The following is a 288,358-nucleotide window of genomic DNA, read 5'->3' as shown; positions in this document are numbered from 1 at the left end:
TAATTACAGCTACTACCCTAATGCGCTGTAATTACTGTGCATTAATGAACATGCAGACATGCCCAGGGAATTTCAAACCTGTGATCTTCAGCAGTAGACTCATGTGGTGCTACCACCTCAGTTAAAGGACCAGCTCCACTAAATTGCAACAGTAGTAGATTTTTTTCCTTTTATCCTCCTACATCAAGGGTCAGCAATGTTTTTGGGGAGAGTACTGACAACACCTGTGACCTCGACTTGTGAGATGTTGGCATGCCCAGGGCGGATGGTGGGGAAGCCACAAGGTGCCCAATCCTTGTCAAGGCAGCCCTGCCTGGAGGCACACGTGCCGAGCAAAATGTCTTCGAGTGCCACACTCCGGCACCCATGTTGGAAGTTGCCTACTTCTGTCCTACATAGACCACCTGCCAGACCAGGACAAAGACAACCCTCCCAATGTAGCTTATAGGAGCAAGAAAAGTTGATCCAGAGCTAGCATTTTCTATACGTGTATACTCTGCTTCAGTAAATAATTTTGGTCTAAGCAGTTTGACGACCTTTGGCTAAGCATTTCCCAAATGCTGGTGGGAACATCTCAGAGGATAAAGTCCTATACCGGTGAAGAAGAAAGGAGAGGAGGACAGTTAAACAGCACAACAGGGAAACCAACTGGAACTTCACACATCATTTTGTTACATATATTTTTTATTCTCTTAGTTTATTCTCATTTTCCTTAATTTGTTCTAATCCCGTAATACCTTTGATATAGAGCCAGTAATAATAATACCTCCATATCACTTTCTGTTAGTGACTCTGGCATGCTGCCACAGGGTAGGATGGGGGTTGTGTTTGGCATGAAGTTGGCTAAACCAATCCTATACTTCAGTGGGGATGGGGTCGGCTCTGGCAGCCTTGAAGTGCTGTATGCTTGCACATATTTAAAGAGTTAACTAATAGCTGAAAGAGAGAGACTGCTCAAGAATATAAAGCATTATTCTCAAGTTTTGTAGGAGCCATAGAAATAGTCGTTCTTGTATAGTGCGCTGCAAGGTTTCCGGCAAGTGGGCCTTTAAGGGAAAGGGATCTAGCTAAATGTGCTTTGCTGCAAGTATTACATGGGAGGCAGCCTGGAGAACAGACAGCCCTGGTTGCAGAGGCTTTCTGCGACTCCAAAAATCTGCTGGCAAATGGATGCTAATGTGCAGCCACAATGCAACCCAGTTAACATCTGTTATGGAGCCACTACTCTAGGAGTAGGAAGCTGCAAGCAAGACATAGGGAGAGTTTCCTGGAGCTCTGGAAAGGTCAGCAGTCCATCTGTCCGGGCAGCTAACAGGAATAGGGCTACAAAGCAAACCAGCAAGGTTGTTGGGTGATGACACCCCCAGTGAATTATGACCCACAGCAGTTATGTGTCAACAGGAGGAAATAAAACGCGGTAACATGAGGCGGAGGTCGGACATTGTGCTCTTTACGACGGAGAGAGATTATTTACACATAATACAAACATGAGTAGTATGAAAAGGAGAGGGCTATTAATGGCTTGATGATTCTGTGCGTCTCTGCGGCAGCAGACCCTGTACCAAGATTCCCACCGTGACTTGGATCCTCAGCCCAGAGACATGTGTCCAGCCTAGTGATAATCAGGGTTTATTTTGGATGAGTATGGCAAAGACCTAGCAAGAAAAGTGTTAACTTTGGCCAAATTTCTTCAATCCCATCTCACACAAATACTCGAGGGCCAACCCATACAAGCCCCTGCTCTGTAGCTGAGAAGCTTTTTAATTAACACACTGGCCTGAGACTGGCTTTGTGTTGACTCTGCCACCACCTTGCTGTGCGACCTCGGGCAAATCACTTCATCTCAGAGTCTCAGGTCACTGTCTGTTTAAAAAGAACAGCAACAAATGCAGGGGTAACGATACTTATTTTGGCTCATCTGTTTAGATTTTAAGTCCTTCCAAACTGGGAATGAAACCCTAATCTCAGGTGGGGGCCTCTGGGATAACATGACTCATTATTATTATCATCATAGCCTACCCCTCTGAGAGGGAGCCAGAGGATAACCTTACCCACAAATTAAATACAGTACAGACACTTATAAAGCAAAAATACACTGTGCCTGCACTCTGTCTGCTTTCTCTGAGAGGGGAATGGGTGTATCCCCACTGGCACTGCCAATGGAAAAAATCCACTGATACCAACAAGGAAAGGCGGGTTTTCTTGTGTCTCTGACAGACAGAACAAATGAGGCTCTTCCTAAAAGTGAAAACATACAGAGATAATGTCTATAATACAGTACAGTAGAAGAGTGATCAGCAAAGCACTAGCATGGAAAGGAACTATAGAAAACCTAGGGTTAGAAAGGTAGCAATTGATTCAGGACCATTTTTCACGAGACATTGCTCGTGTTGCACAATACGGTCTACAAAGTTGTTCAGACGGTACTTCCTGGCTTGGGGCTGGAGAAAGGATTGGGTTATCAGCCAATTCTGGGAGGGTTTCATAATGCTTTCTTTTATGTAGTGATAGGCTCAAACCATCACCCCAAGCCAGATACCTCAGGGAGACTGGAGAAATTGTAATTTAAATATTACAGGTTGGGCTGATTCTGTCTTTGGGTGTGTTTGAATGTTTCTTCTGTTCTCTTTGTTACTAATTGTGTATAAGATCTGTGAAGGCAGCTCTGTCTTGACCCCATCATCCTATCCCCTCACAACCCATGTATTAATAATCCATGCTATTTTTCACCCTGCATCCATCACCATGGCATCATAGCACTTCAGACAGCTACCATCAGACCACTGCTATTTTCTTTGCATGGTAAATATCTCTCAAGATCCATTTCCCATACACGATGCTGCCTTTTGGCTCTGGGGAACCATTTAAAATATCTTCTAAGACATGCCACATTATCTCATAATTATTCTTTGTTTGGGCTTACTTCTGTCTGTCTCTGTCTTACTTTAATCATCAGACCATTAATATGCGGCACATGATAGCTGTTAAACAAGGCGCAGCAACATTATTAAACTCTTTAAGAAGTTAAATATACCATCCCCAATAGAAGCTGTGAAGGGAACTCAGGCAAGCCTGATTTAATTAGCCGCATTGGCATTCGGCCAAGGTAGAGAGGGCAACCTCCTCACTTTCACTGAATGTGCCAGAAACCTTGAACAGCCATAAGTGGTCAACACCTGGCTTTTACTCCTCTGCCAAAACCTCGGCACCTCCAGCAAGCCAGCGACCCATAACACTGGACTTATGCTGATGCAAGCAACTCGACATCTCCTAATCCTGCAAAGTGCTCACCCAACCTAGTCATGAGCAGCAGCCGATGTTCAGATTTCTCCGCCAAACCACCCGTAAGTCATGACAGTATATAAGTCTATATCAGTATATGAATCTATTTCATTCTGTTAAATCTTAATGGTGTCTCAAGCATATCCAATTATTAGTTTATATCTTTTCTGATACACAAGTTTTCCTTTACAATTCTGCTCTCCCCCAAACCTCCCTGGAAGCTATTCTGAGCTAGCATTTCTATGTCAGCTGCAATGTACTCAACCAGATGTTGGCTCTGACATCACTGAAGTCTGACATCATTGGAGTTCAGTAGATTTCGGACCGCTATAGGCATACTGATAAGACATTTCATGCTCTCAAATGTCAAATGATCAGGCACTCCCAGAGAGAACCAAACTCATTCATCACATCAAAATGAATTGGGTGCGCAGTGCAACGTGGCCCAGCATTAGAGTTAATGGAGCCAGTGACATTTTGGGTGACTGCTTGGCTTCCCTATCACTCCTATTAAAGGTCAAGCTGAAAAAAAGGACAGGCAGGCAGGGGAACCAGAGACACATATTTCCTAGACTTGAGCTTAGAAACCTGGTAAGAGGCCAAGAATTTCAATCCCAGGCTTGAGCTGCAGGAAGGAACACACAAGATTTGGGACTCTCTGCAAACGCTCTGGCACAATGTTTTTAAATCACTGTAATTCAACTGATCAAGGCAGCTAGCATGTAAGTTGTCTACTGTTGCTCCCTATCCCTTAGACATCTGTCTCCTTGTCTGTAGGGACATTGTGAGTTTCTTGGAGCAGGGATGAAATATTCTGTAAATAACTCACACAGCAGTAAGAATATTGTGCAAGGACTGAGCTTTAGATTACCATATATAGACCATACCTACACTGTATGATGCCTACAACAAATATACGTGCCTAGTCTAAAGCCCAAGGAAATCAATAAAGTTGTCTCCTTTGCTTTTGCCCTGAGACACCACAGTTCACATGGACTTGACTGTGTTAAAGGCTCCAGATAAGTCATTATTGTCCTCTTCAGATTTCCTTGAACGAAAACCCTGAGTCCAAACGCCCCCTGATTTTTCACAGAGGCAAGGAGAGAGGGACTCCAATCTGTAAGAATTCAAACAGTTCCTCCTTCCAAGGTGAACCAACCCCATATCTGTGCTACTCCCAACTTCAGGGGCCTGCGATCTGAGTGTGCTGGCTTGAGCCCCATCTCTCATTTGAATGCAGATTGCTTATTTGATATAAAAATCAATTTGCAGAAGTTTTTATAGAAAGCACGGCAGTTGCTCTGGGTTAGAATAACACTGCCTGCCTGCAGCAGTGAAGGGGGATTCAACGCCGCACAATGTGCTGAGTCAGGATAAGGATGGAGTTACAAAAAATGCCCCAAGCTCTAAGAGGCCAGTTGGGGAAAACTGTACAAATGCACGGGCAAAGGAAAGAATCAGTTTTTCCAGTTTAGCAACATGGGGAGTACGAGATGTTTTGCAGATCAACTGCAGTGAGGATTTAGGTCTTTGTTGTCCGCTGGATAGAACACACCAGTGGATTTGAGTCCATGTTCTATATTTGATGCCCCTAAACTTTCAAACCCAAATATAGATCCAGCTCCATACTTTGAAGGTAGCCCCGATCTAATGGACCAAGCCACCACTCCCCTAGCCCGGTGTTTGAAAGCTGGAAATCTTAAGCTTTCAATAAAATCTCGAGCTCTCAGAGGGGCTACATAGTACCTGGATTCACAGGATCTGGTATGTTGCATTTTTAAAGGCTGGTGAATCATTTGATTGAAGTAACTTGTGGAAACTAGACATGCTTGGAACTGAACTCGGTTTGGTCTAAGAATGGCGAATGACCTCCCCAGGAATGAAACAGCATCCCAAGCTTTGCTGCCTTCCCCTCCAAAGCCAAGGCCCTTTTCCCTGACCTCGTCTTCTTCAACAGAAATACGTGCTTATTAAAAACAATGATAAGTGTCATGAAGAAGACAAAGGCACCCTACCAAAACAAGAATCTCCGCTGTACACACTTCGCCCTAGGCAGGGACTGAGATAACAAGCACTGGGGGGCACCGGTGTTGGCCACATCACCTGTTGTGCTGCTGTCTGGCTCTCAGGTACACTGACAACACGTGATGTGTAAGAACCCATGTAGAACAGAACAGAATTCAATTGCACAAGAGACGGTAGCTGATTTTGAGAGTAAAAACTGAATGAGCAGAATCCTCTGACACTCCTGGTAAGGCCGACGGAAGTAACTCACTCAACAGTGAACTGCTTCTAACTCTCTGATGCATGAATCAAAGCCAGATCACCAGGTAAAAAAACAGTATCTCAGGGCGAGGCAAGTGCAAGGTAACAATCCCTATAGGAACATGCAGAAGGTAGGTAGATAGAGCTGCACCTCATAGCCTTTGGTGAGGGTGTTTTCATCTCCATTATGTAAAGTGACTCTCGATCCTCCTCAAGACAGGAGGGAGAGATTGTTAAGAGAGATGCAGGCCCTGTAGGTCTTGTGTGCTGCTTAGGCATATTAATTATGAGGATTACAGCAACAATGACAGGGACCATTTAATTGAGTCATAAATTTTAAGGCCAGATGAGACCATTATATCTTCTTGTCTGACCTCTTGCATATCACAGCCCATGAAACGTAATCCACTTACTTCGGCCTCCAGCTCAATAAAGGAGCAGGCCTCCTTTGTGTTAGGTGTCGTATAGATAGAATAAAATAATAGGGCCTTCCCCAATAAGAGAGGGCATGTGGGGAGGAGGAAAAAGGAACAGAGAGTGAATGTAAGGTGACAGTGCTGTCAGTGCTGGCAATATGATGGGAACCATAGGCCGTCTGTCTGGTCTGAGATCTGCAGCTCATCGAAAGAGCAGTAAGAGGTTAAGTGGGCTAAGATAAAGGGGTCAGTGAAACTGAGATGCATTATCAAGAAAATGCTGGGAAGCTCATAGACCACGAGACAGAGCGTGTTACCTAGCATGACCATGAGATATGTCATGTCAGGCTGCAAGTTAACAGGGGACATGAATGACAGCCGACCTGCTAGCAACAGCGCCCCCAGTTCCATTATCAGCCAGCTGCAATGATGTAAGTGAATGCACTTAAAGAAATTACATGAGGCACTGACACACACACACATACACACACACACACACACACACACACAGTCTCTCAGCAAGGCAGTGACAGCTTAGGGCATTTTTCATTTGTATTGCAGTAGAGACAACAAAAATCTGTGCTAGGCTACGCATATGGATATAGTAAGATAGTTTCATAGTTTCATAGTTGGTCGGGTTGGAAGGAACCTGATCAGATCATCAACTCCAACCCCCTGCCATGGCGGGAAAGAGTAGTGGGGTCAAACAACCCCAGCAAGGTGTACATCTAACCTTGTCTTAAAGACCCCCAGGGTAAGAGCCAGCACCACCTCGCTTGGAAGTTGGTTCCAGCTCCTAGCCGCCCTGACAGTGAAGTCGCGCCTCCTGATGACTAATCTGAATTTACCCTCTGCCAGCTTGTGATCATTATTCCTGGTCACTCCTGGCAGTGCTCAGGGGAACAGGGACTCCCGCAGTGCCTGCTGATCCCCCGACTAGTTTGTAACAGGCCACTAGATCCCCCCTCAGCCTTCTCTTGTGGAGGCTGAACAGGTTCAGGTCCCGTAGCCTCTCCCCGTAGGGTCTGCCCTGCTGCCCCCGGATCATGCGAGTGGCCTCCTCTGGACCCTCTCCATGTTGTCCACGTCCCTCCTGAAGTGGGGCGCCCAGAACGGGACGCAGTACTCCAGCTGCGGCCTGACCAGCGCCGCATGGAGGGGCAGGATCACCTCCCCGGACCTGCTCGAGATGCATCTGTGGATGCATGACGGGGTGCGGTTGGCCTTCCTGACCGCGTCCCCACACTGCCGGCCCGTGTTCATCCAGGCATCAACGATGACTCCAAGATCCTTTTCCGCCTCTTTAATGACAGGAAGGGAGTTCCCCAGCCTGTAGGTATGGTGCTGGTTGTTCCTCCCCAGGTGCAGCACCTTGCACTTGTCCGTGTTGAATCCCATCCTGTTCTCATCCGACCCACCCCTGTAACCTGTCTAGGACCCATTGCAGCCTATTGCTCCCTTCTAGCGTGCCCACATCCCCCCACCTCTTAGTGACATCAGCAAATTTGAACAGGTGCTTTTTACCCCCTCGTCCAAGTCGCCGATGAAGACGTTGAACAGCGCGGGCCCGGGGACCGAGCCCTGGGGGACCCCACTGCCCACGTCCCTCCAACACTGTTGGTGTGCGGCGCTCCAGCCAGCTGGCGACACATCTGACTGTTTGGGCGTCGACACCACAGCCCCCAGTTTCTCGATGGGAACGGGGTGAGAGACAGTGTCGAAGGCCTTCCGGAAGTCCAGGAAGACGATGTCCACTGCTGCCCCTGCGTCTAAGGATTTGGTGACCTGGTCGTAGAAGGCCGCCAGGTTGGTCCGACAGGACCTGCCGCTAATGAACCCGTGTGGGTTGCCCCTAGGCATAGCCCCCCGCGCTGGCCCCTCGTGGACATGCGCCAGGATAATTCTCTCAAAAAGCTTGCCCAGGACTGAGGTAACTGGCCTCTAGTTTCCCGGGTCCTCCTTCATCCCCTTTTTGAAGGTGGGAACCACATTGGCCCTCTTCCAGTGCTCTGGCACCACAGCAGAGCACCACGAGCGCTCGTAAAGCCGTGCCAGGGGCCCTGCAAAGACCTCGGCCAATTCCCTCAGCACTCGGGGGTGGAGATCGTCCGGACCGGCTGACTCGAATACGTCCAGTCCCTCCAGACGCTCCCTGACTAGTTCCTGCCTGCCCCTTGGCCTGGGCGCGCCTCCCCTGGGGCCTGAGGGGGCGCAGCGGGGGGTGACTCTTCCGGCCCCCGCTGAGGAAAATGGAGGCAAAGAAATCGTTAAATATGTTGGCTTTGTCGTCTGGTGTGACGACCAAATTTCCTAGCGTGTCCTGCAGGGGCCACACGTTACCCGGTACCTTCTTTTTGCCCCCTCTGCATTAAAAAAAGGACTTGTTGTTGTCCTTAATCCGGGAAGCTAGTCCCAGTCCCATGTCCGCCTGGGCCTTCCTGACCCCCCCGCAGCCCCGAGCAACCGCAGGCTGGTCCTCCCTGGGGATGGCCCCTCCCTGCCGTTGGGTGCGCGCCTCCCTTTTAGGAGACATTCCCGGATGCTTTTGGTGAGCCATGGGGGCTTGTGCGCTCTCCTGCCCCCTTTGATCCATAATAGTAAGAGAGTGAACCTCTCCTAAAGATTTAAAAACCCCAACAGACAGGCATGACAACCAAGAAAGGGAATATTATCCCTTTCTGACACATAGAGCCCTGAGACAGTGAAGGCAAATGGTTTGCCCAGTGGAGCAATGAAAGTACAGGGTCTGAACTCCCATCCTAGTCTACTGCTTTAACATAAAACCATCTTCTTTATCACCTACGACTAGTCACATTTTGCACATACTTGACCACAACGTAACTGGCCTAGTGAGAGATCTCTATGAAGCAACAAAATTCAGTGCTTCTGAACTTGAGAAATATTAGTGGAGTTCCTAAGAGGGTCAATTTGCTCTCTCCTAGCTGGCATGGGAAGAGACATATGGGAAATTAATCCTGTGAGCCAAACACACTGTGACTATCATCTGTAGCCATCTCTGAGCTGAACGTTATAGTTTAAGCAGGGGTGAAAAGTGATCTCCAGAATTACGCTAATCCCTCAAGTCACAAAAATGCTGGGCAACATCCCGGCTCCTCCATCTTAGCCAAATAGTGTCATTAATGGGATTTGGATATATGAGGGGCAGATGAGTGAATTCACCCTTTATCTAATCCACAGAGCAACCACACTGATTTAAGATGGAAAAGGACCCAAGAAGGGAGTAAAAACCTTGGCAGCTGGGAGGGGAGCGTAAGCCTGCCTTGAACTGGATGAAATTGTCTCAAGCACAAGCAGCCGTTGCAGAATAATGTCCTGTGACCATATGCTCCAAAAGGAGCACCTTGCAAGCTGCACCAAAGCAGGTTCAAAGCAGGGGGGACTGTCATTGTGCCTAGATGTGGCTTTCTGAAAAACCACCAAAAAGGCAACAACTGGCTTCTAACGGGATATAGGTCAAGGGATATGTAGAGGCAACTTTTCCTGTGTTCTCCAGGGCTTCTATTCCCTCACCTCACCATTGCCCTCTTCACTGTCCTTAACTCCAACGCAGCTTGCAGAGAATCGTGCACGCATTTACTGTGGATGAAAAAGTCAGAGGGACCCTGAGGGAGAAAGACACGGCAATTAAGACCTGAAAACTGTACTTGTCAGAGCTCTGTTTGCTGGACGCATCAGATATGGAGGCCCTGAGAGGGCAGGCTGCACCATGGAAAGAGGCTGAGGAGTGTAGATATAACATAACTCTACCCTTAAGCGCATACAGTTGTTATGACTTCATTGTGTTTTACGAACCCCCCAAAAACTCTTTGAATACCTGATGTTTGCTCCATTGATCTGATACAACTCCCTCTAGGCCTGTAAGTCTGGCAAACTCTCTGGCTTAGTTCTCATATTATCTTCCTTTTAATTTGGATTTGAGAGCAGAGCAGAGTATTTTTTGTCATATTTTGGAAATACTCATAAACTCGTCCAGAGCTGTGGTTTTCTGTACAGAGGACAAGGGAAGGACAGCTGCCAGAGGTCTCATCTTGGCTTTGACACTGACTTACTGTGTGAACGGGTGAGTCACCTAACCCCGTTCTACCTTCCTTGCCTCATATGGGCTATAGGGATAATGATGCTTCCCTAAGTCACATTGGTGTTGTGAGGCTCCACTCAGTACTTTCACTTGCTCAGCTCCTGAGGCCCCAAAATTTACGTGGATTGCTGGCCCATTACACAGGTATTTAATAGCACTGAGCAAAGTTGCCCATGTTGGCCATAGGTTTTCAGGCCAGAAGGGACAGCATCTAGGTTGACTTCCTGCACAGCATAGCACATCACCAGATAACTCCTGCACTGAGCCTACAGTACATTTTTCAGGAGAACTACTCTTGACTTAAACACTTCAAGGGCTGAAGTCAAAGGCTGGCAGTTGAGAGGCTGAGCGAGTTAGCTGTGCTAGTCTGAAGTCATGAAGAAGCCACCGGCAGGGTGGCACCTTTAAGGCTAACTGGTTCAAAGAGGCATGAGCTTCCTTAGGTGACAACTTAAGATGCTCTCAATGGACTTGCAGAAAGGCAGGACTGTAAACAGAAGGGAATTTAAATGCAAAGGATAGTGGGAGGGGGCACTGCAGAGAAAGGCAAGGTAGGTTGAACAAGTCAGTAGGGAAAAACCAAGTAGTTAACTCATGAGAAAATAGGGGTTCTTGTTCTGGCAGGATGTTCAGGGGTTAACTGCACACACTGTTAAACCAACCGGCTTGGCTTCCAGCTCTCAGATCTCCCTACGCTTTTGTCAGCTCCACTGGAGAGCTGTTAATGATCAGAAACCACTTCCCCACATAAGGGCTTTTAGATTGTGATCAGCAGCCATCATTCACAATGGCTTCAGGGTGCCATCAAAGCTGCTCGGAGCAGCAAAGGGGCTGAGGTTGCTGCCAGTGCAAGAGCAGGAGCCAAACACTGGTCCTATCCAGCAGTCAGTGGGAAAACTCAGCGCTGGACTGATCAGCTCCAGAACACAAGGCGATTGGAACTTATCACTCGGACACAGATTTTGGCAATCGCTCCTCATCCTCTAGGGAGAGGCTCTGGGATCAAACGTCCTGCTAGTGACTATCAGCAGTGATGCTGGAACCAGGCAGCGCTACTAGGAACTACACTGACTTGTACCTAAGCTACCGACTGTGATATAAGAAGCCCAAGGATGGCAAGCTGAGTTCACCAGTGTCCTTCTTGTATCACTCTGTGCATCAAAGGGGTATTTATTTGCCTTTCACTCGGAGGTGGTGATATAGGAAGCAGCTCCATTCCCCCCCTCCTTTTCACAGTGCTGGACTGGATCCAAAGTTCAGGTCTCCACAGAACAAAGGCTCAGCTCCATCACATCAAGGCTCTGCCATGCTGCTTTGAGCCCCCAGAAAACATCCCCCAGACATGGAGCTTCCCCAGCAAGCACAGCCCTGGTATGATGGCTCGTCACACCAGCCCTTATAGTGACGTGGTGTACTGGGCATATCAGCGGTGAGAGAGAGACAGCGGAAAGGACAGACACGGTGGCAGGCCAGAAGGCAGCCAGCTATGTTCTGCTCTCCACTGAATCAAAGCAGTCCCGAGTCTTACTTGCACATGATCTCCCCAGCCGCTTGCACTAACCTTGTTCGCCAGGGCTTGAAAGATCAAAACCTTTCTGGATTTGCTTTTCCTGAGGCTTTCTTTTTCCTGATCCTGTGCAGTTTCATTCCTGGAAAACAGCGCTGCAAAGATCTGAGCCCTGAATCTGAAGTGGCTTTTTGAGCAAAGGATCTAAAGTGGGATCTAAAGCAGCTCACCAAAGTGTGTCAATGGCACCCTGAGCATGCTATACAGCACCCACACACATGTTGACCCCTGCCCTGACAAAGAGGTACCCATTAATCCCCCTCAGAGGAAAACACAGCCCAATAATAAATAGTAAAAAAAAAAAAAAAGAGTAAAGAAATAGATCCGAGTTGTGACTGAAAATCTGGGAAGTCCTATGTTTCTGCCAACACAATCTGCCTAGTCAGCCACAACTGATAAGTAATTGAAACCATACATGTTTAAGAAGAGCTTTTCCCTTTCCATACTCTTAAGTATTTCTGGCTATACTAAGTTTTATCCTGTGCTAAATTTTACCCTGTGCACAGCCACAGCAAAGAGAGCTAAAACAGTAACAAAAAAGTCTTGCTGCTTCCATGACCCCAAAATACAGGTATCTCTGGAGGAAAATCAGGCCTATTTTCAGATCGGTACACTTCCTTGTTCTTATACCCCATCAAAATAGATAAATATTGTTTTGGTTTCCCATGGGTTTAAATGAATTAGCCCAGCCTACCCAATAAGACGGTGACACCAACAGGGAATTAAACATAAGATTTAAGGATTCCAGTCCCTAGCTCTGACCATAGACCACACAATGTTAATGCATCAGCTCCTCAAATTCCCCTCGTGGGCAACCCGGCTTCAAGGCCAAAGTCAGAGTCCTTGCAACTCTTGCTGGGGTCAAGCCAAATGACATCCTTCATTCTAAAAAGCAATCAGGACTCATGGTAGAGGTGATACCTTTTATTAGACCAACTAGATTTTTGCAAAAATTTTTTTTTGCAAAAATCTAGTTGCAATATATCACCTCTACCATGAGTCCTGATTGCTTTTGCCTCTAGACCAATACGGCTACAACCTGGATACCGTTCTCATTCGGAGGAACCCTAAGCTCTAGTAAAGTTGGGACCTAAATGTGAACTCTCCAGCTGGTCCTGTTTCTAGCTCCCGCCCCAGGGAGTCCCTGCAGCCGCTCCTCCCAGCAGTCGCAGAGAGGAGGAGCAGGGGAGGCAGCAGGAAGTCACAAACAGACTCTGGATTTTTTTTCTTTATCTCGGCGACTTTGTGAACTTACTACTGTGAGAAGTTCCCAGATAGCAGAGTGGTGAGCTGTGGCAGGCTGGAAACAAGACAGGGAGACTTCAAAGATACCGTGGGAACACAAGGGTGTGAGGAAGCCATGGCACTCACCCAGGCACACAGAACAGTAAGGCTGGCTCAGCGCTGTTATAGCATCTGCACCCACAACACTGTGAATGCCCAAGAAACAACCACCCCCGTTGCAATAAAAAATAAAAAGAAATAAAATCATAAAAAAAGCAAAACAACCACCCCCGTTTCATGTTCCCTTGCACTTTCAGAGTCCACCAGGCTGCTGAGAGTGCTGATAGGGGCTGCCCCCTTTCGGAGGGGCAGGGTGTCATGCTCGACCCAGTTCCAGGACAGTAGGATCTTCCCCCACCCTTGGGAAAAAAGGGACAACAAGCAAGCGCTCCCTTGGGTCTGGTGTGCGGAGAAGATGAGAAGCTTGAAATTTCCACACATTCAACTTAAAATTAAGAAACTCCATGTAAAGTTTGCCCCAGCAGAAAGCAGCACTAGGCCGGGGGGGGGGGCACTGAAGTCCACTTAAGCCCTGTTTTGAGGGCTATCAGCTACTTCAGTCTTTATGATTGAGACATTTCTCAAATCAAATCAAGCTGTTTGCTTCAGCCCGGTGTTTGCAAAAAGCCCTGGACATTATAAATCTCCCTACTGTTTGGAGCAGGTATGCAGCACTGAGGATTTGGAAACAATACAGGATATGGCTTGAGACAGAAACTTCAAGTCTGCCTAACAAAAGCTTGATGAGATTATCCCTGAAGAACATAGGCAAATATTTCTGCCTTGATGTAACTTTTCAATGACCTCAGAGAGCACTTTGTCTCTCTGCTCTGTGTTACCCAGTTAAAATAATTTCACTTGTTATTTTTTCTTTATTAATTTAACAAAAAGAAAAAAAATACCAAAGCATAATGGCAATGGAGCAAGCAGGACATCAGACCAGGCCCTTGGCCAGCACCGTGCCTAGACTCCTGGTGCCCCGGGCCAACTTTTAGTATCAGGGCTCCCTTTGCCAGAGATAATGATAATAATAATCTAAAAATTACCATTTTGGGGCCCCCTTTCTGTCCGGGCCCCAGGCGGCTGCCCAGTTCGCCCATGCCCATGCCTGGCCCTGCCCTCAGCTGATGTGCTAGCTGCTCGACTTCAGGGGAATTGTGTCGATTCACATCAGGTAAGGATTTGGCCCATTGAAATTAATGTAAAAAGCCTTACTACCAATATCAGAACAAAGAATGTGAACAAGTGCTTCATGCCTTGGCTTTTCTTTCTTAATTGTAGAAGGAAGAGTCAGCTGCATCATGAGCTAATTTGAAAAATTTGTGTTTCTAGCCACGTCATAACTGTCAGACACACTAGATTTACAACTGCCTCTATGCATCCAGGTGACCCCAAATTTCAGCTTTCCCTTGTATTTACCCCTAGTATAAAGTTATTTTTCTCCTTTGGAGGGTCTGACAGCTGTCCCAGTCATTTGGAGTACCCGTGCCTCTTCAAGGGGCTTTGACTACTGCTGGTGGTTTTGATAGGATATCTGAGCCTTACATGTTTTGCATGCTGCAGCACTAAGGGGGGGCTCATGGGTGAAAAGCTGCAGCAGTACAGGACCAACACAGAGGGGCATTATGTCTGTGGGTCCTGCTGCTGCCCTTGGGCCAGCTCTCACACCTCTCTTGCACCCTCAGTTCCCAGGCTGGGCACTAGGCTCTGAACTTGGGCTGGGTGGGAAAGGACTTTGGTCCTTAACACTAAACAGTGTTTGAAAAGGAAGATTTGGCAAGCCAGGATGCCACAGGGGCAGCAGCCCCATATGTCACGCTCGGCACTTTCCATATCATTCACAAACCTTTTAACCAACCATAATTCCCTGATCTCTCCATCCACCTTCTTTCTGGGATACAATATCAGCACATGATTAATTACCTCCCTTGTCTCCGAATGCCTTGGCTTCGTGCTGCGGTATGTACTGTCCATTCAGGCATATGATACTTCTCATCTCAGACTTCCTCTGAGCTTGGAGGAGACACAGGATCCCCAGAGCCTTTTGTTTCAATACTCAGAACAGCCGTGCTCACACGCAGCACTCCCTGCTGCCTCCACATCACGTCCAAGCCGCACTCGACCAGCAGACGCAGCCTGATGCTCTACACAAGCTCTTCTCAGCTTGTCTCCATGCCAGACAGGGTGTTTTCTGTGTTTGGATGCCTGCAGATTTACTAGTTCCCTGTCTGTGCAGGAGCTGGTTCGGTTCAGCCAGCTCCATCCGCAGTGGTTCTCCTCAAGACGTCTCGTCTCTGAGTGTATCAACAGAGGTGACAACCACACTGATATCTCACGAGAAAATTGGAAGACTGTGGGCTTAACTGTGAGACAATTAAGAGGGTAGGAAGCTGGCTGCGGGGTAGGACCCAGAGAGTCCTGTGTTGCCCTGGCAAGAAGTGGGCAGCAGTGTCCTACAGGGGTCCATGGTTGGTCCAATACTTTTCAGCATCTTTATAAATGATTTGGACATGGGGGTGAAGAGCTCACTGGGCAAGTTCACAGACGACACCAAGTTATGGGGAAGCGTGGTCATCCTTGAAGATAGGCTGCAGATACAGGCGGACCTAGACAGGCTGGAGAGTTGGGCAGACCGGAACCAGATGAAATACAGCGCTGAGAAATGTAAAGCACTCCACTTCGGGATGAACAAACCCCTACACACCTACAGGCTTGGTGGCACCAAACTGACCAGCACCATGAATGAAAGGGACTTGGGGTAATAATAGACCACAGCATGAAAACAAGCCAGCAGTGCAACGCTGTAGGCAGGAGGGCAAATAATGCTCTGGCGTGCATGAATCAATGCATCTCCAGCAAAACTAGGGAAGTGATTCTTCTGCTCTACTCAGCACTGGTGGGACCGCAGCTGGAGTACTGTGTCCAGTACTGGGCGCCGCACTTCAACAAGGACATGGTAAAGATCAAGACAGTCCAGAGAAGGGCCGCCCGTATGATCAGAGACTTGCATGGCAAGCCATACAAGAAAAGGCTGAAAGACCTGGGACTCTTCAGCCTGGAAAAAAGAAGACTGAGAGGGGACTTGGTAGGAGCTTACCACTACACTAGGGGAGTACATCAAGGGCTCGGTGAACAACTGTTCACCAAGGCACCCCTGGAGAAAACCCAGGAGTAATGGCCACAAATTCCCGAAAGACAGTTTCAGGCTCAACATTAGGAAAAACTTCTTCACGATTAGGATGTCCAGATTGTGGAATAAGATCCCTCCAGAGGTGGTGCAATCACCTACCCTAGAAATGTCTGAGGGGAGACTGGACAGTCACCATGCTGGGGTCACCCGACCCCACCTATCTTTCCTGCTTGGTGCAGGGGGCTGGACCCCATGATCTTCTGAGGTCCCTTCCAGCCTTACCGTGGATCTATGACATCAAATGATACCAGTTTAAGCTCTTGCAATGTAAAGACTAGGTCTGCATGGGTCATTAGGCATGCAAGTAGCAAAACCACAGCAACTTTAACCTAGTTTCATTCGTTCATGCTCCTGTAGCACTACAGGAGCACATAACAGCTACCTTGTATAAGCTGATGCCCACAGCTGCTCCCCTCACCTTTTAAAGAAGTTAAAAGGCACATTTCTTCACAGCCTAAAACAACCTGAAGTCTCCAAGGGTGGAAGAACAACCATTCAGAGGGATGACAGGCTGGCTGCTGACTCAAGCCCAAATTAAGTGTGCTCGCCCCAGGTTGATCCAATCAGGAGGAACCTCAGTCTCTTCTGCTGCCAGCTTTTATCTTCTTATGTCCAATCCGCCATTCTCTCAAGAAAGCAGAAAAGATGGACCCCTTCCCATATATCTTGAAGTCCTCAAACTAACCTCTTTAGGGCAGGGACCATCGGCTATAGCCACAACTACAGTGTAATATGCTTCTATTCCACATAGACTCGCCCAGATCTTTCTGCCCCTAAAGTCTATGGGCCAAATTCAAATCAGAATTCAGAGGCATCTGGCTCAGCTCTGGCTTTTCGTATAGATCTATTCAGCTTTCAGGACAGTCAGTATGGGGATTAAAATTCACAGTCAGAGAGAAGGCTGCTCCAAGGCCCATTCACCATTTTGGTCCAGCTCAGGATTTACTGCTGCCTGGGGCTTGTGTTGTCTCTTTGAGTAGGGGCGAATTCCATCCTTTGTGAACAAAGGAGGAGGTCACAATGGGTTGGTGTCCCTCCCACCGTTACCAGAAGGTAGTTTGCAAAGAGATTAGGTTAAGGGCTTGTTGTTCGGTAGGGTCCTTTAGCTGAGCAGGAGGTCACTCTGTTGCTGCTTTTCAATCAGTTATTTGGTAAGAAAGCAAGTCCTTGAAGAGCCACATTGTCCCAGGAAGATGCCCATCATTCTCGCTATCCCTCAATGTCCAACAAATGGCTTTGTTTGGCCCTGGCATTTCTCTGCAAGTGATAAATGTGCAAATGCTACAGAAAGGAGAGGCCTGAACATGTCTCAAAGGCCTGGGGGACTGGTGACCTGCCCAGTGAGATGAACAGAGGGCAATAAAGAGGCCTACCTGAACAATTCTGTTGGGCCAGGCAGCTGCTGAACCAAATGACCTCAGAGACTGTCTCCTTGGCTAATCCACAAGTCCTATCACCTGAAATGATCCTTAGCTGGGAAAGAACAATTATTTCACTACACAAAGCAAAGCTTATTGGTGTTTGCCAGGGAGAATAACTGTGTGGAACATCGCTGTCAATGTAAGGCCCAGTTTTACTCTTTTGTAAGGGTATAGACACAGAACCAATTTATCACAAGGTGAAGGGTAGGGGGAGGTGAAACTTTATCACACATCAGCTCTTCTGTGGTGACTGTCTGTGTGTAATTGCTCTTGCCCCATGGTGGATGGAAGCTAAACTGCAGTAGCTTAGCCCAGTGGAAGGGGGTCACAATCAGTCCCCTTTGGGCAGGGGGCTGGACTCGATGATCTCCCGAGGTCCCTTCCAGCCCTAATGTCTATGAAATAATGAACTTAAATCCAGGAAAGTTAATTGCTCCAATCAGGGGCATCCAGTGGGAGAGGGACTGTATGCATTTTACAGAATGACTTCTTGTGGGTTCGTGCCCGCTCAAAGATAGCAATTTCTGTCTAGTAGATGGGTTTAAATAAAAGCTGTACATGAATGGCATGTGCCCCTGGCAGCTGAGGGTGGGGGGCACAGCTCCACCAGCAGTGGCAACTCGGCGCCTTTTTGCAGAGGTGCACCTGCACCCACGTGCACCCCCTATGCCTCGCCCCTGAAGCTATACATGCAAAACCCCAGATGAAACCACTCTGAACATCAGCTCCTGAACTGCTCTGAAAGGGCTGTACAATGCAATCACTGAGACCCACCCTTTTGTTGAAGCAAAGGGGCAAAGCTCCCTTGACTTCAATGGAAGCAGGATTCAGTGATTGTTTTTCTTCTGATATAACATTATTGGTTTAAGTGGATTTGGACTAGGGTTGAATTTGCAAAACAAAGGGGGCTGCTTAAACTGTAATTTCTAGAGCCATCAGCTAGAAACAGAGCTAATCCCTTGGCAGGCTCCAGGCTCTAATCCAAGTGACTTGCAGCAAGACAGACATTTAGATTAATTTAAACATGATTTCCTAATCATACCCCTTCAGAAATCCAGTTATCCTGCCAGGGTAAGATTTTCCACCTGTAAAAACCGATTCCACTGGAAGAGACCAGAAACCACAGCAGGGTTGTTTTAAATTGAACTTTAAAGGGGCTAGAGATTCCTTATGGAGGAGAAAGCAAGAGCTTATTCTCCATGTGCTTAGCTCTCTTTAGGGATAGAATCTCTGATTCTCAACTAATAAGCACGCAAATGCATGTAGATACTTTAATAATCAGTTTAGACAGAACCAATACAGCAAGAAATTCAAAGGTAACTGCAGCACACATCAATGCATGAAGTCTCACAATGGCTCTGCAAGGTAGGAAAGTGTTAGCACAGTTGTTACACATGGGAAACCGAGGCACACAACTTCAAGAACTTGTCCATAGTCCCAGGAGGGCTGGCTCTCCCGCTGCTCTGGTTCCATACACCAGGGAGGCAGAGGAGGTATGTGACCCTCACAGATTTCTCTACTGACTCCATTCCTCCCCAGGCTTTGTGCTGTATAAATTTTGTGTTGCGAGCACCACCCCCTGACATCACAGCTTCACTGATAGCTGGCAGAATACATAAGACAGCCCTAGGCTGAGTTATCTTTCTTGGAGACTTGTCAGGGCCAGAGGTAGAACAAAGAGTGTCTGCAGACCCCACCACCACCCTCTGGTGGTCTGCTCCCCCCTTACCAGTCTGCCAAGCTGGCTCTTTCCATCCTATAAGTGGACCCGCATACCATAGGATAACTCCCTGTTTGCTCCTAGGAAGGGAGGGAAGTGCCTCGAAAGCTGGCAACCCTGCCTATTCTATGCAGGAGAGGGAAGGCACAACAGAGGGGCTTCCCTGTATGGAGATCCAGTATTGCCAACCCCACCGTGTCAAAAATCAAGAGAGAAACTCTTAAAAATCAAGAGATTTGGTATGTAAATCATGAGATGCTATTTTTGAAGTATAAACCAAAACAGATATATTGACTGTGGGTTTATAAATCCCGTTAGTTATTTATTGAACCTTTACTAGGTCAGAGATTTATACAGAAACTATGTTACTCCAACTGATAATGCTTTAGAAAAAAACATTACAAATTCCTACCTGTTGTTACGATTGGGATGACATCTGCTGGACTGTTGTGCATTTAGCACTTTCCGGACACACACACACACACACACACACACACACACACACAGAGTGCCCAGCAAGTAAATCTGTGGAGGGGAAGGGGCAGGGGGAGCAAATCGAAGCCCCCACAGTGAGGGAGGGTGTGGGGTAGGGGCAGGGGCTGGGGTGAAAGGTGCCCTAGGGCTAGGGCGGGTCATACAACAGAGCCATGGGTGGCTTGTCCAAAGGTGTGGGGGGAGTGGGCCCCCACTGCTGTGTCCACCCCCAGGAGAGGCATGTGCCCCCTGGATTTGTGTGTGGGGCAGAAGCAAGCTGCCCATTGTAGGCTGGGGCTCTGTGCCTTGCTCCCTTTGCCTCAGGAGCCGCGTGACACCATGTTGTGCCTCCTGCTGCCGGCCATGCAGGGGACGCACAGCACAGCCAGTGCACAGCTCCCAGGGCAAAGGCAGCAGGACACCAAGCCCCAGCCAACAGCGGGCAGCTCACCTTTGCCCTGCACACAAATCCAGGGGGCACATGCCTCTCATGCCTCCCCAGGGGTTGTGCGCAGCAGTGGGGAGCCATGTCCCCCCACACCTCTAGCCAAGCCGCCCATGACTCTATCGCACAACCTGCCCCATCCCTGTGGCCCCTTTCATCCCAGCCCCTGCCACTGCCCCACTCTCTCCCTCACCACGGGGGCCTCAGTCTGCCCCACCACCCCTTCCCCCCTGCAGACTTACTTGCTGGGTGCTGTTCTACACATGCCAAAAGAAAAAAGTCCCAAGATTTGAGAACTTTATCATGAGATCATGAGTCAGACTTAATTTTACTTAGAAATCGCAACTCTCACGATAATTTCACGAGCGTTGGCATTACTGGAGATCAGGGACACAAACCATAAACAGAACCCAGGTATTATGTCGTGAGTTCCCTGCGCCCCAGCCAGCGGTCCTCGGGTAGGTGCACTCAGCACCAGTCAGTCGGTCCTCATTTACTGGAGTGCTTGGGCCATATTTTGCAGGGAGAACATGAGTGTAGCTTTGACATAAAGCAGAAGGCTGAACCGTGTGCTTCACAACAAGCAAAGAAAGTGCCTTGTTCCTGCATACAGCATGCAACAGCTGCTCACTCATACAACCTTCCTTCCGAACCCAGCCAGTGTCAGGCAGTCAGACCCGCACTGGTGCTTGCTGGCACTGTGTGCACACATGGGACCTATAGCTCCAAACCTGGAGCCACTCACTTGCTCTCAAGCCCTCTCCAAGCCTGGAAAAGCGCAGGCTCAGGGGTGATCTGATGGCCACCTATAAGTTTATCGGGGTGACCACCAGGATCTGGGGGAACAATTGTTCACCAGAGCACCCCATGAGCAGTTATGCCAGCAGAGATTTCATAGATTTCGTAGACATTAGAGCTGGAAGGGACCTCGGAAGATCATCACGTCCAGCCCCCTGCCCCAGGGCCAGGAAGTCAGCTGGGGTCACAGGATCCCAGCAAGATAAACATCCGATTTTTTCTTGAATGCGTTCAGAGTAGCTGCTTGAACCACCTCCTATGGCAGGCTATTTCAGACCTTGGGGGCTCGGATAGTAAAGAAACTCTTCCTTATGTCCAGCCTGAAACGGTCTTGCAGGAGTTTATAACTGTTCAACCTCATCATCCCTTGGGGGGCTCTGGTGGACAGTCGTTCCCCCAGATCTTGGTGAACACCCCTGATAAACTTACAGGTGGTCATCAGATCGCCCCTGAGCCTGCACTTTTCCAGGCTGAAGAGTCCTATAACTCTCAACCTGTTGGCGTAAGGTCTCTTTTCCTGACCTCTGATCATGCACATGGCTTCTCTCTGGACTCTCTCAAGCTTCTCCAAATCCTTTTTGAATTGTGGAGCTCAAAACTGGACGCAGTACTCCAGCTGCGGCCTCACCAAGGCTGAGTACAACGGGAGAATGACGTCCCAGGATTTGCTTGAGAAGCATCTATGGATGCAAGCCAGCGTTTTGCTCACTTTACTAGCCACAGCATCACACTGAAGGCTCATATTCATCTTGCGGTCAATCATGACCCCCAATTCCCTTTCACCTGTAGTGCTAGTCAGTGTAGCACTGCCAAGCTTACAAGGATGCTGCAGGGTTTTTCTTCCCAAGGTGGAGAGCCTTGCATTTTTCGGTGTTAAACACCATCAGGTTCTCATCCGCCCATTTCCTGAGCCTGTTAAAGTCAGCCTGGATCACCATCCTGTCCTCAGGTGTGGATGCTTTACCCCAAACTTTGGTATCATCAGCAAACTTGGCCAGTCCGCTTCTGACTCCAATGTCCACATCATTAATGAAGATGTTGAACAACCAGTTTTAGTTCCAAGCACCCCCTGCCACCATTTTTCAGTATGAGGACGCTGATATATGTGACGCTTCAGGCACTTGTAATTAGTGCAGCTCTCAGGAGCTGCACTAATTGAAGTGCCTCCCTGGTGCACGTGTATAAATGCCCCAGCAAGGGCTATCAACCTCAGCTTCTGCCATAGGTTTTGCAGCCTGGGCTGAGCCCTGGGCTGCCACAGTTATGCTGCTCCCAATCCCTGACCTAGTTAATCTGAAGTTAGCTTGAGTGTCATTACATTACATAAACTGCAATGTTGCCAGTGGCTCCAGTGTGGACATACATACTGGTGGGTAACTAAGTGTGGGACCCTGCATAAATTGGGGCTGTGCCTTTCAATAAGCATGTGTCTGTGAGTGTCTGTGTGTGAGGACGGCAGCTGTAAGCACGACTGGTTACTGTAAGCACCACCCTTTTCAACCTAAAAATCACACACTCCTCCAAGTAGAAGGCGTTTCATTTTCCTTGCAGTGATTGCTGTGGAGATTGAGGCTTCAAACTCCCCTGCCGCCAGCTCCCAGAGACCAGAGGCAAGTTCCATCCTCACTGCAGAGGAGCTCATCTGCTTTGACGCCTGGAGGAATTCAGCTGGTGGCTTCAAGGGAAGCAGATCAGAGGTCAAGAACTTTGCAGGGAATCACTCCCAGCAGCAGATTTCACAAGGTGCTGTGCACCTAGCCCATGCAGCACCAGGTCCAGTCCCGGAGTAAAGCCTATCCCCAACCTGGGAAGAGTCAAGCCTAGGGGCCATCATTTAAAATTATTTACATGGCCTTGATCCCAGGCAAGGTCCAGAAGCACAGTGTGGAAGCCAAGCTGCTGTATGGGGCCTCCTCTCCTGGTTGTATGAAGTGTGGGGTGCTTGCTTCTGCTTTTGCTTTTCACTGATTCTCAGCATTGCCTCTCTCACGTCCAAGACTACAGAAAAGGCAGCGGTGAACAGGCCTCTCCCTTTCCTATTCATTGCACTAACTGACATCTCTTCAGGGACCAGGGCATAATATTAAAGCATTTATAGCTAACGTGGACAGGACAGCCCCATAAGCCCTCGGGAAGTGTCCCATAGAGCTGAATAGGCAGTTCTCAGCTTTCTCGAATTTAAGGTAGACTCCTAGCCCTTCCATAAAATTCTGTGGCATGGGTCAAAAACCTGTTGAGCCCTATGCTTTTTCCTGAGGTTTCCAGAAGCATTTCTAGATACCTATGTTACATTTCTAACGGATCCTGTTCTAGCTCTGATAAATTCTATGAGGAGTTTCCATAAGGGAGGGGATATATAAAAAATGTGCTGCCTTTGCATACCAGCAATCAACAGATCTTCCTAGACACAGACGCCCCTAAATGTGACAGACAGCTGCAGTAGTGAGTAGCCAATCTAATCTAATTTCTCCCTCAGCTCTCTCTTTCTGTCTCCATCTCTCAAACTTGGGAGGTTAAGTTTGCATGGACAGGCTGACATGCAAATTCTTGCCATGTCACAGGTAAATCTAACTTTTTTTTCCCAGCTGCTCAATTGGTATAATAAAAGATATCACGTCTACCCAAAGGACCTTGCCTGCCTATGTCCTTAAACCAACATGGCTACAAGAGGTACCATCTACCTCTTGTAGGCACTTCTGCTGCCCTATTGCTGAATCTTTAACATACTCACCATCACAATGTCCATGGAAGATAGGGGAGTGCTCTTATCCTCATTTCACAGTGGAAAACGAGACCTGGAGAAGCCAAGGCCATTTGAACATTACTCCAATGTCATACCCAGGTGCACTGCTGTGACTCACACCATATGTCCTCACTCCCATGCCGCAGCACCGACTCCCAAGAGGAAACAGAGCTACCCATAAGCTTGCACTGCTATGAGGCTCACTGTCTCAGGTGTACCGAGTAGCGTGGGTATGAGTAGTCTGTCACAGAGCAGGGCCTTCTCTTGTAGCCTAAGTCCCTACCCACTAGACCATCCTTCCTCCTGAAAGCCAGCCATTCTTTCAGTTTTAAGAAAGGTTGCCTTACTTTGGGTGGAAGGAGTACAGCCCAGGTAGCAGCTGATCAATATCTGCTCCCAAACCCTTCAGTCCACTTCATTTTGGTTTTGCCTCCCAGTGCAGAAACATCCGTCTGAGCGGCAGCTGCACTCAACCTTGGTGTGATTCACTGCATTTGAAGGGGTGTCATGCCAGGGTCCTGCACCGAGTCATCAGGACCAGGCAGGATGACAAAGCAGCCTTGCAGTGACTAAAACGTCCCTGTTCTGGTCACTGAGTCACAGGAGCTTTATGTTCTGTGCCACAAGAGCCACATTTTTCACCTCTGAAACTCGATTCAGATCATTATGAAAAGACTCCTTCCATCAAGTGCATTCAAACTCCTTTTGTTTCCCCATGGCTCCCTTTGCCCCCTGCTTTTAGCTTAATCCAGACACTGTTCCTGAGGCTATGGGCATTTGGATTATACCTTACTTTTCATTCAGAGACACTTTATTGCAAGAGCTCCCTCTGGTGAAAAACTATAGCACCAGCATTTCCCCACATGAGCACACAGAAAAGCAGGGATTCAAGTCAAAGCCTCTTGGGACTAGTTTTGGTTTTTCAGCAGTTTTTTTTTTATTAGTTTCCCCTTTAACAAAACACTTAAAGGTAACAAACATAGAGATGGGAGAATTTTTTTTTAATTTAGTCCTCATTAAAATGTTCAGAGTCTGGGAATGCAAAACTCTTGGTTCAGAAATGATACGTTTTATTAGACCAACTTGGTTGTCTCACACCCATACGGCTACCAAATACATCCCAGAGTCTGGGAAGCCACTCAGTGACAGTGAGCAAGGTTTCATTTGCTAACAGTTCACTTAAACACGCCCCATCAGATGAACACACACGTGACATACTAGTAAATATCTGGCAGTTGTTAGAGAGAGGTGTGACTTCTGCTTACTCCTGGTAAAGGTGCCCTAAATCCAAACCCCGCCTGCCAAAACCCCAGTGAATTTGGAACAGTTTAGACCCGGGTTGGTAGGAGGTTTGCAAAAGATTCCAAGGCTTTGGCACGGTTCAGAAGGGTGGGAAGGGACCTGAGCAGATAGATCATCAAGTCCGACCCCCTGCCATGGCAGGAAAGAGTAGTGGGGTCAAACAACCCCAGCAAGGTGTTCATCTAGCCTTGTCTTAAAGACCCCCAGGGTAAGAGCCAGCACCACTTCTCTTGGAAGTTGGTTCCAGATCCTAGCCACCCTGACAGTGAAGTAGCGCTTCCTGATATCTAATCAGGATTTGAATTTACCCTCTGCCAGCTTGTGACTGTTATTTCTAGTCACTCCTGGCGGTGCTCAGGGAAACAGGGACTCCCCCAGTGCCTGCTGGTCCCCTCTGACTAGTTTGTAACAGGCCACTAGATCCCCCCTCAGCCTTCTCTTGTGGAGGCTGAACAGGTTCAGGTCCCGTAGCCTCTCCCCATAGGGTCTGCCCTGCTGCCCCCGATCATGCGAGTGGCCTCCTCTGGACCCTCTCCATGTTGTCCACGTCCCTCCTGAAGTGTGGTGCCCAGAACGGGACGCAGTACTCCAGCTGCGGCCTGACCAGTGCCGCATAGAGGGGGAGGATCACCTCCCTGGACCTGCTCGAGATGCATCTGGATGCATGACAGGGTGCGGTTGGCCTTCCTGACCGCGTCCCCACACTGCCGGCCCATGTTCATCTTGGCATCAATGACGACTCCAAGATCCTCTTCTGTCTCTGCACTGACGAGAAGGGAGTTCCCCAGCCTGTAGGTATGGTACAAGGTGCTGCACCTGGGGAGGAACAACCGGCACTTGTCAGTGTTGAATCCCATCCTGTTCTCATCTGCCCACCCCTGTAACTTGTCTAGGTCCAATTGCAGGCTATTCCTCCCTTCTAGTATGCCCACATCCCCCCACATCTTAGCGTCAACAGCAAATTTGAACAGGGTGCTATTTACCCCCTCGTCCAAGTCACTGATGAAGATGTTAAACAGCACAGGCCCGAGGACCGAGCCCAGGGGGACCCCACTGCCCACATCCCTCCAGGTCGAACATGACCTGTCCACCACCACTCTTGGGGTGCAGCCCTCCAGCCAGTTGGCGACACATCTGACTGTGTGGGTGTCGACACCACAGTCCCCAGTTTCTCACTGGGAACGGGGTGAGAGACAGTGTCGAAGGCCTTCCGGAAGTCCAGGAAGACGATGTCCACTGCTGCCCCTGCGTCTAAGGATTTGGTGGCCTGGTCGTAGAAGGCCACCAGGTTGGTCTGACAGGACCTGCCTCTAATGAACCCATGTTGGTTGCCCCTAAGCATAACCTCCCGCTCTGGCCCCTCATGGACATGTGCCAGGATAATTCTCTCAAAAAGCCTCCCCAGGATCAAGGTAAGACTAACTGGCCTATAGTTTCCCGGATCCTCCTTCCTCCCTTTTTTGAAGATGGGAACCACACTGGCCCTCTTCCAGTCCTCTGGCACCACACCAGAGCACCACAAGTGCTCGTAAAGCTGTGCCAGGGGCCCTGCTATGACCGCAGCTAATTCCCTCAGTATTCGAGGGTGGAGATTGTCCGGACCAGCTGATTTAAATACATCCAGTCCTTCCAGAAGTTCCCTAACTAGTTCCTCCCTGACCCATGGCCTAGGTGCGCCTTCCCTGGGGCCTGAGGGGGGCCCGGTGAGGGGCTGATCTGGTCCCTGCTCAGGAAAATGGAGGCAAAGAAGTCATTAAATAGGTTAGCTTTGTCATCTGGTGTGACGACCAAATTTCCTAGTGCGTCCTGCAGGGGCTTGTTTCTATTCATTCTGCAGGCTGGAGCAGCATACCGTAACGCCGCTGCCTTGTAACCAGCTCAGAGAATGCAGCAGCTTTCCATTAGGTAAATAGGGCTCCTTTCATTTGAAGCAAAAGCCAAAGAATAACTGAAACAAAACTCAAAACAGCAGTGATTCAGAGTTCAGCAGCGACTCTCATCCAACAAGTACACAACAGAAGTGAGTGTAACAATTCCCCAGAGGGAGATACCAGACTGTGTACAGAGCAGGAGTACAGTCAGAAAAGGAAGAGACAGGCCCCTGGTATAAAGAACCCCTGCCACTTTTCAGGCCAGAACATCATGGAGCTGGTGAGCTGCATGAGAGACTTCTTCCTGCTCTCCTGTGGTCAAATAAACCATCTTGCTACCAGTGGCTCTGGACTTTGTATTTTTAACTCTTCTTTCTCAGGAGTCATTACACAAAAACAAAATGCAGCCTCCCTTTCCAAAGGGCTATACTTATTCAGTACTGACACCATGCACGCAGAATCTGCCTGGAGTTCACACGCAAGGCCAAACGCCACGTTTGCAAACCCGATGCACACAGGATAAATTGTAAAGACTCCACACACGCCAATCTGCTGACACGGTGGGTCTCTCTCATGGAAAGCATGAAACGCACAACACGAGCAGGAGCAAGGGCTTCAGAAACAAATCTCCAGGGCGTCGGAAGAAACAGAAATGTTACACATGTGAAAGTTCACAGAGGAGGAGGGGAAATAAGATCTCAGCTTTCCTACCCTTCCTGTCTTGAGGCCATGAGCAAAACACAATTCGATCTCGGCGGCAGCTGCACAACCGAACCACTGAATCGGCAGCACGTAGCGCCGAGCTCCCCGGCACGGCCGCGAGTGCGAGGTTGAGCTCCCCGGCACGGCCGCGAGTGCGAGGCACAAACCAGGGGGGCCTCAATCACGTTCAAGCACGTGTAGCTCCTGTGCGGGAGCTCAGCGGGTTTGGATCTGGACGGGGGCCCAACTGAACGCCCATCAAAGTCAAGGAGAGTCATTTTATCGATTTCCCGTGGCTTCAGTTCAGTTCCCGAAGTTTTAGCACAGGCTGGGAAAGTCCAGCTATGCAGCAAGACGCATTGCATGCAACTGCATGGAGGGAGAGGGGATGAGCACATTCCGGTATTTACTCGTTCGAGAATCGGGCCTTGGCTTCGAAACAGCGGGTGCTTTGGATCAATCGCTCCGGCTTTCGCCGCCAGTGAGGAAACAGAAGCACAAAGAAACGCGTCAGAGCGCAGCCTGGACTCGCTGCCCTTTGAATTGTGTCACTCCGAGGGCGCAGACACGAGGCCCGAGCCCTGCGGGAGGAGTGGCGGAAACAAGGGCACTGACTAGACTCCACGGCAGGGAGCTCCACAGGCGGGAGGACCTAGAGAGACGCTCTATCCCCTGACCACTTTGACGGTGGAGGCGCTCTGTCCCGACAGCGCGCGCCTCTATGCTCGTGGCGGGGTGGGGGGACGCTCTGTCCGCCAATCCCGTCTCTGCGTGCCTGGAGGCCGGCGGCGACGCTCTAGCTGGCGCGCCTCGCTGGCCGTGAGCGGAGGGCGGGCCTGGCGGGGCGATGGCGGCCGTGCGGGGCCTGCGGATTTCGGTGAAGACGGAGGCGGCGGAGGCGCGCGGCGCGGAGCCTGAGCCCATGGAGGTGGAGGAGGGGGAGCTGGAGGCCGTCCCCGTGCGGCGATCGCTGCGGGAGCTGCTCCCGGTACGGGCCGCGGGGGGCGGGGGGATCTGGCCTGCGCTGCCCCCCTTCCCCCTCCCCCTCCCGGGGCACCATGGACTCGTCCGCGCCTCGAGACCGGGGGGCGGGGTCGCCGGTGCCCGGGGGGCACCGCGTCACTGACCCCGTTCCCCTGCCCGATCGGCTGCTCTGTGCTCTGCTCCCTGCCCTGGACTTCAGCTACTCTGTTCCCTGTCCTGGGCTCCCTGCCCAATCAGCTGCTCTGCTTTCTGCTGGCTGTCCTGGGCTCCCTGCCCAATCAGCTGCTCTGCTCCCTGCCTGATCTGCTGCTCTGCTTTCTGCTGGCTGTCCTGGGCTTCCTGCCCAATTGGCTGCTCAGCTGAATTGGCTGGTCTGCTCCCTGCTTTACCTGTTGATCTGCACTCTGCTCCCTGTCCTGGGCTTGCTGCCCAATCAGCTGCTCTGCTCCCTGCCTGATCTGCTGCTCAGCTTTCTGCTTGCTGTTCTGGGCTTCCTGCCCAATTGGTGGCTCAGCTGGTTGCACCCTGCCCAATCTGCTGCTCTGCTCCCTGCCCTACCTGTTGATCTGCACTCTTGCTTCCTGCCCTAGGCTTGCTGCCCAATCAGCTGCTCTGCTCCCTGCCCTAGGCTTCCTGCCTGATCTGTGGCTCTGTGCTCTGCTCCCTGCCCTGCCTGTCACTGGCTTCCATGCTCCTTCCCTGGTCTGCCCTTGGGCCACACACCAAAATGGCCCATGTCCCTTGTGGCCCATATGCCATGGGGTTTGCTGCCCCTGGGTTAGTGCGTTGTTTTATGAATGCTGCTGAGCTAACTGATAGGAATAAAAGTCCTTTTTATTTTTCCCCTCCACTTCACTGTGACATTTGTGGGTTGCTCTGGTAATAATAGGCTTGTTCAGAAGAAAAGAGGGGTAGTGACTGATACTGAGGTTTTGGGAAACATTGTTCAATCAGCGGTGGCAAGAGAATTAATACTGATTTTAATGCAAAAGTTGACTTTGTGATGACTTTTTTTCTTTGATAACTAAGTACTGAAAACTGTCATTTTTAATTTAATCTGATTACATGAAGCACATTTGAGCTGTTGGAATTGGGTGGAAATCGTACTTGAGATGCCGTGGAAAAAATCATGGAAATTAGAGACGGAAAAGATGTTTCATAATCACTTCCACTTCCTTGCTGTAGCAGAGTGAATTCCACCCTTGTGAATGCAGATATTTTAAAAGTAAATATCTAAGATGCTAAAATAGAGTGAGTGTATCAATGCAACAACAAAAAAAAAGTTTAATGATTTTTGATCCATTCTGTTTGCTTGTAACTCCATTGACCCTGGTGAGAATTGTGCCTGTGTGGATTGATGCCGCGCTAGCTTGGAGTAAGGAGAATAAAAAGAAATGTGTTTTCTTTCAGAGCTGACTACTAGGTCGGGTCTTATTAGTTTAGCAAGCTTGCTGCATTTAGCCTTCATCCAGCATTTGTTGTAATTTTGCTTTATTATAGGACACTAGCAGAAGATATGAAAATAAAGCTGGAAGTTTCATTACAGGAATAGACGTCACCTCCAAGGTAATATCGTCAAGTGTGTCCCTTTAAAATGTTGTATTACTTAGTTGAATAGGAAGCATAGTTGTGTGGTGGTGGCTTTCAGGGTCCCATAGTCCCTTTTTAACAGCCAGAGATAAGGCAATAAGATTCTAGAGCTTTTTCACGTGCTGTAATGACTCTTTTGTAATCCAGCATTTGTAATTTACAGAATCTAGAAAGTAGACAAGCTTTTTGTGGAAACCTGGAGTCAGGCATCTTTTTATGATTGTATAGTGAAAGATTTAGCTGTGGGCAAAGCTTTTGTACTCCACCAAGGATGTATAATACTGTTTCTAAAAACTCTCTGCATTTGCCAAAAAACAAGGAGACTGTTATCGGAATTGCGGTGGTGCCACTCCACATCGCAAAGTCCTTTGAATCAAGTCAGCTGAATTTTTCTTATTGTGCAAGTGACAAGGGAAAGCAAATGTTTGGCAGGAATACTGGGCTCCATTGGCTGGCGTTGTCTAAGGGCATTATTTTGTGGAACATTTTCAGCTTAAACTTGCAGCTGGTCTCCTGGCTATGTGACATAATTTTAAAGCACTGGCACTTCCGTATGATGCATCATTTTACCTTTTATCTGTGTAGTGCTCCAGTACCATTTAAGCCTTTATATCTTCAGAGCACTGCAAAATTTGAACCCTTGCAGCAACAGTGCTGATGCCTGACTTATAGTGTCGTGTTTCAGTGGGAAACCCAGAAGTTCGTGTTTAGGATTGAAAAACTTTTCTAGTTCCTAGCCACTGCATCCTTTGCGTTGGACACTTGCGGTTCATTTAGACATTTCATGTTAAATTATCAAGGAGAAAATCTTCCTACTCTGTTATATTCCTTAATGATACGCAACATTAATAATCATGGGGAAGGAGAGGTGATTCTGTTTAACGAGAAAAGTTTGACTTTTTAATCAGTTTTCAGAGATTTCCAAGGCAAATCCATCTTGAAATTATATCAATCAGGGCAATTTTTGCTTAAGCATTTGCTAACGTACTGAGTTATATTTTAGTTCATATGACTGAAAGCCGTTTAAAATGTCCTGTTAATACCCTATTAATTTTAATCGGTCCCAAGAAAGAAAACTAACGTTTCTCTTAAGAGACTGCATAAGATCTTTTGTATCCCTGCTGCTTAGATACTATGCTAATGAGCTCCCCAGAAATAGCTTGGATTACCAGCCAGAACAAGATTTCTATTGTTGGCTCTCCAGTTAGTATTGGAGAAGTGCTAACATAAAAAATATTCCCAAAAGCCATATGTTGCCAATTTTTTTTCAATTGCCTGATAGCTCTGTGTGATCTGTATCATCTCACTTGTTTCTGGTTTTCCGTGTAAGCAAACCAGTAATCTTAAAATAAAAGTTTAGCATAGCCAGATGGAAGAAATCTTTCCTTTAAGACAGGGCTTCATGAACTTTGGCTTTGTGTACGCATTTTGCTGACAAATAAACATGCTCATCATAGAGCTTAAGAACTTGCACAGAGTTGCAAAGAGTAAGTGGCAGACAAAGCATCACAATGCCTATTATATTGCTCAACCCACAAGAAAATAATCACTTTGTACACCCATAATTGAACCACAGTTGTTCTTTAAATTCTTCTGTTTCTGCGTCTGTTTTGCATTGTATTTGTCGGGCAGGCCTGTTGATAACTAACAAAATCTTCAAGTATCGCTTTCTTGTCATGTGTGTTATAAGTGTCTCATCTTGCTGTTGAACTTGTTTAGAACAATGCAGCCATTTCCTTTCTGACTGCGTATTTCTCTTGTATTTTTCAGGAAGCAATTGAGAAAAAAGAGCAAAGAGCAAAACGTTTTCATTTTCGAGCTGAGGTGAATCTTGCCCAAAGGAATGTGGCATTGGACCGAGACATGATGAAGAAAGGTACAGAAAGTGCCATGACTTTAGCAAAGAGTTGAAAGCTGGAATCTCTAGTTTTGATAGCTGTACTACCTCACTCCACAAGAGATGCTGCATAAAGGAGGGCAGAGTTGCTAGGAACAGTAACTTGTATTTTCACTTCTTTAGTTTTCACATCATTTTAAAAATTATTTCAAATTAAAATGATCATAAGGTGATGGAATAGATGATATTTGGAAGAAATGAAATTACTTTGAGCAGATGCTTTATTTTGCTGCTCTGGCAGTTATGCCTAGTATTGCATGTAGATTAGCAAGTAAGTCATCAACACACATTTATATGACAGGCTTCATAAAGGTCTGGCTCTTGGATAACTGATGAAAAAAATGTCAGACCTTAAACAAATCAGTCATTTTCAAAACAAATGGATGAAGAGTTCTTTGAACTCTGTTGAACACCATCTGTCATGGTGTTACAACTATGTTTTCCTGTTTTTATTTGAAATGTTTCTTTTCTTTGTTGCTGCGGTGAAGCAAATGTAAACTAAGTCCCCAGTTATGCGAGTGCATTAGTGCAAGTGGATCCAAATATCTGTGTATAGTTGCATAAAATCCCTGGGGCTCCATGTTGTCAGGATTTAGGCCACCTTCCTTGCATATCTCTTTGCAGGATCAGGGCCTAACTCACTGACCCTCCAGAGGTAACAGGGAAAGGGTCTAGAGAAAGTACTGTCAAATACACAAAGAAGGCAAATTGAAAATAGGGGTGTAAATACCAATTTTAAAAAATCCATTTAACCCATTGTAATTACAACAGTTACATGATTAATTAGTAGGGAGAAGGGGGAAGAAGGAGGGGAGACTAGTAACTAATAACTAGTAGGGTTGTGCAAAGCTTCGGTAGCCGATTCAATTCAGAGGAGATTTGGCTTGCTTCAGCGCCCAAATCGAATTGGGAGACCCATTAATCTCTCCGAATTGAATCAGAAGTCTCTGAATCGATTTGGAGAGATTTGGCCATAGACTACAGGCAGGCACTAGGCAGTGCTGGTGGGAACAGTGCTGGCTGCCCTTACGGCTGTCCCCACTGGGGTGAGGCAGGCAGTGCTGGCAGCCTTGGGAGAAGCTACAGGAGCTGTGGGGAATGATTGGGGAGCTGGGGAATCAAACCAGGGGCTAGGGGAATGGACAGGGGCTTCCTCCCCGCTTTCCGGTTCGTTTTCCCCAGCCCCCATGGCTTTTCCTAGGGCTGCTGGCTCAAGCCATGACTCCCCCAGCTGCCTCCCCACCAGGGTGAGGCAGGGAGTGCTGGCAGCTCCCAATCATTCCCCACAGCCCCCACAGCTTCTCCCGGGTCTGCCAGCACTGCCTGCCTTGCCCCCGTGGGGGAAATGCTAGGGGGGCAGCTGGACAAGCCGCAGCTTCTCCCAGGGCTGCCAGCTCAAGTCTTGGCTTTTCTGCTTGCTCCCCCAGCTGCTCCTGCCAGCACTACCTGCCTGTATCGTCTGTGGCTGAATAAGATTCAGTGCTGAATATCTTTGAATCTGGATTCGGCTGAATTGAATCGGGACAGCAGTTCAGATCACTAAATCGAATCACTGTCTCTCTGAATCACCAGTCGAAATCCGAAGCAAATACATTTTGCTTCACACAGGCCTAATAGCTGGGCTTTGTGGACCCTGGTGCGACTACTTGCTGTGAGTAGCCGGGGCTCTGCAGTGGGCAGCAGGAGCCTGCTTGGAGCCCAGGCTGCTAGTAGCAGGTGGCAGGGAGACTGCAAGCAGCTGCACCAGGGTCTGCGGAGCCTAGCTATAGGTACTGGTTGCCGCTCCTCCCTCCCTCCCCTGGTTTTAGCTGGGGCACCATACTGCTTCAGTTCCCCCCCTTCCCTGCCAAATGGTTCCCTGCCCTGTGCTAACCAGTAAGCTATAACTGGTTATCACTGGGGTTATCAGTTAAATGATTAATCGGTTAACTGTTCATATTCCTAATTGACAACATGAGGAAAATATTTTATTTAATTTTCAGTTATGGTAAAATTAACACCAGTACATTACTCTTGCTTTTAACACCAGGTGGAGAAAAAAATCATAGAGGTTGTCATTCAAGTTTAAGATCTTAAACAATTTTTAGCAGTAGAACTTCTGTAACAATACATTCTTGTATTCTTAATGGCATTGTATTTTCCATATCCAAATTTTATTTTCAGCTAGAAAAGTTAAAAATATTGTGAAGTTGTAACCAAGTTGGAAGCCAAGAGAATGGAAGTTCATAAGTTTAGAATAGCATGGCTTGAACATGATTTTAATAAAATCACCTTTGCTAGTTTAAAATGTTTTAATCACACCTGTTCAACAGAAGTGAGTAAAGATTTTCTTTCTCAGCGATCCCTAAAGTGAGATTGGATACAATCTACATTTGTGGGGTAGATGAGATGAGTACCCAGGACATCTTCGCTTATTTCAAAGAGTATCCTCCTGCTCATATTGAATGGCTAGATGACACGTCATGTAAGTAAAGTAAACCTTATTCTTTGTGGTACTGCAGAGCTCAAGAGATTTCTTATCCTTCCTCTGCCACTGACTTTCCCTGGCTTTCCGCCTTAGTTTCAAGGAGTATTCAAATGAAATAGTTAATAAAATGCTGTGAATATCAACACATTGTATAGTTTAGTAATTAGCTTGAAAGGAAACTTACCTCTATCAAACACTAGTGGAGCATGGCGTTCTTTAAATAATAGGTTTGAAGTCTTAATTAAAAGTTACGAGGTTGGAATACGTCTGTTTGCTCCATAGAGCTTCATGCGGTGTGTATTTACAGTCATACTTGCTTAGATTAAAGCTGTTAGAGATCTGGATTTTGTTCTGGTTTGCACATCATCAGATAAGTAATGAAGGCTAAAGCTGCAGAGTGTTTGTGCCAAGATGAGGGTTTGGTGTTAATTGCATTTTTAGTATGTAGACTCAGTTAAGTGTTTGTTGGTTCTGATACTGCATTTAAGAGACTCATACAGTTAGCCAGCATACAATATTTTGGGGTCTATTTATGACATAGAAATGCTGACCTTGGCAAAAATGACAAAGTGCAGCACTGTCTTCAAAATACATTAGTACAACAAATCATTAGTAGAACAAAACCTGGAAAGACTGGAAATGTACTGAGCTAAGGTGCTGTGTTTCCAAGTGAGAAACATAGAAATGTAGATTTTAACTAACTGAAGATGAGAAGACATTTGGGTATTTGATTCACACATGGCTTTTCTTGTTGATTAGTCTTCAAATTTAGAAGACAGCATGCTTTCTGTTTGAGTCTCATCTATTCAAACGTCTTAATATTAAACAAATATGAACCTGTTCTATAGTGTCACACTCTATGGCAAACAGAACAAAATACATTTGTGGCTGTATCTGGACTGAAGCCATCTCAAGAGATTGGTCTTTGTTCTGCATATTTTTTAAAGAAGCATCTCTGACGTTGCCTTTCTCCTGCCCACTTTTTTCCTTTATCTTTTGAATCTATCATCAGCTTAATGCTTAATCAGTTTTACTGCTTGAGATTTTAATTCTCTCTCCCCAAGATATTTTCTTGATAGGTACTGATCTTGCATTGCATTTTCTTTAACAGACCTTTGCTCGTACTCAAAGCATTAATCCAGCAACATATCTTCTCTTTTCCAAAAAAAAAAAAGAAAAACCCCCATCGGCATTCTGTAATGAAACCTTGAATTACTCGGACTTACTTTACAAACTATGCCTCAAGATCACTTCCTACAATAATGTAAAGCATTATAAATACAGATGCAAAGTAACACTCTTCAAAACAAATTAACAAACAGTTTTATGAGCCAGTATTCTTGATTCAATCCTATTTGTTTCTTGACAGGTTTACAAAATGCACAACACACCTGGATGAGTCCTCCATTTATCAGGGCATCTACACGTTCTGCATGTGGATATTCATTTTAGCGTGCTTTTAGTTCAGTCAAAAAATGTGATCTTTGTAACACTAAATGTCTGTGCTCTACTAACTAGTTGTTCTAAGCCATTAGTTTTACCTTTATAGAAGAAAAAAATTGGTAGCACTGAGTGGTGTTGTAGCCATAATTGTCTAAGAGGTGTGTGAGAGGCAAGTGTGCTCTGGGTGATACCTTTATTGGAGCAGCTGCACAGTTAGGATACATTTAGACCAGCTTTCAAATGCAGTGCATTCTTCAGGTCCAGGATCTTTCTTTTTCACTACTACCTATAATGTGATGGAAGTTTTATAATAGTAATTTTCTTTCTGTATGTGGGGAAGATGCAATCATTTAAGATAAATGTTGTCATCATAAGAGTCTGAGGGAAACATTTCGGCTAACTTGATTTTTGTTTTGTTTTGTTTAGGTAATGTGGTGTGGCTTGATGAAGTAACAGCAACACGTGCTCTTATAAATATGAGCTCTATGCCTGATCAGGAAAAAATCAAAAACCGAGAAAACAGTGAGGAGAAGACAACTGAAAAACCCAAGAAAGGTAGATGCACAGAATATATGGGTCATGCCATTAAATACCCACACTAAAATTTGTGTTGTGTGGGGGTGTTGCATGATCTGAGTTACTGAAGAAGGTTCTGTCATATGGTTTCAGGTAAATGTATTCTTCCAGTTTAAAAAAGGCTTTCATCTTGGAAACCTTTTGAAGGAGCTGCTTCCCAAAAGGTGGGTTGGAGATGTACCAAAAACAGTGATTTGATCAATTAGAACGTTCTAAAGATGGGTCCAGACTCAGAGGTGAGGTAAATAGTGGTGCAAGTTACACAAGAAGAATTCTTGTGATTTACAAGAAAGGGAGTAGAAGTTGAGCATTATAGCAGTGAAAAGTAAATGGGTGTAAGAAGATGCTTTATGACCTAAATTCTTCCTTGAAACACCACCATCCTCTACGATCTCTGGGCCGCGGTGCTGCTTTATCATTGTGTAACTTCCACTGCTGTTTATACCAGCTCTGAATTTAGCCAATATTCTCTTTTCTGAAACAGCATGCTGCAAGGTTAGTTGTAATAAAACAAAGCAGAACTACACTTTGACTTTGAACCTGGAAACTCTGGGTGCATCTGCACAAGATGCTGACTGCAGTAATGCTGCTTGGCAGAAACAGTGACATGATGCTACTGCATGGCAGTGTCACAAAAAGGGTGTTCGCCAGCACTATTGCACAGTAACTCGCATTACTGAACATTTATTATTTACTAAATAAATGCACAGTAGCATCTTGTGTAGATACGGCCATCTAATCATAACTCCATTATAGTCTCGCGGACATAGTTCAGAAATCTCTGGCTTCAGTTACCTGATGACTGCACCCAACTGTTTTACTGTTAGGTCCATGTGATAACTTACAATGATGTGGCATTACACAGTACTAATGAAAGTGAGAAACGCTTCTGTTGTTAAGGTTATTATCAGTGTCACTTAAGTGAGTTGTACAAACAAATTCCCTTTTCTCTGTTTTAAGCCTGAGCAGGCCCCATCAGTTAAAGTCTGTTTTCAGAACTTTGTTAAACTTCCAGTAGCCTTCCCAAATACATTACTACCTGCAGGTTTTCTCTGCAACCTCACAGCATCCCTAGCATCTTCCTTTCTTTAAGAAAGCTAATTTGTACAAGGTATTGAAGACTCTCGGCTACACTTCGGATCATCTAACCGGACTATGTCTCATTTAATTGAACTGAAAGCTTTTTGGTGTAGTTGTAGCATATACAATAACTAGGGGTCTACCTAAATCATGGGGGGACTTACCAATTTTCACAGATTGATCATGGCATAAAGTTCTTTTCCACGGTCATTTTGCAGTGGCCCGGCCACTCGGGGGTTATTGGTGGAGAGGCCTCGGGCAGGGGGGATGGACAAGGGAGCAACTACCTCCATCTTGTCTGCTGCCCTTTATGCCATCCTGCCAGCTAGTACTTTTCCCCTCTCACCAGGGAGGACTGTGAGCTCCCACTGGGGACCCAGAATTGTGTTTATTTATTGCTTTATTTATTTATTTTTGTTGATTTTTGTGGACAAACATGGATTTCAGTTTCCCAAAAACCATGAAACTGCAATTTAAGTAGTTAACCATCATAACCTAAACGTAACCATGAGATAATTTAAAATAAATACCTAGATGCTATAAAACATAATCTTAAAGTACCTGCTTTAGGAGGATTTTAGAGATTAAGGGATCGTATTAATTGAAATTGAAGAGCCATACTTGCACATTCATCATACTGGCTACGAAGTAGGTATTACATCAGGTCTCCACATATCATTATGTAGGAGGACTTTGTTACTATTACACTTTTGTACATACCTGTTCATCTGGAAAAGCAAGAATACTAGGTGAGGTTCAAACTGTTTAGCCCAAAAAGGACTTATGATGCAAGTTAAGGAATGAAGATAAATAAAAATAAATAAATAAATAAAAATGCAAAAAGGCTTTGGCTTAGAGATCCCTTTTTCAAATTGATAATATGAGAATCAGTTATATATTTTGTTATAAAACCTCTTGCAGTGAATAATGATCCCACAACCCTTTTTTTTTGTAGGAGATCAGATGCCATCCCTGATAACCTGGCCATGTTCCAACCTGAATAATTGGGTTTTGTTGCCTATCTGAATTCTCTCTGATTCAGCATTCTCCACTTTCTGCCATGAACTTTTGTGTAGTTGCTGCGAGCTGTTGAAAAGCTGCTGTATTCCACCCTGCAAGTTGTTAGTGTTCATTGTTTGGCAAAGTGGCCCCTATAGGCCCGTACCGAAACAACATAGCTATTGAAAGGCTTAACCTACATTTTTAAAGTGCTTTGGGGTATTTGTGAGAAGCATTGCTAAACGATCTATCACTCACTAGTAAATCCTATCTGAGGAATAATTAGAAAAGTTTGTAACAGTATAAACAACCTTTTTCTCATTGCAAATTATTAAACTGGAAAATTGATGCTATTGTCTAGCGACTGTGATCACGTATATAAAATTCCCAAAACAATGGCCAATTCTTGAAATTAAATGCGTTCAATTTCTTGGCGTCAATGATTTTCTTGATATTTTTAAAGTAATGAATTCTAGATTATGGGGTTTTGTTTTGATTTTAAATAGTAGCTAAATAAATGCATTCAGGATTTTCTTTTAAAAATGTTTGTGGTTTAAGCACCCAACAAGCTCTTAAATCCTGACCTCAGTGACCTCTGTCCATAAGTGAAGTGCAGTACGACTTCTTTCATTTTCTGACTATTAGACTTGTAATCCTACAGTTTCAACCACTTGCCTGGATTTAACGTGCAAGTGTAAAGAAAATTATCTGATTATTTAGTGTTGTTTTGCATTCATATAATCTGTTTAAAATGTATGCAGATGTTTCTCACCAGCTTTCACAGAATGACTAGTAAGCTCTTGTTTTCTGAAATCAAACTGGAAGCCAAAATCTGACGTTTTAAAATGAAGAATATTTTTTTTTTGATTTGTTCTTCTTAGACAAACAAGAGGAAAGCTCAGATGATGAGACTGAGGAGGGAGAGGTTGAAGATGACAGTCCAAGTGATGTTGAGGTCAGTACAGAAAGAAGAACAAACATTAGCATAAGAGATGCGTTTTTGGCCAGTGTAACGTACTTTAAATATGAAGTACTTCTAGTGTCAGTTGTGAGTAAAGCATATCATATGTAAATATAAATTAGTAATTAAATTATCTTTGTAATTAAATAAAATTTGTGGGGAAAACAACAAAGGCAAGTGACAATCCGAAGAGCTTGTCAGTGGGGATATCAACACTGGAGGGATTTGCGAAGGTGGATTTTGAGGAGAAGGAATGTCTCTGGCATACAGGAGGTCAGAAAATCCAACCTTGTGAGGTACAGTATGAAAGAAATTGTGAAATGGAGACTTCAAAACAGCAAAAGAATTGTGAAACAACAAAGCTCACACGCATGCTGGGAGGTTCTTAAGATGACGATATATTTTCATAGTAATTGCTTGTTAGTTTTGACTATTGAATGAAATAAATGTGTATGTAAAGACTTCATTTTTTGTATCCAAAACTGTCTTCATTTTTCCACCCCCACCCCAAAGCTGGATGCGCTCTCTCAGGTAGAAGAAGATTCTCTGTTACGTAATGATCTTCGTCCAGCCAACAAACTAGCTAAAGGAAATAAACTGTTCATGAGATTTGCTACTAGAGGTAAGTGGCCCACTTCAGAGACCCTCTACAATTTATTTCATGCCTAAATGATGAGCTGCACAAAGATTTATTATTATTTTTGATGTTACGCGTTAGCATGTCATATCTAAAAAGCAATCTAACGCTTTGTAATATTTGCGTATATTTTGTGTGTAAATTAAATCCAGTCCAAGTGAGATATAAAACTTACCCTGGGCAAAACTCAGTCCACTGCAGAAGTTCAACAGAAGACATACTTCTTAATCCAGTGATTCTCAACCAGGGATCCGTGGCACCATGGGGTGCCTTGAGATCTTTTCAAGGGTGTCACAAGGTGCTGTAGCATTGTTACATGTTCAGGCAAGCCAGAGATTTGAAATAGTAATCCATAGTGTTAAAACGCTATGACCTGTTGTGGCCTGAGCTTTTTGCAACAGAAGAATTACCCTGTTACTTTTCGCTTGGTTTTTGACTACAGAAAAGTAAGAGTTGGCATTTTCCGAGAGGCACCTTTGAGTCTAACGTGAGCTGCCCTGAATCTAATGAGGGATACTTTGAGTCCAAAAAGGCTTAGAATCTTAATCTTTCAAAACAGGTCTTCTGCTTTCCTGTCTCACAGGGGTAGTCTCACCATTTAAAAGCATCCAGATCATTTGACATGCTTATGATATGGTACTTCTTGTGAGGTAGTGGGTGGAAATTGTTACCAAGTACAATAATGTCACTGGATAATTTATTACGAGTAAAGTAGACTCAGTTGCTTGCTTTTTTCTGATATGGATATATCTTTTTTCACAAAGCCCTGTAAGTGTCCTCTCTAAGATAGTGTCCATATTCCTACTCTTACTGATGCGTAATCAAACAGATGGCTAATAGATAGTCAAAGGCTGTGTGGAATGAAATCAGCTGAATAGTGTGTCTTTTACTGCTCTGGTTTCATTTCAAAGGAGTTGTCAGCAAGACTGTATTCCTTTTTTGTGTTGACTAAGTGTTATTTGAAGGAAGGAAACTGGCCATTTTAGAAGGTCGTTAATATTTTAGACATTAGTTTTCTGTGCATCCTTCTTGCCTTGACTTAGACTTCCTTAATTTTCATACCAATGTGTTTGCAAAAAGAAAAATATTCCTTTGACTTTAGCACATTTTTTTCAGATGACAAAAAAGAACTTGGAGCTGCAAGGAGAAGCCAATATTATATGAAATACGGCAATCCCAATTATGGGGGCATGAAAGGAATTCTTAGCAACTCTTGGTGAGTACAGGGCAAAGGGACTAGGACCATACACACATTTAATCATGCCAGTAAGATTTTTTCAGCTATGGATTTGTCCCTTAAAGGTCTGAAGACTGGAGAGAAAAAAGTATTGTGTGGTATTTAAGCAAAGGTGACTTTACATTTTTAAGTCTTAAAGGAAAAACATTTAAAATTAGTCTGTACTTGCATTCATAATGTTCATGCTGCCGACAGAATGGAGCCCCTGAATACATGCTTCTGACTGCCATTGAAGACAGTGAAAATGCAGTTGCTTTATGGCTTGGCTGAGTTTGGCCCACCCTCATTTTGGCCTTTTACATGACAGCAGTATCTTCCTTTTGATGAATTTTAGGAAACGAAGGTATCATTCGCGTCGAATCCACCGTGATGTAATAAAGAAAAGGACACTTATTGGGGATGATGTTGGCTTGACACCTCCTTACAAGCACCGGCATTCAGGTAATCTGTTAATTACTAAATGAAACACATTGCACATTGTATCTTCAAATAGAGTTTGAGGATGTCTGCTGTTGTGAAACTCCAAAATCAGAGAAGGGAAGAAAATGATAAGGTTTATATTAAAGTAGGGCTAAAAGAGAGCACAAGATCATCTTGTCTACCCATTTGAGCTAATTAAGTCTACCTATACTTATTTCAAAACCAACAGAAGTTTTTCTACTCAAATGTCGTCTGTGGACCTCTGGTAGTCCACAAGTCCATAGCAAGTGGTCAGCTAATCACTCTGGAGCCTCTTTTCAGTTAAAAGTTTGATGATAAGGTTGTATGATAAATTTTGATGGTTGACTTGGGTCCAAAAATGTGGAGAATCTCTGCATCTGGCTTGTTCCTAATAAGCTTCCAATGAATGCACGGTGTCTCAAGGTAGCCTGTAGGGGAATGGAGGTACCCTATCAGCTAAGAAGTATATAATCAACCTTCTTTGTTGTAAATCGAGGTGGTTTGCATATATGACGTAGGCCTTACTTTTGTGATTTGCTTCACCTTAACCAGACTGAAGGTTAGTCCAAGACAGAGCTGTAGTTACCGTGTGCTATGTGGATGGAGGTGGCTAGAAAAGAAAGATGAGTCAGAATATTGAATCCTGTGCTTTGCTACGATTTGTTTGATATGTGACCTCCTCATGTTTCTGTTTTCCTGTTTGTAAAATTGGGGTTATCTAGCTCTTGTGCTGCTTTGTTGTAGTATCTCCTTATAACACCGGGAGACAGTCAGTATTACTTCCATTTTACTTATGAGGAACTGAGGTACAGAAATTAAGCAGTCCACAAAAGGTTACCATTGAGGTGTGGGATTAACCTAGGACTCAAACCCGTATCTTAATTCAGTGCCTTAAATGTTTTTTTGTTCCGTCTTCACCTGATGATTGTTTTGCAAGAGTATTGTAAGAACTAGAAGTAACAGAGGCATTTTAAGGTGAAAAGCTGTATGTAAATGCAAAACCATGTTAAGACAGCATTAGCATACATCATTTAACCATTAAAATAATTTTCTTTCAATGAAAGTATAGCTTTCAAGTAAAATAATAATCATTATACTTATCTTCTGGCAGCTGTTCCATTAACAGTCTTTTTTTTGTCTTCTGTTTTGGCAAATTGACATTTTGAATTAGTAGTTAATTTGTATAGATTAATTCTATAAATGAGAGAGTGTCAGACAAACAGATTATTTAAAAAACAGATGTCTTTCACTAAGCTTAAGAGGAAAAACGGATCTATAACATAAAATTAGAGTACTGATAATAGCAGCACCTATTATATTGAGAGACCTGAAAGGAATTTCATTTGTTCTGGCACCAGCAGTGACCGCTATAACCCCTCGAAGAAACTGAAATTTGATTATCATTTCTCCAGCAAGTATCACAATATATTATATTGATGATTGTGCAATTTAGATTTTTAAAAAAAAATCCAGATGCATTACTTAATTGACCTTCTGGGGTGTTGATTGTTATAGGCTGACTCATGTCATGACTCTCATTTCTTTCATTTTTCTATATTGACTTGCCGGTACATAAGCACTCACTCATTCTGCCTGTGAGGAACCTTTATTTATCTTTCCTGATTTTTTTTTTTTTTTTTTTTGGATCATAGTTCTTAATAACTTGATGGAAAAAGAAACTTCAACATGTCAAAATTAATATATTGTACTTCAGGCCTAGTGAATGTTCCTGAGGAACCTATTGAGGAGGAAGAGGAGGAGGAGGAGGAAGATCAAGATATGGATGAAGATGACAGAGTTGTGGTAGAGTACCGGGATGAGCTACAAGCATTCAAACAAGCCCGAGATCGCAGTGCAGCCAGGCGATCAAGTGCTAGTGCTTCTGATTCTGATGAAATGGACTATGATCTTGAACTGAAAATGATATCAACTCCCTCTCCCAAAAAGAGCATGAAAATGACGATGTACGCAGATGAGGTGGAATCTCAATTGAAAAATATTAGGTAAAAATATAATTTCTTATGCTTTATTACTTAGAAGTGTGCCTTACATTCTAATTCTTATTTTGAAGATTCTTGACATAACACATTTTATAAGCATGCACTTTCCCTTCCCAAAAAGCATTACTTTACTGGGATTTTTTTTGAAGTTTTAGAGAAGGAGATGGAGCAGATTATGAGCCTGGCCAAAGATCTCTAGGGTCTATACAGCTAGGATTAGTAGGTTACAGCGACTTAATCACAGCTTCAGCAAGTTCACAGAGATCAACTGAAATTCTTGTAACTAATTAGTGTACAATAACTGAGATCAAGTCATTATTTCAAAGTATGAAAGTCACACTTTAACTTTTAAAGCATATATTATGTACAAGGATTTCATCCTGATCCTGTGCACATATATGTATATGATTTAATTCACTAAGTAGGTCGTACCAGTGCATTCAGCGGGACTGCATAAAAATAAATTTGGGCATGCAAGTGTGCAGGACTGGGCTGATGGTATTAACATCCTGTGTATTTGTCATTCCAGTTGTACCTTACATTTCCAGAGAGGGCATCCATAGTGTAGCATGTGATCATTGCCAGAACAAAATTTAGTGTTCTGTTTTGACTTAACATAGGATGTGATCCTTTTACAGTATTCCTTGTGACTTGACATTTCAGTGTGCAGTATACCTCATGTTGGAAATCCTGAGCCCTGGGTAACGACTACTGGAAATCTTGCAACTGACGCTTTCCTTAAGACTAGGATGACCACATGTCCTGGGCAAACGAGAGTCTTAGGAGAGTCCCTGGCTTCCAGTCTAGTCCAGGCTGGTTGGTCAAAAGTCCTGGGCTGGAGTCTGGTGGGGAGGCATGGTGCAACAGGCAGGACCAAGGCAGGTAGACTGGAGCAGGCTTCACTCCTCCCTCATGTGGCACATCCTTGTTCCCACATGGAGCAGTGCCTGCCAGTCACCTGCCTAGTATACCACACTGCTTTACCTCCGTGTTGGACTCTGACCCAGGATTTTTGACCAACTGGCTGTGACCAGACTACAGAAGCCAGGACTGTCCCCATTTGCAGGACTTACGGTCACCCTACTTAAGACTGATCATTTATGATCTCGGCGACAGAACTGGCACGACTTAAGCGAAAAAGGAACATCAACAGAGCATCTTTAGCTCTGTGATTTAATAAAAACTTAAAAAAAGAAAGACGGAAAGCTATTCAAACTTGCAATTTTGTAGTGCCACATTGCAGGATTTTGTTAATGCAAAGGAACTTGAAAATGAAAGCTTCAAGTAGCAAATGGAGTTGACTAGTAAAAACTAAACTAGATATCCATTTTTTTTCTATTTATAATGCAAGGTCTTTATCATGTAAGTAAGAAAAACATTTTTAAAAATTGAAGTATACTTTTGATCCTCATGGAACCATTATATTATGAATTAAATCAGTTTTGAGACTATTCATTTATTCTGCATTTTACCCCCCCCAAGACACTGCTATAACTAGTTAACTTTGCTGTATCTCTGTTCAAAATGCGTACTAACTGAGCTCATTCACCTCATTTTTAGCTTTCAGTATACTTTGTAGCGATTAAAAAACTGCCAAAATGGTGCTTTTTACCACCTTTTACCACAGATGGTAGCAGGTCTCTTTTTGACAATGTCTTACCCGTAGGAGATGTTACAGACAGCCCCTTGCACACATTGCTTATAATCTCTGTTAACAATCTGCGGTAATGTAAACCTGAGGGAAAGCACTGGCCCAATGTCTATTATGGTTCTGAAAAAGGATGTTTATATTGTGTAATAAAATCAGAAACATTTTACAAACTGTTTGTTACAAGTTTCAACCATGAAATGAAGGGCGTGCAACAAACATCTAGTGCTCTGAACTGACTGATTTGCTTGAAAAAGAATTGAGACTGACTCTGGATGCTAGGAGTTTTAAATAACCTGCTTTTTTTTCCCCATGCTTTGGAGTAAAAGAAATCTGGATATTAACTTTCAAAGTGTGATTTATACACCGGAGGAATCTCTCACAATTGTATTGGGCTTCAGTCAAAAGACTTTGCTCTATTTAGAAATACATTGTCTTTTTTTATTTAGGAACTCTATGAGAGCAGATAGTATAGCATCCAGTAACGTCAAAAACCGGATTGGTAGCAAAGGATCTTCAGAGAAAGTTGCAGATGTAAGACTATTATTAGAGGAAAAACGTCAGAATAACACAGGGCAGCGTCAGCCAGCCAGCACTATAAAATCAGGTAATTTGGGACTTGTATTGCATACACTGGATGACTTAGTATTTCACGTGTGGTTGTATATTTTGAGTCACTTTAGACTAAAACTTCTGGACATTCAGTCCAGCTGCAGGTTGATTTGCTATTCTCTGGTATTTTTCACCCTTTATTATAAAGAAAGTTAAGTCCCCCAGACTTTGACAATTTGCAGTAATGAAATTGCAGTTCATTTGGTTTCAGTTATTCAGAACTTGTTCAGGTAAGCGTATTATGCTAATTTCTTCTCTCATTTGAACAAATTGCTCATTTATACAGAACGGGAGACGGGAAGGATAGCAGCGTATGATGATGAAAAGATGATCCGGTATTGCGGGAACTAGGGAAGGGGCATAGAGTCTAGAACTGAAGTTGAGGAATGCTGTAGGCAAGGAAACAGTCAGGTGGAGGAGGAAAATTGATTATTGCTTGGTTGGTTTATTTGTATCCAGTTCCCTCAGATTCTTTTTGTTCTGTTTTTTGGACTGGTCATTGCTTGATTCAGGGATTCTTTCTAAATGAAAATGTCTTGTACTTCCTGGAGGTCAGTATGATACAAAACTAAAATGGATTGCTTTTGGGCTACTTAATGCCAAATAAAATGCAGAATATTATGATACCTCCTCACTAAAACTCAAAAATTACTAATCTTAAAGGCACTCAGAAGCTTATCTTAATCAGACAGAGTAGCGTATATAAAGAGTCCAGTTGTTTTTTCTGTTCTATTTTTTCACATTCTTCAGAACACCAGATTTGCTTGCATGTGTTCCTGTTTCATTTGTGTTCACATATTTTTTTTTCAGTTTTCTCACAAAAATTGCAGAACCCAGGAGCTATACCACACAGACCTCTAAATTTTCCTTATGATGAATGTATCACGTTACGGGTTAAATTTCTGTTTTTACTGGGATTCTGATTTTCCATTTTGGTTTCCAAAGTGAAGACAAAGTAGTATTTTAATTCAGAAGCATGCTGGTTACTTTTTAGGTACAAAACAATGAAGAAGGCAAACTATTCCTAGTGTTATGCCCTATGCTGGATGGAAAGCTTTTTTTTTTTAATTTCCTTTGCTATTTATGCTCTTAAAACAGAAGTGTAACAAAACCAAAGATAACTCTCAGGAACCGTTATAGACTTACTGTTACTACTTTTGGTTCTGGGACAACTCCAGCCATGTAGCAGTAAATATCCCAAAGGGAAATACTTTGCAAAGATGCCAAGCCGCAGACCTGTTGTAGGAGAAAATGAAGCCTAGAGAAAATCTAATACAAGAATTCAGAAAATTGAATAGGTAATGAATTGTGTAGGATTGAATGAAGAGATTAAAAAAAGAGAGAAACAAAAGGGGCTTTTATAATTCCAAGTTTTGCAAGTAGATGAAGCTGAGGATTAGCTTGGCAGGGGAAAATGAATGCAAAACATTGTAAAATAATCATTGTAAAATAAACCATTGCAAAATAAATTTCCAGATGTCCGGCAGAGGCTGGGAAAGAGACCACACTCTCCAGAAGTCAAACCCCCAAGCACCACCAGCACTCCTCGTCGAGAACCAATATCAGACGTGCATAGCCGACTAGGGATCCCCAAGCAAGATGTGAAAGGCCTCTACTCAGATACTCGGGAGAAGAAATCAGGTTAGTTGCACGCAGAGAAAGTATCCCTTTTTTTTGCCTTTGGGGTTTGTATGTGGAGGTGATGTGCCGCTATTGTTTAATGACCAAACGATAGCAAAAATAATTTTCTGGGGGTTTTATTTTTATTTCGTGGATAAAATTCTAGACTTCATAATCTTATGTCCATAAAAGCTTCACTTTAAAAAGCCTTAATTCACACCATTTGTAAGTTAAGACTGTTCTATATCAAAGGCTAAAAATGTCAACTTTTTCGGTCTTGCTAGAGAGCTGTTTAAGATGCTGTACGACACGAAAGAACTTCAAATGACAATCCTAAAGAATGTTCTGTTGACTGGAGTTAGAAATTCATTAGTGATTGTCTGGACAACTTAGCAAAGAATGAGGGAAAAAATTGTAACTTCTTGTGCAGTGGTAGTTAAGGGTATGTGGCTTTCTGATTTTTACTTGATATAGTTTATTCTCTTTTGTGTATAAGAAGTACTTTTACACAGATACCTCAGTGCTTACAATAAGAGGAGGTCTACACTAGGAGTGGCTCTGCCATTATACTGATTTTTGGCGATATTACACCAGCAAAGCATTCTGATGTGCACACAGCCTATACAGGTAAAGTGCATCAACACTAGGGGCTTCTTCAAGCACAGCTCAGTAACAGATGATACCCCATAACAGCTATAATTAACTCAGCTATGTCAGCAACTGCTCGCAGCTTTGTATCTGACTTTGGCCTGTCACTAGAATAAGCACAGATTTCTCAAAACACATACAGGTGGGAGTAGGAAGCGGTCCCTCCCCACCCACACCCGGTGCCCCACGCTGTAGCTGCTTGCAGCCTGCATGGTGCTGCCTGTGCCCGCTCCAGACAGCCCTGTACAGGCTGCGAGAGCCTGCAGCGTGGGCCACTGGACGTGGGGTGGGGAAGGGGCCACTTTTTCCCACGCTCAGCACCAGCTTCTTCCCTGCTGGCGAGCCGGGGGTCAGGGCTGTGCTCCCCTCTCCCTGCTGATGCAGCCCAGCCTGGCTCCACGGACCCCTGCCAGCCTGTGCCCTGCTTTGGGCCCCACTGGTGCTGACCCTGGGACATTGGTCCCAAGATGGTGACCAGAGGGCGGGGCACCTGTCAAGGGGTGGAGCACCTGTTGAGGGGTGGGGCTACCCATGCAGCCTTTGACAGCCGGCCAAAACTGGGTAAGCAGCCCTCCGCTCAAAATAATTGCCCGTCCCTGCTTTAAAACGTATTAAGTAACATACCAAAACTGTGTTTAATGAACTTTTAAGGTGGTATTCCCTACATTTTGAGTATTTCAACTATACGATAGTTAATGTTTAAGGCGTTTGACTGTGCTCCTCATGTTTCTCTCATGTTTATACTATTTTCCCCCCCCCCCATTTAGGTAACTTATGGACCCGCTTAGGATCTGCACCTAAGACGCAGGAAAAGACTCCAGATAAATCAGAAAACTCAGCAGCATCTCCAGAGGAGGATGATTCAGAGCTCCAGCGGGTATGGGGTGCTCTGATCAAAGAAAAAGAACAGTCACGCCAGAAGAAAAGTCGATTGGATAATTTACCATCCCTACAGATTGAAATTAGCCGGGAGAGTAGTTCTGGGTCAGACACTGAATCATGATGCTCTTTTAGATCCTGATACTCAGGATTTTGACTCTGCAACGTGGCAAGATTTCCATTGCCCAAAAGCTGAACATTGTGGCAGGGACACGGTAATTGAGGTTCCAGGAGCCTCTCTCTTTTTATACAGAAGTAAAAACCTGTATAACACTTGACACTTAAAGCAATCACATTTGTCTTCGGTGTGTCGTGGCCCTGTGTTGTGTAGGGCATTGTTCAGTACATTTATTTTAGCAGGCCCTTAGACATTCTTTTAAAACATTTTTCCCCCTTGCTTCAAACTTTAAAGAAGAGGCAAAACAATTCTGGATTTTGTAGACAACCTTTTTGTTCTTAATTTTTTTAACACAGGATCTTTTAAGAAAATGTTTTACACAGTTTGTCCAAAGAACAGGGAACTTCATAATAATCACCACTGCCTGGCCCTTAAAGCTGGTGCCAGCACCTGCCTTTTTCTTATAAACTAATAACAATGATGCTTCCTGGGCAGATGGCCACTAAAGGTAAAGCTTAGAGGGATTGCTGACTTCTACCCCTCCAAAATACTAAATGCAAATCTAAACCAGACATCCTAGAAAACTAACTTTTGAAAATACTGTCAAAGCAGCACCACCAGACTAATGTCAAAAAGGATTCTGCTTCATTCATTTGGTGATAATTAATTTTTACTTTAAGTGAAGATCGACAAGTTCAAGACCGCAGAATTGGATCTTTGACCGACGTGTGCAAATTCCTGAGGGTTATTTCGGAGTTTAAATGTTGAAACAATTTTAAAGATTTTCTTTCAGTATAGCTGTATTATGTTTGAAGAAATTTAACAATTTAAAAACTTAAAAATTTAATTTTTATATTTGTGAAAATTCTCCTGTTGGCTACAGTGAAAGCTATAGTGGTGTTTTCATATGTGCTGTTTAAATATATAAATATATATAGAGATATATATATGACTGAAAGAGAAAAGGAAAAAAAAAAGAGGATCAGTGTCTCATGTCAATATTTTTGAATGTTCTTACTGTAAAGTACATGTGGATGTGCACATGGTTGACTTGTTACTTTCACCTTGTTTAACTCTTGTCCCCTTTCTAAATAGGTAAATTTTGATCAGTGTGTAGCTGATTTTTGTTTGTGGCATTTATTTTGACTGCCCACAATTTTGGGAAAAGAGTATTTTGAGTACGTCAGCTTCTGGTAAACAGAACACATTAGTAAAAATACTGCCTGCCAAAATTTGGCGATGCATTGTTTGCATTGTTCCTCATTCCTTGGTTGGTCCTGTTAAGCTAAAATGTCAGTGCATTCCTTCCCCACCTTTCTTTTTTAACAACTGTTTTATTCTGTTTTCTATTTTTATACTACGTTGAAATAGGTTTGGGGTTTTCCAAAAGCAAGGAGCCTGCAGTTAGCTTCCTCTGTCACACTGTTGCGCATACAAACAGCAATATATGAAATGGGCGACGAGTTACGAGACCTGAATACGAAAGGGTTAGCTGGTGTGGCGACTTACTGGGCGTTAAGCCTTAACCGTTCCCTTGCTTTTGTGACACTTACCCTTGGTTTTGTATTTAATATTGAGTACAGTCTGGTAAACATGGCTCATAAAAATCCTGCTCAAAACAAGAGTAAACGATTGCAATATCTGATCACTGTAATGGGTCGCTTTGATGTGTGCTTCCATTAATGTTTCCCTGCACAAAGCTTTTCAGATAGAACAATATATAATAATACAGCTGAGATCTCATCCCCAAGAGCCTGATAAGTGTCTAAATGGTGTCTTCTTGCTAGGTTGTTTGGGTTGTACTGAGACAGATCCTTGAACTACAAATGAGCCGATGCAGAGCAATGTGGGCTTTAGCATATTGTTTATGAGGTCCCTGGCCAGTGTGCTTCTCTGGAACAACATTCATATAGAGGGCTGGTGAAGAGGGAATTGAGACCAGCTGGAAAAGGAAAATACCAATAGAGCAACTGTTTAGAAGCAGAAGAATTCAGTCAGCATTAGTAGTTAAACTTAGGCATCTTCTGGCATAAGCAAAGCCTCTCTCATCTATAAAAGCTTATTATTCTCTAAGCCAGTTAGTCTCTAAGGTGCCACCCTGCCCTGCCTTCTGCCTGACTTGAGGCCAACACAGACAACCACCTGGAGCCATTATCACCATGCTGCTGTGTCCTTGCTGGTCCAGGTACGTGATACTTTTACGGGCGTGTGAAAAAGGACGGCCCACAATGCACAGCTCTGCACCAGTGCAGCTTGCTCAAGTCCTGCGTAGAATTACCCTAGAAAACCCACCCAAGTAAAATAGCTTTGATATAGGGGGCTAGCGATGCATACTGCAGTTTTCCTTGAGATAGTAGTTTGCTCAAGGCAAAAATGCTATTTGCTTTTCACACCACCTACCGGTAAAGCACTTGTAACAGCTCATCCTCTGTGCATCTGCCCTGGTATTGCTAGTTACTTTGGCTCCCAAGTGATTTACACTGGTCTACAAAACTGATGTATATTATACCAGTGCAAAGATGGCTCATGTCTAGGCCCTCTATTGAGGCATCTCTGGTTTCTATTTATTGCTTAAATCTCTTGTCAGAGACCTTTATGGCCCTAATTGCAAGTGAAAGCAAAATGTACTGTTAAAAATGTGTGCCCATCTTTGCTTCTTTATGGTAAGTAAAGAGGGTTGGAAGGGTGTTTGGTGGGGAGGGTAGTGAGGTGTGTTGTCTCTGGTTTTCCCTGATTTTGCTGGGACTCCTTTTGCTTGTGATGCAGCGTATATTTTTAATTCTTGCAGTTTAACTAAAAGTATTGGGTCTAACAGATATCCTTTCCTCAATGTTAATTCATCAGTGATATTAAATAGTTAACCAAAGGTCATGTTTTAAGCAGCATTGCTAAAATTCCCTTCCTCAGTTTGTTCAGCTTTTTCACTCTCCTGGTTCCTGCAGTGTTGGCCATTCACTAGCCTTTTAAAGTTATATTTAGTCTTTCAGGCTAGACAGTGCTAGTTCTGATGCAAAAGGCAAAAAGGAAAAAAAAAATGAAGCTTCCTCATAATAAAGAGCCGAAAAGACCTAAAAGGACATCTTATAGTGATTTGATGTGAGAGAAACGGTTGGTTAGTAAGTGTAGTGTGATTTACGTATTCTATTAAAATGAATGCAGGTGGTTGAAAGTCTGTCAGATTTGGAAACCACTTTGCTGCTTTTGTTTACAGACGTTGCACCAAGGAAAGGGAACGAGTGTTTGAGTTCTTGTAGGACCACCCTGCCCCTACAAATGCTGTTTTTCAAAGAATAAATCTTTTAGTGAGTAGTATAGGTGACTGCATTCGACTGAACAAAAGCAATAGATATGTAATGTTTGAGTTTATGGCACAATGGCCTGTGCCTTACACAGCAGTCTCCCTGCCCAAAGCCACTTGCAAAAACTGAGGCCTTTGGGGCCTTAAAACCAAGACCAAAAATAAAAGGAAAGCAAAGGTATGTTTTGTTCTAATGCAAGGACAAGACACACAAAAGTGTAAGTATTTTCCTATTATATAAGCAGGAAATGTTCCAAACAAAAGCTACTTAAAATTATGCTGCTCGCCTAGTTTAGTGATGTTCACAGGTGGGGGTATTTAGAAAGGGCTGGCTCCTATATATTCAGGACCCTAGCAAGCAGGTACGTTTAAAAAAGAAAAAGGGATGCAATTGTAATTACTATGGAGGGCATGGATACAGCTGCTATCCTTTCAATACCCATGCTTTGGGATTGCAGTGGGGATGAAAAGCGAGCGGGGCCCAGCCTTTCGGGCAGGCATGCCACAAATTGCCTCTGCACCTTTCCGAGCACCAGTCCAATCTTCCCTTTGCCTGATCTGGTGCTGTTCTTTCTCCTCCCCGTCTTCCCTCTCGTAACTGTGGCACTCTTCATGGCCTCCCTTGCTTTACAGTGTGGTCTTCTGATCTAAACTTAAGCTGGCCACAAGGTATTGCACGACACTTTTACTTCCCCTTAAGCAGAGGGCTGGGCTATATGACTTCATAAGGCCCCTTCCAGAGCTGGTTGTGATTCAAGAATAGATTGGCATTCCCTAACTGGTCCCCTGGATAGGAAAAGGGAAACTCTTTCACCTCCAGTGGAAGCTTTGATCACCCGACTTATTATCCTTTCAGGTGTTTGTTTTTCAGAGAGGCAGATGGAGCATACCCCACTTCTGTTCATAATAAATACAAGTATAATTTGCTCTATTGCCCAACATGGCACAGGTCCCACTCTTTTCCCTGCTGCTTATGACTTAAACAGGGGTTACCTGCATGCCAGTGAAGGGCATAAAATGCTCCACAGCTCCTAGGCCCACTACCTGTTTTGTTTAGCTGCAGGTGCATCTACACATGCGATTAATGCACCTGAATAAACTCTGGCACAGTTTGTGCTGGAGCTAATTGCTCCTGGGTGCAGCATTTACACGTGTGCTCAAGATGGTAGGACATTGAGCTAGGGTGGCGCAGCCTTGGCTGGCAGGAGTCCAGGGGGTCAGTCTGGTAGCATGGGGTTGCTCTAACCTGGCTCAACATGCTGCGGAGGGGCTGGCTAGCCGATTGCATGGGTGCTCCAGGGCTCAAGCACCCACCAAAAGTAAAAAGCCATGGCAGTTTTGGCAGATGTTTAAAAAAACACAAACACCCAGAAATGCACTTCACCTGCAGTGCCTTACTTCAACTGGGCTCTGCACTGTCTGTAAAGATTGGGCACTTCAGCAGGGCTTTTTAATGCTTTTAGCCAAAGTTGATTCAGTCTGTTTTTAGCTAAAAGGGCCAAAAATGCCCTATTAAAGGAAGCATCCAATCTTTACAGATGCTGCAGAGCCAGGCTGAAGTCACGCACTGCCTTTTCTAGCCATGCACGGAGCTCGGTGTGGAGCTTAAAACCAAGCACTGGGGGTTTTTTTAATGCCTGCAAGCACCCACTGGCAAAAACCAAAGTGAGTGCCGGTGGCCAGGGCACAAGGGTGCTACAGCAGGCACCCTCAAGGCCCAGCCCCCATCTAGGCATGTGCAAGTGCACACAAGGACTCTACCATGAGATGGTCCTTGTGTCCCCCTACTGCAGAATTAATTCATTTACTCTGGCCTAATGGTACTGCCAGGCTTTACTGAGGATCAGAGTCCGCTCGGCAGACCAGGGCAGGGCAGCCCACGTGTAGACGCTCCGCCTCAATGCAGCCCCCGAGCAGGCTCCTAAAGCAGCCAGGCTCCCACGTGCCGAGTGGAACAGTCCACTTCTTCCCCCCCCCCCCCCCCATCGGTTAGACGTCGCGTCCTATCGCGCCAGCGCAGTAAGTCCCTCCCCCCCCCCAGGGTGGTACTTTCCAAGCCTTTAAAAGCCACCGACTAAGACCTAGTCTTTCTTTTCCGTTGGCAGCGCGTGAAGCGCGTGATTCTCAGCGAGGCTTGCGTCGGCGGCCGGGTAGCTCCCACAGAGCTAAGGCGGGTAGTGGGGATCTGGCTGCTGCGCCGCTGCCTTGCAGGTGGATGGCCGCCGCCGTACGGACCGGAGCCCAACGGCTGCCGGGGCATCGCCGTGCAGCGCCTGGCGTGCAGGCCGCGACGGATGTGCGCGTGCGCGTGCGCGGCCCGGCTGAGTCACAGGTGAGCAGCGCGGGAATCCGTAGCAAACATGTTCCCTGAAAAGGGGAGCTGGTTCGTCTGGTTCTGGACTGGGTAATGATGAAATAAAACTTAAATTAGCTGGAATTACCGGCAGATTAGTGGTGGTGAAAGAGTTTTTTTTTCTGAATCTGCCTTAATAAATGTTTCTTGTGTGTCTTACTGCCCCACAAGAGCACGAGCAAACTAATGATTCTTTTTTCCTCTTTTTTTAGGGCAGAACAGTGACTTGAGCTGCAAGGTAGGCTTTTTATGTCTTTAGTTTATTAAGCAATACAAGGAGAACATTTTTGGGTTGGTTAAATAGGACCAGTCCCATTTATGGGTGTTTTTGTCTGTTTCCCACACTTGAAAAAGTACTGGGTATTTTTGCAGTCGACCTGTGCTTTTCAAATGATTGAAATGTAGGAAGCTATCTGCTGTTGAAATGATGATACCTGTAAATAGGAAGTGCCGTCAGATGCGATAACTGACGATAAACTTCTCACTTGTCTGAACTACAGCTATTTGTACACTGAACGCACATGGTCTGGAGGCTTGCATGTTGTATGCAAACCTTGGTTGCCTTTGTTACACTAAAGTGACAATGGCGCTGGGAGCCATTTTAATTTGGCTAAAGCATCCTAGAGAGGACTGGTAGCTTTGTCTGGAAATTCAGTCTTCTCCCTGCATGTTCATGTTACTTCTGCCTTGAAGAATTCACTTCTTGTAACACACGTGCTCTGTCACTTCTGTTTATTTTAGCCTGGGCACTGAGTATATCAGAAGAGTAAGACTTCTACGCAGCATGGAGAACCAGCTCATATGAGAGAGCTCCCGGCGGTAAGGTCCACCTACCTCATTGGGCCATGTACTTTAGACTGGAAATGCTATGCTGAACTGAGAACATATCTGTGGATTATGGACCACCAAGACTGTGTAAGGAAGGTGCAGGCTTGCTTCTGTATATTAAATGGCATTTAGGAAGCTTCAAAGTTAAAATGATTCTGTTACTGCACTTAGTTATTGGCGTATTGTCAGTTTTTCTTATGTAGTTAATTGCAGGCATTCTAATGATTGTGAATTCCTAGAAGCGGTAGTGAACCTACTCAGCAGCTTTCTGTAGTCAGTCTTTGATTCTGAATCTTTTTTTACAGCTTTTTCCAATGCATTTGAAGTGATCTCCAAGAGAGAGCAGCGCTCTGGCAGTGAAAATCCTCAGAGGTGAGTTCTAAAATTGTGGAAATCCTGTGTGTGATGTTTGTTTATCTTCAAGTACAACTTCAAAGACTAAACTAGATCAGAATGTTTTGTTTTTGTTTTGGGGGTTTTGTTTGTGTGGGGGTTTGGCAACAAAACTTGTAAGTATATGTTCTAAAGATGATGTCGCCTCTTTCTAAACCATAAGTGGCAGAGTTGTTTTTATTGACTTAAAGATGCAAACTTTAGAAGTACTTGATGCACATGGGACCTGTGTTGGCTGAACCTTAGAGCTCATACAGAGAAATGAGTGAATACTACTATAGTATATTTATGTTAAATTATATGCTATATTATTATGCCATATCTTCTATGGGGCGGGGGTGATAAGAGGGAGAGATGCAACTTATGAACAAGATATCAAATGATGAAACTTACCAAAAATTGCTGGAATTACCGGCAGATTGAGTAGTGGTGAGCAAAGGTTTTCTGACGATATCTTGTGCAGTACTAAATAATGAAAACTTTGCATTGCACTGTAACTCATTTTATCCTATTGTGTTATAGGTGTTTAGGCTCTTCATCTGAGATGGAAGAATTCCCTGAGTATCAATCCAAGTGAGCCTATGGATTGGTTTTTTGTTTGTTTGTTTGTTTGTTTTTGGGGGGGGGGGTCTTACAATAAGTGCTTCTGAATGTTTATGATTTACTCTAAAATTTACTTTTTTGTAAAAAGCATTAAAATGCATTGTATCAACATGAAGCATACTTTTTTGGCTTCTCAGATATTTACCTATTAAAATTCTCATTGCTGTACTCTTGGTCTTGTTTGCATACTTTAAACTTGTTATAATAAACATGTTCCTTTTTTATATTAAAAATACTGATATGTGTATAAAGCAGTCTAACTAAAACATTGGTTTCTGCAGGATTTGGTTCTTGCTACTAGACTGAGTGATGGATAGCTATATCAGGCCACTGGTCTTGGCTCTGAGAGAAATGCCAACCTATTGAAACATAAAATTCATTTTTAATTGGAAGGGAACATAGTTGAAGCCCTACTCCATCTTACCAGTATTCTTTATTTTTAGTAAAAGTTTAGGTTGGTGGAAGTATTCTGCAAACAAGAGAGCCATCCCTTTCCCTGGATGACCCAGGCTAAGAGGGGGAAACAAAGGGAAACTAGTAGATGCCCATTGCAATTGAAACTGATAAGTATAAGAAAAGGCTTAAAATTCAAGAAGAGTTGTTATAAGGAAAGTGGTAAAGTATTCCCAGTGCCGAATGGGGCAGCAGAAGGAGCAATGGCCTTAAACTGCTGCGAGGAAACGCTTGCAAAGTGTGGGTAAATACTGGAAGAGTCTAGGGACAGGAATCATTCTTGGAAGTCTTAAGAGCAGGCTAGATGGTTACTTGGTTGGGATTTGTTTTATTTGGGAATGATCCTGTATTGAGTTGAACTAGATGACTTCCCAAGGTCCTTTCTACCCCTAACGTTCTATGAAAAGGCACGCCTAACTTCCAAGCTAAGAGACTTAAGCATGTTCCCTGAGACTTGAGACGGACCTAATACCACTGAGGAATTACTGAAGTTTGCCCACATGGTGTCGCTCTGAGAGAGATTTTGGTTGTATTTACCTCCCAAGTACTTCTGACTTCATTCCACCCTACCCTGCCCACCAACAAAAAAGTGAGGATGCGTTGCAGGAAAATATTTCCTTTTGCATATGTAAGCTTCAACTAGGAACACAAAAAATAAAGATCTATTATAATCTAGGCACTGTTTAAAGTAACATTTATAAGGAGCATTTCTGAAAAGTGCAATGTATATGTTGGCCCTTGCTTTCTCTCGGGAAGGGTATGTTGGGGGCGATATTTTGGATGAACTACACGGTTGGAATAAAGTTACTAGACATCAGAAGTAGTGGTGCTCCTGGGCAATGGCGGTGCTTGAAAGTGAACTGGTGTTATATTATCAATAGACTGCAGACAAAGGTGGGAAGGGAGAAGAAATGCAAACATCAAGAAAAACGCCTCTTTCCCTTGAAGCTATATGTAGTCTAGTAAAGTGCTTTGCAATAGAGGAATGTGTGTGATCACTTCCATGTTTTGTTTTGTGGGTTTAGCAAGGAAAGTGGATCTGCAGGCTTTATTTCAATGACTGTCAGTCAGAAGGAAATAGCCTGCATGTTCTAACTGAAACTACAGTGCTAGCTTAGAGGTAGGTTCTAATTTACATGAACTAACCAGTATTTGTATACTGATGGAAAAACCTTCTATATCTGTGCATATAATACTAATCTCTATTTAAACAGGAGTTTTACTTGAATCAAGTATTTTCTTGTGTGTATTACATACTGACTTTATGATTTAATATTTACCTGTTTTAACAATACATTTTTGGTGTCCCTAAAATAGCACACATCAATTTATTTTAAACAGTCATTCAAAAGTGCAAGTAAAACTATTCTTCACTGTACTTCAGCAAAGTAAATGCCTGCTGGTTTAGGGAAAAAAAAGTCCAGTGGAACCTAGTCACCTGCATACACCAAAATCTGCATTGGAATATCTAGTGTTCTAAATACAGTAATAAGCCAACAAGACTGTAGGATGAACTGTGATTTATAGAATGTGGACTACTTTCATATGCATAGAAATCCATGTGTACAAATATTTTTTGAAAGGTATGGGGTTATTTTTGAAAAACACAATTTTGTATCCTACAATAAAAAATGAATTTAGATTCTTGCAATTACAAAACTGTAGGCAATACTCAAGTTATTTAAAATGTTTTTAAAGTGCATCATAAAATGTACCATATAACACACTAAGCTGTCAACTTGTTCAATGAGCATGCAGTAAGTTTGGTACTAATCAGATTCTTTGAATGCAGACTTGAGCAGTATGAAGCACTGACTAAAATGCTGTTTTTTGTTTGTTTGGGTTTTTTTAATTACCTTCTTCAATAGAAGCACATTTTACTCAGCTGTCTCATGAAATTGAATTCAAGTACCCTAAATACATTTTTTTGCCTATTTTTAGTAGCTTGTAAATCTTAAGTTTCTTTATTGGGATAAAATACATTTTTTCTCAGATGATGCATGGAGGGAAAGTTACTGAGAGTGCTTTTTAAAAAGATGAATCGGGCTATAGGATTGGACTTCAAAACAATGAAACAAATAAATGCCATTAGTGGTAACACTACTTTCTGTCTATATGCACCTGTTTACAATTGAGAAAACATTGCCTGACTTTCAAGCATGCTTACACTTGTATTTCTTGTTTAATTTAAACTGGATAGATTTGCTGCAGAGTATCCTGCCAGTACAGGTCACCCTTGCCATTCATGGGGGATATGTTCTTGTATCCCCCATGAATGGTGAAATCCATGAATAAGGCTGTCTGCGTTAATGAACTCAGTGCCCCAATGGCTGGGGGGCGCACAGCTGCTCTGGCAGCAGCAAGCACAGAGTTCCCAAGGAACTGCTTTAAGTGTATTTAAGAGGTGGGTTTGGCACTCACAAAAATTTGAAACTGTGAGGGCCAAACCTGTACATACTGAGGGTTTCCTGTTTTTTCAGTTGGGTTTTATTACTGTAAGCTTTTCTAGTATATTGAGATTTGAGAGGTTTGGAAGTGCTTCCACCAAGTCAAATGGAAGATGTTGATTTGGACGTACATCTTGTTTATACATAGGAGCCTTTTTGCTAGTTAGGATTTGGTTTAAGTTGCACCCCAGTGGTACCATTTATAGATGGCTCTTAATGGGTTTCAATTCATTCAGTATCACTTTGTTTGCACCACTGCATATAAAATAAAAGTTCTCAGCCAGGGTTCTCAAAGTACCACTTTGCTTAAGTGGATTTGTAGTAGAGGTTCATCCATATTAAAAGAGTGCCTCATTGAACAAAAGCTGCTTTGTAAACATGAAATACATAACTTACAGTGCTTCCTTGGGGAAAATAAAAATCTTTTCATATGCACTCTAAATGCAATGGTTAGGAGCATTGACAGGAAATGAGTACTAGAAAGGTATTGAATTAAAGCTATAATTACTTTGGAGTTGCAAGAGCTTGAGGGCAGTTGGCAATACCCCCACAAAAATCTATGGATAAATTATAAAACATATGAGAGGATTAAGGTAGCAAGGAAATAATGATCAAACACGAAATGCTGAAACCTAAGAATGGCTGCATGCCAGGTCTTAGCAATATGAGAGTGGGGAATTTCATAAAATTCATTTATAAGAATAAAGTGGTGTATTCATGGAACTATACAGAATGACAGGAAGTTTCAGACCTTATGTGGAGTTAATCACTTTGGCAATGAGAGAGTAAAATCTTCAACCCTTCAGCTCCTCTTACTTTTTGATCCAGTTGTGAGATTGGATTTGGTGGTGCACATTTTTGTTTGATAGGAACTGGATTGTGATTGACAAAATCACTTCACGTAAGCCAAAGAGCAGCTTTCACATAGTCCTAACCTTTGAACTCTATAACTGCAGTTTAATATGCCTGTAGTAGGAAATGGAATCCATTTTTTAGACTTTTTAAAAGCAGTTTGGAGTAAATTTGAAAAAGGGAGGGGAAAAAAAAAAAGACCCCATAAATGTAGCTGCTTGTACTGGTCAAAAAAACAAACAAACAAAAAGGAACCCAAAACCGCTATATGCAAAAATACAAGCATCTAGTTGCACAAATGTTGGTCCACTTGATGTACTCTTGTTTGAAAATATGGCCTTTGATGTTATTTTGGAGTGGTATTAAATGCTGTCATGGTAATACAGAAGTTGGAAAGGGAGGTGCTGTCCATAAGAGAATGATTATGGATAGAGGACTGCTGCTCCCCCACCTCCCCCGGTACATGCACACACATACCTCCAACAAAACACCTGACTATCATCTGACTGTAGTCTGTCTACTTGTTACTTATAACATCTCTTTAAATATGATATATTTTAGCATTAATTTATGCTGCATAACCATTTAAAATTTTAGCATGTAAATCTAAGTTATATCTCCTGCCATTAGCAAGAGACAGCTGGAACCTGAATATGGAATCTTCTATTTTGTATTCAATCTGATTCCTTATTTTCAATGTTTGTATCTGACCTATTTATATTGGTACAGCTCTGTGAAGTACAAAGATGACTAGACTTAACTTCTTTTTTTTTTTTGACATAAAGTCAAACTTTCAAAAGCACCAATGTAGACTTCTGTATTGGCAAAACATTCATGAAATAGCAAAGTTTTGCCGATTGAGTGCTTCCTTGAAAGGTAGGTCTGACAGCTGAGCATCAGGAGGTTGTGATTCAGTTCTAAGTTTACCACTAGAGGTGCACTGACATATCCATGGCATATCAGATCAGCACTGACAATAGGAAAATGAACATTATCAGCAATAGGCTTTTTGGGCCTGGTGTAGCTGATAATGTCACTGATAAATGCTGTGTGCATGCATGCAGCCTGGCAGCTTGGAGAGCAGACTATGGGGGAGAAGGGGTATGAGGGAGGGAGGGAGGGAAGGGGCATGGGGGGGGACAGATGGAGGTCCCTATCATGAGGGAAGGAGTGGGGCAGGGCAGGTGCTTCTTAGGGTGATGAATGTGACCCCAGGAGTGGGATGGAGCCATGGGTAGCTTTTCCAGGGGGTTGGCACACACCCCCAGGGGAAGCATGGGGGGTATGGATTAGAGTGTGGGGTGAGGGCAGACAGTGGGCTCAGAGCTAGGGGCTGTGCCAGCCTCTTCCCTGTGGGGCGGGGGCTAGGCTGGGGCAGGCAGCAGCAGCATTAGGGGGGGTGGCTACAGGGTGGGCTGTAGCCACCCTACTCCCCTGCAGGGAAAAGGTTGGCACAGCCCCAGGCCCTAAGCCCTCAGTGGGCAGTCTGCCCTCACCCCATGCACAAATTTTTGAGAATGTGTCCACCATGCCTCCCCTGGGTGTGTGGGGAGCTGCTTCCTGCTCTTAACACCAATGTGCGTGCACCCCCCCCCCCGATGAAATGCCTGCGGCTTCATCCCACTCCCAGGGTTGGATTCACTGCCCTGGCTAGGTAATGCTTGCCCCTGCCCCACTCCCTCCTTTGCTGTGGGGGCCTCGATCTGCCCCTCACACTCCTCTCGCTCCCCACAGCCTTATCAGCAGGAGGCTGCTCTCAATGCTGCCAGGCTGCATTCCTGTAAATCAGCTATCAGATCGGTATCGGCCTATGTGGCTGGTTAGTAATCTGCCATCAGTATTGGCCAAGAAATTCTTTGTGTGTCCACCCCTATTTACCACAGATTTGTTGCAGAAGAGGTTGAATAACTTGTTCATACCTTAGTTCCCCCCTCACCTTTGAAATATAAATAGTAATACAACACTTGCCTGTTAAGAATGCTAATACTTAAAATACCACCAAAGTTCTCTGAAATCTTCAGATGGTGATACTGAAGCATAAATCGTGGTTTTATCTTTGAAGGGAACCACTCAGAATTGCCACAGTTGGTACTTCAACAAGCTATTTCAGAAGGACTCCTACATGGAAATTAGCTAGTAATTGTACTGGTCAAGTATAAAATCTGGGTTTCATATCCTTTGTGATTATGTCATTAAAAGCAGACTCAAAATTATGATGTGATGTTGCATTTGTCACAGAATCAGTAGCCTATATTTCTAAATGCAATGCATTTCAGCATTAACTCATGCTCTGTAACCATTTGAAATTTTAATATGAAAATCTCAAGGGTATCTCTTGCCAATAGCACTAGACATAGCTGGAACCTAAATATGGAAAGTATCATAAGTAACTATTGGTGGTTACTCATGCCCAATATTAAAATGTGCTTCACTTTGTTGTTTTTTTTAAGTCAGTCTGTTTGCAGGATTGGATATAAAGTAAGTTGCTTACAATGGGATTTTCATGAGCACACTAGGCTGTTCAGATGGGTCATGTTTCAGGATCAGGGTCTTTGAATTTAAGACAGAGAAATGGAATTCCATGATTTTTATAGAACTATTAGCCAGAAGATGTACTTAACAAGTGTCATCTTCTATAACATAAGAACAAGTTACCTCCTCTTGTAGCCACAGAGTTGTCTGCATTTTCTGCCTGATTTCTTCTTCAAATACAAATATGTTTCCTAAGAGTATTTGGGCATTTCTGGATTTAAGCTCATGTGATAAGAGGACTTTAATCCAACATTTCAGTTTGTAGACGTTGGAATTGCAAAGAAGTTTTCTCTAGAAGCTATAGCTCAACGGTTTGTTATTTTGTGATTGTGGTAGTGTTGGAGTGATGTTGGTAGCTGTGATGGTCCAGGAAAAAGACAAGGCAAGGATTTTTGTGGATGTTAGCTTTTATTGGACCAACTGTTTAGTTGGGAGGGATATAGACAAGTGTATGTTCATTTTGATTATCTTCCATAAAACTTATATTAATGTCATTCTGAAAATACTTTTCTACAAGCAGCTCATTCATTGCATGTATACATAGCAAGCACTGTGCTTGGTAGCATTTGCAATCTTGACTGTTGTGACTACATAAAGGAGTAAGCAGCATGTCCACTAAGTGTACAGGGATGCTGATCCCCTGGCCCGTGGGCTAGATCTGCCCCTCAGAGCCACATCATCCACCCTGTGGGATTCATCAAAGGACTGGAAATTTGGAAGTGGGGGAGTGGTGTTGGCATTAACTTACTCCCCTGCTGCCAAACGTCTGGATTTGGGGAGCTCTAAAGGCCAAGTAATGTGGCCCTGCATGCCAGAGAACCCGGTGCATGGTTTCCAGCCCGTGTGCAGACCAGTCCTGTATCACTTACCTGGCCTGTGCTGCTGGAAGGCTGGGCACCACAGCACTAGTATCTGGCTAGCTGGGTGACTCCCCCGCCATGCCTTAATGGAATATAATTAGGTTGTTAAATGAAGTGGGAGGGTGCCCATTTTACACCCCGATTTTGGGGGTGGCTATCTGCAGCTCCATTCCACCCCTGCCTCGCAGATAGGCTCACCGTCCCCTTTGCCCATTAGCTGTGGCCCCCACTCATGGGGACCTTTGGCTTCTGTAAGCCCTAGCCCCACCTCAGGCCAGTCAGGACCACAAGCTTCTGTGTTCTTCATGGCCATCTCTCGCGGTGGACCCCTGGGCCTTTTGACCCTTCTGGTCCTGGCCCCAGCCTGGACCAGTCAAGTGCCTTGGTTGGGTTTTCACCTCCTGCCTGCGCTTAGGGATCAAGGTCCCCCATTCCCAGCCCAGGTGCTCCTGGAAGCGTGCCTGGCCCTGCGAGGTCACTCCCCCAGCAGGCTCAGGCGTCTCCAGAAGCTTACCTGGCCTACCCTGCTCTTATGGAATATGGCCTACCCAAAGGTGAAGACTGGGGTTAAGGCGCCCCTTTCACTGGGGTGGTAACTGGTCTGGCATTTCCTGGGGGCTCCCGTGCTACTGAGAGCCCCACCAGGCTACCCACTCCTGGCAAGGTGCAGTTTTAGGGCATGCGCAGAACCGGGAGCCTCCAAACCATCCCCTACAGCTCCTGCTCTTACCTCCAGGATGTTCCAAGCAGCCTTGCAGCCAGGCAATGTCACTGCCTGCCCTGCCAGCACCAAACTGCCCTGTTTATATAGGCAGCCATGGATCTAAAAACTGGGTGCTGCAGTTAAGCACCTGCTGGCTGCTTGGCTCAACCCTTAAAGTGGCAGGCACCCACAGTGTCCTGCCATGCCCCCTTCCTTACAGTCAAGGCAGATTGTTAAACAAGAGTCTGTTTTTTAAGCATGGATTTAAATAGACGCAGCGTAACACTACAGAGGTCCTGGTACACTGGCCTGCAGAGGTCCTTCCTTCCAGGCATGGAGAGTAACAAGGAAGAAGGTGAGGATGGGAACCAGAAGCAAGGGGACCAGTTATGAGTAGATAAGCAAAGCTGGTAAGATGGAAAAGTGACTGCATTTTAAATAATCTACTTGTTTTGCCTGTGTGAGCCACAGTAAATGATGAGGCTTTTGTGTAAAAGGTATTTAGATACTCAGTGTCTCTTGATTAATGTTACTGTAAAGCAATCAGATGTATCTACATATTAATGTACTCTGTTGCAAAAGCATAAATTACAGTAATTAATAAATTCCAGCTATTAATTCAAAACAAATCCCACTTCAAATACCAAATGTGCAACCCTGGTTCAGTTTGTTGCCTAGTTTCACTGCTATTGCAATTAAATCAATTTTAGTCACTCCACTTGTTCAGCAAAAAAGAAAAAATTACTCTGCGTACATTCATGTTTGAGGCTTAGTTTCAGCCTATGTTAATAAAAGAAAAATGAATCATCTTAGTTTGAGAGGAGCACATTTCAGAATGAAACAGGAGTTCATCTGTACAATTTCATTCATTCTTTTTGTTAGGGGGTGGAAAGACAGTCTTCCCTTCAGCACCATGTCTAAATGGATGTAAGGAGAAAATGAGGAGCTCTTGGAGGGATTTCTACTACTAGCAAAATTTGGTTACGTTGAAGGAAGTGCAACAAAACCATTTCTTTTTTTTCCTTTCTAAGTATTAGCCAATGCTTCCACAATCTATAGCCTCATGTTTTAATCAGAGATGTAAAACATCTGAATCTTCCTCAGCAAAGTTAATTGTTTGTGCTTAGACCTTGGTCACAGGATAGAGGTACTGAACAGGAGTAATAACCATCTCTCCTTCCCTTTCTATGCCCAGTGGCTGAGATCTAGTTCTGTACTGTTTCCAGGATCTGAGGACCAAATTTATTTTCATAACTGCAAAAAACTAATGTAAATCGCCTCTTGAAATCTAACAGGAATATGTTTGGGGGATCAGACTAGAACTCCATGTGGTCCTTCTTGTTCCAAAAAGGCCAAGTTCACTTAATGATCTGGTGAAATTTGTAACATTTCCATACCTCACTTGCCAACTCAAATTTCAATCTCTTTCATTTTCATTTTACATTTAAGTTAATTTTAGGACAACTATAATTGGGCCAAATGCGCTCTGGGTTATATTCATGTAATCCCTCAGTCAGATTGCATGAGTGTAACTGAGAGCAGAATTTTAAAAGAAGCAGCATTAGGACATAATGTTCTAATAGTGGTACGGTAGGAGAGAATAATATCCAGTCAATTTCCACATCAGACACTTTTTAGGCCACTAGATGGTGCACTAATCAAATTAAGCACATTTATTTTTAACCCCCAAGTTAAAGAGTTATAACCTTGTAAAGATAATTTCCCAAAGTAGCAAGTCACATTCACTAAAATTCTTTCTCCCTTATTTGATCCGATGCACTGCCTAGAGTAGCATTCAGGCAAAGCCACACACAATGGCAATATATAATTCTTTATTATGGCTGGAATGTGCTATGTAATAACTCTCTTATTAGGGTAATGCCCACAGACCAACCAAGAAAGGAGCATTGTTTTAGGCACTGTTCCAACAGAGTAGTAAATTCTTCAGGCAGTTACAGCTTATCATGTAGACCAGGGGTGTCAAACATGTGGGCTCTGGGCTAGATCTGGCCTCAGTGGTGCATGCCGTTGGTTTGAATTGATCTGGACTAGTCTCAAGTGTGGGCCTAGGACTCGCACTGCACCTGTTCCAGCTGGGAAATGCATCACGTGGTGTCCACCCTGGGTGCTATGGGACACAGGGGCCGTGTCCAGACAAGCATGGCCATGAAGTATGTGGTGCAACAGACACATCTGCAGTGCCACACACTGCATGTTCTGTTGTTCTCCGCACTACAGGGAAGCAGCACAGAGGGGTTTTATTGACCCCTAGATAGCCAGGAGCCAAAAAAACCAAGGCAAAAAAAAGAGGAGCTGCAAAGTCCAAAGGAGAGCCATGCGAATGATTAGAGGACAAGAGAGCAGGCCTTATGAGGAGAGGTTGAGCAATATGGGACTCTTCATTCTAGAAAAGCGTAGATTCAGGGGGGACTTGGTGGCAGCCTATAAGCATATAAGGGGTGTGCACCAGGAACTGGGAGAACATCTGCTCACCAGGGCACCCCATGGGAAGACAGGGTCCAACAATCTCAAATTCTTGGAAGACTGTTTTAGGCTGGATGTAAGGAAAAACTTCTTTACTGTCCAAGTCCCCAGGGCCTGGAATAGACTCCCCCAGAGATGGTGCAAGCATTTACTCCAGATTCCTTTAAGAAACACTTGGATGCTTATCTTGCTGGGATGATTCGACCCCTGCTGACTGCCTGCCCTTTGGGAAGGGGGCTGGACCCAGTGATCTTGCGAGGTCCCTTCCAGCCCTTATGTCTATGAAATCTGAATAAGACAATGGGTACTACTATACAACTGCAGTCCTCCTCAGTACCAACTCTTTTTTTCAAGTCATAGAATCATAGAAGTCGGGTCAAAGGGACCTTGTAGGTCTTCAAGTCTGACCCCCTGCCTGGGCGGGAGAAAAAAACTGGACTCAAATGAGTCCAGCCAGGTAGGCATCAAGCCTCTTCTTAAAGATCCCCAGGGTAGGAGCCAGCACCACTTCCCTTGGAAGTTGGTTCCAGATCCTAGCCGCCCTGACTGTGAAGTAATTCTTATGGATGTCTAATCTAAACCTACTCTCCAATAATTTGTGTCCATTGTTCCTTGTCATGCCAGGGGGCACTAGGGGAAACAGCGTCTCCCCCAAACCCTTCTGGTCCCCCCTAGTGAGTTTACAGACAGTCACCAGGTCCCCCCTCAGCCTTCTCTTGTGAAGGCTGAACAGGTTTAGGTCCCGCAGTCTTTCAATGTAGGGTCTGCCCTGTTGTCCCCGGATCATGCGGATGGCCCTCCTCCGGATCCTCTCAACGTTGTCCCCATCCCTCCTGAAATGAGGCGTGCAGAACTGGATGCAGCACTCCAGCTGTGGCCTGACCAGCATCGCATAGTGGGGGAGGATCACCTCCCTGGCTCTACCTGAGATGCACCTGTGGATGCACAACAAGGTGCGGTTAGCCCTGCCAACCGTGACCTCGCATTGTCGGCCCATGTTCATCTTGGAGTCAGTAATGACTCCAAGATTCCTTTCTGCCTCCGTGCTCTCAAGAAGGGAGTTTCCCATCTTATAAGTGTGCTGCTGGTTACTACTGCCCATGTGCAGCACCCTGCACTTGTCAGTATTGAAACGCATCCTGTTTATGTTAGCCCACTCCTGTAACCTATCCAGATCTTGCTGCAATCTTTCCCTCCCTACTAGCGTGCTCGTCTCACCCCAAATTTTGGTATCATCAGCGAATTTAAACAGGTTGCATTTCACCCCATTGTCCAAATCGCTGATGAAGAAATTGAACAGTGCAGGCCCAAGGACTGAGCCCTGGGGGACTCTGCTGCCCACTTCCCCAAGTCATAGTGAGCCACTACGTTGCATACTTTTCCTCTTTACCCCTACAGCTGAGCTCCACTTTTCTTTCCCTTTTCCAGTGATTCCTGTTTCTTTAGCAGCCTTGAATGCCTGGTAAACATCATCAAACAGGACCTCAAACAGTTAACCCAGAACCCCTCTGTCACCCCCTCTCTCCAGCCTGGTGCATATGATTAGTGTGGCCCTGCCCTCTGTGAGGTGAAGCTGGGCCAGGTTGGCCCCTGCCTCATCTTCATATACATTTCTGGAAAATCCCAGGACTTGTGAGAACACCTGGTTCCAGTCCTGAGCAGGGGTTAATTAGCACATGGATCCTTTGTTGGGGATATCTGGAGTGCACACACATACTGAGCAGTGCTGAGCTGTGGGGTCACCATGGCTTGAAACACTGTTGACTCTGGTGGGGCTCAGCCCAATGAACTATATAGCAAATTATGAGCCTCTTGGCCTTGGACTAATGTAGGTACAAAGTGAGGTGCAGATTTTATAATGAAAATAAGAATGGTGTAACTAGAGGTGCATTTTGGGCTCTCAAGTGAACCACAGTGGTCATAAGACAGGTTGGTAGAAGTATAGTTATATACACACACACACACACACACACACAGAAATCCATTGCAAACATCCTGTGTGCAAGCCTTTGAGGCCTTGGAGTTCATATATCCCCTAACCTCACTTGCCCCTAGCCAAAAGGCCATCAGATCAAGCTAGAGGGAGAGTGTGAAAGCAATGAGTGAGCTCTGCTCAGTTGACAGAATTTGGAACTGATTTGGCTAATTTGGCCTGAAACCACCAAAAAATAAAAATAAATAAAATACTGAACTCCACGGTCTCCAGGTTGGGGCTTGCATGCAAGGTGTCTGCTATGAATTTAGGAGTATCTGAAGCCCCCGGCTGAAGAGTCTGGGAGGAAGGATACTTGCTTATGTGGTGCTATCACTGACTTGAGCTATTGAGCCCTGCTCAGTTGAGAGAATATGGAACTGATTTGGCTGATTTGGCTCAGAACACAAAATTTCAAGTGGTGCTTAAAAGTGCATTTCTGGAGTACCTGTGCTAAAACTTGCAGCAGTTAAAAACCAAAAAACAACATGCATCAAAATTCAGAATGAACTAAGTGTATGGGAACTATATGCAAATTGCTATAGCCATGTTTAATTTCAAGGTTACTGTTTTCAAATTTGCTCCTCATTTCTACATGTTCAGGGAAAAAGGGGTCTGATAGTAAGGAGAAGAAGGAGGAAAAAGTTGGGGAGAAGCAGAGAGCAAAAGGGCTACCTCACCCCCCCCCCCCCCCCCCCCCCCGGAGTTTATTTTTAGTGTTGTAGCAGTGGGAAGAGTACAAATTCAAGACACACCTCCAATAATTAGCTCCTATACCTGAACATTTTATAACAAATTTATATATTTTCCATATATATATAATCTAATTATTGGGGGGTCATCTTATAATCAGGGTTGTCTTCTATTCAAGTAAAACACAGTAAGTAAATGTAGTCAGGGCACTCGCACCAAATGAGGTGCACTTGGTATTTAAATAATTCCACTTCCATCATTCCCTTAAATCACTCTTTTGGGAGCATTTGTAGTAGGGGAATGTGCACTACCTGCTTAGGAAAGAGATGCAAAGCTTTTCTGATCATGGCAGACTGTGTAGTATCCAGGAATGTGAGGCTGCTTCAAGAAAAATACATTTCAAAGCTATTACTTTTGAGCTTCAGAGAGATCTTTGGTGATGACAGCAACACAGTGTCATTCAGCAGTATATCAGCAACTGCAAAGCTGTGGCTAGAGAAAAACTAGCATTTTAGAAAGAAAGCGAGGCTGAGATAACAGCAGTGACACCTCAACGTGGTAAGAAACCGATACGTTTTTGGTTGCTGTTAGGCCAATGGCAGCATAGTGGAAATGAGAGTCCCGGTCCCACTTTGTTACATACTTTGTTGGGTCATGGGCAAGTTGCCTCCTTTTTCAGTGGGTTTACCAAATGCAGTATCATGTGAGTTAGCCTGTCTAAAGGAAGGCTTTGTGACCGATGAAAGAAGAGAGAAACACTGCCATGTCAAAGGGGCCACTCAGATTCAGGGAGCAGGGGTGGTTCAGATCACAGTATTCAGGCTGGTGTGAAAGGAGATCAGATGTGTCTAGGTGGGAGAAAGAGATACACGAGAAATTATTAGAAGGGAGGCACGCATGGATAGCATGGGGGTAGAAGGAAGTGACAGCAAAGCTGTGCGTAGCAAGAGTAGTGTTGTGCTCTCCTGGAGAAATCATAAGCATACGTCTGAGCACCCACAAACGAGATTGCCCCCGGCAGATCTATCCCAGGTTTACACTGAGCCCAGTCCATACTGGGTTAGAGCTTTGATCTGTGGGGTGAGGAGGACATTCCTGATGACATGCCAGTATGTGAGCCTAAACTGGTGAGACAGTTGCAGCTCAGACATGATCATCAAGGCTTGCAGGCACTCCCTTTGCTGTCAGGTCTCATTTCAGTAACTTGGGACATAGCAGTTGTGATTCAGCTGTCTGCCGATTTCTCTAGTGCCTCGTACAGCCCGCAAAAGTCAAGTCTCTGAAGTATGTGCAGACAGATGACAAATACTAGGTCCTTTCAGACTGTAGTTGAACCTCTGGGGGCAGATTTAGGCCAGTAATGTCTTACACTACTACTTGAAAAGTCCCATTAAAGTCACTGAACTATCTGAAGAACAAGGTACTAGTCAATGAGAACAAGGGCCTTCCCCTGGCTTTTTACTGTCTTGCAGCTTCAAGACTGAAACGACAAACTTGGACATTATTTTGTAGCTATAAAGGGAGGAAACCTTGTCTGAGTCCTGGCACCTTTGCTTGGATCAAGAACTTTAACAGGAGGGACGGGATCAGCAGAAAAAAGGTCATATTTTCAAGGGATTGTGAAACTAGGAGTAGAAAGGTGATGCTTCCTACTGAAGCGATAGGACAAAGTGGGAGGAGACTGTGGTGCCCTTGCACCACACAGTTGCATGATTGTAGTAGCAGCCAGTTTTTTCATACACTGCCCCCCCCAGTCAACTGCCCCAGTCACCCCACCCTAGTTATGCCACTGAAAGCATGCAAGAAAAATGCCTAATGTTCCATGTAAAATGGGGTTTCATCATAACCTTCAGATTCACCTGCATGTTGCGGAAAGAAAAAAACTGCAAATGGTCAAAGAAAATGATGCAGTGAACTATGTGTGTGCTGTACAGTGGCGTTTCATGGGGGCGGGTATTTTTTTTTATTTTTTGGACAATTGTTGATCATATAGTGGTGTATTTGAAATCTTTCCCATTAGCTATGCTACTAAGCAGCTCAAGGCCTGGCAAAGGCACACCATTTTTGTATATACTTTCTCCTCTACTTTCATCACAGAGCCCCTGTATTGGTTGCTGGGAGCCCCTTCCACAGGACATATGTACTCTTTCCCCAATGGAAAAATGGGATCAGTGAGCACAAACATGAGGGTTAAATATGGAGAGGTGATGGTAAACCTTGAACTCTGAGAGGAGGAGAGGAATATTTACAGAACAGTACAATATTTGCAAAATGTTATTGTACTTCTAAAAACATACATTGCATTGCACTGTTGATAGTGCATGTACATTTTCAGAAAATACTGGCTCGGAAACTGCTCCTTTGGGGACTTTATATAATCACACCTGTAGGCAGACAACCCTCAAATAGTACTTATCTTTTGAGAACCATCTTTTAAACCATTTAACATGGGCTCTACTGATTTTTGTATATAGTCTTTTTTTTAACTAGAATGTTGTGCCATGCAAAATCAAATACCTTGCAGAGATCTGAGCAGAGAAGGCCAACACAGTTAACTTGTATCAATCAGACTTGTAATCTTGCCAAATACCACAAGGCTGATAAGACCTCTTCAAGATCGAGGTTGTAAGGGAAATGTTATATATGTTAAAGCAGTATTCAATTTGTTTGGTAGGTTTTCAGTAGCAGAAAACAATAGTTCTTGCTTTCTGTAGCTAAACCATTCCCCAATAATAAATACCGTCACTTAAGCAAGCCAATAATTTCCACTCACCTAAACAGTCTGAATTAGTAGCTGGAATTGGCTCAGTTTAAAAAAAATTGAGAGACAAAGCATGATTTCTTTCATCTTTGCTATGAACACCAGACCCCCCCCCATTTGTTCACAGTCCACTAACAGAAGTTATTACAAGTTAAATATGTCACTGTTCTTCCCATATAATGGAAAAAGCAGCAAATAAAGCCAGCGGCTATGCTGGCTATATGCAGCAGGCAGCTACTTCTGCAGTCTGAGGCTTTCCGTCATGGTGGCTCACAGAATTAGTGCACTTAGAGGACTGAAGCAATGCCACTATCTCTAGAGCGCTGTTGCATCGTGTTCACAAATAATAGTCAAAGTGGTAGCGGCAGCAGTATGAAAAGGGTGCTTATTAATGAATCCCTGCCATTTCTGCTTAATTCCTACATCTTTTTCATGAACCAGTTAGCTTGTGAGGGCTGACTTGGGTAGATTACAATGACACTGCTTCTACTAGCTTTGGGCTCATGAAAGTTAATGCTATCCATCTGTGATTTAGTGAGTCTAAAAGGTACAAATGTACCCTGTGTTCTGACTGCTTCTATTAAACGTCACTAAGGGCTTTGGCCCTAAATGTGCCCTTTTCCCCAAAATCTGTGTTTCATATTTAAATTTCATTATACACTCAGATCTCTGGGTATGTTCTTGAAGTTCCTGTGATTATAAAATGATTACATTAATCCTATTGATCTCCCCTCTTCTTCCGTTATAGGGCAGAGGCCTTAGCTACTCTTAAGAAAGTTCTCATGGAATTACATTCAGCACAGAAAACTCCTTCAGACTCTCAAAGCAGTTTTCTAGGTGCTGGCTGTGTTGGTTATTTGTGTGTGTGACATGAGTACCTGTCCACTAAGAGCAGACTCGTGGCATGCAGTTTACCAAACAGCCATCAGCTGTGGACAAACTTGAATTACGACTGAGGTTCAAATGTACAACTTAGAAATTAATGGAAATAGAATACAGCTCCTATCTCTCAAGTCGTCTTGTTCCCTTTTGGTGATTTTTAAAAAATATTATGATTGAGTAATGGATCCATTTTACAGTCATTTCAGGACCAAGTGTTAAGGAGTACCCAGGCAGCAAGCTATTTTCTTAGAGCAGTCAAAGCTGTTCTCTCAATCCATTTAAGTGTCTAAAAGGGAAAGCTGGGTGCTTTGACTGTTTTTTTCTTCCCTTCATCTTCTCTGAAAGATCCTGAGCGTAATCCTTCCCTACTGGACAGTTTTTGCCCCTCTGCATATGTCCTCTTCCCAAGAAAATCTGCCAACTATATTTTGCATTTTAGCCTGCAGCACTGTGAAAAGCTGCTTCCATAACATCTGGCAAGGTGCAGCTCCCAGTGTACCTGAACCTGTACCTTTCCCTAGAGCAGCCTAAATTGTGTTTTGGTCTTGAATTCATAATTTAACAGCTAGGTGCATACAGAAAAGGGGCTCAAACAAAGACCAGGCAAAATTGCTTTGCTGTATGTGAAATGGATACAAGCCTAACTAAGGTTGTCTTCCTGTTAGTGATACGTATAGACAACTAGGAAAGAGATTGTTTGTATTTTCCTAGTGGGGGCTGTAGGGACACTACCATACTACAAATGATAATAAGATATCTGCACACCACATCTAGGTTGGCATGCACTATGATTCTCATTTTACAGGTGAAGATTCACGGGTGCAGAGAAAGGAAAAGTGACTTAGGGTCAGGAAGAGAACACAGGTCTCCCACCTCCGAGCTTGACTGTGTACACCCAGAGTGATGATAAAAAGCACAAACAAACCTAGTGCAACCTGACAGAGTTTTATTGACTTCCTTTACCCATTTACACAACATAATACACTCTCTCTAAGTTTTAGTCTTTTAAACTTTAAACACTGCGTGTTTCTACTAACAATGCACCATGCGATACAGCGTGTACAGTTACTAAAAGGAGATGCTGTCAACTGAGTTTTTTAGCTGAGTCCCACTAGTACTTTAGACTTACTTAAAACATTATTGGATGCTGCTGCATAGACTCCACAGGTTTATTTTCTCCTCAGACTGAATTAATAAAATGGGAAAGAAGAGTGAATTACAGTGCACAAGCTATAGAATCAATAAGCTATTAGCAGTAAGTAAACCCAGGGAATTACTTTAAGAGTACTCTGCAAATAATTAAAGGGTGGTGCCAATGAATAGATTTAATCTACTCTGTTTTATTAGGCATTCAACTCTATGTAAAACAATAAACAGCCAAAATTAACAGCCCTCTTTTCTGCACAGAAAATTACCAGATGGATACTGAGAATGGAAAAGATGAATATTAAAATGATAATTCTTTTCTGTAAAAGGAAAATGCTGGGCTTCTCTATGCCTTAGTTATTTCCTAACAGCTTTGCGCAGTTTTTACGTGAAAAGGTGGTCTTTAGTTCCCTGCTGCCTTTCTTGTACTCTTGCCCTGGCAGTTGCGAGTCCAGCAGGGTTGTTGCTGGCTTGGACGTGACCACCCCAAATAAAATTTCTGCAGCTGGAACTTGTTTAATAGATTTGTTAAAAAAAAAGTTGATAAGGCCGTCAGGAAAGTGTCTGGCTTACTCTTCCATAACTGAGTTAGCTCCGCAGTGCTCAGAAGATTTAATATCTTTCATTAGATTAAATGCAGTCACCACACCAACATCAGTGTGGTTTATTGATCCTGGTTGCAGGGTAGAGATATCTGCCCAGTACTAACTAATCTCCTACAGTACTTCCAAAAGCCATTCAACTCCATACACAATATGGCCTGGATTTTTCTGGAGCAGGTCTCTGGTACTTCTAAGAGCCTGGTCAAGGACATTATAGGACATCATGTCCAACAGGAAGGTTGGCAAGTTTCTTTGGGTAGATGTGATATCTTTGATTAGACCAACTAAATAGTTGGAAAAAAGTTCTTTGCAAGCTTTCGGGCACAAACACCCTTAAAGCTTGCAAAAAACTTTGTTCCAACTATTTAGTTGGTCTAATCAAAGATATCACACCTACCCAAAGAACCTTGCCTGCCTATGTCCTTAGACCATGGGTGGGCAAAATAGGGCCAGAGCTTTGTCCAGCTCACGGTGGGTCCCTTGGTCCCACCTGGCTCAGACGTTGTCCAGCTGTGGCATGTCCTACCCCCGCCCCGGGCATGCAGCGGGACTGGGGTGGTTCCGCAGCTGGACTGCCTTTCTAGGCAGACTAGGTAGCAGCAGCTTCTTCCAGCTGCTGCCACTGCTGGCCCCAACCCCGCGATACTGGTGGGGACCCATACCACAGCCCTGACCCAGCACTCTGCACCAGCTCCGGACTCACCTGCTCATGTTAAACAGTGGCAGCAGTAGTGCCAGCTGGGCAGAAACTGTTGCTCAGCATGGGGGAAAAGCAGCCCCTCACTTTCACTGATAGCCGGTGATTCCTGCTGCAGCCACCCGGAGCCCACACTCTCTCTAAGGCTAGTGAAAGAGTAGTAGTTCATATTTCTGCTTCTTGCTGTTCTTACTTGCTTTGTCAATAATATAGCTCTTCAGAAACGATTTACAACAAGTTAATTGGTCATTTATTATCTATTATCATCTTTCCCTTGTACAGGCAGTTAACAGAACTCAGTTAATTCCCTCAATTTTGCTGGGACTTCTGAGCACAGAGATTCTCTTTCCTAAAGGTTGTGAAAGCAAAAAGAACGATATATAAATTGTATAGACCATCTCTCCTATTGCATTCAGCATTAAAGGCACAGGACAAACTCATGGATTTCAGAGCAAATTCCCAAAGTTGATTCCATAGACATTATCAACCGTGACAGCTTAGGAGAACTTCTGCAAACGCATGTTATGTAAGGATGCCTCGGGTGTCATCTTTTGATGATCATTAGCTTTGACTGAGTGGTGAAAGGATGCTGATCTTACTGTATATTCTGTCCTCCAGGTATTAGTAAGGAATGTAGGTTTTGAGGATTAGGTTTACTTGTTTACTTTGATTACTTTGCCTTTCTATAGCTTCTTGCATTCCAGCATCTCAGAATCCTTCACAAATATTAACCGTCTCTTGCCTGGGAGCAGTATTCCAACTTCACCAATCAGAAAATCAAAGCAGAAAGGGATTTTTCCAAATGATACTGGGAATCAGTGCCAGGATCTAGAGCCATTGTGTGAATGAGGAGGTGTATTTCAGGCATGGCATGGGGGAAGGTATTCAAAAGCTCTCATTTACTGTCACAACACTGTAGTTCAGTTTCACATTTATTATGTTATCAGTTGCTTCCTTTTACTGTATCAGTGGCCATAAACACCAGTTATCAGTTGCAAAGGAAAAGATGAAATAGTTACAGGATTTGAAACTTTAGATATCAAATCTTCCATTTGCACAAATTCCTTATTCTTTTGCTCTTTCATTGGATAATGTGTTATTTTAGAAGATCCCCATTTAATAGCCTTGGAGAAAGTATAGACATATATTTTAAGAACTGAAATAATACAGTTACAAAAGCAGGAAGGGAATTAGATGAATTTCAAAAAATAATGTGCATTCAACACTGCCTGGACCACCACAGCCAGTACACTGCTGATTTCATCTACTGGGAAAGCTCTGAGCACTAAGCGCTGTATCTACCAAGGCAGTGGTCTCCAGCCTTTCTAAGAACACGATCACTTTGCAACCCAAGATCTACCTCAAAGAAAATGTAGAAATAACAGTGGACTGAGGCTGAAATAGACTGTCAGAGGCTCCACAATCAACCAGTTGATCACAATCTACCAGTTGATGCTACTGCACTACAGTATTTAATGTGTAGCTCCTTTTTACAAGCCTCCTCACTTCCAGTGGTTTTTATTTCAGTAAGAGGTTGTTTAAATAGGACTTAGTTTCTTAAATACCTTTTCTGGGCCTGAGCCTGGGCTGGATGCTTTAATGAAGGCAGATGATCTCCAGAAAAAAACCTCAAGGAGTAAATATGAGTGAAGGGTGTAGCAACACAGAATTGAGAGGGATCTTGGTGGAGATTTACTTTGATTATTGAAGGGCTGCCACAAAGGCTGAAAACACCCATTTGCAGAGCAGGGGAGACTTTCACCCCAAAAGTTATACCAATCTCTCCTGATCTCATGTTCCATTTCAGAGTGGAAACCCAGCCTGATTTGGCAAATTTCTGTGTCAATCAAGAAATCAGGAGAAATGGCAATTTTAGCTGTTGCACTTTAGCCTGCTTCTCAATGTTCTCTTCTGAACTATAGGAAGTCAGTAATCAGCTGGCTTTGCAGCTGACTAGAAACAGTGGGTCTGGTTTTTATCTAATAAATTCATGGTCATGCCAGTGCAATCAGCATAGTTATCCAAATACAATTCCTGTATAAAGAGAATCATAATAAAGTCCTTTATGCTTTTCAAACTGAGCTGTACAGAGTGACGTGGAAAAGGGAGCAAGACAACTTCCTTGAGAACTGGAATCCCTACAGAAAAGTATTTGCGGGGTGATGGCCGGTATGGGAGAAGATAGTACTGAATAGCTAACCAGGTACTGAATACAATTCCAGATAATGGAGGAAGCAAAAGTGAGTCACAACGGGCAGTTGGAGTTACAGAATTTATTTAATGGTCACAACCACCTTTATAGACCAGAAGTAGTGTTTTATTGGGCTGTATTCCTTACAAAAAGGACCATGCAGCAGCAATGGAAATGCAGCTTTGGACAACATTTGATTATGTTATTATGATGCAGATGGAACAAATTTAGCCATCTGAATGCTATGCCTAGGAGGAAAAGTTTTCTTGATGTAAGGGCTACCAGTTGCCAGACAAGGAAAAATAAATGCTTCTTTGTACTACCTGCCAGTATTCCTGCCACACCCTAGTTGCCTTTCACTGAGGAAAATTCTCCAAAGCAGTTAATCTCCTCTGTGAACTGAGGTAGCTGGAACATAATAGCCACTATCCAAAACACAGGTTTTGCCATACGTACCGGGTTTCCCAGACGCGACCCATCTGGGTGCTTTTTTGAAATAGAAACAAATGTCCAGGATTTCCTCCACTACTCCTTTTTCAACATGGATGCTGGTTGGTAGAACTTAATTTCCTGGCTTGCTTAGCAGCGAGCGTGTTGGGGATCCAAGTTTTCTGTTTCCCACAGAAAAATGCACAAAAATGTGGTGCCACTTGCGGCAAATGAAGCGGGGGGCACCATGCGCGTCTGTGCCCGCACACATGGACACGGATGCACATGGCCAGCATACAACTAGGCAGGGTAGTGGGAGTCTGTACTGTCCGGGGTCCCAGGACCAGGGTGTGTGTGTGTGTGTGTGTGTTGCTGGGTGCTGGGGCAGGCAAGGGGGCTGTGAGGGAGGCGCCTGCCCCTTCCAATGGGAAGAGGGGGCAGGGGGCCATTCGGGGGCACGGTCAGGGTGGCTGGGAGACACTGCCTAGGATGGCAGCTGTAGCCAGGCCTCCTGGTGCAGCATGGGAGCCCCAGCCCAGGTTGCGGGGTACTGCAGGCCTCCCCTCCTCCCTTCAGCCCACTCTGGGGTCAGACCCGCTCCACTGCTGCCCGCAGCTGCCACACTTCAGCCTGGGCAGGATGGGGGCACCTGGGGGCCCCCCTTCAGCAGGACTGGGAGGAGCAGGGGGCTGCGGGTCGGGAGTGAGGGGTACCAGCAGGGACAGGGGGCTACAGGTCATGAATGAGGGTCAGCGACAGGGAGAAGGGGCTGTGGCTCAGGACTGAAGGGCATCAGCATAGCCCGAGGGGGCAAGAGACTGGGTTGAGAGTGAGGGGCAGCAGCAGGGACGGGGGGCTGCAGGTTGGAAGTGAGGGGCACTGGCACGGCCAAGGGGCTGTGGGTTGGGAGTGCAGTGTCCCCCCAGCAGGTGTCCTCTGTTTTGGAACGGGAGATACGGTAACCCTACACAGGTGCATACACGAGCATTAGCAGGAAGGTTTGACTGGGGGCTGACCTGAAATGCAGGAGTGCAGATATTTTTTTTGCTGGATCTTTGGCTGTGTGGAGACAGTCTAGAGAAATACAGCAAGGTGCACAGGGAAAGCAGCCAGGAAGTGCAGAGACAGCCATGGAGGCACTGGTAGTGCGCCTCTGAGAAAACACTGAGCGCAAGCCAGCTTTGGGGTCGAGTGCTGGCTGCAAAGAGGACTGGAAATGTGAGATACTGTCTGATTGCTACAGAGTCCAGGAAAGCTAGGGCTTACATACATTATTTATCAACAGACAGGAGTGCATCACAGAAATGCCCAATTCCCTCATCTATGTCTTCTCCTAAGAGAAACAACCGACAAAACCCCAAATACTTTCCAAAGGGAGAATAACATTCATCCACCTTAAAAAGGTATTTGAGGTCTTACAAAAAGCTGTTACATAAGAGCAGAGCATTACTGTATTTACGAGAGTAACTGAGCTGTGAGCTGCAACAAGCCATTCCCCAAGCAATCCTTTTTCATGGACTGATGTAACCATAGCCATCGGCTGAATTCCCCAATTATTTAACACTTGTCATCTGTGAGGTTGTCTTTCCCTGCCCCTGGGCTACTCTGGCACAGGCTCATCACTCCCCTAAGAAAAAATGCCTTCCATGACACCTGCATGCATTTATGTTAGGGTGAAATTTGGACTACCATCTGTTGAACAACAAGCCTTGGAAACCCTCTGATCTCTAATCCGGCTCTCCCCATGTGTTATATGTAAAACAGGCTGGCCTCAAAGGGTAATACTTAGTCACCCTTTCCAGACCCAGCTCTTTTTTTGTCAGCTTAACTCTAGCTGACTATTTACCACTTCAGGATCACAGTCAAACATGCCAGCACAAGCTGCCACTAAATAATGCAGAATATTCTCCCTGACTGGGAAACTGTAATTTCCTAGCCAGGATTTTTTTCCTTCCTTTTTTTTTTTAAATAAAGAAAAAAAATCTGGCTTCAAGTATCAGGGAAGCAGCTGACAATTTGAGCTTAGCTTCCCTCTGGGTAGCCATGCAAATAGCCATTTCATTCTGTGCATAGCATGTGAAGTTCACCCCAGTGCAGAGGGGCTTTCTGTCTTCACTGCAGCTTCTGAAGAGAAATTCACCCATGCGACAGCTGAGACACTGAGCGTCAGTCTGGTTGTGATCCTGTGGACAGGGATTTGAAATCTCCCCTTCCTTCCTGGAGTCAAGGCTGGAAGAGCAGGTGCAGCCCTCCCATGCTGCTTGGAAGGGCCACTGCAACTGTTGATCTTATTGCTTTTCCCCTTGCTTGCCCCCTTCATCTCAGTGCACACATATGGCCTGGGCCTGGCAGGGATACTCATCCTGGCTGTAGGATGCAACAGTCCCTCCCCCACACTTTACTGTTTGCTGAATGCGAAATCACTGTGATGCTTTGGAAAATATGGATTATCCCCTTGGCCACCACTCTGCTTCTGCCTTCTCTTGGTCTGATCACCATAAGTCAGTCCCCTAGCACAGTCACTATGTAACTCCCCAAGGCACAGACAGTTCTTTTCAGTGGTGGAAGTGGCATGAAATGGAGCTTGTGATTAGCATTAGTGCATAGTCTTCCTTGCTTGCTTCGAGGGCCTTATGGCTAAGGGCAAGCAAAACTCAGGTGTATCTTATCCCCAACCTGCAAGTAGGATGCTTGCCAAAGGTTTTGGAAACATCTGAAGCCCCAGGTGCAGGTGGAGGGTGTTTGCCAGTAGTAGGGCCACTTATAGTTCTGGACTCTTGGACTTGGAATTAGGTTTGGCCAATTTGGCCTCAGATGCAAATGATATATAAGTATATAAACTAGTGAGATGCGGCATATTCCACACATAAAACAGTGAATGTGGAATCAGGGCAGTTTTTAAAAACCTGCCCCCAGATGTCTAGCTTTAAAGAATAAAACCTTTCTCTGACTTGCAGTGTGTTTAGCTTCTCAAACCATCTTACAATAAAGCACCCAAATGATTTGCTTCCAATGAGTCCTAGCCTTTTAAGAGTAGGCACCAGGGTGCTTTTGAACATTTTACTAAATGGCCGATTAATACCTACGTCCCTTGAGTGAGTTGTCAGTGTATCATTTTAAGCTGTTTGGTGACTGGTAAAACTTAGAATTACAATTATACTCAGGCTGACTCTAGCTTTCTCTGAGCACTTTTAATACACGTTTCCTATTCATTGTTATGTCATTGTTGTATTGATGTATTTTATACCCTTTCGTAAACCTCACCTGGTGCTCAGGGAAACCTACATACAACCATAATAACTGTAAACCTTATTTGCTTCCATGCAGCGCATGTAGTTGATTCATGAACTTTGCAAAGTGCTTAAACCTCATTGACATAATTATATATACTTAGCATACCGGTGTATTTTGCAACCTACAAAGTTCAGCACTGTTTACTACAAAGCAGGGAGCGCGGTGAACTGCAATGCTTTAAGCAGCAGCACATTTTTTAAAACTAAGTTTAACATTTTGCTAACTTCCTATTGAACTCTGGGAAATATTGGACTTATCTTCATAGCTTCTAGAAGAGCAGCATTGTTGCCAGTTTGCATAATATTTGCATTTGATTCCCTTGAAGTTTCTGTCCCTGGAGTCAAAATAAATACTGCATCCTACAAGGCCAAAAAAAAAACAGAAAAGAAAAATAGTCTAAACCCTATTTAAAAAAATAATAATTTCATGATTTTGAGAGGCCATACTATGTGTACAAACAGAAGCTGCAACTCTTTAAACCAGCTTGTGAGTGACAGTTTAGTGGCTTTAGCATAGTAGCTTATCACAGGAGAAATGTTGATCTCAGGAAATGTGAATTAATAAGGGTGGAAAAGGGTCAGATCATTCATGGCCATTCTAACAGCCAACAGGCACTGGAGGAAATGTTTGTTCTTCCAAAACATTTCCCCAATTCCCTTACAGAAACTTGCATACCTGAAAATCCATCCTGCAGTCATCTTATTCATAAAAGGTCCAGTCACCTAATCAGAGACCAAAAGCAGCAGCATGAGATTTAGCTGAGCAGACACATGGCATAAACATTATAAACAGAATAAAAACCCAGATGGATTTCTGCAGACTTTCCTTCTACCACTTCCCTCCCTGAACAAGACTGACAGATTGAAAAAATGTATTTTTAATGATGGCCAAAGGAGTCAGCTGTATTGCACTTATTATTTCTGTTGTTACACTGCAGTTGTTTTCATTAGACTTGTCAGCACTCTGAAACATATCTAGTAGTTCTTCTATGCAAGGCTACTGAGAAGAAATATTGTAGGCTTGTTACTTAATAGATTCCTAGGAAGAATCGGTCTCTTTACAACCACAAGGCGTGAAAGGGAGGACTAGAAAAAAAAGACAGCAGGTGTGCCTCCCCACCCATAACCCAGCTTAATTCCAATTTCAAACTACCCCTGAAGTGCTGTTTGCAAGAGTGCGGTACACAGCATCATGATCTGACACCAAGCAAAAAAACTTGGCAAAAGATTATTCTGTCTATAAAGGCTTAGAAGGAAAATAAAATATATGCAGAACAAGTCTGCTATTTTTGAAGGGTATAGCAACAGCCTGGATTTGTATAGAGTCAATCCAAAAATGAGTTCATCGCAAACAAACAAAAGACATCTGCTGACTCGGGGGATAAAGCTAAAATGCCTTTTCTCAACCCACACTAACTCTTATACCAGGTGGCTACTGATGGCTAATTACAGCTGCAATGCTGCCCTACCCTGCGTAGTTAGCCCAACACAGCTTGTGCTAATTTACTTTTGATCAGTTCCTGGCTCCCCCCTTGCAGTCATTGTGGCTGGACTACATTGGATTTACTTTTCTGAAATTATTGTTAATGTTTTCTCAGCTAGTGAACTTCAGAAAGAGGCAGAGAAAGCTGAGCAAAAGCATTTGGACATGAGGTAAGTTGCTTTTTAATTAGCTTTGTAGCTTGCTTGCTTTTTCTAAAAATCTTTTCAGACATTGGTGTGTATGTTTCTGGTTCCTGTAAACATTTGCATGTCTATATGCTCACCTGCAGTCCTGCAAACGGAGCTGCTAACCAGCCTTGCAGTTAGAGCTCCCCTTGTGGACCACTGATGCAGGCATAAAGCATTCACAGTGCTCACCCCAAACTGGCTCTCAAATCTCTGAAATCAAGGGTCTGTACAGCGCCCAATAGTTGTTCTGCTGGGCCTGGTGTTCAGCTAACTGAATTGTTTCCTGGATCCTAGTCATAACCATCCATCTCAGAAAACCCACAGGCTCAGCAGAGAGGCTGCTAAGGGCAAAGACACTGTTCATGAAGCTGTTCTTGTCCGGTTCCAACTCAGTAATTGGGCATCTTGGTGGAGCAGGGCATTGCTGAGGCTTGTGTTGGACCTGGTGTTACACATCCAGCTTTATATTCAGTACTGAATTCAGCCCTGGATGTAGAAACAGGCTTGAGGCAAGGCAGAAATAATGGCATATTTTTCCACCAAAGGGATTGAGGGATACAAGTTAAACTAGGCAGGAAATCAAGAGTTGGTGACCTGAAACAGTGCAATAGATGGGTGAGAGGGAGGCCAAGATCTTTGGGTCCAGATTCTGCTTTCTCTTGAAGTGGTGTGAATTGGGAATAGCTCCACTGGACTCGATGGACTGAGACCAGAACTAGATTCAATGCATGTTCAGTCTGCCATGCTGCCTTCCTCAGCTCAGTCTTTCCACTACATCATTTACAACATACACACAGCCCCAGCTGTCTACATACAAAGTCCGAATAAAATCCATGATTTGACTGAAACGTCCTTGGTGTTTATATGTCCTGATGCATCTGTTTATAAACAGACTGTAGGAGTGGGTGACAGAGAAAAACTTACTAGATCAGCCAGTCTGTCTTCCTAGTCCCATACCTGGATTGTTCTCTTAGCATGTTCCCCAGTGCCTCATCCAGCTAGCCAGACTGACTTTGAGGCCTTCCAAAAAATGTCTGTAATAATACTATTAATAACATTAAAACAACTTTGCTTCCGCTTTGGGCACCAAACGAAGAGGCTGAATTTATATAAAACCACTTGGCTGGGTTGGTGTGTGTGGGTGCTGTGCTCTTTTGATACTCTATTGCAGCTGGTGAGCATTTGAAAACGTTCCTCTGATTTTTTTTTTATTTTAATCTGGCGCTTTCTGTGTAACGTGGCAGGTTTTGCATTGCTTGAGGCTCTATGGATTTCAGTGGTGAATCTGTTTTACTTTTTGTCCTTTAAGGATTTCATGCCAAATTCCTTCAGATTCCTTTCAACAGGCTGAAAGGAACATCTCCCCCACTCTGTATAGTCTGCTTATAAGTGTGTGCAATCCCAGAAGGGCAGAGACTCAAGTGGTATACCTGGATTTAAGTAAGAGCTGCATCATTGCATGAACATTAACAATACGTGTAGAGAAGAATAGACAAATGTCATGCTCCAGGGTGACAGGTAATCATGAAGAAGGTCAGGAAGACATTAATCCATTGTCTTGAAGGTGAATTATGCTCTAGCGGTTTGCTTGGGTTTTGCTTTTCTCTCCAGCACTGGTAAATGAATCTAGTTTGAAGCTAGATAGGCAGCTCCCTGGGAAAAAGCCTGATTTGGCAAGAGCAGCTTGAGATGATGGATTTTCAGTTGATGAAACTTTTGCATGCAGGAGATGTGTTCCAGGTAACGGCTTGTACGTCTGCCTATTGAAATGGAAGGACCTAGAACCCTGAACCTCAAACGTGCTTGATTTCTTTATTGATTTGCGTTTGGCTTTTGTAGTAGCAGGGTTCAACCTGGATCTATTTCAATACATGGCCTCTGTATTAAAGACCCAGATTAGTGTGTGTTGGGAATGACTATATTACTTTTTTCCTTAATAAGGTGGGTTTAAACTGAAGAATGATGGCCTATGGTTATAACCCTGAGCTGAGTCTATGATTAGGGTTCACACTGGCACCCCAAGTCACTTAGATTATGTAGCACCTGATGGTTCAGACTGTAACTTTTTGCTGAGTAATATCACTGTTTTAGTTTGTTTTCATGCCTCACTTGACTTTCCCAAACTTTCCATCACTGTTTCCTGTGCCCATTTGGGATCAGGGGCTTGTGGACCATTTTCCTTCATTGACTTTTAGGGATGTCTGTCACATTTTCATAACTGTTGTTGCCAGCCCATACTTCCTTGCTACTCCTAAACTCCCCCCGAAAAGGGAACCCTTGTTCCAAACAAACACTCCTTGCAAACCATTTAATAAGTAATCCAATTGCAATGAGCCCTTGGAGCTTACAGCATCAGGCCTTTAATGCCTTCATAATTCCTTGCCTACATTTTTAATTCCCTTAGTTTGATTCTGCAGAGGAAACGCACCAAATGAATTCCAATTATGTCCTCACTGCTGAAGAAATAAATCTATCCCTGTAGAATTACTTCTCTTGCACATATGTTGCCTCATGGATGATTTGATTGAGATAACTACCTTACACTCTGATTCTTTACAGTGCTTTCTCTGTTCTGAGTGGACATTTTTATCCCCTTCTAGACAACAAATAGTCTCAATCAACTTTCACTAATTTACTATTTTCAGAGTAGCAATTTTCCTTACTGGAATCATACTCTAAGGGTGATTTAAAATATGCAGCCTGCTGTAGGATGGGAATTACAGAAGGGCTGAGCAGCCTGTGCCTAGCACTCTTGGATTCTGTTAATTTGTGTCTGACAAAGGAAACCGTTCTGGACTAGCCTCAGAAAAATGTTCCTTCTATTATACAGGTGCTACAGAATAGAAACAATTATTATGCATATTCTGCTGTAGAGGAGAACAGCTTATTAATCTTATTCATATGTTGAGGCAAAGGAAACCGATAACTGCTGCGAGGCATCAGCCTTTCTTACTAGAATAACTAGGGCTGGGATTCTTTAATGAGCATGGTCAAAGCCTTGGTGTGAGTGAAGTTTTATCAGCATAAAAGTGTTCATAATAACCTAGGTGTTTCTCTTCTGCATGTAGTAACAGTACTGGTATGAATCACCTTTAGAGTGCAATTCCCTAGCAGAGTGGATGTATCTTATTGCTATGTTGAATGGCATTCATTAGGATGGTAACATTTTTATGCATAGATAAGACCCATGTCATATGTGAGGTGGTCTTCCTTAGGGGCTTTACCTTTGGATGTTGTGGTCCTGCTTGATTTTTGCAAACAGGTCAGGGCAGTGTGTGGATGGCCGACTTCCAGCAAATGTGTTGGCGATTCAGTATCTCCTTGGATGAGTGTGAAGCGTAGTACTTGGGACCTGGCACCAACTGAGATGTGCCACTTTTACAGTAGTGTGTGAGGCAGCCGATCAGACCACTGGACTCTGTTCAACCCATGGCACAGGTGGGAGATATTGCCTACTTTAATCAAGTGTAGAGAGAGTAAGTGTTGCTACACATAGTGAATTGATGAGATAAAATGTCGCTTCTTGGCCTCTTGAAGGCTCAGATCAGGTGTCCTCATATAAGACTCAGATTCAAGGAGAAGGATTGATTCAGTTGATTGGATGCTTGCCTTGGATTAACAAGGCCTGGGTTGAATTTCCTGCTCCACCACAGACTTCATATAAAAGCGGGTAAGTCACATAGGCCCAAGTCTTCAAATGCATTCAGGCATCAACACCTTTGAGGATCTGGGTCTTAGTCTTTCTGTGCCTCAATTTAAAATAGTAGAAAGTGAGGGCTGGGAGGGACCTCGGGAGGTCACATCTAGTCCAACCCCTGCTTAAAGCAGGAGCAGCCCCAACTACATTATCCCAGCCAAGGAGAGAGTTTTTCTCATCTTTAAAATGGGGATAATAGTGTTGTCCTACCTCCTGAGGATGAATAGATTAATGATAGCGAGGTGCTCAGTTATGGAAATGGGAACTGCAGAAGTACCTAGGATAGACAGGAAGTGAAGTGAATAGCTCCCTTTTTTTTTTTTTTTAAAAAGAGTGAATCACAAACTATATTAGCAAGGTCACGTGAGACTGGGAAATACAAAATAATTCAACAGATCCAATACAAGAGGAGCAGTGTTGTGTCAGACAGTGAAAGAAGCCTAATGAACTCCAGTATGAGGAAGGACAAGTTCAATCTGACACTATTATATTGCTAACATTATTGCTCAGTGCTGCTCCTAGACCTTGGCCACATTCATCAAAAGGATTGTGTTTATTTGCAGTCTTGGCTGTCAAATAATCAGACAGTCTGGCTGATGTCTGGACTAGAACTTTATTCTTTTAGTCAACTATGTTAGGGTAGACAGTGCGGGAATCCTTTTGGGAGGGCTCTCTCTCACTCCCCCGCCCCTTTTTTCAGCCCAGTTTAACAGTACCCATCAAGCTTGCATACCTGGAGACGCAAGGTTTTGAGTGTAGCCAGTGCTGATGTCAGGTTCCTATTTAATTTTCACAGTCTTTCCCCCGCTCTCTGCCTTAAAGCTACAGCCAGTCAAGCCATCACTGCCTGCTGAAGAATGCTTGTCCATTTGTTTCGGGATAAGAGCCATCAGAGACAGCTAGGAAGTCAGAAGATTTAAACCACTCTGGAATAGCAAGCTAGGCCAGAGGGGCATGCAAAAGCGAGTCATATGCGGAACAGGCCAACTAGTAAGTCTGTGGAAACAGAGATGGCTCTGATACAATATGCCTCAGATGGTGCACATAGGATCTCATAATCTGAGAGCCCATCGCTCCAGCACCAGAGTGTGCTGGACTGGGTTGAGGTGGCTGTCTGGTGTTGAGACATGGCTCAAGCCCTGGCCCAAAGCCCACAGAAACCAGTGGGCAAACATGTGCCTTGGTTCAAAACCCATGAAGCCCTCCACATCCAGTGAAGAGCTGCCACTGCGCATGTCAGCTTTTTCCTTATTCCGCCTTTGCCCATTTGGAAACCTTCAGTTCTGAATTACCAGGCAAAAGTAGGGCAGGTGCAAGGGAAGGATGTACCAGGGGAAAGCCAGCTGGTGTTCTGGGATGGTAGGAGAGGATCCTCCGGGGTGGGGAAGTAAAGACCAGACCCTGGTAGGTAAAAAAGCAGTAGTGGGGTTTAGAGTTTCCTCAAGTGTCTCAGAGACTTGGTTACTCAAATCCCCATGCAGATACAGAACAGGTAGGAAAGGGCAGAATCCTACATCACATTACCTGCCCAAATGGCAGGTACCCAGGCATGTGCCATTTTGGCAGGCTCACTAATGGTACCCAGGTGTCTACTGAGCACATGCAGTAGGCTGCACTCTGACTGAGCAGGTAAGGGGACACAAAGCCCCGAAATTGTGAATGGTGGGTGACAGACGCTGGCAGCGAAGGCCGTGCCTATATTTTAGTCCAGTAGCTGAGGGATTAGGGCACTTACCCAGCACGTGGAAGAGCCTGGCTCTGAACCCCTCTCATCCAGGGCCCACATTGTTCTCATTTCTCAGTACAGTTCTCTCTCCACCTCGCCTCTCTAAGCCTGCCTTTTGAATTCAAACTGCTGTACCTAGCATTTACTGTTCTCCATGCATTTCATCCAGTGGGCACTGCAGTTGGAAGGTTATTGCCTTAGTAGACCAAGGGTTCAGGCCTGAACCCACATCTCCCTCCTTTCTATGGTAGCAGCCATCTCACCAGGCCATGCACCCTCTAGCATGCTTTCTCTCTTGGCCCCACATAGCTCTCTCTTGGTTCAGGGAAAGATGTTGGGTCTTCTGAGATCTATCCCCCTATTTGGTCTGTACCATGTATTTATATTAAAAATTGTTGGAAAAAATACCTGAGATTGTAATAGCAAGGAGTGAATAGAGGGACTGGAGAATCACCAGGTGCATAGACAGGCTGTAGTTCTCAGTCCAGGGACTGTGATGACTCTCTCAGCAGCTGTAAGTAAGGAGAGAGTAAGGGAGCATTGAAGGGTAAGCTGGATGCAGGGTTGAATCCAGGGTGGAGGTGCAGTAGTGGAGTGCCCCTTGATTGCTGGTTCACCCACAGTTTAAAACCAGCTTGGCAGTGGCAGCAGCATGTCTGTTAAGGAAGCAGTGTCAATTGACTTCATATTCTACCAGAGTCCTTCTAAACTCTTCATTCCACAGGGGTTAACAACCCTCTTTTTTAATGGTCTTAATATTCCACTAATTAAACTATTCTCTCTTCTGCAGTCTGTTAGCTCTTTAGATAATGTAGCTTCTATTTTGTAGACATACTACTACAGTCTGTTTTTAATTCTAGCTAAAAACAAATTTGGGTGTGGAAAGACCTTTCAGTGAGGCACTGGCAAGATGCTCAAGGTGGCTAGTTTGTTTTCCAAACCCAGAAGAGATGTCTGTGTAGTCCCAATGACTGTCAAACTAATGAAACAACATATTTTACCTAGTCTGTTGTATTTAATACACAATATCTGATACAGCAAACTTATATTTGCTTTTGCTCAGATCTTAATTTGATTAATAGGACCCTAGGCCACAAGCTTATTAGTAAAGCTTCTAGTTTTATTTTAACTTGATCAAAATATGCATTGTGTTATAGGTGACGATGCATGACAATGTACACCCCCTTTCTAAATTCTAGATCTGCCATGACTGGATAGATGGGTATTATCCTCACTCAGTGCTAGTGTGTTTGCTGACGGGGACCCAGGAAGTTCTAGCTTTATAGACCTGTAAAGCAACTCTTTTGCTATGTCAGCCCCTGTTCCCAGCCTGGAATAAAAGCAACTTTAAAACAGAAAGCAACTGATAGTGAAACAAAGGAGACCAAATGCCTGGGAAGAAATGTGTGTGGCCTGGAGTAGTCCCTTGTCGTATAAACCTAAGCCAGTGCGAGGCTTTGAATGATGGGTTTATCTTTCCTCCTTGCTGAGATGGAGGGAATTTATAGGGTAAAGGAAGTGTGTGCTATTATCTCGGTGGAAGTAGAAGACAATCATTTACGAGAAAAGCCCCATCATAAAAAGTTACAATTAGAAGGGATCTCCGGCGATCTAATCCAACCCCCGGCACAACACAACACAGCACCATCCCCAACTAGATCTGACCTGGACAAGCTCAGCAAATGGGCAGACGAGAACCTCATGGTGTTTAACACCGAAAAATGCAAGGTTCTCCACCTTGGGAAGAAAAACCTGCAGCACCCTTATAGGCTCGGCAGTGCTACGTTGGTTAGCACTACAGAAGAAAAAGACTTGGGAGTCATCATTGACCACAAGATGAACATGAGCCTGCAATGCGATGCTGCGGCTAGTAAAGCGACCAAAATGCTGGCGTGCATCCATAGATGCTTCTCGAGCAAATCCCGGGACGTCATTCTCCCCTTGTACTCGGCCTTGGTGAGGCCGCAGCTGGAGTACTGCGTCCAGTTTTGGGCTCCACAATTCAAAAAGGATGTGGAGAAGCTTGAGAGAGCCCAGAGGAGAGCCACGCGCATGATCAGAGGTCAGGAAAACAGATCTTACGATGACAGGCTGAGAGCCACGGGACTCTTTAGCCTGGAAAAGCGCAGGCTCAGGGGTGATCTGATGGCCACCTGTAAGTTTATCAGGGGTGACCACCAGGATCTGGGGGAACGTTTGTTCACCAGAGCGCCCCAAGGGATGACGAGGTCGAACGGTCACAAACTCCTGCAAGACCGTTTCAGGCTGGACATAAGGAAGAATTTCTTTACTGTCCGAGCCCCCAAGGTCTGGAACAGTCTGCCAGCAGAGGTGGTTCAAGCACCTACATTGAACACCTTCAAGAGCAAATTGGATGCTTATCTTGCTGGGATCCTATGACCCCAGCTGACTTCCTGCCCTTTGGGCAGGGGGCTGGACTCGATGATCTCCTGAGGTCCCTTCCAGCCCTAATGTCTATGAAATCTATGAACCTAAACTTCCCTTGCTGTAACTTGAGCCCGTGGCTCCTTGTGCTCTCATCTGCCTCCACTGAGAACAGTCCAGGACCCTTTTGCAACCCCCCTGCAGGTAGTTGAAGGCTGCTATTAACACCCCCCAGTCTTCTCTTCTCTAAACTAAATAATCCTAGTTCCCCCCAGCATCTCCTCACAAGTCATGTTCCCCAGTGTGTCCTAGGATTTGAGTTTGCCTTTGAAGAGTTTGAGGCTCTTCTTTCCTCATTCACCTATATCCATGTGGTTGACATTATGTTAATTAATCAGATTGCCTTTGGACACTTTGTAATGAATTTTTAAATAAATGCCCAGTGTCTTGGTCCTGCATCAAAATCCATCTGATTAGCCCCGCTCTTTGCTTCATCTTCCACTTGGTGATTACAGAGAACGCTGCCAGTGCAACGTGCCCAAATTCTTTTTCCCAGCTGATCAAGCACAAATTGTCTGCCCTTGTCCATTAGTCATGTAGATTTTTCACTATTAAGTGTGTGCATTTCTCTTTTTCTTGCTTCTTCTCCAGCCCACATGGCTGGGCCAGAATTATGGATAAGCCCCCAATAAGAGACATCTCAAGCCACTCTGCTTGATTCCAGCAGTGATAGCTCCCCGTCCCGAACACCCCTGCCCCCGTGACGTGGGGGCAGATAACTGGTCTGCTCAGAACTTCTGCTGTGGTAGGCATAAGGCAGGGCTTTAATCAGAAATGACTCTCAGTCTACATCAAGTGGTCCACATGGGTAAAAATAATCTAAACTATACCTGTGCTGTGATGGGCTTTACATTATCTGTAGCCACACGGGAATGAGAGTTAGGCATCACTGATGTTTGCTAAAAATATCAGCTCAGTGCTCAGCAGGTGTCAAAGAGGCAGACAAAATGTTAGAGATTACTAAGAAGGGAGTTGTACACAAAATAGAAAGTATCGTGATGCCCCTTTAAGTCCATGGTGCATCCCTACCTTGAATACTGTGCCCAGTTCTAGTCCCCACACCTAGAAGAGATATAGAAGAAGTACAGAGATGGGCAGCAAGGATGATTAGTGGTATGGAGGGGCTTCCATATCAGGAGAGACTAAGAGCTAAGCCTGGTCATTTAAGAAGAGGTATGCTTGGGGGGAGGGGGAATGACAGGGGTGCATCCCCACACCTTGTCTAACAGAGGTGTGACGCTCCAACTCTGGCCTACCCACTCAACTCTCCCGTGCCACACCTTGATGGAATAATAGTTACGATGTTACTTGGACAGGAGGCTGCCCATTTAATACCCCGGCACTAGGGGACGCTATCCACCACTCCAAACCTCACCTACACAGTGGCCAACGCTTCACAGATGGTGCAAGTGTTGACTTACACCCCCTGGCACTGGGGGTCTGATCACCCCATCACCATACCCCCTGGCACTAGGGCTTTGCACAGCAGCATGCCCTACTGAGGCCGCCTTCTCCCCACGTAGCCTCATCCCAGTCCACCAGACAAACAACAACATAAATGAGCCCCTGGGCTATAACATAATAGCCCTATAAGCCACATTCTGGCTCCTTAAAGCCCCAAACTGCTCTTTGCACACTGAACACCCCCAGCTCTGGGTACCTTATGGACTCCTAGTACCCCATTAACCACAGCACGCTTGGGTAGTTCTGCCATGCAGCCTCCGTCCTGGGCTTTATATGTGCCCAGAGGCCTGTCCCCTTCCTGTCAGCTGGCCGGCTTGGGTGGTTGGGCTATTAACCCCTACCCTCCTGGTGCTTGTTGTTTCTGTAACCCCGGGTCTTAAAGGGGCTAGGGTTCCCTGTTACACAAGGGTTTACAAAGTACTAAATGGCAAGGAGACAGGAAATGGGGATTTATGATTTACTGTCTCTCACAACATGAAACTAGTAGGTAGTAAGTTTAAAACTAACAAAAGAACATTTTTCTTCATATCGCATGTCATTCAACTGTGGAACTCATTGTCACCTGATGCAATTCAAAAAGGGATGGATCAGTTCTTGGAGGAAAGGGGCGACAGGAGCTAGGTATTGAGCATGGGTGTTAGGGCTGCAGCCTCTAAACCCGAGCTTCCCAGACCTTAAATGCTGGAGACTGCAAGTGGGAGAGGAACAGGGGAAAAATCCTTGGTCATAGCCAGTTCACTCTCCCTTTCAGCATCCACTCTCTGCCACTGTGTGACACAGGATACCGGGAAAATGGACCTACAGTCTGACCCATTAAATGGCAGGTGTTATGTTCATCTCGTATGTTGAGTTATTGCTCTTTCAGCTGACATCGAGCTGAATTCTGTACTCCGTTTCAGTGGAGTTTGTGGCTTGATGTCAAGATAACGAAGATGAGGCTCAGGTCCTTCATGTTTGATGTTGTACTGACCCCAGACTTTGTCTTAAAAGCCTTTACAAGTGACATGAGATCCATCCAGTTGGATACAGTTGCTACCAAGCTGGGTTAATGTGCTTCTGAACTCCTGCATTGAGCTCTTTTCTGTCTTTCTCCACCAGATACCTTCTCGTACTTTCCAGGTTGCTTCTCTTCAGCATCCTGTCTGATAACTGAGTCTGCTGGAAGTGATCCATGAGCTGAGGGCACTTGGGCACTCAGAGTTTTAAACAAAAGCCACATGCTGGGAATCGATGCTTTTCGTTCTGGACACGGCACTGCGTAGTGCCCTTTATTAAAGACCTCTGTGCCGAGTTTTAGCAGAGAAGTCTAGAACCAACTTCTCGAGCGCTCACCGAAGATCTTTTCAAAAGTCAACAGCACTGCTGACCTCTGTGCTAGTGGGCTAATTTTAGTTTGCATGCGTGATAATTTACCTGGATATCTGTCTTGATCCACATCTCTTCCTGTCCTTTATCAGCTGCTGTCTGCTGATATACTAGCTGTTGCATTCCTCACCAGAGGTGGTTGCATTTCAGCAACAAAGTGCCTTAATCCTAAAGGCTGCAGGTAGTTTTTCACATCTTCCACTGTTCAGAATTTTTGCAGAGGTTTTTAAAGACACTGGGTTTCCTTTTGTGCCAAGCTCAGTGCGCGTCTTAAAGGCCCCTGCAAAGTTTGGCATTGCTATATGGCACTAGAAGTGTGCCAGAAAATTGTGTGTATCTATCTTATGGTATGCTGTTGTCTGGAGGAATAGTCAATACTTAGATTAGAGGAGTAGGAGTGAAGGCTCCTCGGTTCTAATGTCAGACCTGAAGTGTACTGTGTCATTGCCACATGCCCCAGTTTATCCATCTGTAAACAGGGCTAATATGATTTGCCTGAGCCTTTTGTGTGCTTGGGGTTTTTTACACTTGATTTAATGTTTGTATTTTGACATCATCTGCTCAAAGAAGCCAAGAATGCATAAGTGATCCTGAGTCAGACAGTGTCACTTGTTCAAGCATCAGCCCTACTTGGGATTGATCTTTTGTTATGGGTGGTCTGAAGCCCTAGCCAGGACCTGTCCAGGAAGGCAGTGAGGCACGGTTGTGTTTGCTGGAAGCTGCTCTCCATGTTGAGAATCCTTCCTTTTGCATTTCCTACAACCAAAGGCCCGTGGAGGAACGTAAGAACGCAGAAGGGGGTTACTGGGATCCTCGGGGGTTAAAGGAGAGCCTCTTGCACAAGGGGAGCCTGGAAGAGCTTGGCTTGTTTATCTTATCAAAATAAAGCGGGGGCTGCGGGGTGCAGTTGCTGTCCATAAATGCAATGGGGGGCAAACATCTAGGAAGGAGAAAGGATAATGTTGGCACAAGAGCAACTGTGCGGAGAGTAGAGTTGCTAGTATGTTTAACCTGGAAACTCAAGGCAGCCTTCTGCCCATCATGGCAACGAGGTCCTGGAGCAGCTTTCCGGGAGGAGCAGCTGGGTCAAAAAAGTTTAACTAGGCTCAAGAAGAAGCTTGATCATTTTATAGAGGGGCAGCTGTTTGTTGGAGAACTGAATTCTGCCCAGGAGAACATAACATAAAAAACATAAGCGCCATTTACTGGGTCAAACCATAGGTCCATTTTGCCCAGTATCTCATGTCGCACAGAGACAGAGAATAGATGTTGAAAGGGAGAGTGAACTGGGTGTGACCAGGGCTTTTTCCACTGTGCCTCTCACTTGCAGCGTCCAGCTTCTAAGGGAAGCTGCCTTCCCAGTTTGGTTTCACGTGCATTAGTGTTGCGTGTGCTCAACTTGCCATCGGCCCAAGTGTGTGCATATTTTTTAGGTACAGGCTAGTCACCACCTGTGTGATACTGTGACTCTGAAGATGCAGTAAAGCTGGAAATCTCTCAGTGACTGAGTGATGTAGCAAATAGCTTGCATATCTCTGGCCCTCTCCTTTGGAGAACTTTAATTTGTGGTTACAGAGGACAAACTTGCCAGCAGTGCCCAAGTGCTTCTTCAGTGACTTTTGAAGAAGAGCCTTCAGATAACGTTCACAAATCCTGCCACTCTCAAAGAGCTGCATATAAATGGATATGGAAACTGAGGCACAGAGTGGGGAAATAACTTGCTCAAGGTCACACCAGGGGTTAGCTGAGAACCTGTCTCCAGGTTTTCCAGTGCTGTAGTTTCCCACAGGCTCATGCTTGCTCCATTTGTGCTGATTTTCTTGTATGGAAGGTTTACTTGGTGCTTTATTGCAAGGTTTATTATTGCTTGCTAATATGTTTTGTTGCATTTGAGGAGAGAGAACTGGAGACAGAAGCAGGGCGCGTGCTGGGGACTGGAGTGGGCGTTGTATGCTGTGCAAGTCTGATACCATCTCTTCATAGGTGGAAGTATAATGCCACACAAGCAAGCTGCGATCTGAAAAGATGTGATATAGAGACAAGCACGTTTACCTGGGTGGCAGGCTTGCTCTGTGTGTTTCTTCCCCTGCGTTACTATAGCATGGTCGATTTTTCTCAGCTCTGTTCTTATGGATCATAACAGTTACAGGAAGATTTAATGTGTCATGATGCACCGTTTCTTTCAATAGCTGCAACTACAGCACAGTGAAATGTAATGAGCTTATTTAGTGGATAAGGAAAAAAAACTAGGATTTTGTTTCTTTTAATTTCAGAAGGGAAACACTGCTAGCTATTGAAGTACACTCAGACGGCTTCCTGGTAGAAATCAAGAGGACCCTGACCACAGCGCAGAACAGCAGTGAGCGCAGAGCAGGGGACCTGCAGGTCAAAATGTTGCTGGTGTGACTATTTAAGTCATGGAAGTAGCAAACTTGGCTGCAGCGGTGTTACTTTACATGTACAGCAGGGTAACTGAGGACAAAATTTGGTGTAAGCACCTGCGCTGGTATAAGTGAGTAGAACAGGGCTTCTGTTTTGTTAGCACCTACCGTGAATCCAGTACTGTGTTGTCCAGAGAGCTACGTGTGTTCAAACAGTGGCCGCTATCTGGTGGAGATCTTGTTTTCAGCAGAGACTAGTGAATTAATTCCACAGGGCAGACTGTAGCTCTTCTGTGGAAACCAGGTTTCTAGTAAGCAACATCTCTCCTGCTTTCAGTAAATCTTGGTTGGTGGGGAAAGAGAATGCCAAGTACCTCAAGGAGCAGTGTCATTTCTTGCTGATTAAGTCTCTGTGCCCAGTCACCATGAGCTGTAGTAGTGGTGCAAGCTGAGTGCCCTGAAAAGCTGATACTTGTGCTAGGAGAGCTCAGGTCTAAATGTATTTTTCAGCATTATTGCCTCATAGCACCTGCAGGTTCTGCATTGGTTCTGCTCCAGTTCACGTGCGGTTGATGCTGAGAAGCATCGAGACTGGACGCTTCCCTTTGTTCCCGTCCATTCTGTGCAGTCCCCACAGGCTGGATGACTGCTTTTCACCACGCGAGCCAGAACTGGGCAGAGAGGAACCCCGCTGGTGAGATAGGGCATGGGATCTTAAGTTTCTCGACAACCCTCCAAAAATCAGAACAGTGCAATCTAGCCCAGGCTTCTGAATAAAGACCTTGCCGGTTGTGGAAGCTGCATCCTTAGGACTCTGGCCATTTAATTTCTCACTTAGAGGCTCCACACTGTGTGAAATACTGTACTCATTCATTCAAAACTCGTGGTTCTCCTCTCAGACTGACAATGAGAAGACAGTCTCCAACTGCTCTGAGCAGCAGGTTTGCTGAGTCCCAGTTAATTATCAAGTGAATGGTGCTCAGCGTAGGCTTCCCTGTTGGAAGCAACCCGACGCTAATCTTAGTACAGAGGTCTAGGAGGATGCCGAGCTCTGAGAGCTGGAAATCCTGCCTCTAACAACCTCTTCCTCTTCAACTGTGTGGGCTAAACTTCCTTTAACTTATCTGGACCAAATTCAATCCAGATGTAAGTAGTGCAGCTCCGCTGATGGTTGACCTTTCTTTTTGTAGACAAGTATTCTCATGTACAGATGTGATTTTGACAATATATATACACAGTGCTAAGGGTTTAACACTTGCGCTGTTTTATACAGGTGTCAGGATTTTACAACGGTCCAAGAGCCAAATTACCCTGAAGCTTGTTTAGGGAGGGAGGTGCCAAATGCAAAAGATTTGGAAAGCTGCAGTATTTACAGTGTTAATCTGATATGCCTTTAGACTATCTCAGCAGATTTCCATCAGGCTGATATTACTAGCCTTCCTCATGTGGACTGTGGTACCAGTGTGAAACAAATACAACCTCCAGTCAAGGCATTTATTAAACATTATCATTTATTTTGATTATGGATAGTGCCTTTATTTCAAACAGAATAGTTTACTCACTGCAAAGTTGTATGCCTGTTGAAAAGAATTAGCATTTTAAAAAAGTCTTGGGTACATGCAAATTATATTGAATTTTGCCAGATTTAGTAAAACAAGCAGCAGAGCCTCTTCTAAGTTAGCTACTTGCATATGAAGGAGAAGCAGCAACTGGCAGTGTTAAGCCCCTCTGGAAAAGGAATGCAGATTTATAGTGCAGGGATATGATGTAGACAGAGCTGAGGGGAAGACTGAAAATTTTGAATGCAATTGAACCCAGAGAAAACCAAGCCAAAATTTTTGCCATTCATGCCTGAGCCAGAGAGTTGGCGCAGTAAAGCTATTCAAAGAAAGGGACTCTAGCGGAAAGCCAATTGGCTACAGTTTATGCCAGGAAATTGTTTGATCCTTATAATTGTATTAAAATTCTAGAAAGTGGGGATGGGTCTTGCTGCACATTTCAGATCCCTCCCCAAATTTAGTGGAAATTAAGATCTGGGTTCAAACCCTGCAGCAGGAGTCCCATCTCTGCTGTAATGTGGTGGTCCATTCGCTGTCAGAAATTCAAAGCTGTTCCTCTTCTAAAAAACGTTAGAAACAAAGCACTTCTGGTCACTGGGAAGAAGGAGGGAGTCAAATGACCTAAAAGCCTTGCAGAGGCCTTCAGCTGACTGACGCCTGACTACCCCAGCATGGCAGTGTATAAAAACCTCCTTTGGAAAGGGTTCGTTTTTCATTTACAAGCATTCAATACTGTGATAAGTATCTGGCAGCTTTTTCCCTTTTCTGCATCTCGGAGACAGATGTGAACTACAAGTCGCGATCCCAACTTTGCAGATGGCCCCCTGAGTCTCTAAAAACAGACCCAGTGCCACTCTCAGATCTGCTGATGGAAACCCCAAGGAATGACATGGAGGTCACTGGAGTTATCTGGGGTTCACAGTGGCATGACTAAGAGCAGAACTGGGCTTAGGGTTTGGCAAAGTCAAGGTCAGTTTGCTGGTCCAACTCCTGTTAAGGCTAAAGAGAGAAACAGTGGTTCTGGATTGTGAATAGAGCTAAGGAAGCAGGAACTTGAGTGGAAGTGCACCTTTCTGCAGGTGCCCAGCATGAAGAATATGCACCGGTTACATGGCGTGTACTCGTTGCACGGACCCTCTACAAAGGGCTGAATTTCCTTCTCACTGCTCAGCAGCTGGTGCAGGGAAAGATCCCTACTTGTTTTTTTACTAATCAAGCACGCTACCTTGCAATGCCAGTTGAGAAAGGAAAAAGGTTTAATTTTTGTCTCTGCAAGAGTCCTCTTTGGGACAACAGCAGCCTGCCGCTCACATACAAGAGAGAGGCTATTTGAAAACCAAGATTTTGGTATTAATGATCTCTCTTCCAAAAAGGAGATCCTTCCTGCAAAGTCTGTTCTGTTGTCTTCGATTTCTGTGCTATTTAAGGGGCTGGTATTACGACACCACAGAGACCAATATTTTTTGAGAGAGAGAAAGCATAGTGCATCACTAATGTTTAAAAATATGTGGTCAGCTTTAAAAAATATAGGTATACAATGATCACATTTAAGTTCTGTATGAAAAGAAATAAGACGACATTCGCAAGGATGAGACAAAATTGCCAGTCTCAAGTTCTCAAAGCATTGTATAGAAATCAACCCTTAATAACCTTCATAGATGAGGTATCAGTTTTAAAGTGTCTCTGTGTAAAGTACCCAGCCCAGTGATACACAGCTGCACATCATGTTTGAGATGTCACTGCAGCTGTCACACAGGCAGCCTCCTTCTCGGAGTCGTGTTTATTTGGCAGTGTCCCAGCCTCCGTCGTTCTGTCTCTCAGGGGCTGTCTGGAGCCTGTGCTGTTGACCTGGTCAGGTTCATTTCTGCCTCCGTCGCCTAAGCACACGTCCTCCTGACTCTCTGCCAGGCCATCCAGGCTTTCCAAGTCACTCATCTGGCCCTCTCCAAACTCTAGGATGGTCGGCAAGTTGCCTTGTTTAGGGCATCGTTTCCGTAGGCTGACCAGGAAGGGCTGTGGCAAGGAAAAGATGTCCACGTTGTTGCCCAGATCGATCCAAGTCACCCTGGGAAACTTCTTCAGGTCCTTCAGCATTTCTGTCAGATCCCGAAGGATGGCTTTTGTGAGCCGGTTCCCATTCAGGGCGAGTGTGGTGAGATGAGGCAGAGCACTGAGGACAGGCAAGAGTTGGAGGAGCATCTCATCGGTCATTTCGGTGAAGCACAGCTCCACGCTGTCAATGTGTTCTGAGCTGTGCTGGAGGTATGAGTTGACACGGTCCAGATCTTTTGGGGTCAGTGGGATGCCGGACAGATCTACTGTGTTGTCTGCAGGCTTCCCCACCAGGATGGCTTTCAAGCTGCGGAGAAACGACAGAAACGTTAACAACGGGCACATCAAGTTGCTGATAAGCATGGCTTCCCAGAGAGGCGGGTGTTGGGATTCTTTCAAATAAGACCCTATTTTGTGTTGGGGGCGGGAAAAGTCACTCATTGCAAAGCCATGGAGCTGAATACTGGAAGCCTTTGAAACTCACAAAAATAGGAAGCGATAGGAAGCAGTTGCACAGAAAAACAGGAAAGGGAATGGCATGACAGTGCTAATGTAGGGCATTTATGCCTTGGTAAAGTGTGTTGCATTGGGTGAAAAGCATGATAATTTTTGCTTCTCCCTGGATTATAAAGGAGGAACCTGAAATGACGAGATGAAGCATATTTAGCCTAAAGACCACATCCATGGCAGACCTAGCAGCTGGGTGGCCTGACTCAGTTTAAATTGAGAGCCTCCTATGATTTAGTCATAATAACCATTGTACCCTTCAGCCTTGGAGATGAGCACTATGTTAGTGCTTTTGATAAAACAGTCCTCTTGAGGGCCATGTGGCGGCTGATTTGTGTCTGTGCCAGATTGGAGTTACACAGATGAACTTCTTTAAAGCAAATCATGGACATGCCTACAACAGGGACCAACCACCTGTCACCAGCTTAACTGTCATAGCTGAGGACTTTCCACTAATGAATTATTCTGAATGAATTGGGGAACTAAGGGAGTTCCCTGCATGTTAACGACTCCTACCAGCTTAGTTAGCTAACGTTTCTTATCTGTTGCAAAGGCAGGCATGACGGCTTTGTGCCAAAACAGCAAGCTGCAGTAAGCCCCCGAATTTCATTATGCTGTGAGCTGAAAAACAGTTTTGTCAAGCTACTGTTTTGTCAGACCTTAGCAATTCTCTTTATCTAAGGTTTGGTTGTTAATTTGCTGTGTTAATCAAGATGGAAACAAACCCTTTCTCTGGTGTTTTTTAGATTATGAAGAATAACTAGAGCTGAAGAGCAGCCTAGAAATCTTAGAGAGAAGACAATGCAACTGCCTCCATGCTGCTGCTATTGATTTACTCACTCCACAATGCTGTGTGAGGTCTAGCTCATCTCTGGAAGTGTTTTTGTTGCCTAGGCCTAGGATTTAAGGCTGCACATGTTACTTATTGAAGACAGAGGAACACCCTAAGGGCTCCAGCAGTGTAGATCTTTTTGCTCAAAGCCTGGTAGGGACTGATCTTCTACGCAGTCCAGGTAAGCAGATATACAACCTCATGGTGTGATGCTCTGCCTGAAAACACTGAAGTAAATTGTCTCAGGGCAGTAGCTAAACAGGATGGGAGGAAACAAACATTTCCTCCTCATAAAGCAAAGGTTTGGGGTTATTTTTAAACCACCCTAATGCCATATGCATTACCCCAGTGTCCCAACACGGACTGTGGAGTTCAGAGAGCTGCTTTCTGGGTATTTTCCCGTTTTGTGACCCAGAACTTAGCAGGACTGAGTCCAGGACCCAGGACTTAGCAACAAGCTTGCTGAGAGCAAAGCTGCCATGGCTCTCTGTTATCTCCCATTTCAGATATGACCTTTGAATACATTGGTGCTGGCTGCTTTCCACTGGCATTTTCCAGAGAGCAGGAACCCAAAGGACTCGGCCCCTTGAAGCCTGTACTAAACACGACTGATACATTGATTATGATTTTGGTAAATGGGTCTCCGAGTGCGAATATCCTAAGTGACACAGGAAAAATGTGAAATTTCAGGGCCAGTTGTGCTCTAAGTTTTAGCCAAGTGTCATCTAGATGTCACTGTAGTCGCCTCAATCCATGCTGGTAATAATGGACAGCCGTGCCTCTACCCCTGTAAAGTCAAGAACAGGTGGGTTTGGATTGCAGATACTTTAGTCCTTTGACATCTTAGAAGTTCAATTCTTAATATGGTGTGGGCTGTATCTGTTCCACATCGAGAAGTGAAAGGGATGTTTTGTACACTGTGATGCCTGTCGCCATGGGGAGAACAACAAGGGGTCATGCATAAGGCTGCACAGAATTTCAGACCCGGGCAGGAGCATTCGCTGTCCTGAACTCCCTTTACCTGCAGGCAGAACTAGACATGACACAATAAAAGGTCTGGAAAGGAAATCTGAAATGACTCCCTGCTAAGGAAGCATGAGAATGGAGATTCAGGCCCATCGCTGTGCCTACAAGGCTTTATCTAAATGCTAGCTGTAGAAAATTGACCAGCAAATGCAGGCCCAAGATCTGCCCCAAGTCCTATATTCTCACCAAGAGGCTCTGGGATTCTTGGAGTTCACCGACTCTGAATAGTCCGGCAGTACCATTACGCTTACCAGTAATTAAGTCTCTTTGCAACTTGTGTAAGGTTTTCTCTTGAACTTGAGCTAAAGTAGTCCTGCTAACAGTATTACATGCAGTTCACATTTCCACCCCCTCCAGAACGAGCAGTTTGAAGCAGTGGAGCCAGACGCATGAAGTGCAGGCATGTGCTTCGGGTGTAGATAAGGCCATTAACATAATATAATGGCCCTAATGTAGGTGCAGCTTTATCGTTATAAAGGTGCCATGAACCGCTAGTTTGTCTTCCTGTTCACACACAAGCTCTGTGATCAGTTATTTGACACTGAAATGACTGTGTTGATGTCAATGAATGTACTGGAATAAAGAGTGATTTGGAAGGAGGTAGCACCAACCCCTAAGCAGCACAGCAAAGTGGGTACAAACCACTGAGCACAGATCTGACCTGTGTGTGCTGCTCTGAGGCTGCAAGCAAGGGTGTGTGCCAGAGTTTTGCTGGGGGCATTGCTGAGCCATCATTCTTGCTCTGCCTTTGGAAGCAGATTAGGCTCTGGTTTTGCAAAAGACAAAACTGAAGCACAACAGCAAAGGGATTTTACCTGAGGTCACTGAGAAAGCCAGGAAAAGCATGCTGGCCAAGAAACTCTTAATTCTCCCTGCACATGTCACTTGCTGGGATGCACCTTTTATGCATCCTGTATGGAAGCAGAAGCTCTTGTACACTGCTGCCCTTTAGGGGGTGACATGGAATCCTTTTCCACCCTCCTTCTGCATATGTACACTCCCAAAACACATCCCATGTCCCCTGTTTTTAGCTAGGCTGGATGGGCATCTGGCTGGAGTCATCTGACCCCAGCATTGTTTCCTGCCTGGGCAGGGGGTCAGACTTGTTCTGTTGAGCTCCCTTCTGACCCCTAGCATCTATGAATAAGTTCAGAGCTGCCCCCTCCCTATGGTGCGAGACCACAAGGGGAAATTGCATTTGTGTGTGTGTTTAAGCAGTTCAGTCTTTTGTCCACTCCCTCCCCACTTTGGCCCAATTCCTTCTTTTAATGGAGAACCAGGGTGGGCAGGGTGTGGTTCTGCCCGAGTGTGCTATCCTTACAGTGCTGCTGAGTAGCTTGAGAGCTGCAGGCTGCTTCCCATGTGGTTTTGATTAGCAATTCGACCTCGCTTCTCCTGGCTCTTGCCAGTGCTCCATTAAGCCTCTGTGAACCCCTGACTGGACACGTGGCATAAAAAAAAAGGCTCCTAAATGTGATTTGAATGGGGAAAACCGGTCTGTTTCTCACTCGGGATGGATTCCTGACAGCTCTAGGACATCAAGGAGAATGAGTGTGAAAGCCAGAACAGCCACGGATCACTTGCAGGGAATTAAGATTACTGGCTGTGTTTGCAGCCTATGATGTGCCAGAGGAAGAGTTATCAGGTGTTATAGCACAACCCCAGAATGGCAGAGAACATGTTGGGGAGAGGGAGGAATGAGAAGCCCTGTGACACCTGGCTGTGGAAGCCGGGTGCTGGGTAGGTTAAGACTCACTGCCCTCCTTCCCCCCACCTCCCTGCTTTCTGGTGCAGAGTAAGTTTTGCCCAGGGTACAAGTTACACCTCTACAGTTCCAGCACCAAGCAGCCACCTAGATAGACTGCTTAAGACTTGCACAAAGTTGGAACAGAGCAGCCTAGTGAATAACTGCTTAGCAAAGAGGATAACAACCTGGTTGCAATCTGGTCTCTAGTGTAGTCAGCTCAGTTTAAAAATTAGCAACTACATTTCAATGCCTTGTTCCACAACTGCTGTGTAAAAGGGTGTTGGCAGTAGGGTGGGAAATCGAAGATGCCAGACCATTCGGGCTGCAGAAAGGGAAGTGCAAAGCTTTTATTGCCATCATTTTGGTCTGCTTGATAAAAGCAGCTTATTCCTGAACTAGTGGCAGCCAGAAATGTATGACCTGCTTCACCAGATCTCATTTATGACGCGGGTTGCCTTTTATTCCCCACTCCCAATAATTATACAAGCCAGAGGAGATAAGGGAGAGTAGAGCTGAGAGGTCTCTGCTCGTTCCCTCTAAAGAGGCCTTTGTAGCCCGAGTTGAAAGAGAACGTGCATTTGTTTCAGCTGTGGCAGAGTCTACAAGTAGTATGTGTAGGAAGAGACGCTGCCACGCAAAAAGATAATCGTACACACATGCACAGACTACTCAGGCACACAATTTCCCAGATACAGGTAGAGAATACCAAATGCCATTTGAAATCCATGCACAGCACTGTTTGCAATTTGTACCGAGTTTCAGGCACTTTAACATTGGCTTCCATAGCCGTGTTTGTGTGTGCGTGTGTGGATGCATGTGTGTGCTCCTGGCTGTACTTTTTGGGGTGGGGCTGTCCCCCTCTTCCCTCTGCCCAGCCAAATGGAGCCCTGCTGGATCTGGCCCACGGTGGGACTGGCTGCTTCCCATTCGGCCCACTGGCCAAAAAGGTTGAGCACCATTGATCTAAAGAGTCAGGAGAGGGTCAATACTGACCCAGCCATGATTCAAACCGTGCCTAGAGGGGAAGGGCTGGATTTCCTCAGCTACACTAGGGCTTGGCATGTCAAAAACTGTGTGGATGGATTGTCTCATTACCTATCCCCTGACCGCACCCCCCGGGTTTATTGCTTCCCTCGCTGCTATAGTCGGACCTGTTGGGAAAACACTGAGATCTGCTGGGCAAAGCTGCTACATACTTACCTACAATATATGCTCTGGATTGTCTGTGCAACACTGAATTGCAGTAACTTAAAATGAAGGCAGTAGGTCTTTCAGCCTAGTTATACTGGAGACCTTGTCAGCCATTTGTCCCTGGCCTCCCTCGGAGTGACCAGCTATAAACAGAAAGGGACTCTTGTACAGATGACCTGTGGTGTTCAGCAGTAGTCTGAAGTGGAAGTCCAAAATGTGATTTATCTGGTTCTGCTCTCAGAGTGCTTACTTGGCTTTATCAGGTCAGGCTGTTAACTTATCAAGCTGTGGTTGACTAGGAGATGAGCTTATTTGATGGCATGGGTACTGCCTGGTGTTAATTCAGTAAGCTATAATTTTGACTCAAGGTATAAGGCTGCCTGCTTTGATGAGGAAACAAAATTGTGATCCAGATGACGGAAGAAATATCAATAGAGGATACAGGCCTAGTTTAATAGTATATGTATGTTTTGGAGTGTACTGCAGGCAAGGTTATTCTACAAGTCATTCATTACCTGTGGTGCGAGACTTATGGGTTGTCTTAGTCACACAACGTCTGTCGGCCCAAAAAAATACTGTATTTTCTCACATGCAACATGCCCTAAAATATAAATATGCACCTTGTTTTTGAAAGGCCGAATGAAGTGGGGAAAAGAACTGGTAGTAACTGAGTAGTAGCAAGTGGGAAGTGGAGCCTGCTCATCGTCTGTTCCTAGTGGATCGCGGCAGATTTTACTTTTGGCTTCAGCCAGTAAATGGCAGAACCTGCTCTGACTTATTTCTCGCACATAAAGCACACTCCAGTTTCAGCAGCTGGTTTGGGGGGGGGGGGGGCAGGGGGGTGAGTGATGTTGGAGAGAAAATATGGTACTCCTATGTGGGTGCCACAGGCAGTAATGAAATCGTACTTCTCAGGCAGTCTGATATTATGGTGCTGAGTGCAGTGTAGCTATCTAAGTAACAGCCTCCTTTGCGGCTGCTATTCTCATTAGCACCTATCTAGACAGATATAAAAGGCAAGCACTTGAACTTAGCCTGCAAATTGCATGTGGGTGAACAAAGGGAAATGAAATCTCAGACCTTCTGAAAATGTAAAGCTCGTAAGGCAGTCACGGTGGTTCTCTGCTACAGGAGCTTTCCTTAAAAGGCTAAAGTAGTCATTTCAGTGTGGCAGCCTAGACACATGGTAGGTCCGTTATCACTAATGTTTAATTACCAAATCCCAGAATGGATAGGGCCAGGAGGCCACAAAAGGTTCAGGCTCCTTCCACTCCAGGCTCAGCTGAACACTACATCTGCTTGCTGTTTTCAGTTTCAACTTGTGCTGTAGCAGTGTCTTTCAGATATTTTATCCTGGTGGGAAGGTACCTTGCATCAGAGTCTCATCGGGTCCAGGAGGGACTGCCATCCTAGCTGAATATAACACTTGTGCAAAGGAAATGATGTAATAGGAGCAAGCCCCTGGCCTTTTATCCTCCTCCTTTTAGACTAGTGATTGCATGTAATGCTGTCTGTGCTAGGGGAGCACCTGACAAGCCAGGAGAATTAAAACATTTTTCATTTGTGGCTCAGTAACCCCTTTATGCACCCATGTGGGGCAATCCCCTCTGCTCCAGAGGCCTGTCACAGTGTCACTGGAACATGGTCTCTGGCTGTGGAATATAAGGCTTATGTCCACAATTGCTTCATTGCTGATCTGCAGAATACAAAGTCTGTTCCCTTCCTTGTCACCTGCAAACAGCCTAATGCAAGGAATTAGCTGCATACACACCATCATTATCTAATGGCACTGCCTTTGTGACTAACACACACAACTTAAATATCTAGGCTCCCTGGGATCAAAACTTTGAATCCCAATAGGTTGAGCTTACTGCTCTGTCCAGCTCTGCTCTCACAGAAATCAATGGTAGTCTTAGCACTGACTTCAGTAACAGCAGTTAGATCAGTGTGGAGGCTTTTGAAAATGCAATGCTAAGTGAATTACCCACAGTCAGAGGGAACCTATGGAGTGACCGAGAACCGAGCCCTAGGTTTCCAGGCCAGTATTTCAGTCATAAGATCATCCATTTATAATAAGTGGTCTGTCTAAACCCAAAATAAAAATGCTTATAAATGTCTGACTTGTAACAGTTATTATCAACAAGATTTTTTTTTTTATTAAGCATTTTGAATACCGTTTTTCCAGCCCTTGCTCAATTTTACACTGAGTAATACTGTTTGACTTATACAAAGTCGCAACCTTTCCTAACTGTGTAACCGTAAGTTGGAGGGGTATTGTGATTTATGCTCATGACTACAGGTTTGGCAGAGCAACAAAGACCCAAGGCAGCTCATGCAAATTTTGATCAGTACAATATGCAGAACCGTTTCCTTGGCTTGTGCTAGGGCAGCTTTGTGAAATGTGACAGCAAGCCAGGAAATTAACAAAAGTACTTCCAGCCTCTTTCAGCTCGCGCCAATTCATATAATCCTTCTTACTAAAAATAATAAGAGAAACCTAGGCTTAATGCTGATGCACTACAGGTTGTACTGGGGAGAATTGTTCCTGGATCTCAGACCGGTCACATGAACCCAGAGTTAAGTTCAGTTTAATTATGCAGACCTATTCCAGTCTGCAGCACTACAAAAAGTCTTTACATTTAGGACAATGAATTTCTGTTCTACAAACATAAAAAGGCTGGTTGGATGCCAAACATATTCAGAGCTGTTCAAGGGAACATTTAATAGTTTCTTTTACTTTGTCTCTTTAGAACAATGTCCCCTTTCCTCCAGATAGTTCTTTCTGTTCAAACTATTTTTACACAAATCAAAGTCTCTTCTGAAGAGGCTTTTGACAAATGCATCATCGATTTAAATAACCTTAACCATCCTGTTGTGCACCTCAGTGGTGGCCGTGGCCCAGGACTGGGGAACAAAGAATCTCATTGCTCCAATATAATCCTCTCGAAATTATAAGAGCACTGATTGGTGTCCACTCGGGGCTGAAAGTCAGGATGACGACAGAAACAAAAAGGAGAAAGATGCATCATTCCTTGAGATATGCATGCATGCACAATGATGTCATAAAGAGGTTGCAAATGATGGAGTAGTCATGTCTGCCTTTTAATAAGGAGTAAGCAATACTGGCTGGGAGTCTTGTCCACTGACAGGCAGCACGGGTATCTCTGGCGTATCAGACGATACTGCCAGGGGCTCTGAACCCGCCGGGCGCAGCGCAAGAGCAGGGCAGCTTTGTCAGGGCAGCACGCAATAAGCTTTCCTTGCAGTTTGCCCCAGAGCACCTGAGAGCTGTCCATGCGAGAGGGGAGCTGCTGGACTAGGTGGGCCACAGGTTACCCTGCTCCTGTGCGCTTGGCAGCAGGGGAAATACCCAACAGACAGGGCTGCAGGGAGCCGTCTGCTTGGGGCACAGGACATGGGCTGTAGCAGATCTGTCCTCTCTCTAGGCGCTGGAGCATGGGTCTGTGGTATGGGCATACTACCTCCTGGAGCTGCTCTGTCCCCAGAGGCTCGGCCCGTGATCTGCCATGCATTTGGTTGCTTCAGGCTCAGTGGTGCAGCGTGGAAACCTGGCCTGGTGAGCGAAGGCTAGACATGCTGCCCTGCATCCAGGCCTCACCATCCAGAAGGAATCAGGCACTGCCCTAAAAGCTTTTGTTGCCTCTGCCTTGCATTGCTGCAGCCGGGTCTGCAGAGAACCGAAGGCCCCAGGTACTTTGGTAAAGCACATGCAGGCAAAGCCCATGGCCCAGGTCACCCGCTTGGTTGCCAGATCCCCAGATTGAGGGAGACAGCTATGCAACTGTGCTCCTTCCGCCCCCAAGGCTGACATTTACACCACACTCGCACTCTCCTTCTGCTCCCAAGGCTGACTGTTTCACCACTGCTGCTTTTTCACTGCTCTTCTGCACTTTTTTCCAATGCTATCTTAAATGCAATGTCTGCCATAAGGTGCTGCTGCTTTCCAGTAGCTCCTGCGGAGAACACTTTGCTGCCAGAGAGCCATGAAATGGGTAACTCGTGGTAATGATCAGCACTGCAAGACATGTCAATTCACTTAGTTGCTTTGCAATTAGAGAAATCTTGCACTTCTCCTGCAATGCATGAATTTAAATGTTAAATGAAGACTTCAGCGCCTCTTAACCTTAACACGTTTGCATAACTCGTTCTAAAACCAGGTTGCGAATCCACTGCGAGGGGAACTTGGCTGCGACAACTCTGGGATGAGACCAGCTCTGAGGATTCATTGGGGATGTGTGCGCCTGTGAGGGGGGAGTTTGAGCTCGTTTGAAACACACTCAAACGTCAAGTTGAAATAAGCTTCCTGGAAATACAGGTGTGTGGCAGATTTTTCAGGGGTGCAGCGGGAGTTGCTGTAACAGCGCATTGGCCCTATGGTCCACTGGATCCATTCATCCAACAGCCAGTGCCAGATGCATCATCAGGTGCAGAAGCCAGAGGGAACTGGAGGCCAGAAGAGCAGGCACGCGCTTCTAGGCCGTGGCAGCACGGAGGAGCCGGCTCGCAGCGCCCAGGGTGGAAGGTTGGCGGAAGGGGCTCTGGGACGGGCAGAGCAGAGCTGGCTCCTTCTGCCCCAGGCCGCCTGCTCCCCTCGCCTTCCCCTCCATGTGGCAGACACTGGAGACTGGCACACGACAGCGCTGCTGTACTGCGCCAAGCGCTGGGTGCCAGCGTGTCCTGGGGAAGGAGGCTGGGCAATGGGGGCAAAGGGTTTCCTGCCTGGGCCAGTCAGCATCCATGCACACTCCCTTTAGTAACACGTCCACGCAGCCATGGGCCTGAGCTGCGGGCACTGTGGTGGGATGCCTGGAGAGGACCAGGTGCATGCCCGTGACCGGACCATGGAGTGGGCCCCGGGGAGCCGCGGCCGGGGCCCAGCTGGGCTGGTGCGGGGAGGCGCTCGCGGCGGAGCAACCCTGGAGCCCACCAGCCGCCAGTCCGTGCTCCCGGCCCCGTGACGGACGACGGGATCCCCCCCACCCCGGCCGGGGCAGGTGCAGCCGGGGGGCCGGGTGCTGCCCCGGCTCAGCCTGACGAGCCCTGCCTGTGCCCGGGGCAAGCACCCCGGAGGCGGCGGCTCTGCAGGGGCCCGGGGTCGCCCCCCGAGAGGGCGGTCTGAGCTCGGGGGCAGGCCCAGGCTGCCTCGGCCCGGGCTGGCTGAGGGGGGCTGCCCCAGCCTGCACCCGGGGGTCATGATCCAGCCCCGGTGGGGTGGGGGGAGCACCGTCCCCGGGCTCAGAGGCCCCCCCAGCCGGAGCAAGGCCCTACCCCAGCTTGGGGCAGAGGGGGCGTCCCACAGCGGGGCCCCCGGCCTGCCCTCGCGCCCCTCCAGCACCTTCACCCAGGACAAGCTCGCGGGAGGGTGAGCAGCCTCCGGGGCGCAGCGTGGGGACCCCCCCAGGACAGCAGAGGTGCCCCCCCAGGGGTGCATCACCTGGGGGCTGCTCTGAGTTTTGCCCAGTTGCTGCCCAGCTCATGGCCATTTATTTGCCTTTTGGGGCCCCGGGGGCAGGTTGACCGTGGTCTGAGCCAGGCCCCGGGGTGGGGACTTGACACAGCCGCACTCTGCAGGGCCACTGCTGCCCGCAAGCCAAGTCTCCCCCAGAGCGGGGGGCCAGGGCACGGTGCTGTGACGCAGGGGCAGGGGGTCTGGACTCACTTGTGGCTGGAGGCCTCCGAGCCCCCTTCTCTGCACCCCTCGGCTGGGCTCATGCAGGAGCTGGGACCCCGTGGTAGCCCCTGCCGAGCAGCCGGAGAAGACCGGTCCCCACAGGTCAGGGGGACGTGCCGCACGGCCTTGCTTTCTCCTCCCAGCCACGGCCATTACAATGGCCCTTGGCCCGCAGAGGCTGGGCAAAACAAGAGTGAAAACCGGGCCTGGAGGACACAGTGCCAAACCCAGAGGCCCTGTCTGACCGCACGGGGCCTTGGCCACCAGGCCGCAAGCCAGGCCGGGCCACCACCTTCCCGGGGCTCCCCTTGTCGTGGGGCTGGCACGTGCGCGCAGGGACAGAGTCAAGGGGCCCAGAAGTGAGGGGCAGACCTAGCCGGGTCCTGTGGTGCACGGTGCTGGGCCCCTCAGTGTGGGTGCTGGGGGCCTGGGTTCAGGTCCCAGCTTCTCCCTGTTTTGCGGGGAGGCACGGTCCTCTTTCCGTGGCGGGGCCTGGCCACTGCGCCTCAAGGGGCCCACGGCCGCAGCAGCTCTCAGCCTTCCCTGGTACTCCGGTGGTAAGGGTGCTACTCTAGGTGGCAGAGGTGGTGGGTTCAAGCCCTGCCCTGGCTCTCAGTGAGTCCCTGGGGCTGTGCGGAGGTCAGCTGGGGAAGGTCTCAGCCTGTGACCCCAGGTTGAACAGTAGGGGGGTTTTTTTTGCACTTTGAAGCCCCCAGTTTTCCTGGTAAAACCAAGGCCCAAAAAACCCCGGCTCGCCGCCGGGTGGTTCAGGACAGATCCAAGTGGGCTACAACCTCAAGTCCCCTCCGACTCGCAACTGCGATCACCCCTGAGCTCCAGCTAGAAGGCAAGCGCCGGAGGGGGAAACGGTTGCGTAGTAGATGGCGGCCAGGGGACTCAAGCCGATCAGGGACGTGAACCCGCAGCCCCTGCCACCGGCGGCAGTGCCCCGAACCACCCAGCCGTAAAGGGCCAGCACGTCAGCGCCCTTCCCGCGCCCCTCTTGACTCGCCCGCCGCCCCGCAGGCAAGCACTCACCGGCGGCCTGCCCCGCCCCTAACGGCACCGGCACCGGCACCCCCAGCCCCGGGCAGCGCGCCTCCACCGGGCCCACAGGGAGCCCCAGGGCCCCCCCCCGGCAGGGGCACAGGCTGGGGAGCTGCACCCGCTCGCGTGGCCCCGCCAGGCCCGGCCTTGACGCATCCCGGGGCCGCTCCCGGGGGGGGGGCTTCCCTACACGGGGGCTCCACTCGCGGCAAGGGGGCAGGGGCCGCCCCCAGCCCCTCTGCACGCCCCCCGCCCCGAAACAGCGGCCGGCCCGGGCGGCCCCGCGCTCCGCGCACCCGCGCCGGGGTTTGCCTCCTCCGCGGCCCGCGCCCCGCGCCTCTCTCCCCCCCACCCCGCATCAGCCGGTCCGAGCGCGCGTGCGCAGAGCCAGGCTTCGGGCACACGACCCCCCCGCGGCCCGAGGCGGCTCCGTCACCGACAGCTCCTGGCACCGGCGGGGGGGCCCGCCCTGAGCTCGGCACGAGCCGCCCCTGCCCGCCCGGACCAAGCGCGGAGCGCAGGCCTGGGGGGGGGGGGGGGGGGGGGCGCGCCGGGACGAGCCCCCGGCCCCGCGGGGAGGCGGCTCCTCGCCAGGCGCTAAGTGCAGCCCCGGGGCAGCCGCGCCTCGCCGGGGGGCGGGGGAGCCACTCCCGCCAATCAAGGCTGCCCGGGCGGGGCCTCGTTAGCACTGATTGGAGCCCGGGTTCAAGCCCTGGGCGGGGCGAGGCTCTGACTTGTGTCTTGATTGACGGAACTATCCTCCCCACCCCCCAGGCCAGGGCAGGTGCCGGAGGAGCGCGGGGGGTCGGGAGGAGCCTCCTTCCCGCGGGGCTGCGCTCCGCGGGGGGCTCGTGTCCGTGTCGCGCTTGGTCCGGGCGGGCAGGGGCGGCTCGTGCCGAGCTCAGGGCGGCCGCCCCCGCCGGTGCCAGGAGCGGGGAGCGGTCGGTGTCGGACCGGCTGATGCGGGGGAGAGAGGAGCCGGGCGCGGGGCGCGGGGGTCCGGGCCGCGGAGGAGGCAAACCCCGGCGCGGGTGTGCGGAGCGCGGGGCCGCCCGGGCCGGCCGCTGTTTCGGGGCGGGGGGTGTGCAGAGGGGCTGGGGGCGGCCCCTGCCCCCTTGCCGCGAGTGGAGCCCCCGTGTAGGGAAGCCCCCCCCCCCGGGAGCGGCCCCGGGATGCGTCAAGGCCGGGCCTGGCGGGGCCACGCGAGCGGGTGCAGCTCCCCAGCCTGTGCCCCTGCCGGGGGGGGGCCCTGGGGCTCCCTGTGGGCCCGGTGGAGGCGCGCTGCCCGGGGCTGGGGGTGCCGGTGCCGGTGCCGTTAGGGGCGGGGCAGGCCGCCGGTGAGTGCTTGCCTGCGGGGCGGCGGGCGAGTCAAGAGGGGCGCGGGAAGGGCGCTGACGTGCTGGCCCTTTACGGCTGGGTGGTTCGGGGCACTGCCGCCGGTGGCAGGGGCTGCGGGTTCACGTCCCTGATCGGCTTGAGTCCCCTGGCCGCCATCTACTACGCAACCGTTTCCCCCTCCGGCGCTTGCCTTCTAGCTGGAGCTCAGGGGTGATCGCAGTTGCGAGTCGGAGGGGACTTGAGGTTGTAGCCCACTTGGATCTGTCCTGAACCACCCGGCGGCCGGCCGGGGTTTTTTGGGCCTTGGTTTTACCAGGAAAACTGGGGGCTTCAAAGTGCAAAAAAACCCCCCTACTGTTCAACCTGGGGTCACAGGCTGAGACCTTCCCCAACTGACCTCTGCACAGCCCCAGGGACTCACTGAGAGCCAGGGCAGGGCTTGAACCCACCACCTCTGCCAGCACCCTTACCACCGGAGTACCAGGGAAGGCTGAGAGCTGCTGCGGCCGTGGGCCCCTTGAGGCGCAGTGGCCAGGCCCCGCCACGGAAAGAGGACCGTGCCTCCCCGCAAAACAGGGAGAAGCTGGGACCTGAACCCAGGCCCCCAGCACCCACACTGAGGGGCCCAGCACCGTGCACCACAGGACCCGGCTAGGTCTGCCCCTCACTTCTGGGCCCCTTGACTCTGTCCCTGCGCGCACGTGCCAGCCCCACGACAAGGGGAGCCCTGGGAAGGCCCCAGCCCCTGTCTGCCTCATGTGTTTCACGCTTGCTTTCCCTCATGGCGCTTGCCCAGGCGCTGCAGGCCAAGGGCCATCGTATTTGCAATGTGGCAGAGGACTTGTTCCAGCCACCCATGCTTTTGTCCAGGCAGCTCCCATGGCCCTAAACAAAGCGAAGCCGTGCAGTACTTGCCCCTGGGCTGCGCGGACTGGTCTTTGCCGGCTGCTCAGCAGGGACCACTGCAGGGTCCCAGCTCCTGCACGAGCCCAGCCAAGGGGGTGCAGAGAAGGGGGCTCAGAGGCCTCCAGCCGCAAGGGAACCTGGATCCCCAGCTCATGCTTTGCAGCACCATGCCCAGCCCCCCAGCTCTCAGGGAGCAGAGCACAGATATGTGGGGACCTAGGGAAGGCCTCCTGCCCAAATACAACCCCCGGGGCCTGGTTAGACCAAGGTCGAGCTGTGGAGCTGCCTCTGGGGCCCGAAAAGGCAACTTATGGGACAGGGAAATCTGGGCGAGGGGGATCCCCTACCCTCCATCAATGCTGACCTCGTGAAGGAACACCTTGAGAAGCTGGATACCTTCAAGTCAGCTGGCCCTGACAACCTGCACCCCAGGGCACTCAAGGAGCTGGCGAGCGTCATAGCCCAGCCCCTGGCATGAGTCTTTGAAAACTCCTGGCGCTCTGGCGTAGTGCCCGAAGACTGGAAGAAGGCCAGTGTGGTGCCGATCTTCAAGAAAGGGAGGAGAGTGGATCTGGCTAACTACAGGCCCATTAGCCTGACTTCTATCCTGGGGAAGATCTTAGAAAAGTTTATTAAGGAGGCCATCCTTGATGGACTGGCCCAGGCTAACATCCTAAGGGACAGCCAGCACGGGTTTGTTGCGGGTAGGTCTTGTTTGACCAATCTCATTTCCTTCTATGACCAGGTGACCTATCACCTGGACAAGGGAGAAGAGATTGATGTCATATATCTTGACTTCAAAAAAGCTTTTGATCTGGTATCCCATGATCACCTCTTGGCCAAACTGCCCAGTTGTGGCCTTGGCTCCACCACGATCCGCTGGCTGGGAAATTGGCTCCGTGGTCGGACCCAGAGGGTTGTGACTGATGGCAGTCACTCATCGTGGTGCCCTGTGACCAGTGGGGTCCCTCAAGGCTCTGTCCTGGGACCCATACTGTTCAACATCTTCATTAATGATGTGGACATTGGAGTCAGGAGTGGACTGGCCAAGTTCGCCGATGAAACCAAACTTTGGGGCAAAGCATCCACGCCAGAGGACAGGCGGGTGATCCAGGCTGACCTGGACAAGCTCAGCAAATGGGCAGACGAGAACCTGATGGTGTTTAACACCGAAAAATGCAAGGTTCTCCACCTTGGGAGGAAAAACCTGCAGCACCCTTATAGGCTCGGCAGTGCTACGTTGGTTAGCACTACAGAAGAAAAAGACTTGGGGGTCATCATTGACCACAAGATGAACATGAGCCTGCAATGCGATGCTGCGGCTAGTAAAGTGACCAAAACGCTGGCTTGCATCCATAGATGCTTCTCGAGCAAATCCCGGGACGTCATTCTCCCCTTGTACTCGGCCTTGGTGAGGCCGCAGCTGGAGTACTGCGTCCAGTTTTGGGCTCCACAATTCAAAAAGGATGTGGAGAAGCTTGAGAGAGCCCAGAGGAGAGCCACGCGCATGATCAGAGGTCAGGAAAACAGATCTTACGATGACAGGCTGAGAGCCACGGGACTCTTTAGCCTGGAAAAGCGCAGGCTCAGGGGTGATCTGATGGCCACCTATAAGTTTATCGGGGTGACCACCAGGATCTGGGGGAACAGCTGTTCACCAGAGCGCCCCAAGGGATGACGAGGTCGAACGGTCACAAACTCCTGCAAGACCGTTTCAGGCTGGACATAAGAAGAATTTCTTTACTGTCCGAGCCCCCAAGGTCTGGAACAGTCTGCCAGCGGAGGTGGTTCAAGCACCTACATTGAACACCTTCAAGAGTAAATTGGATGCTTATCTTGCTGGGATCCTATGACCCCAGCTGACTTCCTGCCCTTTGGGCAGGGGGCTGGACTCGATCTCCCGAGGTCCCTTCCAGCCCTAGTGTCTATGAAATCTATGAACTTGCCACATGTCAGGCAGCCGCTGGGCAGAACCCGCACCAGCACCCCAGGGCCTGCTGGCCTTGTACAGGGGTCCCAACACTGCCCAGGAGGCCACTCACCCCCCCACAAGTTACAGTCGTGGGAAGGCGCCAGAGCTGTGCGAGGGGCAGGCCAGCGGCTCCCGCTGCGGGATGCCCTCCTCCACTCTGCACTGGGAGGCAGAGCCTTGCTGAGCCCGGGGGCGCACACGAGCTCCTCTGCCCTCCTGGCAGGTGCCCTGCCTGGTGCTAGATCACGACCACCCCCTGGCACAGACCCATCTGCAGCAACCCCTCCTCCAGCCCTCGTCCAAGGCAGGAGCCTGCTCCCGCTGGCCACGGCCCCTGTGTCCCTAAGGGAGCCTTGGGCCTGCTCCTGAGAGCCGGGGACTCCTGCAGGCAGCCAGGACCTCCCTCTCGGGGTGGAGGGGAAGGACCCCTGGGACTGCTGACCTGTCTGGCTCCGGGAGTGCTTGACCCCAGGCACAGGTGGGGCTCCCTGGGGCTGGCCGAGGGAGCTCCCTGCCCCTGCCCGGAGCCCCGGGGGCGGCAGGACCTTGCTGCTGGCTGGCAGGAGTCGCGGCCTTCCCCACACTCACTGAGGCCGGGGGCTGCTCCTGCCCTGCCTGCTCCGGCTCTCAGGGCCTCGGAGGCAGGCATTACGAGGCAGAAGCCACAGACAGACGTGACAGAAGAGAGGAAGAGGGTCTGAGACGATTCCTCCGTGTAGGTATTTCATCTGTTGGTTGCTTTGCCACCCGCCTGCTTCACTATGAAAAGGTGTGCAGAAACCACTGGGGTCACCTGCTGAGCAGTCCGCCTGTGCTGTTCAGCGACGCTGAGCCTTTGCTGCTAGATGCCCTGTAGCACCAGGACCCTAGTGCTGGTAATGGCTGCCTCTCGCTCTTTAATCTGTGGTATTTTGTCTGAGTCTGGACAAAAGTTATTTATGACTCCTGGGTCCCTCACTGTTACCAGCTGTAATTACATCTGTTGTTCTGGTGTCAGACAGGTGAAGGACCCTCCTAGTTTGATTAGTTTGACAGGCCCTGCACTATGCACCACAGGGCCCCAGCTGGTTCAGCCGCTGGGGAATTTGTTCTGCTCCTTTTCAGCTGTGGTACTAAAGCCCAGAAAGTTTGGCTTTCCGGATTCAGCTCTGTCCCACATAGCTGTTTACCAGCCAAACCCACACAGCCTTGCCCTACCATTTCTGGGTTAAGAAACAGCATCTTTCAACTCATTCTTTCAGGTGATCCAGCCGAATCACAAGCACAGCAGGAGAGAGGAGTCTGGTACAGCAGGCAGCCTAAGCCACTGAATACATTTCAGGACTTCTAGCAGCAGGAGACCAAGTTTGATGTAATGGTCTGATCGATAGCCCTGATTTGGTAAAGTGTTTATTTGGTGCTATACAGGCTTGTGCTTTACCAATAAACAGATCTGAAGCCTGATAATCACTTCTGGAAATCATGCAATGTAGACCCAGCTTGGAACAGGAGGCAAATCATATTTGAAGCACTTTACAAATCCTGGATCATTAAGTGAGTCCCTACAACTTACTATACATATTACCTTGATATTAAAAGCCGCTGCAGGAGTTTGGGCCCATCAAGTGAGACTAAAGACAGCTCGTGTTAAGATTTATTCCAAAAATTTCAGTCTTGGGTGTTCCCTGGGTAGGGTTATTCATGTGTGCAGTTTGGCAACTAGAGTCAAACCCTTTCTGCAAACAGCTTTAATAACTCATGTTTTCTGATGGCTTAGTTCAAGAACGCATTAAATTCCATATAATAGCTGATTTTATTTCAGCCACACGAAAGGTAGGAAAGTGTGGGAGATACATTGTTGAGGTGGCATATGTGCATGTCCTTTTAGCTCATATTAATACCCAGAGCACCTCCTGCCCTATTACTAAAGCATGTATTAGAATATGTATGTTGTTTAGAGCAGATACTTCCACTAACAGCCCTCACTGTCTCCTCTTGGGAAACTATGAATAACAGGATACACAGCTTTTCACCTTTGACTAGCAAGAGCAAATGCAGCCCTACCTAGCTGGTAGTCTTTGCTATTTAACACCTGGGGTGCTGAAGTGAGGTGATGGTCGCTAAAAGACACATTCAGTCAGTGCAACACCCAGGCCAGCCTGGATTGTCAGTGTTCCCAAACTTGGGGGGGGGGGTTGGATCCAATACTCCTGCACTGTCCCTGTAAAGAGATGGATTGTGAGTCAAAGTTTGGATCTGGGGCTAAGTTATTCGCATCACGAGGTGTTGGAAGCCTAGTGCTAATAGCGTTCTGGACTTTTAGCAAGCGAAAGCATGTTGAACACAAATGGGAGAAAAAAAACCAACCCAAACCAAACCAAACCACAAAACCGTAAATTCTTAGAAATAAATCCTTCTGGAAGCTCTTGTTAAACTCATTTCCAAAAGTATTTTTCTGGGCTGCTGATTTTACACAGCAATCCTGACATGAAAATGCCTAGCTAGCAGGAGAAGGACAAACAGCTAGCTGGTATTGTTTTCCCTAGTTTATATCAGATCTTACTGGAGCTTTCTTTTTCCAATAAGAGTTCATGCAGTGGAAGTGCTCCAGCTAAATAACTTTGTATTAAGGTTCAGTAAGTCCATTAATGATGTACTGAGGCTTAATATACATTGAGCCTTGCTAAAATCTCTAATGTACCTTGGGGACCTTCACATTACAGCAGCAACACTTAACCTAGTGACAGTTCCTGGTTTTCTGCATTAGTTGATACAAAACACCTCTGCAGTAGTTTAACAAGATCCACAACTATATTTATCCCTTTACATTTAAATTGTATGTGGGCAGAAAGACCATCATTAATCTGACATGGCACTTTCTACAATTAGTTATTCAAGCAAGACTGGGGAACAAGACCATTAAAACAATTAAATATTATCATTACAAAGAGACAAAAGTCTGCAGCCTGATATTGGGAAACAAGTGTAGCCTCATAAATGAGAATTTTCTTCCCATATATTCCATGTGCAAGGCAGAATGATTAGCTAACTGAGCAATATGTGTCTTTTTAGGGTGATTAGGTAATTCCAGCACAAGCAGTTCCCCATCCCCCTCCCTGCCCCCTTCCAACCATGGACTGACTTCTAGTTTTTTGAAACAGCACTTTGGATAGCTGCAGTCAACAGCCAGCCTGGTGTCTGCTTGATCTAAAGAAGTCTGAATTTAGGGATATCTTGTGACACAAGGTATCACAGGCAATTAAAGGCAGACAAGAACTGCATACTTCCTTCTGATTAGCTGTCTTAACACATGGCTACCTCACGCTTGCTACAGTAGAGTCTGTATTTTCTACTTTGTAAGACTATGAGATATGCTATAGGCAAGTGACTTCACTTGTGTGTCCTTTTCTAAGCGTTTCTGAAATGGGCTGACAGAGGGTAGCTCTCATGTTAGCCAAAATGCCTCCGTCTGCCACTCAAAGTTAAACTGATTAAATATTAGCTTTTCTGCAGGTAAATTACAGTGGAGCTTGCTTTGAAATTTTGCAATTACAATGGTAGTTTCTGGTGTCCCTCCCTCCGGTGCCTTGCAACAATTACCTCATCAAGGGTTTGCTTGTAAAGAGCAGCTTTTGTCCAAGAAACTTGCTTGTGTGAAACACTGTCAAAGTGGAGATGGGGCAGTTGATCACCACTGGAAGGTAGTACAAGAAAAGCAGGCTCAAACAAGCATTGAAAGCAGGGTGCAGAGATCTTCGGAAACCAAAATATGGGGGGGTTGTGCCCACTGCAGAGGGTCATGCGCAAGATGATGCAGTGCTGAAAGCAGGACAACTGAAGGCCCAGTTCTGAAGTGTCCTCACAGAGTGGTAAAGGTGCTTGGTCCCTTGCAAGATCAGGCCAAAAGAGAAGTGTTCATGGAAGGGACAGCAAGGAAGAGAGAGCAGAGAAGCAGAAGGAGAGCATGGGTCAGGGAAGGTCTTGAAGGATGGCAGCAATGTGGCTTAACACAATCTGGGAAGATGATAAAAGGGTTTGGGGAATGGGAGGACAGAGGGGAAGACCATACACAGCACTCTCACCTATTAGGACTACTACAAATTTGCGCAAAGCAATAAAGCTGGGGAGCATGTGGTTTTCTGTCAAAAAGATACCAATGGGGAGAGAAGAGAAACTGCCGCACTTTCTTTCTGAAGGATTCTCCACATCTGCTGAGAACAGCACTTGCTGCTTATAGAATCACAGAAGCATAGACAGCGAGGGCTGGAAGGGACTGCAGCAGGTCACAGCTAGTCCAATCCCCTGCTTAAAGCAGGACCAGCCCCAACTACATCATCCCAGCCAAGCTTTGTCTAGCCAAGTTTTGAAAACCCCCAAGGACGGAGCTTCCGCCACCTCTGGGTATCTTGTTCCAGTGTTTTACTACCCTCCTAGTGAGAAAATCCTTCCTAATATCCAACCTAACCTCCCCTTACTGGAACTTGAGACCGTTGCTCCTCGTCCTTTCATCTGCCACCACTGAGAACAGTCCAGCTCCATCCTCTTTGGTACTGCCCTGCAGGGAGTTCAAGCCTGCTATTAAGTCTCCTCTTCTCTAGACTAAATAAGCCCAGTTCCCTCAGCCTCTCCTCACAAGTCATGTCCCCCAGCCCCCAAACCATTTTTGTTGCCCTCCACTGGATTCTCTCCAATTTGTCCACATCCTTTCTGTAGTGGGGGCCCAAAACTGAACAAAGGACTGCAGACGTGGCCTCACCAGTGCTGAATAGAGGGGAATAATCACTTCCCTTGACCTACTGGCAACACACCTACCAATGTAGCCCACTATCCCGTTATCCTTTTTGGCAACTAGGGCACACTGTTGGCTCATGTACATCTTATTGTCCACTGTAACCCCCAGGTCCTTTTCTGCAGAGCTGCTGCCCAGCCGGTCAGCCCCCAGCCTGTACCGGTGCATGGGACTGGTCTGTCCTAAGTGCAGGACTTTGCACTTGTCTTTGTTGAACCTCAAGAGATTTCTTTTGGCCCAATCTTCCAATTATATGGTGGGATGAGTTTTTCATGCCCTGAAGAATCTGTATTTATACAGCATGCTCAAGGAATCTCTCAAATCGCCAGTGCAGGCTGACCCACATTCTTGTGTTGAATTTCTCATTATTCTGCAACTGCTGCTATCTGCCTTCCAAGACAGTCCTACAGCATTTAATGCAAATAAATTGTCTATGGGTGATCTGAACCATCCAGGAAAACAGGATAGAAAATATACATGCCCAGAAACTTTGTAGGATGAGCCCAAATCTCTATAGAAGGATCTTATTACTCAAAAACCTTTAACATGTATGAATGAATGTCCGTAGAACCATGCTGGTCCCTTAGATTCTCTAAGACTTTTGCATAAAAGCAGGCACAGTTGTGGTGAGGCTACCATATACTCTACTGTTTTGAAAATAATGAATGGCATTTGTCATTGACAATGGCAAACGTAATGATGGCTGTGTATAGATATACGTGCATTAAAACTGTGGTAACTTATTTCTTCAAAGAGTTGGTGTCAGAGGCTGCAGAGTGGAAAATGGAACGGGGATTTTAACAGGACCAAGAACTATTTTTTTTCCCAGGCTGGAACACTTCGTAAACTGTTCAAATGTCATAGCAGTGATGATATGCAAAATCAAAGGAAACACAAACAAGGGAATCTCTTTTGGTTTTTATTCAGGGCATTGATGGGAAAGGCAGCACTAATGCTTTAAACCCACACTGAGCTATTGAGTCTTTTCCTTGGAGGGTGGCTGAACAGCTCCAGAAATGAAGTGGAAGCTGACCAGTAGCTTAGAGAGGAACTGCAGCAAGAAACATATAGGGTGTCACTAGCAAGAAAGATTTTTAGTGAACCCCCCAGAGAAACTGTTCAAAATAATGAGTTGGGGACAGCGCCAAAAAGACTCTTCCCTGCTCTAGGAAATTAGCAATTACTTTTAGTTTGTTCTCAAAAGTGTTGGCTGTAGCTACAGCTCACTCTACAAACTGCAATACTTTCAAAGGGCATCCAAAGTCCAGAGTTAGATCCTTGCATTGGCTTCTCATTAGTGTAAAAAGGTGTGAACTTGTGAAGGGCACCAACACTTGAACATTAAGATGTTTTCACTACAGAGCCAATGAAGGAGGTTAATTGTGAGTGTAATATGTGGGAAGACATTCTCCGATCACCTCTTGCAAGCTCTTTATTCTTGCTTCCAATAAAGTCAAACACTACTGTACTAGACCAGACACTTGAGACGTTGAGAAAAGAGGGTCAACCTATCTGGCACAACCTCTCCGTGCAACTCCGTGGGATGAATCGGGTCCAAAGCTATTACTATTTAGTTTAGAGAAATCAAAGAAGGAACATGATAGAGGTATATAAAGTAATGCAAGGTCTAGAGAAGGTTGATCCAGTTTTTCACTTCCCAAGAGATGAACTGAAGGACACCCAATGAAATTTAAAGACACGTTATAAAACTGGAGAAACGTTACCTACAGCTTAATTTAATCTCTGTTAGTCACTGCCATGAAACACAGTTTGAGGCCCAGGGTTCTGTAGGTTTCTAAACACGTGCGACACTTCTGTGGCTTACGGCAAATGCCAAAAGTCACACCACGATAAAGTTATTGGCTGGGCTTATGCACTCCTGTCTGAGGATCTTGGTCTCATCTACCTGTCTGAGGTTACAAGAAAGCATGTAGGCAGTTTCCCTTAAAACTATCCTCCGAGAACCCTAGCATAGGGCATTAACAGGTACAGGATTGTGAACAAGATGCATTATTGCTCTGCCTGTATGGCAGTTTCTGGCAATAAGTGTGTTTGCCAAGCAGCGCTAGCTGTGTCCGTATGTGATAGACACAGCTGGTGACAAAAGATGTCACAGGCCACGGGGCACACTTTTTTGTGCAGCTGCTCCTTCTTCAAAGTATTAGCAGCATGCAGAGTTACTCCCAGAGCAAAGATGTGTCAGGCTCAGAGCAGCAAGGACTGACTCTTTCTAGGTAGGTTCAGAAGTTGGTTTTTTCCAAGAAGCTGAAGATTAGGATTATGATCAACTTGGTACTGAAATGTGGGTGATCAAGTGATTTCTGGACTCAAAGCCTTGACACAGATAGGCCAGAGTCAAAACTGTGGAAGTCTGAAGACATTCAGATCTGGGTCTAGGTGTGTAAACTCAGGCCTCTCTCTCTCGCAGACAGTTTTTCCTCTCCGTGCTTTGGAATTTGTATTCCATTGTGATTATGCAAGAGGCTGGCTCAGCTAATTGTTTACTGCCACAGAAAGCTTTAGGGGATTATTAGTCTGTGTATGTTTAAGCCGTTGTTTTTCACAAGGTCTTAACAAATGAACAGCCTGGAAAGGTCTCTGACCTCCTTCTAAGGAGACTTTGGCTAAAGTGGGTTTATATGAAATGCTCCGAGCTTACCAATGAATGTGTAAAAAATTCGTAAAGGCTTTGCCAGCATGAAGGAAGATACCAATGGGAATTAGTTATTTTCATTCTCTTCTTGCTCCAAGAACCTTTGTAATTCTGTATTTTCCACTTTTATGAAATCTAGACATCTCACCAGCTGCTAACCTCTAAGCATGCTGTCTGGATTGGAGGAAGGCAGAACCAGACCACTGATTATAGTGACCACTGCTAACAAGATTCCAGTCTAACAGTGATTGCCAGCATTCATCAGATCTTGTGTTCAGACCAATTTTTGCCCTTCAGTGATCCCAAAAGTCATTTCATGCCTTTGTAATTGGTCAGTTTATAAAATGGGAAGAATAACTACTGCTGAGAGACCTCTAGCGAATAATACAGCACTCTGCCGAACACACGCACACCACTCTTCTTGCAAGGCACTTGGATCATTAAGGCGCCAGGATAGTATCTGTCTCTCAGCAGTGCTAGAAGCTTAATCTATATCTGTGCTGCATAGGACCTCTCTCACTCAGTTTTGGGTTTTCATGGATTTGCAGACACTATGTCTCAAGGGCAAGTAAATACTCTGATGACTGAGGGCAATTGAGGGTACTGCTATTGTAGACAAACTACAGGAGAATTGTTGTACTGGAAAGTATGCGTACTAATTCTCCCAGGGCACTCAGCACATATCCCTCTGCTGTTCTAGATGGTACATCCATCACTTGACTGAAGAGAATGCATTGGAAGTTGAGAAAGGAATATACTATAAATCAGGTAGTTATTCACAGAGCAGCCTAGGCACCTGGGCATCCCTCAGGCACATCTGCAAAAGGCATCAATTATGTCTTCGACATGACAGCAGCATCAACCATGCTGCTGGCTGGTGTCAAAGAGAGGTTCTTCAGGGCTGGCTGGTCAGCACTGGGCAGATGCTTTGGGTGGCTGTCTGTGCTGGCCCCAAATGAGTCTGCTTTGCCAAAACTGTTTGCATGCCATTAAAAAGACACAAAACTCCTACAGCCACCATCTTACCTCCCAGGGGGTCTACACTGGCATGGCTGATTGTCAACCAACAGAACTGCAACCAAAAAAAAGCAAAGACTGCAGGCAAGTGAACCAAGTGAGTGGTATTTGCCAGCCTAATAATTTACTAAACATTGTGCATATTCAGCTTTAACAAGAATCATTTCAGTGACAGTTTTTTGGATATTTAAGCTTGTGTACACTTAAAATATTTTCAAATGTACTCCATGTTTTGTAATTTTCTGACACTCAGTGGTGGTATAGCCCTTAATTAAATCAATGAAACAAGGCAGTTAGCAAAGAAATTGTAAACACTGCCAGAACAGTACTTTGCTCAATTGCTTTTGATCCAAACTGTCATTAGAATCCAGTCTTAATTGCAAGTGAGACGCTGCAATCCAGGTTAGGGCAATGCAATAGGTGCCTGTCATCTCCACTTCTATAGCCTAAAGGAGACACCATGCATGTGGCAGTAAATATGAAAGGAGTGAAGGTGGGGGCTCCCTGCACTGAGGCTTCCCCTTCCAAGGGTGTAAGGGGACCCCATGACTTGCCAGGTCCTGCCCAAAACAGGCAGAAGAAGAGAGCAGCAATGGGGAAGAGGCAGGGACTTGACTCCAGGCCCCATCGTTCTGCAGCCATGCACACCTACCCACCACAGGACTACCAGAGAGGCAGGCTGGGGGGTCTGGGCAAGTAGCTAAGGATCTTAAAGGAGCAAGATATAGGTAGTGTGCTAAAACTACTAACCTCCTAGAGGCTGGAGAATAAGAGAGCCAGACAGGGGTAATTCAAGGCATCTATAACACTCCACACAGCTTGGATCCTACCGTACTAACAGCAGAAATGTAATTCATGCCCACGTCCACAGGCCCCTTCTGATAAGACCAGAACTCCGCTCCCTTCCAAAAACATGTTTTAGGTAGTTGGAGGCCAGTTGTTAGCCATTCTTTGAGGACCTCACAGATGTGAGAAGGTACTTGGCCCACGCATTCGGAGCCTGCTGATCGTAGGGCCTGCCACCACTTCTCTCTCTTCTCAGACTCCAGGCAGTGGCGGTGAGGTTTGCTGACAGGAGAGCAGTGCCGACAATGCTGGAACGGACAGGGAGCAGCATCCATCCAGTGTTTGCCGGTGCCCCTCTGTCCAAATGCTGAAGCAGTTGTAACGCTGGAACACGAACACACGGCAGTGCATATCGCTGCTGTGTCAGCCATCTTAAAGTGCCAGCGTGGCTGGTTTGAGTAACTGCATCTTTAATTTCACGTGTAATTTGTTGGTAGTATTGCCCTAGCCCCAGGCTAAATATGGATCCAGACCTGCATCTCATGTATCTTACAGCATTTTGAGTCTGATGGGCTTGTGAGTTTAATATCCCCATGTTCAAGGGTGTTGGAGTTTGGGATTTTGGTTGTAGCCACACTTCTGCTCTAGGGAGAAGTTCCCAGATCTGCACAGCTGCACCAGCTTTTGTATGGTAGGACCAGCAATTTTTTACACTGAGAGAGGGATGGCTACCTGCAAACATGAGAAATAGATGTCTTCTTGTATTAATGCTCTGTTCCTCCAAAGTGAATATATATAGTAATTGGTCTCTCTTCCCATTCTGATGGCTCACAGCCTTCTGCTAGTACAGTGAAAGACCCGACATCCTTCATGCCCGCAGGAAAAAGACAAAGCTATCATAAAGAGCAAAGATCTACATACAGGTAGATGACCAGAGCTCCCCAAGGGATAACAAGGTCTAACGGCCATAAACTCCAGGAAGGCCAATTAAGACTAGAATAAGAAAAAAGTTCTTTATGGTGCAAGTGTCCAGGGTCTGGAACAACACCCCCCAGAGATGGTGCAAGCACCTACTCTGGACTCTTTAAATTTTCCTTGCTGGGATCACTTGATCCCAGCTGACTTCCTGCCGATGGCGGGGGCGCTGGACTCAATCTCATAAGGTCCCTTCCAGCCCCTAATGTCTATGAAATCTATGAAAGTTAAGTAACAAGGAGTCTTGAGTTTGGTCAATGATGCCAAAACCGTAAGCTGACATCCTCTCACCCAGCTAACCTGAAGACTTGTATGAAAATGAAGGTGGCTGATGCAAAATCATCCAAGGGCAAAATGACAAGTTCCCTCTGGTTCCAGATGAAAGTCACACCCAAGGGAAACAGAGGGAAAGCAGGTACCAGCTTGGCTTGTGCTGGGATTAAGGAGAGCTGGACAGTACACGGCACCTCAGTTTAAAGAGAGAGCCAAATGCATTTAAAAGGAAAAACCAAACCAAACCATCTGGAATGCTTTACCATTACTCAAGTGTCATACCCGACCTCCGAGAAAGCTCTGAGAAATACCAAGAATTGAATCTTATACCTGATTTCTAAACTTGAAAAATAGCCAACCTGAAATCCTAGAACCAAATGCAGTGAACTTCTAGAGAAGTTCATATATCCAGATCCAAACTTGCTCCCCGCATCCCTAGTTTGGGAATCTAAATACAAAATATACAGATCAAGAGACTCTAGGGCCTCTATATGTCACAAGTATCAACACAATGATTATACTAGTTTCTGCAGAAGGCCCAGTGGGTAAAAGGCATATAGAAACTTTGTATAATAAGGAAAAGAAACCATGGGCCCTGACACACATTTAGACTTTGACCTCTAGATTATTCTTCATTTCAAATATGAGACCTGACTATGGGACAGCTGATTAGATCTAAAACAGCAATGGTTAAACCATAATTTTCACCATAAAAATGCCCCTGCTAAAATAACTGAGTTGCATGTGTATTATAGCCTTCATTTTCCAGTAGGAAAATTGTGTGCATTCCCAGCCAGTTCTACTCTGGAATATTAAATTGCAGCCGAAGCCTCAGAAATAATGTTTTTTGGAGGAAAGGAAATTTGTTCGATGCCAAGAGAATCCACAACGTATTTTGAAAGAATGGAATAATACTAGGAACATTGCTCCCATTATAACCTCCTCAATGGGAGACCAAGCAGAATAAGTATTTTAGCAAGTCTCTTTTTTCCTTTTCATCATTTTAATAATTGAAAAGCAAACTTCTGAAATGGCACATCTTGTGGAGATTTTATAGGGTGGCAAAAAGGAGAAAGCCTTTTAGATTTAAGAATAAGTTATCAATTTCTCTAAGCAGCCCCCCCTTGCTGACCCACCACCCAGTGAGTTCAGGACAGAAAGAGGGATTGAGCGTCACACAACTTCTTTTTTTACTTCTTTTCAGTCAGGCAAATATAGAAGCAAAACTCCAACATTAGAGTAATAAATAGGAACTGCATGAGGTTGGAGTTATTAAATATTTACCAAGGAAATAATATACAGCAAGTCTTACAACTTACCATCTGCACTAGCGATATTAAAACAATCTGGCTATAGACACTAACTTACTGGCTGGTGAATATCTGTATATATTAGCTGGAACTGCTTTTACCTCTTTATAATATAAGAAAAAAACATCTCTAGATTATGTTTAGCCTACTTAACATACCTGCAGTACTGCTTTGGTGCCTCTGTATTCTTTCATATGTTCTCATCCCAAAATTAACTTTATTTACTAAAGCCCCCACTTCTGCTCCCCTCATTATTTACCTTCCTTTCCTGTTAGATCCCCAAATGATCTTCTTTACCCTTTACCTTTCCTAAAACATGGAGATTGACCCTAACCCCTCAATGGACAGGAATATTTAGCCCCTTTTTCTTGTGGTGGGGGGTACCTGACTCCCACCCTAGTGGAGTCGTGGCACTATATTACAGTTCATTGCTCAGATGCCGTTTTCTGGAGGGAGTGCTGCAGAGTCATATTTCAGGCTCCCCCCCCACTCTCTTTACATGCTGCACGATATTCATACCCCTCTCCCACTCTCTTACACTTTACTTTAGCTTTAGAATATGTTTTCACTTCTCAGTTTCCTAATTAAGTCCATGTCCAACATTGTTGTTTGAGCTTCTTCACCACTTGCAATATTTCCCTTTCCATTTTTTCTTCTTCCATTTCTTTCATACCGTTATTCCACAGGGCGCAACGCAATATTAGCACTATTCGATGTGCAAACACCTACACATGATTCACAAAGCAAACTCAGAGATTTTAAATAGGAATCCATAGTGTCAAAAACATCCTGACCTGTTGGTGTCTTTCTGAGTTCTCTGCAACAGGAGAATTGCTTTGCTGTTTTGGCAGAGTCAAAAAAAGGAGTAAAAACCAAGAGCTGACATTTATTTTCTGAGGGGTGCCTTGGGTGTGAAAAGGTTGAGAACTGCTAGTCCAAAGGATGTGAGGCCACAATATAAAAGTCACTAGCAAATAGTTAGAGGTGTATTATTTGCTGCCAGTTTGTTTGTTCGTGGTTTTTTTTTAAAGACTAGTGGACATGTGGGTGAAAGAGGAAGGAGCTGCTAGGGCAGGATGCCTGTACTAAGTAGTTGGGGAAAAAGAAATGAGTTGGGTGGAGGTGGGTGGGATGGGATAATAAGCAGGGAAAAGAGCTGGAGAGAGCGGGAAGGAGAAGACACAGGAACTGGGGAACAGAAGATTTTGTGGATCTTAAAGATGCACCATGTACCAGCCAGATGCATCCAATGGGCAGGCAATAAGTTGGCCAAGAGCATGGCTGTGACTTCTAATTCCTAAATGGGCGGCATGTCAAAGGAATAAAGCCTAGAAAGATTTTTGTGCATCTGCTCAGGGGTTTATTTGTATTTTTTTTTGTTTTGCTTGCTTTTGGCTTCTAGAGGCTTATCATTTCTTGGCCAAATGCATGAGCAATAGGTAGTTCAAGAGCAAGGAGGAAATTTCCTTGATTCAGTCTTATAGAAACATTGAACAAGTGTCTTCCTCAGTTTACTTACCTCTTCCTTCAAAGATGACCCACAAAAAGGAGAAAGAAATGCTGAATACAGTTAGAGAGCAACATTAGTTACAGCAGCGTAGTGTGAGGTCCAGGCATTACGTGCTGACATCCTCAGCACTAGGTAAGTGTCAGACAGGAGCACAGAGACGGTGCTGTACCGTGGGTATCCAGTCTGTGCAATGGGGCTTAGACCCATGTTACAGGAGCATGGGAGGATTAAAGGTGTGGAAAGTCCTTGTGATTTGCAGGTGACAGGGAGTGGTAATAATTATGCAATCCGTCCCAACAGTGTGGAAGTAGCGGTGAGAGTCACCTCGGCCAACTGCAGGACCCTCAGAGCCCAGGTGTGGGGACCCGGGGTGGGGAGAAATGAGCAGTCCTAGAGAATCACAGATGCACTGAGTTGGACCCGGCCCCGAATGAGGCAATGGCCGCTTATGCCAATGGCAAACTTCCCACTGACAAATGGGTCCCACTGTAGTAAGTCCTACTGAATAAGAGAGACCTTCAAGGAAAGCGTGCAGAAACTGCCATAAAACTGAGCAGGACTGCATCAAGCTCCTCTTTGGGGCAAGTCTCTAGATTCAGTAGACGCAGCTTCTATTTATGCTTCATGTTTCTTTATATAAATTGCATTCCCTCAAAGGAAAGGAAAATAGAGCTTCAATAGGGGGTGAGGGGAAAGGGAAACTTCAGCTCTGATTCTTCAACTCGCTTTTCTCATCAGAAAGCTGGAAAAAAATATCGCCACTGTTCTTCCTGCAATTAAGAGAGCAACTGGCTGCCAGAGTATGTGCCTGGAGCTTCATTCCCCCCCATAACTGTTTATTTTATTGGAACACAGACCACATTTGGAAAAGTTTAAGCAACCAGTTGTCCCTTATTCCCTTGTTGCTCTGATGAGAGCCAGAACATGAGACACAGCAGTCGGCACTGCTTTCCAGGGCCTCTGACTCCAGCTGACCGGGGAACATGTTCTCTGGAAGACTGGGCTGCAGAGCCGGATCTGATGTCTTCCTTCTTTTTCTTTATTTTTGCTTCAGGGTTTGGCTTGTCTCGGTGCAGCCTTCAGCTGAGAATGGTATTCCTTGCCTCCACCTCCTACCTCCAAAGGAGGTCAAAGCATTGACATGGGTCATGAAGCTGTGAGCAATTCAAGGAGGATCAAAGGCAGGTTACCTGCTGCTCCCTCAAGTCAGATTGCCACGTGACACTACTTAGCTCCTGGCAGAGGTACATTCTCCCCACAAGCAAGTAAATCTCTCTGGTAGCCACCGGGGTAGTGGGTGCTTTCCCTCGCATACTGCCCTTTGCATCACTCCAAGTTGTGGCTGTCGAAAGGGAGCAAGAACAGCTTGGGGCTTCACGTCAGCATGTTGTTTTGCGGCTAGACTGCAAATATCTTTTCTCTTTTTACAATCCTCTATCCCTGAAAATGATGCTCACCTGTTTATACGAGCTAAAGCAAAACATTCAAGACCCTTAGCGAAGGCAGAAAAGGTGCACAGTTTAAATGTTCGAATAAAACTCACTCATTCCCCAGCCTTTACATTCCTACTGGCAAATTATTGCCCCAGTAATATAAGGCTCCAGCACGCTATGTGGATTTCCCTAAAGACGCAAAACCAGTTATTCCAGTAGATAAGAAAGGCATTGCCAAGGTCAAAACAACCTTGGCAGAATAAAATTGTAATCCACTGTATTGCTTTTCGGAGTGAAATCGCTGTGATTGCCTGACTCTCCAAGCTTACAATAATCCTAATTGTCCTGCAAAAGTTACCAGGAAGCCTTAAAAGTGTCACTGCATTTTGCTTTTCTGATAGTCAGACTTTGCTATTGGTCATCTTGAATGATGTTTGAAGATGCTCTGAAAACTATAACAATGCCAAATCTCTTCCCTACAGCTGTCTGATCCCAAGGATTTTGCTTGGGAGTTTCCCCCGGTTGGCTCAGTTTCTGTATATAATGAATGACAGTGAGCTGTATGGCCTTGATCTGGGATGAATATTACATGACGATGGGAAACTGCAGGGGTTAGCACAAACACCTCGCAAGGAACATGCCCCTGTTAGGGGAACACATTTTAATAAATAAACCAAGTCCATGAACTGTTCAGTTTTCCCTCTTTGGGAAATCTTGTTGCATCTGTAAGCAGGAAAGCCGGCCAAGGGCATCTTCAGAGGAACATTTCTCTGAGGCTGACAGGTGGGTTGATCGGGGTGTTACTGGAGTCTCCACCAATTAGCCAAGAAGCTGTCAGCGACTAATACTCACCCCCTACCTTTGTGTAAATACTGACATTTGAGAAAGGAATGATGAGCACCAGGGATGGCTGCCTCCCAAGGAAACATCTGAGATATTCTGGGCAGAAGAGCTCTTTTGTCTAGTCATAACAACATCTACCCTGGAGTAGGGAAGGAAGAAACACTGCGAATATGAGAACACCACCAGGTGCCACGAAAGAAAAATCGGCCCAGACAAGAGAAATCCAAATCCTGGATCTGAGCACCCAACCCTGGAAAGGATTCACACCAGAAACCTGGACCCACCTCCACGTTCTGCCCATGTAAGATAGGCACAAAGCAAAAACCTTTGATCCAAACTTGTCCAGATTTGGGAGACTTGGAAAATCTGGATCTAAATCTTACAGTTTGGGTCCATGCCTACTATAAATGCAAGAGCTGAGATCACTTTTTCTGTGTTTTCCATATCTCTGCTCTTTGCTGGTGTATGTTTCTAACCTGCTTTGAATTATAGGCAGGGGGATATGAGTCAGTTTCTATTTATCTGAACCTGTTCACCCATCCCAAATGAGCTAGGGGTGAATGAACTGTAAGCAGCTCAACCCCTGTTTGAAGGAGGCAGCCCAAATGTGGGCATAGATCACCCAGGCAACAAGCATGCTTTCTACACGTCATGTTGACAGATCATGATACTGCCTGGTTTATTATGGCTGGTAATCTCTGGTCATGAGACACGCTGACCTGGAAAAGAGAGGCCTGCGGACAGTCAGGATTAAGATGCGCTGGCGGTTGCCAAGTGGTTTGGGGGTAAGCTGGAACGCCGGCAGGTGGCACGATGCCCAGATCTCACACGTCACCAGTGCCTCCTGGTCGTGAAACGTGGTAGGAATCCATGACAGACGTTCCCCAGATATTCATGCTTTCCTGCTCAGCCAGACTCCCGCACAATCTGCCACTTGCTGCTTCTCACCTGGCCTCCCAACTCACACAACATGGCTTCCTGCTTCAAGAGGTACCAACAGCATGCAAACTGGATCAAACCCTTCTCCAGCCTTTGGGATTAAATCCAATTCAGAGGCCAACAAGTTCAAGAGAAGCTGATTATTCTGGGTGGCCCTTTCAAAGAGCTTGATTTCCATAAGGTGCTGAACAGTCAACCTCTGCAAACCAGACCCCTGTAAAGTGCCTCGCACTGGGTACCCAGAATCACTCGTCATTGTGAAAATCTTGTCCTGTGGTTTTAATGTTCTGTATCCTTGAGACAGGACCAGCCCATCAGTTTGGTGGGGCTATTCAAATGCGGACCTTGGTTAGGACTGCTCTTTGAACACCAATTTGACAGAGAAATGAGCGGAAAATGAGACACGGTGAGGAGCAGGAGGTCATAATTCGTCTTCCTACAGCAGGACGGTTTAAATTAAATAATACAAGTGACAGTTTTCAGTTGCAAGTCAGAGTCAATAAAATACAGGAAGGCTAAAAAACCAATTCTCTATCATGCAGGCGTTGTAAAAGTTGATTCTCCTGCATGGGAAATGCAGCTGAGATCCTTGGGCATTTATACAGATGTGGGGAGCCTGCTCTGATGTGCTGGAAATCCAGCGCGTTGGTGCAAACTCAGTTAATTACATCTGCTGGAGCACACAGATTGCTGCGCTCCGGCAGCCTCGTGCGTCACGTGTATCAGAAGTGCAGCACGCCTCTGCGCTGCAAAAATGGCAGTGGTGCACTTTGAATTAAAACACATTTGATGTGCTTTAGTTCAAAGCGCTCCGCCACCATTTTCTCAGTGTGAAGAGATGCACGTGACACAGGGGTGCTTTCAATAAGTACGGCTCACTGATTAAAAACACCCAGCGCCATGTCAGTAAAAATGCCCCTTGTGTGAGGCAGATACTTTGGACTGACCGGCTCCGCTGTTTGGAGAAGCAACTGACTCAAGGTGGCCTGAAGACAAGTACCATGTGCATTAGTGACAGCAGTTTCCTCGTGAGAATCACTATTTTTTTTTTAACCCTGAGGTGGAAGACCGTTGTAATTGTTTTCATAACACACGTGCTCATGGAGCAGTCGGTGACATTTTGACACTGGCGTGGGGAAGGAATCAACGTCTCCAGCTGAATCTCAATTTAATAATTTCTGCCTGCGGATTCCCAACCTTGCAGCCCAAATTTTGGGAATGGACTACAAATACGCCCAAAGTGAGTCTCATCTCCACCCCCTCCAGAAGGGGAATGCTTATTAACAAATTGCCCTTGCAGGCTGCAATCAGAGGCCTATTCTAATCAGGGTCAGAATAGAAGACATATTTTCGGAGACTACTGGACACTCCAAGGTGTGAGATCTCCCTGAAAGGGTACAATGAATTTTCTGTGTTGCTGGTGGCAAATTATTTGCTTCCTTGCCTTCCTGTTCAAGCTTAAAACCCCCAGCTTGCCTCCATTAGTTTCTTCTCCCTGAATGGAGCACACAGTTTCAATTCCCTTTGCAAGCCAATTATCACCTAACCAGAAGGAATATTGAGAACAAAGTCTCCATTTCAGGTGCTCGGCTCCCTTCAAGACAGGGGAGAAAAAAGCTGTATAGGTTTTTTTTTTACCAGGACGTGAAGCTTGAAGACTCAGCTGCTAGGGAATAAATGCTGAGTATGAGTGGTAGGCACCGACTGTAATCGCCCAAGGCTTTAGAGACCAAACTGCGGCTTGAATGGTCTTGACAAGCTCAGACAAACATACAAGGTAGAAAGAAAAGTTCTTTTACTATAGGTCAACGAATCCCATCTTCCCTGCCAGAAGAGGATTTTTCCTTTGGGGATATCTTCCAGAGTGTCTGGCTATAGATTTATTTGCTCAGACCAATGGCAAAAACAGCTTGTCAATATTAATATTCTTTTGGAGAGGAAAATGATTGCTCTGCTTCTAAGGGTAGCTGCCTTAAAAAGCAAACGGTGTCCAGCGTGCTTGTTGCAGGTAACAAACAGGGTAGGGGTTCACTTTAAGGAGTGATGTAGTGGAAAAAATTAGCCTCTTTCAAAGGCTACATGCCATTCTCTTCACATAACTAGTATACGAGCAGTATCAGCTTGAATATTATACAGTCAAACCAGCACAAAGCTGGTCTAAATGTCATATGTGATCAAAGTAACTCTAGCCTTGCAGGGACAGGAGGGAAGGGCCGCTGACTGAGTGGTGTGCGTTCTGCAGGGTGGGACAGTGCAAATGCCTGCACTAAAAACAGCAGGGGGTCAGATCTGTGACCACAAGTAGAAGCTGGAACACACAATGGGCAGAAATGTGAATCGTAGCGGGGTGCTGATTTGCTTTGTATCTTCATTTGGATTTAACAAGAAATTCTAACAATAACCACATATTAAATGACCCTTACATGCACTCTGTAACCCTGGCAAACGAGAGAATGACGGCTGCTGCTCAGTTAAGCATTCAAAAATCAGGAAATGCCAAAATGAAACCTTAAACTGCTCCAGGGTGATGTGCATTTTTTGTGACAGCCTTGAATTGCAAGCTCACATTTCCCAGATGCTGATATAATATAGCTTCTCGAGCACACCTAATAGCTTGTAAACTGAGTCCTTCTCTTTGTACACCAACCCTGTGCATGCAGATCAACCCAATGAAATACACCCTGTAAGCCAAGATGTGGGAGACCTCTCTCTAAACTGTCCCAGCCTGCTATTAATTATTCAGTCCAGCTTACATTAGACTGAGAAGTCCTCAGGACAGAGACCATCTTTGTGTGTAGCTGTGCAGCCTCTAGCAGAAAGGGGCTCAGATCCCACTGAGGTCCTTTGAATGCTACAATAGCACAGGACCGAAGACCCCATGTGTCCAAGACATTCAGTCTGAATCCAGACTTTGCAGCTGATCCACATTCCTTGCTGGCACAACTGAAAGCCTGGATCTGATTGCCCCTAAACTTGGTGAAATTCAGAGCCAAGCCCAGAAATCTGCAACTCATTCCCATCCCTAATTTCCATGGGCCATTGCTCTAATACACCATGGCACAAAACCTACCTTCCTTCCCATGTAGTGAATCCACATCTTCATGCTCAAAACCCCACACAGGTACAACACTCTTGCCCGTATCCATTCTCCCAGGCACAGCCTGGTTTCTCAACCAGGCTCTCTTGCTTGAGCTGACTCATCAACTCTGCGTCATACAATACCGCGTGCGTCGAGACGGCTCTGCCGGTAGACCCCCATTCGTTCTGTATAAATATGATCATTAGTGGGTAACAACCTGTGAGCAATGAGCTCATAGAGGAATCTATATTTGCTTTTGCTGGTGATTTTTATTAAGCATAAAGAAGGGAGAAACACGCTATGTAGTAGCTGATCCCCAACCCACAGACCAGACCGACTCATGAAATCTTTTCTGTACAACTGAATGAACGTAGTCCAAAATCTAATCACTGTCAGTCACCAAGAGATAAGGGCATTTCACTACATTTGTCCTACCACAGTCTTTTGCATCCCTGCAAGGACCAGCCTGGCTGCCCGATGCTGAGTGCTAGCTTCTAGCACTTCCGGTGAAAGGCACTTGAGAAGCTTAATTAAATCTAATGAGCCTCAGCTCACGGTGCAGGGGAATAGCAGCATCCTCATTTTACAAATGAACTGATTTTTCCTAACGATAGGAAATAGGGGGACAGGTGCTGCCCATTTTCCACCAGTTTTCAAATGGAGGGAGGCTGACATGGTTTCCCTGGCACTTCATAATGCTAGCACAGAGTGAGGACAGTGTCCACACCTGGCACACCTAGGAAGAGGTCTCTGCCGCTGCCTCCAAAAGACAGGTCTACAGGGAGCGGCAGGAATTCTGCCTGCAAGTCTCCATTTTAGCTCTTCCATCAAATGCTTCAACAAACTGTCTTGGATGCACAGGCTTCAGCCTCCTCCAGTTACATAGCACACCATCAAAAATCTGCTTATTCTATACAACTTCAGTCACAGAGTCAAAAAGCTTCCTCTAGCCTAAGTTGGTTCTCCCCAGTCCTGTTCCTCTCTTAAGCATTTAGAGCAGCAGCTCCCAATCTTGGGGTTGCTACTCCATTTGAGGTCACAACAATAAAAAATGAGGTTGCGCACTCCAGGGCAGGGAGGCATGGGAGGGACACATGCCCCCCCAGATTTGTGTGCAGGCTTGGGGCTTCCTGCCCCACTGTCTTCCCCCCAGGGCCTCCGCAGCAGAGCAGGGCAGGGAGGCTCAGTGCTGCTGCTGGGAGCCCCACGCTGGCTATGATGCCATGGCAAGGCACCTCTGCCCACCTGGCAGCAGCAGGCACAACTCAATGCCGCTGCCGCCGCTGCCACTGCTGCTGGGCAGGCAGGGGGTGCCTTGCCATGGCAGCATGGCCAGCATGGAGCTCCTGGCAGTGGCGCCAAGCCTCCCTTCCCTCCCAAGCCAGGTCCCACCCACTGGGCTACAGAGGCCCCAGGGGGTGGGCAGCAGGGCGGGGAGCCCCAAGTCCACAGCGGGCAGCCTGCATCCTCCCTGATGGGCTCCGCTCCGGCCATGCCACCCATGGGGAAAAGGGCAGAGGGTGGAGCCTGGCTCTAGCCAGCTGGGGCTCGGGTGCTCCTGGGGGAGGGGGGGAGGGGGCTGTGGGCCCTGGTCCCATAGCTATGGCAGCTGGGGGGACAGGGGGCTGCAGGTCAAGAGTGAGGGGCACCTGCACGGTTGGTGGGGTAGAAGGCTGTGGGTGGGGAGTGAGGGGCACCTGTGGGGATAAGGGGGAGAAGTGAGGGGCCATCCTGAGGAAATGGGGTCATGTCAAGGAAATGGGGTGATGCTGAGGAAAAGTTGGGGAAGCACTGATTTAGAGCTAACAATACACACTCACAATGCAGGATTTTTTATTTATTTTTTTTTAGGAAAGCAAAAGGTTTGTTTTCATCAGCCAGGACCTCCACAGCCACATGCTGGCGTGGGAAGCTGTGCTGTGCATCTCAGCTACCTTGGGACGGACCTTGGATGTCAGCCCTGTCAGTCACCAGCTTCTCTCGGAGGAGGGGGTTTACTAGTATGATTCATCAGCAGGAGCCAATGCAAAGAGCCCCGATGCTGTCAAGAGAATTAGCAGACAAATCACCGCGCTGCTTCTTTGCGAGCTGAAACTAAAGTCCTGCTCCACCAGCACCCAGAACAAGATACTACCCCTGAGGCTAAAGGGAAACGTCATCAGCTGTAACTCGTAGCAGGCCTCCTATGCTAGCTCTGTGGCTGCCACTGGAAAGCAACCTCATTCGCTCACGCACACAGACACACCACGATGGTGGGACAGGTCAGAGAAGCCCACCAACTTTCAACCTATTTGCTCCTTGGCTCTTTGAAAGTTCAGTCACTTCCCACCTGCACGACATCCCTCTTTCAACAATTTTTCTGTGGGTTTGGGCGGCTGCAGTTTAGGTAATAACCAATAACGAGATAAACAACTTGATGTAGCTTCTAATTTCAGCCAGATTAATTAAAGTTACTCATCACCCAGCTTCCTGCCTCTAAACTTCAGATATCAGGCAACCAGGAGCAACGACGTCTTGCCTTGGCACTGCCAGGAAGATGTATTCACAGCATTCAGCCTGCTGCAGGATCCCAGTGGAGGGTATTGTTCAGAGTGTTGCTTCCCAATGACTCAGGGAAAACAAAGATGACAGCCCTCAACTGAGCAACCACAGGAGATCCCGTGTACTCCATGAGCATCAGTGATAAACGCACAACAGCAACCTCTTTATCTGCCATAAACAGCATCTAGCTGAACTGTTTCCTAATCACAGGACAATACTCTGGACTTACAACAATTAACCTTTAGCTCCACAAAAGGCATTTAATGTACTTGCACTTAATTCCATTTGCCTTGCCCCGCAGGTCATTCCAGTAACCCTGCCTCTCTAAGCAAACCCACCCCCATTTGAGAACGGCTGCTGCTACGTTTTTATCCCCAGCATCAGCCTTGCAGCATGTCTCAGCAACGCAGTGTGCTCATCAGTGAAAGGCAGGGACTGCTGTCAGCTGAGCCGGGCCAAAGAGCCCCGATGCTCCAGGGACTCATGGATTGGCATGGTCCAGAACCCAGTCACCTGCTCACCGCTCCTTCCCCAGGTGCAAGCCACCGAAGGACGGCTCGCTCGCTCGCTCTCTCTGTCCTCCCACTCCCCAAAGGAATTCTTTCTGCCTAAGCTACTCTGGGGTAAGTGGGACCCAAAGGCTGCACGTGATGGAGCACAAATGCACAAACCTTTCTGAGGGCAGAACGAGATGGGTAGCAAGGTCACTGCAGAAGCACAGGCAAGACACCCCCGGCAGCGTTCTGGTTCCTGCTTACATCCGTTATTTCAGAATAGTTCTCTGTTGGCCTGTCACAGACCAGAGGCATGGAAAAAGGCCGCCTTGTTGTGAACTCATGTTTCTTCCCACAAAGTAATTTTACTTTTAGAGAGAACACCATTCAGTGAATTGTGGTGATCTGAAACCGAAGACTTCCGTTTAACGTACTATATCAGAGCCCTTTCTGCCCTTTCATATAGCAAGCAGAAAGGGAAGGCATCATCTGACATTGTTTTTGCTCCTCCTTAATGTCCAAAGCCAACCTGGAGTCAAACCAAAACCATTGATCTAAACATCTCCAAGTACTTAGGCCAAAAACTGGATCCAGTTCAGAATCTGGTGCCTCTGGCATCATCCCTATTGCACGTCAGACCTAGGTTTTCATTACCTCCTTATTCAACAGAAACCTACTGTATCACAACACAGGACAGCTTAACACACTGTTGTTTCATACCACCACAGTCTATAAAGAGTGCACTACTATTTTTGCTTTCACGTGGCTTAAAACATTCTTTCAAGACGTCCGTTGTTGTGTGGATTTATATTTTTCTCCTTTTGCATGAAACACCCTTTCTCCCCCATGCGAGTTTCTGACTTATAAGTGATGACTAGTGACCTCGCAGGCCCTTCTCTCTGTAACATCACGGTCTGTTCTCATGGAAAGAACAACGGTGTTTTCGTTACATCCTTCCCACGGTCATGGGGTGCTGGGCATGGACGTGTTTTAATAAAGCTGTATGCACTTAAAAAACAGAATAAGGCACCTCTGAGAAAAGGCTTCATTTGGTTTATTTCATTTGCAAATGAACGCGCTAGCATGGCTGGCCAGCCTTGAGATGCAGACGCGTAGGATTAGCCCCAGGTTATCCGTCTTACACAGATACGTTGTCGTGCTATAAGCCAGTCTGTAACTACAGAGGATTTCTAATAGCCCCTATGCTAAATACTACTGCTGTTCAAATCCATGCGGCTCAGACAAAACTCAGCTGCACAATGCCCAAAAGAACAGGTTTCTTCTACTCCTTACAAAGAAAATATAAAGGAGACTGCCTCTCTGCATCCAACATTGAGCTCTACAACACTACAATGAAATAACCAAGGTATGTGTATGGCACTGCTATCCATTCTGAAAAGATACCATAATTAATCCTAGTTATTGGATGTTATGTCACTGCCCTTGATAGACTGCTACAAATTGTGTTCATCCCATACTCCAAGGATCTGAGCTATTTTGTAGGGGCCCAAAAGGAATATGGCTTTGAAGATCTAGCCACTACAGGGGAGGAAGCACTCTGCTTCCTTTGTGTCTGCCTCAGAGAAACTGTCTTCAGAGCCAGAGAGAAGCACAGAAAGGTCAGAGGGAGATCAGGTGTATGCTACAAGAAATACAGGGCACTGACAGAAGTGACGGCTTGTTGCACAATCCGGCCCCTGGAGCGCTCAACAGCTGTGCCCTGACAGAAGTGCATGGCTGCAGAGTGCCTTAGAAGTGCCTGATTGCGTGACAGTCTGAATGTCCTCCAAAGTGAAGCGCCTTCATTAACCTGTGTCACTGCAGGCCAGGAGTAGGCCTGCTGATGCAGGCCAGCCCTGCCCCAGGTGCTGTCTTCAGAGCGGGTGGGGAGGGACTTCCACCTGGGGTTTGCCCAGCCTACACTGGAAGGTGGGGCAGGTGGACTGGAACCCTCCACCCCTCAAAGTGGGGGGGCTGCAATCCACCTGCTCTACCCTCCAGCACAGGCTGGGTAAACCCTAACTGAGCTCCCTCCTTTCCCTTCCCCCCCCATTCTGAAGATGGCACCAGAGCTGGGCAGAGAGAGGTGTGGGGCTATGGGAGAGCAGCTGAAGACATGCAGCTGCTCCAAACTGGAGGTCGACCCCCCAGCCCCCCGGACCCAAAAGCAAACATCTGTTAGGTCCAGGGGATGCTGTAACTCATGGCGCTTTCTGCACAGTGCCACGAATTACAGCAGGGAGCACATCTCTGCCAGCACCCACAGTATACGCAGATAAACTTTCACCATGTCTCTGTCTATGCACACAAGGTGTGGGCCATGCTGGGTCTTCTGTCATCTCAACTGCGTCTGCACTCTGACATAATAACAGGAAAACCGTACCTTCTACAATTATTGTTCTTAATAGGGTGCAGCTAAATCCCTGCAATGTAATTTGTTTCATTCACATTCTGTCAGGTCAGGAAATTATCAATAGAAACAACCAGGCTGGGTGGGGAAGGAGAGGAAAACACAGCATGGTAGGAAGCAGAGTTGCCACATTCAGGACCGTTTACCAGATCTTTTCATTATCTCAGCAGAGAGAGGGAGTGTGTGGGAGTGGCTGCTGGGTTCATTAACGAAGCTAACGGAGTTGCTTAATCAGTCACAGCCTAATGCCTCGGAGGAGGAAAGCCAGGAAGAGACAAAGGACAAAGGGTGCGGTGGGTGGGTGCAGAATGTATTTCCAATGGTGCTGGGTCTGCGTTGTATGGGGACCTGTTGCCACAGCTGCACCGTTAGCCACAGCAATATCACACGGCTGCCCCCGGGGACACAACCCATATTCCTTGTGAAGTCACAGGGCAGGTCCTGAACAAGAGACACGTAAGGGAGTTATCAGCAACTCGCCAATTCCTCCCTTGCTTTTCTGCACTACCTTTCTTGGTCTCGGATAAATTCTCCTTTCTTCAGCCCTGGCCTTCTTGTTGCGTTGGAGGATCAACTGGTCACTTTAGGATCAAATGGTGTCAGCTCTGACCCTACCAGCAGTTCCAGCACTCTCACGATAAGCCACCTCTTCACAGCAAACAGATCCAAGGCTCCTCCTTGTCTGGGGCTTCTGTTCCTTCATTTCTAACAACCAGCATCATGGTGGGGGAAGATTAGATGCCAGGCACGAATTCATTTAAGTTCTTAAGGGCGACCACTTAATATTTCCAGAGGAGACTTTAGTTGGACTAAAATGGGCTGGAATTTGAATACTTAACTGTAGCCACATGGCTATGCATAAAGATCAAATTCCCATCCTCAGTCCTCTTAATGCAGCTTCTCCTGAAACTTTGGTGCAACAAGCACATCGACAGAGCCTCTAATGCTTTTAGAGCAATTAAAAAAAAATGAAAGCTGTGGGAAAAAACTACCCTATTGCTGCTGCTGCTGTGGGGAAAAGTTGTGCCAAGTCCTGGTAGGGCTCGTACTAACCAGCACCAGGGTGTAAGTAGACAGCAGTTTGTATTTAGTACATGCACTGGGAAGTTAGTTGCCTCCCACTTGCAGCCTGCTTGCAATGGTAATCACATGATTAGTGCAGATACAGCAGATACTGCAGGGACAGGTAGACGGAGACCTGGAAGTGCTGCAGTGAAAGGCCCGGTCAAGGACTAAAGCATGCACGCCAGCTGTCCTAAGAACTGTCACCCCCCCAAAGAAATCAAACCGTGAGACCTGTCACGGATCTGCCTGTATCTACTATGTGGTGCGCTCCTCGCTGCCCTCCATCCACAGCAGTGGAACATGGGGACAACGTTTGGCATTTGCACAAATGTAACAGATTTTGAACAATTTGGGATTGTGCTTTAACTAAATTCTCCTATACCTCCTGTTCACAGAGCTCCTACACATATCTGGATGCACATTTGTCACACGTGCACGCGCACACACTGTTCAGGCAACACAAGTCTTATGTCAGTGCCCTCCCCCAGTGAGCGGATTTGTATTTGCAGTTCTCAACAGATCATTTGTTGCAGTAGCTACAACTGCTGCTTATGGCTCGCCTACAAACCCTGGGCAGCTGCTTTGGATTTTTTCTTGCAAACGTTCATTCTCCTTTTGTTTTCAAAGGAAAAAAAACCCACATAATTCATGCTGCATGTTTCCCACCATGAAGCTCTCTCTTGTTCTATGAAAGCTTTGTAGAGACACGAGGGCAGACAGAGAAAGCAATGCGAGTTACGTGAGTAACGGCTCCACCATCGGCATTCCTTAGGAGAGGACTGACTGACTGCCTTCTGGCCTTGACGAACTGAGGAGTGGGATGTCAAAACATTGTTCCCACCAACAACGAGCAGCTGTTTAATTTTTGCACACTGATCTCTTGCATCAAATCACCCTTTTGTCTGGTCCAAGAAAAAACAACTCTTATTTTTCTTCTTTGCCCTCTTGTATGAGCTGTTTGGGCTAAATCGTCAACAGTGGTAGACTCATGTATGTGCCTGTGCCGTCCACCTCCCCCCGCCCCACCATGTAGCTGCCACTAGGATTAGAAATACCACCTAGATCAACATTTTATTAATAAATTGCATGAAACACATGTATGATACTGTAATGCATTGGCAAAATGTGTTACGTTTCTCTGTTGACCTAGTGGGTAACAGCCCACTTCTGCTACCGGTGAATATTCTCTCCCTTCTTTCAATCAAATAAGAGAGGGCACTATTGAAGAGCTGATGATCCAGGGTTCAAACTCCAGCTGATAACCCAGCAGGGAGATCTTAACCCAATTAAACAGATCACTTGGATCAGGTTTTGAAAGCACATGACTGCAAATAATTAGAGCGAGTACAATGGTACATTTAAGAATCTGGATTGTGGGCATAACTACACAGGTAGACATCCAACTTACCTCAACAGACTGCCATAATAACCCAGGGTTGAACAGTGCACCAAAACCATTTGCTCCTATAACTTTACACAATCTGATCCAAATCATTCCTTTGCACAGGCAACTGCATGTTTTCCATCCCGTTCTTCACAGCACAGTGCAACACATCCTGTGTGTGCCGAAGGGAGTCCAGGCTGAACCCAGACTGTAAATTCAGATACTTAAATGCCCATTTGTATGTATGGTTACCCCCGATTGTATCTGATGCCAGCCCGCATTTTAAGAGTAGTCATAATCATTTTGATTGGAAGTGTCAGGTGGTGACGGATAAGCACCGAACTATCCTCACGACCAGGATGATAGAGGTGTTGCTGATGCAAGAATGACCCTCAACGGAGATACCGACACTGAAGCAAACTAGGAAGCAAGTGGAACGGGTTTGACTAGTGTGCTTCTGCATTCCCTTTAATACTATAAAAAGCAGGCTGCCATGTTACTCACAATACTACTTCAAAAGCAGACTGCTGCCGCTCTGCCTAGCAGTACAGGTACAACATGCTTTTGATGGTATAACCTTTGGTTATTAAAACAACTATGCCGTCATTTTAATTAATTCAGCATTCCGGGTACCCAAGGGCTTTGGATTTTTACGCACAACTCTCACTGACGCTCAATGGGCGGGTGGATGTGGTCTGTACAATTTAATAATGAAATCTCAATGCTTCTGCAAACAATACATACTACAACCACAATTTTAAAGGCACAGACACTAAGACTCAGCTAAAAGGAGTTGCCCAAGGTCGGAGAGGCTGTATGCGGTTGAGTCCCTGCTCCCAGTCCCAGGCCTTGTCCGCGGACTTGACGGCGCCATCTTGATGACAGACATTCCTATCATTTCACTGCAGAAGCGCAGCGATTCTGCCTCCCAGGGGGAAGAAAGATAGTTTGATCTGAATGATGACAAGCTAATACAAGAAGGTTAAATAAACCCCTCTGTACCAGGCTGCATTCTCCTACTTGAGTAGTCCCTACATTTCTTTGGTAACTGCCTTCCATGGGCTAAGGTCCCGTGGTGCTGAGCATTATATCAAATCTTAAGAGAGAAAAAAAATTTGCAATGAACCAGATTTTAAGAGGACTCTATTACAACGCGTTCCAATTCATAAGCTGCTCAACTTAGACCCAGTATAACCCAGTTATATCCAGTATAACCCATAAGCTGCTAAAGTTGTACCCACCAGTACCTGGAACAGCATTCAGGATTCTGCTCTCCTCAAAGCATTATCTTAGCTTTGATCCGCCTGGAGATCCAGGTCTTATCAGAATAGGTGGGAAAATGCATCAGCGCGTAGGAGCTTTATTCAAATAATCTCAAAGCAAATGGTACAGATGTACTCCGAATCACAACCACTAGGAAGATCAGGGGGGCTGGGAAGCACGAAGAAAAGGGCAATGAAAGAGCAGAAGCCGCAGATGGCTGACACACGTTAGCAGCCTGACAAGGGGGTGAGGTTAGAGAATATTTCCCCTGGTGCCTGCTCTTCCCCCCTTTCAGAATTAAAATAATTATGTTAACGAAACATTGGGTCCCTTCCATAATTAGCTACAGTTTGCCTTTGTCCACTGAGTAAACCCATCTTGTCACACCATGATGATCTGAAGAAAATTGATTTTAACTTCTCATTACACAGAGGGCTTCAAAGGATCCTTAAGCCAGTTACTGTTCACTACAGAGATGCAACAGGCATTTAACATAATACCTGCCAGCGCCAATCCAGCACTGTACATTTCCCCTTCTGAAACCTGATTCCCATCTCCAGGCTCTCAGATCTGCCCGAATGTTACCGGCCTGGCAATAAACACCGCCGGTGTGACAAGTCCCAGTCACTGCGCCCCTCCGTGGCAGAGCCCTTCTGCAAAAGTACCTTGTTAAATTATACCATGTAGGTTGTAGCTGTGTTGGTCTCAAGACACAGGCAGACAAAGTCCTCTGGGTAAATCCAATCTCTTTTATTAAACCAACTAATAGTTGGTCTTCTACACGAAAGCTAGATCAAGCACTAATAGTTGGTGTAATAAAAGATACTAGATTTACTCAGAGAACTGTATCTTGTTAAATCCTAAGGATCAGGTTTTCCCACCCCACAAGATCCGTTTGAAGATTTGTATGCGGGCAAGGAAGACACAGATCTACCCACTACTGGCATCAATAGCTACTTGGGCACCAGAAAGAGAGCAGATGCTAGCTGGCATGAGCCCCTTGCTTCCTTGACTTGACTTCACATTTGCGCATCTTCAAGCTATGCATCTAGTAACTTAAGCCACCCTCCCGGTCCCAGTCTTTGCAGATGAAGCATCAATCAGAGTGAATATTCAAGGCATCGCAGGTGCTGTTAAATCACACAGCTCGCTGCTACCGTGTGGGCTGTTAGCCCTAGGCTCAGGCTGCTGGAGCTTGCGTTGTTCCACTGCTCTTTATGCCACCAACGATGCTCTCCTCGTTTTCCTTCACAGTGAGATGCGAGAGAGCCCAAACCAAGGGCCCTGCACAATTTCTCTGCTGCATGTGGGTAGTAAAATGCCATCTTCCAGCAGCACTGAATTATTCAGAGACAGCTCTCGATGAAATACCTGCTTCCATCCTGTGCAGTGAAAAACTGTGGTCAAAACCTGTTTTGCAAGGTCGCCAAGACACCCACGGAAAGAAACATGCATCGTTAAGAAAAATGAGTTCTGTTAAAAAGCTGCTGGAGGCTCCCTGGTGAAACAGGCCGGCCAAGAAGGACACGCTTCAAATAGACCGGGCAGTGGGCTGGACTGGCCTTTATCCTGGGCGGTTCACAGATGTATCCCGTAGCGTCTAGGCCTTCTGCACAAAAGCTAGATCAAACACAAGGCACCTGCTTTGCCAGCTCCAGGAGAATCGACACCCCAAGCCCAGGGAAGTTTGGAGCAGGGATGTCGCAGCCCAAGGTGGTTACATGCGAGGCCTGAGCACTGAGGCAGGTAGCTAGAGTTACCTTCAGTGGGAGGAGATGCATCTTCCTGAGTGCTCCCGAGGTGAAACCCAGCAGGTAAAGAAGCACAGACTTCGCATTCGCGCATCCAACTGAGAGCAAAGCTAGAACACCTTTTAAGTGAACCCCGAGTGAGCAGGTCACAGACTGGAGAAATAAAGGCTACTTCCTTGAACTGCTGCTTTGTTCACATCTGGTACAAGTGGAAAAGTGATCCAAGAGGCTCAGCACACACATACCGGTATATGCACGGGTGGATGCTGAAACGGGAAACAGCATTCTTGGTCCCTGTTAGGATACGGCCCTATGGTTGTTCACTTAGTTCATCTGGTATGAGCCCATAATCAACACATTACATTGAAAGGTACCTATTATGCTAGGATTGCCATGTACTAAGTGCTTTTCTCACTGAGTTATGGTACTTGGCTGCAAATAGAAATTTCTCTGTGGTTTCACACCAAGGGAACTCAGAAAATACACATAAGACTCCAACAGCTCAGGACAAAGCGTAATCAGAGCGTAAGGGAAAAGAAACACAGAAGCTAACAGCCGAGCGATCCCCACAGCTTCTCAGCATCTGCAGCGTAGGCTCATAGCCCTTCAGACAGAAGTGGCATTGACAATCCTGGCTATGCTCTACGGGATGGTAGCTGAGGGAGGAAGTAGGGGATGGTTTAATTGTGGTTTGGTGAATTTGAATTTTCATTTTGATCTTAATCCTGTCTACTCAAGTGCATGGCTTCAGATACAGCCACCGAGCAAGCATTTTATATCTTGTTGGAATCGCACTTCTTGCTTTGCTAGTTATTCCAAAATATGATCTGTTAGATTGCCAGAAATAGAGCTTTCCTCATATCAGAGCTCACAGACCTCACTCCCAGAGGCACAAGTCTCTGTTAAACAGGAAGCCAGAAATCAAGTCAAGGGTCAAATAGAGCATGTCCTCACCAGGCCACGCAACTGCAACAGTTGTGCTAAGGAGTAACGCGATCAGGTTCTGGCAACAGCAATAGAAAGATGTGCTTGACTGGCACTACTGGAAGAGAAGGGTACAAGAACCGACATGGAAGAGGAGGATTGTCGCTCCACTCTTAATATATCCCAGTCCCTACCCGTTCAAAAAATCCTCGCAATGGCCTGTAAAGAAGTCCACCTTCCTGCTTCCTGGGCACATACACTGAGACAGGAAACGGAGATATCAGGAATTATGTCTGTAATTTGTTTAGCAGCAGAACAGAGCTTCCTAATCATTATCTTGACCTCCTGCATCAAATGGTTTCTGTATCAAGCGCTAAACCTTCTGTCAAGTGGAAGCACCTCTTTGAGAAAGACATTCACTCACAACACTTCAGTCCCAGGTGCTGTTCCCTGATCCCGTTCCCATCCAAGTCAGTGGGAGGACTCCTGTTGACTTCCCCAAGAGCTGAATGGAAACCAGAGAGAGAAGCTACTGATACGAGGGTTGGGGGAGGCATGTAACAGGACTGCAGCACGTGCCTGCAATGACCCATCCCACTACTGTGGCTGACCCTGCTGGCAAACATATACTGTATGGTCCGGCTTCGTGCTGTGGTTGGGTTGATGCTCTTGGTGGCACCAGCCTTCACAGACAGAGACAGCAAATGTGATCCAGTGGGCTGGGTGCTGAGCTCGGACTTGGGAGACCTGGGTTCAAGTCACTGCTCTGTGGCAAGCTTGTTGTGGGGCTCTGGGAAAGTCACTTAAGCCTCTTTGTCTCTCAATGCCCCATCTGTAAGATGGAGATAATATCACAGCCTTCTCTCACAGGGGTGCTCACCTAGATCAGCAGTTTTTCCATCTGTAGTCCATGGACATCTGAGGGTCCACAGACTATGTCTAAGGGGTCCGCTAAAGAGGACTACGATCAATCAAAAGTACGTGAATACCCGCACTTACAGTTCAAATAATAGGTGTTCCCACCCTCTTTTACCGGTCTTGATTTGAAGATGCAGGGTGGCTGCCCAAAGAATACCAGGAGTCAGAGGTGTGTTAGGACATGTCTTCTGTCCTATTTACCCATCCAGGCCAAAATGGCTCCCTAAAGCAATATCTCCAAGGCCACCGTCCAGTTCCCTTTGAAGAACCCAGGTCAAAGGGCTTCCAACTATTTTGTGAGAGAAAGGCTCACGGAGCCCGGGTTCTCCTACAGGAGTGGCAAATGAACACATTAGAGACTGTAAGGTGATGGTCAGAGAGACAAGAAGAGTTTGCCTGAAACAGGAAGAGAAATCAGACTAACAGGGGAGGCTGAGGCTTTCAGGGCAAGCAGCTCTGCAATTCAACCCAGGGGAGCTGTGTTCTTGCCTGCTAATATTCGGTTTGGGCCCTTCCCAACCACTTACACAAAACTTCCAACGTAGAGGAATAAAGACTGTTTACCCCATAAAATTACATACTGCACAACACAGAAAAAAATGTGATTGCTGTTCTCTACATTCATTGTCATCATGTTCAGAGCCCATATGATAATTTTGCTGCATGTGAGACATTTTTATGATTAAATATTTCCCTTGTCTCAGGGAATTGCATTTCATACCCCATTTGAGCTAGTTTAGGAACCTCTCTCAAGAGAAAAGTGATAGATAGCCAGACATAAAGCTCTCGTCAGAGCCACAGAAAAACAATGCGACTCAAATGATGAGCCAAAGTAAGGGGGGCCAGAATCTGGAACGGGCTGCCAAGAGAGGTGGTGCTATCAACTTGGAGGTCTTCAGGAGGAGGCCTGATAGACACCTGGCTGGGGTCGTCTGACCTCAGTCCTCTTTCCTGTCTGGGGCAGGGGGTCAGACGCAATGATCCTTCATGGTCCCTTCCAACTCTACAGTCTATGAATAAGCTGGGTGAGGCTGCCACCCCCGTCCCTGGTGAAGAGCTACTTCATCTTTGCAGCAGAATCAGTGCGTCTTGGTTCAAGAAATGGCATCCTGAAGTCTGCTGCCATCCAAGGGTGTCTACAGGCAGCCGGTCAGGCATGCAACACACTGGTAGTACTGGGCCATCATCAAGAGAAATGGCAGAGGGCTTTCAGCACAGTGGGGGACATCTCAGAAAGCTTCAAAGCTTGGAGGAAGGGTGATATGATAACCATCACTCCGCATGCAGGAGTGTAGACATGCTTTCCATCCCTGGCTATCCCGAGTGTGTCACCAATGGTGAGGTCAAGAGCTCCATTTTCAAAATGAGGAAATAGAGGTTTCGAGAAGATGGGTCTATGGCAGGGCCTAGAACAGGCTCTCACAGTCCTGACTCCCAGACCCCCGTCCTTCCGATAACACTCCCAAGTCCTTCCCATAATAATCATTCCCATCCTCTTTTACTGGTCTTGTTTAGAAGATGCAGGGTAGCTGCTCCACAAATACCAGAAGACAGCTGTGTTAAGACATCTCTTCTACCCATCCAGGGTAGGATGGCTCCCTAAAGCAACATCTCCAAGGGCACTGTCTACTTCACTTCGAAGAACCCAGGTCAAAGGGCTTCCAACATTTCTGTGGGAGAGAAAGGCTCACTGAGCCCTGGTTCACTTCCTATAGGAGTGGCTTGATTTCTGATAATGACAGTACCCTGCAATCCCAAAGGAAAGCCAGACTACTTTACAGATAATGCATAGCTGACCACCAATGTATTCCACTTCTTCACCTTTATGGACCCCTGGTGAAGCCCATGAGGCTGCACAAGGATACGGGAGGAGAGCACCAGGCCATGTTTGAAAACTACTGTCACTGCAGTTTCCATCTCATCCTCCTGCTCCCTCTGGGCTCTGCAGGACCCAGATAGTTTTCAGACTTGGAATTTGGATACGACATAACCAGCTCCTGGTACAGTAAATGAAAACAGTCTGCTGAGTGACGAACATGGAGCTCTGCTCTCCTAAAGTAATGCCTGGATGAACGCCACTTTGGGTTAATGCACAGTACAGTGGGAATGCATTTTACCAGCTGAACACCATGGTTAAGGGGAGATGAAAGACAACTGTGTGAGCAAAGTAGTGTAACCACACAAGGAAGGGTATCTGGTCTGGAACGAAGGAGGGAACTGCCCTAAGAAAGCATGCAAGTGAGCTGGCTGCCTGTAAAGGGTGCATGCATTTTAGGGAGAGGAAAATCAAAGTTGCAGAGATGCAAGAAATCACAACATTAAATTCAAACCAAGGAAAATGTACCTTCCCTGTGCTAAGAGCCAACTAAGACTTTGGTACTGGTCTTTGACACAGGGAACAGAGTTTAGCCTTTAGGTGGAGGGGTTACAAAGAGACGTGTAATAAGGAAACGTGGATTTGTACTTGGGTCCACTTTGTGAACTGTAGCTCCTGGGGTCCATCCTCAGTTCTTACATGAGGGAAACACCCAGGGAAAGCCCACCAAAGTTTTGGCTGGATAAGGACAAGATCTCACCCATGGAGTTAATGAAGGGTCACACACAATTTGGGTAGATCAGCCAACTGGAAAACACATGTATTGAACAAGTCAAATATACAAAACTTGTGAACCCTACATAATTTCATATGTTTAATTGCAAGGTATAAACCACTGGCTTTAAGTAAGCATGCTGCTTTTTAACGAAGGGCCATTCTTGCGGTGAGGAGTTAATCCCAAGAATTTGTAATCTTGCTCTTATAAGACTCAAGCACGGATGAAGAATACTGCTTTCCCCTAAGGCCCTTATCTCACAGCTGTCCCAGGCAGGCACATCCCTTCCAAAACAAAGCAGGCTATTAAACAATCAAGATCCTCTAAATTAGCTTTTTTTTTTGCCAAAGCTTCACATGCAGGGCTGTGGGAGAGTTGGGCGAGGTTACTCCAGAGGAAGTCGCAGGTCAGCATGTTTCCCCTCCAGTATTACTAAGAGAAACAACCAACCCATCTTCCTTCTGAATCCCCATTGTCGGACACATTCCTAGGAGCAGATTTCATTGCAGAGTTGACTTCTGCTTCACCCGGGCTAAACACTACCATATGCAGCCCTCATCATTGCTATCTAGCTGTTAACCCTGAGATGTTACGCTCAAAAGCACGCCAAAGCTTCATCAGCACATCAGCCTTAAAAATCCAACTGACTTGAAATCACGCGCACCGTTTTGCTGCTTTTCACATTTCCCTCCATTGCGCTGGGGAAACTTGTTCAAGTCCACTTCACTTTTGCTGCTGAACCACTTCTGCTGGGAAGTCTCTGACACGAGCACAATGCCAGTGAGGCCTGGCTTCATCGCATGGGGGGGTTTCAAAAGCAGTCCACTACCCCACCCAAAAGAGTGACTTTGAAAATGACCCTGCTCCTCTTGGGACTTCTCCCTCTTTGGTAATTTTGTTTTAAACAAAACCCCCCACGTTGCATTAATGCCGTAATTCAGCAGTGTCCAGCAGAATACTCTGGAGAATAAGCAACGATGCCTTATTAAACAAAGGACAATGGGAAAGAGCACTTGACAATGGTTTTCCATAAGGCAGGGTGATATTTTCAACTCTTTCAAGGAACTACACAAACTGAAGGGGATTTAGAAACCTAAAAGGGCCATTCCTCTGTTGACATGAGGACTGCCATTTACTGGGTCAGACCACAGGTCCACCTTGCCCACTATCCTGTGTCACACAGTGGCAGAAAGGGATGCTGAAAGGGAGACCGAATTGGGTATGACTGGGTTTTCTTTTCCACTGTTCCTTTCTTGCAGCCTCCAGCATTGAAGGTCTAGGAGGGTCCAACTCAGAGGCTGTAACCCGAACTCACGTGCTCAATAGCTACCAATGCCCCTTTCCTCCAAGAATGTGTCCAATCCCATTTGAACCTGGCTAAACTGCCAGCTCCCACAACACTGTCAGCCTCCACACTTGAATTACTCAAATCACATGGACACACAAGGGCTGAGCCAACACCCACTGAAACCCATGGCTGCCTTTCCGCCTGGTTGAGTCAGTCCCATGAAAATGGGCTGATCCTGTGTGAGGCGGTGGGGAATCTGGACAGCCGTGGGGGAAGCAGACAGACGTCCGGGAATTTGGGAGCAGGGAATGCATGTGCTCAGTTCAGCATCAGACAGGGAAAGGGTGGAGGAAAGTTTGCGCCTTTTCCTTCTGCTGCAAGTCAAAGAGCAGTTTAACGTGGTGCCATTCCCCCACCTCTGCTCAGCCCATCACAATAGTGATAATGCCACCCAAGGAAAGGGACGTTCAAGTTAAAACTGTTACCCTCTAGAGTCTGCCGTACTCACCCACATTTGCACCGAGTGCAAAGATGTCAATGGGAGCTGTGAGTGAGGAAGGACTGAAAAATCTGGCCCAGAGTCCGACTCCTAATTCCTCTGTTTTAACTCCGGGTCAGAGGCTGAGTATTTCAGAAGTCAGCCACATTGCACTGGTAAATGAGAGAGTTGTAAAGACTTTGAGGCTGGGAGCATCTTTTTCTTCTGTGTTCATATACAGCATAAAACGGAGGGGCTCTGACTCTCAACTCCTCTTCCTTGGTGCAACAGTAATTCAACAAAACCAAAGAGCAGCAATACTTCTGGCCATGGCTGTTTTGGCGTGTTATTGGGGGGGAGGGGGAGGGGGAGGCAGAGCGCTATACAAAAAGAGGCAGTTTTCCAGAGCGGACAGCGGGCTTTCCCCCGGGGAACCACAAGCCGGTGCCCCTAATGCAACCCAAACGTGCTGTGTTTTAATTACAGCAGCCTCGCTTTTCTTTATTTTGAGAGGCAAGTGCTTGGCAGCAGGAGACTTGAGGAGATTCCAGGCTTTAATTCAGGGCTCGCTAGTTAAATGTCGGAATTGTAATCAAGTCTTTAGGCGCAGTCAGGGATGCATAAATTGCTTTTGCAGGCTTTTTTTCATCTGCCTGCCATTGGCTGCACCACCAGACAGGGCCAGGGAACTCTCCTTTTCATCCTGTGTGTCTATAATAGAAATACGTGCAATTCAGATGAGGACGTGCAGAAGCAGACAACATGCGAGACAAACACAGACAGATCTGTAATGGGCAAGAATCAGGTTATTTAGCACAGCTCTGGTTTTAAAAGAAAGTAGGGCAGCCAACTCTGGAAGTGTCCGCGTGCTTTCCTACCACACTTGCTGAAAGTGGCTCCTGAGTCAGGAGGCAACTGAACCGATCTCACGTCACAGTGTCCTGACACGCTGCTGCCGATTTGAGAGACGTCTGCCTGACCTTGAGAGCTAGGGGGAAGGTTTTCACAGCTGTGCCATGGCAGGACTGACCCGAAGGACTGATCCAATTCCCTCCATCCTGTACAACCGTCCTTCTCTTTCTTCTCTGTTTTCTATTATCACCTGTAGCCAAGGCTGAGCAGACCGCATACGAAAGCAATTTTCCACTGTAGTTATTCACAGTGCTTCTGGAGAAAGCAGCTGCAAGACCAATTACAGCTACCTGGATTTCTTCACCACTCAGTTTAGTTTATTAATTTTGTGCAGCACATATTTACCTTGTGTCTAAGAGAAGTCGGCAGGATTTTTACTTGGTCCCAGAAGTAACTACCGACCTGACCGACATCCCCAGCTGCAGCAGGGACAGAACCACCCGACTGCTGCGCAGCCAGAGGACTGTGACCATCTGACTTATTTTTGGCTGGAGATAAAATAGCACTCCAAACACTAATGCCTGCTCTGTTTTGAAGAGCTCCCCTCTTCAAAAGGTAGCTCAAAGCCTCTTTTGCACTCACTGTTTTCTGGGGCTAAGTCAGGGCCTCGCGGCTGCTCTAACTTGCACTCTCCTCCATATGTCCCCAAAGAAACCTGCACTGCCAACCACTGTGGCCACGCCCCTCATATGTCCAGGGTTGCGGCATCAAAATAGGGCCAGTGAAGAGTCCTTAGCTATTGAGCTATCCTAAAGGGCATGTCCCAGCTCACTTGACAGCCTCTGTATAGTGCCAGATAGGTGTCAAGGGGTCTTGAAGGGTTAGGGTTAGGGGTCTTGAACAATTTTTCCACCCATTTATTTGGTCTAATAAAAGATATCACATCTACCCAAAGAACCACGTCTGCTAAAGGGTCTTGAAGTAACCTCTCTGAACTGAGGGTCTAATTTTCAGGAGTGCCCAGTACGCCAGCGAGAGCTGTGGGTGCTCAGCTCAGGCTTAAATCCTTGCTGCGACTGCATCTTGGTAGGCACCTGATCCACCTGCTCCTGAGATTGGTGTGGTCAGGATGCGCCATGGTGTGGGGTTATCTAGCTTTAAGGCAAATCAGCCCCAGCATTTATAACTCTCCGGTCATGGTATCAGAGCGCATCTTAATCCTCTGACTGGGGCAACATTTTAATTAAAGTAAGAGCTTAAAGCTGCATAGACAGAGCCCATTTCTGCGCAGTTCTACCTCTTCCCCTGACCACGGGCCTCCCTGTTCCTCGGGATCTCAGGGATAAATTAAACAACTTCCTTCTCCTCACCCTCCAAATATGTCTAACCAGCAGCAGGGTAAATGCAAGCACGGAGTCCCAGCAAACAGGTGCCATCAGGGCCACAGACAAATTATGCCATGCACTGAAGCCAGGTCTCAGATGACAATGTGCACCCTACCTGGCAGCTCTGAGTCAGTGTTCACAAGCCCTTCCCCAGCAGACCAGACAGACAGTGCTCTAATTAAGGAAGGATTTGCAAGTTACTTTGGCTACAGCCCATTAGGTTCCTGTGAAAGCTGCCACTGCCTTTGTGGTTTTGTTGGAACCGGTGATTAGCAGTGAGAAAACACAGTAAAAACCAAAACACTCAGTAAAGGACAAGAGTCATCACATAGGCAATGCAAGCCCAGCTTCTTCTGCAGCATATGCTAAGCCACCTCTTGAAGAGCAGCCTTATGAGTGTGTCCCCCCACCATCATCTGAGGAATAAGCAGGTCCCACTCTCCTTCTTTTGCTGGTTTCCAATACAGATAATCTGTGAACCGAGGAAACATTAAGGACTAGAAAAGCATATGAGGCTGGCTGCATCCTGGCAGGTATGGGAGAGAGTTGCTGGAAAAGAACAGAGACGGCATCACCTCTGGGGCAGTAACAGATGCTTTATTCCCCTTCACATGCAGAAGTGAAATGGGAACAACTTCAAGCCAGCACACTCATCCTAGGAAGTCATATATTTTCCTCTATGCACCTTTCAGACAGGTTCAGATTCACACCTCAGCTTCTTCTTGAAGTGCATTCGCACATGCCTCATGGAAGGACGCTTGCCTTACAGCACTGCAAAGACAGGCATAGATAGGCCCGGATAGCCAAGGAGCAAATATTACTTTCTGCAAGTAACATCCCATATCGGGATCTAACACCCCCAAAGCTAAAAATATTCACCTGTTTCACAGTCTGCAATGTTGTCCAGCTGGTGTGGGCCCCACTGAGATTTCCATCAGAGTCCAGCTATGAAGCTATATCAAGTTTCAATGACATGAAGTGGGGCAGAGAGGAGAATGGGGATTGCAGCATATACTCATTCTGATTTCAGAGTGCCAGGCCACGACAGAAAAACAATCCACAGGCAAATGGGTAAAAGAACAGAAACCCCCTGGTCTGAGCAACACATAACTAGCCCTGTTCCTGCTGTCTAAAGCTGGCTTTCCTCAAACATTGGGTTTTCTTCTTAAAAGACTCAAGGAGCCAATTACCAGTCCAGAGTAATGAGAGAGCTCACCATCACACAGGCTTCAGGTCCTGCTGGATGGAGACACAGCCATGTGACCAAATCTCAATGTGATTTTGGCTTCATCATGACAGTTCCTCAGGTGAGAGAGAGCTGGTGACAAACAGCTAAAAAGACCATTATCTTGCAGGGATCCTGCAGGACCTCCAGCCCCCTGCCCACGACCTTTTCAGCAGGCCTCGTCTGCAGCCTATTGCTTTGGGATAGATATATATAGAGATCTATCTATCTCTCTATAGCCCCCAAAGCAACAGGCTGCTCTCTCTCTCTCTCTCTCTATATATATATATAAATAAAATAAATTCTGTGTATCGTTAAAAACCCTTTGTGTGGTGTGGCTCTATAGAGAATAGAGGGATTGTACCTGACTCACAGCTTCCCTCTCATAGCACTGTCGCCTGCCCACCTATCTCATCCAAATGAGGACAGGGCACATCCTTGGGTGTACCCGGGTTACATTTGCTTACTGACAAACCAACGCTTTCCTGGCTCCACCTGTACAGCAGATGCAGCAATTCACATGCTGGCAGCATGCAGAAAAGTAGAGACCTGGTAGACTGCAAAGAGGCAGCAGAAAAGAAACAGATTTCATAAATTTAACACTGGAGAGTCATCAGGACACCTAGTGAGGGGGAGAGACAGAACTCCACTCACCAGTGCTTTATAGTTTTAATAATGAAAGGCCTGACAGCTAAGCATCACCGACAGCATTACTGCCTGTCTAGGAATATTAAATAATTAAGCATCAAGATGCCCTTAGGAGCAAGTAACTGTGTGCAAACCTGTCTGGATCCCTTCACTCAGCAGTGAAATACGTCGCTGTTTCACGGCGTGCAGCAGTACGACAGAGCCGAGGACAATTCTGCATCAGACTGATGGGGATCTGCAAGCTGGCCAGGACAGAGCGCTGACGAAGCGCCAGTCACTCCTGAACCACCACCGCTGGCCCAGGCCCCATTTCTACTTAGCTTCATCTTTGCCTCTGTAGAAGGGACTTCCCACAGTGCAAGGAGGGGAAGGGCCAGCTGAGCCTGACCATGCCTGGAAGGGGTGCAGGTTAGCTCCCAGCCAGGTCCACGCAGCTCAGGGGGCCATTCCAGCAAAAAAAGTCATTAGGCTCAGCACAGCACAACACAGCACAGCACAGCAAAATGTGGCAACTCCACTGCAGGGCAATTGAGGACATGCTGGCCAGAGCAGGGGGCTCTGGAGAAACCCAGACTGGACTGATAGGTCTGTGCTATGTTGTGACGTTTGCTGACGGTCCAGCTACCTGGCAGGAAATGCAGCCACCACATTTCGGCCAAACTTGTGTTAGTCCAGTTGAACCAATGCTCCTGGAATAACACAGCACCCCGGGCATCTAAACCGGCGGACTCCAGCAGCTCTACCACAGTGCAGACCATAGCACCTTGGCAGCATCCCAGCCCCTCGCACCCCATGGGGCATATCAGCAGCGCAGGGCAGATAGCCCTTTTGCAGCTCTGATTGCCTCCATGGAGCGAGCCCTGGCCCGGCCAGGCGGTAAGTTGCCAGCTCAAAGCACAGGCCTGGCAGGATACTCAGGACAGCAGGAAAGACAGCGGTTCGTGCCTCTATCCGGGCTGCAGCTCTGAGAACTGCCGGTGAGCAAAAGATGTTCGCTGGCTACTTTGTTACAGTCACCAAGATGCAAAAATGGCACCTTTCAGATTGCATTTTCCACAACTCTTTAAAGAGCCTGCCTCCCCCAGAGGGCTTTCTGCAAGCATAGATTTGTCATATTTGCTAGGACAAGACACAGCTGAGACAGCAGTGGGTTTTGCACTTTGGAGGTGGAAGGCTTTGCTGAATCAGGGCTTTGCCTGTACCAATAACTCAGCTGTTTTATACCAATTTTCCAAATTCCTTCCAGTCTCTTAAGCAAAAGGCAAGGGGGCGAGGCGAGTTAGAAGAGGGCTACATAAGTAAGAGAAGCAGATACAGGCCAAGTTCCTTTGTTACTCCTCTTTGTAACTGAACGGCATGCAAAAATAAGGGACAAATTTGATCTTCTGCAGCAACACCCACAATCGTGCTGGCCATAGTTTGTGGGAGGCCCTGACCAGGGACCATGGAACACAGACTCATGCACATGTGCACACAATCAAAATCCTATCACAAGGACTCACTAACAACATGATTCATGGAGAGGGCCAGAGATCACAGGTCTTCAGACCAAAGGTTACTTACTTATTGACATTTTCCTGGCATTTAGATGCAAGAATAGTGGAAATATTAGAAACAGAGACAGGACAAAAGAAGACTTTCTTTTAATCATGTAGGAATTCACACTCATAATAGCTTAATGGACTTTCCTTGCTATTCACTATTAGTCATTATCATCATAGCCCTTTACCTAAGACAGGTTTCAATATGCTACACATCTAGCTCCTGGAAGTCAATGGGAAACAATATATTTTGTTTTTCAGACTTACGCACAGTTTCTGGCCTTCTTCATAGGACATAACTGATTCAGTCTGAAGGGACCTCACTCAGGGAAACTATTCCTTATCGAGCAAAGCATTTTTGACAGTTGCTTAGCTTCCAGTCTATTCTTAAATCCCACTGCAAGCCAAGACACTTGAACTGCTGAATAAGGATGGATTTATGTATTTGCCTGAGTGCTTTCCTGAATCGCGCCCTAAAACGGAACTACGTTCAGATACATCAACATGCATTTAAACAAAAAATCCCAGACAAGCTAACAACTGCGTGACCAATAAAATCCAATGCTTACAGCCATCACAGCCTCCGGATTGCTATCGTGTGGGCATAGCTTGACTTTTTATTGCTCTGAGCCATTAAGACAGTCAAAACTCTCAGCTATTTCTTTCCTCTTCCAAAAGAGAAAGTAAAATATTATGACAGGGTTGGGAGATGGAGCCTGCTAGTTCTCAGGCATGCACTCACACAATGCACACACAATAATTAAAGACAGGGGACTAGTAAATTAAAGACAGAGAGAGGCACAAAACCAACTCAGTAAATGCCTGTTTCAGAGGGTTTTGTCAGTCTTTTCAGCTCTGAAGAGCTCCCTGCTGCCACAGAATAATTTTAATTACAGTACACCCTAATGGGATAACAAGAGGTGGCTGCTTCCTAGTCTAATTAGTGGGGGAAATTAGGGTAAATCAACAACTGAGCTCTCCACTTCCTATCCTGGGCCCACATGCTGAGAACACCCCTGGGTGCGACCTACAGCATGCAGCTCGGGTGGGTGTCCACCCTGCTCTTGTATGCAATGAGCAGAGCTGGTCTCCGAGTAGGAGCCCCCTCCATGCAATGGATGCAAAACAAACAGGCCTGACAGCACCCAAGCAATAGTTGTGCAGAAGTTCAGGTAACGCCGTCTGTCAGTCTGAGGCACTGCTACCGCTCTCTTCACAGCATTAGCGAGAAACCCTGGAGTCTAGGGAATAGGGGCAGTAGGACCTAGGAAATGCAACGCCGTCGTTTCCCCTGCAAAGCGTGCAACACTGTTGAAACCAAGTGGCCTGAATATATCATGGGGTGGCACCGGCAATAAATGAACAACCTGTGCATACACAACCCGTCTCTAAACCAGTGTAGCACCCTGCAAGGAATCCCAGGAGTTCATATTTGGAGGTTCAACTGCTAGCCAGTGGTTCTAGCAGAGGAAAAACTTCACTTACCAGGTTCTCTGCCCACTTAGCACACAGGCTCATAAGGAAAATCCTTGCGCCTTCATCCCAGCACCCTGTCCTTTCCAATGGTACTGCTCCTGTCCATGACCAGCATCACCTCTAGTGCTCAAACCACATGGGCAGCAAGCTCCTGCACAGGATGCCAACAACTACAGGAGTTCCCCGAACAGCCAGTGGACAGACCCAACTTTAAAAAGGGAGGAGGAGTTCCCACTCAGGAGCCTAAATCAGCCATTACGATGCAACTGTTATGCCTGCCTGCTTTTACAGCAGTACACGTGCCTGAAATCGTGATTGAACCCTAAGTGAAACAGGGCTGAAGTTAAATCGCTGTGCTACACTTAGGAATGTGCAGATACCACCGTTAAATCATGCAGCTTGTACTCATGTCGATATGGATAAAATTATGAGGTCCGTTTACCTCCAGGGCAGACACCCCTCAGTAACACCCCAAGTGCCACTTAGATGTTCAAGCCACTGCCATCCTGGGGTACTCTAGCAACAGATTACGTGAACCAGACCTTTGTGTTGACCAATTCAGTGACATGCTGGGCTTCTAATTTAGTTAAGGAACAACTTAACTTGCAACAACAGTGGAGGAGCCAAGCAACCAACCAAACTTCAATGGCCTTGGGACAGCAAGCACAGCAAAACTGACCTCACTGGAGCACATTTGTCAGTGCTAGTCGGACCGCTGACCTTTCCGGTTTCTGACCGTGCTGCTTTAGCCAGGCGCTTTTGGGCTCTGGAGCTGACATACATACAGCAACAGTGCAGGGCTGAAGGACCTGGGATGCTCTTTTATTTTCTCTTTAAGGTGGCTGCTTGTAAATAGGTGTTTTCCTTCCCTTCTACTTTGTCACTTTAAGCCCACAATTTCCCATGTGCAAAATACCCACAAAGCTGAGACCTGTGTCAACAAAACAACCACTGTGCTCATTCCATAGTAAATGCCTAATTAGCAAGCCTCTCTTGTACCAATTCATTAGTGCTGTTGTCACTGATTATCCAACTGCATGTTGGACTGTTCATTTTGATGGGGAACATAATGGGCTCGGTTTCTCAGCTGAGGATCTACCCATCTGTGGACATTTGTGCAGCCTTCCCTGACATTTCAGCACATGGAGAGAGGGCAAAGGATTTCAGAAAGGGACCTTTTTCACAAACGTTGACTTAATCAGAGCAAAGTAACATTGACTTAATCAAGCAGAGTCTCAAGGCGGTAAGTATACACTCAGCTTCGACTGCATTCCCGTTCAGGGTTGGGTCCTTAAGCCTTCTCGCTAAAAAAATAAACCAAAAAAGCAACGATAGCCCCAAATATAACTGCTACACAAGCTACCCAGCTTGTAGTGTTACGTGTTCAATTTAACACTTGCTAAGTTCAGTTAAAACGCAAGCAGATGCATGTTCTAAAGCTGAGCTTGTATGAAGTGCTCTCCTGGCATTACGAAGTTGTTCCCCTTCAGACCAGGGCTCTCTCCCAACACAACTGAACTTTAATGCAGTACAAAAGACCAACGATTTACAATTGTTGCAAGTGAATGTGCGACACAGCCATTTAATGCTGCAAGGTCAACCGAGCACTGCAAAGACCAGTGCCCATCTTCACATCTGCAGTTAAGCCTCACCTCCAGGTCCTGGCACATGTAAAACAAGGTACGAAAAGCAGTTTGGCAAGGCAGCAAGTGCTCTGAGAAAGGCTGGGAGCAGCTCTGCACCAGCCTTTCTGCCAAGTCTGGTAAATGGTGGGCAGTCTGCTGTGCCAAGGGCTCTCCACCTGTGCAGCTCGGGGCAGTGGCAGGCCCAGCTACCCAAGCAAACTCCTTCGGGGCAATAAAGAGATAGAGACTGTGCTCCGGACTACTGTACCCTGTTTCTCTGTCTTGATGCAGCTAGACTGTGGTTGGTACCTCAACTTGCTTGCTGATGCACCCATGATCCTGGTACATAATAAGCATGAGCATCATCATGTTAAAAAAGCCCTTGCTGCCCATGCTCTTCACTATTACTAAGCAAGAGCAACCTGTTGGCCAGCCCTCTCCTTAATCCAGGATCAGGCTACCACAAGCTCCCCCTCCCCCTTACATGGCATTTGCACACACACACTCTATACTTTACAGCAAGGTCATGCTCAACTGGCAAGGAAGATGTTCTGCAACCCCCAGCTCAGTCCACCAGCTATAGGCACTCAGCTATGATGTTTATAAAACGTAAGAGCTACTCAGTAGTACAAGAGCTTTTGTGCATATGAAGTGAAACCCCCGTGCTTGTTGCAGGGTGGATAAAAATTAGCAATTAAAAAAAAAATTAAAAATCTGATTTTTTTTATTTAAATCAGATTTTAATTTTTTAAATTTTTTTTGTTAAGACGCTTTATTTTAGAAAATAAACCTATATAAAGATAGCTTTAATTTAAGATATGTTAAAGCTCAAAGATATCATCATGGAATAAGGATTATAACTTCTAATTACATACTACTGGAGACAATATATTCATTTAACATTTTAGGAAATTTTTATAAATAGGTCACAACAGGCTTGGACTATATTTGGGACTCAATCTTATGGGGATCCTCTATTGATTAGTAAAGATGAAAGAGAACCACTCTACCCAATGGGACTCAGTGCTCAGTCTAAGATCCCATTAAGCATCTCTGTGATGCTCAGTTTCAGTTCTCAAGCTGTGGATTTCTGTTCCCAGAGATAACATCCTTGTTAACAGCAGTATATGGAGATGAGAGATAATACACCTGATTATATACCCATCAGCCCTATTGTCTCTGCAAGTTACGTGTACACAGAGTCAAGACCTTACCTCCCTCTAAAAGTGCAAAGTTTCAAGAAGTTAAATGAATCTCTTTTGTTGGGGGTGGAGTAGATCTGGGCAAGGAGGAGGAGCCTGGAGATAAACACAAGGAAGGAGGAGCCATAGAAACAAAAGAGAAGCATTTTGGGCAGAATTTTGTTGAAATTGCGAAATACTTCTGTAACAACCACTTTGCAGCAGCTGCTGCTCTGAAGAAAGCAGTAGGAACCAAACTAACTTTCCCACAACACGTACAATGCCACTCAGTAGTGGATTACTTTGAGCAATATACTGAGAACTGGCCTAATCTGATGACAATTTGTTAACAAAATTGTGCCAAAACAGATGGAACTGTCATAGCCAAAGTGCTCTCCATTGGGCTAAAGAGAAACGTAGAAGGTACGCTGACAATCCTGAAGCCTATTTCCATAGCCTTGAACAAAGGTTATATCCAACAAGAATGCACTTTTTGTAGAAAACCGTGATTAAATTGAGGCTCCCTGACCAGTGATTTAAACTGTGATTTAAATCAAACCCACCCTGGGGCCCAGCTGACTGGCAGAGCAGTGTTGCCAAATGCTGGAAACACAACTGAGATGAGCCAACATTTGACTGCGATGAATGATGCCTGGCCCGCAGTGGCTGGCTCACAGCCACGTACCTGTAGACTCAGATCTCTGCAGCAGGAACAACCTCCTTCCCGTCCAACCCCTCAATGACCCTGAAAGCACAGAGCAAGGGACAAACAAATGGTGCGTGCAGGCAGCTGGCAGCCTTCGGCAGCTGACTCACCAGGCCTGAGGCTTCCTCTTCATGATGCCCTGGCGTCGCCACTGCGAATGTGGACTGAGGTGGTAGGTCAGCTGTCTGCAGAGCTTTTCCATGGCCCCCAGCGAGTCTCCCTCCTGGAAAGGCAAAGGGAGGGAGGCCAGGTGAGTTGTGTATACCAATACAGCCCGGGGGATTGATAATGAGGACAGATGAGGTGGTTTGCAGTACAGTGAAGCTACTCAAGACATGACTGCCAATCCTAGGTCATTAAACCCGTGCACGCACGCTCACAGAACCAAGTGACCACATCAGTGGTGCTAAAGCCCTCAACCCCGCATGGGACACCTGCTTTGTGGATGTGATTCTTACTGTGTGAATCCCACTCCAAATAGCTTCCCCACACAGCAGCACCTGAGAGGTCATGGAAGCTGCCTCTTGACTGAACTGGGTCTCCTAGAGTGGCTTATCTGTGCAGAGCCTGACCAGACGCCCTCCGAGACGAGGACAATGCTTATCTTTGAATCTCATGCCATGCTTCTGTCGTCGGCGCTCCCTAAAGAACAGCACACTCGCCATCCCATTTGGTTTCCCTAATTGTTCCTGATGCCACCACAAACCGAAGGATGAGTCAGGATGCCAGTGGCATTAGCACAGCTCTGCAGGTTTCATTTCAAGGGTCTCCCCAACCCTACCAGCCCACAGGCCAGGTGGGGTTAAGGCCCGCCAATTTCCATTGCCAGTGGCACACAATTGCCGTAGCATGACACAGCCAGTGTCACACCCAGCCACATCCGACGCCCAGACTAAACAGTCAGGGACCTGCTCGCACCTGGGGCAGCCTTAGGTGTAGATTCAAACCTTCAGCATTAGGAAGTCCTTAAGAGAAGCAGGAACCCAAATTCCTTAGCGTGAGGCCTGATCAGATGAAATAACGTTAGGCAATATTGGGGCAACACTCCTTTTGATTTGCATGCAGTATTTTAGGAAGAGCCCTGGGGTTAGCATCCCTGAAACCTACCCACAACCTCAGGATGAGACTCCCTTGTGTCGGTGAATCTCTCTACGATCCGCGGAAATATTTTCAGCTATACAGGACAAAGCATTGGAGTGAATCAGTGAAAGAAAGAACAACCCTGCAATGACAGAAGGGCAGGCCCAATGCTTGTGGGTCTTTCCCATCCCTAGGCTTGCTGGTACTGCTGGGCTTTACATACACACCTTCACTGAAGGCCATTAAATGAGGATGCTGCAAGCAATCACATTTTTTAGAAGACATTTAAATTAAAAATAGAAAACTGGGGTCAGCGAGTCGTCGCCACAGGCAGCAGGATGGCTGCGCTAACACCTGACTGGAGCATCAAGGCAGAGACCGTGGAGTTACAGTGGCTCCATGTGCTCATCTGCTCGGACACCCTGCCTCACAGGACAGAGGACTTTCTCGAAGGAGGCCCTGTGGGAATGAGAGCATCTCTCTTTGAAAAGCAGCTCCTACACTGCTTCGGGCGCATCTTTCCCCTACAGCTTATAGTACGCAGCCCAACTCTGCGGTAACTCAAATCTTCACAGTTCTTCATTCTCTTGCGATTGTCACTATAAATCTTTATAAATCAATTAAATCTTTTATCCAAGAACTCCAAACTATTTTCTGCCCATTGACTCGTTAACCTGTACAACCTACCCGTGACAGCTAACATGATTTAGCAGGAGGCCAAACACCAAGAGATCAGGTGAGTTGCTCAAGGTCACAAAACACATTGGTGGCAGGCGCTGGAACAGAACCCATGTAAGAGAGCAAATCTGGAAGTATGTACTGAATGAATGCTGCAGAATGATTTTTGCTTGGAAAAATTCTTTCAGGAAAAATCAAAATTCAGATATTTTTCTGAAGAGCTCTATCGTGTGTGTTTATTGATGCCCATTGTTTCTGTTGTCCCAGGACAATAGTGTGTCGTGCTATGGCAATGTCATGAGCAGGGGAACATGTTATGGCACTAAGGACTGTAAAAATAATACCAATGTAAACATTAGCCCTCTGTCAGACCAGGAGCACGCAGAGGACGGGAGCCCTAAGGAAGAGCATCCAGAGGCTACAGTAGAGTGAAGGGTCATCGGTGGCCCTGGGCCACATGAAGGAGAGAGGAAAGAGCCTCTGGACACATCTGGACCCTGCATGTCGAACCCAAGCAGCCTGGTGAGTGCTGACAGGCAAGGTCACCTGAAGTCCCTGCAGCAAGCAAGCAAACATGCCCTGATTCACATTTCCACCCTGGCTCCACAGCCCAGAAATGCCCTGTGGACTGACAGCTCTCCCTCCCGCCAGGGGATGCTCAGCAGCCCGTTTTCTGGCTTTGTCCTGCTGCATGTGCCTATAGATACAAAGCAGGCTGCATTGCCTGGCTCTGGGAACCTCTCCAAATAGCTCTGGCTGGAAGGCAGGTGCAGAGGACAGAGAGAGGCACATGCTTGGCTGGTGAAAGCATTATAGCCAAAGGAGGGCAAGAGGGACTTTCTGTCACTGTCCCCAGTGTACGGAGAGCAGCAGACTTGCACCCCAGGGGGAGGAGAAAACCCTGCAAAGTTCTCCCAGCTGAATGAGGAAAAGCAAGGGCTTGGGGAAGGACTCGAAAAGGCTCCAGCCAAAGCCAGTGGAAGCTTTGATGCTGAACCCCCCCCCGCCCCCAGCAACAAAGATACAAAGGGCTGGGACCCTGCCAAAACCTGAGCCAGGAACCAGAGCCAGGCCTACCTCGGACTCAAACCTCCCCTTGCTCTCAGGGCTGAGAGGGGCTGGAAATGCAAACTGAAGGGCTCATACATTGTGCCAACTTTCAAATGGGCCAAACCAACCCTGGAAACCAGGACATGCTGGCCAGGCCGCAGGCAGGGATGCCACTTCACACGAGGCACGCACCCTGATGCACATTGCCAGAGAGCCAGAACTCACTCGCTGCCCTGCTCCTACACAGGAGGCTGGGGTGTCCCGAGATAAACCCCTAAGAAACATCCCGGGGGGCACTCAAACATGACACAGAACCGGGCCGGTCCCTTGGGGAGCGTGCGGACCCTTGCCAAGAAGATTTCAGTCCAGTGCTAGACTCACAAAGAGACAACCAATTCCCTTCTCCTGGCTGCTCTCCCTCCAGGAAAAAAGAAACTCTGCAGTGAGACGTTTCCTAAACGGTCACTCTTCCTGCTGAGCTTCCACCTAAAAACAGCTCATAAAGGCTAAACTGATCTTTTACGCAACAGCTTTCTCCATCGTTCTAGATGATTAAACCCCCAGCCGGTCGACAGGTTGCATATGCCGCTGTATCACTCATGCTCCCCATGCCTGTAACATCTACCTGGCCACTTATTAACTTTTCCAGCAACCCTCTTTAAGCAGAGCCATCATGTTAAGTGGAGTTTAGAGAACAGGCTAACACAAAGATTAAGAAAGAGGCAAGATTAATCCCAGCCACTGCAGATAGCAGGGGAAAGGGGAAAACGGCATGAGCTTCATTAACCACGCCAAGCTCCACGTGGAAGTCTGTTCACTGCCATCCAACCCCTGGAGTAGGGGGGTTATGTCACCTCACTCATTATAAGGAGTGTCTCACAACACTTCTCAAGTCTCTGGTCATGAAATGTTGACCCAAGAAACTATGCACACATTTAAGAGAAGCACGTCCCTGAAAACGCTGAGGGCTGCCGCTGGTAATTCCCACCGACTGTTTTATATTTTCTTCTGTATCAGAACGAGCTGGACAGGAATGCTTACTAGGACGTCACACCTTACCCAGCAGGGCCATCCAATCACTACCGACTCCGCATCCACTCCTGTGATCTGAATACTCCGACATAGCTGTGAGTTGCATATTTTATACGGTGTATTTATGGAACGCATTTTACCGCTTCACCCCAGAAATCATCTGAACGGGATGGGACAGATAAAGATATTATAAATATTAAATTAACCAAGCAGCAATATGGGTCCTGACAAATTGGCTGTGGGCACACATGGAAATGCTGCATAACACCTCAATCTATTTTTCTCAGTAACAATTTAAGACAAATGCTGTGTCTATAATGGCCAGAGCGGAGGTGTTAGCATATGTCTCAAAGTGCTTAGCTCTGCTGTTCAATCCACTCTAGAAGGTACTGAGCTTTGGCACAAATTACAGAAAAGGGGGAAGCTTATTCCAAGACATGCCCACGTTCCTGTGAGGTGATGCACACAAATCAAAAGCTGATTAAATCCAGCAGAGAAAGACAGCTCTCTCTCTACCTGTGCTAACCAACAGACAGGTGATGGGATCACTCAGATCTTCTGCATCACATCCTCCATCTGCGACAAGATGCCACGACGGCTGTTTTCAACAGCTCAAGTTCAAACTCGGCTTATCCTTGATGTAACGGTGCAGTCTGAATGAAAGGACGGGCCAGGTCAGGATGAGCTGGAAGCAAGGAAGAAGCAATTGGACAGCTACTCTTTAGAAGACACTGAAGTGTTGTACACCCAGGTTTGAATTTACACACCTCTTTATGAAAAGCACGTCAGTATATGCTTAGGCCCCATCCCTGTTCAGGAAGCCATGTAGACAGGAGTGCAAGTCACATGGACTTTGCAAGCGCCTGCCTAAGTGTTCTTCTAATCAGTGCTGCTTTGGGTCTAAATTTCATTACAAAATAGACAGGATTTACCTAGGAAATGTGCTTTCTTCCAGCTCCTCCTTAGAGCACAGCCCCACGACACAGGTCACATGTATTGCTACAGAGCCCAGAGCTCCTTTTCATCCACCAGAGATGAATCCTAAAAGGGGTTTGTGCCAATAAGCTTCCTATTGCCTCTTCTGCTGGCTGTTCTCTAAGCACACGACAGCCTCCAAACACCTGTGGAATAATGGGCTACATCCTATTCTCTACAAACAGCCCCCAGTAGTCTGGCTGATGCCTCATGCAGCATCCCACAGACCTATGGGCAAGTGGAAAACTAATTTCTACCCTGCAAGACGTCAGGACCTTCCCCAGGTTTTAGCTGGTGCAATTTGTCATTGTGTCTGTGAGCCGCTTATTCCCTTGTGATTAAAACAAAAAGAGGCACTTTGTCATGGAAACACCATATGAAAGAGAAACCAAAGGAAAGTGCCCTGGTCTGGATATAAATCACTCAGCAGCTGGTGATGACAGTCTGTTAATGGCTAAATACACAGTTGGGTTTTCTAATCAATGTTTTTTGTGTGCCAGTGTTTTGTCAGGACAAAATTGCAACAAAATGCTAAACATAATGCCAACAAGGCTACACTCAGCATTTCTGAACTGCCACGGTTCATGCAGGTTCAAGCGCTTTTGTAACTCTGGACTCTCAGCGCCAGCGACGTCCTGCTGCTCCATCCAGCAACGACCCAGGAAGGCTGGCCACGGCTGACCGACCGCAGCTTCTTCAGTTGAGCCTATCCAAAATCTATGCACCGGGGCCCCAGTTCAGCATAGATTGGACCCCATTACATTTTAAGAGTGCCAGTTTTGAAGAAATGTGGCTCTGTACCCAGAACTCAGTTATGAGACATTGCAAAGACATGGCTACATGATGAGGTTTGATCCAGAACTGATTCAGAACAAGGAGACTTTTCAAGACTGCTCAGCACCCAGCAGTTCCCGATTTGAAAGACAGAAGTTGGGATGGAAACCCCACCAGTTGTGTCACTGTAAGCTGACGTGGGCAAAACAGTGGACCCTCCAGGGAAGAATGTAGCCCCGGCAGAAGAACCAGCTCACTCTTCCACCTCTGCCCAGGGGAATCGTATCAAATCCAAAGGCTGTGCAATGGGACAGCAATTTATCAGCTTCCTCTCTTGTTAGATACTTTTCTGGCCTTCTCCATTACAATGTTGTGGTGCCTGTGAACTGCTTACCCCCGTGCTCCCCTCTGAGGTTAGGAAACATTATTATTGCCATTTCCCCCAGTGCAGAACCATTACACAGAGAGATTAAGTAACTTGCCTAAAGTGATGCCATCCATTTGTGGCAGGCCTGGGACTTCCAGCCAGATCTCCTGAGCCCAAGCCTAGTGTTTTAACCAAAAACCATTCAAAGTCCCTTTTTTGCAGCTGCTGTTAAGGGGAAGCGCTGAATGTGAGCTGGGGCAGACTAGCCTCAGATGCTGCGTGTCAGAGTAAATTGAATACAATAGCAGGATCCACAGCTCCTTGCAATCAGTGCTCACTTAATTCATTTTGCTCAGACGTGACCCTGGCACAAGCTCTGATGATGCAACCGCCACTTAGATAATGGATTCAGTCTTGGGCACCATCCAGAAACTCAACGTACCAGCCCAGACTAGGCCTCAGTCTCTGAATGTTCATTAGGTTGTTTTGAATAGATTTTGTCAGCAACAAAATGAAAAGGTTAAAAACTTCAGAAAAGGTGGCAGGTACGTCACAATGTTGTGCCAAAAGTGATCTCCGATATTGTTCTGAAAGCTGCAGTGGTGAGGAGTGGGGAGGAGAGCAGAACGATTCCCGGGGGGAACGTGACAGATCTGGGCACCAGCAATTCTGTGAGTGCGGGGGCCAGGGGGAGCTCTGATTTTCCATGGTAAGAAACCCAAAATCAAATACCAAAATTTATAGGTATTTAGAATTTATTTTATGATAATGATTGAGGCACTGGTAAGCTTACAAATTGCTTTCAAACTGTAAGTATATCTATAAAATATTGTGTTCAGTTGATACCTATATATACATATACACCCCTCCCATATGTATGTGTGTTTCACTGGCGTTTCATTTTAATCACAGATGTAGGGGTTTAATAAGAGAATTTACAATTTTTTATCAGAGAATTTGTCTTTTTTTTTTAGTCAGAGAAAACCAGGATCCCTGATGATAAGATTTACTAGGAAGACCTCCCCATTAGGGATTAAGGCTATGTGCATTAATGCTGGTAAAGCAATTTGAAGGACCGAGCTGGAAGATGTCAAGGCAGGGCACAGGCTTGTTATGATCCAAACCTCTTGGGTTGACGGGATTAAGCTGGCATTCACATGCAAACAGGTGTGCGGATGAGACCTCTGGTACTTTCTGTTTGTAGCCAGGCCAGAAATGTTGCACAAACAGCCCCGTGTTAACTAGGATTCAAACTGCAGCCCCAGCTAAGCTGGAACCCAGAAGATCAGGGCATCCCAGACGGTCAAATGGGATGAAACATGACCCTCCTTTTCTGTGCCTTCATAAAAACCTTTCGGCACCAGGAAGACTTGAGTTTGCAGATTAAGCCCAAGGTTGGGAAATGAAGAGAATCTCATTTTACTTGATCTGGTTCAAAAGCTCCCACTGGAGCTCTTACGAAAGTGCGGTGATGCTCGCAGCTCAGGTCCACGACACTACAAGCCTTTTTGCTTTTCCTCTCATTTGTTCCCACCCAGAGGGGACTGCCCCGACTCATCCAGATGGTATAAGGCGAGGCTAGGATACAGGTACCACCTTATTTCTTAAAAGGCACTGATTTTTAGGCCCGGGTAATCGCAGCATTCATATCACCTGCTAGAAGCCCCAGACTGTCCTACTGCCCATTGCTATTTGGGGCACGCAGCACATAACTTCACAAGTTATTTTCCTCCTACAAGGACACTACCGATTGCTGATAAGCAACTGTAGCTTTTAAATCACCAGCTGCTGCCCACCCATTACATTTCAGATGATTGCTCTCCACAGGCAACTGCTTCAGGATGACATTAATCCCACACCTCTTGAGTACCAAGCTCTAATCACGATGCCAAAGCTTTTTCCATTTTAGGATCTCAATAAGCACTCAGCACCGAGGACAGGGGGTGAGGAGACTCTGCCAAACACTGAAACTTGGCCCGAGAAAAAGGAATCCTAATTCTACCTGCGCTTTATCTAGATGGGGAAACCAGGCTGTGACTGACCCAACCTGGCTTCAAACTGGCTTTCACAATTAGTAAAGAGGGAACCTCAATCATGACCTGCATCCAGCTCCAATCTGGTGCACAGAGGAGGGCCACTTACAGCTCCTAGTTACAGCTCTAGATGCTCACAGGCTCACATCTGGAAGTCCTGGCGGCTGACAAAGATGGTAGCCATGACATGGACTGAACTGTCTGGGGTCTGGACAGCAGGAAGCTTTGGACAAGCCTCTTCTCTTTGGCAGGAGCAGATGACTTAATCTACTACGCATCCTCTGCTGGGCCCAATCCAGGCAGAACAGGGGCCTGCTATGGGCTCTTGCACTCAAGCTGGAAGGACTTTTCCTTTAACCTAGGAGGTCCTCAGTTCAGTTCCCGTATGATGGCTTCACATTTAGTCCCTTTAGAAATACTGAGGCTGGCTGTTCCTTACCCTAGAGGGAATATATTTTGTAGGGTGCATCATCATCCTAGCAAAGCTTTCTGCACCTTGGACAAACTCCTGGGCCAGCACTAGACCCACGGAGCAGGGCTTGCAAGACAGAATCATAGAAAATAAGGGTTGGAAAGGACCTCAGGAGGTCACATCGAGTCTGGCCCCCTGCTCAAAGCAGAAACAGCCCCAACTAGAGCACTGCAGCCAGTGCTTTGTCTAGCAGGGCCTTAATCTCCAAGGATGGAGCTTCCACCACCTCTCTGGGTAACCTCTTCCAGTGCTTCACCACCCTCCTAGTGAGAAAGTTTTTCCTAATATCCAAATTAAACTACTGAGAATAGTCTAGCTCAGGGGCTCTCAAACTATGGATCGTGACCCCCCTCCCCCCCCCCCCCCCCAGGGTCATGAACAACTTAAAAGGGGGTTGCAAACCCACACGTTGCATGCTGCCATGCGGGCGCACAGGGGATCCCCCGCTCGTTGATCAGAACCGGGGGGGGGGGGGGCAGTATCACAAAGTTTGAGACCCCCTGGTCTAGCTCCAGCCCCTTTGTAACCACCCTTCAGGTAATTAAAGGCTGCTATAAAATCCCCTCTCTGTTTTCTCTTCTGCCCAGTTCCCTGAGCCTCTCATAAATCATGTCTCCCAGCCCCCTAACTATTTTTATTGGTCTCTGCTGGACTCTCTCCAATTTGTCCACATCCTTTCTGTAGTGTGGGGCCCAAAACTAGACACAGTCCTCCAGATGTGGCCTCATCAGTACAGAACAAGAGGGGAATAATTACTTCCCTCAATCTGCTGGCAACACTCCTACCAACGCAGCCCAGGATGCCGTTAGCCTTCTTGGAAACAAGGGCACACTCTTTACTCATATCCAGCTTATTGTCCACTGTAACCTCCTGGTTCTTTTCTGTTGTTTAGCCAGTTGGTCCCAAACCTGAACCGGCGCATGGGATTCTTCCATCCTAAGTGCAGGACTTTGCACTTGTCCTTGTTAAACCTCATGAGACGCCTTTTGCTCCAATCCCCCAACTTGTCTAGGTCACTCTGAATCCTAGCCCTACCCTCAGGCATATCTCTTACTCCCGGCAGCTTGGTGGCATCTGCAAACTTGTTGAGGGTGTAGTCTGTGCCATCTTCCAGACCACTGATCTGATCTGGAAGGAGGGATCTGGGGAAAGGCCCATATAGAAACTAGCTCCCCGCCACATTCCACACACTATGGGCAAATTAGGAAGGTTTTCACAGCCAGCTATGCTTAGGGTATGCTCTGCCCCAACCATCTGTGTGCTGCTGCAGGGTCTGTGCCAAACAAGAGATACAGAAGGGAGTGCAGGATACCTGAGCTGGCATGAAAAATCTCCCTCTACTGATGCAAGGAACGTTTTTTCCTATGTGATTTTATTAAATGCATCAGAGAAAAGCCATCGAAAATGCGTGGGCTTCCACTCAGCTTCTGCATATTCTGAGCCTGAGTGCACTGCACAGCATTTGGTTACCATTTTCCCTGCCTCAGGGCTCTGGAGGGTTTTGCCTTTTCTCTCTCCAGAAGGTGCTAAGCACCACCTGACACCCTCTGGATAGAGCTGATTCACATAATCATGCTCCAGGCAACAGGCACTCGATAGATTCATCCCAAACAGCACCAGCTACATGACCTGTGTTATCCAAATGCCGAAAGAGTTTGCAGAAACTAACTTTTTTACCCTGTGCACATGGCTTGTGTCAGCAGAGACAAGCGACCAGGACTGGGTCACCTTCCTGGAGAGGAAGCTACAGCAGACCTGTTGGAGGAACTGATTTAGGACTTACTCTGCTTTCCCATACATGGATGTTCAGCTGGCACCAAGGCTTTCTCTCAAGTGTAAATGTCAGGACAGATCTACCGTACATTATCTAGAGATCCTAAAATGTAGCATCAGATTAAATCCAGCTGGCACATCAACAGCAGGAGAATCACGCTGACCTGCCATTTACTCAGACCTCCCATGTAGACATGTTGGGGCTGGCTCAGGAAGCAAGGCTCCTCTTGCTGCGGCAACAGCAGACCAGGCCTAGGGGGGTTCTCGGATGTGTGTTGCTATCAGGTGTATTTATCAGTATTTACATTCATCGGGGAGTTGCGCTGTGTGCTGCAGGGAGTGGATCTTCTCCTGGGGTTTCACTTTCTGAATGGAGAAGGCACCAAGCAAAGAGAAGACCTTGGGTTGTTTGGGTCTCTCGTGGCTCCCTGAGCACAGAGACCCCACTCAGTGCCAGATTAACGCTCTGCTGCATTTGTGCCTGTCAGTGCAATGGCAGTGCCCCTGAGACCGGGATGCAAGAAGGAAGGGATGCCCCAATTTTGGGGGGTCCTGGCTTTGGAAAGATCCATTATTGGAATCATACATATTGCAGTAGTGCCTGTGAGCCCTGTCCCATGTGACTAGGACTGCACAAACAGAACAGAAAGCGAGTCCTTGCCCCAAGGCACCTAGATACAAGACATGAGACAACAGGTAATGCAGAAGGGGAAAGAGGCACGAGGAAACCAGAAGACGGTGTCAGGCAGCACTGAAGGCAGTGGCCTCTGCAGTGCACATCAGCTGCCTGAACTGCTGCCTAAGCCTTTTGTAGGAATCACGACCAAGGGAAGACTTTGCACAAAGTAGATGCCAGGTCCTGCCTGTTCATAGTTATTATGGATCCCCAGGCCTTTTTTGCAAAAACAGGACTCTTAGTCCCAGCATCCTGGACAAATTCCAAGTTGGGCAATTACATTCTGCTGACCTACATTTCCGCCGGCCCCGCGCTCTCTTTGCTTCCTCGGCTCTGCTGCATACAGCAGACCAGCTGCGGTGCCCACTCCCAAGTGAGCGCTCACAGAAACAGCTGCGTTTTGAGCAGACAGTTGGGCCCTTACGACTGTGGGTCAAGGCCACTGGGGAGCATACAAGCAGACTACCCACCACCTGGCAGGAGCAGAGGAGAAGTGCAAAAAGTAACCCCTGTAAGAAAGCACACCAGGCCTGAGGGAGGGGAAGGGTGGTCAGATATTGGCCCCGCCTGGGGGCACAGGTAGCTGAAGAGTGCACGTGGGGGAGTTGCCCATGCCCTCAAAGGGGTGTACAGACACTGCCCACTCTCCCCTGAGGAGCCTAAGGCCAGGACGGGCCAGGATCCATGCCATTCTTCCTTGGAGTATGGGCAGAGTCCTAAGCTAGGCATTAATACTGGCCTTTTCCAGAGACTGCTGTCTCCCTGGAAGCATGCATGAAGCTCCCATCAGCATTGGCTGCAATCACAAGCAGGGAGCCTGCCCTTCCTGTGTACCTGAGAAATCCTGGTCTAACACAGAAATAATGGGAGGACAAGAACGACAGTGAAAGCCACGGAGGCCAGGACAGATTCACCCACACTGAAGCGCCCACTGCAGGGCTGTGGCACAGACAGGCATCCTGGCACTGAGGTGCTGTGAAGTGAAGCTCGAGGAAGTTATTTCCTGCCTCCCTGTGTGTGAGGGCGAGGGTAAGGAGATTGGAGGGAGAGGCGTGAAGTCTCGCTGCAGTCGGCTGTCAGTGCTTGCAGCGGTGCGCTATTCTGGGAGGTGCCCAAGTCACTCCCACCTTGCAGCACGGTTGCTCCACTTTCAGCCCCGAGCTCCCAGATCCCGGTTTCCATGCAGAGGTGGCATTCATTTGATCGAGGCCCACCCTGATCCAAATGTCTCTTTCTCTGGGGGCTTTGGAAACTGGATTTGGGGCCCTCATATTCACTACCCTCGGGGCAGGTCATGTTGCTTCAGGGACTCCACCGCCCGTCTGCCACCTCCCTGCCACTGCTCTCACACTTGCTCCATCTTGTGCTCATCACAATGGCTCTTGTGTCATTGCTGTTTTAACCAACTGAGGTCCTTGTTCAGCCCCCTGATGCTCAGGTCAAAGTCCTTTGAAACCAAATTTGCCAAACCAAGCCCTTCACATGCACTTTGATAAGGGCAAGGGGAAGCCCTCAGTTTCCAGCTCTCATCTGCCATGCTCTGCTTTCCCCTACACTGCCCAACAGACTGGCTCAAAGCCAACACACGCAAAGGTGCCATTTACAGGACGACCAGTAACTCCGCCTGGGAAGGACCCCAATATCTTTAGGAGGACTGTAAAATTGGGATAATGCCCCCTCCAAAGCATGGCGTGGGAACCCATAACAGGACAGGACAAGCGTTATCACTGGGTGTCACGCATGAGCTTCCCTGTCTCTGTGGCACCATGATGAACCATGGCACACTCTCACCCCCGTGCCCTGGAACCAGAGCCGAGATTGATGCATCGTTTCCTCTCTATCTAGGCACTGATCAGCAGATGATCCTATTTTCCTCTCAGCTCATCTGAATTTTTTCACTACTAGAATATAAAGCTGACAGCATTTTCCCCCTTTTCCTCTGTAAGAGCTAACTTGGAACGTGGCTTCCAGCTTTATTCGCTTCCACCTCCGATCCGGTGCTGACCGATCCACCTGAAGTAACTCTGCTCTTCTCCTTCTAGGTGACTTTGGTTTTGGAAAATTGTAACAACTTCTCTGGGTTAGTTTTCCCCCCCCCCCCCCACTTAAGGACTTTTTTCTAAATGATTTTATTTTGCCATAACTCTCTCTTCATTTATGTAGAAGTGTCAAACTTCACTACTCTCCAGTAGGACAGCAGGAATATGAATAGAGAACTCTGTCCTATTGTCAGAGAATTACAGACTACCAGAAAGTGCGTCACTACGGAAAAGTTTAACCTTCCACTTATATATTGGAGAATAAATGCTATCGAAATACTGGGGAGGCCTATGTATTGCTTAGTGTGATAGATGACCTGTCACTATCAACCAACAAGAGGCCATGATATTTTGGCTTTTAGCAAATCATGAAGGAGTTATATAGAGAATAGGAATATCACATGGGAGGAAATGGAGGACTTCAAGGGCTGGAGCAGTAGAAGGGGATTGAAAGCACCAAGATCTGGGGGAGCAACTCTTTAGGAAGGCACCCCTTGAGAAGACGAGGATCAATGGTCGCAAACTAACAGAGGGAAGATTTAGACTGGACATAAGGAAGAACTTCTTCCCCGTAAGGGTAACTGGAACCTGGAGCACACTCCCGGCAGAGGTGGTGTGGTCGCCATCCTTGGAGGTTGGATTAGCACCTTGTTGAGCTAGTCTGAGCTCATTAACCTCCTGCATGTGGCAGGGGACCGGAGCTGATGATCTTCCAAGGGATCTCCGGTCCATTGATTCTATGACAGCTCTAGGAGCAGTGCTCTAGACTGCCACCTTTAGCCAAGGGTCCAGCTGCTATGTGGTACATTTTAGGAAAATACCTAGAGCCCCACTGAGTTTCAGCACCTATTTCCTTCCTGGAGACTGCCTCCCTTCCTGTTCCTTCAAGTTATAAACTGCTGTGCCCCAAACCACAAGCTGGAGTTCCTCACCTTGGGACCACTTCCCAGCTTCCAAGCATTCTCGGAAATAATGCTACTGATGCATATTGAATTCACTTGTCAAAAGGCTTTCTTCACCATCTGCTTCCACCTCCATCATCATGCTGTTTATTTAACAACTCCTTCCTTTCAGTGTAAGGACAAACACAAGGCTTTTCTCGTCAGCGGAAGGCACACGACTGGCATGGGACACTCGTCTAGCCCAGCTGGGACCCACGCTGAGAGCACTGGGGCTTGGCAGATGGTACGTATTCTTTCCATGAGCAAGACCACCAACAAGCACAAAAAATTACATATGGGGAAATCTCCACATTCTGCTTTTTTTACAGCTATAGCCATGCCTTTTTTTGCAAAGTGATCATTCCTGCTCTGAAAATCCCTTTCCCCACCATCACCTCAAAGCAACTGCCACATGTAAGGGCAAAGCTTTGACAAGTGATGTCAATGAAGCTCTCATGTCTTAGCCACTAAGGATCTGACCCTCAGATGGGGAGGAATTGTAGAGAAATAAAGGCACAATGCTCCCTGCCATCCTGCCCAGGACATGTACACTCCTTACGTAGGTGCCCCACCTGCCGTAGGAACAGGACTTGTTCTGCAAACTGGAGCGACTGATATTAAAAAGGCCGACAGGCAAGGAGAGACGAAGGGACACTTGATATTCAGCTCAGCCTTTCAAACCATCAGATCCTGCTGCTGTCTAGGGACAGCTCGCTCCATAAGAAGCTCTGTGGTTTCAGTTTAGTGCTGAACACCCAGGCAGACTGGTGGTAAGATGCTTTGAGCCAGAATCTCAGCTGGCGCAAACAGCTTCAGTCCCTTCATCCGCACCAAAGTGCCTGGCTAAGGACTGGGCTGCCCAGACTTCCCACCACAGAGACCCGTCCAATCCATCATCCTATGCCTCTGCGTGGCGCCAAGCTCAGCAGGGCCCTGACCTAAGTGGTACGTGTGGGCAGAAGCAGGAAAAGCCAGAACGTCACTTGGAACAAAATACCAGAGACAGGCAAAGTGTCTCTCCACTTCCCCTGTCCTTACTCCAACCTGCCTGTTCAGATGGAAAGCTTCCATAGCATCTAGCACAACAGGGGTCATTTTCCTAAACCAGCACGTTAAAGACACCCAAAGAAAGCAACTTAGAGATGCCTGCCATGCCTGCTGATAGGACACAGCCGGTGCATCAGTGACTCTCTAGTATCCTCATATTCCTCACTCTGTACAAGCAGCTCATGTACAAATCAAGGTAAAAGCTGCCAGAACAAATTCTTCCATGCAAAGCTCCCTTTTCCACCAGCCCCAGACAAACACATACACACAAACACACATCCACCCTTCCTCTTTTTCCAAGGTGAAAAGGCAACTTATTGCTAGAGAGGAAGGCAGTGGATTTGTTGCTAAACTATCACTTTAACGGGCTTCAGCTGAAATGGTGATTCACTGCACATGCCTGGTCTGTGATCCATGACCACCCCTGCTCCGGACAGATCCAGTTAGGGAATAAGGAGGCACATATGAGTCATACCCCCCTTGGCTATGGTGTCAAACCTAATAGGAGGGGTAATCAATGCAGCCTGTGGTCTGGGTGAGTGCCGGGCTGGCTCACCAATGGCTCCGCTCTACCAAAAATATCCTGGGATGGAGGAAAGGGGTGGCAGCCAAAAGGATTCAGAGGTGGAAGTGGCTAATCTCAAGGAAGAGACTGTAGTCCAGTGGGGGCCGACCTTTTGGGCAGATGTGCCAGAAATTAGCCCTGCACTGTCCCCAGGTACCACTCCAATCCCCTTCCCCTGACTGATCTGCTGGTCTGCTATCTGCCACCGTGCTGCCTGTCCTCTTCCTGATCCGCCACGTGGCATACAGAGGCTGCCTGTGCCACTTGTGGCACTTCTGCTACAGGCAGGCCACCCCGCCGTAGTGCATAAGCAACCAAGGCCCAGGTGCTCTACTAATGTATACTGGCTGCCAGTTTTACACCCACTGGCCCCATCATAGGAAAAAGCTCTCTGGCCCCGACCAGCGTAGCATGAAGGGCTCATGCAGAGAACAAGTGCATGCTCCTGAGGCAGTATCCTCATGCATTCAGTGTATTAAAACACATCCCTGATCCCTGTAGGCGCTACCTCATCCAGAGACAGTCCTTGAGCTTTCGCTGGTCAAGGACTGAGGTCTACCTAGGGACCAAGGGATGGCTCTGGGTGAAGGACAAAAGCACAATGACTCCAAAGGTGCATTTCCCGAGGTCTGTCATACCCTGAAGCAGACTGCCCAGGGGAAAGCATGGGCATTTGTGCTGGACAAAGCTTTGGGCAAGAGGCAGCAGAGAACAAGTCTGCAGTGGGGAGGACCTGGCCCCACCGTACCTGCTCCGAACCACTGACCAGGGGCACATCCTGGCCAGGCAGCCATCACGGGGAAGACCCCTATTGTTCTGAGCTTGTTCCTCCTTCCAGGATCTCTGTCCATGAGTTGGAGACCGGGTTGTGCGACCCGTGATGGCCGGGCAAGGAGAGCAGAGGTAATTCCAGAAATAGGAGATGCAGAACAGCAAGAGGTTTGGGCACTGCCCCTCTCACAGGCCTGAGTTTAGACAGCCTGACCAGAGAGGCACAGAAAAGAAAGCACGGAGCAAGGCATGCGGTTGGGTTTGCTTCACGCCCTGAGCATACAGGGCATCAGTGTACAGTAAGCTGAAAGGAATAAGGCAGAGAAGGGGCTGAGGTGGGCAGCAACTGTGAGAGGCTGTGCGAGAAGCAGAATGAGGATAACGGACTTCCGAAAAGCAGACTTCAACCAAGACCAGGAACAGGTACATAGGTAGGGAAGAATATCTGGTCGAGAAAGATGTGCAGGAGGATTCATATTTCCTGAAAAAGACTGTATTAAAGGGACAGAACCAACCTATTCTGATGCCAAGGGAAGAGGAAACATAGCAAGAAGCCAATGGGGCTCCATCAGCAGGTCTTTACAGACCTGAAAAATCGATTAGACTAAACAAGGAATCAGTGACACGGGTGTACGGGACTGCCCAAGCAGGGAGGGGTAGAAACAGAAAGTCTAGGACGTAAAATGAGCTTCCATTAGCAAAAATCACAAAAGATAACACAAGGTCTATAAATATATCAGAAATAGGAGGAAAACTATGGGAAGTAAAAGGTCAGTTGCTCAACAGGAAAGATGAGCAGAGATGGTTTCAGTATGCAATGCCTTCTTTGCTTGAGTCTTAAAAAAAAAAAAAGCAAATGATGAAATTAATTTCACCAGGCAGATAGAAGTACAGGCCAGAGAAAACATCAAAGACTATTTAGATAAAAGAAATGTGATTGAATTGGCAGCACCTGATGAAATTCACCCCAGAGTGCTTAATCAACTGGCTGAAATCATCTTTGCAACACTAGTAATTATCTTCAAGAACTCGTGAACAATACAAGAGGCCCCAAAGGCTGAAGAAGGGCAACTTAGTACCTGGCCTTTTTTTTAAAAAAGGGAGCTGGTGGGAACTCTGGACCAGCCTAACTTTGATCAAAATGCAAACACAGGGTTGCATTTAGGAAGGAAAAAATCCCACATGCACAGCTAGAGGAGGTGACCAGAACTACGAGAGGTTTAGTGAACATGACCTGTGAAGAAAGGCTGGATGCACTGGGCTTTTCTCTATAAAAGATGGGGATGAGGGAGGACATGATAACAGTCCTTCCTGTGGAAAAAAAGAAGACTGTTATAAAGAGGACACCGAGCAACTGTGCTCCACAGTCACAGGAAGAAGAGTAAAAGGGAAAAACTTAATCTACAGCAAAGGATGTTTAGGCTGGATGGCAGAAAAAGCCACTTAGCTGTTTAGGCAGGGAAGCGCTTGGAGAGGCTGCACTGGAAGTCTTTAGCAGGAGGTTAGACAAACATCAGTCAAAGAAAGTCCAGGAAGGCTAAGTGCAGGGGGTCAATGAAAAAGTTCTTGGCCTTTCTGGCCCTCCATATTGATGGCTCTTCCTTCACACCCCAGAAATCGCTACCTACCTCTTTCCCCTTTTCGGAGTTGTGTGAAACATGCATGAATCCCTTGCTTCCTCCCCAGCTACCCGAGTCCCAGACAGCATTGTGTGGTAGTTCATGCTAGGGCTGTGCGCAAAATAGGTCACAATTAATTTTTAAAGAGACACGATAAAGAATTCATGCTGGAGTTCAGCAGGGGGCTGACCCAAGTGGGAGGTTATCCTCTGGCCTAGGCTGGAAGAAGTGACACTGAGATCTTGGAGACTCTGTCCAACAGACCCTTCACTTTGCCTCCCAACCAACCCTGCCCAGGTCTTTCAAAATTATTCCTTAGGTGGGGAAGATGAAGCCACAGGACTGCCAGTGCCCAACCCTCTGAACCACCAGGAGTTAGGCCTCCAAAAATCCCAACAGAGACAATGAGTGTTTTCTAAAATAATTTTTGGAACTTCTATTTTCTTTGTCTTCTTCCCCTTTTTTTTTTTGGCAATTGTAAGAGCCAGAAAACTTTCTTTTTTAAAATGAAAGCTGGAATTTCCCTTTTAATTCCCCGAATCCAGGGGCTGTAGCTTGAAAGAAATGCCAAATGTCATGAGACCCCCACAATGAATCGTGCGATCTGGCCCCGCTGCGGGTGTTTCGCGGGGGTCATGGTGGCAGGCTGGATTCTGAATCGGGAAGTCCGGGCTCCGATCTCAGTGCGTCGTCGGTCACTAGGAGCTCAGAGAGCCAATTCTGGCGTGCAGCATCGCTGCTACTCCAGCCCTCGGCCACTTGTATTCAGCCCCCCCATCCAAACAGGGCTACTCAAACAGGATCCATGGATGCCCCCCCATTGAAACTAGTGCCAGTCTTTTTATTGGGCTTCAGCTCAAGTCCTTGTGCCCAGCAGTATTTGCAGGCACAGACCCTACTCTGCCAGTATGCAAGAACATTGATTTTAAACGAAGTAAACCAATGGCATGCCACATCTAAATTGGGACGGGAAGATGGCGCGGGTGTTTAGTATTCCCAGCAGCAGCTACCACACTGAAAATGCAAAAGCAATTGCTTAGGTGTGCCCAGCCCTGAGGAACCAAGGAAATGCTATATTTTATCACCAGGCACTCAGTACGTGTGCAGATCATTACAGCCCACAAGCCTGAAAAATTCTGCACCGAGCAAGGTGACCATTGTTCTTTGCATATAAAAAATGAGGCCTGTTCAGAGCCCTCTAGACCAGAACCTCTGTTTTCCACCAAGTTCAATAAATGTTTGCTTTTAAAAACAGGACCTATGTCAGATGCAAACATAGCCTACGGAGGGTGATGGATTACATTCTAGTTACTCCTGTCACCTTATCTGTCTGCTGTGATTAGCTAGGGGTTTCCCACCTGCAAATGGATTGGACTATTAAACAAAAAACACCAATGAAAAGCAAAAGAGAAAGTCTTATTCTTAAGACAGTAAACTGGGTTCGTAGTAATAAAATGCAGAGACGATATGGTGGTAGGTGCCTAAGAAAATCCCAAGGCTGGCAGACTATTACAGGTATTTCCTGACATGCTACAGGTATTTCCAGATCCGCTACTAAAAGTTAGCACAAAGCAAATGAAACAAAGGTCCCATGGCACATGCTTATAAATTGACAAACTCTTAAGGTCTGAGTGGATGAAAAAAAAATGAAGGAGAAACTGTTGTTATCTAACCGTGCTTCTTGCAGAAGAGCCCTTTGTACCCAAAGCTTTTATGTGCTGAGAGACTGCTCAGCCCAACCCAAACCTCATACAACTTACAGGATGTAGGCTAGGGGAAGACACGGGAAGAGACAAGGCGCAAGCACTTTCTATGTAAACAAGAGCCGTATACTGAAACCTGAATCTCCCTTAAGACGCCCTTAAGGACACTTCTCAAACCTCACATCATTCACCTCCCAGCACATCAGCCGCACTCCAGAAAAACTAAACCACGGATCAAGCCCAAAATCCACTGAAGCCAATGGAAAAACTCTGAGTGGCTTGGATCAGGTCTCAAACAAATGAATTGGCAAAAAGACAAAGGAAATCCCTTCTAGGCAAGTAGGACAGGAACTCCAGGAACAGTAAAGCCATTGCAGTCGACCAGATCTGCAATACTATAAATCACCAACCATCATCACCAAAGGTTGTGGTTCTTTGCAACTGGCTCGACAGCTGGATCTAGAAGAAGCATCGTGCAATATTGTTGGCTGTGGCACCAGTCTTTTTAGAGGCTGAATGTAGCCCCAACAAAAATGTATTTGGTGCAATTCTTTCTGTAATTGAATTGCTCCTGCGACTTTCACTTTAGACTCCCAGCATGTATTGGAGGACAATATAAACCTGGGCAGACAGCTTTGGGACAGGAGCTGAGAACAGGAGGTGCGCCAGGAAGAGCAAGAGGATATAAGAAGTCATTTTTACTAAGGAAAGCATCGCTCAAGAAGCCCAAGCAGGCTTGGGCAGAGAGACCAGCAAAACATCAAAGAGCAGCAGCCATATTGCCTAGGAAGTCCTTGGGGGGGGGGAGGGGGAGGGAGGGGGGTTGAGAGCAGAGAGTTATATATGATTACAGATTTAAACCAGAATGTCAGCTCATTTATTTGAAAAAAATGAAATAGAAAATCCTGAGAAAAAACAAAATTAATACAATGAAGAACTTTCTTTCACCACCCCTGCCAATCAATAAAGCCAAACAAAATCACCCAGTGTTTCCAGGGAAGAGAAGTGACATTTCAGCAGCAAGGGAAGGAAGGGCAGCGCCAACAGTCATGGCTCATGCTAATCCTGTTGCTAAGAGCCTCAGTGCATTTCATCTGGAGGCAGGAGAGGCAAAGAGCAATGGGCTCAGCTCCGATTATTTTTTGTAACTGGATGATTGTGCCTCATTTAATCTCTTGTGCCATTTTGAATGTATTCCAGCAATAGAGACCGTCTGCAAAGAAATCCCAGTAGTGGCTAAATGATCCAGTGCCCAAAGTGCTGGAAGCAGAGAGCCAGGAAAGCCCGCTGTCTGCTCCTGGACCTGACTGGCATGCACTGTGCAGCCACCAGCAAGGGATACCTTTCCTGCCTCTACCAAGGGGATGATAATCCATACCTGCTGCCAAAGAGATGTCAGGATTACTTCAATAAAGGGTCCAGCCAGTAAAAATCAATATGGGCCACCCTTTCAAAATCCTTTGACTTTTCCTTATTTGCTTGATGGCACAAAGAATGGTTGGCACAAGCACCGATCAATCACCGCATCATCTGTGACCCTACAGTCAGTCAACCAGGATTTAACCAGCCATGCCGTTATTGGGCACTTCTCAACCATTTTCAAACTGGACAGGGTCACTGTGCCTTAAACCAATACCAATGGGGCCTTCGCAATGACAATAAATGCTTTTGTGGACAAGTTCAGACCACGCCCCACATTGTTGACTCAAGGGGCCCTGATCCTCTCACCTTCCACTTTATTTAACGTATGCAGTTTCAACATATTGTTTGAGCCATCTTAAAACGCTCTTGTCACCTGGTGGCCTTCAAGCTCTTCACACTGGTGATGACATTGTTTTATGATGGCTCAAACAATATGCTGAAACCGCATATGCTAAATAAAGTGGAAGGTGAGAGGATAAGGGCCCCTTTGAGTCCTCCACTGCTGGCTGCCCAGGAGGGGAGCTACAGACACTAAAAGAAACCTAGTAAAACATAAGATATGACTGCACTTTTAGGGGGGAGTGGAAATCCTAATATCACCCAACAGATTCTCACCGCTCCAGCACTGGGATAAGCCAGAGAGGCTTGGGGACACTGGGAGGTACTGGGATTGTTAACCAGGGGTTTGAACAGGAAGGTGGGAGTCAGGCTTCTTTGGCTTTGTGCTCCGTGGTATCATGGGTCAGCTTGCAGCACCTCATGGCATTGCTCCATGCCTTGGTGCCTTCCCTGGTGAAATGGTTCAGAGGACTCTTCCTTCCACTGTGCAGCTTCGTTGGCATTTGCAATCCACCTGGAGATCCGCTGAGGAACTGGACTCATTCAACTCACCTGCAACACAAATCCCCCTGAGAGGGTATTTTCAAAGACCAACACAGATGAGGGTGCCTAAGTCCGTCAGGCCTCTTTGGAGGCTTCTTAGTTTCCAGCCTCTACTGTATCTACAAGTAGCCAGCAAAAGCCACGGCCACCTGAAAAGCGATGCAGCAGGAGCAGTTACCTCGGTCCTTCACAGAGGGGCATCCCACAGCACAAAGCTGGTGCTTAGTAGTGACTTTCAGGTGTGGCCCCAGTGGGGAGGGTGGCAGGTTTGCTTCAGCCACTTGCTGCCTTTGTCCTACACTTGCTGGTCCCAACCAAGGTATCACTGCTGAATTGCACCCAGCTCCCACTCCCTTTGCCTGCCAAGCCCAATTGTAATTTTCCAACCCATTTGGGACAGGAGCTGCCACGAGCAATGAGAACAGCTTGCAGCAGAACTGCTGCCAGCGCCCTTGTCTCCTCGAAGCTGCCTGACGGCTGCAGCAGGAGGATCAAGGCACAGCCATCCAACACAGCCCCACAGAGGACTGTTTGGCCACATGGTGCCACCTCCCCCCGGCAGCAGAAAGGCATTTCTGAGCTCTTGTGCCTTGGGCCCCCCAGTTTAAGGCAACTCAGTGCTGCCAATTTATGAGGTCTTCCCTTTCGATGTAGTCATGACAGGATGACGCCATCTAACGATTTTTTTTTTTGCTTTTAAAGCATCAGGCTAAGTTGTAGACAGTCGTTACTTGGACACAGCTGCCTTTCAGCCAGGCTCACTGAGAGCAAGCCATGCCTCCTCCTGCCTGCGTGACCTCCTCTAATGCCACCTTCTCTCCATGCTCCTGACCACCTGCCAGGTAATAGGAGGCAACATCTGGCTCCCCCCCAGTTTCACTCCCCAGGCCTAACACGTACCAGTCTGGAGCTGGCGGGAAGAGCTCAGTGTACGCCTCCCCACTGGTGCTCTGGGGTCACCCAAGGATGCTTGTGTTAAAAACCAAGGGTGTCTTCTGTTGAAAGGAAAAATTTTGACCCGCTCTTCTGAAGTGCTCCAGTGGTCCCAGTGGAGACTCATTCCAGTCCGCTACACTAGGTCTGTTGTCCTGAGCTTTTAAGGTGGGGGTCCCCCCAGGCTGCCTCATCACACAGGGAGGGAGAGCTCTGAAAGAAGCTGTTCAGGCAAAAGGTTTTCACAAGGGACCTTGTTGAGGTTGCCTTTCCATTAGTTTGGGCACTCCTTGGGGAATCTGGCAGGGGTTGTGCCACTGGGCAAGAACAGGAACAGGGATGTCAGGCAACGCAGGCCACTCAGTGTGGCAGGGGAGCTGATGCCTGCAGAAGGGATGGCAGAAACAGAAGAAGAACAGATCCCCTATGCTAGGGCTGAAGCACGAGAGGGGCTAAGCACCTGCAGCTCAGTGCTCAGGTTTTGTTTGCACAGGGCTATTTTTCTGGCATTGCAAATGCACCTTCCTGGCTTCTGTTGTAGGGGTATGGCCTAGGATCAACTCTCAGCAGGACATGTACAGCCAAGTGCCAGCAGGGCCTGGAGAGGAACAACTCTCTTCTTTCTGTGTGGAGTGCTTCTTATAGGAAAGGCTGATCTACTTGTCACGGGATGCTGGATTTGGGCCTGCTGACACCCCCTTTCATCCTCCAGCACTGACTCAGCCATGATCTCACTGCGGATTCTCTCTCGAGCTTTGCTTAAAGGTCCAGCTCCTTCCCACACAGGCACCGAGGGGGGCTGGAAACACACAAAAGACAAATTTGTGGCCACTGATTTCCAGCACTCAGGGGTGGCAGACTTGGGACAGCAACCCTGGAGGGTTCAAAGCTAAGCCTCCAGAAACGGACACAGCAGTCAACCGAAAACCAACACTTTTCAGAACCTGAAAGTTGCGGAGTACAGCTTGTTATGCGTGTGTGCATGCATGTGTGGGCGTGCACTCCCCCCCCTTTAGGGTAATCCTGTATAAAGAGACAGGATAAAAAAATTCCCCCCTATCGTAAAAATAACTCCTTGCTCTCCTCCTTTAGAAGTCAGATAGAATTTAACAATGATTTAACCACTATCATGTCATTAAAAATTGCGCAGCGCTTTTGCTATTCTAGAAACTATATTATTCTCCAAACCTATGAATTTCATGCAGGATAAGATTCTCACACAGTTTAGGAGTTTACTCAAAATTACCTCTAGCGCCCTGTCACAGGGAGGCATGCAAACCTGGAAATGTGTACGTGTACACGCGCTGTAGTTTGCACACTGAAAAGTAATTTGATTTGTAGCAGTTGGGCTCTCACTTGAGCCTACATTTGGCCTTTATAAGTCAAAGGAAACAGACACCCGAACCCTTAAACAGAGGTTCTTTGCTGCACAGTTACAAAATCTGCTTTCCTGGAGAGCTGCTGTCTGGTGACTTTATATTTGAAGACAACTTAACTGGTTGGAGGCATATGAAAATGGCTTTTCTCTTGTCACTGGGGAGGAGACAATGCAACGTGCCAGGTTACCAGACCAGGCACGAAGTAGTGCACAGAGTGGGGAACAGGTGCTGCTCGTACCTGAAATGCAGCACCCCAGCTCCTGTGAGACCCCTGCTTAGTTTCAGCAGAGCTTCGAAATCAAAGATGGTTTGAAAAACAGAAGCGGAACAGGAGATAGTTAGTTGTAAACCAAAGCAAAGGAAGCAAATAGGGGGAATCCTTTCTTTCCTTAAAGATGCAGTTTTTTTTCTCTAGCACTAAGCAAACTCTTGATAAAGTCTTATCTGAAAGAGAAATTCCCTCTCTGACAGCCAGCTCCACTCTGTGCAATGGATGTTTTGAAAAAGCTTGTGAGAAAGAAGAGGCCGCTTATCTGAATTCCTGGATATAAAACTCTTTTCATCTTGCCTGCTGAAAAAATAAAGCTCACCACAATAAAAAGCTCTGCAGACTAAAAGTCACATTGCTCCAGTCTCTGTACGGGTAGGTAGTGATGTGTGTGGAAGTCTGACTGACAGCCCCAAGTAGCAAATAACATGCCTCTGAGCAGAAATTGCTCAGAAATTGCTTTTGTGGTTTAAGGCTAATTGAAGGTTTATAGTGTTGATTCTCTGCAACATTGGACTGAGAGCATGTCACGGAAGCAGCATTTCTTCTCTGGAAAGCTTACCAGGGAAGCCTAAAACACTGGCCTGGGCATCACTGAAAAGTGTCGCATAGCAGATGACAGGTAATCATCACCTGGCTTGAATACTATCAGCCAGAATGGCTCCAGTAATAAATGGTGTGCTGCCTAGAGCAATGCAAAGCACTCCTTCCAAACTGTGCAAAGTGCTGTAGACAAAGTTGCAATAACATGAAAGGATTATGCATGTTATTAGTCATTAATCCCATGTTTCATCGGAACCTCAGTATCCTCCATTTCTACATCGAGAGGATTATTTATATGGTCTAAATGGCTCCCATCATGGCACTAGTATTTACATTGTGCCTTTCAGTCAAGGCTTGCTGTTTGCAAGGGCAAACATAGAGATTATCCCAGTTTTAGAAACAGAAGAATATTTCAGGCTTGCATCTTAGAGGGGCTGGGCTGCCTCTTCACTACCGGCGAAAGCCAGACTCGCTGGGATTCTGCTTCGCGATGGGCTGCGCTGGAAGGGCAGGGGGAGAAGCTGTGTGCGGTGCAAGGAGTAAGGAGCTCCTTGTAGTGACTTCTGCCCATGACTCTTCCACCCTATTTTGGGCAATGCCCTTTGTCGGTGTGCGTCCTGCAGCAGCACGTGCAAACCCAAAAGGGCTTAGGAGGAGCAGGAGAAGGGGACGAGGTGGGCATGTAGTTTACTAAGCACGGAGCAAATCTGAATGGCTCGTTTTAACAACCGGAGTTCTACGGCATGACCGTGCTTCGTTATCAGATACGGGCCACTCGGGCACAGAGACCAGCTGTGGCTTGTTTAACTGCCTCTACTTTTGCCTTCCCTGAAAACCAGACCCTCGGCTGAACCAGCCCTGGTTGGACTCCTGCACAACAAAACCCCAACGGCCAACGAGGGCACTGAGCAGCGCTGCTGGTAAACTGGAGTCTGACCCCCAGGATGAGATTTCTGTCCAAACAAACTGGACCCGCTTGCAATATTCTGAACTTTTCGTGGCTCTTTTCATTTTGCAAACAGTCACAGGATCCTGCTTTTAATCATGCATCTGTCTGGCTCCGTCTGCATAACCAAACTGTTACAACAAAACAGAGACAGACGCTGAAAACCCAGAGTCATTCATTATACCCAAGATGTCTCTGCAAACAACCGGCTCTCCAGTTAATCCTCATAGCCTGCGCAGAATATCAAGCGGACAATAACAAACTCCCTCGCTATCTTCAGCCCCCACCTGTGTGCCACGTGTCATGAAATGGAAAGAACCAGGATGGAGAGACAGACGGGGAAGAAGCTCCAAAGTAAGGTACTGTACAGGCTGGGGCAGCCTCGGCAGCTGTTTAAACGACGGCTTGGTTAGTTACAAACGGGAAAAAGGGGAGTTTCATATACTCCCATGGCAGCCAAGCAGACCCCTAGTGTAACACCTCTGAAGGCAATGTTCCCTTCAGATGCTGGTCCCCTTCTTGCACACTCACTCACCTCCCGATACCCCTGGACAAGTCAGCGGTGTATTTGCCAAACCCCAAAGTGAAGGTTGTTCAGATTCTGGCCCAAACTTCTCCAAATCCCTGAAGCTTTGGGTGGTGGATCAATCACTCTTCATTTGGCCTGTTTCTTGCAAGCCTGCATCTCTATGCAGACAGAATTGCTCACTAACATGGATAAAAAGTTTCACGCTGGGAAGGTTGCATCCTTATCTGCGTCAGCTCCTGCCAAAAACAAGGGAGTGTTAACATCACTCGGCACCTCCCAGTATTGGACCTTGGCATTGGGAGAGCCGAGCCACAGCCCAGGAGAGAACTGAGGAGCCAGCTGCTGTCAGCTTTCTGGGTGCACATCAGTTTGACAGAGAAGTGAACAAACATATAGCGTATGTTCACTCCCAGCATCAGCAGAAAGAAAAATGAAGGTAGGTGTGTGCATGCATATGTGACCTCTTCCACCTCCTCCCCACGCTGGTACCTTTGATTATTGACAAGCACTGCTGCTGCCCGGCACAGCTCCAGCCACAAACTCACGCTGTGTCTTGCCAGCTCAGCCCTCCATTGATACTACACAGCGCTCGAGAGGCACAACACGCTTTAAAGGGTCTGCCTATGTGGCAAAACAGGAGTGTGACTAGTATGCACTGGCATGACCTACCTAGCAGGGGCAACAGCAGCCACAAAAGGCTTATTAACACATGCTAAGAACCAGAGTACCTGCTATCCAGGGCCCCTAGTTATGTACTCCACTTGCAAAGTCCAGTAGGCCAATAGTGTCCTTCTGCCCCAAACTCTGCAAAGCCCCAAGCACCTTTAACTCCCACCAGAGTCAGCAAAAGGCTGGGACCTTAACACTGATAGGCAAAGCCGCAGGTGTGGGGCGAGGTGTGAGCACAGCACATGGAAGAGGTGTGGATGGTGCAGAAGAGGGTGACCCAGGGTCCAGTGCAGCAAAGGGTTGTGGCCCTGCAGACCCCCCATGCACACTCTGCAAATCATCTCGGGGAAGAAGTCACGTAGCCAGCACGCGTGCCTGCAGGGCTCCCGCCCCCACAGCCATTACCATGCCATAAGCTGCTTACTCTCCAACAGGGTCTTTTGTCACTGCTGGACTTCACAATTCCACTTCTCCTCTCCCCGCCTCTGCAAAACTCATTTGACAGCTCTCGAGTGACTAGCAGCGTGGTCTGTTGGCGCTTCCCTGTTCCAGCAGAGTTCAGCAACAGCCGCCCACTCACTGCCTCCGTCCACATGCCATCTGCGGCAAACCCTTAAATTGTTCCGACAAACAGACCCTGATGCTTACAAAACTGCAGCCTCCGGCTCTGCACATGGCAGCGGGCCGGCGCTGCAAGCACTGCCAGGGCTTCATGCCCTGGCCCAAGCCTTGCGGACCACCCGTCCTTCACTCCTAAGCAGCAGTGGTGCCACAAGGAAAGGGAAAAGCACACCGGGGAATGAGATGTAAAGGTAGCCTCTGTGAAGCACCAAATGCTGCTTTTCACTATCATTGCCACAGCTCTGGCTTTGGTCAAGTTTGTTCTTAGCCGCCCCCTAACTAGCCGCTTCCCAGCAAAAGCCCTTATCTCTGCTGTAGTCCAAGTTGGAAAGAGGGACACAGAAGTGCCGCACATGTCATCAGCGTTGGCATTTGCTACAAATGAGTGCCCATCATAGACACCAGGTGGGATCCATCATGGCCCAACACTGGCGCCTTGGTCTTGCAGCACTATCTGGGCAATACACCAGTATTGCTGCACATGGGAAGGTGAGGAGGATCCTAAGGCAGAAGAGACAGCAGACCTGGAAAGACAAGGTCATGAAGTCCCTGATCTGGGTATCAAGAGACTTTGGGGTTTATGTTCCAAGCTATGCCACTACCTGTGCAACCTCTGGCAATTCGCTACATCACTCTGTCCCTCCCAACTACCTTATCTCTGCACCCCGGGAGACCACCGTGCACTACAGTGGCATTGCAGTAATACATATGATGAAGGCATGAAAGAATAGAAAAGAGAAGAACAGACGGGAGGTGGGCACACTCTGGAGTTGCACATGAAGAAGGTTTTTTAGGTACCTGCTCAAGACATAAAGCACTTTCCCAGCACACAGGCCCATTCAGGTGTATGGTGTGTGCAGAAAAATCGCTAGGGGAAGCCAAGCGGAAGGACACATCTTACATTATTTCCATGATTATGCCTGTCCTTTTTAGAGCGAACTGCACGAGGTCCGTGAAAGCTCCATCAACCCCACTCACAACCAGGGTGCAGCGCAGGGCGACAGGGTTGCCCTGTCGGCTAGCTGTTTTATTGGGTAGGATGAGATCTGAAGTCACAGTGGTGGCAGGAGGGGCTCACTCTCGGAAGATCCAAGTTTGGGGATGATGCACTCGTACTGTCTTGTGTTGAGAAGCAGATGAGCTGCTGCATTTTGGACCAGGCAGCTCTTTTTGAGAGTGTGTGGCTTCATGCCTAGATCCACCAAATTGCAATGCTCAAGCTTGTGGATCAAACACCTGGGCTGTGGCTGGTAGGCTGGTGTACAAATCTTCCAAACGGAGGTGGGGAGGCTGTTTTGTCATCACAGCTATTAGAAGAGTTGAAAAGGACATGGAAGACACTTGTTTCTCCCAGTCAAAAGTGATGGTGTTTCAGAATAACTGCAGCACATGGCAATTTCCTGGGCTTTGCAGTTTACACTGTGCCCTTTCATACCACTGGAGCCTGAGTCAAAGCCCACTGAGGTTGGTGCAAGCCTGGCCACTGCCTCCAGTGGGATTTGGATCAGACCTTTGCGACCAGGTCAAATATTGATGGGGTCACACACCTGCTAAGCTATTTAGGAATTGCTGAAGTCACATAAAGCAGGCAAATATTTAAGTTTAAGTCCATATTTAACATTTTTAACATTTAAGTTTATTAAATGTTAAACATTTAACATTTAAATATTTAACATTTAAGTCCATCTGATTCTTCCTGTGAACAAGAAATAATCACGGGAATCACGCAGTTCGGGTTGGTATCGATTGCTCATGCAACATCGGCAAAGCAACACTTGACTTTCCAGTTAGCTACCAACAGTCAGAGTACATTAAACCATGGCAGGACTGATGTGCCAGTGAAGAATAATATGCAATTCAGCTCTAATGTTTTATATCTGTCCCTGTAAGTGAATTCTGTGTTCAGGGTAGAGAAGCATCTGACTGCCATTCTGATTACTGCAGAGTTTCTATATACACCTATCAAACAGGCATTTTGTAAGGCTGTCAATGAATGAGGTGTCTCTCTGAAGGGACCGCAGTAAAGGGAAACCCTGTTCCGAATCGTGAACCCAGCTCTCTCATAGAAATGGCACAGAGGAAAAACAGAGGCTGCTGTTGACTGCCTGTGTTTTGCCTTGGGCTCATTACATTCTGCTGCGTCCCCTTGGGAGGTAGCCCGTCCCTATTTCAGCTGCAAAGGGCAGCTCCATCTAAAGATATCGAATCCCCGCCTAATGTGGCTGTAAAGAGCACCATGCTTCCTCCTCAAACATCCAAACTCCCGGTACAGGAGTATCCCAATATGGCATCACTTAATCAGACTGTACTTACTGATTCAAGTTGGTAGAGTAAAACCAAGGCTATCAGAATGCTACGAAGAACAGATAGGGACTCAGACCACTTTGGAGCAAAGGTTAGAGAAAGATCTGCCACAATAAAGACTTGAAGAATTCAGAGGAAAATGGGAGGAAGTTATTAGGGAAGTTGATACAGAGGGAGAGAGTTTCAGAGATGCAATAAAGGGACCCACAAAAGAGACAACAGGAATAATTCCAAGTGTAAAGAACAAGGATGATTTTTTATGAAGCACGAGTATCAACATACAGCGAGGATCTATGCCTTCACAATCAGAATCCATCTCACACTGAGAAACACAGAAAAGCCAAAGAAGCCAAGAGACTGGTCAGACTGCAAAAAAACTGTACTTGTGGTTTGGATGCGGAGCTTGGCAAAGAAGATAGTAAGGGACAGAAGCACTAAAAATGTGAGAACATTTTACAAGGGGATAACTGATGGAAGGAAGAATGTCAACTGCCTGCAAGCCTAATAATAGGACACAGAATGGAAACTTTAAATACCCAGATGTGAGGATTAAGAATGAAAATACAGAAAGGTGGAGGGTGCACTATAATGAGCTCCTTAAGGGTGAGCTGGATAAAGGCAAATGACAACCAGCACTTTCCAGCCAGCTGAGCTGCTTGTGGAAGAATGGCAGTTTGAAGAGATTCAAGAAGCAATCCCAAATGCTCAGTAACAGCAAAGTGCCAGGTGCTGAGGAGAGGAGAAGCCAAGGCACAGACTTTATAAACCAACTTTGGAGGTAGAGAGGTTTGAAAAAAAAGTGTCCCCCGGAAATGGAAGGAGGCTGTCATGAGAGGGACAAAAATTGAGTTGTAAGAATTATGGTGGCATCTTCCTCCTCATTACAGCCATTAAAATCCTCTCTTGGATACCATTTGTACAGACTTACTGCCTGTAGAGAGAAGAGGTATCAGAGGATCAGTGTGGGTTCTGGAAAAATCAGTCCATTGTGGATCCAATATTTTTAATTCATCATCAACTACTCCAGACAAGAGGGGAATATAATCAAAGTACTTGCACAGCTTTTCCAGATTTTAAGAAACCACATATTAAATGTTACCAGATGGTATCAGGGCCACAGTTCAGAGAATAAAGGCTGGTGCCCAGCCTTTTAGAAAAATACAAAAGGACTCCCACAAATACAAAAGGACTCCCATCCTTCCATTCACGGACAGCACTTTTCATCTGTCGCTCCCCTGCCCTTGCCCACGACAGTATCACGGAGAGGGTACTCTGCTCACAACAGCAACAGGCTCTCTGCACACGCCTGGAGTTTGATCGTGTTAGTGAGAAGCAGGCAGCAAGAGCCAGAAACCCACCACGCTCATTCACTGATGCTACAGCTGGAGACAGATAAGGTAGAAAAAGAAGTAAAGCAGCACAGAAACAGATTCTTCACTGCTGGCTTGTGTGCAGATGCTATGTGCTGGAAGAAGTTATTTGTTGTACACGTATACGCTACACACACACACACTTGCACATAAGAACGGGAGGGACTGCATACAGAGAGAAGGACGAGGGTGTTGACAAAGGGTGGCAGACAGGCCCGCTTCTCCAGCTACAGATCTCTATCAGGGATGGGTGAGGGAGCAGCACAGCTCAGATCCAGGCAATTTAAAACTGCTGTCCACTTCAGATTCAATGGGGAGTGAATCCACATAAAGCAAAACTATGCATCTGCTCGGCTTCCATCTAGCTCCAGGTCTGGCTGGCCACTCCCCAGCTGGACTGGGGCGTGCCCAAGCCATCGGCCTCCTTTCTCCACCCAGAGACGCAACAGAGATCACTGCTCACAGCTGAACTCTCTTCTGCCCTTTGGCCTCCGCATTTGAGCTTCGGCATAGGCACGAAAGAGGGGAAGAAAAGATAAAGAAATTAGGAACAGGAGGGTGGAGGACAGCCAAACCTGTAACTGAAATACTCTGGGGAAATCGGGATCCTTCTCACAGGATCCAGGGCTTTAAAGAGAGAGATGGGAAACAGCACTCATAACTACTTCTTTACATGACCCAGGCTGAGCGTTATCATTGAGGAGCCAGAAAAACCTCACACTTGCTAGTAACCCCCAGGACAGTCTCTCCCCTGTGGGGTCACATTCCCTGCCAAGGTTACAGCACAGCTGAGTCTAGCCGTGCACAGAGGCAGTGCCTGTTGTGTTTTAAGTCCTGCGAGTCTGCCGTTACCCAGTGCTGAGCACCCCGCAGACAACGTTGAGGATCCCAGAGAAACTGGCCTTGACTTCTTAGACAGAAATCAACTGCCTTGAAGTCAATGCAACTTCTGTACCTTTATTCAGGACTTGGCCCAACACCACACACATCTATAGAGGAGGAATTTGAGTGTCTGGAATCGATCAGGTCCCGCCAGCTCTGATGCCGTAGCAGATGGCGAGATGAGTGCGAGCATACTCAAGAGCAAACAGATGCCTCCTGCCTGGATGCGGCATGTGCGACTGCTATAGTGTGACTGCGCTTCTTGCATGCCTTGCTGATCTCGAGTAACAGGAAGCTGTAAGTGGCAGAAATGGCGTGGGCATGTGCCAATGTAAACGGACAGAGTGTGCCAGGCAGCGTGGCTGTGCCAGCATGACTGCAAACACCACAAGACTTTGGACACAGAAAGAAATGCAAAGCGCCGTTCTCTCTGGAGTGCTGACATCAGCCAGCACCAAGGGGAAGTCTGGGTTTGGGGTGCAGGCTTGCCACTTATAATGCTGCGTCCCGGAGGCACCAGTCCCCACTGGAGCGAGCATCCTCTTGGAATTATGGCACCAGACTGGCACTCACCAGCAGCTCCCTGGGCAACCTCGGCCAAGGCATTCAGGCCGTCTCAGTGCGGTGCTGTAAGATGGGGATAACTGCCAAATGCCTTGGGGCTTGATGCAGCTAACATCAATGTCTGTTGAGCTCTCAGACACCATCGTGATAGGGGTCTGACAAGCAGACAGATGGACTCACATCATAAAAAGCGTGCTTGTGATCCTGTGATGCACTGGGCTGAGCAAATCAATCAAATGGATCCCAATGCCACTGTAGTTTCTTCTTTCATTTGTGCTCAGCCACTGGTGATTGACACTTTCCTGCCTGCTCATGCAATCAGAGCACATAAGCCTCAGAAAAGTGTCCCCACCTCTAGCTTGGAGGCAACACATGCACAGGTGTGCTACTGTTTATCATGGGCGCTCTCTCTACACAAAGCTTTGCTCTGCTGAAGACCTACCAGAGAAAGACCTTCAGCAAATCCTCTTTATTAAATCATTCATCTTCGCAAAACCAATTTGCTGTTGGGCCATTGGTTCACACAGAGCTCAAACTCGCGCGGGTAAAGCTGGAGAGAGACAGATTAAAATAACCAGCCAAAAGCTTTCACTCTATTAGCCAGTGCCTGAAACGCATACTGGCTCCTGCTTCCTTTTGCATTTACTTTCTTAAGGAAGAGGAAGGCTCTCATTGCCCGTTCTTTGCTGTTAAATGTAAATAAATCATGAGCCCAAAACAGAGCTGGAAAAAAAAATCAATACGTTTCCTTCCTATGCAGTAAATTATGCTGTGATTAAAAGCTAAATGAGCTGAACCCAAACATCAAATATCATTGAAAAACTTCAATAAAACACAGTGTTACTATTTAATGAGGTACCTGGCTCTTCATTGCTTATTCCCCTAAGGAACAGGTGATTTACTGTAATGTTTATAGACAAAGTGCCTGGCTCGAGCTGGGTGGACAGTTCTGGACACTGTTTACCACCCAGGATAAATAGAGAATTGGCCTTGGAAACCTCCTTCTATCAGCTCCACATTGAGATGCTATCAAGATGACGTTTCAATGCCTCCACTGAGCCTGTTGCCCTGCAGCGCTAGGTGCTGTGCATGCCCAATCTGGGACAGTCCTTACCCAAAAAGCTCCGATTAAACAAAGAGGATGAATAAAGGGTTGGAAGGGGAAGTGAAAGGGTGTTGGGAGGCAAAGTGAACAGTGCAGGTTAATCCATGACTCCAAGGCCAGGCCCACACCCCAGACTTGCACTTGGCAAGACTGCACATTCCCTATTCCTCTAAAATGTTCCTGCTATGGATGCAGCCTAATTGGTGGTCCAGGCTCATTACAGTCTGGAATGCAGAGAAAAAGCCATAAATACCAAGCAAGGCCTATTAGTCTGCAAATGCTTGTTCAAATAATAAGGCAGCATATGGTATTGTTCACCAGACAATCTGCAGACTCTCCACTCTACTGAAGCAAGCCTGGTAAATGCTTTCCCGAATAGCTCAATCTTTCTCCTCCAAGATACTTTTTTGCAGCGTTTGTCACATTGGATCTTGTTGGCTGCAAGTGACAGGGTCAGGTGAAGTCCTGACTTGATCCTACTTGGCATCTAGTCAAAAGGTTATCAGAGCAATCCTCTGACTCGTTTCCCTGCTGACGTTTCTTTGGACAGGGAAGGAGACACTGAAATAAGCAAGACGTGGCGATCAAAACCAAGACCTCGGCTCCGATGCCCTGCCTTCATTCGCTCATGCTTTCAGTTCATTGCATCTCACATCGAGTGCAGCAGCAAAGCTTCCCAGCGGATGAACTCCCAAGCACCTTCCCAGCGGATGAACTCCCAAGCACCTTTGATCCAGAAATCTGAAGATGCCTGAGCTGGGCAACTGTTGGGCTCGGTTTGCAGCATGGGAGGCAGGACATGGAGGAGGTGGGAGGTCTTACTGCAGAATTAATTACTTGAATAACAGTAGCACCCAGAAGGCAGTGAATGAGATCCATCTTCATGGACTAGATGCTATCAGCAAAGGGTAGAAGAAAGGCATGATCTTAATCCTCGATTCAGAAAGGGGGAACTGAGGCAGAGACACGATGTTTCAGACCTACAGTCACAGACATGGCCTGTGGGGAGGCTTAGTTTCTCGTGTGTTTTTATCCTGGGGCAACCAGCATGCATTCACTATCCTGCAGTAAAATCCTGCTGGAAATCAAACAGACTGTGTGAGATCAGCGCAGTCTCCTGCGAAAGCATGAATGACCTCACAGAGCTGAGATCACGGTAAGAATAACTAGGGTGGCATAGCAGGGAGGCTAACAGGAGCTCGCTATCCCAAGGCAAAAAGCACCCCTTATTTGCAATGAAGGCTATGGCCTGGGGCAGCACCACAGCAGTGCAAATAGGCAAATGCATTGAATCCAAGTGGCCTAGTCTTCGCTGCCCATAAGACGTGCTCTTCACCACCAGCCAGCAAAGGCAAACCCCAGGGCAAAGCAGGCAGTCCGCAGTTTTCAGTTAGCAAAACAAACTAAAGTCTGGGCTCTCCCCCAAAGCCATTAATTCAGTCTGCTAAGCCACACAAAAACTGCCAGGTCTTTGTGTGCTGCCAGGTCTGCACTAGGCTGCTACCTTGAGTTAACGAACTGAAGTTAAGAACTTCCCATTTCCATAGTGGAGACAAGGCCCATGAGAGATGGGGCAAGAAGAGACAGGGAGTGAGGATGAATCTACTGATGCTTTTCAACTCATGCTCAGAAAAGTGTCAGTAGATGAGCAAAACAGCTAGGGAGGAAGCGCGTGTCCCCATCAATCCCACTGCAATGCTGTCTCCGTAGAACTGAGCGTGGGAGGACACTCCAGAGGTCTGGGCAGTTCCTACTTTTTGACCAGCATCCCAGTAGTCCGGTAAATCCCCTTCCACACAGAATATGGTCCGATCATCATTCCTCCCTCTTCCACGATTTAAAACACTTGTGCCAACCTCCCAATTGGAGTTCAATTCTGAAGTTTACTTTGGGCGCTTAGCGACAGCTGCTTTTAGAGAAAGGCTCAAATATTTTCTAGAAGACAAATGAGAAATTGCTTTGTCCTACTCTGGGTCCTTGCTTTAAGCCTGATCCTTTAAGACAGGACTGCTTAATTAAGCTCCTCAGTGACAACTGATGGAGCAGAGTCATCCACGATGCCCTGGCAAGGTCAATGGAGCACAGAAAGTTGTGCAAACAGAGCTGCTTTGCGCATCACTTGCCACCTCATCTGGCATCTGACATTTTCAAGGCACAGAAAAATGCATCTAAGCACAGACACCATCCATCTCTTGGCATTCAGCACTGTTTGCATGCAATTGTGCACTGATTAGCAGAGGTCCTTTTCTGATTAAGGGAGTCAAGCAAGGGTCGCCGCAACCCTGCCAGCTTGTGCAAAGTGCTGGATCCTAGGATGCCAGATTTAAATTGCCAAACAATGACACATTGCAAAGCATCCTGTTTGCAAACAGCAAGCAGTGAGCAGACTGCATTCCCCTGCCAGTCAGCCTATGGAGAAGCATCTTTTCCTAGCCTGGGAAAGCACTGCACAGAGAACGCATCCCTTTGAGATACAGGGCCAAGTGATGGTCTACCCCACTCAGGGGGGATGGCACCTGGCTTTTCTGACTCCCTGGGACCACTGACTCCTGACATGGGGAGCTATGCCAAAGTAGGGACTGCTTCATCTCCAGGCGGCAGCGTTCTCCCCATGCTGCACACAACCAAGGTTTCCCAGCTAGCAGCATGCTGCACCAGGGAAATGCAGGCTGCTACAGGAATTGGGCTGTGCTCTGTAGATCAAGGCAGGGCTGAGAGGCAGATTATATCCCTCCAAGTTGCCATCTGCCTCTTGCTGCCGCGGCTCCTCACAAAGCCACAACTGCGCCCTGACATAACCAAGCCAAGCCTGCTGGACCAGACTGCTGACCTTGGTTCCCATGTATGACTCTTACTCCTTCAGCAGACCCATTGACTTTAGCACCCTACTCCCCAGAAAGTCCCACACTCAGTGGAAGTGAGGGTGTCCCAATTTGGATCACAGCGTTTCCATTATATGCACCCGCGCCAGCTTTGTGACGTAAAGACAGGCCCTAGGTCACTAAGGGTCCTGAAAGGTTTAGTGGAGCTTTTGTTAGCGCAGTGACACTAACCATCCATCCAGAATGACTGCAAAGCATGTCGATGCCTTCATATAATCCCAATTGGATCAAACAAGATGATTATATAAATTCTCCCCTAACTTTCCAAAAAACTACAGTAAGAATTATAAACTCTAGTTTGTCAGATCACCACCATAAAAATATCATAGTTCTTTTGAATCCAGGGTAGTTTTTTTGTTTTACTGACAAAAGAATGCACTTGATTTTTTTCTCCCCCTGCAGATAAATGACTGGCCAAAAGCTGACTCTCCCTTACTTGACTCTGGCGTAGAGAAGACCGAACCTGCATCACAACCTGAATTTCCTTCACAGACGAGACAGGCTGAAGCCGGGGTAAAAATCTGTAATGAGAAATCTAATTCCATTACCTAACGACAGCAGAGTCTTTTGAGAAAGCTGTGTCAGAAATCAAGAAGGGGCGCTGACCCCATCAGGCTGCTTCAAACTACAGGAAAAAAAGCAGCAAATGTTAACAGTAGCTAGATAATCTCCTGTGCCTTTACAGAGGCACTTCAGTATGCTATAAACTGTCCAAAACCATGGTTTACAGGAGCAAGTTTTGGGGCAGTCGTTTTGGAAACTGCAAGGCTGTTTTTTCTAAGGGTTGGTATACTACTGGTCTCTTTGACATTTGGTATTTTAATGGCAAAGGACAAACAACTTCCCTCCATTCCTGTTTCAGAATGAAGTTAAATAAAAAAAACCCACATCCTGCTACCATTCCCAGTGAAGTCAGAGATTTTGTGTATTAAAAAAAACCAAAACACAAAACATATCTGAGTATGCTGTGCCCACACATTAGGGCTTCACTTAATTGGCCCCCTGATAAATAGCTTGCACATTTAACTGGGCTGATGGCCAGGGAACATATTGAGGACATCACACAGCAGAGATTCGAAATGACAGCTGCGTGACACACAGCCTGTCCAGACCCGTCCGCTTGGGATTCCTATTCGTGATCTGTATTACGGAAACGCCAAAATCAGATCAGGGACTCATCGTTACACATGCACACACAGCAAGAGACAGTCCTGCCCTGGAGGGAGTGGAATCAGAGCAGACAAAGCAGGTAGGGGAATTATTATCCCCATTTCACAGATGGGGGCATGGAGACACAGACACTTCCCCAAAGTCTATGGCAGAGTTGGGTTGCAAACCCAGATCTCTTGGGTCCCAGCCCCCGTGCATCCTTCCTCACCTCCTTTCCACCTGTTTGCCAGGGATAATCACCCTTGGAGAAAGGAGAATGCGTGAAGGTGGAGTAGCACGCTCTGGGGTGTGTCTCATTTTCAAGCTGCTGTGATGGTTGATTTGTTTCTTTTTGCAGAAAACTGCAGACCTGGCAGCCTCTGCACTAGTCTGAGCATTAAAGCTTCTTAATTAAATCCCCACAACTGGTTTGCTAGTGGGCTTGAGATAAAACACTGCAGAGAATGCTGTCCGAACGCTGCCACGGACAGCCTAGGCTACTCAGGACAGGCGTTGGAGGGGCCCAGTAAGCTGCCCGACATCTCAGGGACAGAAAAGCCAAAGCGGAGGATTTACGTGACTCACCCCGGTTCACAAACAGCGTCAGCCACATTGTAGGGGTTAGAAGTTAAGAGCACTCGTGTTCACGACCAGCAGCCGCTTGGCAGGTGAGGGCACATGCAGCAGCAACACAGTACTATTTTCCATTTCTAAATCACGTCCCCTTGAAACTCTGAGAACGCTACCCCTGCCAGTTAAGCAACACGGAAAATGCTTCTTTGGTGGAGACACGTGACACAGAGCCACAGAAAACTGAACTGCGCTGCTTATACCTGCTCTGTGAGCCTTATACATATCAAGGGACAATCTAGCACTGAACCCCAGAGTGTATTCATGCCTAGGGAGAAAACAGGTGATTGAACAGCCCATTGCGGTAGCCACAGTTACATCACAGAATATAACTAACTCTATGGGCTGCAAATGACTGAATGACATGGGAGAACCGTATGAATGTACAGTGGGATATGACAATATGAGCAAATTGCTCCTTGTGACCGATGCTGCTATGGTGCAACCTGGCTGACAGGTCCTCAATAGCTGATGGATTGGAGTTGCTAACTCTTACCAAGTAGGCTCCTGCGTGGCAGCACTGTTTCTGCATTGCTAGATGAAAAGACAAATGGCTTATCGTTTGCCAGAGCTTTCTTTTTGTGACAGTTGTGCTTCAGTCAGTGAGCACCGCTGAGGAACGTCTGTCCTTGAAATAAACCACCTCCTTCAGAGTCGCTGTAATTTTTGCACACTTGAACATTTCTTTGTTTGATGATTGTGTCAGCTGCAATACTGCCATAAGCATTTCATAACTCTGTGAATCTATGAACTCCTTGTGAAGGAAGTCAAGCACTATTAACCGCAGCCCTTTGTGCTTTGATGGTGCGTTTCATCTCTGAGCTGCTCAAGGCAAGCAAACAGCATGGAAAGAAAACCATCTACCATTCAGATACAGCCAATGGTAGAAGATGAGGCAAGTGTTTAGCAGCAGACAGGAATATCACCACAGTTTAAGACAGGTAGTGAGAAAAAAACCAGCTGTGATAGTTGCACAAATTCAGTTCAGCAGAGTCAAAATGGAGAAACCCAATTCTTGCAAAAATCATTGTGGGGTCTGCAATGGTTATGGGTTATCTGGAGTTTGGGATTACATCCACCAGCCTGGAGGAACAGATTAACGGTAAAAGAAGCAGCAGCCCTATGTACTGAGCTAGGCCCAACACTGTACGCCAGACCCTACGTTAGAGTTTAGATGAGTATTTCTGGGTGCCGCAGCAAGATCCTTTTAAGGATAAACCCAGAGATTTTAAATAGGAATCCAGAGCCTCAAAAACATTTGGACCTGTTGTGGTCTTCCTGAGTTCTCTGCAACAGAAAAAGTACTCTATCATTTTTCCACAGTCAAAAAGACAAGAGCATGCTAAAGCCTGGCATTTACTGAGGTGTGTCTTGAGTCTTAAAAGGTTGAGAGCCACTAACTTAGATATTTTGATGAAAGATACCTTAGAAAAAGACCTGGTACAACTAAGGTTGTATAGATTATCCTTCCAAGTGGATAAGAATCCAGAGCAAATCCATCATCCATCAAAGAGATCTCACTTGTAGGTGCAAAATCTATGAAGATCACAGGGTAAGATGGTCTAAACGTTTTGTGGTTCCAGTTGTTCCAATATTTAAAACAGCCTATTTTGGTTGATGGCTCTGACTCTGCTACTGGGTGTTAGTGATGCTCCACGAGACCACAAGGAATGGACCGCTAAGATGCAAGCTTCTAGACCTAGAATCACAGAAAATGAGGGTTGGAAGGGACTCCAGGAGGTCACGTCTAGTCCAACCCCCTGCTCAACGCAGGATCAACCCAAACTAGATCATCCCAGCCAAGGCTTTGTCAAGCCGGGTCTTAAAAACCTGCAAGGTTGGAGACTCTGCCACTTCTCTAGGTAACCTGTTCCAGTGCTTCATCATCCTCCTAGCGAGACAGTTTTTCCTAATATCCAACCTAAACTTCCCTTGCTGCAACCTGAACCCACTGCTCCTTGCTGTGTCAAGGAACCTGCCTCTTTAAAGGTAAGACCATATATCAACCCATACTGGTTCATGGACTGTCAGTCAAAGCAAACCCACTGCTGTAACTCCAAGGTGCCCAGCTCCCTCCTTCCTGTGAAATAACAGATGTGAATTTCAGTATCACACAAAGCGCATCCTCAGAGATAAAATTCTGCCGTGCTCTCTTCAGGAGGCAATGTCCTGGCCTGGTATTGGAGCTCATGAATCAGGAAAACTTTGCCAGGAAAAAGGAGGTGTTTTCCAGACAGCTTTAGAGCTTATTCTTGGCAGCATCCCTTTGAGGAGCTCGTCACCTCTGTGCCGACAAGAAAACCCAGAGGCAAAGTGACTCGTTGACTGGGTCGCAGCAAAAGTCAGAACTGGGATCAAAAAACTCAGAAACCCTGGGGTACCACAGCCCTGCACAAGTGCACAGGCCCCTCAGTACACCTCCTCCATTCTGGCCAAAAATAGTTTGCTGGGCAGCAACCTGGGACTTGTCTTGCTGACAGCAGTCAGGTTGGACTGGGACCCGTTAGCCTCCGTCTGCTGGTGCTCAGTGCGTCACGCTGAGGAAACCACCCCCAGTCTGAAGGGTCTGATTTACTGCTGCAGGAGGTCAGGCTGATCTCCTAAACTTTTGGTGCCTTTTTTTGCCAAGTTGGGCTAACTTTTCCTGCTTTGGGTTTGCTCGGCAATGACTGCCAGTAACGGTGTCACTGACTCTTAAGGCAGGTGTCACCGTTAATCAATTCTAGCCCTAATGAAAAAAAAAGTTTTTCATTGTTTCCCAAGCCTTAGATTTGGCCTCTTTCTATTTTTCCACAGCTCACCCTGAAGCGCCTTGAAGAATACCTCTCTTTACAAAGAAAACACAAGTGTGTGGCATAGCATGTTCAGTTACAAAAAGTCCTGGCATCGTCATTAGTACAGTATGAGTTTCCTAGCCAGCCTGATGTTGCAAACTATTTTAATGCAATGCAGATGTATTAAATCCCATCAAAGACAGATCTCCATGTTGCAGTGAGCTTGGCAGAAGAAAGGAGTGTTAATACAGAATGCAATTGCTTGAGGCTGTTAGATCATTGTTATCACCTGGGCTATTGTTTCAGAGATTTGGGTATAAGAGGTTTCTCACTTATAAATCACCTTCCCCTTAGGACACATCTTGCTGAGAATAATAAATAATACTTATGCTTCTATAACTCTTTGCCTGTGAAGATTGCACAATGCCTTAGCAACGATGGGTGTCATTTCTCCCACATTACTAACAGCAAAAACCAAAGCAAAGAGGAGTCAGCTGAGGTACTCATAGTCACAGACTGAAACAGTGGCAGAGATTCAACTGAAAGCCAGGCTCTCTGAATCCTGAGTCCTTAATATAACCACCAAGACTGCACAGCCACCTCTGAAAATTTGTGACATTAGCACCACCAAGAAAATGAATGCAGTACCAGGATCTCAGCATAACAGCCAAGATCACAAAACCTCACCAAGATCAAGTCATTAAACTAGAGGATAGAAAGGCTGGATGGATTACATGGTTGGTAATAGGTTACAGGAGGGTGGTTCTGTGATAAAGGCACAGAACAGGCAATCGCATTATCTTGGTCATATTCCACTGACTTCCCTGCAAGAAGCAAGTTTATTAACAGAGCATCGGAGCCACAGGCCATAGCACGTCATACAATAAATATGAAAAAAACAACCCATAAATGTTAAAAATCACCACACTGCAATAGGATGTACAACGTGCATCCATCATAAAAACTTGTATTGGTCCTCAGTTATAACCCCTAGGACAACACTAAAATTAAATAAAATCTGTTTGTGCAGCACAGGCCTACAGACCAAAAGATTTATGTTTGCTTTCTGATAGTTTATGCTCAGACATTCCTGCCAGCTAAAAGAGTTGAAGCTTTCTACCCTCTGCTCCAAGTCTACAAGTGTGGGATTTCAGCCCTGTCAGGCATGCCTGATGATCAGCAACTCTTAACCAGTTAATGACTTCAAGAGGAAAATAGTTAAACTATCACCTAACATTTCTTCTTTTGGAAATCAGGTCTGTTAGCTCACCCCATGCCTTACCACAATTCAGCTCCGGTGGGGCCTCAAAACAGAGTGACCTGGAAACCACAAAAGCCCTTGCCATTTCCTCCTGGAGACCACCTCAGTCAACAGAGGAAAAAACTAATTTCAGACCAACAACAGCTAGGTGCAATCTTTCCACCTCTGGGGAGTGAGAGAGGCAGAACTGGTCATGCTCCATGCAACTGAGCTCTACAGACTTCGCCTCCCTTTCTTCTCCCCTCATCTGGGAAATGGGGAGGCAGTAACACACCTGAGCTCAGCAGAGGGTACAGATGGAGAGAGGTCATCAGGGCCACACATCCATGACATCCTCAGGGCAGAGTTGGCAGACAAAAGGGCCAAAAGTTACTGGGGAACTCTTTGCTCCTTGACTGCCAGCTCAAGTGGTTTGCTCGCAACCAATGTAAAATAAGTCCGTGCAAAAGGAGCATGGACTGGTTGCTCAGTGGAAGCACATCTACGCTGAACAAGAACCATTCTGATTAGCACTAAATAGCAGTGCAGGAAGACTGAGGATGAGATGGGCCAGGAGGACTAATTGCCTCTCTTAGCTCAGGCTGAGGCATGCCAGGATGGGTGGCAAATACAGCCTCCACCTACATGGTGCCTATTCTATGGATAGTTTCCAGAGTTAACCGTCTAGCAGTTTTCTTCAGCACTGGGAATGAAAAAGAGTTAAAGAAAAACAAGCTACCCAGAAGCCAGTGCCCGAGAGGAAGCAAATAGTGATTGTTAGTCGTTATCTTCCCTAGAATCAGCATAGGAAAACTACCACCGGGAGCCTCTCTCATGTAAGACACCCTCTCATGTTGCAACCTGCACACGTGTACTAAAGTGCACTACAATAACGAGCATCAGACAATAAACACTGATGGTGGCTCCTATTTGTACAGCTCAGCACAATTATCACGTACAACAACCACAATGTACGCATACATGTGCCACTGGGATAAATCTACTTCAGGTCTGACACTTATCTCAATGTTTAAATCTGGAGCTGCTTCATTAATTCCATGGGAATTACTATCCATGGGACTATGATCACGGAGAACAGGACCTGGGCCTTATGAGGAGCTGGTAGCAAGGCAAGAGGGATTTGGGCTTGCCAGAGTTATACATCCTAAACAAATCCTGGCTCCTTATTCCAAACACTCCCAGATTTTGCAAAAGTTTTATTGTAGGAGCCAAATTTCAAGTTGCCACAACTCTGGTACTTTAGGAAAAGCTGGGGCTGGAACGTAGATCAGAAGTATGCAGCTGAAGCTCATCTACAGCCCCCACACAAGTAAGATGGCATCTATAGGAAAACTTGCCCAAATAAAATCTGGACTCGGCCTCACTCAACTCATTCCAGCTTCATGCAACATAAATTAAAAGCTCTTACACTGCTGCTGTTTTGAATTTATTCTCCTGGACTAAACACATGCTGATCTATGGAAGACACTACAAAGCCTGGGCCAGCTTTTTCACGTACGGGAGGATGCGTTTGCTCAGAGTGCAGCACCGCTATTAAAAACATGCATTTGAGCTCAGACAGCTTACATGCCAGAAGGTCACCCTTAAGTTAGAGCTGTTATAAATAGACCCTGACCAGAAAGGATAACAGTCTGTTAACTAAAAGCCAGGAGTGGACTAAAGCAAAAAAGCAGTCAGCAGGGATAAAGAAAGCAAGAGGCCCCAGTCCCTCTTTGGGGTTGTCATTACTGTCAAAAAACTAGGGAAAAATCATTCAAGATATGTACCCCCTCATTAGAGACATGTACCCCATAAAGGCTGAAAGCCTTCAGGATAATGAAGTGAATCAGGCCCTTCCACATCCTTTCAGCTTCATAGTACATAAAGGCCTTCCCAAAATGAGTGATCACTTGGATGTGGTTGCATGGATTTCCAGGATTTCACTCCTCTCTGTTCTCATGTCTCCTAACTACCAAAAAGGTAGACTGCAGGACCGATATTTAAAATGCCCGTGCTGGCATCCAAATTAGGCCAGCGGTGCAGAGCGCCTGCCAAGGTCATCATAGAGAAGAGGCTGGCTGGATCATGCAGCAGAGGCAGGCGGCCTCTTTGAAAACAGGAAAGAAATGGACATTTAGGACCAAGCAGAGTCAAATTGCCTCTTGCAAGAAGTCAAAAGACTACAAGGACAGGTCAAAGCATGGGCAAGGAGTAAGGGAGTTGGTCACCATTCAGGTCCTTGCTCTACTAGACTAGCGGTTCAGCCTTGCTCCATTCACTTAGCTAGGCTGCGCCTGCTTCCTCATCTCTAGAAGACAGATAATATCACCAGTCTCAGAGAAGCAGAAGCCCAGCTCCAGGTTGCGAACAGCTTTGAGCACCTCAGAGGGGATGCGTGAAAAAGAAAGGTATGTTTAATTGTTAGGATTCTTACAGTCTCTGTTAACAGGGAGACATGGACCACCAGCAAGTGGACAATGCGTGTGCTAAGCATGAGCTGTCAGCAGGACTTACCTATTCTAGGTATAAAGTGCTTCTGTATTGCACCAATATAACAATATTGCCTAGAACAAATTCCCTTTTTGACACAATCCCAGTGCTAGGGGACCTTGCACATATTTCAGGCCAGCAATTTATTGCATTAAGCTGTGCTGGCTTTAGGCCTTGTGTGCAGCAGCAGCCACTGATTCCTATTTGTGGAGGGTGCTTTTGTGTGTAGGTTCAAGGACCATTCACTGCTCACCCTCCTGGAGAAAATGAGGAACAAGCCATGCCACAGAAACCACAAGCCACATCATGTCACAAGCCAGGAACAAGACACGTCACAAGCTCAGGTGACAACTTCAGCACCATGACAGCCCTCTGCTTTGAACAAGTGACTATTAAAATAGGTTCCTCTGGTTTCATGTCTAACTGGGGATGGGGGGAAACGCCACTCTCTACAGCAGCAGTTTTCAAACTGTGGGGCACACCCCTGGGGGGGGTGAAGGAATACTGGGGGGGGGCACATTGCAAAGGGGCACGAGCAAGAAGTTTGCAAGGACCTAGTGCTGCTACAGCCTCGCAGGGTGATGCAGGGGCAGCCTGGGCAGGCTCCACCAGCGGGCTGCTGCACCTCCAGGAGCTCAGTGTGGTGGGCACACAGCCTAGAGTCACAGCGGGGCCAAGGCAGGAGGCACTGGAGCCACGGTAGGTGGAGGCCACCCCGCCAAGCTGAGTAGAGCCAGACAACGGCGGCTGCTAGGATGAGGGGTGTCCTGTGCCTGGCTGCGCTGTTCCTCTGGGGTGAGGGGAGCTGGGGGGCGCAAACAAAATTGTAACACAAAGCTCAAAAACATTGAAAACTACTGCTCTATGGAAAAAGCACTGGTACCATCACAGCTGTTTGCATCACTGCTGCCGATTCAGCTCCATCAGTCAACAGATCAAAAATGCAGGCCTTCCTCTGTGCAGAACAGCTTGTTCCCTTTGAACCAGAGATCTAAACATGTATTTGTACTAATTGCATAAACGGCTACCCTTAATTTGCCAGCCCTTTAAAGGCTGCATTATATCCTTTTTACTTTGAGCAGGGGTCGCACAGGGATGAAGCAATTTCTTACATATGGCCTTACATGGGTGTCAAGATTGCTTGGGGGAAGCCTCATTAGCAGCCCATACTCAGGGCTCAGGCAATCCTGTGTTCAGAAGCAAGCTAAGAGCTAAGTGTCATATAAATGCTGCTTGTAAACACATCAAAGCTGCTCTGGGAAACCTCCCCGACTTCCCAGCGTCTGTATGAGCACTAGGATTCTCCTTGTGGAACCTCTTTCAGCATTTCAACCCACCCCCAGCTGCAAACTGGTGGTACTGGTAGTGCAGCCAAAGCTCCAGCAATGGAAGCACAATGTTCCCTAACCCCTGTTCAGAGCCACTCAGCGCGACAGCGGCTCTGAATCCACTGTGGGCTGCAGGAGGCTTCTGAAAAGCTCCTGCACAGAAGCCAGGAATGGTGGCTATCATTGCAGGAGGACAGCCACAGTGACTTCTGAACTTGGTCTGTGCTAAAATCCAACCCATGCTGCCCCTTCGGAGAAAAAAAATCTTTAATTGAAAAAAAAAAAAAAAGATGCAATTCCTTCATTGTTATATAACAATATAGGTTATTATTAACACTCAAGGGAAATTATTGCGACAACAGGTGATGTTAGCCTGAATGTGTCCTTCATAAGCTTTCACAGGGAACCTGGGATACCCCCTGAATCCTCTTTGCATTACAGCAGCCCTGGGTAGCCTCGCTGCAGATTGACTTAGTAAGAGACGGCCCCTGTGCAGAATACTTTACAGTCACAGTAGTAAACCTAATGTCTGGAGAGAAAGCAGAGGCGCAGGGATCAAGGTCATTTTCAGAAACCTAATGCAATTAAGTTGTCAATGAAAGCTGTCCTTAACCATCCAGCTCTAGGATCCACTACAAAATTGTACAAGGGATGCGTGCCACTTTGTGGAAGAAAGCAGCCTTGATCCACCAAACACATCCCACTCCATTTATCCTTACACCTCTCCTCTTAGGCAAGGGGATATATTATTGCATCCATTTTACATATGTAAAACTGAGGCACAAAGATGTGGAACTGGGGATCTTGAAGAGTCTGGTATTTAACACCTGCCTACATCAATGCAATTAATAGAACCAAACAACACTGATATAATCCCAGCAATTAATTAAATAAAGAAACCCTTGGGAGAGAAAACCACTTGCTAGGTCAGAGCAGCTTGCAATCCCAACAAGAAGAAACATTCAATGTATTTTATTCGCCATCTAAGAGACCCAGGTTCAGGATTTCAAAAGCGTTTGATGCCCTGCAACAATCACTGATCCTAGGGTGCCGAGGCCTTCTCAGTGTCCTGTTGTCCAAGCAGGAGACAAGCCCCTGGGAGAAGCCAGTCAGGGAGTGCAAGCCATTGATGTAGAGGTTTTGTCTTTAATGAGGCTTGTGATAAAAGCGCCAGGCACTAACGCACAAATGCTCTGAAGGCAGAGAGGGATCCAAGCCAAAGGGAACATTTGTCTGAAAGCACCTTGCTTCCTAATTCTTCAGGGCAGCTCATTTGATGAACTTTAGTTCAAGCACCTCCACCACCATTGTGAAGTGTGGGGATGCTGGTGCACAAGACATGGGAGGCTGCTGAGCGCAGTATCTACCACACTCCACCAGACTTGATTAATTGAGCGTGCTCTAATGCGCTGTAATTGCAGCACATCGGAGCAGCCTCCGCACTCACGTATAGGCACCCCAAAAGTGCAAGACAAAGCAGGGAATATTAGGAGGGTTCCTGCCATAATTGCACCTGACCTAAGGACACCCCTGCCTTGCTGATGCATCTCTTTGAATGATATAGGGTCCCATTTCAGAACTTGACCTCCAGATCAGCAAGGGGACATGCTTCCTTCAAGGACAGGATAAAATCACAGAACAGGAACAGCAAGCAAATCCCTGTTTTGCCAGCACTGCTCAATCACACCACCACACCACACATGAGTGTGCAGCCCAGGCAAGTCCTTCCAGTTGCTGTGGCTCCAGGCTCTCAGTACTGTCAGCTTTCATCTTAACAGGCCAAAACACTTGCAAAGACAGAGTACATTCTCAGCTGCCTCCCCCCTTCCTGGTATCCAAGTGTGGCAGCTGGGTACTCCCTCCCATTACAGGCCACAGGGGAAACCAAAAGGCACCACAGAAGTCAGAGAGACAAAAAGTTTAGGAAGTCATCCTAGTTCATCCCCTTCCAATGCAGAAATAGTCCTACAGTTTTAGTGATTTGCCAGAGCACCTGAAGAGAAAAGAAAACAGAAACAGGAACCATGCAGAAGGTAGGAGCAAAACACAGGTTAGGCACAGGGTTACAGGCCTGCTGGGAATATACTTCATCACCCCAATGGTCCAAACACATCCCCTCCACTCAAGCTTGCAATCACAGCACTGTGCATGCCACCGATCATTTATAACACGATGCAGTTTCCCAAAAGACAGATGTGAGCAGAACTCCCTTGGCCACATAATTAGAGCAGAAGCACCCAATGGGGACCTACCGGTTTGGGGCAGTGAATGTACCTAGCGAGGCTGATGATCAGGTCGTGGGTGATGGGGTCCACCAGGTTACGGAAGCTGGCATATCGGTACAGGACATCATCCAGCGAGGTCGACTCCATTCCTAAGTCCTGCAGAAACCGGGTTACAGAAACAAGGTCAGGCAGACAATGACCCACAACGGCAACAGTCTCTCTCTCCAAACTGACCTGTGTTGGTAGCCTCAGTACAGAAGCCAAGGACTAGAGACAAGTCCTCCCTATTCCCCCGATGTATGTGCTCAGTGCAGGGAAAGGGGGACGCTGGCATGGTGGGATGGCACAGCTTGCACTCCTGTGCTTTCCCTGTCCCAGAGAGAGGACACATGAGGCTTGAGGGCTGGCAACCTGGCACTTTTCACAAGTCCAAAATTCAGGGATTGAGCTACATGAAGGAAGTGGGTCTCTCCTTCCACCCACAGCAGAGCAACAGATAACTCCCCTGAAACTATCCACTACCCAGCAGAAGGCCGCGAGATGAGAATTTGGCTCAGCTTATTCCAAGACAGACCAAGTGGAGGGACTTTGGCACAAACCCCACAACTGTATTAACTACGCTAGTGCACTTACTGACTCTTCTGCTCCCTGGCCTCTATTAAATGGGTGGGGAGGGCTTAGATATACCAGACTGAGTCTGCTTCCAGCATTTTCTCTTCTTTTAATCACCTTTTGTTTCTCAAAAGCAACTCCCCCGGGGGGTTCCACGTCATCACTCTTAAATCAGCTGCAGACTACAGCAAGTTCCACCGCCAAAACAACTCCTCTTGCCTGGCTCCTGCTCTCCCACAGGAGTGAGCCTTTGAGAAAGTTTCCAGCACCCAGGCCACAAGGGACCTAGATACTTTCCCTAACTTGGGGACTGATTTCATGTGTGATAATACCTTCCCTGTAAACCAACAGTAATATTGCTGCCTATCCACCACTCTCTCTTGATCTTATCTTTTTTATACCAGGGTCTTCCTGAAAACATCCCCTTTTTGGGTTGTCTGATTTCCATCCAGACGTTTTTTTTGAAATCTGAACAAATGTCCAGGATGTTGTTCTGTTCTGCAGGGGTGTGTGGGGGGAGGGTGTTTGGAGGCAGGTCACATGCACGTGGCCAGCATGCAGCCAGGCAGGGCAGTGGGAGCAGTCCCAGCAGCTGGATGCAGGTAAGTCTGTGGGAGGCTGGGGGCAGCACAGCACAGGAGCCCAGTTTGGGGCAGGAGGTGCTACAAGCATCCCTTCCTCCTCCTCCTAGCCCATGCTGGGGCTGGACTTGCTCCACCACTACCTGCAAAAGCCAAAGCCACTGCTTTCCAGCCTGTTTGGGATGTGGGAGCTGGAAGGGGTGGGGTGCTGTGGGTCAGGAGTGAGGGGCACCAGCAGGGCTGGGGGCACAATGGGTGGGAAGTGAGGGGCACCGGGGGGTGGGGAACTATGGACCAGGACTGCAGGGCACTGGAAGCACCAAGGGGCTGTGGGTCAGGAGTGAGGGGCACCAGCTTGGCCTGGGGTGGGGGGGACGGACACGATGACTGTGGGTAGGGAGTGAGGGGCACTAGCAGGGGCAGGGGTCTGCAGGTCAGGAGCGAGGGACAGCAGCAGGGATAGAGGGCTGTGGGTTAGGGGAGAGGTGTCCCCATGACAGATGTCCTCTTTTTTGGAACTGCAAATATGGTAACCCTATTCTATATAGGGTTACCATATATATAAGCCGACCTTGCTGGGTAGAGACAAGCTCTTCTGCCCTGGATGTACAACTCCACAGAATCATAGAAAATGAGGGTTGAAAGGGACCTCAGGAGGTCATCTAGTCCAGCCCCCCACTCAAAGCATGACCAGCCCCAACTAGATCATCCCAGCCAAGGTTTTGTCTAGCCAGGTCTTAAAAACCTCTAAGGATGGAGCTTCCACCACCTCTCTGGGTAACCTCTTCCAGTGCTCTACTACATTCCTCATGACAGCATTTTTCCTAACATCCAACCTAAACTTCCCTGCTGCAACTTGAGATCATTGCTCTTTGTTCTGTCATCTGCTACCATTAAGAACAGTCCAGCTCCATCCTCTTTCCCACCACCCTTCAGATAGTTGAAGATTGCTATTAAATGCCCCCTTGAGTCTTCTCTTCTCCAGACTAAATAAACCCAGCTCCCTCACAAGTCATGTGCCCCAGCCTCCTGACCATTTTCATCACTTTCCTTTGGACTCTCTCCAATTTGTCCACATCCTTTCTGTAGTTGGGGGCCCAAAACTGGACGCAGTACTCTAGATGTGGCCTCACCAATGTTGAATACAAGAGAAGAATCATTTCCCTTGGTTATGCTGGCAGTGCTCCTACTAATGCAGCCCAGCATGCCATTAGCTTTCTTGGCAACAAGGGCACACTGTTGGCTCATATTCAGCATATTGTCCACTGTAACCCCCAGGTCCTTTTCTGCAGAGCTGCTGCCCAGCCAGTCAGCCCCCAGCCTGTACCGGTGCATGGGATTGTTCGGTCCTAAGTGCAGGACTTTGCGCTTGTCCTTGTTGAACTTTTGCATGGTGTAGCCTCGAGCTCCACTTAGGCCTGTAGATCCTAAAGGCGTCTCCCTCTGAGCAACACCCACGCCCCACACTTAGTAGAGTTGCGATGATGATCATTCCATGTAGGTCAACACACTTAGGATCACAAGCCCCCTCTACACAGCATGAGCACAAACACAACTGCCTTAGTGTTTGCCTCCTTCTCTATCACATCTTTCTGCAAGATAAGCACTTGGGTTTGGTCAAGAGAAGGCAATTCACCCAGGAGAACCTGGAACCCATCATTTAGAGGTTAATACTGTGTTTGTTAAGGAAGCTATCTGGCAAGTCATCACCCACCATGCTTTTTCAAGACAGCCACACTAATGCAGACACTTTTGTGTCAGTGGGTACCCGTGACAGCTTGTAGTTCACATCTTTTCCTGGGAAGTTGTAAGCCAGTTCAGACCCCCTGGCAGCTGACCCATTTGTAGACACCGAGCCGAGACAGAGAACAGCATGAGAGTCACAGACCGTAAGCTGCAAACCTGGCAAGGTACCTCCCCCTGCCCTAGAGAGAGAGCCAAGAGGGGCTCTCACAGGGAGCCAGGGTGAGATGCAGCCTCATGCAAAATCTCTACCGGGTGTCCTGAGAGCAGGGTGATGGATCGCTCCTAGGACACCCGGTAGAGATGTGAGCAGCGCAAGAGGATCGCTTCAGAGATGCCGAGAAATTCAGAAGGACCAAACAATCCGCATAAATGTCTGAGAACATGGCACAGCAGGCACTTTGAAAAAGGCCTGGATCTTCTGACTGCCCCTAATTACATCTGCAGCTGTGCCAGCTCAGATTAACGATCAGCCTGATCACCCACAGGCTTCAACGCACAAGTTGTGGCATTCCCATTAGTGTCAACACTGCGCAGGAAGTAGCCGACTTCCTGTTCCAATGGCCACTTGTTACAGGGAGAGGATCTCAGTTACCCATCTTCCCCCCCACCCCAGTCTCCTGGCTTCCAATGCTCTTCGCTGGGTGGAAGGGATCCGCGGTTTCCATATTAAATTCTGGGTTTGGTGGATTAAGCACCTTAAAGAAGGACTGGACTCTATAGGACATGGCGCCAGCATAACGTGCAGGGCAAGAATAACAATCTATAAGTCACTATACCAATAAAAAGGATGAAAGTTGAGTGCTGACTTCTATTATATGACCCATTTGGAAGGATCACACAATGCACTGCAATCAGTCATCCAGAAGCGATACACGAGGACCAATTCAGCTACCGCTAGAAATCACCCAGTGATGAAGCACAGCCCAGCAATGATGGCAGAGGGAGAAGGAATGAAGTTTTATTGGAGCAGAGATTCCCTACACTGGGTGCATACTGCTCTTGGAGAACACAGGTTTTGGTTTTCATTTGAAATGGGAAGTCAGGAAAGGCTAAACAAGCAACGACCAAACACACACTCTACAGCCCAGCAAGCCGACAGAGCGCCTGCAACTCAGCCAAGGTGAGAGAGCAGGCAGACGTTAGGAAAATTATGGTGGGTTCCAAAAACTTGTTTTAATAGGCTTCCCCTCCAAGAGCAAGTGAAGCATAAAACATTGGTACAGAAACACATCTTTAGCTCCAGATGCACAATCCTCTCCCATAAAAGTACTGGCAAAATTACAGCCCCTTTAGAATAATCTAACTCGAGACGGAGTCACCCTAGCATGGATCTAACTACCCAGTCCACCCACATGCTTGACAACAATGGGTACAAAAGTGCTCCCAATTGACTGCTCCTATTGTGGAAAATTCTGCTGCTCGATATCAGGGACGAGGGAGGGAAAAGAAAAAAAAAAAGCTGTCCTTGCATTCAGGCAGCCACCTTAACGAAGCAAACCACCCCTACTAGGCAGTCTCAGTATGTTTTACTGATACAATCACCCAGGGCAAAGCCCGCCCCAAGGCATGAGCTTTCAGACTAGATTGTAATAGCATGTCAATGCTGCTTAGTCCTCAGGCTGCCCCCCTGCACACAGGTGGAAATCCAGCCACAATGAGCTGCCTCCCCATCATACAGCAATTCAAGGCATAGAGGCAGCACCGTGTTCAGTGGTTGCTGATGCCGAGGGCAGGTGGAGGCACGTGACAAGACGGCTTCTCAGCAGAAAACAGCAAGAGGCTCGATCTGTCTAAGACTGGTGCAAAGGGTGGCTCTCTAGGGACCCACCATGACGTTCAAGCTTCAGCCACTGTATTTAGGCAGCATTAAAGAACAAACAAGGATTTTACTCCAAAGGCTGGAGGGCAACAGGAAAGAGGTGAGAGCTCTGGGCAAGAGGAACGCGAATAATACAGAAAAGAGATGTAAAGGGGAAACCACTCCATGTTTCTGGTCTCATGCCTCAGTGCAGTCAGTCACCCATCGATATCAAACACTGGAAGTGAAGACCCTGGGGCAGGCCCAGGGCAGGGTTGATCTGCTGAAAGTGAAACATAAAAGCTCTTTACGAGGTGCTAGTGCTACGAAGGGGCCTTCGGACACAGCAGCCATGGGAGAGCTCCAGTCCAGCTAAGGAAAAGAGTGAGATATTTAGGACAACCAGACACACAAAACCCTACTGAAATACCAAAAGCAAGCCAACTATGACTAATCTTTAGTCTTGGTTGCCACTAACGATTTAGCAGCTAATACAGGGATGTGAAACTCATCTGGCATCACAGGACAGATCCCTGGTGTGCAGCTAGCCTACAGGCTGAATGAATGGTCTAGTGCCAGGCCCTGTGGGCTGGATCCAGACTACGCCCCCCCTGCCCTTTGCAAGTCCTGTTGTTCGGTGGCCCTGCAGACTGAAAGCTGGAATCTTAAATGACTTATTTAAAAAGAAATGGATTTGTTTCCTTCCACTTTTTTTTGACAAGACACTAAACCGAGGAAGTTGGCAGTTATAAAAGGAACCGGTCTTGCATGGAGCTGCAGCCTCAAACAGGAAGCAGCAATGCAATGCTTCTGCAATTGGACTGTTTCCTATTTAATTTTAGGTGCACCATCAAGGCACCGGTAGAGTTAAGATGGCATTTTCACTATGAACACTCGATTCAGTAGGAAATGTTGACTCCAGGCTGAAATTTTGCACATACCACCTCAGCTGAGGATGCAAGGATTAGACTCTTAAGAAAAAAAAAGATGTCCAGTAGATTCTGTTAATTTAATGGCAGTACATAAAGATCACATTTAACCAGCCATGCCCCTACTGCTTATGATCTACACATAGCAATTATCCATCATATGGCCCCTGTCAAGTTGGAACTTTCAACAACATAATCAATTATATATATATATAAACGAGTCGGGGGGATCGGCAGGCATTGGGGAAGTCACTGTTTCCCCGAGCACCGCCAGGAGTGACCAGGAATAACAGTCACGAGCTGGCAGAGGGCAGGTTTAGGTTAGATATCAGGAGATGCTACTTCACGGTCAGGGTGGCTAGGGTCTGGAACCAGCTTCCAAGAGAAGTGGTGCTGGCCCCTACCCTAGGGGTCTTTAAGAGGAGGTTAGATGAACATCTTGCTGGGGTCATTTGACCCCAGTACTCTTTCCTGCCATGGCAGGGGGTCGGACTAGATGATCTGCTCAGGTCCCTTCCGAACCTAGAAACTATGAAACTATGAATCATTATAATCTCAGTACACAGATATCTAAGAAGACAGTGGTGGTTTTATACACTGTATTCCTTAGATACTGGGCTGTAATTCCTGGGCAAGCCCACTGAGGCTGCACTTCAGTTTTCACTTTTAATTAGAACTGAAAGGGCTCCAAACTCCTACTTTCAAGAGTCTGTTACAACTGTGCAGGCCCTAGAGCGATGTCCAGAGCCAGACAGACTCTTAAGCCTGGAATCTGACCCTGGAACTTCCTGACAGTAAAATAATTCAGTGCTGTGCCTTCTGGAGGACACAGCCATTGAGAGCGGGCCATGCTCTAGCATGGAGTCATGTCAAGCTATGCAGATCCTCAATGGGCTGCAAATCCTGTTTTTAACACGTGTTCTAGAACTTAAAACCACACGAATCCTACAGTTAGGATTGTGAGAGTGTCGGGTATTCTAGAAGGATAAGTACAGACAGTCAAAAAGCCTGAGGCTGAACTGATTCAGTCTTTGTAGGTTAGTCCAAGCTGCAAAGATTGAACCAATAAGCAAATGAACAGACATTCATTTTTAATTCAGGAAATGCCACCACATGTCTGCAGTGGCTCAAGCTAGAAGCTGGAGGACGCTAGAGCAAGGCTCTCGGGTATGTATCCAGCATAGGTTGTGTATTCACTTCCTCTTCCTGGTGCCCCCAAGGTCTCTGGGATGTGCAGTCCACAATCACAGCAGCATGACTCTACAGGGTTGCTCATCACTTCTTCCTGCTTCCAGGTGCCTCTGAGATTTCTAGTCCACAATCAGAGCCAGCAGTAAGTTTAGCAGGGCAGGGCAATTCTGTACTCAGGGGAAGGGAAGTTAAACCCTGCTCCTTTGCCCCAGACCTCAGCCAAGATTTGCCTGGGGGGGCCAATGAGCCAGCCCTTAATGCTCCAGCTAGGGAACAGACGAGCAGGGCAAGCCCTGCTCTCTGGAGCAGACAGCCCAACCCAGCCTGGGGCTGCAAAATGCTGGGATGCTAAGAGACTCTGATTTAACTTGAACCAGGAAGGGATCTGGGGCAGAAGTGTCATAAACCGGTTTGACCCAAATCAGTTTACTACATTCAACCAGGTTTATCTTAAACCAGCTTCAGCCCTATTGATCCTGGGCTGTTACTAAAGCAGAGGACTGTTACAATGTTCAAGGTCCATTTAGGAATCCAGTTAGAGGGAAGGAAAGAGAAAGATGGTTCTTCCAGTGGACAAAAGCTGCTCTCTCCAAGTGCTCCTTCTAGCTTTTTGTTTGCCCTTTTGGCTTGTGTTACTATACAGCTGAGGTCAATTTGCTTCTATCCTCTCTTTGGGGCATGGCACTGATTCCCCAGGAGTATGTAGTATAACTGCCCGCAGAGTCTCTTCCATTTACAGTCTCAATTACACAGAAAAAAAGCCTCCAGTCCTCCATCTCCTGGACAGTCAGGAGTGCACAAAATCCCTACACTGGACAAGTTTTGCTTCCCGTCCAGCGCAGTCTCTCTCATTTCCCACTGGCTAGCTGCTCCCCTCTGCCTTATGCTGCCTTCAGAGCAAGATGGGAGCAGAACAGCACAACAGGCCAGTCAACCAGCGCAAAGCTCCTCGATGACTTCACACAGCAATATCAAGGTTTAAGTAGCTAGACTGGGGTGGGCAAAATGGCAGATTTGTCTGGCAGCCAGACTCCATTTCCCAGCAGCCCCATCCCACGTTGCTGGGGCCAGTTTCCATGGAGATCCCTCCGTGGGGCTGAGGTTTCCATGGAGACCGGCCCCAGCTGTGCTGGCAGGCCAGTGGCAGGGCAGGGAGCTGCTCTGGGGCCAGCAGTGACATCATGGCTTGGAGTTCGTGGATTGCCATGATCTGCTGCCTGTACAGCCCTGCACAGGGCATGTAGGCTGCACATTGCAGCCCTGCCCCAGCTCCAGACCACTGCAAGATCCCAGCCCTGGACCAACTCCCTGCCCTGCTGCATGCAGTGGGGCTGGGGTTTCCGGTCTCCATGGAAACCCCAGCCCCACACTGTCACAGCTGCTGGGATCTCTATGGAAATGGGACCCAGCAACGTGGGCAGGGGCTGCTGGGAAATGTAGTTTGCCGGGGCCTGATCTGGTCCTCAGACTGGACTCTGCCCACCACTGAGCAAAATCCTCAGGCATGGTCAAGCTGAGCTCAGCACAGAACCTGAGCGGACCGAGGAAAGCATCTCCATCACCTTCAAGCCGTGAGGGAGGAGGGCTGCTCTATGGTTCAGCAGCAGGTGCAACCCCTAGAACAGGGGTTCTCAACCTTTTCGACTCGAGGCACCCTCCTGTGACTCAATGCATCCCATTTCAAAAACAAATGCATTTATTTCAGTGCTCATCTCCTTGCAGAGGGGTTAAGCAGTGGGGGCGGGGGAGCAGCCAGGCAGGGACAAACTTAAGCCTTCACTTACCTCCTCGCACCCTTCGAAAGATCTCCTGGCATCCCAGGATACCCTGGTTGAGAATCACTGCCGTACTGGGGGAATCCTCTAGACTGATGGCAATCCCCAAGGCCCTCCTGGATAAGAGACAGGCGGTTCTCTTTGGTGCTGATGGATCAGTTTTGCTCGAGTGAAAAATTCACAAGATTTTCAAGACTTGTGCTCACATTACTTCTTCTACCCAGGCAAGACGACTAGAGCTCACGGCAATATCTGCTCATGGATTCATGGATTGTAAGGCTGAAAGGGACCCCAGAAGATCATCAGGTCCAGCCCCCCTTGCACCGAGCAGGAAGGATAACTGGGGTCAGGTCATTATTATCATGTTTATTCCAGGGCCCACTAGGAATGGTAGCCCCTGTATAAACCCAAAGTAGCAGACAGTCCCTGCTCCAAAGAGCTTCAGAGATGAGGTGGACCCAGGGCAAATAAAGGAATATAAAGGGATGAGCAAAGCAGGTCATGAGATGACAGCAAGTGTCACGTTAGTTCCACAATTCCAGCTGCAGATTTTCCCTTTTGTTTCCCCTTAAAAGCACATGGAGAAATCCTGGAGGTTTACACTCAGATTAACTTTCCCACAGAGAAGAGGGGGAGTTTTGCCCAAGTAAATACCTGTTACTCAGATAACGCTCAAGTCTGAAGCCAGGACCTGCGGGCTTCAAATCTCTACCACCTGTGCTGGAGAAATAACTTTTCTCACTAGTAACACAAGGGCTGTTATTCTCCAGTGCCTGGCCCAGAGGGTGACACACCACACCTGGCCAGTGCTACATGTTAGGGCTGAGGACACGCTCAGTGCAACTGTCTGAAGCTCACCCATATGGTCCCACTGGTAAGGAACAGCTGCTACAAGGGAACTGGTTTTCAGGGCTGGGAACCATAATTCCTGTACAACCAGCTTTCAGCATGCTGGGATCTCTCCGGATGAAAGCAGGCTTGCTATTATGCCACCTCTTTTTAAGCGCCTCAAAAATTTGGCAATTACCCAGGCTGAAGTTTAATAGGAAACCAGAGCCAATACATTCTGTAATTCTCCCTCTCCTGGGAGAGTCTGAATTTTTCACATGACGTGTTCTCCCCTCCCCGTGCTACGCAGTTGTATGCAGAGATGCATCTCTCAGCTGCTCTATAAATCCCTTCACCTCACCAGTGTGACCCTCCATCCCCACCACATGTGATATTTTACAACCGTGCAAGGCTGGAACTTGCTCTCGTCCAAGCAATGAGCTCATCTGCAATTTAATAACTTCACACCAGCCCATGCTGTCAGCAGCAAATCACAGAGCTCAGACTTTGGAGAAAACGCCCAGGCCCTGACTGGAATCGTTAATATTCCTCTCAGCACATTTAGACTCCAGCATCTTCCCCTTTTGCAAAGGGGCATTCACCCGGGGAGCCAGCACAATGTTATAAAGAGAGCAGCCTGGATGCAGAACGATGCATTTCTCAGCCAGTCAGAGCATGGCCATCTGGGTCCCCGAGCTTTTCTATTTTGTGCAGACACACGCATCTCTTTGCTAGGGCGGTGTGATATGCAACGGTTTGGGAGACAGGAACCTCCCCTCTCTCCTAATCTGTTTCCAGTTGTCGGCATCCCCAGAGGGCTTTTAGAGGACCAAGGCTGTAGCTTCCCAGAAGGACATTCAACAGCTTCCCTCTGTGTTTTGGCCTACATGGTAAAATTAAGTGCCATGCAGAGACATCTGCTTCTCAGCCAGGCCAAGCAGCCTGATCACACTAATGCAGGGCACTTACTTTGGTGTCCACACAGCTCAGCTGGGAACACACACATCTAACATTAATGTTACAGTCAAACACATCTAACACTAATGTTAGTGTTACATTAACACACATCTAACACTAATATACACACATCTGACACTAATGTTACAGTCAAACACAACTCAGGAAGCAATGACAAAAATGGAGCAGACAGAGGCTGCCCTGTGAAACCAACTGGAACCACTGCATCTGTCACCAAGCAAAAGCGCTCACTGCCACTTGATTTTATTAACTATCGGAGTTGGCCTTGTTCCCTTGCCAACATCCTTGCCAGGGATCCTGCTCTCCTCCTATCCAACATCAGCACATGCCCCAGGACTTTTGATGTTGCCTCCCAGAGACTCATATGTTGAATCCCTCTTATTGAATTCTGCACGCATCTGTTTCAACCAAACCGTACATTTTGCCCTACTACAACAGAGCACTAGAGACAGGAAATCTTTTTGGGACAAAACAGTGACAGTTCAGTTCAAATCATTTTGCTGCCCTCCCTCTCTGATTATCCTATTAGACCTGTACACATTTCATGTCCAATCCAATTTTATGGTTGCCGAGACAAAGCAGAAGCATTACCTAGTGACCAACTCCTCCTGGATGTCTCACCAGCTGGAAGGATGCAAGAGAGAAGGCTTACAGCCTCTTTCCATGTGCCACTTGTATTCAGCGCCAGGAGAAGACAGCAGTGCAAAGGGTCTTAGATTTCACGGAGGCATATTGCGAGAAATTAATAAATTACTAAGTAGGTTTTAGTCCTTCCTCCTATTAGACCTTTCCAGTCAGAGGAGATTAGGGAATCTTCCTAAATGCCATCACTAAAAGGCATAATGGAATACAGTTACTCCCAAAAAACCAAAAAGCAACAATGAGTAACAGGACTTCCCAAAGGACTACTGGGCCGTTCTAAGGCTTGTGAGGAAAAGCTAAGTGCAGCAGAAACAGCAGAAAAAGTTCATGCCAGACCAAGGCACCTGGAAGAGGAAACAGGAGGGTCTTTTAAACTGTATCAGGTTGGAAAGTAATTTTTAGAGAAAAAGGTGAAGAAACACAACGGGGAATAAAATCAACAAGAAACGCTAAATTTCTAAAGTCAGAATACGGCCTTTTCTCCATTTAGTGCTTGGCACACCAGCCCATCTCAAAGATTCATCTCCACACTCAAAGACTGCAGCACAAGAATGAGTGATTTGTCAATTTGCTAATGATGCTAATTACTGGACTTCCACAACTAAGCAGGAGCATGTAACACTTCTCATTGTGCAAGCCACAGGCACTGGGAGCCACATATATCTTCCCTTATTAAGCCATTTGTTACTGCAAATTGAATTTCATCTTGAAGAAAATTCTACAGGCCCTTGTAACTGCCCAGGAGACATATGATGAAACAGAATATGGCCCACTGCTTATGTCATTAGTGATGGGAATGCAATTACCAGCTTTCAGTCTTTATTGGCATGTAAAACCTTGCTGAGCTCCCACGCTCATAAATATCCTGATGGTCAAGGCTATTTAGACAGGGCTACTTTCAAAACAGTTTCTTATCTCTACTAATTACTGGAGTCAGATCATGACTGTCCAAGCAGAGAGGCTTTTAGCATAACCAAGGAAAAGTCAAGGAGGAAGAAAAGGGATTAATACTGCCTGTAATCAGTCATTTACAGCATTTTATCTGGGCAAAATGATCTCATGAGGTTACCATTAGCAAGGCAATAATTAGGCAAGGCCACAAAGACAAGGAGTGACAAACAGGAGGCATCCCTCAGTGGGTCAGACACAGGACAAGCGGCCTCAAAGGATAAAGGGACGGTTTCAAAGGCACACCCAGGACGTAGGCACCTAAATGCCCTGTCTGCCTCCAAAACTAAACCTCATTGTAAAAAAAAAAAAAAAATGTTTTTTCCTGATCCTGGAGTCATCCCAGTTCCAAAAAAGACCCCCCAACCCCTCAAACATTGGCTCAGATGGCTGGCAAAGGGACACTGGACCATTCACCCATGATCAATCTTCCTGTTCTACTCTGGCCGGAGCTGGCAACATCTCGAAGCCATTACTGGCTTTTACAGGTGACGGACTGCTTTATTGGCTGGCCATCTGGTGGCTGCTTCCCTGCTAACGTGCAAGGAGTTCAAAACCTCCTCACTTATTTCCCTTTGGGCAGGAGCAGCTACTGTGGAAGCGCCTTCTCGAGAACCAGCAGGAGCAGAAGATTCAGGACGAAGGCTTGAACTATGGTGTCAAGCAAGTCTCCCGTGTGTTACTTGTGTACCCGTTTAAGAAATGCAGTCTGTATATAACTCTACACCCGCCTGTGACAGAAGAGATAATTTGACCGTTAGGCTTTTACTAGCATGAGTCTGAGAGTGCGACCTTACCCATCCCAGCATGCACTTTATTCCACACAGATGCACCAAAACTTTTGGGTACAAAAACTGCAAAAAAATCAAAACCAAAAAAAATCACCATTTTTAAGTGCATTAAACAGCTAATTTTTTTTTAATTGAAGCCATTTTCCACATCTATCATCTTCCAGCACACACAACTGTAGGGAGATGGACAAACAAGAATATAAGAAAACCTTGAAAAATATCTGCAATATCTTTTACTGTGAAAAAGAATTTAGTAAAGTTAATGGCCGTCACCTAGGGAATGCCTAAGCAAGCTGGAAACAACGTCTTTCCAGTGATGCAAGACTCCCATGTCCAGCATACAAAAATGGAATTTAAAAATCAGGGCTCGTTTTGATTTAGGAAAGAAAATAGCAGCTGATGACTGTTCATTCTGTGCCTCAAGCAAAGGCAAATTTAAGGAAGAGAATCCACATTTCAGGGAAGAAAGAGTAAACATTTCTCTGGCAGACTGACTTAAATAATAAATGATGGGCTGTTTGAACGCACTCGAGAAAGCTGAAATGATCAAATCTCAGAGCAGGACAAACAAAAAGAGTTACAGTGCTGCTTTACAGATAATATTAAACACTAGTCGGTAAGAGACAGGCAAAGGACTGTTGTGTGTTTAGTTTAAACTGCAGGGGGAATGCGATAACTGCATTTGCACGGATCACAGCCCACTTCTGGAAAGAGCTTCTGCACATCAGGTAACTATAGACAGGGCCTTCAATATCCACCCCATAAACAGCGTGAGTAGGAAAGGGCCCAGGACTTGTCTCCTCTAGCTCTACCACGATGAAGGAACTGCTCTAACCAGGATCCTGCGAAGATCATTAGAAACTGCAACCACAGTGAAGCTCCAGGACATGTGGCTGTCACACACTGGCTGGGGCAGGTGCCCCTCCATCTCTGATCTCTCACTGATGCCAGTCACTGACAGCAAATGTGCAACAGATACCAGGAAAAAAGTGCCCTCATTTTTCTCTCTCCTAGTGTAGAGGACACTCATCAAACCACTCAGGCGGCATTAGCACTGCAGTGACACATGCTCCACAAAGGGCAGCCACTGAGGCAGAGCAGGGCACGATCTGCCAAGCCCTTACTCCGCCGCAGGTGCAAGGACACATTCTGCTGTGCTTCACAAGACATCACAAGCACAACAAATTCTTTCAAGCTCAAGTCAGCATCGGCTCAATCCCAGCATGAAAGCGTGGGATGAGCCCTCTCCCCAGTGCCATTTGCTCCTTTTGGAAAGCTCCATCTTTCATTACCAGAGAGCTCGCAACTGTGTGTGGCCATGATCCAGAAAAGGCTAACAAATCAACCTGGCAATGCACCCAGCCTATTAACTCTGTGGCTGGAGCTCCCATTAAGGGCTCCTCCACAGAGAATTAGAGGGAGATACCACATGTTTAATGACCCACCTGCTACTGCCATGCTCCTGTGCCATCTAAAAGCAGCAGCTTGAAAGACCAAGTGCTGGGAGGGGGATCCCAGATACCAAGCCAGACGCAGGACATTCATTTCCAGGAACCATTTAAGAGGCACCAAAGTGGTGCAAAACGGTTGCAAAAGATGATTTACTGGTTTTGCAGCAACTGCTCCTCAGTGCTCCAGAGCTTTCATTTCTGAAGAGCCTTCTTTGTTGCAGAGTATGCCGGCATGCTGCTTAACGAGCCCGGCTCCTTTTCCTGAATAACCAACACTTGTGATTATTAAAAAGGAAGGATTATAAAAGCCCAGTTTCACCCATCAGCACCCAGGTGTCAAGGAGCTGACCCACGACTCCGTTGTTTTTCTAATGTCCAGACTGGAAATGCTGCTGCCAGCAGCAGTGTGGCCTGGCAGCTTATCTACAACCTGTCTATACCATGCTCAGAAGCACACACGTGAAGCAAATCCAGCCCAGCCATTCCTGCTGTGTACAGGTCAAATCCTGGAAATTGGATCGCACAGCGCCCTCAGAATGGTGCTAAGCCCTTGCTCAATGTTGCTATTAGGCTGCCAGTCTCAGGTGTGCAAAATTGGCACCCACTACACTCATTTCTGGGATTTTGTGTGGGCAGGAGCAATTAGGAGCGCTGGCACCATGGCAGTACTCATGAGCACAGCACACAGGCAGTGTAGACATGCCCACTGTTACTACTGTCACCCAGTAGTATCCAGTCCCAGGTTTGGGCTCACCAAGCCAGCACAATGCTCCAATTCTGCATTGGCTTCTTAAAGCCACATAAAAATCTCAACTGGTTTTGTATTCTATCTACCAATCTATCTATACATACATATAGATAGATACAGACATAAAATCACTGATAAAAATCATTTCCAATAAACCTGCGTCCAGTTTTAGGCCCCCCACTACAGAAAGGATGTGGACAAATTGGAGAAAGGCCAGCAGAGGGCAAAGAAAATGGTGAGGGGGACATGACTTTTGAGGAGAGGCTAAACCCTGGGAATTGGGTTTATTTAGCCTGCAGAAGAGAAGACTGAGAGGGGATTTAATAGCAGCCTTCAACTACTTGAAGGGTGATTGCAAAGAGGATGGAGCTGGACTGTTCTCAGTGGTGGCAGGTGACAGAAGAAGGAGCAACAGTCTCAAGTTGCAGCAAGGGAAGGTTAGGTTAGAGATTAGGAAGAATTTTCTCCCTAGGAGGGCAGGTTACCCAGAGAGTTGGTGGAATCTGTGGGGGTTTTGAAGACCCGGCTAGACAAAGTCTTGGGTGGGATGATCTAGTTGGAGATAGTCCTGCTTTGAGCAGGGGGTTGGACTGGATGACTTCCTGAGGTCCCTCTATGATTTCTATGATTCTGTGGGGCTGCTTTAGGCCCCCAGCTATTTTGTCCGGACTAACTTGCAGTACAAGCAACTTTGATGGTAAAAGTAGGTGTTTTACAGTCATTTGAAGGTGCTTGCTGAGCAAGGAGGCTCACACACACACACAAACACATACTAATGTAATATAAAGTTGTGTATATAGAAGCACACATACATTTATAATAAATACAGAAAGAGACAAAAAACGACCATTCATAATTCAGATCTTTGAAATAAACCACATGCAAAAAAATAAAAAGAGGATGTCAGAGTTGCATTTTATGAACAAATTAAATTTCATTCGATTAAAAAAAAATTAGATGTTCACAGACAAATGCAAGGACACTGGGAGGGAGCAGAGGAGAGGAACCCCCCTCTCATTAATCTCATAACTGTAAGCAGACTATAAGCAGCAGCCCTGCTGCCTGGGCTTGCCGTAACTGAATCATTAGAGGTATTGCAGCAGCATTCATAATCATACTTCATTCGCTGTTTGACATTACAGAAGAGTTTCACTAAACACAAAGCATAACTAGTAAGGGTTCTTGTCATCTTTGAAGCAAGACAGAGTCTACGTTAGAGGCATTTCATGTGATTTCCCATTCATCCTTCACCTGCACGTAGTGTATTCATTAACAGTAATGAGTTGAAAAGCTTTGGCTCACGTTTCACTTTCACACTAAGCATTTTATTTGCAGTGTCTCTTATTAAATGCCATGTTTCTGCATTCTCAACATGGGTGAGGTGAGAACAGGATAGTCCTGACTTGCAAGTTCCTACTCTTGGCTGGGCAATGAAAAGGTTGATGTGGGGAGTGAGACAGAAATAACACAGAGCAAAGCTGTCCGGGCATCCAGGAAGAGAGTAAAGACAGACCTTGACCTTTACCATTTCTATAGTCTAATCCAGATGAGCTTTCCAAGATGCCCTTGTTGCCCAGATTCTCAAAGCCTAGCATGACCTCCCTTTCCGTGGGGTTAATCCCTTCAAACCAGCAAGTGTCTAGCAGGGCACAGGATTTACCATTCTGCTTCATTTCAGCCCAGTATCCTGTGCCCAGCTGTGGCTAACAGGAATCATTTCAGAAGACAGAAAAAGCAGATCCTGGGTCATGTACCGTGACAACTGAGTAACGCTGTACATGGGGGAAAGACCTTCCCAACTCCAGCTGATAACCAGAAGGAAGGTACCTTCACATACTCTCACCCTCTGTCCCCCTCACTCTCACCCCCTCCCCCCAACACAACAGAAGTGGCTGCATATCATGCCATGGTGCCCCAGAGATTCCAGAAAACAAAGGTCTGCCAAAGCAGAGCAGCCCACAGGGTGCACATGGCCAAGGCACACCACCTTTTGTAGCCACTGGCAGAGAAGAGAGTGACATGGCATCAAGCCCAGCTGCCTTGGACCTGCCAGCTTGAATAGCCAAGTGCATAACAGGGCCTTTCGAGGCATAGCTTGATTTCTCCATCTCTCTGCCACCACAGCTCAGTGCCCCTGGGACTGCATTTTCTTTCCTCCCTCAGCATGGGAGTAGTTTATCCCTTGACCTACACTGTTCTCTGCTGAGATCTACTCCCCATTCCTCCATCCAAAATCTCTCTTGCTTCCCTGCACCCCAGCCTGTCTCCTGCTCCACTTCACCCCACCCGGGTGCTGCTGCACTCTGACCCCTTCCTCTTTCCTTTGTCGGATCCAGGAGATTTAATTCCTCTTGTCATTCACTGCTTAACAACAAATCGATGGCCATGTTTTCAGCCAATCAATCAGTCTGAGTTATCTATCATGTCAGAAAGACTTGAAGGAATGGGGATGAACACATGATTGTTCATCATTTCTGATGCAGAAATCTTTGCACCTGCCAAACTAAACCTGAGGCATACAAACTAGTTACAAAACTAGTTCCTACTTATGCCCTCATATCACTCAAAGGCCCCTGTAAGAATGAAGACCTCATTAAGCCTTGTACAAGACACATGCAAACACACATACCCTGTCCAAAGAGCTTGCTATCAAGACAGGGTTTCATCTTCACCACCTCCTGTACTAACTTACCTTGTAATATTGTGGTTTGCTGTTACATGGCTGCTGGACCACAACCCCAAAGGGGGCTTGTGTTTCAGTGGCAAAAGGCAAATAAAAGGTTTGCCAGTTGCTTTCGGATCCTTATGGATGAAAAGGCACAATATAAAAAAATATGCCAGATCTCACTTTCACAGGCTATAATAAGCATCAGTGGTTCCCCAAAACAGCTCTCTTTCAAAGAAGGTTATTCAAGGGAAGGCACAAAAGATGCTTTTGAAAGAGATAAATATTCAATCAACTCATCAGACTGACAGGTACCAGATGCTTGTGTGAACATAAACAAAAAAGATCATATAAATGAATAAATCCAAGAGGGCTCCATTGGAAAGGTGTTGAACTTTTTCATTTATTTACACTCTGATGGGTGAGTAATGCTGATAGCAACACACCAGCACAAGGACTCCACAGCACAGAAGCAACGCAGACCACTCTTTGCTTGCTTTGTCTGTATCCCGAGTCATGTGCTTATACAGCCACTGATACCTGTGCAAAAGTACGTATAAAACCAACGCCAAGTCAGAAACGCAGCATTTTACACCTATTCTGTCCAAGTGTTGAGGATGATATGGTAGGTAAAGTCAGGGAAAATAAGGTTGTGTTACACATGTATGATTTTGAGTATCTGTCCATGTCCAGTGCATGGGTATGTCCAGTAATGATTCCCAGTCACAAGAGGGGTCTGAACAAGCATTCATCATGACAACAAAAAACTATGCTACCTTTCATGTAAAGATGTAGAAAACACTTTGCAAAGGTCTGTGCGTGTCTTACATGGATCCCTTCAAAAGGGCACTTGAGTGCCTCAGAGTCATTCGTGTGGTTATCCCTGCAACACCCCTGTGAAGTGACATTTCCCTCCATTGAGAAGAGAGACGCAGGTAGCCACATTAGTCTGAAGTCAGGCAGAAGGCAGAGTAGAAATGTACCTTATAGACTAACTAAATAAGATACCAATATCTATAGAGCATAAGCTTTCATGAATTCAAGCTCACTTCATCACAGACTCAGAGAAGTTTAGGGCTGGATGGGACCTCGTGAGATCATCAGGTCCAGCCCCCTGCTCTGGGCAGGAAAGACAGCTGGCGTCAAATAGCCCCTGCAAGGTGTGTGCCCAGTCTCCTTGTGAAGACGTCCAGGGTACGTGCCTGCACCACCCTGCTGGGAGTCTGTCCCAGAGTCTGGTCACACGAACCGTGAGGATGTTTTTCCTTATATCCAGTCTGAAACCTTCTTCTAGGAGTTTATAACCGTTGCTCCTGGTTTTCCCCTGGGGCACTGTGATGCATGCAAGACAGACACCCTCCCAAGACTGCCCCTGGACCAAGGAAAGTCATGTGTCAAAGCAACCTTGGGACAGTGGGCAGCTTTAGAAACATCATTTTGCAAATGTGCACAGCTTAGCACATAACGTTTAATTGTGCAGGACTCTCCCCCAGCCTGGGGACCCGTACTGAATCCTAAGTCTCCGATGGGGAGCGTTCTGCCCCAAGGAAGTGCTTCATACTGCTATGCTGTTTTTCTTTCTTATTTGCATTTTTTGCACACACCACCATTATCCTGCAGTCTCTTGGCATCATCCAAGTCCATTAACTTCCCAGTGCCTTGGAAGCACTAATACAGGTTGCAATATTATACCTGCTAATTAAAGAAACAGCCCTTAGAAATCTCACGTTGCGATACAGCTCAGCTCAAAACAGCTTTTCAGGCACTACCTTGTTAGGCTGGATTTCTCTCTCTCTTTTAAAGTGACTTACATGAATCTGTGGTTGCACAGGAAGGACACCAGCTCTGTGTCTCTCCAGCCTGAAAGCCTCTGTTCTTCCCTGCAGAACTAAGAAAGCCCAGGCTCTACAAGCCTCCTCATGCTGCTGCCCTGGTGATTCAACCTAATGGCCTAGAATAGCTGAGACGCCAGGCCCGTGCAGCTCTATCGCCCTGCTGAAACTACCCATAAAGCATCTAAGGGCGGTGTCACTTTGTTCAGGAGGAGCTGCTCCAAAAATCAGCCCATTTCATACAGGGCACCGAACAAACACAAAGCCTTATTGGCTTTCAGGTGGTACGTAGAGCTGGATGGGCAGCTGATCTGGGTGGAATTTCCCCCCCATTCCCGGCAGGGTGAACAGGTGTGACGTGGCAGGACACCACCATACACAAAGTGGGCATGGATTGGGGGGCAGAGGAGGAACAGGGAATGGACAGTTCCTGTTTTTGCCAATACCCAGCCCTGCAAACTGGAAACACAGTGCAGGCAGGCAACACCCCTGCGAGCTCTTCCTAGAAGCACACATGGAGAACAGAGAGCGCCGATGCATTTGCTCAGTCACAGCAAAAAGGAGCGCGCTCATCCCTTTCTGAAAAAGGCAGGTGAAATTCCCTATCTCCAGCCCTTGGAGAGATCCAAGCAGCCCCAGGGGGAAACACCATCAACCGGCACGCTTGACAGTGACTGGGAGGTCAGGACCTCAATTGTGCTGTTCACCCTGCATTGATCGCTGCCTCTGCACAGCCAGCACCAAGAAGGTGGAGGATTATTTTATTTTCCAAAGTGGCTCTTTCCCTTCCTCGTTTCTGAGGGTGACCCTGGCCCAAAGTTACCATGTCATGCACTTTTCAACTGAGACAGGCCTTTCAGCAGCCACTGACTCTCACTCTTGTCCCCAGGAGTGTTCCGCTGAGCATCCCTGGTAGGATCCCTTCTCATCTCCATATACAGTTACTGTCCAGGCAGGCAGCATTAGCCTGGGGCTCTCACAGCCTGGAGCTCCACTCACTTGGGCTGATCTCAGGCTGCAGTACTCCCCACGCGTCCCAGGAGTTCAGGCCACCTGGACAAAGCCACTGCCATCCTCTCATCCCAACAGTGAAAGGGCAGAGGAAGGAAATAGCTGCCAACCTTTTCCAGCTCCCAGGAGCAGACGGGGAGGGAGAAAGAGGAGACATACTACATCAAAGTCATAAACAGTCATAAAATAATCCTATTAAAAGCCTGATGTTGCTGTGCAATGGTTCCAAGATGCAATGGTGTAGACAGCCTGGCTGTCACATTGACTCCAGTCCATCTGAATGTGCGTGCTGTGGCTCTTGAAGGGTAAATACCGATAAGAAAGTACCACTGACAACCATAAAAGCCAGCCACTTATAAAAGGGCAGGCTTTGACTTACGTGAGCCTGAACTGCAAATGCACAAAACAAACAGGGATCGTCTACCCCCATTTAATGCAGTTCCATATAAGACAAATGCATCCTGTCTACATTTCCCTGCAATTTCAAGTGGGCAGTTCATTTCTTGCCTGGAACAACCATGCAGTTTTGCTATCGGACGGATACCAGACACCACCCCAGCATTGCAGTAAATCAGTGGTAGATGAACAGATTCTTTAGCAATCAATCTAAGAAGTAAAAAACAGGTGGACGCATAAGAGAAAGAGAGTGCTGCCTAGTAGCACTGAGTTAAAATCTACCTCCACGTGGATTTTCCAGTGAGATGTTGTGTTAGCTACTGTAGTATAAAATTTCACCTGTTTTGCAAGAGAGTCAAAGCCCATCTGCATTAGGTCTTGAGTGGTGTTAAGCAATGGATCAACAAAACCATGTTTCAGACAAAACTGATCTTCCCAGTAGAGCTACTCAAAGAAACACAAGAACACCAGTTTCCACAGATTCTAATGGCTTGTACAGACAGACAGCGATGCAAAACTAATTAATGCAGACAATGGGAATTTCAATTCTTTCATTTGCACAGTCTGGTGTCACCGTTCATCTCAAACGTAGCAAAGAGCATCAAGAGAGCAGGTTCTAATAATGACATTCAGAGTAATAGTGAATCGATACCTAGCACGCGCACAGGCTGGAATACGGCTGTATCTGGCATTATAATCATGGGAGCAACGAAGACTCACATTTATATAGAAACTTGCATTCAAGAGGAACCCAGGCCACTTAGTCTATGTGATGCCAACAGGGATTGCTTTCTCCACCAGCGACATGCAGCCAGTGATGGGGTAGAGCAGTAACTGTAGAGCTGCACTCCAACACAACCCAACGGCACGAGCACCAAGTGAAACTGCACGAGGAGTTTTAAGCAGGCAGAATACCGGTTAATTTGCCACTCCAATGGGGATGATAAATAGCAAATTATTTGATAGTGACCAGTTATCAGGCACTGATATACTATGGGGTGGGGACTGTGCTGGCAGGGAATAGCTGTAACAGCAAATTGAATTAAAGTAGATAATTATCCCATAGGTGACCTCACCAGCATTTACTGTAATTAGCTACAAAGGGGGAGTAGATCTAGGAAACAGAAACTTTGGGTCCCTAGGGAAGGGGAGGGCATGCAATGTGCTGAAGCAACCTTGGAAGAGAGAAGTTCACTTCCTGGCAAGTCCCAGCCCCAGGCAGCATAGGCTTTGTCTGTACCCAATGAAAAAGGACATGGGCACACACTCCTGCTTCCTCCAGCCACACAGTATAGTTAGACCCTATTAAAATCAATTAGCGATTGGCATCAGATTCTGCTGCCAAAATGAAAGCTGCCCACCTGCTTTCCCACAGACATGGTACCATCATCCTCCATGTGGACCCTGGCATTGCTCCGCAGGTCACAGGTCTCATGCCTGCAATGTGCAGCATCACACTGGACGTACATACTACTTCTGAGATACCCTAAATGCTGAAGCACATTTTCCAAAAGAACTGCAGAAATTAGAGCTGCTCTGTTCCATACCATTTACTGCAAGAATTGCAATGGATTCTGTAAAAGCTATAAGCAATCCATGTAGATACTTAACAATGTGAGTCACCAGCAAACATTAGTGAGGATGGAGCTTGAGCAGTCAGCTATCTGGAATGGAGCACAGTAGCAGATACTACTTCACAGCAAGGAAAGACAGTAAGTTGTATTACTCTCTGTTGCTACAGATCTCATTTTAACCAGACGTTTTTAACTGCACTTGTTCATTATTGACCTGAGGTGCAGATATTACTGTGTATAGCAGGGTTAGTGGCCTGTTTAGTACAAGAAAATTTGCACTGGCTTAAGATCTACCCCAATTTGAAGCCATCAGAGTTGAAGCAATGCAAAAGACTCCAGAGACATTCTTTTTATTTTGATTTCACTTAGGAACAGATTTAAATTAAACAAAAAAACCCCAACAAAAAACACATTCAGATGGAGATAGGAGCACCTTTCCAGGACCTGGCGCTCTTAGCTAACCCGCAGCAAACTGGCATGCAGGCAAGGCTATACAGGCCCCTGTCAAGATAAGGCAGGTACTGTACAAACACACACGAAGGGACCATCCTGCCTCAAACAGCTGACAGCTAAATGACCCATTACACTTACTTTATTTTTTTTAAAGGACAACACACACACACAGAGCACAGACATTAAGAAAATATCAGCCCCACCCCCGGCTGGGTATGGGAACGTACCCCAGTGAAACACAGCATGCCAACCTTAAGCATGCTACACTCCAAAATGGATGTAATTTCATTGCCTCAAAGCAGGACTGGGGACACAGGCCAATAAGTTTGCTTTCTCAGGCATGTGCTCCACACTGCTACAAGGCAGCTGCATTATACCCATTTCAGAGCTTACGGCACGCAGAGTGGCTGTACTGTGCTTTACTGTGCGCCATTCCCTGCCACCACCCTGCAATGGCACAGACATTCCCAGTTGGACCTTTCCAGTTACACAGGAAACCAGAAACTGCTGGAAGAAAAAAAATCACCTGAGCCCCAGTCCACTGTCCTGAGCACAAGAGTTTCCTTTCTTCCTTCCTTTTTGGATTCATCCTGAAGGCAGGGCACGCTGAGAATATAGCATGGACTAGGAGTTCCCAAATTGCCACATGACCTCAGAACAGTTATTTCACTTCTCTTCACTCTGGTTTTCCCCCATCCATTAAGATGAGAAACACTACAAATAACGTCAATATTTAAATACCTTGAAAAACCTGGGCTCTAGCTTCTGTGGCTGTTGTAAACTTTTCAAACGGCGAGCTGAGATTAGTCTCTTAAAAGCCCTGCAAAAGCTCTCTGGTTTCCAGGCCTTTTGTCTTACCCTGTCTGTTCCAAAACGCTTCTCGCTGGAAGGTGTGCACAGTCGTGCATCTGGAGCTCATTAATCACTCACATGATATTTTCTCTGTCCTACCCTACAGACTCAATCGCTGTTTGCTGTGACACTTTCTTTCATTTAACCATTGCCCTCCTGCAACCCAGGAACTTTAGTGCTTCTTGCCACTGCAGGACAAACCAAACTGAGCAACTGAAATGATGCTCTGACAGCCTTTTACTTAGCTCTGGACTATTCATTCAAATTACAATGCTGAGCAATTGTGGTTTCCTTCTAGACTTCCATAGGGACTGGATTTCTTCTTATATTCGCATACAGAGTTGGATACAAGGTGGGTGAAATCCACTGGTCACAGGATGATAGACCATAATGATCGGGGAGGTCCCATCTGGGCTTTGTCTAACTGTAAAAGATCTAAATCAGCCACGTGAAACCACTTCTGGGAACTGGACTACCTGCACGTCTCATCTTGTTTGCATACTTGCCCATCACACTAGATCGGTGGTTTTCAGCCTTTTTTAAGGGTGGACTCAAATGGAGGTGCAGACCCCTTTGAATTGTAAGTGTGGGTATCCACATATTTTTGATTGACCAGGCATCTTTCACAGACCCCTTAGACACAGTCTGTAGACCCCCAGGGTTGAAAACCACTGCACTAGATAAACACTAAGAGACCATGGTGCACAGCTGCGTAACAAGTAACAATGCATTGCAGGATCTCTGGCCTTCCCATGCCAGACTCTCAATGGGCTTTTCATTATTAAGCCTTGAAACCTCCATGGGCAGGTCAAGGCAAAAATACAGGTATCGGGTACAGCTTCAGAGAGAAATCCAGAGGCTTGCCCAAAGCCACACAGGAGGTCTGCAGAAGAGTTGTCTAAGAGCCAGCTGCATCTTTTAGCTATAAAAATCATCCCTTCACTGCCATTTTAAGCTCTAGATTTATGCAAACCTCTTCCAATTCTGTTTCAGAAGGGCCCATATCTGGCCTCCTGTTTCTCCCTTGTGAATTCACCCTATGTGCTCTGATTCAGGAAAGCTAATCAGCAAGAAGCACATGTTCAAGTCCATGGGTTTTAAGTATTTGTCCAAGTGCTCTGGTAACTGGGGCCTCAGCAAAGAATTTCACCAAGCAACTCTCCCTCTCTCCCACCTGCACCCTGCAGCCGCAAGTCATTTCACTGGTGCGATTCTAGAGCATAACACCAAAAGAGAGCGCCACAGCCAGCCAGCTTGGGTCAATACGGGACAGCAATCACTGGTACTGTGCCCTTCAAAAGATTTGGTTGAAAACAGAGGTCACACCCACTAAAACCACAAGAGATGTCTACAATATGGAGGCTGCTCTAGGACTACTGAGTGTGTGGTCCTGGGCTACTAGGCAAAGGGGAGCCAGTGTGTAAATTCATCCCAGGTGGTTTCCAGTCAGTGCCATTAAGATCTTCATTACATTGGCAACACCTGGCTGAACCAGGAAGGCATAAATGGCTTGAGGACTTTTCTGACCCCTTGTTTTCCAACCTCTCCCGGCCAGAGGAACATGCACTACACCAAACTTTGTTCTGCAGCGTGGTGTGAGCTTTCAGTGCCAGCTACCTCCCTTTGTCTGGGGCAACTTATACAGGCTCAGCCAAGCTGCAGGAGGGATAAATTGAGCCTTTTGTGTCTCACCCAAAGTGAGAAAAAGAGGAACACGGCATTATCAGCTGATCACTGCACAGGAGCCTGCACACAGCAGAGGCTCAGCTTTAAACCCATACGTGCCAAGGACAGTCTGTTGATGGTCCATTTGTTCCAAAAGAAGCCTTGTGTTTCACTTGCTGTGACATGCAAGCACATCAACAAAATGTCCCCCCTTCCCCTTTGTATGCTCCAGAGCCTTTGTCCTTTGGCAAATACAGGATCCCCTATGAACAGGGACAGCTCTTTCCCATGCTCTCCAGATCTTGTGCACCACCCAAGAGTCCTAAAGCTGGATGATGGATGGGATTTAAAAGCCAGAGAAGCACTAACTAAAGCACTCTCTTGGGGATGACCTTCCATTCCCATCACCTATGGGACATCTTGTTCAGCAATAACAAGTGTCAAAGCCCCCTCCCCGCCTCTCCTCCCATTAAAAATGAGAACATCTTTGCTTTGTTTGACAATCATGGCCATTAAGCTACTTTATCAATGTTTCATTCCAAAACAAATAGGCTCACAGTGTGCACTGCTCTAAGCAGCTAACCAGATATAAACACGCACTGCTGCAAAATCAGTTTCCAGGGAATATAATAAATATCTGGCGACATGCTGCCCATCAGCAAAGCTCTCATGCTTTAACAGATTCCCCTTTCCCCAGCAATGTGTTCCAGCACACTAATCTCATTTCGCAGGATAGCTAGGTACTAAACCTACTGTACGCTTCCAAGTATCAGACAGTGCCAAGTTTAAAGCAATTTTAGGTGACGTAATACAGATTTTGATGGAGTTCTTGCCTTTTGCATTCTGTAACCCGTTAGGAATGTCTGTCTGCCTATGTTTTTCTAGCACACCCCATCACTGTGATTCAGAGGATGCGGAGAGGACCAAAGAGGAGCGTATAATGTTATAAACCCCCAAAGACTGCTATACAATTCCCAATAGTGTGGAAAGTGCTCATCCGGGCTCTTTAAACCGGACTAGACAAATGCCTGAAATCTCAGAGCCTCTTGGCTCTTTTTCTCAGCAGCCAGCAACACTGACTTTGGAGTATTTAGAGATGTGCAAAAAATCTTATGAGTGCATCTCTATCCAAAGAGATTTCCACACCAGCAGAGCAGAACCTGAACTCTTCTCCAGCGCAGCTACTCTCTGTGTGGAGTAGGCTCAGGTAACCACGCATTCAACAACCAGTTTGGGTACCAGCTATCACCAGGCATCATCTCAACACCTGCGGTCCTTGACGATAAACTGCTGGGATGTCTCTGCTGAAGAACAGCATGGAGTTGGAGAGAGCAAAAAAGTACTGCTCTACTAGTTTTGTTATGCTTAGTTGTGTCTCAGACAGAGAAGCCCGCTTACCACATTATTGGCTCCTGGGGACTACGTTAGCAAGACGTGAGAACTGCCTGGAAAGGGGGTGGCTCTGACAAAGCTGCACACAACTCTGTACAATCGGTGTTTCGAGAACAGGGAAGCGAGCGATGTTCGACAACACATAGCAACAGGCTATTTTTCAGAGCCAGGTCTACAAGGTCCTATAACGATGAGAGAAACTGCATCCTGCTTCCAGGATACCTATGCGATTGCCAGGAGCTAGCATTTGCTTTGGGCTATACACACAGGTTAGACCAGCTCTCATGCTCATCCATGTTCTGGGACACCTTCTGATAGGCTCCGAGCGATGCTCCAGCCAGCGGCTCAGCACAGCAGTGCCAGGTCTAAGGGGTACCCAGCATCCATTCCCAGCTTTCCCTGCAACCTGCTGCACCCAGGAGACTGGTTCTCTATGACCACTTCACCCCGTGCCCAGATATAAGGCAAAGCCTCCTATTAAAGTGCCCCCAACAATCATTTTGGCTGACCCAATGCCACCCCCCACCCTTGCAACACCAACGTTACTACGAGACAAAACATCAGGTAGATTTCCGAGAGTATTTCAATTCGCCAACTAAGTCCCCTGAGCAAATCCACCAGCCTGATGCCAGGCCCCGGTGCCTAATACCTAGGGATGAAGCTGTCTAAGAAGCCAAGCAGCCACCAGGGGGAAGGGCATGGAGTTCAATTTATGCAACACAGGTAAAAAAAAAAAAAAAAATTTGGCTGGAAGAGAAAATGATTCCTCAGAAACAACTCATAAGACTCTCGCTACCTGGCACTTCCAGCAAGAGATCAGTGACCCCGAGGGACTTTTTTCCTCCTGCTGCACAGGACACAGGTGTTTCCAGCTCCCACAGAAGAGAGCGTGTCAGTCTAACTGAGACAGAAATGAACTGATTTTTCCAAAGCCTCCAGGAGGCCATGAAACAGACTTCATTTGTATCATCAGTTCCCTTTCTTCTCCTTATCTTCACCTGCCTGCTCAGAAAGAAACAAGCTGCAGCTGCTGAATGTCTTTCTTCACAGGCCCCTTTGCTCAGCCAGGACAAGCATGCTGCCTGGCTGGGGAGAGACAACCAGGTAGGGGGGTCCTGGGGTGAAAGCACCAGATGACCCTTCCCAAATTCACATGCCACCCCCTGCTCTGCCACCTGCCATCTCAAGCAAGTCACCTAACCTGTGTATGCCTCACTTCCCCATCCAGGCAATAGGGTGAACAACACTTGCCTAACTTACAGGAAAAGATGCATCAGATTGTGAGGGGTCCAGGTACAATGAAAATGGGAACTGAGACAACATAGACATTGGGTCCCTGACACTGGATCAGCCAAGCAGATCATCCTACGTAACTCAAATCCCACCAGCCTTTGGTTCGTTACTGTTTTGTTTTTCTGTTCTCGCCTCCAACGTGTCAGTATTTTTCCCCACTACTGAACATAATACTCCAGAACTAGAGTCAAACAGCCTTCCTACTATACAAAGTAATGCCTCTGCATGGGCAATCCTAAATTTCACTGCAAACAGTGGGTGCTACTGGGATCCCTCTTGATCTGACTGCCCCCCGCCCCGATATATCTGTTTCAGTTTTATTATAGTTTCATAGTAGCTAGAGTCGGAAGGGACCTAGGTAGATCATCTAGTCCGACCCCCTGCCTTGGCAGGAAAGAGCACCGGGGTCAGATGACCCCGGCAAGGTGCTCATCTAACTTCCTTTTAAAAATCCCGAGGCTAGGAGCCTGCACCACTTCCCCTGGAAGCCGGTTCCAGGCCCTAGCCGCCCTGACTGACTCAGTTGCATTACAGTAGTGATGACAGGTTTCAAATAAGACCAAGACCTCACACAAGGTAAGTGCTGACTGCACACACTAAAGATTATAAGACAGTCCTCACCCCAAACAGGTTACAACCTAAACAGACAAGCTACAAGTTGGAAAAAGTTTCATCACCGCCCCCCACCCTGTACAGACAAGGAAAAATGAGGTCATGCAGCGGTTAACAGATGTGCCAAAAGTCACAGAGAGCATCTGCAGAAGAAACGAGAGCTGAACACACATCTCCCATGCCCTTGTACAGTAGCTTAACCACTAGACTACCTACCCTTCCTCCAACTATTTTTCCCCCTAAGTGACAAGATTGCAGAATACCCTCGTTGGAATGCAGAGTTCCCATGGATTCCCTGCCAAGCGCTCGGCTGAAAAATCTGTGCTCAAAACAAAACCCAAGATAAGTCCCGCTGTGCCACATCCACATGAGAAAAACATGACCAAGAAAAACACTGGGAAAAGCACCGTGCAGAGGCAGACAGGTTCACATTGATGCTGTTCTCCCGTGAGCAGAGAGGGGCCTGCAGTTTAAATTGCGTGCGTGCACACATGCACGCACACAATTAAATTGCAGAATGTATTCCTAAACCACACAGATAAAACTCTTTACAGCGAGACCTTTGTCCAGGAACTAGAAACTAATTTTCAGGCTTTGAGTCCATGAAAACAAAATGTAGTGCAATATAAAAATATGTAAACTCTCCATCTAATTACACTGGAATTGCTGCCACGTATCTTTTAAAGTGCTGTGTACATAATTAACCAGAAAGTTCCTACTCGGCAGTCTAATGGCGACAGAGTAGGGCCTCGTACTCCCTCCCTCTAACTCCCTCCCTTGTAAAAACGTTTATGGAATTCATGGATGTGCGTGTGCACTTACATTCAACATGAATGTAATTAGCAGAAACACTTATTTGGTGACTGCTTGTTCAGCTATCACTAAATAGTGCAAAGTAACTTGCAAAGCCAGAGAACTAACCTTTCCCCGCTCTATTCTCAAATGGGGCAAGTTGTGCCTTCAGCCCAAAGTGGTAACTGCACAGCACCTCTATATTAACTCCACCGGCCTGAGACCTGAACTGGATCTACTTAGTCTGAAGTGAACATTGATGGTAGAGCCAGCTAGTCAATTCCTGGAAGGGTTTTGGAAGGGATTTCAGACATTTGGATTATTTTCAGTTTAGTGAAGAGTTGCCCTTCCCCAGAATAGCTACAATCTCACGTCCCTGTCAGCAAGATACCTGCCCTGATTCGAACCTTTTCATGTGATGCTAACACACAAAGCCACTAGCTCCCTCTGAAAACAGCAGGGGAGAGGCTGGGCAGCTTTCAGGGAAGGTGGTGACCACAGCCTCCTCAGGACAGGCTGCCCTAGGGACTTGTTACTCATTACCAGGGATACGGGTTTTCTGTTCGCCACAAAAAAATGCGGATTTTCTCCTTAAAGGAGAATGCCACAGGAAATCGTGGGTTTCCCTTTGCAGGCTGGCAGAGTTCCAGCCTGCAAAGGGCCGCTTGGGGCAGGGGGAAGCAGGCAGGAGATGGCATGTGCATATACACACGCACACACGCACGTGGCCAGCAATACAGTCAGGCAGCAATTAAGAGCAGCTCCCCCTGGTGCCTGCGGGCAAGTCTACTGAGGGGTTGGGGGGGTAGTATAGGTAACATGGGGGGAGGCAGACTGAGGTGGCCATGGTGAGGGAGGGAGTGGGACAGGGTTCATGGATTCATAGATAGTTAGGGGCTAGGAGGGACCTTTGTAGATCATCGGGTCCAGCCCCCCTGCACTAGGCAGAAACAGATAACCGGGATCAAGTGACCCCATTAAGGTGACTGCCCAGTCTCCTTTTAAAGATTTCCAGGGTAGGCAACTGCACCACCACTGGAAGGAGTTTATTCCAGTCTGGACACCCTGACCATGAAGGAGTTTTTCTTGGAATTGAGCCTGAAGCGGCCTTCCAGGAGTTTGTATCCATTGTTCCTGGTCTTCCCCAGAGGTGCCCTGGGGAACAGCTGTTCACCAAGGTCTTAATGCACTCCCCTGATGTAGTGGTACGCCACTATCAAGTCACCTCTCAGCCTTCTCTTCTGCAAGCTGACCAAGTCCCTTGTATGGCTTGTCTTGCAAGTCCCTGATCATACGGGTGGCTCTTCTCTGGACCCTCGCAAGTTTTTCCACATCCTTGTTGAAATGCGGCACCCAGAACTGGACGCAGTACTCCAGCTGCAGTCTCACCAGTGCCGAGTACAGTGGGAGTATCTCTGCCTTAGTTTTGCATGAGATGCAATGGTTAATGTATGCTGGCGTGTTGTTTGCCCTGCTGGCCACGCAGGCATCGCACTGCCGGCTCACATTCATGCGATGGTCGATCACTACCCCAGGTCCATGTCAGCCATGGTGCACACCAAATTGTCGCCACCAAGCCTGTAGGCATGTTGGGGATTGTTTGCCCCCAGATGGAGCACCTTATACTTCTGAGTGTTGAACTTCATCTGGGTCTGGTCTGCCCAACTCTCCAGCCTGTCCAGGTCCGCCTGTATCTGCAACCTCTCTTCTGGCATGGCTATGCTCTCCCATAACTTGGTGTCATCCATAAACTTGGCCAGAGAGCTTTTCACCCCCACATCCAAATTATTGATAAAGATGTTGAAAAGCATCAGTCTAAGCAGTGGCAACGCATAGGAGGTGCGCTTGCACCCCCTGACAGCATGGATGCACCCCCTGACGGGCCACACCCTCCTGCCCATTGTCTAAACGGCAGGAGTGCCGGTGTCCCCCTGCAAGCACCTAGCAGATCGTTGCAGCTGCTCCTAGAAGTGGCCACAGAGATCAGCAGCAGCGATCGGCTGCCATGGGATTGACCGTGGGGGGACCCGCACCCTGGTCAGTGGGACTGGTAGTAGGGGCGGCACCAGTCGCCCATGAATCCAAGCGCAGGCCCCTGACAACAGCATGCTGCTGGCAACGTCATCCTAAAAGATGAACCCCTACTCCTATATCATCTTACAACTTGTGACACTGATTTCCTATACCTTCAGTAATCTGAAGGGTAAAGACAATGGTGTACAAAGGAGAATAATAGAAATTAATCCTCAGGCCTTTTTTGTTCCTTGCAGTACACATACTCTGAATTTGGTTGTCAATGATGCTGCCAGATGTTGTTTGGAGGCAAGCAGTTTCTTTGACCTAGTGCAATGCGTTTATGTGTTTTTCTCAGGTTCAACACACTGTTGGGAAGCTTAGTCACCATGCGCCTTCTCTAACTGTGAAACCATTGAGTGAAACAAGATGGGAGAGTCGAATTCCTGCCTTGAAGCCTCTTCGCTATGAGCTTGGCAATATTTATGATGCACTAATTGAAATTTCTGATGACACTACCCTCACAGGATCATGTGGCAATACGACATGCTGATGCAGAAGCTTTTGCAAATGGCGTTTCCAAGTTCAAATGTATGGTTTCACTCATTTTGTGGTATAACATCCTTTTAGACATCAGCCTCACTAATAAGCAACTTCAGGTGAAGGACTTTGACAGACACTCTGCTATCCAACAACTGAAACAAACCAAAAAGTTTCTGGAGGAACAATGCCGCACACAAGGAAACATGGAGAAGCAGCAAAGATGTCTCGAGCAACAGAAGGATTGGGGGGACAGACTGAGGGATACACAGGTGCAGAAAGGGAGAACAGGATATAGGGGAGACTGAACGGGAAGGGAGGGAAACGTATGAGAAGCAGAGAGAAGGAAATCTGCTCATCTCTAGATACAGTAGGGGAGAAATGAGAGCTAAAAAAGGCAGTTCTCCATCCTACAGTGAGGAAAACTTTCTTCAAATGGTGAGCAGGGAGGCCTGCCAAGTGTATGTGTGAGCCTGCAAGAGAGAAGGAGACCGAGGAAGCACATGCTCACATTTAAGGTTGAAATTTGGACCAGAAAATGTATCTCACACCCATGCCTCTGTTGACATGTGACTTTCATTTTAAAAGTGAAAAACCAATGGGCTTTGTTATTTTTCTAAGCAATATTGTGCAAAGAGCAAGCCAATCTTGTGATTTCTGGAGGGCTGACTCACCGTTCAGAAAAGCAGAGCTGACAGGGCTGACACAGCTGCTAGAAACCCTGACTAGCAGCTTTCCATACAATGAGATGCATAACCCAGAGTCACCACAATCGGCGCTCTCAGTCCAATTTGACCAAACCACTGCCCTGAGGCACAGCCAAAAAGGCATCAGGACAGAGGGCAGTCACCACTCACTTCCCCAAGAAGTGTCAGAGCCCAACATGCAGTGATCAGATGTAAAATTTCTTCTTCTTTTTAACTTCAAGTGAGGAAGCTGCAGTTATCACTGCAGAACACCTGCTGCAGTGCCAGTTTATCCCTGCCTGGGGGATCATTTCAGGCTCCAGGTTTGTTCCATTTTAGTTTTTTGCACCCAGCCCTTTGAAGGCAGAGCTTGTGAGTGCATGCAGTCTCCCTCCAGAAAACGCAGCTGAGTTACACAGCGAAGCAATATTGGAAAAGACGACCAAAAATGGTTTGCAGGAGATGGCTTTAAACATTCTGCCTTGGTGCTTTTGGAGGCGGGCAGGAGATGAAAGAGGCATTTTTTTTTTAACTCTGCAATTTCTGACCTCCCTAATTCACTGAGCTGATCTTTTCAGAGACTTGCTTCACATCTGAGCAAGAAACAGTTTACTGGCAGTCAAAACCTCGCATTGACGTGCAAGGTTTTAGCATACTACTCGTGTGAGACCAAACTCTCTAGCCCTGCTCATTACACACTGGTGAGAGGGAAAGAAAGAAAATCAAAAGGGAAAATAGTCCTATATAAAACGTGAAAAGAGAACATAACAGGCAACAGTGTACTCTGGAAGGGGAACACTCCTACTTTTTGGTTGTTAATAACCTGGGGCAGCCACTTCACTCATTCATGTGTTGTGGCCAAAACAGAGTCATGATTATTAATTGTAACTGCACCTACAGGCCCTAGGATAGGATCCCTTTGTGCTAGGTGCTGTACAAACTTACAGCAAGACACCATCCTGAACTGCCAACAGCATCATGCCGTATCTAGACTCCTAGCGGCCCTAGGCAAACTTTTAGTATTTGGGCCCCCCTTCAGTGGTATCAATGGCTTTAAATTGTTCACTCTCAGTTGATAACATTGCCAGTCCCATATATGTTCAGTATTACAATTTATTTTTTTTTTTAATTTTCGAGCCCCCTTTCTGTCTGCGCCTCGTTTGCCCATTCCTGTGTCTGGATCTGATGCGAGGATATTCAGAGGTACAAACAACGTTTTAGGGGAAGCAATTCCCCACCGGAAGCCAGTGAGTCAGATACCAAATGGCCATCTGCATGCCTTGGTAATGCCCCTAAACAGAGTAGGCAACATAGTGGAGAGAGGTTTTATTGTTACCTCCATTTTACAAATGGGAAAAGTGAGACAGGCAGAAATTAAGCAGTTAGTTGAACAGAACCAAGGAGGTTGGGGCTGTAGCAGAGCTGGGAATTCAAGTCGTCATTCCCAAATAGGTAGCCTCCCACATGCCATTCAGTGTTTTACATGCCTCCCTCTTCTCAACGCTGTCACTGGCCATAAGCAGGGGACTGCTACTGTGACATCCCAGGAGCTGCTCCTGCTTTCAGCAATAACGAAACAAGATCCTCTCAGCAAGGAGACACCAGAAGCCACCAAGGAAAAAACAATGCACAGAAACCACAGAAGGAATTGATTGATCTCCTTAACGTGTTGTTTTTTTTTAAAGGGTATTCAAATATTTGGTTAAAAACTAGATTTGCAATTTGAAGGAGTAAAGAGACCAGACTAATAAACCATAACTGACAGTACATGAAGCAATAACAGCAGGAATGGTACAATACCTGTAACAAATGACCAGGTCACAGTGAAAGCCATAAATGCCTCTCTGAAGCAATCAAGGGCAGCCCCATGTTCAGAATGACAGCATAAATAGCAGCTCTTTGTCTACTTTAACAGGCAGGCAGTCTATAATTCTCATTATAGCGCCTGACAGGACAGTAATGGCACAGGTAATAATGTATTGATTTTGTCTGAAATATTTAACTTCAAGGCAGCAAAACTGCGGGAGCTGGAAGGGCAGTATTCTTGGGGGCTGATGGCTTAGATGGGCAAAGCTTTCAGCACAACCTGAGAAATGTGGATGCCTGATTGAGCAGAAAATGAGCCGAGACCTCAGCTAGTGTAAGCAGACTTCAATGGCGTTACTCAATACCACTCGAGGGTCTCACCCAGTGCAAACATTTCCTTTGCCCCACAAAGGAGCAGGATTAGCAAATGGTAGGCTCGGGTGGGGCTAAGGCAAAGGGTTAAATCAACAGTACAACACATTTTTCGTCATGGCCAGAGCAGGTGATCTTCATCTCTCTCCTCCGTGGACTGGACAGTATGCGCAGCTAGTGCCAAGACAACAAGGCATAATTACGTGGCTGTGGATCCACTCCACCCTCAAACATCCCACTGCACTGCAGGACTGCCAAAAGACTGGAACCGCCTCTTGTATTTTCTAAGTGCAAAGCCATATTTGCAGCAGTCTCCGCTCTAAAGATGCATAGTGTGGGGCACTTCCAGCTCCCCAGGTGGTTTAGTGTTTCTGCTACCTTTTGGCCTCGTTCTGTCAAGCCAGGTCAGCACAGGGAAAAATGAGAGACAATTTATCAGTAGGACTACTTGCTTCATGAGCAAAGCAGGCTGGGGCTCATCCATTCTCATTCTCACACAAACACACGCACGTATCATTGCACGGCCGCGTTAAGAGTCAGATTCCAGTGTTTACACAATGACACCTCATTCACAGCAGGCTGAACACTCAGGTTTCTGCAAAGTACCTATCTCCCAATTGCTCTCTCAATTCCTCAGTAAGGCAGTTACCAGGCAGAAAGTTGTGTTGCATCGCACTTTGAGGATGTCCACAATGATAAAATGGGTGCTTGCCATTCAGAGATTGCATTTACTCAGTCTGTAAAATGCTTGAGCCCAAATGGGATTTCCCTGGCTCTGTACTTCCAGGAACACCTGCCTTGAGCAAGCAGCTCACATTCAGCTCCGAAACAAACCAGGCCAGTCGGTCAGCATTTCCAACCAAGGACATTATTCTCATTTATACTGCATTTTACCCAACTCTGACAGATCTATGTGCCAACAAGTGTCACTTACACCCAGTTCCAAGAGAGGACCCATTATACTGGGTTGTATAAGACTGGGGCTCAAAGCATCTGTTCCCAGAAATACTGATAAAATCTTCAGGCTTCCCCTTCCCTAACTAGCATAAAGAAAACAAAGATCAAAATGGTCCTTTAAGCCACAAAAAAACCCAATTTGCTCTCTGCTTGTGTTGAATCTGGGACATCAAAACAGGAACGCTCCACTTACATGTCTGATTAAAGCATTTCATTCAATTCAAAGGATCACAAAGGTCTGTTCCCTCCCAGAGCACTGCCGGACTTGCCGGCCGGCGAAGTTTGACAACAGCATCATATTTCAATATTATTCCGGTGCTGGAAGAATGCCTGGACATTAAAAAAAAAAAAAAATGCACAAAGAAGAAAAGGAGAAAGACAACCAAAGGCAGGTTGGAAGCTCCTGACTTTCTTTTTTATTCTGTTTTTACATTAAGTCATAAAATGATTCAGAATTTAAAGCCACAAACAGTCGGTGGGATGAAGGGATAGATAAACCAGCCAGGCACCTACTAGCCAGATAAGGGAATTATTTTATTGGTATCTTCATGTCTGATCAGCAACTAACTCCCCACCCCCTGACACCCTCTGCAAAGCTGCTTCTCTGAAGACACAGGCAGGATACCCCATACACTCAAAGACACAACAGCCACCGCATTTATGGAAACAGAGCAATTCAAAAGTATTTGTCCAGGTGCCAAGCTGGAAAACAAGCGCCCGGATTAAGAGAAGAAAATGGTTTACACACAGAAGTATTCACAAGGCAGCCGAGCTTTGTCAGAGCGGATTATCTACAGAGCGCCACAGGATGCAGGGTAGTTGTAGAGAAGGGAACAGCAAAAACAGACTCCCTGAAGGTCCTGCAGGCTGACACAGATACTCCATCTTCCCTGCCTTGGCTTAAATTCAGTACGTTGAATGAATCATGAATCACCCAGGCAGGATCAGGCCCTAACTTTACCCATGCCTTGCACCTCACCTGGCCATTTACACTTGTGCCAAGCTCATGCAAGGAAGGTGAAAGATGCAGTTTTGGGTAAAAGGGGGCAGAAGAGACTGATGTGACAGCGTTTCACGTCTGTGCTGCCTAACTGCTATGGAGGGCAGAACTGGGCCCAAATTGTCCCAATCTTTGCCATTATTATTCACTGTCAACCTCAGGCATTCAGAAACAGCAAGCTGGACCGGCATATATCAGGGGGCTGGCCTTCAAATTAAGCCTTCTGACAAAAATAATATATTTGGAGAGAGGGCTGATTTATCTTTTGGATGTTGAGCCTTCAAGGAGCACCTGAATCACCTTTTCAAGCCTCTCCCAGCTGGGAGGGGAAGAAATAATCGAGAGACTCAGAACAGGCTCGTGCCATTTTGGCAATACTGATTTACGTTCAACTTTGTTTAAAAAAAAAAAATAGACCAATAAATCCATCACTATGGTCCTGTGAGAATCTATGCACTCATTAGACTTATGGGAAAACTGAGTGGGGAAATGATTTGTCTATGGCCCAAGAGAGGATAATGTCAGACTTTCTACAGCCCTCTGGACCCCTCCCTGGACTAAAGCACCTCCGCTCTTTCCAAACCCCACATCCAGCAGGCGCCCGCGTGTCGGCTGCAGAGGCCTTCACTGTCTGGAACATCCTAATGATCATCCTCCACATTAGCTCAAACGCCAGCTGTCATTTGGGGGATTTAAGAGGTTTAATTCATTAGCTCGGCTAATGAACCAACTTAAGAGCAAACTTCATTATGGTAGCGGGCAATTCCACTTCTAAACCTCAACAATCATTCTCCATCTTAATCTTACCCTTTAAGCTACAGGGTACACTCTGCAAAAAGCCTTTGGGGATTAAGTGAGCAAAGCTCCCCCCCCCCACTTCAATCCCCGCTCCCTCTGACTCGCACACTCTTGTTCTTACACACACACACATATTGTCCCTCAGTATATGAAGGACTGGAAGAGTTGCAGGGGGCTGGCCCATCTCAGAGCTACCAGAAGGAAACCCTGTAAACCTTGAGTGCAGTAGTCTTCAGCAGGGAAATGCGTATACCCTCATCAATAAATGGCCCTTGCACAATTAAGTCAGGGCATGCACAGCTCTGTGGTTGAGGCATTATTTTTAATATTAAAAAATTGCAGAGGAAAAATACGAAAAACAGGGTGCTCTCTTCTCAGGTTCTTGAAATCGCTGCTCAGGCTTTATGTTACTCGGCCTCTTAAAAGTGGCCACCGCTGCGTGAATCACTAGGAATCCCTAGAGTCGCTCAGCTTTGGCCTGTGGCAGAGAGCCAAGCCTTCCTGTGAGGGAGGTCTGAAATCACAGCATGTTTCCTTGCACGCATTTCAGTAACGACGTGCACTTGTGGAGCACCTCCCGTCCAGAAAGCTTCAGTGAATTCATCCCAATGCCAACCCCTGATGCAGGGAAGTTCTGCTCCCCCATTTCACAGTTAGGCAAAGCAAGGAAGGGAGGGGTGGAGGGACCCAACCAAGGTCACAGTCTGTGGCAGAGCTGGGAAAGGACTCCTGGCTCTCGTGTTAGCCATATGAGCAGCCTTCCTGTGCCACACTCTCCCTTGGCCACAATGCAAGCCATTGCAGCACCCCTAGCTGGGGACGGTGTGGTTCCTATGCACCGGTTTTATTGCAAAGCAAAATCAAAAGGAGAGTATCCAAATCTGAGGGACTGTTGTTTGCAGTCAGACACTTGGTGCTGGGAAGGTGGCTCTTCAAACAGGACTTGGCTCTTTTGGAGTTCACACGAGCCATGCCAGACACAGCGATAGCGCTGGTTCTACGCATAAGGTATGACAACAGCGGAGTCTGCTGTGAGCTCCATGGGTGGTTACAACTGCCACATCATAACCAGGTCCACCACCCAGGAAAGACCAGACCGAGGGAACTTTAGAGGGATGGCTTCAATGCTTTTGTGAGCCACGGTATTTGTGGGTCACTAGCATAGAGCATGGTAGCCATTTTCCTTTAAATCAAGGTGAGTTAAAGGCATTGTCCCTGCCTGCGCAGAGTGGGAAATAACTGCAGCATCAGCAAACAGGCAGGAAGCTCCTATCACAAGCTCACAGTGTGATGGTAGTAAAATCATTTTGCTTCATATTGCCTCAGTTTCCCCATGTGCAGAACAGGAATACACAGTCACATCCATTTCACTAACGGTTGCAAAATACTCTTCCATCGCAGGAAGATGGTACCAAAGCCAGGTCCAAATTCAATCCTTTGGAAGTGACAGTCAAAGCTGCTGGGACACCCATCAAGTAAAATGCTCTGCTTCATACCTTCAAATGTGTTGTCTGTGAAGCCAACAGACCTCCAACCCTCGACCTCTGCCAGGGACCAAAATATATATAATCCTGCTGTAGAATTAGAACGCAGCTAAGTATCCATCAGTGTCCCCCACCCCCAGCCATCCTGCAAGTGGGTCTCAAATCAATAACCCAAAAGATATGCAAAGGGGAAGACAGCAGTTCTTACTCCTCTGCCCAGCGTCCCCAACCCTAGCAACTGTGTTATGAGCCTTGCTTTCCCAAAGCCCTAGACCATGGGGCTGTGCAAACACAATGGGCATGCAACTTTTTCAGATCAAAAAAGGAAGGTGCCCTCATGCCTGCAGAAAGAAGCTTGAAAACCTGGAGTTCTGAAAAGGTGGAAAAGCCAGAACATGTCAAATAAGTGCATTTTTTTTTTTTATTTCTTTTTGAAATGTTGCAATTTTTAAGTCAAATCTCATGCTTGCATATTCACACATCCCTGGCATCACCTGCCTTCATTTGGGGCATGTCACATCTTCATGCCCAGGGGCAGACCATAAAGGAACACTTCTGAGTAACTGTCACATCAGAGCTGAGGACCAAAGGGGTCATGTGAAGTCTTAACTACTGCAGCCTCTCAAGCTTGCATGTAGTGAGCTCCGGAGGCCAGGCCAGGGGCCGTGTAATGCTGGTGATGGAAGTGCTGCCTGCTGCTGACCACGCTGAGTCTGCGTTTTGGGTAAACACAGATGTCCAAATGCCAATCCACTGCATTGTTTCTGCACGAAAACTTCCTTTAAAAGTAAAAGAACGCGGCTGTCCCCGCTCTGCTCGTCACAACCCCTGGGGAAAATATTTCCACTCATAAACACCACGCTCCATTTGCTTGAAATTTTTTTTAATTAAAACTGACATTGTGGCACATTCTGCCAGCACCTCCGTCTTACTTGAAAAACTGCTGTTTGCAATGCTGACCGCCTTGCCAGGCTGCAAATGGTTTGCATTTGGCTGGGGGAAAAAAAAAATTTAAAAAATCATCCAAAAAGAAACCCCAAAGGAAGAGCCTTTCCCAGCTTAAATCAGGCAGGACCAAGTTCCACCCCCTGGAGAAAGACAAGCAGTCTTCCCAGCCGTGCTCCCCAGCCAGGTTGACTCTCTGCTGACTTCCAAGTCGGCACCTTCATGTCCCCGAGTGCAGAAACCAGCCTGACAAATTTTATTTGAGTGCTGGGGATGGACTTTTAGAGAATCCCCAGTGCTGGCCCAGATCTCCTCTCACTGAGACAACCAGAGCTTTACTATTGATTTCAAAGGGAAGAGAGTTAGGCCAACCCTAAAGAGCCTGTGAACATCTCAGCTAAGTGGTAGCAGTGCCTTGTTCCATACGGTTTTTGGAGGATGAAATGGGATTTGCACCCTTTCTGGACAGGAAACCTCATGTGCGCACTGCCACAAATTGTGACATCTCTGATTAGAGCCCATGGGTTGAAAAAAGAAAAAAACAACACATTTGGGAGTAAAGATGAGTAGAAAAAGACACAGTGAAGCTGGAAGCTGCAGGAGCCAGCTCATTGCCGGCCGTTTCCACATGTACCCCACACAAGCAGGGAGGGAGCGACTGGACCAACATGTACCACAGGCCTTGGTGGCTTTTCTGGCTTTGAGACAACAGTTGGCATGAGAGTAGGATGACAGTATGAAACTCTTTCTGCTCCCTCAGAGAGGATGGGATCAAAGACCGTAAGCGGGTGAAGAGAAGGGCCATGACACTGCCATGCACACGCTTCTGCAGCATCAGCTCCAGAGTCCATGTGAAGTGAAAACACCTATACTTTGGGCTGACACCCTCGGGCAGGTCTTGCAGCTCACCCCATTGCATAAGAGCGTTAGGTGCATGCCAGGTGCAGCACTGCTACCCTGCAGGCCAGGTTTCAAGACAGCAGCATCTAGTTACTCTGACATACCAGCTGACTGCAAGGGCTCTACAAGCAAAGGAGAAGTATGGGATTCAGAGGCAGCAAGATGGTGCTAGGACCTAAAATGGTAGTTCTCAACGTATGGCCTGTGGGCTGGATCCAGTCTCCAAAGCAACTAGATCCTGCCCCAACACAGGGGATCAGCAACAAGCAGCTCAGTCAAATGCATCCCCTTCCCTGTGCTCTGTGGTATGTTGCTGATCCCTTCCTGCTAACCCTCACTCAACGCCACAGAGTAATGGCCCTTGGCAGGGAAGGAGGGGAAAAACAGGTACAGTCACTCAGTTTGCAGCTCTAAAAGGTTGAGTCCCATTGACCTGGAACAATAAAATATAGTCAACTATGCAAGATAAGATATGAGTAATTAAGCAGCAGGCTTCAGAGCACATGCCAGCTGCAGGCGGGGACCAGGAAGGAACTTCCTCCTTTGCCCTGCCCAGCCTGTATAGCATTGCAAAATTGCCTTAGTGTCACAAGTAGGGAGAATAACCTTTTTTCCCCCCAGTCATGCATCAGAAATCAGCTATTACTAAGGACAGGACTCAGAACTTGGGGGGGAGGTCAGCAAACTTGTCCAGCATACTTGATCCCAACGGCCCAATTCCTATCTTTCACCAGTTTAGCTTCCCTGATTAAAGTGGCATAAATCAGGATACCCCATCCAAGTCAATGACAGTACTCTTAATTACTCCAGTTCACAAGCTGGCTCTGTACTCTTCAGCACTGGAGTTGTGATGTTTAAAGAACAGTCCACTCCCTCCTCCTTACCAATCAACCCGCTTCTCTTTGATGGGTTAGCATTTATTTAGGGTTAGTTAAGCTCAGATAGATAGAGCTAATAAACCTGGCTGCATTTTTCCCTCTGAAGAAACACACAGCTATATTTATTGCACTCAGGAGGCTAGCTCATGTGGCAGATTTCTTAAACAAATTAACACATTTTTCAGTTCAATTACTGTCAGGAGTCTTTGGACAGAGCCTTAGATCTCATTCCCCTTGTGACTGTGGCTGCGTGCGCACTCGAGTGCGTTCAACTACTGCACACATCTTCACAGGAAAAAGAGCAGGTGTGAGGAACGCAGCTGGGCAGGCAGCAGAGGCAGGCACATGCCTGTACATCCTAGGAACACTGTTGTTATTTCCTCATGAAATGAAACTCAGACACAAAGAAAGCATCTTGCAAAAGAAATAAAAGGAGCGCTGCATGGAGGTGGGACGTACAAGGTGCCCAGGAATCCCACATCTTACCTCTGTTGTACAAAACAACCCCTGAGCAGACATCACGCAACATTTGTTGGGTTAACCTCTTTGGAAACTAGAGACCCACAGTACCTGAATGCATCCAGCAGCTTCAAATAAAGAAACCCCACTGGTGTCATCAAAGCTCAGCCCTGTCTCAACACAAGTAAAGCAGGAGGACCAAGGTAACTATGTAAATACTGCTGGGACTGGCACAAGGGGCCTATGGAAATTAGGCACTCAGCTCCTGTGGGAGTTCAACAGGAATTGCCTAAATTCCATCCATTCAGCTCCTTTACAAATCCCAGTCAAGTTAAAGAGGAAACCCCTCATCTGAGAAGCTATATCCCATTTCCTTGTGCAGTCATAGACGCTTGGGTTGGAGACTGTTCTCTGCCCAGTTCAAAAATGCTGAGAAAATGCCCTGGATTCAGATCAGTACAAGAGAGAGTGGGGGAGCAGGGGAGGACTGGAAAGCACAGTATTCTATAAAGCAACAAGGTAGGTCCTGGTGTTTGAAAACAGTGGCTGTACTTGGAAAGGTGCCATTCAACCAGAGCAGGATTTGACACGTCTCATGTGACTACAAGCACAGCAATTAGTAGCCCCCCTCCATCCCCACCACCTCTTGAAAAAGGCAGGGATGCGCACTGGACCTTAGAGGAAAGGCAGAGCCGATTGCTGAGGGGCTGCAGGGGAAGAGCTTTCTGCTGAGAACTTAAAAGCAGCAGCTGGGATTCTCAAAGGTGTCTGAGGGAATAAAACACCTAAATTCACAGATTCAGAAGCGATTCATAGATGCTAGGGTTGGAAGGGACCTCAACAGATCATCCAGTCCGACCCCCTGCCTAGGCAGGAAAGCGCTGGGGTCAGAGCCAGATGCCTATGCAGCCTTCTCCTAAAGACCCCCAGGGTCTGCAAACTTCCTCCAAAAATCCCAGCCAGAAGCCTGGGTACATATTAAAAGTCCTGCAACCAGCAAGGGATACAGAGGCGTGGAGCAGCACAGTCAAACCCCACTTGGCTGTGCTGCATGCGAGCTCTCAATGCAGGGTCTGGCTGGGGACCTGCTTTCCCATGTTGGAGCCTGGGGGTCAGTGCTCCTGTCACACGTCATCTCCTTCCAGCCCCTGCTGTTGAATTCAGCAAGAGGGCTGGGTGGGAGGGGTGAACGGCAGCAAAGTCCACCGCTTGGGCTCAGGAGCTGAGCAAGAGCAGGGACTCCAGCCAGACCCCAGCCCGCACTGCTCACACACAGCTCCAGCCTGAGCCCATGCAAACCATGCAGCGAGCTTACATGACACAGCCAAAGTGGGGTGGTCATATCCCTACTGAACTGTTCCTGGATCCAATACTCCCACTGCTCTGACTGAGAAAGATTTGCCATATGTCTCCTGACCAAGATAATCCACCCCACAACCCTCTTTGAGCTGCTGCCATTTGTCCCAGGGCAGCTTCAGCTCTGCAGCATGTAAACATGCAGAGCTCCTCAGGACCCTTCTGACCCTACGGGACGTGGGACAGGGCTGAGCTGCAGCCAGGGAGAACACATCCCATGTAAAACGCACTGCTGTTCTGGCACTTCCCCGTTGCAGCCCACCTCCAACTCTCTTGCAGGCCCACCCCCACCATCTGGCTCCAAACTTCAAAAGAGCGCCAGTTGCCAGCTATGAACCAACAAGGTCAAATGCTGAATGTAATTCCCTCGGCCATAGGAAGCTGCCGGGGAGCTCGCTTTTCAGAACAGCCATGCAACGCCTACGCAGCAAAGGGAGAGTGAAAGCAATCCTTAGACACAGGGAGGCACTGCGTTTTTAAAAGAAGCAGGGGAAAAAAAAGCCAGCCAGTCTGCTGGAGGATGGGAGCCCTGAACCCCAGTTTGCTGGAGGATGGGAGCCCTGAGCCACATCCTGCACTTCATGTCTGCTGTGAAGGAGAGGCAGCCAGATGAGGGGGACAAGTTACTTACTGCAAAAATGCTGTTGTCCAAATGGACAAAGGGTTAAGGATGGGATGGTTGGTGGGGGCTGCAGTCATGAACCTCTCCCAGCTCTTAAGACAGCTGGCTGTGCTGGATTTTTGGACACAGCACATAGGAAATGGTATGGGCAGGAATTCCCAGTTTTTTTATTTATTTATTTATTTATTCTGGGGGGGAGTGGTGTCTAACGAACTGTACAATCTTCCTGTTTCTACAAGTCCCCTGATAACAAGCTACCTTCCTGCTGGCCATCAGGGAAGCCCAGTCCAATGAACTAGACTAGACTGGGAGCCTGGAGACCTGGGTCCTGATCCTAGTAGCTTGATCTGTGCCCACTTAGGATAAGCTACAACCTCTTCAGGCCTCAGTTTCCCCATCTGAAAGATCTATCCATCCACCTAGGTGCAAACTCAGGGGAACAGTACATATCCACAAGGAGTATTCATCTTCTCAAAACAGGAAGTTCAACCTGGGCAAAAGAAACTCAATCACTTCTGAATCCATGTTCTCCCTGGATATACAGACACATCACAGCCACAGGACTGAACAGAGTGTGCTGTGTCAAACAGGGACATTTCCGTGCGGGTTACTAAACTACAACTTCCTGCCTGCCTGTTCCTCCACTGAACTAATGGCCTGGAGCCCCAGAATCATCCATGCTACAATACTGAGTCTGAGCAAATACAGACCAGGCTGATACAGAGCAAGTCATGCTATCGCCTGCTGCAGAGGAAGCTGGCTTCCCCAAAGCACAACTCTACTACACAACGCCTTGCTTCTCCTGCCTTCAGGTTGACAAACAGTTTCTGTTCAAATGTTTGTCCAACAGCTGTTAAATAAGCAAAGCTCAGAAGCACACGCAGGTAGGAATTAGATAGGAAGCAGCCAGCAGGTGCTTCCATAACTACCTTCTAATGGGTTCCTCCAAACTTTGGAGAGGAGCGAGGCCTTTAAAAGCCATAAGCTACCGGCTGCATTGTTTTAATATAAGCAGATGTAGTTAAGTTAACATGCAAGTACCTGAAGCACAGTTAGCATCAATCAGCACAGCTCACTCAGTCATCCACTGAGAATTCAGTCCATCATGCTGGCATAAGTTATACTCATGCATTGGGATAGCAACTCCAGTTTCTACATGCACTTGGGCTTCCCCTGCACAGTGAAAACTGCCCAGTTGTGCTAAAACTAGGTGAAGGGAGCACAAGCCATGGCTAGGGTGGCAGACATGCTCCCCCAGTCCCGCTAGATACCTTCATCTCCAGCTAGCTGTTCCTCTGAGCACTAGGAGTCCCATAGGGGTCATGAGCCTAAGGGAGTATCCATCAAAATGGGAACAGATATAGATATAGGTCTGTCCAATAACCAACCAGATGAGAATGGGACCTTGCTAATAACCCTACACTACTTGGCCAACTCTGGCTTGGAGGTAGGCGAGTTTGACCCCCTCCTCCTTCCTTCTCTCGGACACTCCCCAATATTATTTACCGTGACAAGCAGCAGGCTCAAGTGCTGCTAGGCTCTGCTCAGGACCAGTTTGCTGGGAGGCCACAGAGCCATGATGGTCCATCTCCCAACAGATCCCTCTGTGGAAAGGAAAAGGAACAGTAGGCAGCAGCGAATGAAAAATCAAGGTGCAATGAAGAAAGAGGCAGAAGCGTGAGACAGACTTAGCATGGGAAGCACAAAGAGAGAGAGGGGAAAGAAGATCTTGCAAAAGGTGAAAAAGGTGCGAGAAGAAGGACCCACCAGCTTGGGATAAAAAGGTGATATTAAAATGTCAGCATTCTTCTGCTAGCAAACCTTTCCAGCATCCTCAAGGTTAAAAAGAGGCTTCTGATGTCTTCCTCACTGGTCCCAAACCCACAGACCTGAACCTGGGGATAACTTGCAAGTCACGTCACCAAGTTTTGTCATCCAATCCTCCCCCAGCACTCACACAGAGAAGACACCTGGCCCGAGCCAACCTCTTAATCTAGGAGATTCTCACTCCATCAGAGGCACAGAAGAACACAGTCTTAAGCCGCTACCAAAGAAACTTGACCTGTGCCTTCCTGACTATATTCCCACAGCAGCTGCCACTCAAGGCAGTTAATAAAGTTAATTGATTGGTAAGATCGTGACAAAGAATTGCTCTGTAATTTTGCCAAGAGCCCCCATGCTCTGGCATTGGAGAAAGATGTAAATAGAAGTCTCCAAGAGCCCTTCGCTGTCCCCGCCATCATTGCTGAATTATTCTCCCGCCAAACTCCAGAGGACTAATGAAGACATTATTATCAGTAATGCAATTCAGGGGTGTCAAACACATCTGACCCCATAGGCTGGATGAGTGGTGCGGGGCTGGTACAAGGGCTGGATTAATGGCTCATGGCTGGCCCCATAACCTGTATCGGGTCCACAGACCTTCCCCCCGACCCAACCTCAATGCTGAACAACTTTCTACGCCAGCTGTCTATATCCCCCAGGACTTTGCAGCTCTGCAGGGCCTTGTGCCCTGAGAGTAACTGAGCACCGAGTGCAGTGGCACGTGTAAGTACTCAGCACCTTGAACGATCTGGGCCTGATCCTTCCATTTCTGAAGACTGACTCGCAGACTTCAGCTGCTGTCAGACCTGAAACACCACCCCCCCCCCAAAAAAAAAACAAAAACACAGCACTTTACCAGAAGAGGAAGCAAGTTAATTCGACTCAGCTCTCCAGCATCTGTATAGATTGAGCACTTCAGGGGGGCTTTTTGTCTATCTTATCTAAAGCTGATTCAATCAGCTCTTAGATAAAAGCACCAAAAAGCCCCCCTGAAGTGCCGGATCCATACGGATATTGGGCGAGCCTGGTCAAACTAATGCGATGCCTCTTCTGGGCATGCACTGTACTTGGTGCAGGGGTGCACCAAACTTAAAATAAAGCGCCATTTTTTTCCCCACGTCTGTAAGCAGCCTTTGTGCGCTAGTCTTGCAGTTGATTATGTGTGTGCGTGGCTGTTGGTACGCAGTGCAGGCAGGAAGTTGTAGTTTAGTAACCCGCACGGAAATGTCCCTGTTAGGACTGAACAGAGTGTGCTGTGTCAGTGGCTGTGATGTGTCTGTATATCCAGGGAGAACATGGATTCAGAAGTGATTGAGTTTCTTTTGCCCAGGTTGAACTTCCTGTTTTGAGAAGATGAATACTCCTTGTGGATATGTACTGTTCCCCTGAGTTTGCACAGGCAGCACTTGTTCTGGCCAGTTTGGGACTATGCTACAAGCAGCACCCACACAGGGGCAATTTCAGAAGCGTGCCACACACGGGTCATTTTCGGCCTGGAGGGATGTGGGCAGTGGGGTCCCCCAGGGCTCGGTCCTCGGGCCCGCACTGTTCAACATCTTCATCGGCGACTTGCACGAGGGGGTAAAAAGCACCTGTTCAAATTTGCTGATGACACTAAGATGTGGGGGGGATGTGGGCACACTAGAAGGGAGCAATAGGCTGCAATCGGACCTAGACAGGTTACAGGGGTGGGCGGATGAGAACAGGACGGGATTCAACACTGACAAGTGCAAGGTGCTGCACCTGGGGAGGAACAACCGGCTCCATACCTACAGGCTGGGGAACTCCCTTCTTGTCAGTACAGAGGCAGAAAAGGATCTTGGAGTCATCACTGACTCCAAGATGAACATGAGCCGGCAGTGTGGGGACGCGGTCAGGAAGGCCAACCGTACCCTGTCAGGCATCCACAGATGCATCTCGAGCAGGTTCAAGGAGGCGATACTCCCCCTCTATGCAGCACTGGTCAGGCCGCAGCTGGAGTGCTGCGTCCAGTTTTGGGCGCCGCACTTCAGGAGGGACGTGGACAACATGAAGAGGGTCCAGAGGAGGCCACTCGCATGATCGGGGGCAGCAGGGAAGGCCCTACGAGGAGAGACTGCAGGACCTGAACCTGTTCAGCCTTCACAAGAGAAGGGCTGAGGGGGGATCTAGTGGCCTGTTACAAACTAGTCAGGGGGGATCAGCAGGCACTGGGGGAGTCCCTGTTTCCCCGAGCACTGCCAGGAGTGACCAGGAATAATGGTCACAAGCTGGCAGAGGGTAGATTTAGGCTAGGTATCAGGAGGCGCTACTTCACGGTCAGGGCGGCTAGGATCTGGAATCAACTTCCAAGAGAAGTGGTGCTGGCTCCTACCCTGGGGGTCTTTAAGAGGAGGTTAGATGAACACCTTGCTGGGGCCGTTTGACCCCAGTACTCTTTCCTGCCATGGCAGGGGGTCAGACTAGATGATCTACTCAGGTCCCTTCCGACCCTAGAAACTATGAAACTATGCCTACTCCAGCTGGTCCAAGATCCACATTACAAGCAGCACCTTCATCTCTGACCAAATGGGGCAGATGCCACATGTGGTGCATGTCCCAGACTGACTGGGGTGGGCATCACATACAGCACGGGTCCCAGGCCAACTGGAGCAGGCAGTGGGTGAAGCATGTGCCCCAGACCCTGCCCACAAGGCCAGTCTGGCACACACTACATGCAGTGTATGGGTCAACTCCACATTCACGGGGCAGCAACCAGGGGCTGGACTGTATCCCTGACACCCCTGATGCAATTGATAAAGTATCCTATGCCAAGGCCCCTAGGGCATCACACAGCCACTTGAGTTAAACTGGTGCTTAAAGAAAAGGCCTGGTCCTGCAAAGCGCTGAGCAGCATCTCAAACTCTCACAGATCCCAAAGGACTCTTACTGCTGCTTCTTCAACAGGCACTGCGTACCAACAGCCACCCACACACATAATCAACTGCAAGACTAGCGCACAAAGGCTGCTTACAGACGTGGGAAAAAAAATGGCACTTTATTTTAAGTTTGGTGCACCCCTGCACCAAGTACAGTGCATGCCCAGAAGAGGCATCGCATTAGTTTGACCAGGCTCGCCCAATATCCGTATGGATCCGGCACTTCAGGGGGGCTTTTTGGTGCTTTTATCTAAGAGCTGATTGAATCAGCTTTAGATAAGATAGACAAAAAGCCCCCCTGAAGTGCTCAATCTATACAGATGCTGGAGAGCTGAGTCGAATTAACTTGCTTCCTCTTCTGGTAAAGTGCTGTGTTTTGTTTTGTTTTTTTTTTTTGGGGGGGGGGTGTTTCAGGTCTGACAGCAGCTGAAGTCTGCGAGTCAGTCTTCAGAAATGGAAGGATCAGGCCCAGATCGTTCAAGGTGCTGAGTACTTACACGTGCCACTGCACTCGGTGCTCAGTTACTCTCAGGGCACAAGGCCCTGCAGAGCTGCAAAGTCCTGGGGGATATAGACAGCTGGCGTAGGAAGTTGTTTTATAATAGGAAACTTGATTTTTTTTTTTTACATTGGTTACATACGGATAAAAGAATTATTTCCATAAAAGGTGATATCCCGTCCCAGTGTTTAAAAAGACTAGGATACCCATTGCACATGGTGGATTACGATAAACACTGCTATGGTGTGTTTTGTATTAGTCAAGTGTTAACTATTTTTGTATCCATTTGCTCCTCACTTCATTTGTCTCACTGGCAAAAAAACCCACCGTGAGCAGCACCCACTGGGAGCCACCCCAGCAAGACTGAGCAGAGAGGGTGATTTATGGGAAAGCACACATGCATACACAATGCTTCTTTTTAGGACTTTTAACTTCACAATTTGGATTCAGCATTCTCAGATATCGAATGGTTGATGCTATTACACAGAGGAAAAGGAAACAGCAGGGTAGTTGCTCTTATCGCTACCTGAAAGAGGCTCTTGCAAAATTAAGTTGCCCTAGCAGTCAAGGCAGCCTAAGGGGGCTGCACTTAAACCCAGAGTCTTATTCTAAAGAGAGGTGATAGAATAGCCTCATTGCAGGACCCCATCCTGCACCTTCCCCAAGGAGCAGCCTTGTAGTTACAAACTCCAGTAAACTTATTTGCCATTTAGGTTTGTTGGGTTGTGGTTTTTTTTTGTTTTGTTTTTTTTAATGATTAAGGCTTTTCCTTTGCTTCACAGTGCTTAGTACATGCATAGCTGTTTGCATCCTGGAAGCTCTTTGCAAATACTAAGTCAGTCTTGTTACAACACATGAGCGAGGCAAGCGTCACTCATTTTACAACACGAGACGGAGAATCGGACAAACCGTCACAGAGCACGTGATTTGCCTAGAGCTGAAGAGCAAATCCGTGTTGGAGTTAAGGTGCAGGAGTTTCTAGTGCCTGGTTCTCTGCTTACTTTGGAAGGCTCCGCTGCCTTTCAGCAGCTGATCGTCTCCTGGAGCTAGTTATGAATGTGACTTTTCTAGGGATGCTGGTGACTACATGGCAGAACCCAGTTCAGGATTTAGGGCTCTCTCAGAACCCATCAGCCAGCATACCCAGGTCTGATCCAAAGACAGCAAGAGCCTTTTGAACTGTGTCTTCAAAAGGCTTTGAATCAGGCACTCTCAGGAAGCCTAAAAATCAATTCAGCCACGTTAGCCTTGCACAGACAGGAGGGGGAAACTGGAGTTGCTGCAACTCATCTTCTTAGCATGCCTGAGAAGCCTGCTCCAAGTGCTCACCTCCGTGGCGACCTCAGCAGGCTTGCAGCAGGCTTTGCAACTGGGATTGTCAAAGGAGCCCAAAGGAGTCAGGCACTTACATTCATTGGAAGTTGAAAATTAACACAGTCTGGTTCCGTGGAAAAGCCAGGCTTCTGTGCATTACCCCATGTTACTATTATTGTGCATTATGTTATGACAGCAGCCGGGTGCCCCCATCAGAAAGAAGATGCCTTTATATTTGGGGGTCTTACAAAACCCAGACTGAGAGGCAGTCTCTGCCCCAGGGAGTATAAAATCTGAATGTGGCATCCAAGTCAGGTCGCGGCAGGAGGAATCTCACCCCCCAAACTCCTTCCTTCAAACTCAGACTTTGGGAGAAATGAACTACCAGGGAATCCTACTGCCCTCTACTTACCATTCCCACTACGAGTTAACCCAGCTGCTCTGAATCCTCAACTCGGAGATGAAGACACATCCGTGAGCATCAGACCTCCAAGAGCCATCCTTAAAATGTTCAAAAGATCAGGGGTTTGTTCAGTGCCATTCCCACCTTTGCAATCAGAGGCAGGGAACAACACCACCTCATTAAAAATGTGTTTCGAGTCTATTATAGTATCTAGGACAAATTGTTTCCTATTACGACACGGCAAGGTATATTTTGTCCGAGCAGCTTCTGAGAAACACTTGCTCATGATGACTTATTTGAGACTGTAACAGGTTCCCCACCTGCTTCCAGTGCTATCAAATGAATTTCTGACTCAACCGGATATCTAGTTTCCCCCAATCTTGGTGGCAGGATACCCCGATAGCGATCTGCCAGGAGGGCGGTTCGTGTTCAACACCACAATTCACTCAAATCCCAAGGCAGGAAAAACCTTCGGCTTGCAGCTATGAAGTGAGAAGAACTTGAGCACTTCACAATTTGTGACGCCAACCGAATATGGGAGCAATACCCAGCATTATCTCACGAGGAGCGCGATCCAAATGCCCGCTGAAGTCAGCCGGCATCTTCCCGCTGACCGCGGCGGGCACTGGGCCGAACGCTTCTCCAGCAGCGAAGTCTCGGCTCGTCCTCATTTGTGGGCAGCAATTTACAACTCGGCTCGTGACCCCTTTTGACACTCGGTGGGACATCTGTGCAACTATGCGATGCAAAACACGCGCGCGCTCTTTGGCGCTCCCGTTGCCGCAGCCTTGCTCCTGTCCGACCGGTCCCGGGGGACCTCGCCGCGCAAACGCCCCCCAAAACCCTTCTCCCTCAGCGCGGGGGCATCCGCCGACCCCCGGCAAAGGGGGGGATCCGCGAAAGACGACTATGCTCAATGAAAAAGTATGCACGTAGGCGCCCTCACAACCCAAAGGGCTCCATGCCCCGCTGGAAACGTTTCAGGGGTCCGCAACTACGTTTTGAAAAAGGTCTTAAGAGCATCCCCTCCGGCCCGCAGGCGGCCAGGGACTCTCGGGCCGGGGCAGGAGGGCGAGAGCAGGGAGGACGCTGCAGGGGCTGAGGAGGGTCCCGCTCACCTGGCGCAGGTGCCGGAGCAGCTCGGTGGCCTCGTGCTGGCGGCCCTGCTGGACGAGCAGCAGCAGGTCCTGCACCAGCCCCACGCGGCGGCGGTAGGGGGGCGCCGCCCTGGCCCCGCCGTCCCGGCCCGGCGCCTTCCTGCGGGGCCCGGGGCTGCCGCCCTTGCTCTGCCTGGCGCCCATGCTGCCGCCGCCGCCCGCCGCCCGCCGCTCATGGCCCGCGGGCTCCGGGGACAGCCGGGCTCCGCGCCGCCGCCGGCTCGTGGCAGCCGCATGCGGGCGGGGCGGGGGGGCGGGCGGGCGCCGGGACCCGCGGGCGGCGGCGGCGGTTGGGCTCCCGCTCTCCCCCTGCTGCCGGCGGCCCGCGCTGCAGCGCCGCCAACCGCCGCGGCCCCGCGAGCACGTGCCGGCGTGTGAGCACCTCCGTGAGAGAACGGGCGGTGACCGCGTGTGCGAGACAGCAGGTGTGCGTGCGGGTGCGTGCTTGGGTGAGCATGCATGAGAGAACACGAGTGGGAGAGAGAGAGGTGTGCACGCATGTGCGAGAGAACATGTCGGAGCGCGGGGGGGGGGGGGGGCATGTGTGTGGATGGAAACCCAGCCTAACCCACGTGTACGCGAGCGTGCGCTTCTGCCAGCGTGCCCGCGCGCGTGTGTGCGTGCACGCAGGTGGACTGGCACCTCCTAGACTACCCAAAGCGTGAGCAAGGATTCGTGCGGGTAAGGCAGTGCTGGACTGGCACCTCCTGGCCTACGCAACGGCCCCGGGGCCGCCCAGGTGCCCCAGCCAGGCCCCCAGGCCTCGGGTCTCGCTCCAGCCTGGCCCGCAGCCACCTCCGAGCTGCTCGGTGCCAGCACCAGGGAGCCGGACAGCTCTGCTCCGGCGCGGCCAGGGCCTGAACGGGGCCGGCAGAAGAAAGCGCCCGAGGAAACCTCCGGCCTCGCACGAGGGCTGCCCACTGAGTGCGGCAGTGCTCATCTCCACCCTGACACCAGCCTGCCTTGACGAAGGATCCCCAAGCAATACACCTTTTCACCAGCCCTGGCGGGCTAGGAGGGGCCGTCAGAGCCAGGCTGCTGAACTGATCGAGGTCTGCCATCATCCCTCGGCTGGATGACAAGAGTGTTTTGATACCTGGGCACCAAGCCCTCAGTGCTTCGAAACCTCCAGTTGTTGTAGAGTCACACACCTGCTCTCTGCCCCCTACCCTGCCTTCCTAAGGAAGTTCAAGGCCTCTGCCCTCATCTTCAAAGCTCTCAAAAGGCTGCAACCAAGATCGCAATTAAAGCCCTGGGGCAAAAGACGGTGCTCAACTCGTGTTTCACCATAAAGATAAACACTCACCTCTGCAGAAAACCAGGCTTTTGCAGGGACTGGCCCACCTCTGTGAAAGACTCCCCAGGGAGGCCAGAACCAGCGCAGACCTCAAAACCTTCCACTCCGAGTACCACCTACGTGCCTTGGACCTTGTTTCCTCTAACCAAGCAGCCTAGAGCAACACGCTATTAAAATGAATCCCAAAAACAAGTCATGCACATACACAGCAGACATTAATCATGTTGCAGGGAGATGCTTAAACATTACCGCTGCGACTGTGGAATAAAAACACATACGGGAAAGAACCCGATGTAACATCACTCGGAGCCTTGCTTTTTCTGTATTGCAAAATAATTAAAAAGCAAACATCTTTTAAAGACGCTTTCATTTAAATGCAAGCGCACACAAGTGTGGCGTTACCTTTGGAAATAAAAGGTGACCCTCTCCGATACCTAATGACTTGCAGGACACCCAAAGGAGTCGTAGTCCCCTGACAAAGCCCTTCTGTGCAAACCCCCGGAGTCCTGTTAACTTCAGGAGGACTCTGCGTGGGCAGATGGGCCTATGCTGTCAGAATCCGGTATGGGATCCTGAATTAAACCAGAGGCAGGGATCCAGCAGAAGATGTGCTTGCTGGTGGAGTAGGGCACCTGCAATTTACTTTAGTATTCTTAAATAATACAGCTGAGCTGTGCTAGGAAATGCACTTCAACATAGTTGAGTGGTAACATGAGGCTTTGCTGCCACATCCAATAGTAACTCTTTGCCGAGAGCTTGCAGACGTGGTGATGATTTTTTCAAATTTGAATTATAAAATGGGCAAACGATGCACGGACAGGTCGGCCCCTTCATCCATGTCTAGCTTTGCCTAGAGTTAGGGTCTAATCTTGCAAGCTGCTCTGTACAGGCAGAACCCCAAACACACGCCAGCTTAGAGGGTCCGCCTTTGTGAAGCAGATTAGAGGAGTGTTGTTCCTTATCTTCCACTGCTGAAACCCAGGGGAGCAGGATCAAACATCCTCTATATATCCCCCTTCCATTTATTTGCCACCATGTAGTTTTTTCCCATCCAAACCAATGACGTGTAATTGTTATTTCGTGAGCAACGACTGTGGGTTCAGCCCTGCCAACACACACGGTTTGTTCCTTCCTTTCTACGAAGTAGAAACTGGCAGCCAACACACTCAAGGCCAAAATGTATTCCAGCTAACCCAAAGGATAGCTCTGCCTTGGAGCCTGTTCTTCACAAAAGTCTGTAGGACAGCTGGCTCTGTTCTGCACGGAGGAAGAAATCTATTGTAAATAGAGAAGTCAGCAAGACAGGGTTAGCTTGCTCTGTAAAATGTATTAAATAATCAAGAGGAAGAAAAAGCTGAGGTTGAAGGCCTTGGCCTTTCTGACTGCCTGCACAATTTCAGACGGCGCAGTGGCAGAGGCAAACTGTGCTCAGGAGTCAGCTAAGGTGGGCAGACCTTTCCAGAAAGATGGTTTACAGGAGTAGAGAGTCTAGGTAGAGAGCCCCTCTCACCCCGTCTCCTTCCAACCAAAAAAAAGAGCACATGCATATGTCTGTACCGGTTATTAAATGACCAGAGTACTGGCAGCCCAGCACACCAATTATCCACAGCATGGGTACATTGCTCAGGCCACCAGTGCCAAGCTGGTGCCCCCACATTGACCCAGAAGGGCTGCTGCTGGTGGGGAGTGGGGAGCTCAGTTTCCATTACATCTTTTAGCTTCTCAGCAGAGGATGCCAATTAGCACCAGTTATGATAACAGACACCTGCCCACAGGAAATGGAGCAAAACCAAATTAATTTCACCCAGGCTACCAGAGAGTAATGAATGATCGTTTCTATGCCAACACTGCCAGCCTGAACCCTGCAGGGATAAGAGGCCCTTGTAACCAACCCATTACCACTTTCTCATGCAGGCCTGCTGCTACCCACTCCTGCTGGTAGCTGGACACCCAATCTTAGCAGCAACAAGAGCTGGTGCAACTCCTGAATAAAGTAGCACTTGCTCAAGTGGTTCATTCAGGCCCCTGCAATTATCCTCTCAGGAACAGCTTGGAGTCAAGAACAGAGAGCCATTGCCCTCTATTTTTGCTGCAGAGAGAGCTCTCCATTTTCTTTTTTACAGTGAACAACCCCTTCTATGGCACCTCATCACAGAAAGCACTAGAAAGTCCTTGTTATAACAGCAGTAGAGTACAAAGCCCGCCCATCCTATAGAGTAAGTTAATTACAAAGATGGAGATGGTCCTAATCTCTCTAGCCAGTGGATTTGCATTTACTTACATCAGGTCAGAACCTGACCCAGCCAGCTCCACAAAGCCAGTGCATAAAGATTAAGGACCAATCTGCAGTATCCTCCTCTCACTGAGTTATAGTAATGAGGCTTTTCACTGAGTTGGATGCTATTTTCCATAAATCCAGATTTCACAAGCTGCCACCTAAAGGTATAGAGAGAAAGGTAATTTTTAAGATGTCACCCTGCCCTGCCTTCTGCAGGGATGTAGGTGCAAAGCTGAGAGACTGACCAATGACAAGGGGGAAAAAAAAAAGCAGTTTTAATAATTTGGGATTTGATCCTCTGTGACCTTATTAGGCTGACGGTTCTATTTGTGTTATTTATGAAGGAACCCAAAAGCATAAAAATTCCCTTGTCCTTCTAGGCTATTTGGAGAATTTTTCAGGCCACAACCCATCAGTTGTTGTTCATCCTTCAAATTCAGAGATGACCAAGACATCACTGGCTGCCTTGGTTTCTGTGAACCTGTGAATGGCCAATCTGTGCTTTGGACTGTCTGTGGCACACCAAGCAGGAGATGCCACATTGGGTTGCCCGATCAACAGCGGACGTGCTGCTGTCGCGAGATTCACACAGCTTGTACTTCTGCTCTGCCTCAGCAGTTCTTCTCTGCCCATAGACCGTAGCTCCAGAACGGATGAGGCTTTGCCAGGTGGAACGATCATGAGCGAGACCTTCTCAAGGCTTCGGGTCAATGTTGAAATGTTTCAAGGATGACTTGAGGGAGTCCTTGAAGCGTTTCTTCTTGCCTCCTCCAAGACCGCTTTCCCTCTTTAACTCACATAAAAGATCTCCTTTGGCAGTCATTCATCTGACATCCTGATGACACGGCCTCCTCATCTCATCTGTGATTTCATCAGCAGCATCTGGATGCTTTCAAATGCCTGCCCGCGTACGAACCTCAGCGTCCAGGACCTTGTCTTGCCATCTTACCCTCATCAGTTTCTTCAGACAGCCTGTGTGAAAGTGGTTCAGCTTCACAGCATTACGTCTGCACACCGTCCAGGTTTCACATGCATACATCAGGACTGACAACACAATGGCTTTGTAGACCTTCGGTTTTGCCTGATGACGGATGCCTCTGTGCTCCCGCACATTTGTACGCAGACTACTGAAGGCCACACTTGCTCTAGCAATTCTGGCATTGGTTTCATCATTGATGCGAACTGCACGTGACAAGGGTAGCGCCGCAATAGGTGAACTTGTCCCCTGCCTGGAGGGTTTGGCCACTCACTGTGATGGTAGACTATGTAAGGTTTTCCTGATGCATCACTTCTGTCTTCTTCCATCAGTCACTAGTAAGTGACACTAGCATTCGAGACACTGATCCACCCTAAAGCAGGAACTCCAGACACTCAGATTTCCTAAACAGAACAAGCTTTTTTCCCCTGACAACCACCAGAAAGACTTCAGTTAGTAACTTTTATGAAAATCCAGCCCCAAAACTGTTCAAACTTGGAGACAACCCAAAAAGAAAAGCCATGACTGAATATGGCTCACTCAGAGCTGAGAGTTCGAGGCAAACTTTCCGTAACAGATGACCTGCTCCCCAACTTCAGTGTTGAGGGTTTTTCGCCCCACATATCCAGCATGACCAAGTTATATTGCATCTGTACTGGCATTCCTAGGCTTCACGTAACAAAAGTATTCTCTAACAGTAATGACTTTACCATCCACAATATAAACTCTAGACCTTTTGAGGTATAAAGTGGTTATTTAAAGCAATACTCCCCTCAAACGGTGAGGGTCTTCAGACACAAGGCTCTGATCTGGAGCAATTTCTCATTCTGATTCTAATAGGATTAAACACACACACTCTGTTTTGGGTAGGATCAGAGGAGCTGCTGATTTGAATCTCTTGATAAGGAAGGCGATTAGAAATTAAGTTTTAATGCCAGCATCAGATGCATGTCAGTGCTGCTTGCTACCTGAAGCAGGCCAAGCTGATTATTAGAAATATCACCTTGGAGATGGAATTTAAAAGAATCCCAGAGCTAATGAGATTTTTTTTCTTAAAAGGCAGCACTGCTTTGTCCATGCCTTGAGATGCCTTTGAACTCTATGGCCACATCCACATGAGCAAGGGCATGTGTTTACAGCAGCACAAACAGCAGGGGCACAAATTTTGTCACTACTTTGTGCCACAGTGATTGCCCCTGCTTGTGCACGCCCCATCTTGAGGCATACCTGGCCAGTCCTAGGCTGCCCGCTCCCCCATCTCCACGTTTGTCCTGGCATATGGCACTTTGACGTGCTTTGCGCAATCTTTTTTGCTACCTGGAAATCCTTAGCAAATTCTGCCCTAGTGCTGCAAATTATCAGCACAGGGCACAGTTTACCATGCAACACATGCAGTTTGTCCTGTTGCAGAGGTTTTCCGTTCCACAAACCGCACGTGCCTGCAGGTCTGGATCCAACCTTTGAGGGCAAGAGTGGTCCATCCCAATAAAAATTCTCTAGGGGAGAAAAGACAAATTGAAAAATATGGAGATTAAAAAGGACAAAGGGATATCTATATCTGAAGCTCTATTCAGTCTGGGATTGACAAGAAGGAAAAGGAGTTAGGCAGCCTTGAAAAGTTTCTCAGGTAACACAGCAAGACATAACTGGAATGAATTGAACTCTTGAGACATAAATGGTGCGTTATAATAATGGCAGAACGTTGGTGTGCCAAGAGGTGTTTTAAGGGGATCCTTCTGACCCAGGAGGAGTTTGAAATGCTTTGCTGAGTGAAGATGAGGTCTTCCCATCCTCACTTCTACACCAGCATAAGTCAAGGATGCATATCCTTGACAGGGCTGGCCCAGGCACCCCTTCCCCCAGGGTTTGCATCCATTCCCTTTGCTCTGTGCAAGGTAGAGTACAAATAATCAAGTTATGCTGTGCTGCACTGCAATGAAAAAAATCCTTTCCTTCCTTCATCCCCAGCAATGCAGCAGGGAACCTTTCAGAGAAGGGTTAGTGTGGAAGCAGGCCTGGGGTTTACCTTCAGTGTCTTTTTGTACTATTCAAGAAAGTCAGTCCTGGCATCTGAAGGCTTCTCATAAGTAAGAATCTATCCAAATTGATTCCACGGGCAGATCATGGGGCTGGCCACCATTTTCACAGACTTATTGCAGTGGTCCCTCCTGTGCCTCTGACTGGCTTCCGAGGACGGGGGGGAGGCTAGCAGTCCTGCCCCACCCTGGAGACTGGCAGATGGCCCAAAGCCACACCATAATTACCCTGATAAGCCCATGGAAGTAATTATTGATGCTTTACACTAAGTAATCTCAGCATGCAATTAAACTCTAAACTGAAATATTTTATGAAATTCAAGAGATACACAACATGAACTGTAACTAATATCATCACTATAGTTTATTAAATGACATTGTAAAAGGAAGTTTACTCAGTGCTAATCTTGAGACAGGCAATTCATGCTAGCTGTTAAATGCCAGCACGCAGCATCCAGCAGCAGATGCTGCTGACATTTTCTGTCTGTGGGATGAATGCTTGTCGGTACACCGAAATGGCACACCCACCGTCCACAGAGTTCGCTGGAACGGTAAGGCAGCATTTTGCCTGGGCGTACAGATGTAGACACTGGTCACAGAGGTCCAAAACATCCGGCACTCTTTAACAAAGTTCACATAAGCAGCACATTCCTTGACCTGTTCTTTCTGCCATCCAGGGATTGATTTCAGTAGCTGAGAGTCACAGCTCAGAAGAGGCACCTGGTTGAAGTCTAAAGTGCAAACTGCTCTAAGGAAGGAGGCAGACGGTCGTCTGAAACACGGTGACAGGTCATACCTGTAGTACTGATTCAGCTTCATGGCTATTGCCTGGAACAGGTCCCCTCTCCACCGGTTTTCACAAGGACAGTTTGACAGTTCTTGTGATGCCATGTCTTGACCCAACTTATCAAATCCATCAGCTTGTCATGTGCATGGTGGATCACAGCCTGCCAGCCTTCAAAACACATTAGAAGCTCCATGAAATGAGTGGCACTTTCTGCCACACGCTTCACTTGATCTTGAATGTCTCCCTGTTCCAGGAGATCGCAAAACTTAAGCATGCACTGTGTGCTGGGTGCGATTTCCAGCTCCTCGCTCACAAACTGCTGTTAGTACTGCATATGCATGGCAAGTTGGAGCAGGGACTCAGTCGAGCTCTGCATTTCCTGCGGCAATGACTGCTGGTGCAGTCCACAGGCAATGGACTTTTGGCCAGCCCCAAGGAGAAGCAGCGAGCCCACAGGCTGACAGTGCGCTCCACCACACCTCTGCTCCTGAGGTGGGACAGGCAGCTGGCAGGCAGCACGCTCTGTACAGGGCCAACCCCGGGGCTGGAGCGAGAGCCAGACACCGGGCTCCACAGGGGCCCAGGGCCCAGCCCAAGAAGAGGACAAGTGACTGGCACAGCTGTGGGTACAGGGGTTGATGAGCCCTCCTGGGGCTCTCAACACCTGGCAGCAGCTGCAAGACACATGGGGGCAGGCAGGGATCCAAGCTGCAGCACCAACCCCAGAAGAGGGGGAAGACCAGGGTAGGCACTGGCTCACACTACATCCTTACACCAGAGCCAAGCACCTGAGATCAGGACCAAGTCGACTGCGGCCCTCCCCCCAAGACCCTGACCGTCATGCAGTCACTGGAGGTCAGGTACCTTTAGGGGTTGCAAGGGGGTTCGTAATACCCATGGGGCCCCAGCTATCCAAAGAGCTTGGCCCAGAGCAGGCCAGCCCACTCGGACTGGACTCATAGCAGAGGGAACACGCCAAAGAGCCTCAACCACCTGGAGAAAGGTGGCCAAGGTATGCTCCTGGGCCGAGACAAGGCCTGAAACAGACTTGGAAACCATTATTTAAGTTGTTTTAGTGTATTTATTTTCTTACACAAGCTGGATGCTGTTAAGCACAGAACGCTACCAAGACTCCCGGGTTCAGCCAATTCACGCTGACTCTGGGCTGCTCGGTTTCCTTCCTTTGCCCAGCAGACGAAGCCAAATTGTTTTAAAATTGGAAATTATTAATAAAACATTGTGTTCAAATGATACCGAGCTATATAGTGGCATTTCATTTCAATCAGGGAAAAACACAGGTTTGGGGTTTTTAATCAGAGAATTTGGGATTTTGAAACAGGGAAAACCAGGATCCCTGCTCATAAGCCACGGAGCTAAAACCAAACTTGGCAGAAATCTGCATCTCCAGTCCCATGCAAGAAGCCAGCAGTGCTTACCACCATGAAGTACACAATAGGGAAAAAGACGTCCAGATGGCTCTTTCCTTCTGCTTATGCCACCACCATTGGACCACCTCCAATTGACTTCAGAAATGTAAAAAGCAGAAGCAGGCACGTGATACAAACCTTCACCCTTGCTGAAGAGCCTTTAAAGGACCCCAACAGTTGCTCTCCACCACTAATACAACAAATCTCCAAGAAGGCAGCGTTATACCATAGAGGACTTTGAATAGCATAAGCTGTCTTCTTAGCTTGGGAAAGATTGAAATGCTATTCTAAGCAACTGCTCCTGAGATGCATGCTCTTAAATACTTAGATATACAGATGTTCAAGGCTTTGAGCAAGAGCAGTGCATAAATGACAAGGAGTATAAAGCACCTGGAGAAAAACAACCATGAATGAGACAGGATCGGCATGCTTCTGGTCCACAGTAATGCCTAGCTACCCAAAGGGTATTAAGTGCGGAGGCACTTAGGGCAAGGGATGTAGTTGTCATGGATGATTTTAATTACCCAGACATCCGTCAGCCAGGACAGACCGTTCCAGGTGGTTCCTGGCTGAGATACAGGACGTCCACTTAATCCAGGAGGTGCACGGTCCCACCAGAGGTCAGGGCCCTCCAGGTTCTTGATCACCTGGGCGATAGCGATCATCGCTTGCTGGAACTCACCATCCAGCGCAGGGTGTCAAGGGCCTGCAGCAAGATGGTAGCCCTAGACTTTAGGAGGGCCAACTTCAACAAGTTGAGGAGGCTAGTGGGGGAGGCGCTGGGGTCCTTGAGGGCAGGGGAACTCAGTGTCCAAGGCGAGTGGTCGTTCCTTAAGGAAACGATACTCAGGGCCCAGGGGGAATCCATCCCAACAAGAAGCAAGGGGGGCAAGAGTGCCCAGAAGCCCCCCTGGCTCACGAAGGGCATCCGGGAATGCCTGCTTGCCAAAAAGGCGGCGTACGCCCAGTGGAAGGGGGGGGTGCTATCTCCAAAGAGGAGTATATCTCCTCTGCTCAGGCCTGTAGGGGGGCTGTCAGGAAAGCTAGGGCAGACATAGAGCTAAGACTAGCGTCCAAGATCAAGGATAATAAAAAGTCCTTTTTCAAATGCATAGGGAGGATGAAGAAGGCACCGAGTAACGTGGGGCCCCTGCAAGGTACGCTGGGCAATCTGGTGGTTGCACCAGAGGAGAAAGTGGAACTCTTTAACCAATACTTCATGTCTGTTTTCTTGTGCAGGGACTGGGACTTCCCCACTGGGATGCCAGATGGACTCGAGGGGATCGCCTCCAGACCCCAGGTTGGGGAGGACCGGGTTAGAGAGCTTCTGGAGGGGCTGGACGTGTTCATGTCAGCGGGGCCAGATGCTCTCCACCCCAGGGTGTTAAGGGAGCTAGCTGGGGTTATTGCAGGGCCCTTGGCACGACTTTACGAGCACTCGTGGTGCTCGGGCCAGGTGCCAGATGACTGGAAGATAGCTAATGTGGTCCCCATCTTCAAAAAAGGGAAGAGGGAGGACCCAGGCAACTATAGGCCCGTCAGTCTTACCTCTATCCTTGGGAAACTCTTTGAGAAGATCCTCAAGGAGCACATCTGTGATGGGCCGGCTTCAGGGATGATGCTCAAGGGCAACCAGCACGGTTTCATTAGGGGCAGGTCTTGTCAGACCAACCTGATTGCCTTTTACGATCAGGTCACAAAGGCAATGGATGTAGGTGTTGCCGTGGACGTAGTCTTTCTGGACTTCAGCAAGGGCTTTGACACCGTCTCCCACCCCATCCTCATTAAAAAACTAGGTGACTGTGGCATTGATGCCTACACAGTCAGCTGGATTGCAGATTGGCTGAAGGGTCGTACTCAGAGGGTGGTGGTGGATGGGTTATATTCAACCTGGGGGAAGTGGGCAGTGGAGTCCCCCAGGGCTCGGTCCTGGGGCCCGCACTGTTCAATTTCTTCATCAGTGATTTGGACGACGGGGTGAAATGCAACCTGTTTAAATTTGCTGATGATACCAAAATGTGGGGTGAGGTGAGCACGCTAGTAGGGAGGGAAAGACTGCAGCAAGACCTGGATGGGCTGACATAAACAAGATGCGTTTCAATACTGACAAGTGCAGGGTGCTGCACATGGGCAATAGAAACCAGCAGCACACTTATAAGATGGGAAACTCCCTTCGTGAGAGCACGGAGGCAGAAAGGGATCTTGGAGTCATTACTGACTCCAAGATGAACATGGGCCAGCAATGCGAGGTCACGGTTGGCAGGGCTAACCGCACCTTGTTGTGCATCCACAGATGCATCTCTAGCAGGGCCAAGGAGCTGATCCTCCCCCTCTATGCGACGCTGATCAGGCCACAGCTGGAGTGCTGCGTCCAGTTCTGTGCGCCCCATTTCAGGAGTGATGTGGACAACATTGAAAGGGTCCAGAGGAGGCCACCCGCATGATCCGGGGACTACAGGGCAGACCCTACATTGAAAGACTGCGGGACCTAAACCTGTTCAGCCTTCACAAGAGAAGGCTGAGGGGGGACCTGGTGACCGTCTATAAACTCACTAGGGGGGACCAGAAGGGTTTGGGGGAGACGCTGTTTCCCCTAGTGCCCCCTGGCATGACAAGGAACAATGGACACAAGTCATTAGAGAGTAGGTTTAGATTAGACATCCGCAAGAACTACTTCACAGTCAGGGCGGCTAGGAGCTGGAACCAACTTCCAAGGGAAGTGGTGCTGGCCCCTACCCTGGGGGTCTTTAAGAAGAGGTTTGATGCCTACCTGGCTGGACTCATTTGAGTCCAGTCTTTTTCTCCCGCCCAGGCAGGGGTTGGACTTGAAGATCTACAAGGTCCCTTCGACCCGACTTCTATGAAGTACAGCAGTGCACCTAACCTTTGGACCGAGGGATGGCTTTCCTGGGTTTAGCAAGCTGAGAGAGAAAATAAAAATGAAAGCACTCTCTCTCATTTGTTTTGCTCCCATATTCCACTGCTTTTCAGACACCATGTTAAGTGTTGGGGGAGAAAAAGGGAAACTCCTGAAGTCCAAGGACAGTCAAGAATAGTTAACCAAATTTAGCCCCAAAAAACCCCAAAGTGGAAGTTCAAGAGTCAGAAAAGTTTAACTCCTCACAGCCCCAAGTGGCTGATAGTCAAAGACCTGATTCGTGAAAGCATCCACACATGTCATTAAAAGGTGAGTATGTGGGTAGTTGCTATCCCCACTAAGCGTACCCGAGCACCTTCCCGAATCAAGGCCAAAAGCACAGTAGGAAAGGAAACAGAAGTAAAGAGAGGCAAAAACTCACCCAAGGTCACACAGCAGCTCAACAACAGATGAGAGGTCCCTGCTGCCCTACCCACCAAATCGCACTGGCTCTTCTCTCCACCGGGTGAGGTGGTGCAATGTGTGTCCCCTCCACTGACAGAAGCCAGGTCTACGAGTCTAAGGGTGCCACTAACAAACTCTCCTCAAGCAGGGGCAACCTAAACTGGCAAGAGGGGTCCCCTCACCCCATACAATTTACACTGAAAGAAATAAACTGCAAAAAACACTTTCTTCCCTGCAGTGCAACGGCATCCATCCAATGCCTTTGGCAATATTAAAAACAAGACACAGACAGAGGCAGGTTAGAGCATTTCTTCCCCTGCAAAGGCTTCTAGTAAAGACTGGATCTGATCATGCAGTCTTGGGCAAGTCCCTTCCGTCTCATTTCAGTGCCTGCAAAGGGGATAGTTTATTGTCCATCTTTGTAAAGCACTTAGCTTTCAAATGCTAGTGCAAAGCTTGCCCACAGCATACACTAATATAAAGCCCCTTTGTTATCCCTGGAACAAATACATTTTCCCCTTTTCTTCACCCACAAGGAAGGCCATTAGGGCCAGGTGTTTTTTATTCAATGTTAATCTTGAGACCGGCAATTCATACTAGCTGTTAAATTCCAGGATGCATAATCCAGCAGCAGTTGCTGCTGCCATTCTCCGTCTCTACGGGGTGAACGCTTGTCCATACACAGGGATGGCACACTCACCATCCACCGAGTTTCTTTGGTTCGGTACTCACGCTTGCTAGTAAAAACTCAACGTAAGCCATGCAAGAGTTTTCCTCAAAATGCCAAGTCACATTTACACCCTGTGGAAGAAATGGATTATAATAAAAGTAGGTCTGGGTTTTGCCACCGACACATGCCATTTAATAATTAATTTCCAGCTGGGGACAGGGGGTGGGGGGGAGAGAGAGGAGAGAAAGGAGAGGGGGAAGAGAGATCTTTGTTTAGGCAGTGGGTGGATTTGTTCAATACAAAGGGATTGATTGTGTTAGGGTAACTGAGGTTAGCACTTAATGGGTGCTGTGTGAATTAATCCCTCTACATTCAAATTCTCTTTGTAAAAAGAAACAGGCACTAATCTCCCTTTACAAACACAGAGAGGTTTAAAATCCTGGTGTGGCTTCTGGCCAAGAACACATAACTAAACAGGGCATTCACCACGTAGTCCTTTCCAAAGACCACTCAAGTCCCATCACCAGAAGCAGCAGTGCACCCACCATCGCTCCTCCCAGATTTCCCAAGCTTAATGACTCCAAACTCAAACACTAAACCCCAGGAGAATCCAAAAATGCTTAAGCTGCTGGAAGCCCTTCCCACAGCTACTTTCACTGCTTTCCCCTCCACCATTTAGACGCCATGTTTATAGAAGTGGAAGGCTGTATTTACAAGCTGTCCAAAGCTGTTTAGACAATCCAAGCCAGCAGCAAAAGTTGCCAGGAAGGCCTTGCTAGATATTTTTGGAGTCATCCTGAAAACTAAGGCCCAGGTCATCCTCTCTCTTTCTCTGTCTGGAGAGGGATCTAATGGGCGTTGAGAGGGTTTTCTGTATTCTGGTCCAGAAGGGAAATTAATCCTCAATTTCTAATTGGTAATTATATTACTGAGTATCATCATTTTGTGCCAGTAATATGGGTCCTCCTGACAGCCCTGTGCAGATTGCACTCCTTTTATAGTCTGCACACAACAGGCATGTTCCTTCCAGACCTAGCAGAACCATGTATAAGGGGCAAGAGACTTGTTCCACATCCCTGGCCTATCCAATCCTTTATCTCCCATGGAAGACAGAGTGAACACCATTTTTGTAGGGTTTTATAATAGGCAAGTTCACTGCCACTGGACCCAAGACCTCCCCACTATTTCACATGCCTGATACTCATGACTGTAATGCCCAGTTACACCAATTAAGGAATCTGGGTTTGACCCAGAGGCCAGTGAAGACAATGGGCCCCCAGGCTTTGGATGAGTCCTTTTATTTTCACTCATACCCAAGAGCTTTCACATGGTTAAAGGCAAGAGAGGACTGTAACTCTAGCCTGCAACCCAAGCTGTATTTGAACCAGTAACCAGAAGACAAAAAGCTCATATATCAAACAAGGCCAACCCCCACCGCCCTGCAATCTGCAGGTGAAATTCTGGTCTCATTACAATTACAGAGGTATTTGCTATGACTTCAATAGGGCCATGGATTCCCTGCGTTTTATTACAGAAGTAGAGTCTAAATAATTTGAAATACCCGTGTTTCAAAACCTTCCAGGACAAATAATGAACTGCACACAAAACCTTAAGGCCAGGGTGAAAAGTTAAAAGAAAAAAAGAAGCAAGCAAGCAAACCCTGGAGGGAGAATCTAGTCTAGCAACCCGAATGTGCACTGTGACGCCAAACTCCTGGGTTCAATTCCCAGATCTGCCAAGATCTCCCTCCCGAGTGGGACTGACCTGCTTCGCCTCAGCCCCTATGTTTCCCCATCCTCCAAATGGCACTAATGCCTGCCTACCTCACAGAACTGTGACCGCATTTAATTCATCAGCCAGCCTCTGTGAACTGTTTCAAGACACCTGGATTAACAGCCCTACAGAGAAAAGCAGCATTATTATATTATATCTATATTATATATGTATACAGCATAAATCCAGGGGCTCATTACTGCCCAGCAAGATGCCTGAATCATCAGCAACAGTGAAGAACTCCAGCAGAGTGACTGGAGATTGCAGGCAACAGTTTCAGCGTCTGTGTTGAGTGTGCCGATGAGATTTAAAGGGAATATGTTGGGGAGGGGGGGCAGGGAGGGAGAGCAAGAGCAAGCGAGCAAGTGAGCGCAAGTGCACACACTATGTTTCAAATAACTAAGAAATAATCCGAATCCCTGGAGGTGGCAGAGCGCAAGTTGCTGTTTGACTCGTACGCCCGATTCTTTCCGAATGCTTCACAGCATCTAGCCATTACACGAAAATGAGCGCTCTGAAGCAACCCAACTCCATCCATCTCTGTTACCCTTTCGAAATGAGCAGCCTAACCCTGTTTGCATCCAACTTTGTGAACAAGGATTCATTGGTCATGATTAAACTTTGCATTATCAAATCCAGCTTGTGCGCGCATGTCTCTAATTGTGTACTTCATTTATTGATTACCAGATTTCCACAGGAGATTAAGGCATGTTTGATGGAGTTTGTCTGAAGTGATAAATGGACTGCTGCTGAACACCAGGCTTAAATGGGCTTGGGAGATGACTGCAGGCCATTAGGAACTGAACTCAGATTAGTAACTCATTTCATGTCACCAGCAACCAGGCACCTGAATGCTGTCCATGAATAACCCATTGCTGATTTGAACAAGGGGCTTACAAGGTGCAAGACTTCATGCGTACCCCAGCCCTGAGTCATCCTCACCCCATTTCAAAGCAACAAGAGATAAGGGGTGAATTTACTGCACAAACACAAGTTGCTGCTTTTCTACAGTCTTATCCTTGTCAAAGCTCAGCGACAGATGTATGCTAAAAGCAATGCCAGCCAGATTACATTTGCAAATTTTCACAGTCAACTGCCAGTTGGACTCTTGATGCCTGTTGTTTAGGAGGGAACAAGGCAAGCACTGTGCTCTCAGACTGTTAGGGAGATAGGAGGAGAAGCTGAACTGGGGCTTTTGCTTATCAGAAGTAGAGTAACACTGATGCAAAGCTGAGTAAAGCTGCTTATGAACCTGGCCTCCATAACGAGCACAAAGCCTTATTGTTTTGCATGTTGCCAAGTTCAGGCACATTCTTGCAACAGGAGTCCAAGAGGAGCACGCTTACAACTGGTATCAGTCGCAGCAACTAGCTGCCATTCTGATTTCACTTTGTATGAGTTATAAATGCATCGTTCTCTGGGCTATACAAATTAAGGCTCAGCTTCCTGCCATTTGCAGTGCCTGAAAGGAAACCAAATGCAGACACGGAGGCAAGGGTAGGAAATAGATCATTTCGTCTCCCTCTTGCATCATATACATTCAGAGGCTGAATCCCAGTCAACAGTAAGCCATGGTGCCAGTAACAGCTTTGTTTCATGGGGAGAAACCTGTTCTCATGAGCTCCAAAAACAGTAAGATGTGTCTGCCTGAATTCTCAGTTGTTCCAAAGCAACATTGCTCTACTCTGGCTTTTAAAGTAGGCAGAATCATGCCATAAAGGGGTCTTAACTGCAAAGTCAGGCCTCAGTCTTCATGTTTCGACTTGACTGATTCTCTGTTAAAACGATACGCTCCGTCCGGAGGACAGCGCATTTTCCAGGGAAAGATTAAAGTTGCATGGAAATGGCAGGATCCTGGCAAGATCTCCAACGCCCTTGCCTCCCATTTGTTTCAATGCACTCAGAGCCTTGTTGATCAAGCCCTTTTCCAGATTACAGCTGTGATGCTCAGGCACTAAAGCCATGGCCTTCCCTTCCCTGGATAGCCACGGTCTTGCTCCATGAGCACAGCCTGCTGTTGCCAATTAATCCAGAGCTTTAATGTCATGCAGACACAAGGCATTTGCTCAGTCTGCCCTTGGAGGCCAGGACATCCTGGACAGAGTGCCATCCACCATTGATAATGGCCTCTGACCCACCTAGCTCACCAGCACATGACTTGAAAGAAGAAAACACCCCAGCCATTCTTGACACACACAGGTTAACAGTTTCTCTGTCACATCAGAAAGGTCTGGCGTGGCACGTGCAGCATATGCTCAGCACAGCGCTTGTGTTACTGCTGGGGATTGTTTATGGACAACTTGCAGGAGGGTGCCAAGCACAGCATTTGCTCACCTCCATCTGTCTCAGACAGACTGGCACCAGCATCTCCTAGAATGAGACAGCAGCAGGAAACAGAGCTGAGCTCCCATCATCCTTTCATTGTACTGAAAGTCTTCTCTCGTGGGAGTAAAAAAAACACCTTTCCATTGCAGAGACCAGAGGCTGCTACAACCCTCAACTTTGAGCATATCACAGAAGCGAGAGCTGACGGTAACTTGCTACGGGCATCGAGCCACACCTGGGGTTTCATGCCCCAACCACATGACAGCATCCCAAGGCAAACAGCTGTCCCTTTTAACCATGAATATCCAATTGCAATCAGAATGTATTCTTGAGCCTCAACATATGCAAACTCCAGGAGTTTTGAAACCTGGATGGGACTCTGCAGCTTCAAGCCATCTCTACAGACTTAGCTAGAGCCAAAAGAGGAGGCAGGGTGACATACCAGTAAAACTGTACTTGCTCATCCCAAAGAAACGGAACAGAGGAAAGTCACATCACTCACCTGGGGAACGGGCCCATAGAATTGTGAAAGGCTGCTTCACCTGAAGTTTTATTTAATCATGAGAGAAAGCACCTTTACTTTGCCTAAAGAGGAAAATGTCCATAGCAGCTGCCATCTTCCCTGATGCAAGGCACAAGGCTCTTGCATTCAAGAGCCAGACTCAGCAGCTGGACAGTAACAGGTACCTCAGGTGCCTGTAACCAGTGTGGCAAGCTGCCTATGCCAGAATAGCGAGCCACAAGTCTGGGATGCACAGGAGTATTGCAGCTCATGTCCTCTTGGGGCCTTCCCATGCTTAGACCTTACATAATAGAGTGCAATTAATCTCAGCACTTGCATGGCCGGCATGTCAGCAGAGCCTGAGCCATTACAGAAACCTGCGATCCCATTATCTCCCTGCCACCCTCCTCAGTAGACAGACCCGGACAGCAGACAGGCCTGGTTTTCTAGTGTCCGGCACTGCGTGTGGCTGTGTACATGGACTGCACCTGTTTTGCACCGGTGCACAGAACTACCAAGGGGACACTCAGGAATAACGCCCCACTGTTTAGGACCCACATCTGTCCAGAAATGGACTCAAAGAGAAGGACATGCCCCTAAAGGCCAAAAGCCGGCGAATATGAAATAACCCATCTTCTCCCCATCGCCTGGCTTGTCTATGAGGATTCTGGGTTCTCTACTTCCCCGTGTAAGAGAGAAAACCATGCTTTACAGAAGAGCTTGCAAAGTGTTCACGCTCCCCTGAGCTCCAGTTCCTACGACTTCTCAATATTTGATAGGTAAATTCCCATTCTTAATTACACAGAAAGTGAAGGGGAGGGGAACAAAGACAGAGGAGGTAGTTCATTATCCAGAACAGTAGAAGCTGGTAAAGTATTTTGCACAAAATATTTGTTTTCTAGGGGAGAAGTGGGGGGTGGAGGGGGGTGAAGAGAGAAAGAGAGTTTGTGCACATGTTCGCATGCACCAGTGTTTGGGGGGAGAGGGTGGGAAAGAGGTGAAATAGCTTCAACGCTCCTTGAGATGGTCTGAATAATACAGCACAGATGGAGAATGCATTCGCAGGAGGAAGATGTTACTGCATACTAAATCCCAGCAACTGTGTGAGCACACAAAAGGTGGGGGAAGGAATTTGACTGAACAGACAAGGCAGCGCCATTCACAGCTTTTCGCTCTGCAGAAGACTTATAATCCTTTGCAATCACCAGCAGAGAGGTAGCAGAGATTGCTCTTTAACAGGATTATTTTTCTCATCTCAAGAGGAAGGAAAAACGACTACCCAAACCTTTATAAGATACAAACAAACAAACAGAGAAAACAACTCTCAGCTAGGAAAGCTGCAGGTCTTTGCTCATAGGAAAAAAACCATACCAGCCAGTTCACAAAAGGTCTGACTGGGGCTGAAGGTACTGGCTGCCATTCTGCCCATTTGGGATTAGACACACATCCCTGTGCATGTCTACAAATTTAGGGGGTTTAAAAGCCAGCTAAGGGATTTAGGCACACAACTCACATTCATTTCAGGGACTGAAGGCCACAACTCCCCTTGACCAGCTTTCAAAGCTCAACATGGAGGCATGTGCTTGTATTCCCATCCATAGGATTCACTGCTGTCCTCTTCTTCAGCACTCCAGAGCCAGGTCTGTATCTCAGCCTGGGACTGGGGATTGCCTGGCCTCATGGGACCCGGTCCTGAAGTCTCTACACTCCACTGCAATAGGAATATCCGGTTATCATTTTGACAAGAAAGATGAGAACACAACAGATGGGCCACAACCAAGCCTCCCCATCTGAATATCCCCATCCTTGAAACATGGGGAAGATTCAGCACCAAGGCTGAAAATTATGGGCTTTATCCTCACTTGCAGCAAGTCTCCTTCAAACTGCCAGGAGTGTGGAAGAGGCCTAGGTCCTTCCCATAATTTCTCTCTCTGGCTCCCTTCCACACAATTTTCTTAGAAAAGCATGCCTATTCGCACTATACGCCTACTGTGTTGCTTGACATTAAATAGCACAGTTGCAGGTGTGGTATGAAAATTTGAGAGGGCACTAGCAGCAAGAAATGTTAAACTCTGGAATGGTTACTGGATCTCTGTAATGTCCTAGGGCCTGATTAAATACCTGTGTTAAGTACAATACATTTAGAGAGCACAGGATGGCACCTAGTCCAATAATCCCAGCTCACATCCCCCACCTCTCTATCACACAGCAGCTACATCTGTAGCACATCACTACAGAAATACCTCCCAGAGGTCAGCATCACTGAATGGCACAGAGGTGCTTTGCTGTCATTACTTGGTCAGTAGTAGAGCAAAGGGGCTCCTGAACCAGGAGAGTCATTTTAAATGATGGGCTGCTGCAGTCGCCCTCAGGTAGTGAGGGGACAACTCCATCACGTCATCCCTCAGGTGACAGATGCCAAGAAAACATGTTTCGTCACCACCAAGGCACCCTTTAAAAACAAGAGAAGCTCCAGAGATGCAGCAGAGGGAACAAAAAACAGAGCCAGATGATAACTGTGCAGACCCAGTTCAAAGGCCTCTTTCCTGCTTAAGTTGCTTCTGCCCCACTGTAGATAAAGTCACCTTTCAGTGGAGCCAAGAGCTTAATTGCTTTAACTCTTGAGCTGCCAAGGGTGGCAACCGCATCATTTCTATTTCAAGGAGGAGACAAAACACATCCCAAGATCTGTACCTCACCCACAGCCTGGATCTTGCTTTAAAGGCTCTGGCCCTTGCCCTCTCTGTAAAGATACCAGATGAGCAAGGCTGCCTTTGGATGCACATTGAGCCTTTCCCAAGGCGGAGGCTCATGGTGGTAAAGGCTTTCAATGGGTTTCCCATAAAAATCAACATGGGGTAAATCCCCTGAATTAAATCTTTGGTCTATATGCACCTGCCTTCTCAGCAAGTCTAGGTCAAGGTTTTGAAGTGTATAAGGCACCCAATTCCCACTCGAGCCAAAGCAGCCCATCCACACAAATCAATGGGATGGGGAAGAAAGGGCATCCAGGCTCCCCTTCAATCAGTCCACCTGACTGAGTACGGCAGCGACTCTCAACTACGCCGCTGAGGTTCTCAAGGCGTGAGGAAATACGCAGATAAATGCAGGCTCAGGCTTGTCCCTGCCTGGTCCCTCTGCAAGGAAGTAAGGGCAGTAACATATAAACCGGTTTTTGAAATTGGATAGAAACTGTGAAGAGAACAATTCACAAAAGTTAGAGCGGATGCCTCGTATCCAACGGGGCGTGCCTCAAGTCCCAAAAGGGTGAGAACCACTGGAGTCTAGCGAGCCAGCTGCAAATAGCACATCCCGCAAAGCTCACTCCAGCCTCTCTAGTATTGCTTCCACTGGTCAGAATTTAGTTAAAGTAAAGAGCATCCCCTGGGCCCCTGCGGTGCTGGAGGTGGAGTCGTGCTGTCTGCAGGGCAGGTACAAATCTGGGCGGCAGAAGCGCTAAGTTTCCCCATAAGCTTTTATCAACAGAGGAAGCACTTGTCAGAGTGAGAGGGGACAGAGAGCTGAAAGTTACTTGTCCAGGGGGCGATTCTTGCCCCCTAGGGCCAGCAGTAAACCCCTGAGCAGCCAGAGAACCTGCAGTCTGTATTCATCAGGTGAGGCATGGCAGTGAGAAACTTGAACGAAGTCTGAGTCTTTACACCCTGAGAACCATTTCTTAAAAGAAACTAGATCTACAGAGGGGAACATCACCAGGGTGCAAATGGCAGTGTTTCATCCCTCCCTGTTCTCTTTGCTTGGAAAAATTACCCAGAGCCATCTTCAGTCTGAGATGTGCGAGAGCACTTGGCGTTGGAGCAGCTCACTTCAGATTCAGTCTGCTGCTGCAGCCACAAATGGCATTGACAGAACAAAACTGGGGCACCATGGAAAAAACCAAGGACAGGATCCAACAATGGCCCCTTAACACATCTGTAATCTGTAACCACCCCCTAGTAAAACACTCCTAAACGCCAGATCAACAGACTGTTACAATCCGCCTGCCACTCAAGCCCAATAGTTGCACAAAAGGCATCTACCCAGCTATCAACTTGGATCCTAGCACGGCCAGCGGTGGATCTGGACTTCCACCTGTGGGCGGACAGTGGCATTGCTCCCTCTTTACACCTGAAGAGCGGAGACACGTGGGGCACATCTACATGTGCAATTAATGCAAAGCAAACTCCAGAGCAATAAACACAGAGTTTATTGCCAGTTGAATGTGCACTTGGGAACACAGCACGTTGAGCTGGGTTGGGGCAACCTCAACTGGCAGGGGCGCCGGCAGGGTCAATCTGCCAGCCTGGGGCTGCTCCCCCCAGCTCAACGTGCTGTGGAGGGGCTGGCTAGGGAATGAGGGTGCTTCAGTGCAGGGCTATCTGGCAGGCAGCCCTCACACCAAAGCACCCGTGTGCCCCAGCCATCCAGTTTGTATTTACAAGTACTACCCTGCTACAGAGTAAATTAGTTTACTGTAGCTTAATAGGGGTGCACATGTAGACGCCAAGACATTTACTGCACAGTTAAATAGTCTACTGTGCAGTGTCTCAAGAGGACACACTCATAGTAGGGTAAGCAACCTGTCCAAAAGCAGGAAAGCTTAAGACTAACCTGGGAATAGAAACTCAGATCTCCAGAGTGCCAGCCCAGTACTTTACCCACCAGACAGCCCCTCCTATGCAGGCACACAGCAGTGCTTGGAACAGCCACTGCCTTTCAAGAACACAAGAACAAGATACACAGCCATGATTCCTGTTCAAGACTGCCTCCTCTTATTACAGACCCAGCTTTGGAAGTAAGGCAGTTCCTGTAGAGCAGCAACAGTTTTAAATTCCTCGTGAAGGGTGGTTAGTCCTTTCACATGTTTATCTTGTGTCAAATTTTAATAGCAGCACACAGAAAAACCAATCCTGCAGCACTGGAAATAACCAAGACCTCAGAGGTTTGAAAGGGGAGGAGAAGCTACTTCTCTTTAATAGGAATAACAGATCTTGGTGAATTATTAGCATGGGCAGTGGGCTCTGCATGCAACAGGGAGGTCTTTATTCCCCGTGATCATCTTACCAGCGACATGCGAGATGCCAAGTTGCTTGCTCCGTAAGTCACAGCAAGCTACCTGGAGTCATCTGCTGGATGCCAGTACTTGTCAAAGCTGAGGCAGTTCCAGGAAAGTGCGATTCTGTCAGCAAACACACACCCACACACCTAGCACGTCATACACCTCTCCCATTCCTGATTACGCACCTAGCACATCATACACCTCTCCCATTCCCGATTACCCCTGCAGGAGATGAAACCAAAGAGAGAAACATCCACAGAATTAACCCTCATTATTTGGAACAATGTATGCATGCAAGAAAACAGGACATTACACAGGTTTTTGGCTCACTGTGCCTGCATGGCAGTGATGGCATGTTTTCTGTAAGTAGACCCTTCTCTTGGTTTAAACAGGGGGCGGGAAATGACTTGGATGTTTCTTTAATTCAGTCTTTCCCAGATGCTTCCTGGGCTCTTACAGTCTGTTTACAGCTATCCTACCAGCAGAGCACCCTACCAATTTCTTCCTGGGAAACAGCTAATTGAGTTACTCCACCTGGTTTTAGGCAGACAAGGTTCTTTGGGTAAATGTGATATCTTTTAATAAACCAACTAAATAGTTGGAAAAATTGTTCTTTGCAAGCTTTCAGGCACAAACACCTTTCTTCAGGCATAGGGAGGGTCTGCTGGTGTTTTGTGTTCTCCTGGGTGGAATAGAAGCCAGTATGCAAAATGCAGGTCTGTTAAAATGCAAATGCCTGGCAGTGAGGATCAGAGGACATGGGAGACAATAGGTGCGAGACAGGCAGGTGGGGGGGGGAGGGGTAAGTGGGGAATATTAATCTGGTGACAGAATGTAGCTGGTAAAATGCAGACAGGTTACTTGGGGTTATCGGAT

General features: G+C 47.1%; 2 protein-coding genes, 1 long non-coding RNA gene and 3 other non-coding genes across 10 annotated transcripts; 5 read left to right on the top strand and 1 right to left on the bottom strand.

Annotated features, from left to right (window-relative positions):
• Positions 1-28,352: 28,352 nt before the first annotated feature.
• NCBP3 (nuclear cap binding subunit 3) lies at positions 28,353-57,059 on the top strand. Of its 3 annotated transcripts, none has more exons than XM_090025436.1 (17): positions 28,353-28,567; positions 30,064-30,129; positions 31,924-32,029; positions 34,389-34,514; positions 36,387-36,515; positions 39,497-39,570; positions 40,090-40,198; positions 41,330-41,429; positions 41,785-41,891; positions 43,606-43,894; positions 45,989-46,146; positions 47,628-47,792; positions 49,187-55,046; positions 55,280-55,305; positions 55,809-55,886; positions 56,201-56,267; positions 56,811-57,059. In XM_090025436.1, the coding sequence occupies exons 1-13, from the start codon at positions 28,427-28,429 to the stop codon at positions 49,420-49,422; spliced, it is 1,806 nt and encodes a 601-aa protein (XP_089881562.1). In that variant the 5' UTR covers positions 28,353-28,426; the 3' UTR covers positions 49,423-55,046; positions 55,280-55,305; positions 55,809-55,886; positions 56,201-56,267; positions 56,811-57,059. The 3 variants fall into 3 exon arrangements, with proteins under 3 accessions (XP_089881562.1, XP_089881564.1, XP_089881565.1); XM_090025438.1 differs by having other exon boundaries at positions 55,809-55,982; XM_090025439.1 differs by lacking the exon at positions 28,353-28,567 and adding an exon at positions 29,654-29,788.
• Positions 55,120-55,195, top strand: LOC149854151 (small nucleolar RNA SNORD65). Its single transcript, XR_016439085.1, has one exon. It is a non-coding gene; the product is annotated as a small nucleolar RNA SNORD65 (small nucleolar RNA).
• Positions 55,488-55,562, top strand: LOC149854150 (small nucleolar RNA SNORD49). Its single transcript, XR_016439079.1, has one exon. It is a non-coding gene; the product is annotated as a small nucleolar RNA SNORD49 (small nucleolar RNA).
• LOC149854149 (small nucleolar RNA SNORD65) lies at positions 56,666-56,738 on the top strand. Its single transcript, XR_016439084.1, has one exon. It is a non-coding gene; the product is annotated as a small nucleolar RNA SNORD65 (small nucleolar RNA).
• A 26,424-nt stretch (positions 57,060-83,483) lies between the features above and the next one.
• LOC149854147 (uncharacterized) lies at positions 83,484-140,218 on the top strand. 2 transcript variants are annotated; one of them, XR_016438899.1, is made up of 4 exons: positions 83,484-83,541; positions 101,502-109,887; positions 130,853-131,042; positions 137,944-140,218. It is a non-coding gene; the product is annotated as an uncharacterized LOC149854147 (long non-coding RNA). The 2 variants fall into 2 exon arrangements; XR_016438898.1 differs by lacking the exon at positions 83,484-83,541 and having other exon boundaries at positions 100,566-109,887.
• LRRC75A (leucine rich repeat containing 75A) lies at positions 98,137-265,327 on the bottom strand. Of its 2 annotated transcripts, none has more exons than XM_090025613.1 (4): positions 264,995-265,327; positions 212,596-212,724; positions 163,949-164,061; positions 98,137-100,555 (listed from the first exon to the last, which is right to left on the bottom strand). In XM_090025613.1, the coding sequence occupies exons 1-4, from the start codon at positions 265,175-265,177 to the stop codon at positions 99,919-99,921; spliced, it is 1,062 nt and encodes a 353-aa protein (XP_089881739.1). In that variant the 5' UTR covers positions 265,178-265,327; the 3' UTR covers positions 98,137-99,918. The 2 variants fall into 2 exon arrangements, with proteins under 2 accessions (XP_089881739.1, XP_089881740.1); XM_090025614.1 differs by lacking the exon at positions 264,995-265,327 and adding an exon at positions 263,886-264,982.
• Positions 265,328-288,358: the final 23,031 nt, after the last annotated feature.

Source organism: Crocodylus siamensis, chromosome 13, assembly GCF_052110815.1.
Source record: "Crocodylus siamensis isolate JL-2025a chromosome 13, ASM5211081v1, whole genome shotgun sequence".
In the NCBI taxonomy this organism is placed as follows: Eukaryota; Metazoa; Chordata; order Crocodylia; family Crocodylidae; genus Crocodylus; species Crocodylus siamensis.
The sequence above is the reverse complement of the archived record's forward strand: the minus strand, read 5'-3'. Positions and strand labels throughout refer to the sequence as shown.

Bases quoted from the DNA above. Each gene is read 5' to 3' on its own strand.
- NCBP3 (XM_090025436.1), top strand. From the start codon at position 28,427: ATGGCGGCCGTGCGGGGCCTGCGGATTTCGGTGAAGACGGAGGCGGCG. The intron at 32,030-34,388 runs GTACAGAAAGTG...TTTCTTTCTCAG, and splicing joins CCGAGACATGATGAAGAAAG to CGATCCCTAAAGTGAGATTG. The intron at 41,430-41,784 runs GTGAGTACAGGG...GATGAATTTTAG, and splicing joins GGAATTCTTAGCAACTCTTG to GAAACGAAGGTATCATTCGC.
- LRRC75A (XM_090025613.1), bottom strand. From the start codon at position 265,177: ATGGGCGCCAGGCAGAGCAAGGGCGGCAGCCCCGGGCCCCGCAGGAAG. The intron at 212,725-264,994 runs GTGAGCGGGACC...CGGTTTCTGCAG, and splicing joins TGCTCCGGCACCTGCGCCAG to GACTTAGGAATGGAGTCGAC. The intron at 100,556-163,948 runs GTGAGTCAGCTG...GTTTCTCCGCAG, and splicing joins AAGAGGAAGCCTCAGGCCTG to CTTGAAAGCCATCCTGGTGG.